Source organism: Anopheles marshallii, chromosome 3 (assembly GCF_943734725.1).
Source record: "Anopheles marshallii chromosome 3, idAnoMarsDA_429_01, whole genome shotgun sequence".
Lineage (NCBI taxonomy): Eukaryota > Metazoa > Arthropoda > Insecta > Diptera > Culicidae > Anopheles > Anopheles marshallii.
The window spans coordinates 60309060-60578577 of record NC_071327.1 but is presented as its reverse complement, the minus strand read 5'-3'; the positions used below and the strand labels follow the sequence as shown (position 1 = coordinate 60578577).

Genomic DNA, 269518 nt, shown 5'->3' with positions numbered 1-269518 from the left:
TCGGTTGATTATGTTTAGCTGACGCACTGAGCAGATGCACATACCAAACGCCCGGTGTTCACTTCCCCCATCGCTTGTGACCAAACGGCACTGGCGGCACAGCAAAACAAAACCGCTAGAAAATCGATGCTGTACGGCAGACAGAGTGCGAGCATCCAGCATCGGCGGAGACCTGACGCATGGGGGGTAATGAGTGCGCAGCACCTCACCAACGCAATTCGCTGTTCGGCGGTATAAATTATAAATAGTATATCACTTGACAAACCGACGAGCGTGCTGGGTGTGCGGCTCGTGTAAAGTTTGCCGATTTTCCTTCACCACAGACAGCGCCGCCGAGGGAAAACAATGCTGAGCTAGCGAAATGTCGCACAAAACATAATCTTCACCATGCTGTTCACCAAGATTGCAAGAACGTCAGACAAAAACACTTGGTAGAACAGTTTGAAAACTAGCTTCTACTTTCGTGGCGGAACAGCAGTAAACATTTGCAAAATTCTACCCACCAGCAAACTTCTCGCAGCCAATTCGCACTATTCGCAAGCCTACGCGAAGAACGATCCGGTCGCAACTGATGCCCGGAGAGCGTTGGTGCTACCGATACACACTACATTATGCGCTCGCCGATTCACAGATGCTGATTTTTGTGCGCGCTAAAGTGGGAGAGTGGCGTCCAACGGTGTGGAAAGGGAAGGTCTACGGCATATGGCAGTGGACGAACTCGAAGAACTGCCTTTAATATTCAACACATTTTTTTTTCCATATGCAACATAATATACAGCACGGTGGCGTCCATCTGCCATCCAAGAATGGTACACGCTAAACACATGCGGCACCGGGATCGAACTTCGTTTCCCGCAGCACACAAACACGACGCTAACAAAACGCGTACCCCAAACACAGCAGCCCAGTTGCCTCCGGTGTCTCACGCGCGCGTCCTCCCCAGGATGGTATGGCCGCACAAACGCACAGGATGTGCGGCAGCTGTTTCACCCAGCAGCAGCAGTGTAGTAGTGGTAGTAGTAGCTCCGGCCCCGAATCGGACCATCGGTGCAGCCTGCCGTAGGCGAATCGATGCAAGCAATCCTGTACCAGGACACATCCGCCTTGCTGCACGCGCTCTGGTCCGCTCGCAACGGTTGGGGGGTTTTTCGTTAGCCCGCAAACACTTTGCCAACTAGTAATGCTGCATTATCCTTTGCTTCTGCATCCTGGCGACAGAGCAGCACCAGCAGGACGGAAGGATTTTCAAGACGACACTTCACCACTGGGCGACTGACGCGCTGAGCAGTTCGACGATGTACTCGTACGTGCGTTTTTCACGGGTTCCAACAACGTTCCGCTGCACGATTCTGCGCACTACTGACTTGGGGCAATAGCGGTACGACCGTATTACCAGCCGAACCGCCGAAGGCCCCCGTTTTGGCAATGCTCCCCGCAACCGCGCACCGTCTTTGGCTGGGGCAATGGGTGGTAAGCCTTTGAACGTATTGTTGCAGTTGATAAGAAAGCGCTTTTCGTCGTAAATATAAGCATTCGGTCTGAATTTTTGATTTAAAATCCGCGGTAGCGACTCAGAATGTGATTCAAAGTAATGCAATGTGTTTGTGTTTGATGTTGTGAATGTCATCACGATAACGCTGTTTATGCGGAAATTTCTGTAAGTGTGCTAAGAGAAATGAGAGATGTGTTGAAAAATTTCAAAATTTAAAGACGAGAAACTTCCATCTTTATGATACTTTTTGTAATAAATCATGCTTCGTAGTCGGATTTACATCAGTTGGAATAACATGTACAAATTGTTGGTATACCTACGTTTAATATATTGCGTCATTGGCCCTTAGCATACAACATAAATTGAAACTTTACGACCAACTTCATAAACTTCGTCGACTAACACTTCGTAACTTGGAGGAAGCTGGCTGTTATGCCATTTAATTATCAATTCGTACTGGTGCCATAAAGTTAAACCTTAATCCGCATCTTCGTACACCATGTCTGACCGAGTGGATGTGCTAATGCGTCAGCTCCGTTGGATAATTGTAAGTGACATCGCATCACAAAACCGGCGAAATCACTAATAGAACTCGATTTAGCCATCAACGCTTACCCACGGCAGATGTTCGAAACGATCTAGAATTTGTTTAGTGATGGTGTTCCTGATGTAGTCAACACGCCAAATTGATTCTCAAATCGATATCGCACATGTTGATAAACAAATATCTGTAGAATGTTTTACCTTGATTCCTTTATGTTATTCCGAAACGTTGTGATTTATCGTAGAGTGATCTTCCTACCAACACCAACTCCGACGTGGTGCAGCATGCAGTCATCTTCGATTCCGTATTCCTTCCAGAAGTGGCCACAATTATTATGGGCTAGCAACCGTGACCTTCTCAATCATCGGCTACGCAGCGAATTATCGGCCATTGCTCAACTTGCGGTTCATTCTTCCCGTCCATCATGCTGATTCGCACTCTCTTTCTGTGTGCGAGTCGAAGAATACGCCGCGAAGCAGTGGCGCATATTATGGCGGGCGGGAGCATGCGGCCACAAAGGGCCCCCGAAGAAAGTGAATTGTGACAGTGAAGGGTCCCTCCCTCCCTCTTTTTAGAAATTACAGTTCCTACAATTCCGCTAAGGGTCTTCAAGGGAGTTGATCTGCCACTGCACATTGGGTAGTTGCCGGGACAAAATTATAATAATCAGCTTGCTATCAGCGGCAAACTAAACATTTTTTTTTATCTTCGTAGAATTAAACTATGCATAATTCAAAAACTTTAGGCTCTGAGTTATCTGGATTCTAAAAACATGGATGTCAATATCAACATTTGAGTAAAAAAATTATTATTAAATTAGAAATGTAAGTTTTATTTTTTTTGGAAAACTGAAAGAAAACAGAGCGTAGTAGAAAAAACGGCTTGGATTTGTAGATATTCTGTATTGAATTATTAAAAAAAAACATACACACACACACATTATCCTCTTTTATTAGTTAGCGACAAGAATAGAGTAATACGGACCGAACAACATGAATAACTTGAACGAAGTAAAAAATTTGTTTTATGTTTTTGCTAAAAAAATTGAACTTTTTTATTTGCGAAATTGCCATTTTGCGAGATTGAACAAAAGTTTATTGCAAGGTTTTAAAACATTATTGCTATTAATTTCGAAACATTGTTGTGCAATTAATTATTGTCATTCATTATTGATCATTCTTGAACGTTCTGTTATTATCAAATGCTGCAAAGATATTAGATGAGACATACTTATTGCATTTCAATCATAAAAATTGGTATAAAATAACCCCGAGTGTTTTCAAAATACTTCCTATATCGATTGGAATTTCGATGTGCCCACCGAAGTATCTTGGTTGTGATACTTATTCAAAGGACGATGGGGGATTGGAGAAGTTATGGCTGTAATAGATAAGTTTTATAAGTAATATCTTCGGTATTTGTTGGTCTTCATCCAATTATTGCAAGTGAACATCTCTAGACGATCAGTTAACATCATTAAACATCAGTTAACATCGTTATTAAAAATTGGAATATTTGAAAAAAAAAATTGTTTACAACGGGAAACTCCTTAAAACGTTCGACAATACCACATATTAAGCGTGGCCCAATGGTCCTGGTCGGAACTGCAGATGAAATGTATTTTTTTTTCTTCTGTTTAAATATAACAATCAATTAAAACAATTTAAAATTTAAATTGTTGTTGTTGTTGTTGAATTTAAAAAAAAAAGTATTATCCTGCTATTTGTTCGAATCTGCCCACTGTGTCACTGGTGCGAAGTGTTTACTAGCCGCCTACCGAATTACCCTACGTATAACTTATCGTGTCCGCCCCCGAGGCTACGCATGATAAGCGGCATAGAATTGCTTATGGAAATGGGCACAAAAACAAAGCAAATCGCCAAGCAACGGACACTGCTCGGTTGGATCTACATTGATTAAAAGTCGCAAAACGGAAGCACTGCTTTTGCGAAGCTGCGCCATTCCGCCATTGGATGCGGTGCTGAAGTACGAGATACGAACGCGAATGTGATATGTAGGTATGCGAGAACTGAAACGCGGAACGGGTTTTGGTTAAAATTTGTATTTTACATTGTACAGCATTGCATGATCTCCAGCACATCAGTCGCCTGGTACCCATGCCGGCTGCAGAATAATAGTTGTTTTAAATTATGTTGCTGCCGCTTCTAATGCTAACGCTAATCTTAACGGTCTCTCCGGTGCGAATGACAGACATCGTTCCTGTGCGTCGATGTAGAAAACAAAAATGGCCAGTATGATTTGGACGCACCTGGAAACCGACAGTTTGTTCCTTCTGAAGGTACTTCGGGCGGATGATAAACGGGACAGCGCGCGCGAGGGAGAGAGAGAGCGATAGGGAAAATAAGGAAAAAATACGATCCAACACAACAGAAGTCTATTGGAGTGCATCATTCAACGACATACGATCGATAAGCGAATCGTGGTTTCCGTGAGCCATTTCTTCTCAAAGCGATTGCGTCTTTCCCCTGTCAAACTTCGCCGTTGAACCAGGCTTCCAATAGCGGCTAGAGCGAGTCCTTCACGATTAAAGATTGCCTGTTTTTTAATCTAGACTTTAATGTTTCCAGTGCCACGTAGTCGGGCCACGCCTTACGTCTGTCCGCAATAATTCTAGTTCGTGTGAATGATGCCTATCGATAGTTTATCAATGTGAAATAAATAAATTTTCCCCTAGTCGACCGTGCTTCTTCTTCTGCTGGGCCGATCGGAAGCAACCGCAGCAAAAATAAATAAACCATCCTATCAGCATATCAAATCGTGCCCTAGTGGCACCGGGCCGGCTAAATCCATTAAGAGTTTTGTTTACTACCAAAGTGTTCTTCAGAGTGTTTACTCATGCTCCATTCCGGCAGGCGGAAAACTTTTGCCCAAATGCGAAAAACTCGCTACTTCTGATAAGTTTCCTTTCCAGCAGTGGTTCATGTCTTCTGATTGGCGGATCTTTTCGGCCCTAAAATGTATATTAATGTATCGCAACTCCCTACAGTAACCGTATACGCTAGCCTTACTAATGGACGATAAATAGAGAAAGGGAGTTACTGGGGAGGATGCAACTATGCCGCTAGTGTCTACTACATTCGCCACCTCAATTGAATTGCCTTCGACTTAATTGCTAGTATCCTTTCCGCTGCAAATATAGCTTCCGCATTGTAATAGTATAAAATCCGGTTCATTAAAACTCCGCTCAGCGATTCGGCCCGGCGACGTCCGACCGCAAGGTTTCACTCTGCCCTAGTGCGTGCCACTGCTTACAGCTAGCTACCGAATGGTTTGGGGAAGGGGGGGGGGGGGGGGGGGGGGGGGGGGCTTTATTTACAAACTAGCACTAGCACGGCACGTTAGCACGAGTGCCCTATCACCGGAAGACGTGTGGAACACGGAGCAGAAAATGAAAACCCTGGGCGACATTTAAAAAGTAAGAAATGTGGACGAGAGCCAAAAGAAAAAAAAAAACACAACGCGAAACTATGGCGCGAGCGAGCCTACACGGTTCCCTTTAATGGTTGGCCCACTTCCGGTTGGCCCACCCGGACGGAGTCTCTAGCCCGCACTTATGTACGTGACCAGTGTCCACCGGTGATGCGGCTCGTCCTGCTCCTTGGCTTCGACATGACGGCCGGTACGATCGGTGCCAGGACGTTGTTGTAGGCCGGCGAAGGGCATCCTGTGGAAAAGAAAAACAAGGGGAAAATTAGGAAGAATAAGAGAGGGAGACAGTGCGAGAAAGAGATCGAGACGAAATGGCAACAACAGCGTCAGCCTTTCGGATGGAACCAACAGTTCCGTTCGCGTTTTGCTTGGTCGTTCGTTGTGCAACTCTTTTCCCGCTGTTTGAGCGTTAAATAAACAAACCATGTGGAGTGGCATTTAAAAAATCAAACTTATGAACACTACGGCCAGAACATCATGGCGAGGGGGCAAACATGTTAAAATACACCGTGTGTGGTTGGTTTGTTTTTTTGTTGTTCTGCTTATTGCGCGGGCTAGTGGTGTGGTGTTCCACGTTGTTAAATTATTAAACTACAGATAAGGGCCTCACAGGGACACGGACCGGTGGGTATGTTATGTGTATTATTTTTAAACATTATGCCATTGTCCCACGTGGGTACGGAATGGGGTGCGTGCGTTTTAGTGGCAAACAGAATGGCGTGAGCAACTAAAATCGATTGCTTAGTGGCAGCGACTGTGTGCTGCATTTGTTTTAATGTCGTGTGCTACAGGAGTTCGTTCAAAGAGGCGTACGACTTTGAAGGTTAAACGACATGTTAGTTTATTATTAAAAAAAAAATATGTTGCAGTAAAATAGTAGTAAAACAGTACTTACGACAAACAGAACACCGATCCTCATCGCTACCATCACCGCATCCATCGCGTCCGGAGCACACGATCGCGGTCGACCGGCAACGACCGTTACCGCAACGCATCGGGCAATAGTTGCGACCGCGCGCCGTCGGACCGCTCAGCAACTTCACGAAGAAATTCGGCACCGCCCGGGAACCGCACAGATGCGGCGGTTCGTCGCTTCCGTCCCGGCAGGAAACGATCGCATTGCAGTACTCATACTCCGGCAGACATTCGCCGCTGCGGCACATAAACGTGTGTTCCGGACATTTGCGCGACTTGCGGAAATCGCACCCGACCTCATCCTCACCGTGCGGACACTGTGCCTTCCCATCGCAGATGCCGGCCCGCGATATGCAGCGGCCGCTTTTCTCGCACCGGAAGGACAGCTCGGGACAGCTGGGCGAGCGCCCCAGAGTGGCGTTGGATTTCGGGCTGAAGTTACACTCTTCATCGGAGGCATCGCTGCAATCCGGACGTCCGTCGCACACGAAGAACCAGCTGATGCAAATACCACTCGAGCGGCACTGGAAAGAAGGGGGAATTTGATAATTTGATATAAATCTTTTTGACATATCCGGCAATAGCGCGCCTAAGCATACCTGGAACGTTCCACGGGAGCAACCGGTGTTGGTGGCCCGGCAAGAATCATCCGGCGTACGGTAGGAACAATCGCAACGTCCCTCGTCGTTACAGTAGGTGTAGGGATCGGCCAATTGGCACTGCTCACTGTTGGCACAGGTTAAACCCAACGAGACCGGACCGTCTCCCAAATCAACTCGGGTGCGTATTCCTGCGGAAACAAGCCAAAAAGTTGTAAATAAGTTGAACATCTTAAAATGGAGGAGACTTTTTAAATTGCGTTTGTAACGGAAACGTATTTTGAATTCTGCAACGGAAGATGCAAATTGCTATAAAGGCAGCGCCACCTGCAGGGCTGTATTTAAACTAGGAAGGTTTAGTACGTGCATCTCACACCTAGGTGGCGCTAGCAGCGATTTCAAATTTCGCCCAACACAGGGAGCAAAATTGTCGAAGTTGTCAGTTGCTCCTAACTGGACTCTGATTTGGGTAAAAATAGCTCCTTGGGAAAAAGGAATCAACGGACAATACTTGTAACCGTGTCACTTACTTGCGGTCGATGTAGCAACGGTTGTTGTTGATACGGGAGCTTCCGGTTCCATGGCCGTCGTGCGGCTAGCCAATCGGACGAGCGTTTCCGTGGTCGTGTCCAGCGATTGTGTGTCAATTACTTCGTTATCGCGCACCGAGTGTCTTGTCGTTTCGCGCGCCTCGAATCGATCCTTGCCCGGGCTCTTCTCCACCAGCTCCTCCACTTCGTCCTCGTCGAAGAGTTTGGAGTCTTGACGGCGCAGCTGCACATCATGATACTGCTCAATCAACTCGGTCGTTGTCATTTCCTTCGCATCGTTCGATTCCGTGTTGGTGTGCTCCGTGGCGGATGGCAGCGTTGTTTCCTCGATGCGCTCGGTGGCGGTGACGGTGGATTCCTGCTGTAGCAATGATGCCGCTTGCTGTGCATTGTCATCGACGGGTGACGCCGTACGATCGTACTCCACAATCTCTACCTCGTTGTCGACGTCACTGGGTTCGGTGTCGAACTCAAGCCCGGTTGTCGCTGGGCCGTCGCTGTTGCTGAACGTCGTCGTCTCGCTACGATCGGTCGTTACAGCGCCATTAGCAGGGGACACAATTTCGATCGTCATCTGAGTCGAGGAGTCGCTCTTCTCCAACGGGTGCTGCTCCCGTTCCTCCGTGGTGATGGCATCGGCAATTTCGGTAGCCCATTGTGCGGCCGTCGTGGTCGCAAGGGCATCGGCAAGTTCTTGCCGCTTGAACTGTTCCTCCACTTCCCTCTCCAGGTTCGAGTACTCGTCCGTATTTTCGTACTGCTCCATACCGCTGGTGGTCGTCACACGTTCCCCTTCCGGATAGCTAGCGCTCGTGATCTCGACAAAGTCCGTCGTGCTGATACCATCCTCTTCCGATGCGGCCGGCTGATACTCGGTGGTGATGTGCTCCTCCGCCAAAGCCATCTGTTCGTCCTGTGCGTCGTCGCGCTGCACCACATTATCCACCACGATCACATCGTCCTCCGTTGTGGTCGACATCCGGTCGATCGAATCCGGTCCACTCTCTTCCTTTCCACCGTCACCGGCGGGACTTTGTTGCTGCGGCTTGGTGAAAGCTGGCAGTTCCTCCTCCGGCACGGCCAACGTCGCCGGTTCCGTCACACAGGTCGGCCCATTTTGGCGTGCCGGCGACGTGCACTGGCAGCGGCCAAACAGGTTCGGGATTAGGAAGTCGCAGTGGCTTTCCGTGTCCCACATGCGGCAATGCGCGTGACTGTAGCACACCGTACCGGGCTGGGCGGCTGAAAAAAAGAGACGCGTGATAAATGATAACCGATTACGGATTTACACAAAACGTTCGGTGCCGTGGCTCGTGTATGTGGAATTAATTTATGGCAACGCATTTCCCGACATATCGATGGCGATTTTCGATTTCCGGTCGCACGCATTCAGACAGAATGCCAGCCGGGAAATGGTCCAATCGGGGGGGAAAAAATTGGTGGGGAGTACAAGTGTTTTCGATTAAATTATTAGAATCATACACGGTCACTGGTTATCGGGCTAATAAATGGATGCCGCTTTTTTTTTTGCTCATACGAAGCCACTCTAATTCGGCGGCAGGATGATACGAATGAACGATGGCGGACGGTCATAAGCCGATGGAACTGTCTGGCGTACGGAAATTGAAAACGGAAGCTAATTCCATCGATTGAGCCAGTGTCGGATGCAGCGAACCGTACAGAAAACAAACCAGCTCAGAATATTTATTCGATAAATGCATTCGACGAGAGCGTGGTGGAGTTGTTGTCACGTTTTGGACGGTTCCTTGATGAATGATTTGGTTCAATATTTGTTTCACGCGGTGTATGGCGAGTGGAAAGTAATAATTTTGCAAGATAATCGTGCTGTCTACCAACACTTATCTGAAGGTACCTTCTCAAACAACGGTCAACAAAAGACGGTACCGATCGCCCAGTACTTGTGCGTGTCACATTTCCAGCACAATTGCGGAAGGTGACATCATACCGGGCACGATGGTTGGTTGGCCCTTGCTGGCAGCTAACCTTGCCTGTTGACCTACATCATTGAAACCATTCCCAGGTGAAAGAACGGCACGGTAACCCTTTCGCAAACATACAACCGTACAGCGCATCACGGGCATTGCCCGGTGGCAAGCAGTCGTACGCAATCTGGCAGTGAAATTATGTCACCAGCCACTCCAGTGTCTATTCCACTGACATAAATCGAGCGAAGGGACGCCGTACCGGAAGCGATTTACGTACCATTCCGACCATAGAACGACAACCACTCTCATCGCCCCTGTTTGCTGCTGGTGCACCAGACCAGGAGGGCTGCATACCATGCATCATCCATTGCGAAATTGCACGCTGTAAGCGGCTTGAGCTCGAGGCATCTCGTTCTCATCTTCATCTCCATTCCTCCCGTGTCTGTTGGCGGTGGAGCGCACGCGATCATCTTCTGGTAGGTGGATAAGTTTCCCTAACCACAACTCACGGTACATACACCCAGATAGCCCGGTTACCCATACCCGGTTACTGGGAGATGTGGATGATCTTCCCGGGTGCCGAGAAGGCCGGGCATTGTATGATCCGCTAATGGGAAATATGCAGCATGACAGTGTGTCATAAATTAGCAGACACTTTATTAGCGAGTGGTGAAGTGTTTCGCAACTGGATACGGAGGGTGATTATCGGTGGTAATAATTCAGCTGGCAGATCTGCTTTCATGGTTTGTTTATTTAGGACATTTTCGAGCGATGAGAACAATGTATGTAAATGGATTTAGTGGGTGCAAAATAATATGCTACAGAAAATAAAATGTTCTCATTACGGAGGACGCCAAACCGTCACGTTTTGAGTCTAATGAGGTTGGTTTGGAAGCGATAATTTGAGAGGAAAAATGTAGCTTTCACTTTACGATTATAGCACCACTGAAATGACGCACTTAAAACTCGTTTATCTGTTCCAGAGCTATGGGAAATAGTTTAGTTTAAGGAGCCCTGTAATGACCAATCATAAGCCATTGACATAAGCGGGAAGATTGAGTTGTCGTTAACGAAAACCACTTTCAAAGCATCGATTAATAGCTGTCGACACGCAAAGATGGGCATGCTGCCATCATCCCTGGACGGTACACGAACGAATCTAGCCTTAGGACGGGAAACTCATCCACTCGTGTAATTACCATATCGACCAGTGGGAAAATCCCTTTCGCAACAATCGTCCCATCGCTCGCCACTCGTTTCAATTAATCCCCGCACGCTGAACCAACCACACGGCATAAATGGTTGCCTGGCACGAAGCGGATCCAATTGCGCGATAACGCATCGAAACAATTACACTCTGTCAACCGCGTCACCGAGCCGGACGCGGCAGGATAATCATAAAAACAAATGGTCCGCATGGTCAGCGAGATGGCATCCGTGTTGTGGAGTACAGTTACCGGCGCGTGTGAATGCGTGTTGCCGCACGTCCTCCAAAGGAAACGGCGATACGGCGGCCGGGGCACGATTCACCACCTGACCTTGATTTGCGACACGATTTTTGCATGAACCGTCAGCGGCGGGAGTGAAAATGACACTCTTGCTTGACACTGCTCCCCGTACGCAGGGTATAACAAACAGCTTCACCCACCGTGTGCAGCTACCAACTGATTAATGACGGCGAAATAGTTCCATTCACCCAAACATGGAGCATAATTTGAGTTTGTTATGCAAATGGAGCTTACTGCAATTGGTGTGCGTGTCTTTTGTTCCTCCCACCCCGAGGGCGGGAGTGGAATGGTTGGTGGAACGCTGTGAAAGAAGATCGCACTCGTTTCTGAATTTCTGAACCACCAGCCGGTATAATGAACATCAAGTCCAGGAATCCACAAGATGCAACAGGCTGTCCAGAAGCAGATTGAGGTGAGCGAGTGTAGTGGCTTTGGGAGAGATAAAAATTAACCCACTTTTGCGGCTCGTGCTTTTATTCATGCATGCTTTATAGTTAGCAAACGCAGGGGAAAAAGATAAGCATGAGAACGGTTGTGCGTCGTAAGATCGGCAAAGTGGGGGGGGCTTTTGTTTCGTGACCGTATCATGCGCTTTCTTGGCATTCTTAGATTTGAATTTATTTCAATGTTTAAACGTTTTCAAGCCCTGTTTGGTTTGGGAAGAAAGATAAAATACTAAGGAAATGAGTAGTTTTGCAATTAAACAAAATATAAGAAAAGAAAACTGCAATGGAGAGTTAAAACGATACACCAAGAAAACGTTAAATTGAAAGAAGTTAAAAATTATCTATTTTCTGACCCAATAAAGCACCGTAAGTGGTGCTATGCACTCAGATCCTCTAAAAAAAGGGCATTTTGCATGGGATTTTTTAGTAAGAAAAACTACTTAGTATATTGAATTGGTATTTTTAGTATGCACAATCAAGTTTACGTAATATTGTTAACTCTGAAATTGACAATTGTACAGGGTTTTCTACGGAGTGCTGTCAAAATATCCGAGTTTATGGTACCCACTGAACTTTCATCAAAAATCGCTCTGAATACAATAATAATAACATGTTTTGAAAAAAGACATTTAAACCTAGTACAGGCAGTCCCTGAGATACGTGGATTTTCTGATACGCGGAATCGGAGATACGCGGCTAATAGTAATTTGACAACCGAGTTACAAATAAGTTATAGTACAAAATATAAACCAAAAGTGAAAAATTTGTCGAAAATATCATCTTTTGTCAGATAAAACATTTGTTTTTAATATATTTTAATGGATTCTTTCAAAAGTTCAATTTGCTGAAAAGTGAATTAAATGCAGCAAAGGAATTCAACTATGTTACTTTGAAGTATAAACGAATTTACTCCCGGATTTGATTTAGGTGGCGGATGTTTTTTAATTTTTAATTTATGACAAAATGGCTGAAGGTTGCATACTATTTTTGACAGCAATTTGTTACTAATTAGTTACAAAATACAAAGGGGCATCAATTCACGTTTATCATTGATCATGGACGCATTTCGATGCATTAACTTCACCTGGGAGTAATTTCATTGTATGTCGGCATAATGCTCCGAAGTTTTCACAAGACATTTTTGAATTTTTTAATTTTAAGAAAACGTAAAACACAAAACAAAACAATGAACATGTTGAGTGTATATCCTCCCTTAAAGAGTATGATTAGGATGCTTCATACAAAAGACTTCAATGAAATGAAACAGATAAGCTCAAAATGGTTAAATTGAATAAAATACCTGCAGCAACTTTTTCCTTCCGCGATGAAATTATTATCATGTCAAGACACATAAAAACTGACAAACAAAAACGGTACACCGAACCACTACACTTCTGCCCATTAACAACCGTCCTGTGTAGGTAGGCACTCGTCCCGCACCACACAAGAGCCAAACTAATTTGAAGACTCTATTAGGCGGACCGTTATTAAAAAACATTTGTCCACCCGTCATTGTCCGGAATGGGGTGCAACGTTTCACTTTTCTTTCTTGCTTTCATTTGAAACCGCGACCTTTCCCCGGGGGGTAAGCCGCCGATAGTTAGCCGGGTGTACCGCAACCGGGTGCGAAGAACCCATCGTTCCGCCAGCAGGCTGAACAAATCTGTTCACCTCCATTCGCATACCTTTTTTTGGTGTGTAATCCCTTGCAAATCGTACGGGTAATGAGCGCGCACCCTGATGGTGGTGTTGTTTGGGATGGTAGGCGCGCGTGCAGGCTCACTACATAGAATGAACATGTAGTTTTGCGCGAGCCCGGGCCACCGCGGTCAAAGGAGGTTGCAATGTTATGCTAAAAACACTCTGACATACTTTTCGACCGCTGCCGCTAGTTGGCGGTGTGATTTGACGGTGAGGTGGAAAGAAAGTTCGCTACGCGTTCCTACCTCGTCACGTCGGGGTTTCTTTCTTAACGTTAGTTTACTTACGTTGCTAATGTCTTTTAATGTCCTTTTCATTAGGTGGAGTTCATTATGGAAAATGGACCCTGGGCACCCAGTTGTTAGATAACTCAAATCGATTTGATGTTGAAAGAAAGAATGGAAAAATAATTAAGACGGTAGTGAATTAGGACCAAAAATAAGGCAACCTTATTAACCGCAACAACGCTACACTTTGCTAAGGAGCATGTTTGCAAATTTTCCAATTCACGATAGTTCCACTGAGCGAAACGTAAATAATTCCATTCTTCTCCTGTTTCGTTACCGCGAGGCTCATTATTGAGGTTACATCCCTTCGAATGGACGAAGTTATGCAATTTAGCCTTCCAGCATATCGTGAGACTAATCCACGCCTTCCCAATCAGTGTCGTTGCTGGAATGTTTTTGATCGTTTGTGGCTGAAAGGAGGAAAAGAATTTTCCTGCATCGAAGCCTCGGACCGTACAAGCGTTGCGAAGGTGGATTACACAAATTCCCAAGCTGAAGAATACGAGCTTTCGGAAAATAATTTTCCCATTCTTTGCGGTTGACATATTCTCGTGCTTCACATTAGGAAGGCAAACTCTTCTTCTTGTGAGATAAGCACAACAAAGATAACACTAAGAGTAATAATAGGGCTGATTTCGGAGGATCCATAGCAAGAAGTAGTACACCATCAACGTGAATAGCCTTCAACTTTTGCACTTGATAGTTAGTTCAATCAAACCCAAACCAGAAAACGGTGTTGGTTCAGCTCGTTTATGTACCTTTTCATTCGGGTGCTCCGTAAGTGGATGCCACGAGCGAACCATCAACAACGGGACTCCGTGTCCGGGTGGTGAGCTAATTGGAACCGGAATTTCGTCAAATTTTGCTGTTGTTTTTCGAAGGGTACTTTGCTACCCACAAAACCGCATAGTCCGCGGATGCGCCCCAAATGTTGGAGAAGCGATTGAGCTACTTCATTGAGCTGGCGCACAACGTAAGGGCTGGATCAGGGTGCTAAGAGTTTAACTAAATCCCTACTGTCCCGTTACCTTACCAAGCGCTACCTCATTGTGAAAACCCACAAAATATGTGGCCTTTTGTTCGCTTATTTCTCCCAGACTCACAAAAAAAAAAACAGCCAGTACAGGATGGAGTAGCATAATTGAAGCTTAAAAGATCAACACTCCAACGCTCCGGAGTAATCGAATATCCACTCCGTTTTGTTCAATCGAAACAAAACAATTCTTACGGTATGAATACAACAAAAATGCACACACACACACACAGACAAAAGGGCTACCAAACGCACCCCGAAGGTACCGAAGGGTTGGCGGCATTTGGTGATGGGCGTTTGTTGAATTATGTAATTTTCGTGATCATTACCGCCTTATAATGCGCCGGCCGCACTTGAGCCTTGTGGGCGATCCGGTGGGCCCGATCATGCCGGACGGGCTTCTGCAGCGAGATGAAACAACTGGACGGAACCGGAATGCAACCCGCTCCGGTTGATTGGAAGCCACAGGTTGGGCCTGATGGAGTGTTTTTGATTGTAATTTTCCTTCCCTTCGGGTTTTCTCCACTTTCCGGCAAATGGTGAGGCAGGTGAGTTGTCGGGATGAAACACCCCCTAAAAGGGGGAGAATCGTTCCCTATTTTCTTCTTTGCCTGCACTGCCGTGCCTGCAGGAAATATAAGTGGAAAAAGCCTGCATCCGGTGCAGAAAGTTCAAGTTCACGACCGGCACGCTGCACCAAGGCTAGGCTTTTTTCTAGCCGCGGTAGACTCTCGACCCTGGGATAAGGCGCGTTAGCTTACATTAGCATACAGATTGGCCGATCGGTTTAAGGCTAGCAGCAGCTAGTGGTAGTTACGGTTTTCAATTCATCTCTTAACGCAAAAGTGCAGAACGAACGAACGTGTCTGGTTTGCAATCGAATTTTTTCTTAATAGATTTAACTGGTTGCACGCCTGTTATTAGGCGTGTGTGCCGACCGGGTAATCGGAAGATAATCTATTTTCCAGCCGCGATATCTAAACCGTTGATGTATTGCTATATTTATAGCAGTTTTTTCCATAAATATCTTAATAGCGAGTAAGTACAGTAACTTAATGGTTAGAGTTATTTTAGAATTCTTTTGAAGTTGAGCTGGAATATGTTAAGTAAGATTGGGAATTGTTCTTGGATACCCTTTCTTGACCTTTCTTAAATTCTCACAAGCTGAGGTAGATCATGTTTTAATCTTTCTCTAGTGACATACAGTGAAGGTTTTGTAAAAAAAACTGAATCAATTAAGATAATTTACAGTAAATTTGAAGAATTCCAAATTTACTTCGTGACCTTCATGTTAAACTATTCTAGTGGAAATATTCCAGAAAGGAATCCAATTTCCAATCCAAGAATCTAATTTATTCATATGAATTTAATAGACCCAAATTACGCGACTTTGGTGTCTTACTAGACGATAAAATGCCTTTCACCTATTCACCATTGAGGAGATCATAAGCAGAGCCAATAGAACTTTTTGGTTTAAATTAATGATTTGTCTTTAGGTTTAGAATCTCTTGAAAAGCGGCTCGAAAAATCCAAAGCGATCATTGTTATAAAAAATCTTGTAAAGCGAGGTAGATTCCCCACGTTTGTTGAATCAAATTAATGTACACGCCCCTAGTCGCGCTCGACATACTTACTTTCTGTGCTCAGGCACACAACATCTTGTGCGACTAACGAACTTATTGCAGTAATAATTCGCAGTTTTAACCTTACTCAGGAATAGATTTTATCATAGCGACATCCGAACTGAGCGAAACTTTGGCGCTATCTTAGAAGGCCTTGTGTGGCGACCCAGTGGCATGATGGTCGCAGCGCCGGTCTTCACGCGAACGAACCGGACCAAAATCCCATCCGGACGAATCTCCCGTAGCAAGGATTGACTATCCGGCTACGTGGTAAAATAAGTCTAGTAAACTAGAAATGGGGTAGATCATCCCAAAAGTTAGAAAGCTTAAACTTTGAGCCTGTATCTGTCAAATAATCCAGGTATCATTCTGTACAGATTCGTAAAGGACATAGCATTTTGACATAAAGAATGACACAAGGGATCATTTTTGTGAAACTAAAATTTGAGAAAAATCGATTTAAGTTTAGTAATTTGATTTTAATTTCAATGTATTTGAAATAATATCAAGTCTGATTAAATAATCCTTTTTTAGTTCTTTTCGTTTAAAAAAAATTGTTTACCTTTTTCGCACACGGGAAACATGGCCTAATCTGGCTCAGACCAGCTAGCAAAATTCTTTGTTTTGACATTTGCCGAGTTTGTGTTTTGGGTACTTGGGTACTTTCATTGAGAAACCAATCTAATCCTTCTTTCCTAGGCTTAACTTGGCTTGCCATTTGTATGGCGAGCTGTAAGCGGATAAGCCTGGAAACGTCAAAACGCATACAAAAAAACTGGCTTAGACCGTGATCTACCCCAATAGCAGGCATGACCTAGAAGGTCGTTACGCCAATAATAGAGAGAGAGTCTTGTGGAGCTCCATGAGGAGGACAAGTGAAAAACAAATAAACGATAAACAAACTTGTAGCTTGAACTTGTAAACTTTGTACAAAACACCTGAAAACGTATCATATTTTTTTAATCCGTCATGTCATGAAGGGAAGTCTTGTGGAAATCATACTTTCGAAGCAATTGCAAATGAAGCGAGCAGATGGATTGCAAGTTGCACAAATTCCTTCCACCATGCCCAGCCTCCATAAAAAGAACAACAAAACAACAACAAACAAATCTCTTCCTTTCCGGTGTCTTATTAATCGTGACCATGCGCAAAAAAAAACGAGCACATTACCACCCTCAATCTGGTGCATAGCATAATTTGTGCAACCATTACGGTGGAACGCGTGGGAAAATGGATGGGTTTTTCTTTCCATTCAACACTCCTGCATTTGATAGCTGCCTTTCGGGGTCACGACACGGCTGTTTGGGTTGGTTTTTTTTGGGGGTACGAGAACCATTTTTTTTGTGGCCGTTGTTGTGCAGTTTTTTGTTTTGCGATGCGAATTTTCTTTGCCCTCACAGGTGAAGGTATCGGGACCGTGAGTGTGATGTGCGACAAAAGGGAGAAAGTGGTTTGTTTGGAAAAAGTTTCACTACTGAACGATGCTGCAGCCGGTCAAGATCAACAAGTGGCCACCGCTATTGAAATGGGGAGGGAGGGACGGGGGGAGAGTGTTGATTAATACCAACTTCATCGTAAGCCCCCGCACTGAGGATGTTACTTTCCAGCTTCCCGCTTAGAAGATGCTACTTAAGCTGCTCAAAGGTTAGGCGATGCGTATCCTACTTGAAGGGCGGAAAAGAAGGGGATGCGTTTAAATGGAAAATCACTTTCACTGAGCGAGGATCGGTTTCGTCCGATCGGTGTTTGTTCTGTGTGGTTTGGTTCATTTCCTGCGTGAAAGCGATTCCCTCTGCTAAAAGGCATAACATTCGTCGCGGGCTCTTTCGTATTTTGCTACGACTATTCGATGGTTTTCTGAACCTTGCTGTGTGTGTGTTTTTTTTTGTGGGCATAATTATTGGTAGCGCTGTTGTGGCTTCCTGTGGTATTAAAACAAATCGGTAAAGTGCACATTAAAACCGTCCCGCTGAGGGATGTGTGCCAGCGGTTGGAAGCATGGAAAGCGAGGCAGATTAGAGCATATGAACGAAATCGATCTTGATTGGTCTTGATCTCAGTTAATGCCATGAGGTTTTTTCGGAAGAATCCACGTGAAAAAAATATTATTTTGCCATTTGTTATTTACTACAGAATGTCACCAACAATAATCACCCTGGCTCACGCAGGCAATCATCTTTTTTTTGCACAAAGCCCTTGCGTTGCGTTTCGATTTGCTCCACATACCTAATGGCACAGATGGGCCGCACCAATCGATAATGGACAGGCGAAATAAAGGGGGGGTGGGGGTTAAAACGATGGGGTAGTGCAGTGCACTTCTGCCTGGTCATCTTCTGCATCGGCCGGCAAACAAACAACCACCACGGGTTTTGCTCCCATTTGCTGCCCACCGGTGTGATGTTCATTATTTCGGTAAAACAGCACTAATCGTCCACCATTACTGTCGCTGTCGAGCGAGTTTTCTCGGCCGCACTAACGCTCCGCAGGGTGTGGTAGGTCCTCGGGTCCCGGTGCACGAACACTAGCGAACACCGAAATTGGACCAATCTGTTGCCGGCCACTTATGCCTGGTCGGTGGATATAAAAATCCATTCAGCATAAGTGGTGCTGGAAAGACCTGCCCCCCCCTAGGGGCTCCCAAGTTGCCGGTGATGTTGATGATGGTGCAATACCATTGTTCCCGCCGGTCGAACGCAACGGCAACGTCACCGCCAGTAGCCACGCTGCGACGGCTGTCAACGTGCACGGGATCCACACCGGTCACGGAACGGAACAGCGTCGTCGCTCATTAGGTCGGTTGACGGACCAGGTCAGGTTGTCATAGAACATAAGCGGTGGTGAGTTAAATTACGCGTAACATTCGTACGCGTTTGCCGGGTGGGAGAACCACCCAGTAGCGAACGCGATGTGTTGGGTGATCTGCTTTATGCTGTTGTTCGGCCCGTTCCGGGCGCAAAAACCGGAACACGCATCACGCGAATGAATGGTTGCACCGCACCAGCACGATTAGCAGGCTTTCCATTTCCGCCTCCGAGGCAAGCATTCGTCGTGCTGTCGTACCATATGCGTTCGTCGCTTGAGGTGAAGTGTGGCTCCCGAGGGGGCCGAAAAGAAAAAACCCCTGGGGGGGGAGATAGCAAAACTGGGCCGGATTCGCTAGTAGGAAGCAAAACACAAAACAAACGGAGCTTCAGCGTCCAGATAAGGCTTAATCACACATCCATTGCTTATTAGTCCCGCATTTCGAATAGTCAATGACCATGATTTGGAGGCAATTTTCCAAACCTCCCGAAAACGAGTCCCCGGGAAGAAACGGGCCCATACTGTCCAGCACCCGTCCATGACCGTAAGGCTCGCGATCTAAATGCACAAGCGGGGGAAACACGAACGAAAAAAGTTTCTCTCCCGCATACGTAGACGCGCCGAAGATGTTCATCGATTACGGTTGAACGCGCGCGCGAATGCGGATTGCTCGATATCTTTACGGATAACTGCCATTGTTCTGTAAATGCTCATTATCTCTGAAGGGATAAATAGTTTCGCAACTGCGTTCGTTGCTGTATGTGTGTGTGTCCATAGCAAATCGGTTGCTTTTGGTGAACCGACCGGCAATTAGCGAGCCAACGAGTCAAATTGCTTAAGACGCACTAGCTGATCCCGGCTGGACCGAACAAAGCGTGTGTCAGAAACGGGATGAACCCAGCAGGAAGCTTGTTAAGCAATAAACGATTTTACTGACTACAGTGACATGAAGTTGGAATAGTTTCGTTTTATGATGTCTAGTTTGGCGCATTAAACCATTCTTGCTTGTTAACATTTTGCAATGCGAAATATTATATATAGAACATTGGAAACTAATTGCCACTCGGTGCATTTTGTCTCGTGTTTTTTTACCCAAAAGGGTCTCGGTTGAAGATGACGGATGACTCAATGTTTAACACATTCCCCGTTTGCATTTTTACGCCCACCGAGGGCGCTTAGGACATGCAAACACATTAACTGTACATCGCTGAACTTTAATGACATTCAATAGACATGTCTATTAAATATTTGTCCGGAATCGTTGCCGATGCGTCTTTCCCACATCTAAACTGCCCATAAATAACGATTGTCTTGTCATGTTTGTGGTGCGGCATTACACCCCTCTCTCCGTGCCTTTCCTACGAGGTCACGCGGGAATGTCTTATCCCGCGGGTGGTAGTACCGTATATTTCGCCATCCACGATGCACAATCAGTCAAATGGTCAAACAGAGCTCCGTTCTGTCCATAAAAAGGAGGGGGGTAGCCAAACGTCAATCAATCCATTTCAACGGATTTCTATTCGTTCTACGGTCGGCTTATCGATGATCCTTTCGGGTCTCTACCGTGGTGGGCTAAACGTGTGAATAATTGATTGTGTGACAGTCCTCGCGTACAGCGCATCACGGTTCCGGTTTCTCGATTCGAATCATATGGTCAAGCAAAAGATTTGAACCGAAAATGAAAGCTCAAGTAAAAACATTAGTAGTGCTTGTGAGGTTTCTACTCACATACGAGCAGGCGTTTAGGGAAGCAACAAATTTGCATTGGCCTCATTTCGGTTGCACCGTGCTGTGATATATGCATTTCTATTGATGCATTGACATGCACATTTGCCACACAGCCGGTGTGTGATGGAAGGGTGCGCAAAAGTTGGTCATCCTGGATGCACCCGCATCGTTTCGCGTGAGGGTCGTAGCCCTAACCGGCCGATAACGAGGTCAAGTTAGCAAATATCGGGTAGCATTTGCAACTGGTTGGGCTCGTGGAGGCATGCCGGGGGTGAAAAATGATGACCATATACACAAGGGGGAAAATTGATACACACGCTGCACGATCGGCATAACGAGCGTGCCGAACGGGGTGCTTAATACAGACAAGGCGTGCTTAATATCCCGAGAAATGGACAAGGAGGGGGGGAAGGGGACCCAACCAACACTTTGCCTAATTTGGTGGAAATACTTACGCGAGAGGCAGGTGTGTTTGCGGAATTGCAGGAAGCCTCCATCGCACTGGCAGCGGCCCCCGATACAGCTGCTGTTAGCCACACGCATCGAACACTGCTCCGACAGGCTACACTCACTCTCGAGCAGTTGAGCTAAAACCGAGAAGAGACGGAGAAAGATTAATTAGATGTAACCGAGCGAAAACAGAACACAAAAATCCAAGCGACCCCCACGATGTAGGTCTTTATTTCTTGCTGAGATGTGGTTCGGTATGGGTCACAAAACCAAATTTCCCAGGATCCACTTAACGTTTCCCGAGGGGGAGGGGGGGGCGGGTGATGGGAAAAAGATCATGAGATCTCTCGAACGCCCGATACCTACACGGCAGACAGGAAGACTCGTTGAGCCGCACGTAGAATGGACTGCACTCGCAGATGCCCTCCAGGGTGCAGTAGCTGCCCTTGACGCTGTCCGAACAGTCCATGTCGTGCTGGCAGGTGTCGCCCAGCAGCAGACCGTCCACAAAGGTAGCCGTCGTGCCTATCATTAGCTGGAAAAGGGAGAAGCGTAGAACGAAAGTGTGACGTTAGAGAGATTGGAAGATCATGAAAGATTTGGTTTGCGATGTCTTTGAAGCATCACGAAATTCTTCAGAACTTATTTATTACTTTGAAACATTAAGATGATCATACAATTATGGTTTTATAAGGAGGTTCCTCAATTCTCCCACAAGCGAATTGAATTGATTCTAACAAAAAATGCAGCCTGCAGACTTCTTCGTGCATATTCAGATCGTATTGAATCGTATTGAATTCAGATCTTGTGGAAAATTAAAAGAAATAACTTCCAAGAGTGGGAAGCAAGAATAGTTTCATGCAATTGATTACACATATTTAGGAAAACGTTTCATGAAATATTTCAACTAAATGAACTCTCCTGACAAGCGAATAACCAGTAGCAAACAGAACGGTGCCCAAGATAGACAGTTTTTGTGAAGGCAACGTTACAGAAAATTCCGTATCACTGCCAGTGATTACGTGAGAATTTCTCACAGATCTATTACCAGGTTTATCCAGGTGATGAGAATGAGTTACTAATGTTTGATAATCAACGACAGCTTTTAAGTCATACTCTTTCACTTCTTGGCGTAACGACCTTCTAGGTCATACCTGCCATTTCTGGCTTACTAGACCTTATTTTACCACGTAGTCGGATATTCAGTCCTTGCCACGGTGGATTAGTACGGATGGGATTGCCCAGTGATACCTGGAGTCTAATTCTGGCACACTGACATTGAGGTATTTAAATATTAGTACAAAAAAGATCTTCAGATCACGGACATACTGGAAATACGAGAGCTCGAATACAAAACCACGACCATCACTTCCAGCCCATCTAATGAATTAAATCAGCTCTCCAAATTCCAGTGCATTCGCATGCCTACCAGCTGCCGATACGTACTCCTCTTCAGAAGTCCCAAACAAACGGGATGGTAGCAAACTCCCCGCGAAAAAGTGCATCACGATTGCACCGTTACCAGTCCGTGCCCGCATACTGAACCCTCGCCGTATCGAATTTCCCCCGTGGTTTGGTGAATGTTTTGTGATCCGACGTACGAGTGCTTTAAAATCCCTGCAACATCCACACACACAATACACATTTGTGGATAAAAGCCCGCCTATGACCTTCATTCGTGATCGAGCCAAGAAAGTAGGTGCCGACCGGTCCCGATATGTACCGCTCCGGGTGAAAGCCCATGCACGCGCGTATGTCCTGTCTCCCACAGCAAAAACCCCCAGCTCGTGAGCGTGAGGTGTTCCTGTTTTTTTTAGGGGATACACATATGGGCACGATTTCCAGCAGCTGGATCGCTTCACCGAGGCGAGTGGAGGTTTCTGAATGAAAAACGAAAACAGTACCAGCATGCAAGCGCACACCGTCCAAATCCGGTGCGGTGCGAGAAAACGTGTCCCGATCGTGATCAAACATGTGAACTCATAATGGATTTAATCGATGACTTTACGGGGCCGACCCGTCCCTTCCTTACGGGCACGACTCGGGGTTGCCCTGGTGCGCGAGCGATGCTCCGTACGGCCAGGATGTGCATAGCGGACGTTTCGTGCGCCTTTTTCCCCGGACGGGTCTTAGATTCCAGGAGGCATTCGTCGGGAACCTGTTTCTATGCTTGATTCTGGGCCGCGCCTGGTAGCAAGCAAAGCAAAAGTCATGCAAACTGCCACTATCAGCTCATGTGTTTTTTTGTTTTTTTGCTAAGCCCTTCTGGCATGGCACGACTGGTGGAAAACACACACACACACACTCACACAATATATAGGTCAAACAAAACCAGTGCAACTCGGCGGGAGCAAATGCCAAACTTGAAAGCAACACTGGCCGAGCATCCCCAGCATCGAAGTCGGTTTGCCATCCGACTGGCATCCTACTAATCCCTCGGACAAAGTTAACGTTTTGCTGCCACCTTTTTTTCCGTGTTTGCAGGTGACGGGTCCGTAAACCGTCGGCATAGAATCGGTGCCATCGGGAAACGGGTCTGTTTTCGCCTTCGTTTGCGAAGGCTGGCTGCCGCCACCACACAAAACCATTCCGAACGGGGTTTTCCGCACTTGAAGCGTACTCGATTCGCCCAAACGCTCTCGCTCGGATGGCAAAGAATGCTTGCACACCCCGGGGCTGACCTAATTTGATAGCCGGTTAGCCGGGGTGAATCGCAGGGCGGCGGGATTGGTTGCAGTGCGGTGATTTGGTTCCCGGTTTTTCTTTTACTTTTCTGCCTACCGGTAGCAGTTTACAGCGTAGTCGATGTTGTCGGTGTGCAGCGGCCAATGCCAGTGCTTAATGGTGTGTTAGTTTTCCTGCATTAATGTCCGAGAAAAGTGACGAACGTCAGATGACAAGGGGGAGGGCTAGTGCAGAAGTCGTCCCGTTGATGAATCGCTTAAAGTTGCTTGCGTACTCCAGTGGCCGCACCACAGTTCCGGTGGCAGGTTTGTGTCAGTGTTCCACTGTTGATTTTATTTGCGGCTGCAGTCTGCATTCCTGCGCATACAATGATGGATGATGGGGGAATGATGTCTTCATTTATCTGATGTAGATTTCACACCCCATTCAAGTGTATCGATTTAATTCTCGTCTCGGTGCCGGAAATGATCGATGCAATCAGTGCATCGGAGTGGTGACAATTAAAAGCAAACGTTGGTAAAAGAAAAGTATCGTGAGAAAAATTGTTGTAATGTGACGCTAGAGATGTCTAACGCTCTTCAATTGATTTCAAGTATATGCCAAACAATAATAATTGATAAGCCTAATGCTCGAGAAAGTTTATTTTTATACCCATTTGTTATGATTATTCAATCAATTCTAATTCTTTCTACACACAAATACTGATTCGGCCAAGTACTTCAGGTCTCGCATTAATTTAAGATTCCTGACCCATTTTTTTAAAAAGAGCATCAATCACCCAAACCTCGGCCTGGGAAGTGGCGTACCAACCAACCGTAACAATCCATTCTTTTTAAATATGCAAACGACACTCGTACGGTCAGAATGATGCGTGTACCGTTCAGCACCGCTTACCGTTGCAATCCATTTCCGTGTCAATGTTACCATACATCAGCGTGTCGACATCAGCAAACGTTCCCCAGTGCATTGCCGGTTGGTCTCCGGTCGTCTGGTCAAGCGAAACGCCCCCCCCCCCCCCTCCCTCTCGGGCCAGAGTGATTTAGTTTTGTACGTCGTTCTCGGTTGAAAACCCTGCCCCGGTAAGCCGCAAGGTACTTTTCTGACAAGTTCGAAGACGTATCCATTTCATTTATGCATTCTCGAACACACGAGCTTCAAGCGGAAAGCGTAACGACGGTGGTTTGTCATGCAAAGTTATCGCCCAAAATCGAGACGCGTAAGAAAACTTCGCCGGAAAGCTAGTTTACTCCCAGCCCAAAAACAAGGAGTCGATTGATCTTTTTTTTATTTTGAGGCCCCACATAAGAGCCATCATGATCGACTAGGTGCCAAAGAGTACCGTTACGGATTGGTGGCAATGGGGGTTGGTGTACTTGTGTCGCTTGGGGGTTTTTGGTTTTTTTGTGCGTGTCGATTCGGCACATGTTTTACACCTGACCATCAATTTTAGGGCCTTTTAAAATTGGAGAATCACTAAACGCCACTACTGTTACGGTGTGAAGGTGTGCTGCTTTCTGCCGAGCGATACTTTAGCGTGTGGCATTCCAGCACGCCCGTTGCAGCGGACCGTTCAACCAGGCATGTGGGGTCGTAATTCACTTGAACACTTTACTGGTGCGGGAACTGGAATAATACATAAATCTTAAAGCGGCCAAGTTGTACATGGGTAGAATGAAACGAAAACTCCACGCTTTCGCAACCAATGAAATATGAAGTTCGTGGAGTATAACTTAATTTTAACAGACTCGACATTAAAGAGTTCGATTCTAATTGTGCTTTAAAAGCCCGATTGAATCGTTAAAAGAATCTAATTTACAAAGATGCATCAATTTCTTAAGATCCCAAAATTCCTCAATGAAAGTCTTCCAGAAAACACTCTCCTCACAAGACTCATCAACACTAACAAAAACTTACTTGTAAAAAGCATAACCAAAAAAAGAAAAACAATTAACTTTAACACCTCTAATAACACCTAATCTAAAGAGAAAGATCTGCAATTATTAGTCGCACTTTTAACGCCATTTTGATAAGCCAGTTTTGTTCGGCGTAACATAATTTTCCATCCCCATTGATCCCCATTGTATATTGCCTATTGTGGCGGTTGGTTCCCAAGCCGCTGGTAACATTTTTGGCAACAAAATTTCTCTTCCTGTAAATTGCGATCGAAAGATAATCGTTCCAAAACACGTAATAACAATAAGACACAGTTTTCACTCGCAACAATGTGCCAACCCTGTGCCCTGTGAACATCGCCAGTGAACCTTAGCCTTCTTCGATGCTCCGATGGCGAATGTTCGGATCAGAAACAAATTAACTCCCCAAAAAAAAAAACACATCGCTCGGGCTAATCGTTCCCGTGAAAGTGCGTCTAATCTTTCGCACGTTATCACACGGTATGGAAAACTGATTTCCCTCCCGTCAGTGAAAGTGATGATCATCGTCGTACGGGGGTAGGTAGCCGAACAGAATAGAAAAAGATCCCTGAACGGAAACGGTACCATAATGCAACGGGCGCATGCTACCGTAATCGAAATTAACGGATTTTTTTTTAAATCGAAACAGGAAAACTTCGGTTGAAATGTGTGAAAGCATGGTGTCTGCACACTAATCGTGCACGGGAGGGACACACAATGGAGCGATAGGTCAAAGTATGGGACAAACTTGTGGTGAAGCAGCAAAGGGTGTAAACTTTCGCTTATGCTTTTTGTTCCATCGTTTTCTTCGGCCATCATCGCTTATGATGATGATGATTGTGTGGCGAGAAAGATGACAATTTTCAACGCATTTCGCACGTGGTCTCCCGGTTCTCACCGGAAGCGAATGGTGTCCACCGATGCGGGGCCATCGCTTGCAGCTGGTGCGGCAACGATGATAATCGTGACACTCGCCGGCCACTCCGAACGGTCTAGCCAGTAGGGTGCCAGCGAATCGTGCTAATAATGACCTATTGTTGCACACACCGGATTGGGCATGTCGGATGGTGGACCCTTACCAGTCAAATGTCACTCGGGCCCGTCTGTGGTCACACCAGATTTTGGAGTGTTGTTGTGGTCAGAGATGAAAATTCTGCAGGTTGGCGTTGTTTCTTTGCCACATGCAAGCGGAAAAGAAATCAAGGAAGCTACCCACCCACCTGCCACCACCGTTCGGTTCCGGAGTTGGGAATCCAGCCAAAAAACAAATCAGCCAAGGTGAAAGTGCGTCGGTGTACAGTGGCTTTGTGTGTATCTGGCAAGCGTTTAACAAAAGTTCGTTGCCTTTTGCAGCGGGAATGTAGTAGCAGGCCGTGGTGTAGGTAGTGTTTTAAAATAATCGTACGCCATTTGTGTTTTGGGAGGTTGCCAGTGTGCAAAAAACCAAACAATTGCAGGGAGAAATGAGTTGAAAACCTGCTATTATCCAGAGGTATTAGGGATGTTTCTTTAAATGGATTTGCTGGGACACGAAATTAAAAGCTCATTTTTAGCTCCAGCTTACTTGATAACTGTTTTTCTCGCTTTAATAACATAGAGAGTAACATAAAAGGCTATTGTAGGGGGCGTTTAATTTTTTTAACGGTCTTAACTGTTGTTCCCGCAGTTTAGTATTAATTGATTTAGTCAAATATAAAAATATGGCGTTTCTTTGATTGCCCGGCTGGCAAAATATGAGCATTTTTGTGAGTTTTTTGGGGGTTAGTATGGGCGCTTGCATCTTTATAATGATTTATATTTTATGTTGAACAACATCCTGTCAAGGGGGGAGATTATATTAAAATACATTATTAAACAAATTTATGGATAAACAATTAAGATATAGCCCAAATCATACTCTCTTCACTATACGAAAACACGAATTCTCAACTTTGAAACGACTTTTTCTCAACACAAAGCCGATGTTTTTGAAATCGGTTTCAAAAGCTTCTTAAATACCAGTAAAACAATTGACTTATAATTGTCACTAAAATTTCTTACCACAACAATATACATTCCATACGCTTTGTCTTTAAATTTATTTTCTCTTGTTTTATATAGTGGTTTCATATTCTTCTCTTGTTTTTTTTTTTCGATTTAAACCATTAACCGTCCGCCATTTTGTCAAGAAATTGAAAATTAGTTCCAAAGCACGCCAGAGGGTACTGAAAACTCCTTTTTTTTAAGGCGCTCCCAAAAACGACCTGTGAAAATGTGTTTTACTATTTTTGAACTCTAATTTATTTTATGCTAGGAATATTTTTTCAAATGGAATACTTTTCATTAAAATATAAGAGATTGATTTTCATCAGAAGTTCATAAAACTTCACTGAAATTCGTTTAACACTTACATTTAATTTAAAATATTAGATTAACTATATGTCATGTACTGCACAGTTCGGCTAACAGCGAACAGAACTTCTCACATTGATCAATGTTCCAGCTTCAGACCAAAAACAAAAAACAACCAGAAGCATTAAATATATATATAACAAAACGTTCCAACAACCATTACACATGTTTCCTCCCCATTACACCAGCTGTGAGGGCAGCACCATCCGGCATCCACCGAAAGGTCCGTTAAGCTGCAGCATAAAGTAATAAATGAATTAAGCGCGAAACATGCGCGAACGTATGCGTACGGTAGCGTTACCTGATGGATAGAAAGGTAAGCTTACAGCCTCACGGACGAACAACGGTCGGCGGTTCGAATGGACCCTATCCAGCCCAACCGCTTCTCACTTCTCACTTTCCTACGGGTTGGGGAAGCAAATAAAAAGCGCCCTAGAGAAGAACACACTGCAACAAAAAGTGACCAGCGATCGCACACTAGCGCCATCGGCATCAATTGATGTTGCGATAGTGTTTACAACATTTTAATCAAATTATTACCATCCACTTATGCTATGCAAAATTGCTGACGGGGAATGAGCTGCCGTTTTTTTTTGTTGTTGTTGTTTACATTCGCTAAATGTTAGCCTTTGCTCTATTGTTTGCCCGTTAAAGTATGTTATTATTAAAACGAGAGGATTTTTTGTTTTCGTTCTGTGTTTGTTGCATTAGCGAAATTCCTTAAAAAAGGGAGTGAACCGATGGAGTAAGCTATTTAGCTGCTACAATTTTTTGTGCGCCATTTTTTGTTTGGGTACATTTGATAGAAGTAATGCGGAAGGTGAGTGTTGTTTTGCTGCCAGCTAAGCATGTATCCTTATGCTTATCCGGATTGCGAAGGCATTTACGTTTGTTTGGAGTGAGGGAGTTATTTTAATGATCTTCCTTTGAGCTCATGCACGGCCGCAAAGTAATAGAATCTTATTAATTATAATAACAACGAGTTGTCTAATGGAGTTTGCTGATGGACGGCGGATTAATGAAAGCGCGCCAGTAATAAAGCTAACGGTAAGCAAAGGCTCATGTTGGTGTTTTTTTTTTTGTTGTAGTTGCTGTGGTTGATCTCGTTTAATGTTAACCGCTAATAACGATAGCTCGGAAGGATAGACGGCATTGATGCAAAGCACGGGGATTGTAAAGGAAGCAAATACGCGCGTTGATGAACTGATCGATTAGTGGGGGCAGACGCACTACTATTAGGGGTGCGCATGTTTGAGGGTAGTCAAACAATTTTAAATTATATTATATGATACAATTAGCATTTCACACAAAACACAATCAACAGATCAAATCCAGCTTGATGGGTAGTCCGAAAAGCTCGACGAGATTTTAACAAAACCTTGGAATCACTTCCTCCGGTCAGCTATGCTGATTATTTTTGCCTGTAACGTCCGTACGGTTTCCGCTCAGTAGGAGTAAGCAATTACGGAATGTGGACACGGTGCAGCTTCCAAGCGCCGACGGTGCAGCTTTAATGTGTTCCGGCAACCCTGATCCGTGGCTCGAGATCTTGCTCGATCGTATCGGCATCCGCGATCAATGGCTCAATGTTTTGTGCCTCGGCTGGGCCGATTGGGTAGATGATTATGATTACTACCCATTATCGGCTTATGCAGGTCAGCGATGACCCACATTTGATAGCTACACATCGGTCCCGGAGGCACGAGTAACAGGATTTTTATCACAGCACATTGCTCAAACAGTGCACCGATGGGAAAACGCGACTGGTGGACGACCTACCACACGCATCGAAACAAACACACGCCGGGTAAATCGTCATATTAAGAGCTACAGTTGATTAGCTCCAATCGGTACGCCGTGCCGATGCGCTCTTAATCCGCTCGCAAGGGAGTTCTTAATGATTTGTACGATCAGCAAGATGATTATTCAATGTTTCGTCACAATCGCCACAATCCCTTTCGACACGGGATGATCACATACCTTGTGTGTTGTGACGGGTGGATGAAGTAACAGGAGCTACAATTAATTAACAGCAAGCTCGATACGTTCCGTTAAAAAAAAAAAGCAACACGGATGGACGGGAGCAAAGCTGTACGAAATGCGATCACATCATACGACCTCGTTTCGAGGCCAATTTCACGACCATCCCGAAAAACAAAGCCCGAGCAGATAAAAAACAAGAGGAAAACGTAAAGTCAGTCAGCCGGATATCGATCATCGGATTCGGATGCCCCGGTGATGGAGCGATGAAGCGGCTGCGAGTGTCACGCTGCGTGAGAATCGGGTTCGTCTACTGTGCGCCCGTTGAAGTCTTTCACTCCCGAAGCGTCGATTCGACCGGCCCGATGGCCGGGGGTGCTACGGTTTCGGTATGTTTCGGCTGGGCAGCAATGTGCGGTTTCTCCGACGGCGAAAATCGATGTCATCGATGCAAGCGAAGGAAGTACGATTCACTCGCGATGACCGTCGGAATGGACCGAGCAAATCTGTGAAATAACGGGCTGAATACCGTTTCGACTAGAACTGTTCGACAAATGGTCGGAAATGTGTGTACGCACACACATACAAAAAGACACCTGTCTCGCTTTTCCCCCGTGTCATGTCCGAACAAAACAACAACAAAAACAAGGGTGTTTTGTTCTTTACCAAACTGTACATCGTGAACGAATGTTTGACGTATCTATTACGGGTTAGAACGCAGCTGGGAGAGCGCCAATAACGTACGTCTCTCGGCGCTGGAAAACAAAACCAAAAAATCCCACCAGATCGAGCAGCAAGAAATTCGAAGAAATGCTTTTCCCACAGACACAGAACGATTGTGTCAATATCCGTCACTGATTGTTGGGTTCCGTTGTTTCCGTGACCATTGCCACGGCCGGGTTCCGTTCCCGTTCGTTAGCTCGTTAACTCCGTCCAATGTGTGCCACAACGATGCAAACATTCCGTAGCAAAGAAAAACACTCGTCGCGGTTCTCCTTTTACGCTTAGAAGTGTCAAGTTCTTTTGCATAAGTTATTTCGCAACGCGTCACGTAACTTTCGCCGAAAACCGTATCGGGTAGAAAGAGTACGCCGAAACGGGCAACCGCCCAAACAAAAACCCCCTTTGGCCGGCGAAACTCTCGCTTTGGGCGCGATGCGACCGGTCTCCCTAATTAAAACACATTCGAGTCGGAAGTCCAATCGATTCGATCCCGTTTACAGTCGGTGTTCATCTGTCCAAGCTCGTCAACCTTGTCATGGTGACACACTGCCATGATGGGCCGCCAAAGTGACCGGGGCAGGAAGTGTGAGCAGGAGTCAAAAAAAAGCACACAAAATGCGACTGTTTTGACGATCTGGTAGAATGATCGTACCGTGGGGCGAATGTAGGTCAGTAAGCGTTGATGGTGGCGATTAAGATTAAGATGCCAGGCGGCTTGTTACGCGCCCAAAGTTTGCCATGTTATCGTACGTTTGTATTTAAATTCGATTTGGACATTGATAAATGTGGGATAACAACGCCATTCATTAGATATACAACAAGTTTCCTATCTGCTGATGTGTGAACTGACATTGTTGACTGGAAGTTAACAATATTCAAAAATAAATGTATATTTTTCTCTATTCTGTGTGGTGTAGCATTAAACATTTGATTACACTTTTCTTATCAAATTTTTATAAGAAAGGCACTTAAACGGAATGTTTTGCTCTAAATTGATTACATCCTTAATCGCTTTGGGTATGGCAATTGCACATTCCGATCGGTAAATTCTTGATCTCCATCTAAAAATCGCTACATCCCGATCGGGTACGATCCGTAAATACATAACTGCATAGCCAACGCTTCTCCCCCGATGTTCCACGCTTAATTGGGCGCAGATCGACGAATTAGTGATGCACATGGTGGTGATGCAGAAAGAAGCTGAGAACAGTTTCTCATTACCGTGCCTAGCCGAAAGGAAAACGGACCACAAACATACACTGCCAAGAGCAGCGGCAGAAACTTCCGCTCCCCGAAGAAGGCAGTCGTACTGACAGCGAGATTAGATAATAATTAACAGAAGTGAGCATTTTCCGTGAATCGCTCCACGATCATGCCACCATTTGCAGGCCGATGTTCTCGTTTTGTAGTCGAGGCTGCACCTCGGTGTCGGCATCTTCCCGTACCGCCTTTTCGCATGTTTGCGTGCAATACGACGGTGCGACTAACGGCTCTAGTCAGCTGTGGGCGCTGTGTGCTTCCACACGGCTAATTATTACCGCACCGGTGGGCCACCCCCGTCCCGCACTGCCCCGCACACTGGTGGGAGATTCAATTTCACATGATTTACATCAAATCTCACGATAGGCCGAGCATGACATCGGGTGCATCGGGTAAGTGCATCGCTCGGTGCGAACGGTCATTCGGTGGTTCCCGGAACGTTCCGGTGATCCCGAAAACGGCCCAACGAGACGAAGAATGAAGCTGGTGTACTGGTCCGTTCCGGTGCATGCCGAAGCAGGTCGGGAGTTCGGGAGCGTACGTGCCGGCAGCGTGCACTGCAAACGGTAGGCATTTATTACACACAACACAAAAATGCTGCTGCAATGGTGGCGCACAAGCAATGGAACGATGCACTTTCGCTCTGTTTGCCGGAGAGTTCATTTAATTAAGGAAAGCAATGTGTACGGGAACGGTGGACGAGCCGGACAGTGGAAGTGGTTTCTTTCTGGAGATTGTAATCTTTTCAGCAGTGGCGAACGTTAACAATGTCCCCCTTTGGCGGGAAGGTCTGCTACGCTTTCGTTCTTAATTATTATTGGGGAGCAGTGACGGGGTTAGCAATAGTATGAACTTCTAACTAAGGCAAAGATACTTTCCCAAAGTGATAATCTTCCTTTCATCGTAGGCACGTCATCAAGATTTTCTGTGATAAGAAGGTGAGCTGCTTTAATGATGGCTTTAAATGAGTCGTCTTCTCGTTGCTCAACAATGACAATTTTAAAGTCGTAGGAGTACAATAGCTTCCGATTTCATAGCATAGTTTTCTCTTGAATAGCCGAAAAGGAAAAAAATCCCCCCACCAATTTGTGGAAATGAATAGAATTATCGATGGTTAAACATGCGTGAAACCCGTTGTACTTTACCGGTGCCATACTGAGCGCTGCAATATTTGGTATGAGCAAAGAACATCCATTAAGCTATTCCTTTACCAAAAATCTATGTTTGTGGTGTGGTTTTTGGGAATGTAAAAAAGAAAGAACACAAAAAACCACCCTCCCTCCCCTTAACTCGACATGAAGTTCTAACGGTGCAGTCGCCTATACGGCCAGGCAGTAGAGAAGACAACCGAAGCATAAGCTAAGTGAAAAATCAAACGACAAACATTCACGACGAATGCGTTACGGGCGCACACGGATGTTCAAACAAACCGAACCAAACCTTTAGCACCAAGCGAAAACAATCCCTTGCGTCGACGGGATCCACTGCAGATGGATGTACTGGCATAAGTGAAGAAATGTAAATAAAATGTTTGAACTCTGTTTCTGGTTTTTTTTTCTTACCAACTCCAACGATGCTTTCAAGTGCATCAAACGTAGAACGGGCAGTGCTCATCTTAGAATGGTGTTTCGTAGCTTTTTCAGGAGCCTGTGAGCTGTAATGTGTGTGAGCTGCAACTGCAGTATGTGAGAACCATAATTACTCACTCGAGCACACAGTTATGAAGGTGCGTTTGCATGCGACTTCACATTAGCGTTTGCCCCGTTCAAGATGATATCTGTTTCGCTTTCATAAACGAAGATGGTACTGAAGATGGTTCGTTACAAATTGCATGCCCGGAAGATGGCCCGCGTGAGTCATATTGTGTGATTATGTGTCTTCTCCCACCCACCAGCATCGTTTTTTTTTGTGTGTGAGGCAAAGAATTTGTGGTTATACACGAAAAAGAACCCTTGGCCGTACCATCATTTCAATTGTTTTGTGCTATTGTACTGGAAATCTGGAATGGTTTGAGTAAGTACAGAGTGCATGGAATCATTCTGATGTCATTCTCCTTCGACGTTTAATCTTTGGATCGTTTCTCAAGCATCCTTTGAATAGGGCGTTTGTTCATACGCTACAAAAAACGAGTATCGTATGTCACACAGGTTGGCACACAATCACAGATTTATGACCCAACTCCAGCTAGTTAGCCGCCAGTCCATTCGGCAAGAACAGAGAAAAACATAGAAAAAAAAATCATTTTAATTGAAACATTGTAACAAGTAGCAGCTATAACACATCACACTTACGATTGTTCCATCATCGGTATTTGATTGCTGCTGCTGTGAAACTTTAACTTCGCTTCAGCCAACCAACCAACCAACCAAATGCGCAAAAAGCAGCTGCCCAAATGTACAGCCGAAAATCAGATTATACCCCTAAATCCAAATTGATTTTGTTTGTTTTATGCCGATTTTCCGCCCATCGCTTCCTGTTCCACGCAGGGGCCTGTCGTGCGCTGCGCTCACGGGACACCTCATGCTGCAGCCACCAACGTCAGGCCAGAAAAAAAGGCCGTACACAGTCACAGTCGAAGGTGCAATCCGGAGTGTTTCAATCAACGGCTTACGGCGCATAACAAGTGAACGCGCTACCGAAACAATCTAGTGTGCGAGTGTTTGCCAAATCGGAATTTTATCCGTTTGTTTTTTTTTTGCGCCTGCAATCTTTACTGCCTATCGAATTGTTCCGAAAAAAAAACTACATCATCATGCCATGAAATCACCATACGCTAGCGTACGCACCGAGAACGGTTGTTGGGTTTCCATTACTACCGGTGCAATTAATCTGGGCTTGCAAGCAAAAGGGGAAGCAGTGTCGCCAGAGACCGCTTTTTTTCCTTCTACTACGGAGCACATTTAAATCATCCGAACGTTTTGGCGATGTGAGTCAAAAAGTGGAGAACCCTAAATGCCTGCCTTACTGCAACCGTCCCAACCGGCACCAAACGAAACGTCTGTAAACGAGCAGGAGCAATGGACGAGTCGCGTGCAGTACTTAAACGGCAACATCGTTTGCCGACCGTATATTGCACACTGGGACAGGAGGTGGATATTTAAAACAAGAAATCAGTCTTGATATTGCAAAAGTTAGTGATACTAGATTACAGTTCTGTAATTAACTAACACTCATCCAAGGTTTCATTTCAAATGGTTAAATAATTGTTGACATAAAATAAATAAAATGGAAAAAGTACGAAAGAACTGAACTATTTTTGGGTTGTTTTTGTATTCCAAAGATCTAATATTTTCCTTACTTTTATGTAATTGGTTTAATATTAATGTTAGATTGAAAGGATTTGAGCTGAGCTATTTGGAAATGTTCAAAATATTCACTACTCCATGGAAAATAACTCTTTAAAATATTTTTTTTCGGAAAACCAGTTTAATAAAACACAATTTTTCATCTTTGCGAATGCAGAACTAAAAAAGCCTTTGCTAGAAAGAGTGTGATCTAGTCGCTGTATGAAGAATGAAGAATGAAGAAATACTAACAATTATTATAGAGCCAGCTGGCTATTTATGTGGAGTTTGTTGCTAGAATATTGAAAAAGAGGAAGACTTTTGTAATTGTTTTGATTAACGTGCAGGAGATTGTCATTGGAATTACTGTCAAATATCGTTTTTAGTCACCTTCTTATCTAAATCCTTTGAATCGTATATCGTTCAGGTAATTTATTTCGAAATCTCTCTATTATTCCTTATTTTTCTCGCTAGTACTGCAAATTTAATAGTAATTAAAAGATATTGCACAAAACAATAAAATGTCCGCCAATTTGCTTTGTTCTATCCCACCGTGCACTGATACTGGCATTCTCCCTTTTCGATGTAGTTAAGAGAAGTAGTAGCGCCTGTACCGTAATGCACTCTCGATGGCCGATATTTTGGGTAGCGGGAGGCAAGCGGGAGCAAGGGATGAAAAGACCGGAAATGTGTGAAAACCGGAAGCAAAATCATAAAATCTGCCAACGATAATGTCTCTCTCTCTCGGTCGGTGTGCATCGTGCCTCGGACGGTGAATAAAGGGACACCGATTATCCCGGCACAGAGTCGCCCTCTTTCATCACCCTCGGTACAATAATGACACCGCCGAGGGTTGGAATGACCGTAACACGAGAGTACATGGGGGATGAAAGATGCACTGTGTCATGTGTTTTTTTTTTGTGGGTTCAGTACAACATGATAGCTCTTCTGTTTATGTACGTTGTAAAGTGTGTACAGGGGAAGGACAACAACAGGGGGGAAAAAAATGCTCCGCATCGTAAGCATCAACCGCAGACCATCGTCATCAGTAGCATAATCATCGGTCCCTAACAAATTGTCTCTAGCGTGCGCATACCGCCACGGCGGGAGGATCGTTTCGTTTGGCAAAAACTATCCAACCAAGATGCCGAGTGCCGGCCACATATCGGATTGCCTGCCGTTGAAAGGGAGTTAATGTCGTCACCCGCAGCCCGTCAGCCGAGGATGGAAGCGATTTAAGAAATACAACGAATTGGATGTGTTTAGAACGGTTTTTACCCCAATATTTCTCCATCATTCGTCCGCAAAGCGCAAATGCAATTTGACATTGAGACGAAACGGAACTAATATTTGGACAAGTCGACTCATCCCACGGGAGGAGCACCTACCGCGGTACGGCAGGACCGACGAGTAGGTTGTTGTAAAGAAAATATGTGACCATAATTAAATCATCAAGCAAGCCACTTACGGATCCAACGACATTACGACTCGATGGTAATGATGGCTGGCCTGGACGTTCAGCGACGCGTTTCCCTACCCGGCAAAGATCAAGATTTCACGCGTAACAAAAACCACGTCCACGGGGACACGACGGCAGCGCGGGAGGAAACATGGAATTGGCATGCTCTGGAAGTAATCGATTGTCAACGGCAGCCATTGCCGGTTTGTGTTTTCCATCACCATTGCACAGCCACACTGGCTTCAAGTGTGCCGCCGTCCTTTTGTTGGTTTCGTGTGCGAATGACTTTATTAATGGGGAGTAACGTTTCATTTCATTACCGGAGCGCCCGAAGTGGGAAGCTTCTGGGCGGGTGGGAATGCCCTTGGTGGAATTGATCAAAATCATAATAATTATGCATTCACGGGTGCATTTTAACGGTGGTTTAAATCAGGAAAGGTGGCAACGGATAGGGTGTTGGGTTGGATAGCTTAACCGGTTGTATTGTTGTTAGTAAATTAAGTGTGAAAGAAAATATACACATTATTTGACAGCTTCTACCATAATAACAAGGACTCCAGCATTTATTTATCAGCATGTGATCAGATTATGACCAAGTCTCAAATACTTATTTTTTATGAATTTGAATATTATTAAATTGACGTGTATTAATTATGGGATGTATAAAAATAATAGATCTGATTTAATTTTTATCTATTCTTTCAAATAATTGTTAAAGTATTAAGGGTTTAGTATTACAATCATTTTAAGCAGCTATGAGCAAAACAACTGATCGCATGATCGATTGCTATTCAGAGCATCGCCTTCGATCAAACGTACACACGCTCACACAAACACTTGTTTTCTCATCCGGCAAATAGTGAGTGAACTGTGCCTGCGATTAACCAACGCCCAAGGGTTCGTCGCTTCCATCTGCATCGCCTACCGAAGTCGCAAGTTCATCGCACCCCGGTTGAACACTCGCCCGTGAATAAAGGGTTCACTGTACGGCGTTCGCACTAGCTACCAAGACCAAGCACAGGTCCTACGCAAATTCGTACTATCAATTACGAAATGCAAATCTGACCCGCCGGGATCAAGCAAGCCCCGAACGTACGTAGTGCCCTCCTCCCAAGCCTCCAAAAGCCGTTGGATCGGTTCACGGGTCGGCCGATAATTTCCTTTTCGATCGACGCTTCCTAATCACGCACACAGTGTGCGCTTCGTGATGGAAAATGGATTTGTAAAATTGTTCCCACTCCGGTGTAATCACCAGGGCGTATGAGGGGGTGAGGGTGGGAAGGCTGTTTGCCATTCTATTTCCATCGATCACCGGCGAGGTTCTAGCCGTGGTGAAGTATCGTTACCACAGATGAGTTTGCTTCGGCGTTTCGTTTTCGTTACGTTTTCGATTTAATTTCGCCCATCGGGGCGGTACCGAGGAGGAAAATCAACGCTTTGCTGCCAGTGAAACTAAGCATTCGATTGTCTTACGTCAAGCCATCGCTAGCTGACCGGTCTGAGAACTTCTATGCGCGATCGTGCGCTCAATGAGGAAGTCTTTGCGATCTTCGCCCGCAAACATCACCAATTTCAATTTCTTCCCAATTTTCATTCACCTGGCTGCTGCTCTTCACACGCTTGCTGAAGGATGTTGTTTGTTTTTTTTTTGTGTTCGCAGCTTTTCGTTTACACTTTGCGGGCAGACAACACCATACGGTAAGAGTAAATCACCGGTAAGGGGCCATCAGTATCCCTGCGCCGGTCGATCGGCGTAGGTACTTTCCATTTCACGAGGCCACTCACTCTGCCGCCTCTATCGCACCAATTCGATCGCGAACGTTGATCGTTTGCTAACGGATTCTAACGAGAACGTTAAGCTACATCGACCGGAAGCCGGCTAAGCTGCCGATGCGAACGTGCGCCATCGCAGACGTCTGTTTCGGATGGAATCGTTTCGAAACTGCGGGAAAAACGAAGCGAAAGACATCTTGTGTGGTGGATCAGAATGGCGAAAGCGAGGGAAGATGAATGACCTCGTCGCTCGGTAGCACCTGTTTGAATTCACTCGGAATGTCGAAGACTTTTGAGTGATTTCGAACCCTGGCTGCTCTAATTGATTGCTACTAATTCACTAATCCTTTTTAAAAGAATTCCACGATTAAAGCCAGATTCGATTGGGTAACATTTATGATTCCTCCCAGAAGAACGTAAACGCACGCCAACGTTCGCTAATATCGTTGCTCCTGCTATGAAATGGTGCAATAAAATGCAAAATACGCTTCGTGTTTCGTTGTTTTCCTTCTCAACACTCCGTTCCTTAATGCGCAAGACGTCATAAACCAGCACGGGCCCAAACGAAAGTGATAAACCGTTCCCGGGAGGCAACGTGTAACCGTTGCTTCTCGCAGGCATTTTGCTGCTCTCCCTGCACTGTCAAGTGTCATTGATCGTGGATGAGTTTCTGTCACGATTCCAGGCTTGAATTGGAGTTGAATCACACCACGAGTGGCAAGGTCAAGCGGGCTGACCTTCACTTTTATTCCGATGGGAAGGGAGGATCAAGCAAACGATCGCATAACTGATGTTGATTTATTCTTCGCGACGACATAGCAGGGATCGCTTTGTGATCGCTTCGCAATGACGTCTTGATGAAGTGCTGATGTGTCTGCTGTTGATTGAAGAAATACTGAATAATGGGGGTAAGTCACTATGCAGCACTTTGATAAACTTTTGAAGCTTTAATAAAGGTTTCTTCTGGAAAGGTTTCTGGAGCTGCTCACAATGGGTTACAATTGGCTCACTAATGTTTGCCCCATCGGTTCTACTTTTCGCGCTGGACGCAAACAGTTGCCTCATGAAGGAAGACAAAATTTGTTTATAATGATACACCATTACGAGACGATATTAACCTAAATTACTAGCTTGACATACTCTGCCAAAGGTGCTGCCGAAGACTAGTCTCGCCATTAGTGGTACCCGACTGCCGACAAGTAAATCGAATTATTTCCCCCTTCAAAACTAACGTCTTACTCAGACGAACGGACAAAGCGTAAAAACCCCTTAGTTTCCATACCCATTCCCTCCCCTGTCTACCGAAACACGATGCCATCAAGTGTGAAGTTCTTTCTTTCTTTTCACCTTGCGTTTGCGTTTCGATTAGTCCCCACCCAGCCTGTTAGATTCTGCCGCGTTGCGCAAGCATTTATTAAGCTGATAATGCAACGAAAATGTTTAATTCTAACATGAGTTTTTGATTTTTCAATCACCATCCTCGAGAGAAAAAAAGGTGATCATCACCCAGGCCCCCGTCGGCTGCTTTACGTTTCGATTCGATCCGCGTCTAGACGCCACGCCTCGGTCGATCCCTCGGTAAAACGGTTTTCCTTTCGTACGAACATTTAACGGACAAAAGGGTGGACTGGTGAAAATAATTTGCTTTCCTGCGCCCGGTTTCACGGCACACACCGGCATCCGGTACACCCGCTTCAATCAAAGCTGGAGCATCCGACGCCCTTGTGGCGGGTTCGAAAAAAAAATGGAAAGGTGTGCAATGCTTACACGCCTCTAGAATCTTTGCGCCACAATCAATCTGCGGTGTGGTTTGATGCTTTTCTTTTGATACACAGCAAAACGCCATTAAACGATGACGATCGGTTATTTCACCACCGTCAGTTAACGGCAGTTTGTCGACTTTTTGTTGTTGTTTTAAAGGTTACTAACCACATATTTAAACTCCCTGCATCGGGCTTACAGAAATGTTAAAGCACGTACAATTTTTTTCTGCCCTACCAACTCGTTCTAGGTAGGTCTAGGAGGTAGAATTTATTTGATCTTGAAATTCGTTCATTGCTACCCGTACCGGGTACGAAAGACTGCAGCGATGAAACAAGCGACGAACCTACACTGTCAACTGCGATCTCACGAATCATTGTTTGGCACGATACAGTACCAGATGAGGCTGAGACAAACTCCGGTTTACGGTTTTGTTTAATTGGATTTCTACCGGGTGGATGCGCTTCAGTTCGCTTGCAGCCAATGAAGTGAACAAGCTGCTATATTTAGCCAGAACGCTTGTCCCCTTTTGGATTCCTTTAAAATTCCACCCTTTTGGAAGCTTCTTCATTAAGAACGTGATTCGCTCTTTGCTTCCGCTCATTTGAAGCACAGCATAAGCTTGTCTACGACATAAAAAAAAACAACTAGAAATAAAAATAAAAGAAAGCAAATTCCGGAAGTTAGATTGAGGAAATCTAGATTGAGAACAATATCAACACGCTCAGCTACGGCGGCGAAATGTTTAACAATTCCGTTTGAAAATTGTTTTTACCCTCCCGTGCTGTCTGTTCTAGATGTGGGTCACTAATTTCCGCTGCCAATGGAGCATTTTCCTGCATTTTTTTTCCACCGGTGGGAAATAGAAACAAAAAAATAATCTAATATCCAACCCCTGACGCCACTCATCTGTTGGATTACGGGCAGTGTCGATGTCAACCGCAAACGGCTAAGCGTGGAATTTTGCACCTAACGGATTTGATCCGTGTACAAACTGGCGAGAAACCCCCCAATCAGCTTCGCTGAGGCGGGCGAAAAGCACAAAAAAACGTGGAGATAAACTGTCCCAACGCAGTGACATTGGTGCAGCAGGAAAATGACATAACACGGTTAAGGGTGTACGATCGGGCAAGCGAAAAAAAAAATGAAAAATCCATCCAAATGGAAACTACTTTCACACACCCACCGGCAGCGAGACCACCGCACAAACGGCTCAGATCGGGTTGCCGAGGAATCTTGCAATTTCTTGCTTTCTTAATTGACGGTTTTCACGGATCGCCTGCATCATCAACCAAAGCCGGGTTTGCTACCGGGGCGGTCACGGTGAGGTGAAATGAGATCATCTTCCGATGATGATGATGATGATGATTGGATGTTGTGTTTGGTCTGCCTTGCGTTTTGTATTTCGCTCGCGCCATTTATTCGCATTGTTTGCCGAGATGGTGCTCGATTTCGTGCCTTCAGTTGTCAATTTGTTTGCCTATGTGTGGAGCAAACTATTTAGGCCACCTGCCATCCGACCCACCGAGCCATATGCAAATAGTGGTTGATCATCTTTAGCCGGAAGCTGCCACCTTTTTACTAGCTGGAAGCAAAATCGTTCCCGTTCCTGTGGTTTTTTTGTTTTCAATGATCGAGTGTAAGGAAAGCAATCCAAATTAATAATAGCACCGAGGCAGAGCTACCACTTCATTAAAAATGATTTATTTGCATAACGCTTTTCGGTTCGGTCCCTCGGTCGGGCTTTCTCGCATTCACGCTGCCTGTTTGTAATCCACGCGGGTTCGAAGTGACCGATATTGTTTGCCTTTTGTCACAGCTGGAGTGGCATTTCGGTGGAAGAATAAAGTACAGGCGGGCGCGCGCGCGCACGGCCGCACTATCTGGGCTGGAAGTCTTTTACCATGCTTTCATGGGGGGGGGGGTTGAATAAATACGTGACCGACATTCGAAACCACTCGGGAACGTGCGGATATGGGAATTTTCGGTGTATTATGTTGTCTTAACCAGATAAACCTGCACTTTGAAAGCAACGTCATTCATGGGCGAAGAAGATCCGAAATTTCCAAACCCCGGTGACGATGGCGACGGTTGGTTCGGGGCTGTGTGTTTGCTCGCCTAGTAACGACACTTCCTGCCCGGGTGCGGGCTTCCCAAAGCCACCAATTGGGTCAACCGTTGGGATTTGGTGGTTGTCCCCGGGATTCTCCTATCCAGCTAATCGATCGTCCCTCCGGTGCGCCTTTCACTTTTGTGCGCGAGTGTGGCGCAGTGTCTATGTTCACAATATTCATAATTTGGGACAATGTCAATCGGTCGGTCGCTCATCATCGCCGCCGCTGATGTTCCGGTCCGGCAGTAATATCCGGCGTAAATCCGGCTCAAATCGCCTCAAACGTTGGGTCGGCGAGCGTGGGGACACAATGCCGACCGGGTTTGATTGGTGGATACCACCGTTTGATTGCCTTTCGTTCCGTCGGTTTGGGCTTTGCGGGTCAATGAAGACATCATTATAATTAAGCAGCTTCGCTCAGGACAATTCCCCCGCAACGTGATGATGGATTATTTGTTTCTGCTCGTTAGGTAGGTGGTAAGATCGTAAGGCCGAAGAGGATGTTACGGTCGTTCGCTCTATATCAAATGGTCGTTTTCGATACAGCATCAACCGTGTACCATAATGTTCGGTAACCGCGACCATCAGCGGTAGCTCATTAAAATCGCATAGCAAACAAAATGCCACACGTGTAATCACCTTTCCGGCGGAGGTTTGAGATTGCAAAATGATTTATGTTTCAATTATACCGCGAAAAAAGTGTAGGGTAGCTGGTCGGCAAGAGTATAAAGAGCGAACCCCCGCCCCTCGCCGGAAGGGTGCCATTTTCTGGGCGCATTCTTTACCAGCCCACGGTCCGATTCGCGTACGCGGGCACCTTGATTGATCGTCAAGCGCACAGAACAAAGGCCCACGGTTAAAATGAGGAGTTTGTCTACGACCGTCGCTGGGATGGCAAGTTGAAACCGAAGCGCAAAGCACAATCTCTCCCGGGACCATATCCGATTGTTCCGCACAGCCGTCGCTACAGGAGCATCAGGATCATCTCGAGATCGCGTTTGTTCAGCGCACGGTGCAGGAAAATGAGAACAAAAGGATAAGTGAAAAATAAATACCACTTGTGCCGGGCGAAGTCATGCAAACCTTCACGTACATCACGCAACGTAGAACCAATTCCCAAAGAGCACGCGAGAAACGGTGCGCAACTCCCAGTAGGGTGTGTTCTAAAATAGACAGACGGTGGAAACAAACACACACAGCCGCCACCGAACACGCTGCGCACAAAGCGAACACCGGGTCCGGGATCCTTGCGTTCGTAAGGATCCGCCCGTTGTACAAATTGTTTGATCAGGCGTGGAGATGAACAATCAACTGGAACTCAGACCACCGTTCCACGGCGTTGCGTGGCGATCTTCACGTCACGGTAAACTATTCCGGCGATCGGTTCGTTGCAGTTGGGAAGACAGCACCATTTCTTCGCGAAGACCACAGAATCATCACATTCGCAAGAACGACACCGGACCATTGATCGGGAGGTGGGTTTGAAGGCAAATTGAAAAACAGATTCGCAACCGTACCAACCTCAACAAAGCCGGTGCTCGCATTGGCTTTAGAGTTGCTCGATCACGTGAAGCGGAACCGTGGTGTATGCGATGCTGAAAACACTGAAAACAATCCTAAACCTAAAACTAAACCTTGATAGTTGCGGAGAAAAGAAAATCACGTCATAGGATTAAAGCTGCCTATTTAGCTGCAGAAGCATTCTTCTTCAGGACATAATTTTCTTTTCACTTTTCTCGTGTACAAAATATCACTAGCAGTATCAACGGTTGGCAACGATTCGAATGCAAATTTATCACCCCTTTCCCTGACTCTTTATTCTACTCTTTGGCAAAGAAATATTATTTTACATTTCTGTTTTGATAGCGGCTACAAAATATGGTTTTTATATTGCGAAATAAATTCCCAATTCTCGAGAAACCACCTATGGCTTTTTGGTGAAAGTGGATTCATTCCAAAGCGAACGAGTGTACCACAAGGCGGATGTATAAATTAAGCTTCAAATCTATTTCCATTCAATCATGGCCCGCATGGACAAGAAGTGCAACGGTGTTCAGTTCTTGTGGATTGGTTCTTCGTGTTTTCTTCGGCTCGATAGCTAAATTTAATCACCACCGCCCGGTGGAAGGTGGAAAAAGTAAACAATTTAATTTTAATACGGTACTCAACGCCACGAAATGAGGGCCCTGTTATTATTACGCACGCTTTCGCCACCAACTAGCAGTGGCCCGATTATCGTGCGGCTTGATTATCATAATCCCCCGCCAGCACGTTGGTATGCAACGAACATACATCACGGTACAAAACGAAGCTCAATATGGATCAACAGCAAATTCAGAAGTGTTTAATCGGTAAGCGTGGCAACGCTAATCATGCACGCACGTTGCACTGGTCCGTTCTCTGTTTTTAGTGCTTTAAAACATGCCGCGAATCATACTTTCTTTTACTAAAGGTTTCAAACTGTTCCGAGGTCAATCGTTGATTTATTTGAAATGACCTGTACGGGAAGGAAAGAAGAACAAACCACGACCTAAGATAATGAGCCCTATTTTCGCAAACAGCATCAAAACAAAAACTCCATTGTGAACAAAAGAGATTGAGCTTTTTTTTGTTTAAAATAAAACCCTACTCCACCACAAAGAAGTACAGCGAAGGTAGAGCAAACAGCCAATAAAAATGGTAACGTACATAAACCTCGAAAGTGATTCCTTCCATTGTGGCCCTTTTCTTCACTGACGCAATGCGCAATGGATTTCTTAAAATATGCGCAACTTACGGTATCTTTCCGACTGTTCATGCATAGATAAAACCCAACGGCAAATGCACGGCAATCGGGTGCACCCGCCCTGCAACATTCTTCAAATCACGTCCGTATAGCTTTACGATCGTTTTGTCCTAAAAAAAATGATTAAAACCCCTTTTTTCGTCACCGTTAGAAAGAAATGGCAGGTGAAATGAGTGAACTTTGATTCGATTACTAAAATGTTTAGTTATGAAGATTCTTTGCCGTGCAATTGGCTTGAATTTTGTGATCATTCATTTTCGGGTCGGGTTCGTCACTTACTGACGCACGAAGTCTTTCGTTTTAAAAAGGCACTAGAAATTGAAATCTCTTCTTTATTTGTGCTATTCTTTCATCTGGGTAGGAATCATTCTTTGCTGAAACACACCTTCAAACACTGGTTCGCACCATGATCTACCACGGCCACCTTAGATGCCTATTTGATATCGCCGTTTCACTTGCATTCCGATACATCCAGTGATGCTTGGTAGTCAACGAAGCAATCGAACCACCAAACCAGGCAACGTGTGCGTGTGTGTATGTGAGTACATATTTGTACTGGAAGCATTATTTTTGTGCTTTTAGATACTCTCCCATTCTTGCTGCTATTCCCTTTTTCGTTGGATTGTTCTGGCGGGCACTCGCTGGCCCGCAATTCGTCTTTTACATCGTTTGTTCCGAACTACCGGTCGTACTATACGGTGGACCAGCATCATTTCCCGTCCCGAGGCTTCGAGGGGGGCAAAGTGGAATCTATTACTGGCGATCGTCCATAAATCTCCGACCAAGCACCAAGTCGGACAGAGGTCGTCCATAAGATGCAACCTACCGCACAACCAGCGCACCGGAGAAAAACAAACACCACCGGGCGGGGCGGACGGTGGGCAGCCACACATGCCAGGAAAACTGTAGGAAAGCAGTCGTCTTTTTTTTTTCTTCTCCCATCCCGTTCTACTTGGCACATCCAACCGATTGGGCACGAGCCGAAGGCAGACACTCGGCGCGGAGGAAGCAGTGTTTGTTTATTTGGCTCTGCCCGGATGAGGCAAAGGGTTTTCCACCATTCTGTGTGCTTTCTTATCGATCTCGTCCATCCATCCTTCGATTGGAATTATTTTTTTTTTCATGCAAGCAGTTGAACCCGCTGGAACGTCACTGGCTCGCACAAACAATGGTGATTCTGTTAAGCATCGTACCCATTAGTTTGAGTTATTACATTACGATACGAAATCATTTCCACTTCGGACGATCGGTTCATTGTGTGGTGTGGGGTTTTTTCTGTCTAAACGCATTATTATATCGTGCAAAAACGATTAACATACCCATAGTAAATAACATCACCCACCGCGGGAGTTTATTATTCGAGTGGGCAAATTAGATAGATTAAACCAGCCGGATAAAGCACACAGTTTTATGATGCGTTTAATTCAAATTGCGCAATTGCGGTGCCTTAACGCATTATCATATCAGTTATACTTATCTTGATTGACGAAAAAAGCGTGCCAGGCGTCATGTAGCTCGAACAACTCGAGCATAAAGGTTTGCACAAAAACAGCAGCACGAAGTGTTGGCTAGAAACAACCTCAATTAATGTGCTTCCGTGTGCGGGAGCCTAACAATTGGAACATCGCGTCATCTTTTTGCAGTGCCAAAAACACCTCGAAAATGACAGCCGAAAGATGACAGCATGGCACGAAGTGCGCTAGAAAGTTAACCGGACTTTACCGAAATTGTGTCCACCGTGCTGCACATCCGTTCCCGGTACCCGGTACCCGGTCGGTCCATCGTGTGGGGTGATCTTTAAAGCTGTGACTTCTTTTTAAACTCCCACACAGCCGATCTGCGTCGGTCACACAGTTTTTTCCCAAGCCCAAGCTTGTGTTTTTATATTTGTCTTAGAAGTGTCCCGTTGCTTTTACACCGCACAGACGTCCTGGTTTTTTGGCAGGTTTTTTGGAGTTTTTTTTTAATGTGATACTTTGCCACACTGAACTGTTCTCTGACCGTTCAAGCACCTTGTGTTGCACCTAATGTTTTTGTTGTTGTTTGTTACACGTTGGCACACTTCCACAAAAATTGTGCGTTATGATTTCGCGGCATTGATTTCGTTCTTGTTTGGCGCGGTTCCTTTTTTTTTGGCACAACGTGTGTTACACCAGCCCTTTTCGGATGAGTGATTTCGTTTGCTTATCTTGTCTCGCCCGCTGGATGCAATGGGAAACGCAGCAAAGTGTGGAATATCGTAACGTGGTTTGCTGTTTGCTTTTGGGAGTGGTTTTTTTTTTCTTTGCTATTATCGCTGATTATTGTCCATAAAAATTTGTGAGCTTCTTCAGGATGAGGTTCATGTTTTTAGCAATAAACGCTTACAAATTAGTGATTAAGAAATGGTTTGTTGGAGTTTGTTACTTACCATTAACGCTAGTAATGATATTTTTATGTTCATAGTTGAGCCGAGTAGTTCTGCCGTTGGAAAAACAGGAATCCTTTCGTTTCGCGGAGGAATAACTTTAAAAAACACACACACTTGTTTCGCACTGGCGATTATTCTATTCACACACTGAAATACGCACACACGTGATTAGTTCACTGGCAGGCGATAAAAAAGAGATCAAATGGTGATAAGTACAACGGTGATGAGTTTAAGAGTTAAACCATTTTTTCCCCCAACTCCCATTTCACGTCAATCGATCTAAATTGATTCGAAATTGCATCGCTGTAGACACAACAAACAGCAGAAAGGAAACAGATTTCTTCTGTTTTGAAGCAGCAGCAAGCAACGATGTTGCCCCCAAACAGAAGGTGGATAATTTAGGCAGGTTGGCCACCGTCCGCATCACCAGGGAGTGCGCAAATGATTGATGAACCATTAATTTAGATTTCGCGCCAAACTCCCGATCTTCATGCGAAGAGGATGGCCCCAACGCGCCAAACACGCGAATGCGCTTCACGCGCTCATAAATGTTTTTTTTTTTCTTCTCTCTCTCTCCCTGTTGGTGTTGGTACATACATTCCACGCAATGATCTAGATTATTTATATTATTACGATTATTATTATCATTATTATTAGTTTCCATAACAATTGGCCACGGCCGCCGCCGAAAAGACCGCGGAAACGGAAATTCGTTGATCCGTGGTTTTCGCTACGCGGGTATCAAACGGTTATGATGGTTAACGGAAAAAGCAGATAAACCCGATAGGTGTTGGGGCAGGGCAAAACGGCGACCGCCGCCAGTTGCCACTAGGGCCGAACGAAATTGAGAAACGGGAAATACATCGGTTGCAATCTATAACTAGCTACGGCTAGATAAACCACCGGTAAACGGTTTCAATCGCGCAAATGAAGCGCCTAAAGCGGCATTCAATAACTCTTGCTCGGGAGCAAAGAAAGGGGATCAATCTTAAGCGCAACGTTCTCTATCGGGTGCAAGGAAAATATGGAAAAAATCTATCGTCAAAAGCAAAATTATGATTCACTTCACGTAAAAACCAAAATCTTCTACTAGTAGTCAACCGTGGTCCACACTAAAAAAAAACACTAGCCGTTACACTTCACCACCGCGTGCAGTCACACGTGAACAGTTTTCCGACCGCTGCAGAATCCGAACCTCGCAGTCGCAACTCACGCTTCTTCGGGGAGAAAAATCCGTCTTCAAACCGCTGCAAAAGCACCGTGCCCGTGCGCGGAAAAACTATCACACGAAACGTCGACTATCCGCCGCGGTCGCCAGAGCTTAACTGAACGGACGGATTTCGGTGTATGAACTCTTTTTACTTCGCCCCCTTCCGGCCGGGAATTGGCCGGAGCGCGATCGGTGGGAAGCGGCCGGGTTTCGGGACGGCGGTGGCGCGGATGGGAAACGGCGAGTGCGCGCATACGCACACCGGCTGATGAACGCTTTCGTACAGGTCGGTCGAGCTGGTGAGAAAGAGAGCGAATAGGTGAGAAGAAATGAACCACTAAGAGCTTACCGAGCCGGTTTCTCTGCTTCACTTAGTAGATGCACAGGTGCACACTGTTTTTATTGTTTTTAGTTAGTTATATTTGATATATCTTTATTTCGTGTTAAACTTCGTATTTATTAATGTAATAATTAGTTGATTTATTTCTATTCAATAGTGAAGATTAATTAAATGAACCTTCACTTGAGTTATACTTAAATGGTGGAAGCTACATTGATTAAAATTAGTACATTTATTTAACTCCTTGTCTTAAATCACTGTTCTTGTTTTTGCATATATTAATTTTTAATTAAATTTGTATGCAAGACTTATGGTTTATTTAACAAAACAATACATAATTACATGACTTTTGCATAATATAATTTTGCAGAATTATTTTATATAAAAAAAAATCTTGTGCTATGTCCCATTTTATTTAAGTTGTATTTAATTTGTGGAAGATATATTTATTAAAGTAAATTAAGTTATTCATCCACTTGTCATAAGGCTGTTTTGTGGTTAATTTTTTTTAAATTAAATTTTTATATAAGATTTGACGCTTCAATTATATTTTTTTATGAGTTTTGTATAATATTTTATCAGAATTTTTTTAAAGAAGTCATACTATGTCCCAACAGTTGTGCAACAAACTCTTTCAACCAGTGTGAATACTTCCAGCATATCGACGAGTTCGACGAAACAGGCACACACAAACCATACACAGCGTAGGAAACAAGGCCGTTAATGCGTCGGGTAATGGAGAGTCTCTCCCAAGTCTCCCCAGGCGGCGATGGTGCTGACTAGATCCGCAACCACCGATCGTAGAAGCTTTCGGGCTTTCTTCGCTTCGCCGCTAGCGAAAGATCGCGTGAAGCGGGGGAAAAAAAACCAAGGAAGCTGTAGGAAACCCGGCGCAAAAAGACGCACGGATGCAAGTAACCGAAAAGCTAGAAGCAGGTATCTTCAGTGCGCATGTGGGCAGTGGAAGGACCGGGAGCAGGAAGACAAGGAACCGAAAGACTGCAAGATAAATGCGAGAAAATCGTCAAACACAGCCAACACTAACGAGCGGCACGGGCGAGAGAGTTGCAGTTGAGCATCAGGAAAATGGCATACATTGCAGTCGGGAAAGCTGGGGTACTCCCCGACATCGGAAAAAACAGATGAAACGGGATGCTTCTACCGAAGATCGGGGTAAGAGGCAACGACTTGCACTCGTGCATGATGCAGAATCGAAAGTGAATATCTTGGTGCGGGGAGCCGGTGTGCGCCACGAAACGAAAGCCCCCGAAGGAATTATGGATGAAAAACCAGCTGGAAAGAACCGTTTTCGCGTTGGAAAGGAAAATTAACGCCAACCATTAAGAATACATATGCTGATGGGCTTTTCCCCTTTCGGCGGGGTGGGTTTTCGCTGCTTTCCATCGTGTGATCCCCAGCAGGACACCGATCGACGGCCAGTAGCGCACGCGATTCCGTTCCCAATCACGTTCGCTCGTTTGCTGGCGAATCGGAATGATCGGACGGTAGAGTGGGCAAAAATGTTTCTGGAACGGTCCGTGTCATGTGTCCCAGATTGTGGCCAACGATCGTTCCCGATGCCATTTGTCTGCAGCAAGTGCACACGTCTCAATTAGATGAGTTCTATGTTTATGTATCTGTTTTTTTTTTTCTGGCGATGGTGGTGGTAAGTATTCTTCAACGCTTGCACATTAATCAACGTCGATGATGAGCATGTTGCAATGCGGCACAAGTAATAAACTGGCCATTCCTGACCAGAAAGCCGAATGAAGTTGGTTCTAATTTTTTCGGAGCTTTACGACCGGGAACTGTTCATTCCTGGCCGGGTGTGTTTGTCCAGCGAGTCGTAAACGTGTGGTAAAGCTGTAAAATGTACCGCATTTGACATTTCGTAAATGTGTTGCTGTGTCCAATTTAAACGGCCATCTTCAGAACGGCAGTCCGAATCGACAACGAGGTCATGAGAAAATTATGATACGTTCAACAGCTCCGTAGGATAAACCCGTGGCGTAAAGTTGTAAGCGTTCGACTAGATGCCATCGAAGCAAATGGTTTTGATGCGAAGCATTACCTTGGATTGCTCCATCACTTATACTAATCCCTCTGCGAAATCATTCCGATTTATCAACGCCAATTCCACCCCGTGTTTGTTTATGGCCATTCACATACGCGGCACATACAAACATACCGGCCGCTGCCAGGAAAAACCGGCTTGGAAAATAGAACATTGGTGCGAAAGTAAACATCGTCACCGTTTCCGTTAATTCCATGCCCGTGGAAAGTGTCTTTCACTTTTTTCCCCTTGCCGAAACGGCACACACACACACACACACACACACACACACACACACACACACACACAGGAAAGGAAACAACAGGGATGGGAGCAAAGGAATAAACGAAACCGGAAATAGCAGCAATCGGTCGCACGATCCCATCGAATCATCAGCGTTCGGCGGTGCAGTTTGCGGCCAGACTTTTACTACCGCCGCACGATCGCACGAACCGAAGGTGTGCGTGACGCATATCTGGCACAGCCACCGGGTAGCACAGTGTCCCGACCGTACCGAACCGGCTGACCGTAATCGTTCGAATCCTTCAGGCGGTGAGATGGCCAACGTTCGGGCCCGGCTCAACGACATCGTTAAAACATATACCATCCAGAACGATCGTGCTGCAGTTTAAAACGAGCTCGTTTGCTCGTTCCCGCCATTCCCACATGATCATTGCTTTTCCACGATCGGTGACGGTGGAAACTGTTGTCAAGCAGGGTGTTTTGAAGACGATGTATTCGTGAATGGACGAGCTTGCATGCGATACAAACCGTTGTACCAGTGGTACGTGACACCATAAAATTGGAATAGTTGAAGATGTTACCCTCCAACGTCTTGCAAGGGCTTTCCGTCTGCGAAGGTAGCGTTAGAAATTGAGGAAAATTGTAGCTTGACAAGAATAGAGCACCATCTCCCGAAAGCTCCTTGTGGTGTGCCTGCAGGTGTTCTTCTAATGTAAGAAGTTCTAATGACGAGCACTAAAATCTAACGAGTTGCATTTAATGCGTCATTTCTTCGTCTCTACGGGCGTAAAGTTTACACCCAGTGCAGAGCATTATCTTTCCTTTACTTTTCCTATTTTGCCCTCCAAATAATCGCATCCGCTCGATCGTTCAATATCCCCGAGGCAATGAACACGAAACCGTGTGGTACCACTAGCCAGTCTACGACCGTTGGCAAATATGCATGTACCTTGTGCGTTGCATAATGATCGAAAGCATTGGCCAATTGGTGTACAGCTGAAGAAAATCCTTCCCCGTAAGCTGTCTGGGTCTGCGCTGCCAGTCCTGCTTGCATGTGCGTAAGGGTGCGCTTCTTTCTCTGTTCGCTTCCATGTTGCCTGAACGTGTTAAACTTGACATGCAGCCCGTGCGTTGCATATCAAATGCAATCCATTTCCGCTGAAAATGAATCAATCCCGTACGTTCGATCAGACACGGTTTTATTGCTTGTAAAAAAAAGGACGGTTGCTCTCCATCGGTGGGTGTGTTGTGTCGTCGGACTTTGGTGAGGTCTCCGACCTTGGCCATGATGAACGGCGTGTAAAGGAAGTGGCAAATTGCATGTCTGTACAGTCGGTGCGATATCGATTTTCCTGGCTGGGGGCAGAGGTTTTAGGGTTGGACGTGTATAAACGTAACCATAAAGTTCCATTTTGAGTACAATATTAACTAAATTTGAGGCACTATTTAACTTACTTGGAGTATTACACAATACTTAAGAGATAGTTAAACTTTTATGTACATCCATAGTACAAATGAAAATGAATTGTGCAATGCATATGAACCACACTGTGTGCGTTGCAAAAAGTTGCCAACAGATGTCGCTTTTGTGCAGGTTTTCTTGGATTATTTTCGAGCTTTTAGTATTGTATTTCTGTAGGGTTCATTCAATACAATTTATTTTATCACTCATCAAAATTTCAGTTTTTTCAAACTACTGCAAACAGCACGATAAAACAATTTTGTTGGACCACCCGGTACAAATGTCACTTGGTCGGCCAAAACACGAAGTTTGACAGCCCGAACAGCTCCAAATGTCAAGCATCGCATTCTCACATTTTACGCAGGAACAAAAAAAAAACAGCTCACAAACGGCGTGAACATAATCCTTCCAAATAAAGGAATCCCATCCCGTATCCTGGTTGGCCAGTGGTGAAAAGGCAAACGTTACCCATTTTCCTACTGCCTGCAATCCGGCACACTTACAGCACCAGTACGATGGCAACACAAACCGCCACGGTAGCCACCGGCAGCACTAGCGGCAAACCGCAGGAGAAGAAAAGCCAGGAAAAAATCGCAACCGAGTTTCAGCAGCTGCGGAATCAGCAACTAAATTTGGTCAACAACCTAAACGCGATCGAGATGGATCTTAAAGAGCACAAGTGAGTGGAGTGTGAAATCTACGATTCCGTGGTATAAATTGTCCCAGGCCGACATTAAATGCACGGAATTTGTCGTTTTTGAGTGATTTCTGTCCTCTCCGTAATCTTTGCTCCCCGGGCCGGTAGCATACTAATGATCGCTTTGCTTCCATTTTAGAACTGTCATCGACACACTGAAGGTGGTGGAACCTAGTCGAAAATGCTTCCGGTTAGTTGGTGGCGTGCTGGTGGAACAAACCGTTGAGGTTGTGCTACCACAGCTGGAGCTGAACAAAACCCAGCTGGAGAAGCTGATCGAGGAGGGCAAGGAACAAATCACCAAGAAAGGCATCGAGATCAATCAGTACAAGGATGAGCACAATATCAAAATGCGGGGACAGGAACCGACACCACCGGTAGGAAGCGAGAAGGAAAATGCCGCAGATGATAAATCGACCGGCAATCGGAACGTTTTGGTGGGCAACCTATAGACAGGTTGTGGCCATGTTTGTGTGTTTTCCCAGCTAGCTTTTGTTTTTCTTGTTTTCCGCCTCTTGTGGAGTTGACGTATCCGAGAATAGTCCTTTATCGGGTGGAGCAGGTTCCACTCCGATTGGCAAATCGGCCATGAATGATCATTAGGAAAGGAGTTCTATAACATGGGCAACGCCCAACGGCCTTGACTTAGGATCGGATTGTGGTGGTTAGGCAGGGCCCTTGATTGCGGAATTGAATTGTCCTACTCAAAACATACAGCATAATTTAAATCCATCACTCCAACACACACCTTTCACCTGCGCACAGTTGCTCTTACGCGAACAAATGAGAAGGCCTCGTTCTGGATTGTTAATTTAAAGAGTAAGAACCGATTGAACGAAGTGAAAATAAGAAAAAAAAAAACGGACGAAATAAGATGCAATAACATAAACGCGTTTGTTTTTCGATAATTCAAGGCGATTTCATCCTAAATAAGGCACCGATACACATTCTAACGAGATAATAATGATTTATTGTGATACGTAATATGAACTTAACTAACAGAAGTGCAAAATATCGCCCACGCGACATGGGCCATAATTTGCTTGTAAATGCTATATTTTGCATTGTCCGCGTCTTGTACCACGTGATTCACTTACTATACTACCCAAATATTTCCCAAATCTAAACAGCTTAATATCTACCGTGGTGTGCGCGTTGCCATGGAAATGGTTATGTGCTAGAACCATAACACACAACAGGGTTTGCATCGTTTTCGAGTGTAAATTTGGTTGTCATCGAATCTGGTCGGCGTCGTTTAGTTCCAGGTCTATTGTTGATAGTTGCTGTTCTGTGCTGTCCGCGCTGTATCATGCTGGAATTGCAGCTGACTTCCGGTGAGAGTGAAACCTTCTTCCATCTGACCGTTACCGGTCAGCTCGAGTCTGCCTGCTTCCCGATGGGTCCGGATGGAAGCGGACTGTTCTGTCGGTACGATATTGTCGCCGGTCCGGATTGGGAGCTCGTGTCCGGTCTTCGATCGGCCGTTACCCAAAGTGCACGGACCGAAACCGATTACCGCACGGTGGTGTTTAACATGCCGATTGAGTTTACCATGAAAACCACCAACCCGTACGGTTGGCCGCAGATTGTTTTCAGCCTGTACGGGGCGAACATATGGAACGTGGAAACGAATCGAGGATATGCGCGGGTGCACTGTCCGCTCAGCGGTGGCAGCGGCTCGTCGGCGGAGCGTACCATACGGGCGCCACTCTTTATCCCGAAGTACTCCAACATGTGCTCGGCGGCGATGAGCTGGATCAGTGGCGTGAATCCGGAAATGCGCGACCCCAAGATATTGACCGACGGCTCCAAACACAAGGGGCTCGCGTGCGAAACCTACGGTGAGCTGGTGATACGACTGCAGACCATTTCGCGCGGTACCAGCCAGATGGCGCTCGACTGGGGCCAAACGACCGTGGACGACCGGTATTGAGACGGATGATTCCAGTGCGATTTGACTGGTTGGCTAAATGAATAAAAGGCACACATAACACGCTAGATGTAGTCGCAAGATTTGTCGGATGAGTTTTGGCCTTTTTGTCTCTTGCTGCGGTTCCACTAATCCTCTAAACGCTGCACATTCAAATGTACATCGGCACGAACGGTTCGCTCGTGATGATCGGATCCGTCCGGTAGCCGCGCGTAATGATCGGCATCTGGTCCGGTTCGCGTGATTCCATCGTACGCGACTCGAGCGTCGGTTCGTGATTAAACTGCTTCCGGTAGAACTCGCTCTTGCCACCGGTTTTCTCCACCAGCATGATGTTCTTGATGAGGATTTCATGTGACACCGCCTTGCACATATCGTACACGGTCAGCGCGGCGATCGAAACCGCCGTCAGTGCTTCCATCTCAACGCCCGTCTTGCCGTCACACTTCACCTTCGCCAAGATGTGCACCTCGTTGGTGGAACTGTTCAGGCTCGTCTCGACCTTAATCGACGACAGTGGAATGTTGTGGCAAAGCGGTATCAGATCGGACGTTTTCTTCGCCGCTACGATCGCGGCCATCTGTGAGATCGAGAGTACGTCACCCTTTTTGAGCTCGTTGTTTTCAATCAGGGCCGCAATGGTTGGGCCCACGTACACGGTGGCTTGTGCCTTGGCGACCCGCTTGGTCGACACCTTATCGTCTACGTCGACCATCGTTGCCCGGCCCGTGTGCTCGTCCACGTGACTGAGGGAAGAGTATCGTCTGCATTGCAGCCCGCCTGCGTGGGCCAGTGTGGTGGGGCGGTGTGATGCGCTCTGTACAAATGATGTCGAAAGTGCCGATGCTCCTGTGTGCGGGAAGGGAACGATCGTTAGTTGCAGTATGAAAGTTCGCGATCAATGATCATAAATCGATCAATGAAATAATAATTTATGTACTTTTCACCTAGAAGCCAAACCTCTTGTTGGTTGCTACCAATCTGATAACATAAAATAGATTTACAACCAATCAAAACAAAATAAGCCTCAAGGGTAGTGATCAATTTTGAATCCAATTGATCGAATCAGTGTCTCACAACTACAAGCATTCGACCGCCAAAAAAACAACATTTTGCGCAGCAGAAATGAAGCGACTCTGTGGAAGCAATTGCCTTCTTTTATGCACACAAAAAACGCATGTGTGTTCGAATTCGCTCATAAATGCACGAAAAGAACGACCATCATTGGAGCGCACCAGAAATCATACCGCAGTGTAACGGTGACTCCTTCGTGTATTTTCTTCCGGTTAACCTTTCGCACCGACGAAGACAACACACACACACACACGGCAGCACATCCCACTATCATTCCGCACCGTTTGCACGCAACGCGCATCGATCGTGGCCCGGCATTCGGCGTGTTTGTTTATCGTCCGTTCTTCTTTTTGCCACCCGGCAAAATTGGCACGCACACATCGCGAAAACACGGAGCCCCCCATTCCTTTGGGTGTATACATTCACGCTGTGTAACGCTCGCCCGATAAACGCGAGATATATTCGCGGGCTCACGAATACTGTACACCGGTTTGATGCGTTCGCCACTAGTGGCCGTAATGTTTGCCCGACGTAAGCACTAATACGCCCGGGAGGTCATAGAACCCATTCCCTAACGCTGGTCGGACAGCGTTGAGCAATCGTAGCTGTGGTCTATTAAGTTGATCACTTGGCGACGCGTTCGTCTCTTACCCTCTGCTGCTGTCTCTTGCTAAACCTAAAGGTATCGTCATGACGATCAATTGAAGGAAGTCTGGGTTGGGGTGGTTGCGGTGTGTTCGCGTTTTCACTGTCCTGTCCTGGTGCCGAAACTACCCACCGATCAGTATCATCGGTCGGTTTTCCATCTGGGAAAGATTGAGCATTCCTGCGAAGGAAAATATGGGGGTGGAAGTTTAACGTATGGCAACACAACAGCACAAACACACAGTTAAAGACGCGTACAAGCACCCTCTGCCGGAAGCAGATGATGATGACGAAAATGGAAGGTTCAGGTGCACCTTGGAACGTAACCGGAATGCATTAAAAAACCAGTTACCTCCCCTGTTGCATCGTTTCACTTCTCTCTCTCTCTCTCTCTCTCTCTCTCTCTCTCTCTCTCTCTCTCTCTCTCACTCATACACACACACACACAAACTGCTTCCTCCCATGCGTCACTAACCTGCGTGCTGTTTCTTTTTGCGCTTGACGGCGGCCGAGATGAGACAGCGCAGATCGTCCTCGCTGCAGCCGGGGCTGCGGAGGGCATCGCGCAGGGACACCTCGGTGTTGCCAAACAGGCACACCTTCAGATTGCCGTCGGCCGTGATGCGCAACCGGTTGCAACTGCCACAGAAATGTTCCGTCATCGAGGTAATGAACCCCATCTGGCCACGGTACCCCGGCACGCGGTACGCTTTGGACGTATCGTTCGGTCCGTTCGGTAGCGGTTCAAACGCGGGATAGCGGGCCCGTATCGTATCGAGCATCGTGCGGTACGACACCATCTTGTCCGTGTCCCACCGGTTACCGGTAAAGGGCATGTACTCGATGAACCGCACGTCCACGTTCCGATCCCGCGTCAACTCGACAAAGTCACAAATCTCATCATCGTTGAAGCCTGCAGTGAGGGGGGAGGTGGAGGGGTGGGGGAACGAAAAAAAACAACAAAAGACGAGGGGTTTTCAGAGCTCCAGAAAATGGAGGTGGGGGTTGCGGGTAGTGTCACAACAAAACAATGGCGACAGTGAGTGCCGCCAACCCGCTAACGGAAAGACTGGAAGTTGTCGATCGCGAACGATTGTCGATCGCGATCGTAGCAAATAGAAGTAGGCAAACGCGATGTGCGCGAACGAGTTGGTAATCGATCCGAATCGCTTATAAAAGCCACAAGCGTGTGCGACAAGGTCACACGAACTGTGTAACCTTAGAATCCAATTGCAGACCACGATTAATTCACCTTACAAAGCGCACTACACGCAATGGAAATGAGTTACTCAACAAAAAAAAACGATGTGTTAACCACATACAGGGGGCCACTGTTTACCATCGTTCGTTCGAGGGAGTTCACACATCGGAACGCTAACTGGTAGAGCTTTGTGTTCCAAATATATCGCCTTTGCTCTTATTATCACATTCCTCCCCCCGGTTAAGCCCCTATCTGACCTAATTAGGACCCTTTCTCTCGGGCGATTATCGTTCACAGACGCTTATCAATCTTCCACGGTGAAGGTTGTTACACTTCGGTTGTAATCTTTCAGCCTGATCGTTAGATTACAGCCTCTGTATTTTTCCGATCCAAAACGAGTCACTTTTTTCCCAATGCCCAATGAAAAGTTCACTCTTTCGCTTATTTCCAGTCTCTCGTTAGTAACGTTTCGTTGCGCGTTTCACTCGTATCTGCACAGCGCACTGTTTTCTTGGCGTCACTACCACCATCGGCTTGTATGATCTAAAACGGAAAAGGACGAGGTTTTCTCATCACGCAGCAACACTTACCCTTCATCAGCACGCAGTTCACCTTCGGCCGATAGCCGAGCTGGATCGCCAGGTCAATACCGGCCATTACCCGGTCCCAGCCCTTCCGGCGGGTTATCTGCTCGTACCGGGCCGCACGTAGCGTGTCCAGGCTGACGTTTATGGCATCGAGCCCGGCCCGCTGCAGCCCAACAAGTTGCCGCGTTAGCATTAGTCCGTTTGTGGTGATGCCGACACTCTCGAGCAGCGGATTGGTGGCCTTCAGTTGGCCAACGATCTCGGTTAAATCTTTGCGCACGGTTGGTTCACCACCGGTTAGTCGGATCTTCCGCACGCCTTCGGTCACGAAAAGGTTCGCAAGCCGTATAACCTCCGCGCTGGTCAGTAGCTGATCTTTCTTGGTCAGTTGTACACCTTCGGCGGGCATACAATACTTGCAGCGTAGGTTGCACCGCTCGGTAAGCGATATTCGCAGATAGCTGTGAAACCGTCCAAAGCTGTCGATTAGCGATTTGTCGTTCGCGGGTTGCTTCCGATCGCGTTGGCTTTTCGATTTGTTCTGAAAGCAAAAACCAGACCCGATCCACTGTAGTGAGACGCCGCACAACGAACGCTAATATGGGCATAATGGGGCGGCCGAAACGGATGGTGTGTGTTGGTGTGCGGGGTACATTTACGTTATATTTGTAAACAACGAGCGGAACCGCACGTACGCACACCATCTCGACCCCGTAGGAACGCCACGCACACAGCAGAGCACAGGCAGCCGTCGCAGCATACCCACCCAACACCAGACACCTTTCCTCTTATCTTTTATGCTATTTATGTTGCTGTGTGTTATGTGACGCATGCGGAAAGAGTAAAAAGCGCTTCCAACCTGCAGGAAAATGCGTGCGTGAGCGGGATAACGTTTCGGGGCGAAAGTGAAGACGTGACCGACGACAGGCGTTCGGAACGGCGGTTAATACGCATGTACATCTTTTCCCACCACCTAAAACGGTTTCGAACGTACGGAAACTTCACGAACACAGTGGAACGTTTCGTTTTTATGTTTTCATCGCAACCATTATATGCTCCGGCGTTCGTACGGTGGTGACCGAATTTTGAATCTCCGATTTGTTTTTAACATCAGTTTTGAGGGTCAGGGTTAGATGTGGTGTGTTCTTCTGGAAAGTGTGTTGTAATACATTATTTGTTTATCCTTGCAAAGGGGATGTTTTCGTTTAGTGCTATTTGATTTTAGGGGAGAAATAAAAACTGCCTCTCATGGCGCTGGGAATCCAAAGCTATTTTTATCACATAAAATGTTAATTTTTGCACCGATTTTAGGGCGATTTGCAGTAAGGTAAATATTGATGTTTACTGCTTGATCGAACCGAACACAGATCGGTAACCAGCTTCATTTTGATCAGCTTTCCTTTAGCATGCACTCGCTAACAGTGTCTAATTGAATGAAATCACAATTTACTCAACAGGGTTCGTTAGAGGGACATTGAGGAGCTCCTTGTGCTTGACGACTGGGGGGGAAAAAAAAGAAACTCAGTATGAACTCATATTCCGCTGTTTGCTGTTAGTGATAGCAGGGGATACATAAATGGCATCTATTCGCTAGATTCATTTGCATTGCAATAATTACCCCAGCAACTTGCCCGAAAGCTCTTGGGTGAATGTTTTGTGCAAACTCATGGCTCACTAGGTTGTGTTTTTGTGGGCAACCCTCAAAGGCATGATTCTGTTGACATGCGGTACATTATCATCGATCGAAGGCAGAACAATTTAAAGCTTGTGTAAAAATAACTTACGGGAATGATTTAAATGAGGTAATTACTTTAATGACATGTTCAAGGATTTCTAAGGACCTAACTCATTATTGGTGTGTAAATAGAATTTATTCACGCATTTGTGAACGTTCCTTGAAGCTAAGGCCTTATTAAATACTTCAATTCCGCAATTTGTCTTATAATTTCTAGTTTTCATTATTTGGCGTTTCCAGATCGTTCATATTTATCACACGACCGGAATTGATCGCGCGAATTGTGGTGTTTAGCTCGAGCTTCCCTATGCGATCGGGCGCAAAGAAACGATATCAGCACTAAAGTGCCATACCAATATGTACTCCTCTTCACACTCTCAGCCATGTAAACATTGCGTATTTGTGATTCAAGACAGCTTCCAATCAAGACAGTACACTCTTTGCGTATCCTCGTCCCAGTCTCGTTAGCTCACCTTATCAGCACTATCAACTGTCGATTCCGTTGCTGCCGATGACGGTGTGGTGTCCAAAGATTGCGGCCGGTTACCGCTAGGTTCGGCCGATAAGCTTGGCCTTGTCGTGTGAATAAACTGATGCGTCGGTAGCACCCATCGCTTGGAGCTATCTTTTACACTTATTACACTTATCGAACGTTTCAACAATTGGTGCATTGTTGTTACACTATTTATCACATTGGTTTAGAACCAGTTTTCCGATTAGTTTTTTTTTTTTTTACTATATACAGGAAAAGTTTCAATGGGTTGAAAAGAATGTACAGCAGAAAGGCCACAAATGTGTTTAAAAATAATAACAACACTCTCTAAACCAAAGACGGAAGCAACAGGTGTGACACTGTGGGAGCAAAATGACAATGCGCGAGAGTTTTTAGTACAAACAGGTTTGGACAAGCGTACCACCGAGCGGGACCGTTATGTCAAATTTGAAATTAAATTAGCCGTTAACCAGACGATATTTATAAATTTTAGTATAGACATAAATAATAATCGAAACTTCTTATTTTTTTTACAAAACAGTAGAAGCAGTCTTACTGGATATCAAGTAATAAAAAATGTGAAACTTATTCATTTTATTCAAATTGAAGTACATAGATTGACACCAACTAGAGTCTACGTGTTGGTTTTGAGTAGGGTAAGGTTATTTTTATTTATAACAAAATAAAGATCAATGATTTATTATTTTTCTCAAACAATCCAAAAGCTAACAAAAATAATTACGATAAGCACGTCAATGTACTTAGATGTTAAACGGATGGACTGTAAAAACCATTTGCCATTTAAATTGTTCATGCATCGGATCAACTTTCAAGCAACACAGCGTGGAATGATGGATACGCAGGACCATGTACTAAAAACTTTTGCGTGTTGTTATGTTCCTGCCGCAGAGACGAATGCAGCCGGGAGGCCAAAGTCTCTATAATTCAAATATAATAATAATGTTCCTGCCGTGTGAACGCTAAGTCAGCTTGTCCCAAATGACAAAAACGTTTCGTCAAATAGGACATGTTTCGTTGAATTTTTTCCAGGGTTTTCTTGAGTACAGGGTTGGCGCTGATCTTTGTCGTGGATTTTGTGTTTGAATTAATTAAATTGAATACAGTTGAATCCCGCATTGCAGTGCTCACAAATATAATTGTATAATATATGTAAAGTTAACTTTTTTTTACGGTCTAGATAAAATACTTGAATTTTTCTACACTGGAATTAAGCATGCGAATAAAGAGTTTAGTTGATTCGAGAGCCTTTATCAATACCTGCAGGGTAACTTTGAGATAATTAATAAGAATGGATCTCTGCTGTTATAGTATTTTTAAAAGAAAGGGACAAATTTTGAACAAAAAACTGTTCAAAAAAAGGATAATAGCAGATTTCTGTATGATAGACCCGCTAAAAAAAATCAGATAAATCATTTTTCTGCGCTCAAGACTAACACAACTCACTCACTCACCATCAGAAACTGAAGATCTAAACCCTGTGATATTGAAAGAGCAACGAAAATAAAATTTAAATAGAAAATCATCCTTGATTTAATGTGTTCAATTACCTTTTCCATCGTGTCCAAAGTGCGTATTGAATCAAACGCTGAATTGTTTATCTTCCTACCGAAAAAAAGGGACATCGTGCCGTCTAATTATCCCATAGCGACGAACGTTTTGCTGCACACGATAAGGTTCAAACACTGTTGCGGCTTGTTAGTCAGCACAATCGTCTCATCTTACCGACCGGATAGCTCTGCGCCTCGAATAATATGTAAAACGTACGATCAACCGATCCAAGATTACGCGCTGCTGATAACATTGGACCAGATATTAAAGCTGCAAAATTTATGACGGTTCAGGTCGGTTCGGTTAAGCGGCCGATGCCGCGATTGAACGCGTGAGAAACGATGTTTTCGGCTTCCCGCGAACCGCGATCGTACGCACTGGTTCGCGATCGTGAAGGAGCACCGTTTTGGTGACCGATGCGTTGGCCGCTGATATCTATCCATCATATCTCGCGTTCGCATCTCGATTTTCCCAAAAAAACACAAAACCACCGGCACCGGGCAACGGAAGGCGAAGGGGTTGAGAATCAACACAACCTTAAACACAAGTCCGACCGATCAAACTGGATTCCGCGGCCAACTCTCGGCCCCCAAAACAAAAAAAAACCAATGGCAAAAGACACCCCAAAAAAGTTCCGAACTACGAGAGAGAGAAAAAACCCCCCCGTAAAAGAATGCGAGTCTCATCAAACAGCGCACCATAGGTGTCTTGATTAGGGCCATAAATCTGGCTCTTTGCCTGCGCTACACCGTACCGAACGGTGCGTGCGGCATTTTCGGCATCGGCGGCATAGTTTTGGTGGCATGCTTAGGCACCGGCCCCGGGGTCTCGAAACCGCGCAGCATCCTTCCGCGGCATGGGAAGAAATCTCGTACAACTCTCGTAATTCGCCTCGTTTTGGCTTATTGGCGATAAAACAATTGAAATTTGATACAGTTGTCCGGGATGGCACCCGGCAGGTAGAATGGTGCGAAAGAATATCGCAAGAATTCTAGCCCGGAGCGGTCCGAAACCGATCAGCACACACGATCGAGAGCTCATATGCGTCGCAACGGAATGAGTCCGCGGTGGAGTTGGATTGTGGGGTTTTTTTGTTTATTGAATTTTCTCGTTACCATACGTAGCGTAAGTGAACGACTGCGCTTTCGTAGTTTCAAATTATAAATGCATTAACGGTAGGGGGAATTCTTACATTTCGCTCATTCTTATCGCCTTCAATCGTGTGTGCGGATTGTGCGGAAACAAAAAACTTCAAAACAAGCGACGAACCCGACCCGACCCGAACTCGAATATGGCTCGAGCGCGACAATCACACGCAAAGCCCCGCGTAACAGCTCAGCTCAAGAGGATTCGAACGAAACGACAACCGGTGTGCGGTGAAAAGGTATCAAGCCAAACCGCACACGCACTTTACCATTTTCCGAACCAACCAGCACGCCACGCCACTCTAAGCTGGTGGTTCGAAGCGACGGTTTTAGCGGCGAACCCAAAAAAAAAAAAGGATGCCTCAAGCACCCGTCGCATGGACGGCGAAAGCGGCGAGTGCGGCAACCGGGCCGGCGGGAGGAAAATCTAAAATACGCAATCTGTCACAGGCGGCGCAACATCAAAGGGGGAAAAATGTTGCGTAGAGAGACACATTTTACCCTCTTTCGCTACGGCTCATCTCCGCCGATGATATGATTCATTATACGCCGCACGTTGCCCTCCCGTCTGCCCTGTCCCCGCCGATTCCCCCTTTTTCCCCCTTCTCGCTCTACCACCGCTTCCGCACCTCCCGGACACCGTTCTCCGGTGTCTCGTGTTCCTGGTGCGATCGGGCGACGGCGGTACCCGGGGCCGGGCGTCACGCCAAAGATGCGCCCTTTTCATCCGCAAGGGAGAATTTGTGAAAGGGAAAAGAGAAAAGTGGCGCAGCGGTGAATTTTGAAACTCAATACAGCGTAGTTTTGTGCCGGAGAAATGCCGTATGCCGTGAAAGGCACACACTGTATTCGACTATTTCACCCGAAACCGTACCGCATGGTGGTGGTCGCTTACCGACGAAGCGCTTTTGTAAACCGCACAACGAAACACTGCGCTTGCATTTTACATACACGCTCGGTGGTTGTGCATTAATCGGGCAAATTTTATGATCCCTTCGCTGCGCGCAAACTGCAGCAACGTTAATGCGAAGGATAAGAAACTATTTTCGTGCTTACGCGCAGCATATCCGGCCGACCCGGGCAAGGATGTAGGTCGCGCACGGTGCGAGGTAAAACAAACAACCAACCAAACAAAAAAGGCTAACCGCGCGCGGAATCTTCAAAGGGGCCGAGTTTTGATTTGGTTTTATTTAGGCGGTTTTGTACGGTTCGATTCGCATCCGTACCACCACCTTGGCGAAGCTTCCGCAACATTGTATGTTTTGGGCGAAAGATGAATGTTTTCTGTCATGGCGGGTGCGGGTTTTGTTGCTTTTGCAGCACGCAACCGATCCCTTCGCAACCGGTTAAGCGCTTAAAACCACCGGCACTAGCTGCCCGCGAACCGAAATGCCGAAATGGTAGAGACGTTTGAAAGTTTGCTTGAACTACGACAGAAAAAAAACTGGTTGAGGGTTTTTGTTAGTAACATTTATAAAGTCATCATTAATCAACATAAAAAGAGCTTAATTTGAATGCCTGCATGTGAATTGATATTGTTCGTCCTTTCATTGAGTAATTTGGAGCAAAACATCTCTGAAGAATCTGTCCATCTTGCGATAATGTCATGAAGAGTTATTCTTGACGAAGCTCTAATCAACATTCGTTTGGTCTGCATTGTCTGCATGGATGGAGCTTTGTGAGTTGATTCTGAATTCCTTGAAGTCTTACTTAAGAGGGCCTGTATGCAATTAAATGCGATATCCCGATCGGGACATCCAGATCCATATCCCAAATCATGTCAAGTTAATGACATCTCATGAAAACGACTCAAGTAATAGTTGGTAACAATTTATTCTCGTCCTTGGGCCTATATTGTCCAGTTAAAGTTGGAATCCAGAACAGGATTCTTGAGACATGGATTACTGACTTTACTGTTCAACAGCTCAACAAGAATTTGGTGAAGAGTTGGACACTTCAAAGAGTAGTATTGTTTCAAAATTTAAACTTGAATGAATACTCAACCAATCACAACCCTGAGGTACGTCAATCCTTGCTTGGGGGGTTGGTAGGGATAAGATTTTGGACCGAGCCTTTCGTGTGAACAACGCCGCCGCAACCAATACACCATTTTATTTCCATTTTATAGCATATTAAAATAATATCGTGTCCTTTCAGATACTAACTGTTGACATTGTTAAAGGCCACTTTTTCGACACGATTTTACCTAAACCTCGCATACTTCAAACGTTCCAAAACTGACATTGCTGTTATTGGCGCTAAATCGCTAACGGTCGAGCGCCGTCGCTGGCCTATCCATTATCGTGGCTTTTTTCGCGGACGTATCAATGCCATCACTCCGCCATCCTTTGTCCACGTGGACGACCTAAACGGAATTCGTCGTCGTGTCATTCTCTGGGTCGGCTGGGTCGTCCGGTGTCATTCTCAAGACGTGACCAGCCCACCGGAGCCTGGTAAGTCTAAATCCTGGTAAGTAGGACAGTAAATTCGCCTTCGTGAAAAGACCTCGTCATTGAAGCTGTTCCTCCATTGTCCTTCCACCCAAACTTGATCGAAAAATTCTTCTGAGCATCTTCCTTTCGAACGCGGCTAAGAGGGCTTCGTCAGTTTTGAACAAAATCCATGTCTTAGAGGTGTATTTGACAGACGCGAAAATTTGTCTAGCATTTGAAGTAATTCTTAAATGTATGAAGCTTAAAACTGAATTCGAAACAAGGATTTCTGGATTTTTTCCAGCCATTTCCTTGGATTTTGTTCCTTGAACACACTTTTATTATATTTGAAAATAAATAAAAATTAAAATATCTGCCATTAATTTACAATATGGTAAAAGCATCATCATGCAAAAATATGAACAAAAATCTTTTAAATGAAGCTTTACTTCAACATTCAAAACAATCTGAATATCCTAAACATGTTTCGATACTTTGTTGCATGAATACAATTCATGGAACAAACTTTCCCAAAAGTGACATAAGCCCCGTAGAAGCAAGTCGATATAAATTAAGTCATTCGATGGTAGAGCTAACAAGGGACGGTCCGAGGACGGTTAGGTACCCCCGATGCGACACCGGGCGGTGTCCTTTATCCCGCAGACGGGATATGAAATAAATAATAACATAAAAGTAAGCCATACGCAAGCCCAAAAGGGGCCGCGCGTACCACCGGCATCGCGATTGGCGATCGTTAGCCGAAGGTGTCTGTTGTTATGAAGCAAATGAACATGGTTCGTTAAATATTTTGACATCAAGATAAATCACCCTTTGACCGCCGGTGTCTTCCTCTCTCCACATACACACACACACACACCGAGACTTGGCCGAAAGGAAGCTCGGTCTTGTGCCCTTCTTTCCTGCTGCCGAGCGTGTTGCTTTTCCTGAGAAACGCAGCGGGAGGCTGGACCGTGTTAGAACGGCTTAGGCGCTGGACGCACAAGAAGCCGATCATGTCGCCGTCATCGTCCTCGATCGTCTGTTTGTTTTCGGTGACTTCAACGGTACCGATTACCATCCCACGCTCTGGCGTCCCGCCGAGCAGGAACGTACCGGGGATGGGATGTTTTTTTTCCCTCCGGCGACCGACGTTTCGATGGCCTCCGAATTCGATCCTCCCGGGCGCTCTGCACACGCACACCTGCCTGTAGGCGTCGATCCGGCCTGCAGGATACGAGCCGGTACTGCATTCCTACCGACACACCGTGCACGACCGGCTTGCCCAGGAACGATTCGTGGAAAGGACTTTGGTGTGGGGCCGACGGAGCTTTCGGGAACTGAAGCATACCATGCGGTACCGAGAATCGGTGTGCCGTATCGGTGTGGCTCGCACCGCCCTGCAGGTGATTTCGGTGATTGAGCATCGTTTGCGTGGCCGCCCCGTCCTTCACCGACCAGGATGTTGGCACCGGGGTTGGAATGTTTGTTTATAGTCTGAATCATGATCAAGATGAACGCCGACCCGAAGCGGGAAGGATTATTGATTTTGTTTGCTCGTTTCGCTTTCAATTTGCCAGCGCTGGACAGGGGTGGGAATGGTTGTTTTATGACTGTATCGTTTAACAACAGTTTGTTACCGTATCGTTTAACAAGGGAAGATTAAGGGGGTTAATAAAATATTTCCGACAGCTTTATGATTTTTTTTTATTTAGATCTTTAGCCTGATTTCAGCAATTCGTTGAATAAAAGGCATTGTAATGAACAATAAAAAATAGTTTAAAAAATCAAGGAGAGTAAGTCTGGGATGAACCACAGAGTTGCAGTATGTTTAGAACATCATACAGGCCTTTGTGTGGCAATAACAAACTTATTTTAAGCGGAACGGATATTGTGAGAATTTCACACGTAAGCACTGGCTGTGATACGGAATTTTCTATATTTTCGACTTCACCAAAAAGACTGTGTGTCTCGGGCGCCGTTTTGTTTGCTACTGTTTATTCACTTGTCAAAGGAGTTCATTTTACAATGCTCGGTATCGATTGTCCAAAGTGTCTAGTTCAGTTCTTAGTTGAAATATTTCATGAAACGTTTCCCTAACTATAAGTGCAATCAAATTCATGAAACTATTCTTGCTTCCAATTATTGTAAATTATTCCCTTTCATTTTCCACAGATATTTAAATCTTGGATTAGTGGTCATACGTGTGAAGTCTGCATCAATTTTAATGAAAGATCAATGTTTAACACCATTGAGTCACTGAACAAAAAAGGAACCTTGAGACGGTGTACTAAGTAGACTTCAGAAGCCAGGTTAAATGAGGTTAATGTGATCAGCAATAACTCATTGGATCACTAATGACTCTCGAACTCCGGGTCTATTCGATTCTTAATATTCATCCGTGCATCACCAGCAGACGGTTTAAACTGCTTCACATACATCTAGCTCAGAATAAATATTTCAATTCACTATGAAATACTTGTAAAATGGATGCTTTCTAGGGAGTAATTTCTGTGTACTAAAGTGCAGATTATTTGCGCAATAATAAAAGAGATCATTTCAAAGATTGATGTTTAAACAATGTATTCCCAGTTAGACCAACTCCTGACAAATTCAAAAGCCGTTTGTCGATCGTTAGATCAAAACCACACAAGCGCACTAATAAATTTCCAACCCCTAAAAGGAGTAAATCCTTTGATCGTTTACCGGCCGGGCTTGGAAGTTTCTTCACTTTAACCCTCGGTCTGTATTGTTTTTTTTCCTTGTTTTGTTGCTTCCCTCACTATGAACTTCCAGGACCATGTTTTCATAATCGATCGGATTGAGCATCTGTCAGGCGGGAAGCAAATCTCGCTGGAGACTCGCGGCCCTTTCCAGCCCTTCTGGTGCAAAACCCCAAACCCTTAAAAATAAAACAATAAAAACCGCCAAACCTCTAACGCAACCGACATCTAACCATCCAACCGGATGGGTCTTCTAAAACCCATCCCAGCGCGAGCCTTCTTTCTAAGCTTGTTTCGAGGGCCTCCGTCCTGTGGCACGAAACCACGGGCAACCGTTCTCGATGTGAGGCTTCTACTTGAGCCTCTCGTGAGATGTGTTCCCCCTAGTGCCCGATCTAAAACCCTTTTTAGCCGCGATACCGCGGGGTCGGAGACAGACCGAACTGAGAAGAGCGCGAGCGTCAAGCGAAGTGGAGCATACGCAAAAGGGCCCGTCGCGTTTGGCCGTCGATCAGGCTTTGCGAGGTCGCGGCTAAGTACGGCCCAGGCGGCCACCAGCTCGGATGGGGCATGGGGTTGACGGAAGGAGAAAGAACATAATCTATTTATGCTTGTTATCTTCTCCCTTTTTGTAAGGCATCTTTTGCTGCAATCGGACCGTCGGTATCTTTCTGTGATGTTTGTGTATGCCCTCGCCCAGAAAATGCTGCCGATCATCTTGCGGCGCGGTGCTGCGGTCTGAGGGCGGTTAGGGACAGTTTTTTTTATCTCGTTCGTTGCGTTTTTTTTAGAAACTGTTCAAATAACCAATTTACTAGCATCATCCGCTCGCCGGTAAGGCTGTGTTTACGTTCGGAAGCAATGGTCGCCACTGTAATGTGGGGGATCTCCTTGCGATTCCTCGAGAAGTCTCCGTAGATAATTATTAGAAGCTGGTTCTCTGTAGCGATGAAATATGCAATCAACAATAGAGCTTGCGTTTATTGTCCACATTCGAAGAATCGATTTGGATAAGCCGTCAGATGTTGCAATGGACCTCACATCAACTACATTTTCTAACTGACAGCACACGGAAAAGGCTTTGATGTGGACATGCAAATACATTGTTAACTTCTGCTTGTAATTGTATTGCCTAATCTTGTACCCTTAAACAGCAATGTCAACTCAGAATCCCTCTAAAACATCTTGTCATTACCTGCAGGTTGTAAATATATTGAAGATGTTGCCGTGACTACCTGCTCGTCAATTCCACACATGCGCCAATTTCCCACAAGGTACAAGGCACACCATCCGCAGGACCAAACCCGTGGAAATTCCAAACATTCTATCTTCTGTTTTTCCCGTTCCCGTTCGGAAAAACCTGCCCCGGTTGGGTGAGCGAAATCGTTCTGTCTCTCGCACAAGCCCTCTCTGCCAAGTGTCGCTCCCAGCTGTTCTCTTCCGTTCTCTTGGTCTCTCTCGGGGACGGAGCACACACACCGCCCCGCTGTCAACGGGCAGTGGCGACGGTGGCGGCGACGGTAACCGGGCGACGGTCGGCATTTTCCTTTGATCTGGATTGTAAATAAATCCGGGCGCACTTCAGCGGCCTTTTCCCTTGATCAGTCCGGTTTCTTTTGTGTTCCGGTTCGCTTGACGGCGGCGGCGGCGGCAGTGCCCTAGATGGGTGGAAGGGAGAGCGGAGGGGTGGGCGGGAAACGTTTGGGAAAAGGGAAGGCCGTTGCTTACGAAGATAAATACCCTGCTGGCGAAGAAGTGTTGCTGGTTGTGGGCCGTTCTCGCTCGCACACTGCGCAGCCTGCTGGTACGTTTGTTCTTTCTATTGCGAGTCAAGATCGTCGGCTTAAGCGATTTTTGCTGCGTTTTTTTCTTGTTTTTCGTTGGGTTTTTTTCTGTTTTCTTTTGCCTTCCATACGCCGATGGACGCGAAGGGAAGGGGCGAGGTGACCGCAGCTTCCCCCGCCGATCGTTAATGATAGTTCCGGCTTTTACTTCCGCCTTACTTCTGCAGCGCAAGCACGCGGCCCAGCACCGGAACTGAGGTTCTTCTCTCTTGGGGGTTTTTGTTTATTTCCCGTGATGCCGAGGCTTTTCGGTGCGTTCTTTCACCGGCACCGGTCGACGCCGCAAATGAGATAATCGTTCTCGGAGAACCGCACACTAGAGCGGAAACACTCGATTAAGGGTCCACCGGGGGCGGAAGGACGCCTCTCCCCCCCCTCCCCTTCGGTTTCCTACGTTTCTCATTTCACACTCGGGCAGCGATCGATGCGGGAGCACTGTTTGTCGGGGAAGAAGCCACTGCCTGGGTGGTCGGGACGCTAGATCGGATCGTAGACAATTACCACCGAGAGGACCCTTCGGAAGGGCTCGAGATAACCACCCGCCGGGGACGGGGGTAATTTTGTGCCACCCTCTCCGTTTGAGGGCCCCGGTTTATCAGGCCACTCCGGTGTCCGAAGCGCTGTCTCGGCTCCATGGCACCGGGGTTTTGCCAATGTTCGCAGCTGCTCGCTCAGGTCGCTCAGGTCGTCGCAATGCCACCGCGCGCACATCGTTCGTTCCGGAGCCGCAGATGCCAATACTGCCTAAAGTGTTGGCCTGCCGACGGCGGAACGTCTTTGATGTTGGGAAATTTAAATGTCTCCCTCGGAGGCACTCCGCACTGTCCACCGCAGTAGTTGGGCGAGGGCCCCGCGTTTGCCCTCCCGCATGGCAGGCGGAGAAGGTCAAAGGATAACGCTAACCCTGAAACCAAAGTGTGGGCTTTGTGGCAGGATTTGTCGGCTGCGGGGCAGATTATCCTCGCCACCAAGCTTACGGGTGGGTCTGCCATGGTTCCATGGGTCCAATGTGACGAAGTTTTCACCTTTTGAGCGAGGTATTACACTCGCAAATCAATGCAAATCAGTGAAAGTCCGTAAGAAAATAGCTAATCCTTAGGTGTGAAGCACACATGGGAATTGAAGAAGGTTAATTCTGTGGAACTTGAGAGAACTAGATAAGCACTGGGACATAAAGCACACTTTTTTCACGTGTCATATTCCAAATGTTATATCTCATTTCACCGTACAAGTAGCTGATACGACCGTTTTATAGCATGCAAGCTAATTCCAACCAATGCAAACAGCCCCATTTTTGATGTTGTTTGATTAAACACTCAACTCCTCCGCTGGCAAGGGAAGTCTTAATCACAATGCCGTTTTTGTCTAATACTGGCCCAAAGGCACAGCTTTCTTCCGCGCGAGTTCGTTATCATGCGCTCTTTGGTAGTGGCATTATGGCAGCGCCATAAACGATTGTCCACCGAGCATCCTGGGCGAACAGCCGCGTGCGTAGCGTAAGGAAGAGAGTCTGATTTAAGTGGTGGCCGCTAGTGGCACTAGCGGCTGGTAAGGCGAACGAGATAAACGGTACACGCAATGTTGTTATTACCGCATACGCGTATCGGCAACCGACGCATTTGTGGCGACCGGCCGGTTGTGTGTCGTTCGGGTTGGGTTTTTTTTTTCTTTTCCTCTGTTTTGTGCTTCTCCCGTGCCATGCTGTTGCGCCAAAAGGCTCAAGAACGATCTTGCCGCGGGGACAAGTCACAGCGGAAGGACAAGGGCTCGGAGCAAAATAAAGGGCCCACAAATAAGTGGCGAGCGAGAACGAGAGCATGAAACCTCACCGAGCGTGTGCCCCCGGGGGGAGGGAGGAGGTGGGGAGGGGGGGGGGGGAACGCATAGGGGAACGGGGTCGGGGCATGGTGGAAACTTTTTCTCGCTCCCTTCTGTCGGAGAGTCCGGCGGCTTCTTTGATCTTTTCGTAATTGGTTTATTACTTTGTCGGTGTATATTCATTATTATTTAGCGTGTGTACGTGTAGTATTTTTATGTGTAATACGCTGTTATGCTCGACCGTTATTGTGTACCGGGAGAAGCATAACCGTGTGTACCGTACCGCCCCATTCATTGTCGACCGCGTACCACCGCGTGTGGGTCTCGTTTGCAACGGAAGGCTTTCTGTTCGTGGATCAAATTTTTGCGTTTGCTTCACGTGAAGAGTAGCAAAATGTAAGCTTTTGGTGATCCTTAGCGATATCCGTGCTGCGATTGGGTGGAAGAATCGATGTAAATAGACAATAGTCGTTTGAGAGGAGTACCTAAAATGAGGTGCGTGATATACAGGCAGTCCCCGAGATACGCTATTAGAGCGGATCGCTATAACCCGGGAGAAATTCGCCTATCTCGAAATGCCGCTTAAGTCGAATCCGGAAGTAAAATCGTTTTTACGTCAAAGTTACATAGTTGCCTTCCTTCTCTGCACCTAATTTATTCAGCAAACCACGCTTCTTTTTGATAGAATACGTTGAACTAAACTAAAAACAAATGTTTTATATGACAAAGGAAGCTATTTTACGCCAATTTGACGCCTTATTGCCTATGTTTTGTGCTATAAACTGACTCAGCTGTCAAATTTCCTAAAACCGCGTGTTTCCGAATCCGCGTATCTCGGGAACCGGCTGTAATAATGTACCTCCAAGCACTTACAGATTGATACAGGGTGAATTGATTAACTTCTAAGATGTAATTTTCCAGATAGTGTATCTTTATAGCATCTTTATAGCATAGATTTACAACAAAATTATCTACATCAGCTCCAAAGATAAGAATTAAAATAGAAATACACTTGGGGAAGTTTGTGATAAATTTTTAATATCGTTTGACAAATGTTGTACACATCCAAGAGCCCATTGTTTTGAAGTTTATTGTTTAATTTATTGCACACGCGATGAGAAGCTCTGCTCCAATCCACTGAAGTAAGAATCCATTTAAATTTGCAAAACAATTGCCCGCTTCATTAGATAACTGCATCACAGCTAGCGTCGTAACAATCCGTAGCAAATGATGCATTCAGAGTGACAGTCAAACTACATCGAAAAAAAAGGATCTACAACCTACATTTGAGACTATGGACGGTGCGTCGAATCGATGTATGTATGAAATTATCAAGGGCCAAATTTTACAAAGTGAATACCGCCGAAAAGGCTCGAGATCTCGTCTTCGTCACATCGTACCACCCACGATGCACACCCGTACTCATAAACGATCCTTGTCCAACAATCCGTATCGGATGTCGGACAGGTATCGTCCCATACCCGATCGTCATCCGCTTTGTTCCAGTTTCTTCTGCTGCCAGAACTCCACCGAAGCAACTGAAAAGGGGAACTTCTTGCTCATCAAGTATGCATTACATAATTAGTTTCACCGACCAAAAATATGGACCCTCGCCCGGCCCTGCTGATTGATCCCGTTGTGAACGCTTCCAGCCAGTGCCAACTGGGATCGTCCGCATGGAAACGCTCTCTGCTGGCTCTAGCTCTAGCCGGTAGTTTCAGCGCGCACAATCGGTTGAATCTTACCCTACTGGTGGGCGAGTCACCGTGCCACCTGAGGTTCGGCCGCTAATGTCCCGTGACGCGTTGCTGGCTGGCGGGTTACGGCGGGTCGCCGCCTGATCACCGTCACCCCGTATGCGACCAATCGATCAATGAAGTGTATCGAATCCATCCAGCGCTTGCGGCACTGCCGCTTTGGCCGTAAGCGCTTTAGCCGCCTTCCCGTGTTCTCGTATCGCTTCACCTTGTACCGTACGGGCAGGGTATCTAAATGACCGGCCTGGTAGGACTTCTTTTCGGTCGTTTTCCTATTTCGTTCCAGTCACAGCAGTAACCTGTCCGGCCCTCGGTTGGTTTCCCTTTGGTGCGTAAGGCGGGAAGCAGGCCGCAAATGTTCGTTCCTGCTGGTAGCCTTTTCTTTTTGTTGCTCTCTTAGCACTTGCGGCAAGTGTCGGCTTCTGTTTGGTGTGATGCATAGGCGTGTAGGTTGACCGAACAGTAACTGAAGTCGTTAGGATTTGGTTTTTAGCAACGAAATTCTGCTGGAAAAGAATAAATTCAGGGAAGGCTTTTATGCTTAAAATTCTAGTAACTTTGTTTATTTAATTAAATTTACGTCGCATACATTTTGCTTGTACATCTTAGTATACTTGCAACTTGCGGATGATTTAGACATTAATAAAAGATTATTTTTTATTTCATTCTTTTCCAATTTTACACACTTTTGGCATAAAATGCAAAACGATCGATCGATAGATGAAGTTGGCGTTTTTTTTTCTCGTTGCGTACTCTCCGGTCCGGAGTACATCCCTGTCTATCTTCTTTTTGTGTCCTGGTATCCCGACACCGAACCCATTTGACGGTGGCTCGAAACGAATCGTCGGGTATCGCCTGTGCCACCGGTTTTACTCAATCGCTCCGGAGAGGGCGAGCTCGGAGCAACAAAAAAAAATACAAGTAAGAAAAAACCCCACGTAAAAAATGGAAGGATGATCAGCCATCAGCGTCAGAGCAACGGAGCTAAGAAGAACAAAAAAAAAAAACAACATCAACAAAAAATAGGGTCCAGGCCGGGCTGAGGCACACAACTTTCTACACTCCACTTTACTCGACACCGCTCTCCGCCATCGGACGGTGGCGGTAAGCCAAACGAGGCAATATGTATACACATATAATCTTAATGTCAGAAGCAATTTAGTCACTAGAGCTACCGTACTACGCGCGCCACTGGATCTCCGGTGCGGACGGTGGAACTGGAAGAGACGTGGTGTGCTGGTGTGTATGTGAGACACGTAGAGAGCACATTCGGTCGGTGCCGCAGCATTAGCCGGTGTTGCAGATGCCGGGGAATGTGGCGGGGCGAAAAGTGCCGGGCATGGGCAGGACAGCATGAGCATTAATGTGGGACAAGAGAAAGAAATAAGGTGACTTGAAACGGCGAACGAATCGACTTACGGAACGATGCATGATCAATGAAGGATTTGACAGCGATTGTTGACCAACAGGAAGCTGGAGCAGTGGACAAAATGTGGAGTTCCAGTTTTGGTACAGGATTTGGCGATTGAAAAGGCTTAAAATTACCTCATCAGATTCGGTGCACGGAAATGGTGAGGGATGTCCTAATTGCCCAAATTTATTTACAACTCCATCCAGTAGAAGTTTATTGGCCCGGGGTGGGAACATAGCGACAAACAACCGGTAGCATTAAATCAGATCCTCTAATGAGTTCCTGGTCGATGGATGAAAGGATCACTGAAGGCGTGCATGACAAAGAACCCAACGCTCATGGAGAGTGAGAGAGGAACGGGAAGATCCGACAGGCACCAAGGGAAAGTGACCGAGAGCCTCGGTGCATAACATTGCGATCGTCATCATCATCATCATCATCATCGCGATCGTCATCAGCAGCATCATAAATGCATCCGAGAGCTGCCACTTGATGGACCAGCAGGCGCGAATGTACAACCTCTCCCCAATGTCCGCTACTCGCTTCCAACGCCACAAGGCCGCACTCGTCTCACCCTGTGCTGCTTGCAGGGCGAACAGCGCAGTAAAAAAGGCAATATTAATAAAATCAACAGGCTCGTCGGTGCAGTTACCGCACTGCCGCCGACACTACGGGCGGACGGCAACGCGGACTAAAGGTCCACCGGACCGGCGCTGGGTGAAATCGGCGAGCGAGAAATAAAACAACATTAAACCGGTCAATTTCTTGAGCCCGGCCCCCTTTGCGGTCCCTGCGGCCGTTTAAGCGAGCCATCATCGGGCCCCCTAGGGATATTATGCTTCCGACTCCTTTACGACGAGTCGCCCTCGTTGCCCTCTCAACCACCCCGTCGTCGTTGCAACGTTGGGGGCAAGGTAAGGGTGGGCCTGTGAGACACCCGGTGGTAGGTCACAAGGCACGGGACCGGAACGGAGGCTCCAACATCAAAGGCACGCCGAAACGGTCACAATGATAAAGTTATGCACAATCATTTCCCACCGCACACGCCAACAGTCCGCACTGCCCTTGCTCCGGATCATCCGCGGTCCGTAACGGGTCCGGGCCCGGGTATTCTACGGCGTGTACGGCGGGCATTAAAACCGCATCAACCGATCGTCACTCTTCGTCCGCGGGTGCGCGAACCACAGCACCGCAGCAGTCGAAATGATGCTAAGGCCGACACTATTGCTTCTGTCCGTGCGTCCGTGTGTACCCCGTGACACCCGGCGGTGCCGTCGACCCGAATGCGACGAAAGCGGCGGCTCGGTTTGGCGGGTTCTTTCTTTTACTGCCTGCCTTCCGACTGCCCGCCACGGTGACCACGGTGTGGCGATACCCGCCGGTTTTTTTTTCTCCTTCGCCGCGTGTCCGTCAAATCGGTGATGCTGGGTGTCGTTGGGACCGTTGTTGATGGCTGGTTGCCCGGGCAAGCGAAACAGCAGCGCCACACCATTTGCCATCGGGCGAGCGTCTGAGCGATCGGTAACGTGTTGGAGAAGCTACCATCGGGAGGGCCGTTGCGTTGATCGCGGTGCGTTGATAAGTTTGTAGAGTTGATGAAGGAAAAAAAGGAGTTTGAAGGTAAGATAAATTGTAATTTATTATATATTATTGTGACATTAAATTGACACAGGGTCAAACACTTTAAGAACCAATTGTGTTGAGCACGGTAAAATGTTCATTTAAATTACGTACAAAAGTCCTCTTCAATTCAATTCAATTCTATCCTTTATTGAAGAATATTGAAAATTCTCACATTTTAGACAACATGAAGTTATAAGCTACACCTATATCTGTAAGAGTCCATCTTTGTAAAAGTATTTCGTAAAAGAGTAAGTAACAAGAGTTTGTAAGAGTATTTGTAATAATCCATCAAATCGAGGTCCTGTTTCGACGTTCTTCTCCCAACTGTTCAATTCACTGGGCGCTGGTGACGCCCGGTGGCTGCAAACGAACAGTGCCGGTCCGGTTCAGCCGGTATCGGAACGAATAAATAAGGTATAAATTCAACCGGGGCACACGCCATTTTCAAGATCAAAGGAAAACTAGCCGACCGGGGGGGGGGAGGGGGCAAAAATTCACTGCTGCTCTCACACCGCACGGCAAACGAGCTTCAGCTCTCCCGTGTGTGTCGGGAACTTCGATCTCGCCCCCAAAACCATGTCCACGGTTGGAAGTGGAACGGAACGAAACTGAGTCGCGCTGAACTCCGCCAGAAGCCGGTAGCTGTGCGATGGAGAGAATACTCCCATTAGGAAGTCCCACTGGCAACTGGACCGCTTCGATGTCAGCCGGGGTTCGCGTCAAAGTCAGCTGGAGCCAAGACTCAATCGCCGCTACGCATCGGACTGGTGGAGTCGAATTGGCTGGGCTGACCGATGAGGAGTGGATTGGAACTCCCGCGAAAAGTTGGATCCGTATGCACAAGGAGGATCATTTTCTTGCAACGATGGATTGAACAAATGTTCATAACTAATTACTAACATATTGAAAGAAAATAAAAGATTTCCATGGTTTAACTTCTAGCATCTTATTTCCCACGATTCTGAATCATCCTGTTGTGATCATCAGCCAGTGTTCGTCATCGATCAGAAATGTTTGACGCAAACGAGTTCGCTTCCGCCGCAACGATCAACGCTTGCGCCGTAACGATAACAAACCCATAAGTACGTCCAGCGCTATAATTGAACCACATAATTGGAACCTTCTTATGTTCTTCCCATGGCCTCCCAAGGCCAATCCACCCTGGAACGACGTCAATTATCACCGGAAATCGGTCCCAGAGGAAAACGAAAATTTTGATTTAAGAATTTCTCCACACCGGAAAACATCCAACATTCCGGCCGACACTTGGGGCGCCGGCGACGCAAGGTCCGTGGCGGAATGGCGCTAACTATTTGCGTTGGCATGCGTGGAATGCGCTAAGCGTCGCTTCCGACACGCCAGCGTTAAGCGCCACCGGTGCGCGGTGACGGGCGAACGGCTGGCCGGTGCCGGTAGGGCCCTGTAATTGACGATTGATCAATCGAAAGATCGAGGTTGGCTGGGGCGGTTTTCGGGCATTCTTCCCCCTTCGGTGAACGAGGACGCCAAGAGGAAGGTGCCGGTGCCTGGGTTCCTCCATTGCGGCAAATTGGCCGCACCGACGCTTTTGCGGCCAAGCAATTATCGTGCCCTTCCGAACAAATGGAGATACAACGCGATCGGCGGGCACACGCGTGTGGTGATGTTTGTTGTTGTTTTGGTGGGATGTACCGGTTAATTTGTAATATCCTCTTTCGGGTGTTGAAGCAGCGCTAACGAGGTTTCCTCGGGGTTGCTCCGATGCGAAAGACAACGCGAGCTGATGGAATATCGGTAAGGCACGCGGTTCGATCGGAAATTGTAATTATCAGCGCCAATCATGCGCCCTTCTTGATCAACGTTTTTGGTGGTCTTCCATCCAATTAACATTCTTGAGCATAGAACTATTTAGCATTGTGGTGAAATATGCCGAAATTTCTCATATTCATAAATGGTTCGTTCTCAACTGCTATGAAAGGAAAATTCCAATATCAGAAACTAGAATGAAAAATAATTACAATAACGTTTAACCAAAAAAAAACATAAAACTAACATGAAACATAAACAAATGAGCAGAATAATTGAAAAAAAAGGATTCTCGAAGGAAAAAATATTAATAAAACGTATTAAAAAATATATATAAATAAACAATAATATAAGAAAACAACAACAGGCACATTCAAAAACGAGTAAAAATAATGTAACATAAAAGAAGTAAACAAGATGTTGAAAGCAGCTTTCAATATTTGATAAAATTACAAAATACATGACACAATCATAAACTCGCATGAAGAGTACGAAAGAAAGTAAGTATCTTCCCCACTTGTTGGGCTAATGTTTTCAATTTCCACTAACAAATGATGTGGGAATTGCGCTTGCGTTAGGGAAAAACAACATGACAAAGGTAGAAATCATTCCAACTAACGTCAAGTGGGGAAGGAAAATGAAACTTACCGAAATGAAGAGAAAAAATCGTTAACAAAATAAGGAAAGGCAGCAACGCAACGCTGGAGAAAAGCGTAAAATCGTTTCTCCTCTTCGCGCGATCCCCGGGAAGAAGGAAAGTGAACGAACTAGAAAAAACAAAACAGACGAAGAAAAAAAAAAGCACAAGCGACGAACCAACCTGAAGAGAATGAGAGCTAAATGAGATGAAGAGAGAATTATAGCAAAAAGAAAAAAAAAAACAAGATAAAAAAACAACATCAACCACCCAGCACAAAATGATCAGAAGAAATAGAGAGAAGAAAATGAGAGAGAACGAGTTGGTGGTGTAGAAGCAGTAAAGAAAAAAAAAGGTGAGCGATTTAGTACAGCTGTTGTTGGCGGCGGTTTTTCTTTCATCCTGTCAGTCTATTGTTTCCGTATCAAAAGACCACTATTATGTAAACAACGGAGCCGTTTGAAGTTTGCCGCTCGATACAGTAAAAAAAAAAGGCAGCCGACACGCACGCACGTCCGTGGGATGGTTAGGATGCTCGAGCCGTTGGGCCGGGTGGGCGGGTGGATTGGTTCTGGTGGGGTTGTTGCAGATGATGGAGGGCGGGGTACAGGAACTGGAAGGACGGACTCATTTTTCGTCTCATTTATACAATATTACTATTTCATTTTAACGACCTGTTTTGTATTTCGGCGCATTTCTTCATCCCCTCACCTGCCGCCACATGACCCTCGCCCCGTCCACTATTGATTGCTCTCGTTTTGGTCCGATGAGGTGTGCGTTTGTGTGTGTGTGTGTTTTTTTTATTTCTCTTATCTGTTCGCGTTTTTTGGGGGAACCGGTCAGATATGACGGCCAACATCACCCGGCGACTTGGAGGTGGATGCTGATCGGGCTTCCAAATAGCATGTCAAACGTAAAGATGAAGTGTTAGAAATGCGGTAAAATATTGTCCAAAGTAACGAGGAGCTTAACGTTTCCAGTGGAAGTTGAGAGACTCTTAAGCTTTGACGCAGTACGGTGGACAAAAAAAAACGAAATATATAGTATTTAATAAGATACTGCCAGAAACTGTCAAAGTCATTTCTCACCAAACAAAATTGACGATCAGCGCGACTGTCACCTGAGGTCGCGCACTAAGCGTGCAATTTAGCACGTGTTACTGGCTGCCCGAAGGCCACACGGGAGATGGTCGATGGGCCCAACACCACCGATACCCAGCCCGGGGAATCATCCTGGCGGCACCACAAGAAGCATAAATTAAATCGTAAAACTAGTAGTTGATTGTATATTCATCAAGCTATTTTATGCGGCCGCGATAAACTTGACGCGGCGACTCGCATCAGAAGTCGGGGAAAGCAAGAGCGAGATACAAGCTTTACAATAATCCTCTAACAACAAAAAAAAAAACAAGGGAATCCAAAACAGACCGCATCTAAGCATCCACCTGGAGCACCAGTGCCGGACAACTCCGTCCAGTTCGGGCTTCTGTTCTGCGCGGCGCGGTTGTGCAGCTTTAGGGTGATGATTATTAGCATCATTTGCGCTTCGACACGCGGCAAAGGAGCAACTGGCAAAGGGGCCGTAATCTTCGGTAGTCAAAATTTTCCCAATCGGAATCGATTGGAGGTTTCCCCGCCCCACGGCTGCCATCCATCGAGGGTTGCTAGATTTAAATGAAAAGTACATTAAAAACGCATTACAGCCGGGATTATAGCCGGCCCGATGGACGGTTTAACGGATGGGAAATAAAAATAATAAAACAGACCATATATTTCACCATCAAACCGATGAGGCGCAATAAGGTTGAACCCAACGCCTGGGGGATTTGGCAGGATCGTAAAATATTGGATGGCGAATGTTTGTGTCAAAATGAGGGAAAACTGCACAACGGGCGGGTGTGAACGAAAAACAGAAATCGGTCGGTGACGAAGGAGGATCGCATTTTCTTCCCCCTCCCAACGGAAAACACCTAACCCTCCAGCAGCACCACACCGGCGAAGGTGTGATCGGTGCGAGTGCGCTCATTAGCAACAGCGTTACCCGGCAACGCTTACTTACATTCTCGCACGAGGCGTACACGCGCGATCATCTCGCACTCTAGCACTGCAGCAAACGGATGCATCGCGGGAAACGATTTTTCCCGACAACCCCTTATGGGAGGGGGGAAGGGGGGGGGAGTGGGGAGGAAGTTGCACCCTAACCCTTCCCTCACCATTCGGCACCGGTACCGGTTGCGGTACGCCTCAAAAGATCGCCCGAACGGATATGATGGGGATGAGGTTTAAATTTTTTAACGATGATCATCACCATTAATTAATATATATAAAATAGACATAAAGTGGCCTGTTTTATCATGCCGCCTTTTGCGGAGGGAGCTTTACGTTACGATCCCCATTTTGCGGCCGGGACTAACACCATGCGCGTGTGTTTGTGTGCGTTTAGAGGGGGGATGAGCAGGAGTAATGCACGTTTGATGCATTGGTCGGCTATAAAGTACGTGCTACGACCGGCTCCGTCGTTCCATCCCAATGTTATTTTTTTTTGTCTCCCCGACTGCATCCTCCTGTTCGTTGCTGGGGTAATGCCTTCAGGTGCATTCGCGTACGGTGTTGCCAAGGTTGTGGGTAAGTCATTTTGGAAAATAGTTTATCTTCCAGCTGATACATCCATTTCGAAGGTTACAATGTGGACGCCACCATTCCCGGCTAGGGTGGAGCACGGAGCACCGGTTAATTGCTATCAGATTTGATCAGTTAGGCAAATTTATCGCAACCTCGCTTGGTGAAAGAAGATGATGCCATAGCCTGGCCGGCTGCAGCACGTACAAAGTGTGTCGCAGGTTCAGTTAAAGATTGTCACCAGCCGTGTAGTCATTAGGTACTAATTTTATAGTGATAAACATTGACACCAGGGAAGAAATATAAACAAATTAATTCATTGTAATCCTTGTAAACGCTATAACGGTGGAGGTTTGGAAGGGGTTTCTCTTTGCATTGGTTTAATATTACAAGTTGCATAGTTAGTCATAGTCTATGTTACATAGTAGACAAAATTACTGGTCCTATCTAACAAATATTGGACGCAGAGCGATGAACAATTACCAAAAGGCTTCAACATCCCCCAAATGGTGTTTACAGTTGCTCCAAATCAAAGTTCTGGCACCGAGTGTTAGTGGTATCAACAGATAGAAATAAGCGATGTCTACATCTGATGCCGGCTTGGGGTGGTCTGGTGGAGTATTTGGTAGCGGTAACGGAAGCATCTCCTTACGACAGGACTGGTACAAAATCCAGACCAATCCTCCGTTTGCAGGACTGACTATCCAACTGCAGGTAAGTATAGTCAAAGGAAACCTGAAATGGCCAGCTACTTGAGATTGTTGTGCCGGCAAAGAAGAATATATCTGATTTCAATATCTGAGCATCTCTCGATACACTTATTGCCACAATGATATTATTTTTTTCTAGGCCATTTTTTTCATAACCAAGGATTTTTGGGTCTTTAAACTCTCTGGTCATCGACATCTTGGATTTATAATTCCCCTTAGACTAATTGGACCCTTAGCTTTTTAACGATTTAACTTTTTCAGCCCAAAATCAGCGGGTTTTCCTTTGGGTTTTTCATGTTTGTTTTCTACTGTCTTAAAATTTCCCCCCCAGGAATTCCAAACTATGCTAAATCAGCGTACCTGTCTGTTTTGTTGGTTATCATTTTTGTACCTGCTGTAGAACTGAAGAATTATTTGAAAGTAAAATGATTACATGTGTTTAAAACCACTCTTTTACCCGAGTCAAAAAACCACCTTGGGTAAACAATCCCTGCTAACTAAAAAGTGGTAGATGGATTAGAGAAAACAAATATTATCGTGATACAACATGTCCTTTTGAAACTTATTATTTTTTTACAAAAATTTGAATTATTTTTTATTAAAAAAATCTCTAAAACTGTCCCACTGATCCATCATCCATCTCAGGAAGTTGTCCGGCGGGAAGAACGTCCCACTCCCGCTATGAGTGTTGCTCTGCTGTGAGAGAATTGATGAGAGAAGATGAGAGTACGCAAGAAAGAGAGAGAGAGAGAGAGAGAGAGAGAGAAAAAGAGAGCGAGAGAAAGATCTGCTCTCCGAAACCGAGCATAAATGAACTGCCCAGCGAGCAGTTCCGAAGCGGGCACGAAACGAAAGATTGTCCGTTTTTGGGCCGAATAATCAGTCGGATAGCCGGATTGTCCGGCCCATCAAGGGGAATGTGAAATGACGGAGAAAGGGGCCAGTGCGGTTGCCTGGCTCTCCTTCTCTCGCGACAGTCCGGTTGCGCTTCCACAACAATTTGTTGTGAATGTGAATAGAAACACTCCACGCAGCATTTTTTATATTATTTTTTACACATTTTCCATGCTTTGAAATTTTATTTCATTTATCATAAGAACACAATTAAAATTGATTACCGCATACACACGCACATTTGTTACTGCTCTTTATGAGTGCTTTTCTTACTGACCACACATAGAATTTCTGCCTTCTTGCTCTGGGAGAACGTGGAACATGGAACTCGTTTAACTTAGACGGGAGTTTAACTTGATAAACTTTTTATAAAAAACTCTTAATTTTATCTCGGAACAACCGGTCAAACGTTTGAAATAGCAAATATTATTCTACTGACTGGTATAATTCAGCTCACGGAAAATTCGCCCACCAGTTAATCTGGCCCCGAATAAGCGACGTTCTACTGTATTTGGTTTACTTACTATTTGAAACCGATATCCTAGGTTGATCTACAATAATCCTAGAATAATCCACAAGCGCTCTTCTCTTCGACGCCGCCTTTAACAACTGTGAGTGTGTTCATCATAGTGAAAAAAAAACAAAGTCTCAGAGAGCGAAAAGGTACAAGAAGCAGTACAATGGACGAAAGGGATAGATATAATACCTCTTTCCAAGAGCCGCTCAGTACGTGGAGTCAGCCGGTGTGAAACTGGTAGTTGCGGGGTAAAAATTGTTCCTTGGGCACACTTTCCAACCGTACGCCGTCCGGGTGAGATGTGAAGCTGGCCGCGGTGCGAAACGGAGTTTTCAACTTGTTCAGTTCCGATCAGTCGGAAGGTAACAGCCGTCCTGCACCGTCTGATCTGAAAGGCAGTGCGCGGTCTCGATCGTTTGTGGCATCTTGACGCGGGTAAACGAAGGCGAATCGAATGCGTTGTAGAAAAGATTCTCGTCAACAAAAACAAACAGAAATCATTGCAGTGTTCTAAAGTGGCAATTAACCAGGTGGCAGTTGTTTCAAAGGCAGCGAAAAGCGACGAGCTGGTTGGTGGTTGGTGTGCCGAGTGCAACGTAGTACATGGGCAAGGGTCCTCACAATTTCCCACCGCAACGCAACACGTGTCCCCAAAACGGCTGAACCAGCAATCAAAACGGACGGTGATGAGTGCGTTGAAACGTGTCCGCAACTTTGATCGGGCTGGCAGCAGGGGGAAGTTGTGGCTGACGGGAAGACAACGTTGGTGGTGATGCGTAAAATTTTCCGGCAGCATAAACAGTGTGTCGATGTGCATAGTGGCGGTCAGTGTGGTTCCCCGTTTCGGACGTGCCAAAACAGTGTTGTGCATGTGCATGCATGGATCGAATTGTGGGTGAATGAAAGGAAGTTCAATAAATTACCACTTCGCGCTAGCAAGACGAAATGAAGTAAAAGTTCCGAGGTTGTTCATCTAGCATGACGAAGGATGCGATTAGGTGGAGTACAAAAAATACATTTGCTCAAGGAAAGAGAAAGGTGCTGGTGGTTTTTTTTTTTCTGATGCTTATTGAAGGCAATTCTTGGTGATCTTAAACGTGACAACGTGCTCCACAAAACAAACAGTGAATCTCGCTTGTGCGCCGTTCACGTACGCGTAACAAAACATTCTACCGGCCATAGAACGCCACAAAAGTACACACACATACACACAATGGCGTTTCGGTGTCGGAGCAGCAGCCACTGGACGGCACTGACGGTAAGTCGAAAGGATTGCACAATTTCTAACAAAATGCTGGAAAAAACCCCCCACATTCGCTCATCTCATGTAGAGCATTCCCGCCGCAACAGGTGTCAACCGTGATTCCCCAAGCCCCAATTCACACCCACGTGGTAAAAGTGAGGTTTCGGTACGACCGGTGATGATGCGCTATGTTTTTTTTTTTCGGGTGTCGATACGATTGCAGCATGAAGCATAGCTCGTCGCTTCGGCCTCTCGATCGATCGATAAGGTGGCAAAAGATCAAAGCGAATGCCGCCACCCTTAATGGGGGCGGGTGGGGTGTGCGTTGAACGCACGTGACACGCTTACCGTGGCGTCTTATCGCACACAAGCGCACCGGAAAACCATATGATCGATTTGATGCTGCGGTATTTCGATCACAATCGGAGCTGTTTTGTGTTAGTGCTACGAGTTTTCCCCAACCCGGACATGTTCGGGGTGGGGGGAGTTCAACTCCATTGGGAATAAAAACGGTTTACACAAAATTTTTCCAACATATTTCACCACTGTGTCCCCATTTTCTCGGGTTAGCGCGTTCGGGGTTGGACCGTGTTTATTTTTTTTTCACAGCCAACCAGCACGATACTGCCACCGGAGTCCTTTTGAAAAGTGAAGATGCCGCAACGGGCGGGCACACGCCGGCCCACAGTCACTTATTACTAAATTATGTATAATTTCAGGTACAGTTTACTATCATTATTATATCATTAATGATGTTCCCTGCCTTTTTTTTTTTTGTTGGTGTTGTTGCTGTTGCCCTCGGTGGCCGGGGCAAGGGCGGCTCGTTGAGAATGCTGCTGCCACCGTCACGCACAAAGCGACCGATTGGGCTTTAAAGGGGAAGCAAAGGGAAGGAACGCGGCCAAAAGGGGAAGAAAACGAAGTAAGGAAAAATGCTCGTGCCGCGAAATCGGTCGCGGATTCGATTCCGCTGAAATAATTACCGATTTGTTGTGTTGCGGCTGCCGGTTTTCACCTTTTCCCGCCATGAATATTTTGTTGTTGTTGTTGTTGTTGTGTCCGGCTGTTTTTTTTCTGTCTCTCTCTTTCTTTGCCCTCGCCTTCCTTCCCTAAACCTCCTGCCCGCAGTCCATTATGATTTGGTGCGGTTCGTTTTTCCTCCCGCCGACGCCGTCCTTCGCACCCATATTCAACACTGGTACGCCGTTCGAGGGCCGTTTTGTTCATCTCGTTGAAACCCGGCACGGTGCGGCCCGCCAGACGGGGCGGAAGAATTCATCGTCCCGTGGGCCGTGGGCCCATGAAATTGATCGATTGGAAAACGTGCCCCAAGGAGAAGGTGTAGAAAAGCGAAGCACAAGAGGTGGAAAGGCAAAGGGGGGGTGGTGGAGGGAGGGAGGGAAAGACCGTAACGAGTAAGAAAAGGGAAGATGTGAGGGCACGTGCGCGCACGCCACCGCAACGAGCTGCCGTTGCGAATAAAGCAACAACAAAAAAAACACACACACACACAAGAAAAACACAAAACGAAGAAGGAAAAGTAAAACGAAACCCTTTGATCTTTGGCCGGCGCTCAGGCAGGTACGTGGTGGAAAGTCCGGAGGCCCAACAGATCAAAAAGGGACCGCCACCAGCCACCGGTGAGGCTGGAAAAGAGGCACAATTCCGCGTGCGAGCTCGCGCGCGCCCTCGTACAAGCGGAACGAGCGAGAAAACGCGCGGCGTGTGTGAAGAGTACGCGCTACAACCCGCGCTTTTGATCGTCAGTTGATGTACGATCGCGAGTGCTCTCTCTCACTCACTCTCTCTCTCTCGCTCGTGGTTGTTCTTCCATGCTAGCTCTGCCATTACCATCTGATCCTCATGTGCGGCTCGATAATATTCGCCCTCCACCCAAGGTCTTCATGTATCACCGTCGCTGTTGCTGCGTTTGTTGTTTTTTTAATGCCGAGATCGCGGCTGCCCTAGACGGATTATGATTAACGACGGTGTGCGCAGCGTCGGCGCAGGATGTTTCAATTAAAATCGGCGGCAGTGTGTGATCATTAGCGCTAGTTGACAACCGTTTCCCAATCGATCGAGGATCGAGCGCCGATCGCGAGCGTATGATTGGTGGCGCCTCACGAACGGCGGACTGTGTGCAGTTTGTTAGGTGCGGCGTGTTGCGTGGTAAGGGAATCAAAAAACCAACCACAAGTCCGCAACACTCAAACCATCCGAGGAGGGCGTTAGTGCCGTCCGTGGCTGGGCCGAGCCCTTTTGGGAGCTCTTCGCTTCCAGCAACCGGAAACTTTGCGGCCCAGAATTCCCCAACAGCACCTTGGCGAAGGAGACGCCACAATCTTGATATGCACCCGGAGCAACAAAACAAAAAAATTCATTATCATCGTAAACACCGGGGGACTCCGCGTGAATATGCTGTCGTTTGTCGGCATCGCATTTCGATTACAAGATCGTGGACGACTGACAAGGGCGTGCGTCGGCACTGTTCGGTCGATACAACGATATCTACTTACGCGTGGTTGGGATGGCAATGTCGGACTTCTGTTTTGGAGTGCGTTCAGTCACCCAAAAAAAAAACAAATATGTACCTAAATGGTTTCCAAGGGCCTGTTCCGAATGGTAGGGTGGATACGAATGTAGCAGAAGGAATCTCTAGAGAAATTTGTGGAGCAATTTCTGTAGAACGAAAAGGAACTTCAATAAATTGCAGGGTTTTCGAGCAGTATATTGACAAGTTCGGCGACATGTTGTATTGTTCGGGCATATTAATTAACTTGTTCGGCAAGTTCAAAGTGTATAAAGACCAGGTGATCTAACCTTTTTTTTTAAACAAAGTTGAATGTCACATTTGACAGAACGGATGAAAACACTAATACACACATCACACGCGCATCCTAGTGCACCATGACGGTAAAACCAACCACTGTAACATAAAGTTAATATAAATATGGAAGTGAATGCATGTTTTAGGATGTTTAAATATCCGTTTTGTTGTTTGTAACGCTGTATTCTTTCTAGTGATTGCCATTTTGCACTTTGTCTACGTGTCGCACAGCATTATACCGTGTACTTGAGTCATATCAACCTGCATGGATCCAAATCCAGCAAGTCCAGCACATTTGCGGCCAAGTACGACACCAATATTACGTCTCAGGGCCTTAAATGCCAATTACAAAGTAACACGGTTTTGGGAGCACTAATAAGCAGATAAATCGTTGACAAACTAATAACTTTTGAAGAGGCAATCCACGGCTACTATATTTGTTCCTAAGCAATTTGTAGCAGTTTTGTTCTCATCCGCCCTGTCAAAATATATATTTTTTCCTGGGTTTAGTTGTCAATTTACATGGGATAAGATCACCTTGTCTTCATACACTTTGGTTTTACCGAACAAATCAATTGTCTGCCCGAACAAAACAAAATCTCGCTGAACTTCCCCTGAACATCGCCGAAAACCCTGCAATGTTGTTCAAGTAAAATTAAGATCTAAACCGATCTTACCAGCTCCAGAATACATCGTTTTAAGCAGCTTTTGTTGAACGGGTCCTATAATTCATTAACCTCCTGAGCAAGCAAAGTTTCAAAAATTCCTTTTGGCTTTTCGCTTCATTATCCAATTTCGGGCATTCGCTCATACTGTGCATAATTTACGCCACTTTGAAGTTCTCGACCCACTAACAAACAGGGGCGCAATCTCCGTTTGCTCCGTGCCGTACCGCCTGAGCGAAACCGTTCTTTGATGTTGATCGTTTTATGTTCAACGGGCGCAACCAGGCGCAATGCAGTCCGCGCGGCCCTCGGGGCGGGGGGTGGGTGCTATCCCGCCGGATCAAACAGTGCCCGGGGTCCGAACCGCGGGTTTCGGATGGGCCGGTTTCGTGTAAATAAAGCGCAACGGCGAATAAAAACATGCACCTTCTGGACTGGATGCAGCTTGCGATGGTGATTCGGGGCCCGTTTTGAGATGAAAGGGTCTCCGATCGTTTCAAGCGCTCCACGGCAGCTTTGTGCGAAAACTTCAACCGACAACAACAAAAAAAAACCCCCGGGGGATGATCTGCATAACCCTATCTGGTGCAGATGTGCGCCATGGCAAAAAAGGGCGAAAAATAGTACACTCGCCGGTCGCTGGTCGCTTTGATGTGCGCCCTAACCGGTGCCGGTGTGAACGTTCCCTAGCCCCAACCGGACCATCTCTAGGCGCAATCTTCGCTAACGATCGAAGGAAAATCAAATGGCATCAAAGTTCTGCCAGAAAAAAAAAAACCGCCGGGATGAAACCGGGATGGTACAAATCGCATACCAAGACACAAACGAGCCGGCCTGGCTGGTGCGCCCTGCTGCTCCCCCCCTGGACAGCTATTAATTAAATGGGGAATTATTTAAATTACATTATAATTACCTCGACAGCACTCGACCGGTGGCCAATTATAAGACGATTAATCGCACGTTTGCGCACGCGTTTGCCATCCCTTGGCGGGGAAGGAAACTCGGTCGTGCGGCATGATGGAAATTGGTTGCACCAGATGCACTTGATTGGTTCACTGTACCGGCAGCAAGTGTTTCTGTGCTACATGAAAATGGTGTTCACTCTCGAAGGTGAATAAATAAGTGGCGCTTAGCAAAGAAGGGTTTGTTTTAGCACCAAGCACCAATTTGCTACTGCAATTAGTATAATTCTTTGGCAAAATAATTTATTTGATATGCAAAACTTAAAACAAAGCACAACGGATCACTTTGTTTAGCTCCCTGAAATTGCTCGTCGAAAACTCCACTGCAAGACTTCCAATAAATCAATGTTTTGAAAAGCGGTGACTCAGGTTGGAAGTTACAGAATTGTACGAAGAATACACTGAAATATTTCAACCCAAAAAGGAACGAATTCGGCAAAGAAAATCCTTCCCAATGTCCGGCCGATCCGCCTCGCAGCGGGCAGGACCGAGTGTAAGAAGAAAGACCACGCCAAACCCGAACGGTGTCTGCACCTGTTGTTGTTGCTGTTGGGCCCTTTTTGCGGAACGGTGGCGGCTTCGTTCGTTCGTTGCTTCAGTTTTTGTTTCACTGCGGACGTGTTGTTGTGTGTGCCTTGAACTTTGCCGCCAACTGCAACCGGGCCAGATCGGTAGCGGGAGCTGCCAAAGTGCATTCGAAATGCAAATGGTGCGAGCAGCGTTGCAAGAGTGTCGGCAATTTCATAAACAGCGCCCGATCCTCGCGCAACCGTCGGTCCTGTGCCGACCGGTAAGGTGTGAAAAGGGCACGGAGTGTGTGTAAGAGAGAGAGAAGAGAGAGAGTGAATGAGACATGCACGCCGAAGGCTTGAGGGATTTGCTTAAAGTTTCCGGGGTTTTTTTTCCGTTGCTCCACTACGGACTAACCAGCCCGGGCCGTGTCATGGCGTTGCTGTGGAAGCGTGTGCAAGAAACAGAAGCAATCCCGCCTCGGCCAACATAAAGAGGACGCAAAAATGCATCGCGCCGCGCTAATATACGGTCAGGGTCGTGCAAATGTATGTAATTTACGTGCAATTTTAGCTTTACAATAAAAGCGTCCAGCGGCGCGGCAGCTTACGTGCTGCCCGTTGCTTGACCACCGCCATGCCGGTCCGGATGCTAATCTCGTTACAAAACGTAATTGGGGGAGCTGACGAGCGGTCCGCTGGGGCCTGGAACCACTGGACGTTCATCGCTTTTTGGGGTGTTTGGGTATCGTTGCAGCGGAACGCTTTGTTAGTGCATGCTACGAAATCATATTGTATTGTTGAACTAATGTTGCATTTTTGAAGCAAAAGAATGGTTCAACTATAAAAATCAATTTGCTGTTTATTCGGTCTTTGCTGGGGCATGATGTATCAACATTTATTCAACCGTTGAGCAAAAGGAATTTCTAAACTATTGATAAGACGAACTGTATCACGCTCAAATTTAGCTAGAACAGATTATGTTGTTTGCGATTTTAGTTCACAAAGTGTATTTTTCGAACAATAAAAAAATTTGAAGAAATTATTTCTGGTAATTTGCGGCCATTTTGTTAAAAAAAAATATAAGAGCCCGTTTGTCCATTCGTATGTCAAAAATTGTGCTGCTAGATTTTTAACATGACATTCGTCTATTATTACGCAGTTTTTTCATAACTTTTAGAGTTTTATGTGGTGGATAAGAATGCAAAACAAGAAAACACACACTATTAAACTATTGAAATGATACAATAACGTATGATAAACGATCTATGGGATTTCACGGGCCTTGAAGTTTAAGGAGATCTCAACTTGTTTCACAGTTGACACAGTGGAACAGTCGATCAGTTCCGTTTGGTTTTTTAACTTATCATTAGCGAGTTGAATTTCTTCCTATATTGTGAACCTTTTTTGGCCCAAAACTTGACAAAACCCAAATAGGATCCACCTGCATTTGTTGAATTTAGATCCTTCGCTTCCCGAAACAAGAATTATCCAAATTGGAGTAAATTGGGCTTTGATTTGGATCGATGGAGCCAAATAAGGCAAATTCGCCGAAGGAATGGGAAAAAGCAGTCTAATACCTCAGGTCTATTTTGGTGCCAATCAAACTAATTTATATAAAACCGTGTGCTTGGATAATTAGATTAGACAGAGTGATAAATTTAGTAAAATAGATCAAATATATCCACTTGTAACAATGGAATAGCCCATGGTGCTATAAAACTTTTGTGTCTTTATACGAGAGTGTCGGGTTTTTATCAACTTTTCACCCAATGTACATTTAAATACCTTTCTGCTGCTTGGGGGTTGGTTTTCATTGACTGTATCGCGATCAACTTCAGGTAAATATTACATCACTGAACCAATCGGCCGATCGTTCGCAAGTATGCATTCTGATTGGAATCAGTCCGATCGAGCGGCTCGCTACCCTACCGCCCGCATCTACCAGCAGCCGGCGTCCGCACAAACAACGGATATAAATAAACCATAATAGAGGCACGCACAAACACTCGCAACCAGCGCGGCATGTTTATCAGAAACCACGTGAGTGCGTTTAATGGTAGCGCTATCGATCTTGCAACACCGACAAAAACACGCACACACTCACGCGGCTCAGCGTTTCGCTTCCGTTTTAGCACCCTACCGTGTGGATGATATCTGAACGGAGGGAGGGCATGGGGGTGAGAGTGCAGTTTGGACCCGGTTGAACAGGTGAAAGACCCACCGAAAGGCGTACCGCATCTCATGCGTATGTTGCTCCAAAAAAACAACAACGCAATGCGTCGTCGCGGTGTCCAGCAGTGCGACACGCAGCAGCAGTTCTACGCAGCCCGTTTACAGGGCCGCGCTCAGTACTTCAGCTTCCGACTGTAATTCCAAGAGAGAGGGAGAGAGAGAGAGAGAGACACGAAGGGGCGAAAAATATAACAACACCAACAGATTAACCTGTGCAGCCGGGCATCCTCACGCTGGTGAGCGTGAAGAGAAGGAACATTCTCATCCCGCCAACCTCATGACCCCGCGGCCACAAACTTACCCCCCACCCCTTCCCATCGGTTATCCCTTTATTCGAAGGCTCTACAAACGGAACACGGCATACGGTTGCTGGCCGGTGTGTGTGCGTGTTTTTTTGTTTGATTCGGAGCATCCTTCACCCTTCCGCCTTCAAGACGCGGAACACGGCGGTGTACCGATGCGTCGCTGTATGGGTGCGAGCGAGTGTTATTTTGTCGGTGATTTTTCTTTGATCTTCAGTTTGTTATGTTTCGGTTTCGGTGCTGCTCCCCACCGGCATTCATGCTGTTCCTTTTTTCTACCCGTCCGTCCATTCTGCCACCTTCACCCTCGGCCCGCATCACCCACCCGGGGTGCTTGGGGTGGTGGTGGCTTTCGGGCGGCACGCAGAGGGAACTCGAGCGAGACTGTTTCGATCAGCTTTCTGCCCCGCTGGCTGCACGTTTTGCTGGTGTGCCTCTTCGGACTGACTTCCTTTTTTTTTATTATTGGGGCTTTTTTGTTGTTGGTTGCTGTTCGAGTGTGCTGCGTGTGGAAGTGGCCTTTGAGCGCGGGCTCGCGTCCATCGCTCAAAGATGCGCGGGCTCACGTCCAGGTGCGCCGCAGCCGGCATCGAGTCGGATGCTGCGAGTCCCCGGATGGTTCCGGTAGATTAAGGTGGTGAAGGTGTTCGTGAATGCATCTCGCGAAGGATGACGCTGGCGATTAAATTGTTTCGCGCAGTGGTCGGACGATCGATCCTTTTTGGCTGCCAAACAAAATTAAAGGGGGGCGGGGGATTCCTTTTTGTAATCGGTATATCTTTGGTGTGTAAATGTTTATTGCAGCAGTAAACTGTTTTCCATTAAACGCAAACCTTTCAGAGACGTTGTTGGGAATTTTGGCTTATTTCGAAAGGGGACAAACTTTCATACAGTCGTAAAGAAGCTTAATTCGCGACTGGGCTTCAGAGATGCATAAATCTTTTGGGAGCCAACTCATGGTTCTAATGACTCTTCTCGGAAATCTCGAAAGATTCATTGAGCGCAACACTCGCGCTCATTCGACAACAGGTTGAGGCCATCCCAAAATGATAATAATTTAAGCAATCACTGCGCGGCAGACAGGCCAGACACTCAGTAAACAGGACCAGATATCCGCACTGCAGCTATGTTTGTTTTCACTCACACTGCCCATTCGCCCCCTTGCATCCCGTTGTCCTATGCAGCGAACAGCCATATCGACATATTTCCCTCGCATAACGCCATTCCGAGGCGAAGACGCACGGATCAAGCAACCGGTGGCGCACAAACAATCAGACACACACGATCGTGCATTGTCGGTGGATTATTAATTACCTGTCGGGTGATTGGCGATAGCGGATTTATAAACACTGTACGCACCTCCCGCCGGCTTCTGGCAACGTTCCACCGTGACCGGCACTCCGGCCGTGCGGCGCGCAAAAACAGCAACCACCGCAACGAGTTGTTTATTTTGATTTCTTTCACCACAACCGTCCCGTTTCACTGAATTCCGCACGCAAGTTCTCGGCTGACAGGCGGCCGTTCTTCCAATCCGTGTCGTGATCGGCGCGCGGAACAAACTGCGCTCGCCCAATCGATCTCGCGCCGTTGCTTCCCCAATTTCGATTGGAAGATATTCGACGATCGCGTTTTTTTTTCCTCCTCCTCCCCGTTGGAATCCGGTACCCACACCGGGTGAGCGCCCCGCTGTCCCCCCGTATGCCAACGAACGCGCGATGGCGCGCGGCACTTTGATCGTGATGCCTGCTAAAGGCCGTGGCCGCGTCGCGATCAGCGGGAGAGTAGATAAATTGGAGTGGCAAAGATAAGACCGGCTGAACAGTGGTAAATTAATCGTTTGTTTATGTCCGGTCTGCCGAGGGCCGGCGAAGCCTGCGTAACGGTGGCCTTCATTGTGCCGGTTGTGCGCCCGCCGGGTGAAGATTGATTTATTGTCCAATGGCGTCTGGCTACCGAAAAACTCACCCGTCGGCTTACGGTAGTCGGATTAATTTCATTCCGTTTTCTCTCGGCTCCTTCTCGGCAGGGGGTGGGGGGGGGGGGGGTGCGGTGGACGGGTGGTTGTCTTCAGAATACTGGAGGGAGGGAGGGGGAAGGGGTGGGGAGCATATAAGTGGCGGCAGTAGTAGCAGGGCGCTCGATGTCCTGCGGTTTTGTGTCGGTGTTTTTTTTTCGGGAGGATTTCGTGCGGTAATTCGTTCACGGTGAGCACTGGCGTTTTTAGCAGACATGCCGGCACGTATTGATAGCCGTGCGTATTCGTTTGTTCTGTACCGACTGGACCTGGGGCCTGTTGTGTGTGCAGATGTTGTATTAACCCCCCGGGAGGCACATAGGATACCAGACGATATTTCCATATCCGGTAGGTTCACGATATGTTAGAAACCATGGTCCGAAAGTGATTCCTGTCTGCAGTGTTATAATTTTAGATACAAATAAACACAGACGTGACGATGGATGTGGTACAGTTTATTTCCTTTCAAAACCTCACTATTGGCATTTAAAAAAAAATACTCATAAAACGTTATTCATCACATTCCCCATGCGAAGCGTCACGTTCGTCGCTTGTTCGTGCGTTGCTGTCTTTCGTACCGAACATCGTTTTTAACGCATCACCGTCTTTACAACTCTCTTTTCCCATAGGTGACAGTGCTGGTGCTTATTGCCACATACTCGCTACCCACCGTACGGTGTCGGTCGGTCAACGTAAACTCGCCGAATCATCCGCACAGCCGACACCACCGGTCAAACATATCGATCGAAAGCAACTCGATACAGCGGCTCGATGCGTCCGGCGGCCACAGGCAGGCGGCATTGGGGGGCGGCGGTTTTAACGGCATGTCGTCCCAACCGCCCCTGCTGAAGCGGGTGTTCCTGTCCAACCGGACCGTTACCTGTAACGATGGTTCGCAGGCCGGGTTTTATCTGCGCAAATCGCCCGGTTCCCGCCGGTGGGTTGTGTTTTTCGAGGGTGGATGGCACTGCTACGATCACAAATCGTGCCGCACGAGGTGGCTCAAGCAGCGCCACCTGATGACGTCCGTCCAATGGCCAGAAACGCGTGATGGTAAGTGTTGCACACCGGGTACGAAATGATTTATCGTCGTACTAACGTTTTGCCCTTAATTTCGAACAGTTGGTGGCCTTCTGTCCGCATTACCATCGGAGAACCCGTACTGGTACAACGCAAACCACGTGTTTGTGCCGTACTGCAGCAGTGACTCGTGGAGTGGAACAAAGATTCGTCCAGACACGCGCGACGGGTTGCGATTTATGGGGTCGCTCATCGTGCGACAGGTGATGTCCGATCTGGTCCCTTTGGGGCTGGGACACTCCCAAGGTGCAGATCTGTTGATGGCCGGTTCATCGGCGGGTGGGCTAGGAGTGATGCTCAATCTGGATAAAGTGCGAACCTTTCTGCAAAACGAACGAGGTAAGGTGATTTGACAGCTCTGACCATGCGCATCACAATTCCCCCTAAATGTATGCAATGGGCAATGCACGCTTGAAACTCGATTTAACGAACACTTTTTCTGTTACGCACAGGTCTGAAAGTAAGCGTGCGTGGCGTGAGTGACTCGGGATGGTTCCTGGACCGTGAACCGTACACCCCGGGTGCCGTTGCTGCCTCTGAAGCGGTACGGCAGGGGTGGAAAATGTGGGACGGTGCGTTACCACAGGCCTGCGTTGCCGAACACTCCAAGGAACCGTGGCGTTGCTACTTCGGGCATCGTCTTTACAACACATTGAAATGTAAGTTACCTCAGGAGCTGTGCGTGTAATTAAGCGTGTTTACTAATTCAACCCAATCTCCCCATTCAGCTCCCCTGTTCGTGTTCCAGTGGCTGTTCGACGAGGCACAGATGCGTGCGGATAGTGTCGGTGCACCGGTGACACCACAGCAGTGGGACTACATCCACGATATGGGCGGTGCATTGCGCGAATCGCTCAACAACGTGTCGGCAGTGTTTGCGCCCTCGTGTATCGGCCACTCGGTGCTGACCAAGCGTGACTGGATGAAGATTAAGATCGACGACATCTCGCTAGCGGACGCGTTACGCTGCTGGGAAAAGTCCAACGCGGACGAGCGCCAGTCACAGTGGCGTTCGATTAACCGAAGTCCGCAGAAGCTGCACCGCAAACACAATGGGGGGCGCAGGAAGAACAAGCAACAACAGCAACAGCTCCAGCTCCAGCAGCAGCAACAGAAACAGATCGGTGCGGTAGGCGCGGAACCTTCTTCGGAGCGGCCGCAACGTCCGAAGCTTACCAAAGAGGAGCGAGAGCGACGGCGACAGGAGCGGCGCAAGCGCCAAAACCAGCGCAAACAAAACGGTCCCGGCAAGGCGAACGGTACCGGTACGGGGGACACCACCGGCACGCAACTCGGTGTACCAAAAGTTCCTAAACTAGAACGAATGCCAAAAAATAGTACTACCAGCAAACCCACCATCAATCAACCGAAGCGTAACAATCACCGCCATCATCCGGCCCAAGCGCAACCGGACCAGAGCCCCGTCCGCACACCGGTGGCGGCCCTGCTGAACGAACCGACGCCCCCCCACAAGCTGCGGAACCAGAACAAAAAGCGCCTGAACGGACACCGGAACCGCAACCGGAAGGCACGCGGTGGTAACGGTGGTGGCACAGGTGGGGGCCGTAACCGGGCACCCCAAACGTTGGACATTGCGGAACCAAAGAAGTGCTCGTTACGGTTGCTGGAGCGATGCAGCTGGCCCCAGTGCAACCACTCCTGTCCGACGCTCACCAACCCGCTGACGGGCGAGGAGATGAAGTTCCTGGAGCTGTTGGCCTCGTTCGGGCTCGATATGGACGCGGTCGCGACCGCACTCGGTGTCGACATGCAGACGCTCAACAACATGGACCATGCCGAGCTGGTGAATCTGCTCACGCAGCAGGTGACGTAGCGGGACGGGCGGATGCATCCAGTAAACAAAACGTCACAGTGAAAGAAACCTCATCCGCTTCCATTATTCGCCGGAGACAAAAAAAAAAAAAAAACAACCATCGCCGACACATCGGCTTCATCATTCCAAAACAAGCCAAAAGATCGTACTTAAGCGTTAAGTGCCCTACAGTTCACCTTCCATCTTCAGCTACGCGCAGTGCCCATGGCAGTGATACCACGGCGAGTGGTTCCGGTCCAGAGCACCGTAGTCTATCTCCAGCATCGAAGGCATCGAAGACACCCGAACGGAAATAGTTTGTCATTCGAGACTAGCCGGCCAACTCACCTTCTCCTGCAGTGCCAGTGAGCCAGTAATTCTAAGCACCACCAACTTCACACACCACCCAGACTGAGTGAGCAGCGAAGGTTTACCCTTATAGTGTGTGTGTGTGTTTATTTCATTAAGTGGCACTGTTCCAAGGTCCAAGCAGGCGGTTTGTGAAGTATTTATTTGTCGTTGGCCTGTCTGGCAGTAGAACGAGGTGGCGAGATTGCTGATATTATAAACGGAAAGGAAAGAACGCGCAACCGATGAACTTCGCGAGCGGTTCATCTGCCTGTGAATACTCCCGAGCTAACAAGTGACAAAACGGAAATCTTCCAACTAAACTCAAGATGTACATCAAGCTAAGCCCAGTATTCGTAGTAGTGTAGTATGGAGCGCACCCTCCGATAGCATGTAAGAAAGCTGATATTTATTTTAACCCCCCCGTGTACCCCGTGTAGAGTGACTGTACATTTGAAAAACGATAAAAAACAACAAACCGATCACTAGTTTGAACACCGAGCACCGGCAGCGACTATGGTGGAGTACACTCCAGTGTAAATACTAGCAGGAAGCTTAAGCATTAAGGAAGCACTACACCTGTCGTGTGTAGTGCTTATAAGGCAGCCCCGAACGAAATGACTACCTCACCGAATGAATGAACGGCCATGAGTGACTGATGAACCGAGTGAGTTTCGAACCCTCTCCGCTAGAGGGTTCCTGCATGATGATGTACTAATGGATGTACTAATGAATGTGAATATGGAGTGCGTGCGTAAGTAAGATAGGTTTAATCTGTATTATCTGTACCTGCGCTTAGTCATACGTTTTAGCAGCATCGTTTACAACTCCGATCGTAGATGTTTTGTGTATAAGGGTGGCCGAAAGCTAGCACGTTGTTTCCCCCGGCCACGCTCATCTCCAGGCACTCAGTAGTTTCTGTTTTCGGTACTGTTACTCAGCCTGTGGGGAAGAAGGCACCGCATCACAACCGCCTCTGGGTGCGAGTTTTTCGGTCGGCAAACCGATGCTTAACCGGTTTTCAGTGGGGGGAAAAGGTTTGTACATATAGTGTTGAGCATTATTTATAGTGTGCGGTACGAGACGTCGTCTACAGCAAGTGTTTAAGCTCCAAGGAACGCATGCTGGTATGGCCGAGCGTTAGCAATGTTGGTGTTTTAAAATGGCGGCATACAGATTGAACAATAATTGACAGATATTTTAAAATAAAACAAAATCAAATACAAACAAATTTCGAAAGAATTGTTTTATGGTAGTCATATGTTAAAAAAAAAAACACTGTACTATTTTATCATAAAATATATTCCGAACACTTCCCAAAGCTAAACTACATAACCATCGTCAGCAGTGCCATAGCCATTGTCCCGAGTTCCTTCAGTTCGCCTGTGATAGCTGCTACCAGGCTGATCGTACTGACTACGTCGATCATACCCATCATCATCGTAGTCGTACCGTGGACGATCCGTTCGTCCACCGCGGTACGGACGATCATAATCATCATCAAGTACCCGATCATCTCTGACGTGTCCTTCATCGTTAAGTACAATAACTTCACCCAATGTTTTGTAGGGACATCCGGTGGCCAATAGTTCCCGCATAGTTTCACACGTCCTCGACTCAATCCACGTCCTTTGTGGACAGTGCTGCAAAACGGAAGTTAATGATTACTTTAAACTAGCAACGCAACATGCCAAGTGCACGCGTACCATGAACATTTGCGCTTGCAGGCAATCCCCAAAGATATCTTCGGCTACTTCACACTGTTCCATTTCCTCATCGTTGGGAACACGGCGGCCCTGCAGTTGCGTTATCTTCGGCTTGCAGTAGCTGAGCGCTTTCAGGACGACACTAATCCAGGCCGGGTCCACCCCGCGAGTTTGTAGTCTCGGTCGAAAAATGCGCACCCGATGAATGCGATCCGTCATCGTAATATTGATCTTAAACAATCCACATCTTGCTTCACACTGCCAAGTTAGACGTTAGACAAAAAACGTTGCTTGGAGTTCAATTTTGATCCAGCTTTTGGTCCGCAGCCACTTAAACCTACCGAGCCTCGTTCGTACCGGCTTCCATCAACCTCGGCGTGTATGTACCGACAGCGACGTACGGCGTACCGGTTGATCCACTGTGGCTTCGAACAGCACTCATTGGGACTGGGAAAATCGTCGTGTCGCAGACAGTTTTCCTTCCCGCGCAGCAACTCCTCACTGTTGCCGGAAATGCATGCAGCGAAAACGAATGCCACTACCACGCTTGCTGCCCAGGTTCTGCTAAAGCTCACCGACATGGTGCAAAATGGTGCTCGTTCGTAAGCAAACTGATGGCAAAACGTGAGCAAGGTGGATGATTTATGGGACTGTTCTTTTGTGGATGATTTACGGAAGTTGATAGCGTTGCAACATTTTCGGTTACGTAAGGGGAGTAACGTTGCAGTTGGAATTAGCAATGCATGCCAGAACATGCTAATTTTCAATGTGAACAGTAAGAGTGATATCAATCGGAAACAAGGAAACACTCCCATGAACAGTTTAGAGAGCAGAACTAAAGTTGGTGATTCAATGATGATGGTGATTCAGGCGAAGCAATTCATTACGCATCAAAGTCAGCGTGCAATAACATGAGGACGTTGATCATTCAAATCTCAATTCGGTAGTTTCCCGATTGCCATATCAGTGCTTTTTTTTCGATTCTGGTAGTGAGTAATGATTGTATTACAATTAAACGTTTATCGTCCAGAGGTCATGCATGATTTGACATTCAATTTGATTCGCCAAATATGCTTCTGTCAGTTTGTAAAAGCCGTCACGAAATGATAAAACGTCACGCTGCAAACACATGTGTATTGCTTATTTGTACATCCTGTTGTGATGTTTATATATTTCAACAAAGTATGGAAAGTTTTGCAATATTTTATTTCATTGTAAAACAGTCCTTCACACCAAAAGATCATGCCGGAGCGATTCGTTTTATTGCTGATCGGCTCTCTGCTAGCGATCAGTTACGGAACATTGGAAACAAACGCAAAAGACTGCATCGACATTGGTGTGCATGTAAGTTTAGTTATCTTTCAATCATCGAACAATAAGCATTTAATATATAAAAAATAAATATCGGTTGTTATCTAACAGGCGAGAGAAATATCCAGCTGCTGCCGATACGAACCGTTCTGGAGCGAAGAAGCCAGCGAAAAGTGTAACCGAGAACTGAGCTCTCAGGTAGCACCCAGTTCCATTGATTTATTAGTGGTAAGTAGCTGATCGTGGCGTGGAAAAATGATCACTCGAATAAGAAATGCTTATAAATCTGTTCTATATTCACTTCTGCATCAATCTCCTCTTCAGTGTTTTCTAGATTGCGCTTACCGGGAGATGGGATTTCTCGCAGAAGCTAACGATATCGATGTGCAAAAGTATGTTACCTTCTTTGCTGAAAATGATAGTGACTATCGAACGGTGATCAGCAATGCTGTTAGTTATTGTTCGGCAAATCGATCCATCCAGCGAGATGCGGGCAAAATAAAGTCCAAATGTGACGCATTTGCGCTGATGTTTCACGAATGCGTGATACTGTTTGCTATAAGAAACTGTCCCAATGATCGGATGGGAGCTAGTGAGATTTGCAAGGAGCTCAAAATAGGAACTCCGCTTTGTGTCTCATAAGGTTCGGTGACAATGTACGAACTCGTGCAGAATATGGCTGAGCAGTCAACAAGCTGAAGATTTACGTCAATAGACCAATAAAATACAATTGAATTTGTAATGGGTTTTGTATGTATTTTATGAAGAATAGTGTATTGAGGTATAAGGGTACCATAATATACGAACGATTTAAGATACGACGTACACTACACTGATTAAAGCGACTCCAACATGTTGCGATCGTGTACAGCGACTTTGGGTGCCGCAAGATATAAACGGAACAAAGCGCTGTGTTCTTAGAAAATAATAATTTGACTTGGTATAGACGTTTATCATCTTCTAATAAGTATACTTTGAATTGTTTAGATTTTTTAAAAATATGTGTTCATATAAATGTGTTTGAATAGTTGAATCGGTATAATGACATTTCAATCGGTTTGTACATAAAAAAAACTCGTAAACCTAACTTAAGTTCGTAAATGGAGGTCTGTACATTAACTAACTGGCTTAACAATAAGTAAGATTAATTGTACAGCAGATGGTTTGTATATTGTATTACGGAGCGTTTCATGTGTTTGACACCTTTGTTCCAATCAGTTGATGACATTTGTAGGGTTCCAACCGTTGCACCAAAAGTTCTGTGCCAATTGTCAGCAAATAGGGAAGTGCTCATTGGGAACATTGGGTTTAAAATGATGAAGCAAAAAGACATGGGGCTGACACTTTGCATATTACGGTTTTACGTTTCGGTTTACCGAAACAAAGCCTTGATAAGTTGAATTTGATGAGTAGTATGCAATATTTAATGTGTAATTGCTAATTATTAATTGTGTAATTAATATGTCAACGTAGGCTACAATTATTATTCTTCGTATATGTTTTGTATATTCAATTACAGTACTGAGTAACGTTTATACTATCATAACACACCTTTAATCGAATGATCAACCACATTATTCCACCATAACCATGCCAAATCAATTTGTACCGCAACTGGACTAATGACACTATCGAAAAGATATGGCACAGTGATAAAACTTCACGGTAAAAATACACTTTTAATCAGCTTTAGTTCAACATCATGCGACATCAGCTTTGCAAATTTTGTATAAATTACGAACAATTTCAGCATTTACATCATTGAATGACAGTTTTTTCTTAGCTAAAGATCATGCCGAAGCGATTCATTTTACTGCTGATCAGCGTTCTGCCAGTGATTTTCTACCAGATTTGGCAAACAAAGGCAAAAGAATGCATCGATATGAATGTGCATGTAAGTTCGCATATCGTTGAAGTATTTACCCAGTTGGGAACAAGCATGATGAGGGAAGTGTTCACTTTCAGGCAAGAAAAGCTATCAGCTGCTGCCGTTACGGAACATTCTGCACTGAGGCAGTGGACGAAAAGTGCAACCAAGAGCTAAGACCTCAGATGCCGCCGAATACACCCAACTTTACGGTGGTAAGTAGAGACGGATGGTGCGGAAGGTAAAATAGTAAAAGAAGAATCGCGTTTCAAGTTTTTGCCCCTGGGCACTCTGCATTATCAGTGTTTGCTAGATTGCACCTACCGGGAGATGGGATTTCTCACGGAAAGTAACGAAATCGACTTACAAAAGTATGCTGCGTATCTTTCCCTATTGGATAAGAACCATCGAATAGTGACCTCTGGTGCTGTTGGGAATTGTGCGGCAATTGAGAAGGATATCCTGCGAGATGTGGAAAACATACCGTCAAAGTGTAGCGCATTTGCACTACTGTTTCATGCATGTGTCATAAAACTTATCTCCATAAACTGTCCAGTTGAGCGGTGGAAAGCTACCGAGATTTGCAAAGAGGTTAAAGAGGGCATTTCGATGTGTAACTCATAAGGCAATAAGTACATAAAATGGTTCGTTTACAGTCAAAAGTGTGATGAAATCTCATACAGATGGTTTGTACCTTATTACGCTGTAAATGTCTTTAAGTGGTAGTAACATTTGTAGAGTTCTTTAGCAGATTTGTTCTTAAAGAAAAAAAAATTTAGATGGATTCAATTGTTTATTGCCATCATTTCTCACACTATAATCTAGTTTTAAGTGATGTTAAATAAACAATACAAATAAAACTTATCCGATCATAAAATTAGCTGAATCTCTTCCACACGTGACATGACATATTGCTTCTGGTCAATAGTTTCTGCTGGATGGGCCAGAGCACGTTGCATTGATCACGATGCTTTCAATGTGGTTTCTCACCACATCCTGCGATCTTTCGATGATCAACCGTAGCCCTATAAATGAATTAACCATTTCGACACGTAAAACCAGTTGATGCACCATTCTCAACAACGGAGCTCATCATGCAACACCACCGAGTGCATCATCAGCGGGTATTGCTGTCGATCGGTTTTCTGTTGCTGGGATATGCGAGTGACTGGCAAACTCTAGCTGATGATTGTATTGAGCTAAACGTTTATGTAAGTTGTACGTAACAACTCGATAAGGAAGAACAGAGCGTAATGCTTTTCAATCTACTCAGGCTTCGAAGGTTGCAACCTGCTGCAAGCATGAAGCATTCATGGATTCGGACACATTTGCAAACTGCTTCAAAACAATGGATTCCCAAGCCCCTGACAGAGACATGCAGTCAGTGGTGGTAAGTTGATGGAACGGAACATGAATACATCTATCTGGTGAAACATTCTTCAATTTCCAGTGTGCTTTTGACTGTGCGTACCGGCAAATGGGTTTGTTGCATGGTGAGGATGATATCGATGTAGAAAACATCAGCAAGTTCCAGGCCAGGTACGATGAGGCTTATCAACAAGCGATTGCGAATGCCGTCGATCACTGTGTCGCAAACAAAACCAACATTAGACAGCAGGCGGATCTGGTCCAAACCACATGCAGCTCATTTGCAGTTAAGTTTCATTCATGCGTAGTGATGCAGGTGGTACTAAACTGTCCCGCTGAGCGATGGAATGACAGTACGATCTGCGAGAAGGTAAAGGGTGGCACTCCGATTTGTAACGCACCCGTTGGAGTTTGAAATGTGAAAATGTAATTTTTGATCGATATGATGAATATGAATCACTTTGAATCTCCCAAAAATAAATATAATACTAAAGTCGAATGTGTAAAAAACATTTATTTTAATAGTGTGAACATGTGTAATAATAGATTTAACCACCCAGCGCGATTACAATTGGACTGTAATGAATGAACCACATACATACCAACCCCCAAAGTTATCAAGTTAATACCAATATTATAAATTATTATAAAATTGATAAGTAAAACATACCCAATATAAGGGCTGCCTGGATTCGGCACGAGCCCATTAACATATGGTCCCTGCGATCGTTTGGTGATCAAGCCGTATCCCTATAAAAGAACTAAACAGTACAAACCGTGACATCAGTTGCAGCACTGCACTCAATAAACGAGCTCATCATGTATCACTGTCGAGCGCTGCATTTGATCGGTGTTCTGTCGTTGGTTTTGTTTCCGAGTGACTGGAAAACTTTAGCTGGTGATTGTATTGACCCAAAGGTTCATAAAAGTTCTACGTAACAGCTCAATAGGCAAGGATAAAAGTTAATGCTTTAAATCTATCCAGACTAATAAGGTCGCCATCTGTTGCAAGCATGAAGCGATCATGGATCCGGGCACAACAGAAACCTGCTTCCAAAACGTTGCAATCCGAAACCCTGAAAATGACATACAGTCAGTGGTGGTAAGTTGATAGAACGACAGTGAATACGTTTATCGGACGAAACTAGCTTCAATTTCCATTTCCCATAGTGTGCTTTTGACTGTGCGTACCGGAAAATGGGGTTCCTGCAAGGACAGGATGCGGTTGACGCAGAAAACTTCAACACATATCACGCTGTGTACGATGAGGATTATCAGGAAGCGATTGCGAACGCTGTGGATTACTGTGTTTCAATACAAGACAAGATTAAACAGAAGGCGGATCAGGTGCGAACCACATGCAGCGCATTTGCTCTTAAGTTTCAATCGTGCGTGATAATACAGGTGGTTAGTAACTGTCCCGCTGGTCGATGGAATAACAATCCGATGTGTGTGAAGATAAGGGGTGGTACTCCAATATGTCAATCGTAACGGAGTTCAAATTTTTGTGGAGTTAAAAAAAACAGATTTTTTGTTGTGTTTCATTCTATGAGAACGACCAGGTCGTATATCTGAAAATTTAATTTATAGTAAATAAAAATCAATTGTCTATTTTTTCTGTTCAATAAAACTCGCTCCTTTGTCTCACGTATTTTAAACTATTTTCACAACTGTCGGTATTTTCACCTTTCCTTGGAAAATGATATTCTAAGATAAATTATTAATTATGTTCAATAGCTTCACATCAAATGATAAATTAATAATCTCTTTAATAAATTAAATAAAATAGAGTAGAGATTTCGGAATTTCAGGAGATCTTTCGAGCTAAGATCACCACTACACAATGTAGCCACCCGGAAAACCCGGAAACACACGTGAAATGAGCCATGCAGAATGTTTATCATGCATGAAGCACAGATAAATTATATTTCAAATGCATTACTCCAATGTGTGTAGCTAATTCAATGTCTCTGTAGCTAATTTAATATTTCCGTTTCACAAAATGTTTTTATTTTCATGTTTCGCTTGACCTCTGGTGCTGTTGGGAATTGTGCGGCAATTGAGAAGGATATCCTGCGAGATGTGGAAAACATACCGTCAAAGTGTAGCGCATTTGCACTACTGTTTCATGCATGTGTCATAGAACTTATCTCCATAAACTGTCCAGTTGAGCGGTGGAAAGCTACCGAGATTTGCAAAGAGGTTAAAGAGGGCATTTCGATGTGTAACTCATAAGGCAATAAGTACATAAAATGGTTCGTTTACAGTCAAAAGTGTGATGAAATCTCATACAGATGGTTTGTACCTTATTACGCTGTAAATGTCTTTAAGTGGTAGTAACATTTGTAGAGTTCTTTAGCAGATTTGTTCTTAAAGAAAAAAAAATTTAGATGGATTCAATTGTTTATTGCCATCATTTCTCACACTATAATCTAGTTTTAAGTGATGTTAAATAAACAATACAAATAAAACTTATCCGATCATAAAATTAGCTGAATCTCTTCCACACGTGACATGACATATTGCTTCTGGTCAATAGTTTCTGCTGGATGGGCCAGAGCACGTTGCATTGATCACGATGCTTTCAATGTGGTTTCTCACCACATCCTGCGATCTTTCGATGATCAACCGTAGCCCTATAAATGAATTAACCATTTCGACACGTAAAACCAGTTGATGCACCATTCTCAACAACGGAGCTCATCATGCAACACCACCGAGTGCATCATCAGCGGGTATTGCTGTCGATCGGTTTTCTGTTGCTGGGATATGCGAGTGACTGGCAAACTCTAGCTGATGATTGTATTGAGCTAAACGTTTATGTAAGTTGTACGTAACAACTCGATAAGGAAGAACAGAGCGTAATGCTTTTCAATCTACTCAGGCTTCGAAGGTTGCAACCTGCTGCAAGCATGAAGCATTCATGGATTCGGACACATTTGCAAACTGCTTCAAAACAATGGATTCCCAAGCCCCTGACAGAGACATGCAGTCAGTGGTGGTAAGTTGATGGAACGGAACATGAATACATCTGTCTGGTGAAACATTCTTCAATTCCAGTGTGCTTTTGACTGTGCGTACCGGCAAATGGGTTTGTTGCATGGTGAGGATGATATCGATGTAGAAAACATCAGCAAGTTCCAGGCCAGGTACGATGAGGCTTATCAGCAAGCGATTGCGAATGCCGTCGATCACTGTGTCGCAAACAAAACCAACATTAGACAGCAGGCGGATCTGGTCCAGACCACATGCAGCTCATTTGCTGTTAAGTTTCATTCGTGCGTAGTGATGCAGGTGGTACTAAACTGTCCCGCTGAGCGATGGAATGATAGTACGATCTGTGAGAAGGTAAAGGGTGGCACTCCGATTTGTAACGCACCCGTTGGAGTTTGAAATGTGAAAATGTAATTTTTGATCGATATGATGAATATGAATCACTTTGAATCTCCCAAAAATAAATATAATACTAAAGTCGAATGTGTAAAAAACATTTATTTTAATAGTGTGAACATGTGTAATAATAGATTTAACCACCCAGCGCGATTACAATTGGACTGTAATGAATGAACCACAAACATATCAACCCCCAAAGTTATCAAGTTAATACCAATATTATTATTTATTTATTTATGCATTTATTTATTTATTTATTTATTTCAAGTATTACGGTCTGTTGCCGTATTGGCTGCCTGGATTCGGCACGTGCCCATTAACATATGGTCCCTGCGATCGTTTGGTGATCAAGCCGTATCCCTATAAAAGAACTAAACAGTACAAACCGTGACATCAGTTGCAGCACTGCACTCAATAAACGAGCTCATCATGTATCACTGTCGAGCGCTGCATTTGATCGGTGTTCTGTCGTTGGTTTTGTTTCCGAGTGACTGGAAAACTTTAGCTGGTGATTGTATTGACCCAAAGGTTCATAAAAGTTCTACGTAACAGCTCAATAGGCAAGGATAAAAGTTAATGCTTTAAATCTATCCAGACTAATAAGGTCGCCATCTGTTGCAAGCATGAAGCGATCATGGATCCGGGCACAACAGAAACCTGCTTCCAAAACGTTGCAATCCGAAACCCTGAAAATGACATACAGTCAGTGGTGGTAAGTTGATAGAACGACAGTGAATACGTTTATCGGACGAAACTAGCTTCAATTTCCATTTCCCATAGTGTGCTTTTGACTGTGCGTACCGGAAAATGGGGTTCCTGCAAGGACAGGATGCGGTTGATGCAGAAAACTTCAACACATATCACGCTGTGTACGATGAGGATTATCAGGAAGCGATTGCGAACGCTGTGGATTACTGTGTTTCAATACAAGACAAGATTAAACAGAAGGCGGATCAGGTGCGAACCACATGCAGCGCATTTGCTCTTAAGTTTCAATCGTGCGTGATAATACAGGTGGTTAGTAACTGTCCCGCTGGTCGATGGAATAACAATCCGATGTGTGTGAAGATAAGGGGTGGTACTCCAATATGTCAATCGTAACGGAGTTCAAATTTTTGTGGAGTTAAAAAAAAACAGATTTTTTGTTGTGTTTCATTCTATGAGAATTCTATTTAATTTATAGTAAAAAAAAACAATTGTCTATTTTTTCTGTTCAATAAAACTCGCTCCTTTGTCTCACGAATTTTAAACTATTTTCACAACTGTCGGTATTCTCACCTTTCCTTGGATAATGATATTCTAAGATAAATTATTAAGATTAATTATGTTGAATAGCTTCACTTCAAATGAGAACGCTCTAATAAATTAAATTAAATATATTAGAGCTTTTGGAATTTCAGGAGATCTTTGGATCAGGAGAGGTTCGGAAGATCACTGGACTAAGAGTAAGATCACCACTACGCAATGTAGCCACCCGGAAAACCCGGAAACACACGTGAAATGAGCCATGCAGAATGTTTATCATGCATGAAGCACAGATAAATTATATTTCAAATGCATTACTCCAATGTGTGTAGCTAATTCAATGTCTCTGTAGCTAATTTAGTATTTCCGTTTCACTAAATGTTTTATTTTTCATGTTTCGGTTTGACTATATTAGACCGCTTTGGAAGTGGTAAATGTAGTCACCTACTTTGATAATGAGCAATTCTGTACTTGTCATTCTTACCGCTTTTTTACTGATAAATGCAATCCCCAATAGTAAGGTAAATGAGTTCACAATGAATATAAAATTCTAACATTAACTGAAGTAATCAAATTGCTTCGTTTTTTGATCGTTAAAGTCATCATCGAAATGCATTACCCAGCGACAGGTATGTTGGTATGATTGTTTGAGACGTAGGACACATTGAAGCAACCACTTCTTTCGTTCGCTTATTCCATCATGCAGCAAGTGGAAATTCCCAACTGCTGTCAGATGGAGCCACTGGCGCCGGAACACTTGTTGACGAAATGTGAAGAACTGGTAGCAGCCGATAGTAATCCCGGAACAGATATGTACGATGTGGTAAGTGAAGTTGGTTTTTTTTTGTTGCGAATGTAATAATCTTACGACAGTTAGTTGCCACTGCCAGTGCTTGCAGAAGTGTGTGTTTCAGGAGCTGGGAGCGATAGACGGGTTTGAAGCACACCTTGAGAAACTCTACCCACTGGTCGGGGCGTATCCAGTCGATTATCGCAACGCGGTACATATGGCGATCGATCAGTGCAGTAAGCTGGTGCGCAAATTGAAAGCTAGGATCGAACAGATACGCTCCCAGTGCGAATTTGTCGGTGTTTTTGTCGATCGTTGCTTGAGAATGTTAATACACGAAAACTGTCCAACGACTCGCTGGAGGGCCAGTATGGTTTGCGCTAAGGTTAGGCAAGGTGTTCCTTATTGTTCAGATTAAGAGTATTAATTAAACCTTTATAGCAAAACATGCGAAAAAGAAAGCTGAACGGAAAATGAAACACAATTTATTATTTATTGTACCAAAATAAAGAACTTGTAATTCACAGATTAACTCTTAAAAGTGTCTAGGTTTCTCTTTAGCTAACGGATGGAGCTTGTGCATAACATGGAAAGAAAAAAGTCAATAAAAAGCAAATCATATTTAAATTACATGTTCCTAATTAAGTTAACAGTATCGTGATAAAATTCCCTCTGCATTCGACACACAAAAAATAGCACGTGTCGAATCATATTTCCTGCTTTTGGATCGTATATTTACCACGCCTGTAGCTTAGTAAGAAGCGAGTGTAGACTAAAGCGTTTCTGACTCAACATGGTTTCAACAACAACTTTCCTTGCTTTGGCCTATTTTACTTCGATAAACATTTGTGTGGTAATTATAAGACTTTCGAACCATTTTTGGAAAATATGTGATGATTAACTAATTTATTTGAAGGTTTCCACTGAGTGCATCTCAAAGAGACAGGTAAGTGGACACTTTTATAGCGAAGTGATTGGATCATTGTTTCCTCCTGCAATCTCCGCAGCAAACGGAACTCGCAGTCTGTTGCCAGATAGAGGAATTTATTCCACGAAACATTCGAACCAAATGCCAAGAAAAGGCTGCCGCTCATCACAATCCTGGATCAAATTCGTATGACGAGGTAAATGAGTGTTTAGACAATTCTTTCCCATTTCTAATTGTTTGTCACTTTTTTGTGTGTGTCCACACAGTGTCTGAAGCAATGTATATTTGAGGAGCTGGGTGCCATTGATGGCTACGAGATGCATCTGGAAATGCTTTACCCGGTAATGGAAAGCTTTCCCGTTGACTATCGGCAAGCGGTACGTTTAGCGATCGATGAGTGCAATGGAAGGTTGCAGCACATCCAGAAACATAAACCGAAACGATGTCAACAGTGTGAAGAACAGTGTCCAATGCTTGGGCAACAGGTGGAGAGGTGTTTGGAGGCGGCCACTTACAACAATTGTCCCATTTCTCGGTGGAGAGCTAGTACAGCCTGCAACAAGGTACGCCGGAAAGTTCCGTTCTGTTGAGCTCAGTGTAATAGTTATGATGGTTTTGGGAGAACAATGTTCCAATGCAACTAAAGACAGGCGGAATTTGAGAGGAGATTTCATGTTTTACTTCGCTACAGACAGGCAAATAGCGAAAAATGTTCTGTACATCACATAACGCAAACGTATTTCGACATCTTTAACAAACGTATAGCAATATTTCAAATAAATCACTAAACAAGAATTGTTCAATTGTGATGCTCACTTAAGGTTCGACCAAATTTGGTCAATACATGTATTCGACATCAGGTGCATTGGATCTCTGGCACAATACAAACGTCAACGGAAGGCGACGGTTAGAATTTGTCGAGATGGTCCTTCTTCTTCATCGCCATAACAACCTCAAGAGGACTAGACCAGCCATTTGCTTTCATTGATTTTTATTAACCCGTAGCGGGATATTCAGTTCTTTTTAGAGAGGATTGGTTCTGATGGGATTTTGGGCGGGTCTTGTCGTGTGAAGACCGGCTCCACTGCCATTACACCACTACGTACTAAAAAGTACTAAAAAGCTAAAGTACTAAAGCGAAAGTACTAAAAAAATAAAGCCTAAATAATGTACAACCAACTGTGTGGCTTTCATAAGCCGATCTTAAACGCTCAGATTACGAATGACGAATGGGACAAAAACAAGCGGAAGATCTTTTCAGTCACGCTACTTATCGGTAGGCATCGGACCATGCCATGCGGATTGACAATAATGTGTCACCTACAAAAGGTTTGGTACAATGTGGCGCTATAAAACAGGAACCCAGAGGCAGCTTGAAGCGTACTATTGCTGTGGCAATTCGATCGAGCGTTGAAACTTACACAGAGTCAGTTCATTCTAGCGATGGGTTCGGTGAAGTGTTGCATGATTCTTTTTGCCTTTCTTGGATGCATTGTGGTGAGTATTGCTTTGAAAAACCCAACCGAGGTGTGTAAACACGTGATTGAAATGGTTATTTTCTTAGTCGTTCGCCAGCGCCGATCCGGACTGTGAGAATTTGAAGGATAGGGTAAGATTGGACAGCTAAGCTATTTGGTGTTTGTTTTCCATTTGTAACCATTTTCCTGGTACTAATTAACACAGCGTGATGAAATGGATCAGTGCTGCCAGGCTGAGAAAATTATCTCACTGAAGGATGCGGACGATTGCTCTACCGTTGCCGACGACGCTTCCCATCCGCATGAGAAAATGATGGTAAGATGGTTGATCCTTTCCGAACATAAAGTGCCCGTATTACCACTAACACTAATATTGGAAAATGTCTACTCCTCCACAGTGTACACTCCAGTGTAAGATGCAGTCACTTGGGTTGATAAACGGTGACGATATCGTGCAGGAGAAGGTCATGGAGTACGTGGAACGGTTGGAAGGTGGTTGGAAGGATACAGCGAAGGACATCGCCACCAACTGTATTACAATGATCGCGGGCATAAAAACGAAGATGCAGGACCATGGGCACGATACGAAATGTTCACCTATTAGTGGATTTTTCCTCATGTGTCTTATGAAAAACACCTTTACCCAGTGTCCGGCTGACAAGTGGCACAGCAGTGAGTTGAGGTTTTTCGACGGAAATGTCAACTATCTGTGGCTAATGCTTGGTTTTGTCTGTATTTTCATGTATTTATCCATTCCATCAGCAAGCTTCTGCGACAAAATTAAGAACGGTGAATGCGCCCCAAACCGTTTTGAAAACTAAAAGGTGATACCGGTGATGGAGAATCATTACAAGTGCATTCGACGATTTCGTTAATAGTGAACATGTAAATTCCAATAAAAGCAACTCGCATATGAATATTTGCGTTGTTGTTTGTTTAGTAAAATTTCACTCCGAAAACAGTGTGAGAGTGTTGCAGGTATTGTAGTGCAATAAAGTTATATCGGCACGTTTGGCATTACATCCGTCAGCAAAGCGCCCATCGCATACTTTTGATGTCATTGCGATACTCATCGGCAGCACGTGCCCACGTTTTATCGATCACACGATCGGGAACATTAATTGCCGGTCACACTGTAATTACTGACAACCCGGTAGCGTTAGTTGCACTTTCTGCAATCGTAAAAACAGATCCATTTTCCCACCATTTCCGGCCACGGAAGTGTAGAAAAAGATGCAGTTCATTAGCGTTTGGAGTTCAGTGGCGAAAAAATGCATTCGACTGCCCTTGGGCGAGTTTGTTCACTAGTGGTTATTGCTCTCATTCAGGTTATACGCAGGTTCTATCAACATACGCGGATGGTAAAGTGTTGTTTGTTTGGTAATTTGTGCCATTTTGTCTTTCTCAGGTATTTGCCATAGTAGACTTCAACTTCGATGACGATCCTGTAAGTAGTTAATTAAAAATAATTTTTATTGAAGCAAATTTAGTTTCGGTTCAAAACAATCATTAAAGAACAACGCAAACAGTTTGAAATAACATAACATACAGGAACAAAAAGAATAACGTTATCGAAGCGTTACGCGTGTATACGCCTGAAAGTATGCAATCAGTGTTTCATTTTCTTTTATGCCGTGTAGGTTTACGGGCTGGGGAAAAAAAATAAATTCTACTAAAAATCTCTTAACAATTTATAAAAATGTTATCAAATATGCTGAAAATGACATATTTTAGTATAAGATTAATCAGTCTTTAATAATAAACATCTCCTTACAGAAATCTGATGCACAGTTCTGCTGCATGGTGGAGCACACGTTTCCACAGGAACCGTTTCGTACGTGCTACGAGCAGCACAAAAATTCTCCCGATAATAATGAAACGGCCTGGGTACGATCACGACCACCCACTCCGAACATAAAACATTTTTAAACCCTCCGCTCCAAATCCGCTTACTTTCTAGTGCATTCATCAGTGCTACTACAATGCGATCGGAATGTTTTCCAATGGTGACAAACTTGAGATAGACAACTATCTGCAGTACAAGGACAGCCTGGATGCAGCGCGGCAAGATCCATTTACCTTTGCGCTAGCGGTTTGCGTAAAGCTTACGATCAAGCTGATCAAGCATTTTGCGGCTAGTGGAAAGGAACTGCCATGCAGTCCCATCCCTTACCTGTTCAACCGCTGCTTGATGGAGGTTGACATGGTAAACTGTCCACTAGATCAGTGGCTAAACTGTGAGCATGCGAACGGAACGCTCTTCAATCAATGTAGAATAATGATTGCTTTTTGTGCACATTTTACTTCCAGCTACTTTTTGTGATGCATTGACGAAGAAAATAAAGTCAAAGTACGGTGAGGGTATAAGGTACGATGAGGTGAAAAGAACTAGTGGAAATCCTTCAGACAGATAAAAAAAAACGAATATTGTCCCAGTGAGCACACAAATGTGGCACGCGAGAATAATAAACCATGTAATGCGTTATAAACAAATAATAAAAAAAAACTAGTGAAATGACTGTTGAGTTTCAATTTAACGCAGCGATTGGTTTTTTTCTTCTTTTTAATCATAAAAATGGGCTGGTATTGCAATTGAATTGCTTATGTGTGTCAGTGTGAAGCATTGAACTGAATTAGATTAATTTTATTATTTCCATTTTATTTGAGAAGTTCATCGAAAAAAAACCATCACTATTTTTTTTGTCCCATACTGCTGGACGTATTGTGTTGCGAGTGTTCCACAAAAATCTATCGCCATCTGCCTTTCATTCACCATTAGTCCAGCACCCTGCACAGTTGCTGCGCAATGGTGCCACATCAACGGACAGTCTGCCATTTTGGCCATGAATTGCTGTTGGTTTTACTGCTAACGTTAGCGCTCTGCTTTAGTGACGCATTTCCTTCCAACACCGAAACACAGTCGTTTGTAAATTGCAATCAACCCCCATTGGAGGCGGTAAGTAGGTTCTATTGGCGATAGAAGCAGCAATAGGGAGTTTATTCAATAGTGTTTGTGATTGGATTTCAAGCATCCCAAAGACTGCTGCCGACTACCATCTCTGATCGATGAGGAACTTCTTCGAAACTGCAAGAATCTGCACGGCGGAGAACCGCTTCAGCGTACGTTAATACATGAACGAGGCAAGGTGAGTTTTGCAGGTCTTCTTTTCAAAGTTCGAGGGTTGAACTGGACGATAAGTTTAGCTCTTCCTATTTTATAGTGCTTTGTAGAGTGTGCCCTAAACGCCACCGGAACGCTGGTAAATGGTGTGCTGGATCAGGCAAAGATATTGCACATCATCTTGACGGCCATACAGAACGATCCAGGCGTACTGCAATTGTTCCAAGGAAACGTGCTGCAATGTGTGCAGGAAGCTACGGCTAATGGTTTTCAGCAGGTTTCGGCGTCAGGGTGCAACAAACTTGGCGTAGATTTTGTGGGATGTATGAACATTAGAAACTTTTTGGTAAGCATCACCGGTAGATACAATTCGTGCAGTGGCTTTGATCGAAATCCTCTTGCAGAATTGCCCCCAGCACATCTGGAGCAACAGTGCGCAGTGTAACAGCTTACGGCAGTACATTCTACAGTGTCCCCAACCATTCTAGAGACTCGCGCACTCAGACATTCTTCAATTCTTCCGTTCAAACAGTTTATTAAAATAGCTTTATATGTAAAAAAAAAAAAAAAACCTAACCTCCTCCTCACCCAAGTGACCTCATGATGCTACTTCAATCTTCTCGCGGTGTCATCTTAAACTTCAGCGCACCTTCGGGCGCGTACATAAACGTCACCTCGTAGTTCAACGGTTTGTGGTGGTACTCGAGCTTGAACGAACGCAACAGCTTCGCCAGCAGTATTTGCATCTCCAGGTCGGCAAACCGGCGGCCAAGACACATGCGCGCCCCGTAACCGTACGGGAGCGACGCGAACGGATGTAGCTGATCGCCGGAACCACCCTGGGCCGGCTTTAGCCAGCGTTCCGGCTTGAACCGTTGTGCATCGGACACGTACTCTTCCATCGTGCCGAGGACTAGATTCGGAAACACACACTGCACCTGCAAGGTCGATGAGAGAGCGTGTGAGCGGTTAGCGGATTTATCCCCATGGTCGAAACGCAATTCGTACCCCCTTCGGAATCCGGTAGCCACAGATGACGGTGTCCTCCTGGAGCGTGCGCCCGTTGCCAATGACGGTACTGTACACCCGCAGCACCTCCTTGATAAATGCCTTCAGGTAGTGGGCCTGATCGAGCAGCTGGATCGTGAGCGGTGTCTTCGGATCCGGTATGAGTCGCTTCAGTTCTTCGTACAGTTTCTGCTGCTCCGCTGGCCGTGTCGCGAGTTGGTACAGAATCGAACAGACGGCCATGGAAATCTGAAATGGGAAAAGGAAACGCATTGAAGTATTTCGCTGTGCCACTAAAGTTCCTGACCGTGCGATCTTACCGTATCAATCCCAACTAGAATCAAATCAAGCGCCATTACAACGGCAAGCTTTTCGTCCTTCTCACTCTTGATGACACGTTCCAGCAACGAAGGCTCTCCGTCCAAGGCACGGCCCTCGTTCATCTTCATCCGCTGGGTGGCATTTTTGATGTACTTCATGCAAATTCTATCAATAAAAGTGTCATGAGTTTCGCATCCAATTCGCCGGCAGCAGTTACTCACTTCACGAAGTAGTCCATGTTGCTGACATACTTATACCAGACGGGCGTTGGGAAGTAGCGCCAGTACGGTGCCTTCAGCTCAAGCGTAGCCACGTTCCGCAGCGCATACTTGGCCGCATTGATGATCTGCTGCGGTTCCGATTTCGGATCCAGGTTCGGTTCCAGGCAGCCGAGCCGGGTATCGAGTGCCACCAGGCCGATACACTCGAGTGACCATTTGTGGATCTCGTTGTCGAAATCGTCCGGTAGCTCCTGCCGATCGTCTAGCAACTGCTGACACCGGTCGATGAACTCCTCTGTCACCTGCTCGAGAGGAGACACGTACCGGCGGACGGTTGACAGCTGAAGGACCGGTTTTTGGACGCGTGAACGAAACTCGCGCCACGGTTCGCCGTGACTGTGAGTGGAGAGCAAACAAATGGCGTTGAGTTAGATTTGCCGTACCGTGCCGCTTAAAGAACGCGATCTACGACGTTGACCTATTGTAGTTCTGTTCCCTGGTAAAACGAACTTAAAGCGACTAATTGCTGGATATTGGAGACCCCTTCTGAACCCATTTCTTAACTCTGCACATCTCTTTTGCTTCCTAGTGGCATTTGTTTTCCCACGAGTACCACTTGCAGAGACTCATTAATCTGAGTAATGTGTCGCCGCAGAGGACTAATTAAAACAAAGATTAACTCATCCGGGCTATAAAGCTGCGACGATTTCACCACGATGAATTGTACCTTAATTGCTCACCATTGCATCACATCCGAACCTTTCCTTTTCCCGCTTCTTTAGCTAGAAAACAACTCAATCCTCTACTTACACTCCAACGACACCGGGAAGATCGCCGAAGAAGTCTTTCCGCAGCTCGCTCTTGTACTTCACCAGGCTGGGCATCGATGGTCGGAACGGTGTTGGGCCCTCGTTGCGGTACACCTGTGTCGGGAAATGAATAAGCACGCCAAATGTCACACCCATCCACAAAACATCAGCCGGGCGACCGTTCCTGCCTTACCTTCTCGATTTCGTCACAGTCGTACACGAACAGCAGATCCGGACGGCCGATCAATCCTCCGAGGCGCACGATGCGACCGTAATCACGGTGTAGCAGGAACGATATCATCGCCACATCCGATATCTTGTACTGGCCGATGATGGGGAAAACGCTGCAAAACGGCAACGCAAGAGGCAAAGTGGTTCGGTGAAAATAATGTGAAAATGGGCCACCGCCAATGGGCGCTTTCGATCGTACGGTTGTGTGCTTTTCGTGGCGAGCGTTGAATATCTGCAATCCATTGCCCACACACAGCAACACGATGCAAAACGCTTGGGCAAACTGATTGCCCAGTCTTTACAGATGTCCCAGCGTTTGGCGGTGGCTAATGGCCCGTTAAAACAAGCGCTTGCCGCGAGTGATATGGGCAGAACGGGAGGATGCAACTGGTAATCGACACGTGCGGCTTTGATACTGCAAGCTGCTTGCAACGCTTGCCAAACTACCATTTGCATTATGACAGCGAACGAACAAATCAATTTTGATTCGAGTTGAAGCAAGGCGTCTGATGTAAGATGATGATTCGAAAAAAATACAAAGGAAAACAGGTGTGTTCAGCGCATTCCGCTCAAAGGGGAAATTAAATAAACAAATCATAACGAATATGAGATGAAAAAGTGAAACATGAAACATGAAAATGAATTTAAATTCAATAATATTACTTCACAAAACTTTTTTCTTTACAACACGATCAAGCTCGATACAACGTAATGAAAATTCACATTAATTCTTGGACATTTAAAAAGGGAAGTAATGTAAAAAGTAACATCAAAACAGAGAGAGAGAAAAAAAACAGATCAAGATCACAAAACAAAGCAACAAAATAGACAACTACGTACTTATTAATCACGTTTTTCTTGCACTCAATTTTTTCTCAAGGTTCCTCTCCGTATCGAAACAAGTCTAATGATCTTTTGATGGCTGGTAAATTGCGCATAAATGGCGCATGTTTATAGAGGTACAGGACAAAAAAGGGTGATGTATTAACCGTATCAAGAACTGGTTATTAGGGTATCTATTTTTAGCATAATTTTCCTTTCATTACTCTCCCGTGGAATTCAAATTCTCATAATAAAACAGTAGAAATTGAAATAATATCATCTCATCTCAGTAAATGCGTGATAATGCAAATAAGCCACACAGCTTTCGGGGTCTTCAACCTTTTTATCATAAAAAGTGCCGTTTCGTCCACCGGTAAATTGAGTAACGTACTTGGCAGCATCCAATTTATCACACTAGACAACAAATTCTATGATTGAATGCTGTTGACGGTACAAATGGTAGCTGTCATTAATCAAAAGTTGGGGGCGATTACTGCCCGTTTTGGGGGGAGAGAAAACTATATTCTCTTCTCGCTTCTCGTTGAAAGTTTGAGAGTGATTTAAATGTTAAAGATATTAAAGCTCAACGAAACGCGTCATTCTGAAAGGAACTCTTTTGGAACTAGAATTCCTTTTGCTATTTAGCTTCACATTTCGATCTTGTGCGATTGACGCAAAAACAAATACGATCGCCCATAGCTTCGCTTGTGACGTCAATGCTACTATTCGAAGCATAAAATTCCCACCCATTTAAACCTGTTCCCACAAGAAAGGAACCGAGGACAGAAACACCCAGAAACTTACCGCCAGGTGTTGCCCAGTATTGGCAACGGTTTCGGTCCGGGCACTTCCGAGTAGGGCCGCGCATCTTCCAGCCGGATTGTGTTGCGCGTGCTGCTGGTCGGTTGTGGCTGGGCAACGTCCGCATCGTTCAGCGCTTCGACCAGATGCGGACAGGAAGCGGTCGAGTGTGTGTGGCGGATCGGTCGGTCTGTGCTGCTGCATCGGATCTGTTGCCGCTGTCGCTGGAGCTGCACCGTCGGCCTTGGCTGGGTGACCGTCCGGACCGTCACAGTCAGCTCACGTATTAATCGTTGCCGGGTGTGGTTCATTTTTATTTGTTTTAGATTTCGAACAGACACCACCAGACGCAAAACTTGTCGGTGTTTTCACTATGCTACACTCGATCACTGCTGAACCTAACCTGCCGGTTTCAGTTCGTGCTCTTGACTGGTGCTCCGGGCCAACCTTCCGAACGGGAAGCTAGTTTTCTAATCGTCACACGAGTGGAATGGCAAAACATGAAACTGGTTTGAAAGATGAGCACACGAAACAGACTAGTGAGGTGCTTCTATAGCGAAGTTTGGCTTGTTTCAGTCGGTCGGGTCATCCGGCGATGCTATAATCTTGATCCGAACGGTAATGTGACGGGGTGTTTTTTTGTCCATTCCAAGCGCAATAACCTTGGACTGCATATGCTGACGTGATCGTTATTTAACTCGCAAAACATTCGATTTTATACACACACGCTGGCAAATGAGTTGTACTGTTTTTTTGTAGTGTTAAGTGCCACTAATCAACTAATCAACTTAGCGTACATGTAATGTTTGGTTCATGTTCAAATGATTATTAATTAGCTTGTATCACGTCTTGGGCAATGATGTTGGAGGTGTTGGAAATTTGGATTATTGATTATTAGCATACTGCTTAAGGCAAATCGATCGTGTAAACCATCTCCATTCGGAACATTGTAACCTTAGGTTGAAGCTATTTTAAGGTGTTTCTTTAAATTACAAACCCAATCAATCAACAGTCAACAATGGCTAGTAAGTTGAGTTGGCTCTTCTTTGGGGCTCATTTCATAATAGTTCGCAGCTTACAGATGAATCTCAGTCGCACATATAACATCTGAATACATAGTTACATTGAGAACTTGTATATGTTTTATCTGTCACTGTTTAATTATTCAATCTGCAGACTTCGTATGCGTGGAAGTTCCATGCTGTACATTAGACTCCATGAGCATGTCAAGAGCGGGGTGTCATTAGAATGACACCGGACAACCACAATCCATAAATGTCATTTAAACTATCCAATGGTCACAAAAAGGCATTAGCAGTTTGATGAAGTCAATTCTTAACAATTTAAAATTAAAACAAAATTTAAGTTTTCTTTTGTTTGTTAAAAAAATAAATTAAAAATAAATGTTTTGTTTGACAATTTAAAACAGATTTTCATTAATGTTTAAGAACCTCAATATCTGATATAAAATAATAGAAACAAGATGTTATTACTTTTGTCTAATATAAGTAAAACTATCGTTGTTCTTGATGAATATTTTGAGAAGAATAATTTTACATGGATCTTAAATGAGGAGTCATCCAAATCACAAGTTGACTCGTAAAAGATTCAAGAATTCTTAAAGACTTATCAAGCTTACTTATCACGACGACTTAAGACGTCGTAAAATAGCGCTGTGAATGAATTATTTCTCTAAAAAATCGTTATTTTAGTCAAGAAAAATAAAACAAATGCATCATGAAACATAATTTCTTTAAGATAGATGATTTTCTGAAGATCTTCGAGTTTCATAGGGTTCATGAATGCTCAAAAAGATTCATAGATTCGAGATTCAAAGTCATTCAAGCAGTTTAAAGACTCATTAACCTGTATCAGATGCATTCAGCACCAATCCGAACCTCGCAAATGGATTTCGAATTCAAATGTCGTTACCCCGTTCTAAACCGCGTATTGCGTATTTTAATCCAGCCAGCAGGCAACGCAGAGAGGGAGCGTTTTCTGTGGATGTGTTTGAGGATACGTGATAAAATTCGAAAACGCAACACATAGCAAACAGCGCTGATATCCAACGCTAACCAACGACTCGATGGTGTTGGTCCAAAGTGATCGTTTCTTCACAACGCACGATCGTAAAGCTTTCACCGACGCAATACGCTCGCAGGTGATCGGAATTTGCAAGGGCCTTCGGGGGGTGAACCGCTATCACTGGCAGAAGCATTTTTTTTTCGTAAGTTTGATGGAAAAAATTTGCCAACGCACGTATATTGTGTGGGTATTGACGTGTGTAAGCAAGAAGTTAGGGGCGGAAAGCCTGAATGTAACTAAATTTTCGTAAGAGGTGTTGGTGAAATATTTTGATATAAATAAAAAATTATTTTGCCTATGTGTTATCTACATAAAGTGATTCAAAAAAGATAGGTTGATAAATTGAATCGACGTTTTTCACACACTATTCCATGCTTCATTTCGCAAACCATACGATCAGCATCAGGTTAAGCAACGCTTTTGCGGGTTTCATGTAGGGTACAACATCAACCCTCTGTTGCATCACAACGTATGGGTAACATTCTAAGATTTCTGCTTACCACTGAAGCAATCTAGACGAATAAGTCTTCTGCGCAGGCTCCGCCGCAACAAGAGCATCGAAATGCTGTGCAATCGGTAGCCCCCCCATGAAGATTGGCTACCCGTTTGCCTTTTCGATTAAGTCAAGGTTAGCCAGCCAGTCGAACGAAAACCGTTGCGGCTGGTTTAAAACAATGCCAACACCACCGGGGCGACATCAACCGGTTCCGAGATGGGTTCGGTGTGGTGGTAAATGCCGTTGCTGGACGATTACGGGTTTGCTTCGGAAGATTGCAGTACGCAAGAAGCGTTCACATCCACGACAGGTGTCATTGTTTCACGATAATGCATATGTGTGTCGCACAATGCCGTGCGGCTGCTGTAGGTGGATCCCAAACAGTCAACCACTCCGGTACGGGTACACCTTGGGCGGGAACATTTCACGCACAGTCAAGGGTGGAACAATTGTGCTTTCAAGTGTCTCCCGTGTGGGCAACATCATTGCCCAAGACGTGATGAAGGCCGCCAACACTTCGAGCCGAGTGGCATCGTGAAGGGTTTTTGCCTTTCGAATGGAAGCGATCTCTCGATTTATCAAGCGTGTGTGGAAGGGAGCATGGGTAAAAAATGGCTGATCCATGCTTATTATGTGTGGCTGTGAAATATTGATTGCAAACATGAAGGAAGGAACTTTATCGCACGCGTTAGAGTACGAAGGAAGCCTCAGGTTTGATCACAAGAAGAAGCGAAGGCTGAGTGAAATCGTTTTTAAATAAAACTGTTTGAATAGCTAAACAGTGTTAAGCTAAAAGTGAGTCATAAATTAGATAACTCGCACAAAATTCTGATAACTTTAATTTGGACAATCCTTTCCTACTCTTTGTAGAAGCTATTTGCATCTTCCAGGCTCATATTGCGTGATCAGACTGCCATCAGTAGTTCTGGAAGGTGCGAATTGTTTCGGTCAACATTTGCGAATATTCTTCTGTCTGCGCTGCAGAACGCAAACTTCGCACGCAGCCAAGGTTAAAATCAGGAACATTAAATCCCCACGTTATCACCACAGCACACACATGAGAAATATAAAGTACAAACAAACGCCTGCATTTTGCTACAGGAAAGTGAATTCGGTGTCGGAGTTTGTGGGTTTCACTTTTTCGAGAAAATCTGCTGCCCATCGTTCGCCGTGTAGTGTTTCGGCGCACCACGATCGGCTGCTGCCACGTCTGCTGGCCCCCGAAACACCGACCGAGGGTTCATCTTCTTTGTGTGCAACACCGTACGCCGTTGCGTTAGAGATTTCACCAAGCGTCAGAGTTCACCCATTGGAGATGACCACTTTGCCAGGTGGATTGTTTGATCGGTCAGCAATCCCAACCCCTGATGCATGGTCATCACCACCACCACGGCACGGCCGAAGGAATATCTCAGCAAACACGAGTAAACACAGTGGGGTTTGGAATGTCAGCCCATTAGGGTGTGTTCGAAGATCATTCCTTTCCTTCGTCGCGTTGCGATCGATCGATCTGGAATCGAACCACCAGATGTGTCACACTCTTCATAAACTTCGTCACAAATTCGCATACTGGTAGGGCACTGAAGCTCGTCACAATTCACACCGGAGCACTGCTTTTTTGCTCAGTACTTTGACACACAAACCTTGACCTCGGTTTCACCGGAACCACGGCTTTACGATCGACAGAAAACGAGTTTTTTGCACCAAACGACCACAGCTCATTCTTCTCATGACACAATCTCAACAGCCGCGTTGCACATCGCCGTTCATTCATCAACCTTTTCCCATTCCACTTTGGAGGTCAGACAAAAGATGTGAACGAAACAGGCACGAAACCGTTTAATTCCAACGCGGCTGATGCGTTTGCGTGCTGGTTAAGCCGGACAGTGGAATAGAAAACGTACGCCAAACGTTCCCCGCCTCGTGCCTATTTGTTGCTTGGGTGAAATAACCGGACCAAAGCGAACCGCGAAACGATTTCAATCGATGTACCGGGTACACACGCACTTCTTTGATCTGAATTTCTCTTCGAATCCCCAGTGCCTAGGTGGGGTAAAGTAAATGGTTCACGAGGGAAAGGAAAGTAAACTCACACAACACGGCAAACGGCCTGCGGGAGTTACGGATCGCGAAACGAACGAAAGACTTCAACGATCGAACGCACGAGAAACACTGACTGTTGGGAGTGTGAACCGATCGGACTGAAGCTGCTCGCGTGTCGTGACGGTAGCGGCCCCAATACGTGCGAAGGCAGGACCGTGAGTGCACGGCGAATGAGAGCGTAATGCTTCGAGAGAGACATTAACCCTTGCGATACACATGAAAAACAAGGAGAAAATAAGTGGAATATCGGAAACTTAATTCGTGGCACTATATAAAATCTAGCTTAATCCATCTTATTTGTACAAGATCTACTATAAAATTGCTCTCTTATCTCTCTTCGAATGCATCGCATAGTTTTTTAATTAAACCATTGAAATTTAATATAATTTATCATATTTTTCGTTTTATTTACTTTGTTTTTCATTTCACTGTCAAATCGGTTTAGATTTTAGTTTCACTTTCCTCATATCTAGTTCTTGTTCGTTTGCGGTTTTTGATTCACTTGTATAAATACAGTATTACTAGAAAAAATGCTACCGGTTTTAGGCTTACGCACGCACCATACACGTGTTTTGTGCTTTCCTGCCGCTCGTCTCGTATTTCTTCCTTGAGTTTTCCGGGTTTGTTGCTTGTGCATTTGATATTTGTTACCGTTTCGTTTGCACTGAGTTGTTTAGTTCGAGAAGGTTCTGGGGGGGTACGTTAGGAATATTGTTGCTTATATCTAAAAAAAAATCTCAAAGTTTAGTTTTATTTTCTCAGCGGTGTTCTATCTTCAAATGTGCATCCTCTGTACAATGTGTGAATCTTTGGGGTAAATAAACAAAACCGGGTCATTTTACGTTGGCTGTTTTACTAGAAAACTGTGAAATAAGTGTCAGGCCATCCACGCTAGTGAGCTACCACCGACGATGTCGTGTTTAAGCCGACTAGCATCAAAAGCATTCGATTCTCTTTACGCAAACTTTACAACCCCGGTTATGTGCTGGTTGGAATGAAATCAGTGCTTGGTTAGATGTACGGATTGTGGAAAATGAATGTCTATGAACACTGCAGAAACCTTAAGTCTTCGATGAAGATGAACTATGAGATGGAACCATGTGCTGTTTCTGTACTGTTATATGGGATAAATATAGATATCTAGACCAAGCATACTAAGACAGATCGATTCGAACAAATGCTGGATGAAGCTTACTGTGTCATGATGATTAGGACTCTAAAAGTCCTCTCAGGAAAAGTGCGCTTCTGAGTCGTGTAAATTCGCTGCGTTGGTGATAGGATATTCGATACAGTGGTATGTGGGGTTTAATATTAGACTGTTCCGCGCACTACACTTTTCAGCCGATCGCTACATTTTCCTCATTCTCTAGCTATTATTGGTGTGATTGTGGTGTACAGGCGGGGTACGACAATATCGGTTGGAACGTAACACAATTCGATTTGTATGTTTCTGATTTTCGTAAGTGTATAAAAATAAACTAAACTACTCGTTTCATCGTTCAGCTCATCCACCACGTCGTGGAACATGTGTAAAAACGTTCAAAAGGTTTTACAACACACCTATATATACTCACGTGTTACATACGGGTTTACATAGACGGTGACTAATGGGCTTTAAGGTGCCCTAGTGTACAGTGTGCGCTCCTTCCAACTGTGTTCGATACAAGATACATATTATACATGAAGCAGAGCGGTGTTGAAAGAGACGATAAAATGGTACGTAGAAAAGTAATGCAAATCGATCAACTGACACGAATGCACAGGAACAGAAAAACGTGTAAACCTAGCTGAATGGCCGTTAGGAACCGTTCCAACTGAACGAATTACTCTAAACAATCGGAACACCGTTTGGCATCCCGACCATTGTATGGCAGTACCGAGTACGAGTGGAGTGGCATGTAAAATTGATCCCTGTTGTCTTCCATTTGTAAGGTGTTTTGGGTTGGTTTGTTTGTAATCCTATTTTAACAATCACCCGGCCATCGGTGTATCGAACGATCAGAAGTACAAGCTGACTGTTTTGGTCTACTTTTAATTTGCAATAAAATCACTGGGCCTATCGGTTTGGGTGTACGAATGGGTTTTAAAATAACCAACCTATATCCAATCCGTTCGCTTGTACTTAAAGAAGAATGGAATATTTCTTTTTCTTGTATACTTCACTTTTAGCATGTTACTACACGTACGAAGGACGAAACGATTATAAACTTAAACTGTTTACCAAATCACTTTTGACTCTCCGGTTTCGTCGTATGTACAATCTGATGAATATTGATCACTTAACTACAAGAGAGCCGCATCCGCACAGGGTTCACGGGTGGACAGAAACGAAGTGACCACGTGCCCAAGGACAATTCGAACAATGCTCCTAACCTACCGATCGAACTTATGTAAAATTATTATGCGTCGGTACGATTACGTTACACATTCGTTACGTCTCCCGACTGCGTCATGCGAAATGTTTTTCCCTAATACACTCCCAGCTGGTGACTTTGCGCTTTTTGTGAATGTCTATGTACTATACGGGGGTTAGTCCTTAAAGAGTAATTTAATAAATTAATGTGAGTTATACGATGCATTAGCATAACGACACGCTGCGCCGTTTAACGTGTCGCACCGACTACCATTATCCGTAATATAGCGTTTGCTTTAAAGTAATTGCAAATACCAATAATAATGCCTAAACCTATCCGACACAACGTTCAGTCGATCAAGTATGATCACGTACCGTTCACAACACGACACTTGCATTCAGCTCATTCACGCGTAACGCTCACACTCAATCTCACTCATACCAAATTAAAATTAATAATGACTAAACAATTTTCATCACGCATTTTGCACCGTCTTCAGGTCGAAGTGATCTAGCACTCAAACTCGTTCGCTGTGATTGCACTCAGATCTTTCATCAGGCCCTCGAGATTGGCCATCTCCTGGTTCAGCTCCTCGGTGGAAGTGGACGGTGCCAATCGTTGGATTTCATCATTCGAGTGTGCAACTACCGGTCCAGTCTGCAGTCGATTGGTCAGTGAACCGGATGAGAGAGATGGTTTTTTGTAGGGCGATGAATTCTGTGGGCGTATCGTGACTGCGGGCGTTGGAGCTATGGTAAAGAAAGAGTTTGTTAGATCCAATTTGACAACGTTTACTAACTTCGATACTCACTGCCATGTTTACCCTGGCCACTGATGATGGGTGTGGATGCGGGTGGTGCAGGTACGCTGAAACTTTTCAATGGATGTCCTTGTCCCCGTTTCGGGGCATCTATCGCTATACCTTGAGCGTAGGTAACATTTGGGCTAAAAATATTACAACCAACTCATTAGCTTATGTCCATTTATCTACACTCTCTCTACTCGGATATTCGAAATATTTCCCCAAAACCTACCTATAACTACTGTCGTAAGTGTACGGGTTTTCTGGTGTCTGTGCGAGAGGATTTGCCGGCGGCAATTGTGGAGGCTGCTGAAGAAGATTCTGCTGTGAAAGTGTCTGCTGATCCATCGCTATATGCGGTCTGGCGGCCATGCTGTACTGTGTCCGTGGGTACTGGGGTCGCTCCATTGTCGAGCTGAGGGACGTTGTGTTTCCTAAAGCAGCAAAAATCGGAAGATAATTTAAAACCGTTCTGTCGAGTGTCGCAGCAAACATCTTACCATTATACCCAGGCACATAATTTCGCTTATCGAGCGAGTTGGTAACGTGGGTGATTGGAGTTTCGCTATCGTAATCGTGTCCACCGACAGACCGGGGCAGTGTCATCGTACCACTGCTAGACGCTCCTCCATCTACCGAGCCGGGGGTCGTACTATGATTGCTTTTGTCCATATTCTTCAGCTCCATCTGATCGTGATGTATCCATAGGTCGGGCGGTTTAATGATTCCCGCATTATTCTTCTGATAGCTTTTCTTCGCATGCTCCGGCGTGTCTTCGGGCCCCTTCCTACGGCACCTCAACACCAAAATTCCAATCGCCGTCAGACCGGCCATAGCCGCAAATCCCGCCGTGATGTATATGAGCTCGGATGAGATAGATTTCTCTAGCGTAAGATTCCCACTCGAATCGATCTCAGCGCCAGTTTTCAAAGAAACCATCGCCGAGAACGGACCCAAACCTTTCGAGTGACGCGTCTGCACTTTGAAATAATATGTTGTGTGCGGTTCTAGGTTTACGATCTCCGCGGACGTATGTTCTCCGGTCGTTGCTTCAATGTTCCAATCCCGATCGCGCTTTTCGTTGTCGGTTGTGTACAGCACCTGATAGCCCGCGATTGGCCCGCTCACATGTCGCGGTGAAAGCCAGCTCAGTATGGCGGTGAGAGGATTACGCGGATCGAAAGTCACCTCCAAATCTCGCGGAGGTGATACGGGTGATGCTTGCTGAGTGGTGTTCAGCACCGACATAGACCAGGCCGATTGGCGGTGCCCTTTCACTACCTTCACGGCGAACTCGTACTGCGTGTTCGGACGTAAATCACCGATCATGCTGCTCAGAAGGGTCGCGTTGTGATAGCGGTAGCGGTTAGACCCATTTGGGCTGTACCGTACGACGTAGTACCGATTGTCAGATACGTGCTGGCTTTTACTAAGTGTCGTGTCTGTCCAATACACTACAATCGATGTTCCGGACATGGGAATTGCGCGCAATCCGACCGGCACTTCTAACGGTGTTGGAGCTTCGACTGGGGCATCTTCCCGGGTACGTACCGTGTCGTACTTCGGAGCACCGTCTCCCATTGAATTACGGGCACGCAACGAAATGACGTATTCGCTGTTCGGTTCCAGATTGGTGATTTCGAACTGTCGTATCCTCTCCTCTATTTCAGCCGTTTCCTCATCTGGGATACCTTTGCCCCAGCCAAGGATGTAACTGCGCACTTTAATCTCTTGATGTGCCGGAGGTCCCCAGAAGACCGTTATGTTATCCGCTCCAGGTCGGGCTGCATTGGCGAAAAAAAGGAATGGTAATACATGAGTAATATGATTTTGCTTCCAACAAACTAACGATATACTTACTCTTTATCCACGCCGGTTGACCAGGAACTTGCGATTCGTCCAGATCGTTCGCGTACGTTTCCGTGTGATGCCATTCGGTGAATGGTCCAGTTCCGTTTACCGTCATGGCAGCGATCTTCACCTGATAGGCAGACATCTTGTCCAGATCCTTCAATATGTAGTATCGCACGTTGGCTGGGGTCGTCTCAACCTGCAGTGGTTTTTTGTTCTTGCGGTACTTGATTTTGTACCCTGTGATCTGTCCATTGCGATCCTCTAACGCTGGTGGTTCCCATCGGATCGCTACGGTGGAGCTTGTCTGTTCCAGCGTCACATTTGCCGGCGGTTCCGATGGAGTAGAAGAATATGTTTTCACGTCTATCTCGTGCGATGGATCGCCCATTCCTGCCTGATTGAAGGGAACCACATACATGGTGTACTTGGTGTACGGGCGCAATTCGTTGATGATAATCTCCGTGGTGGTGGTGTCGGAGTACATCTCAGCCCCGTTGTCAGTTTCAGCATAGTACACGCGATATTTCGTAATCAACCCGTTTGTCACCGCTGGTGGATCCCATTGCAGGTGGATATCCTTCTCGGTGATGGCAAATCCACGCAGATTCTGCGGTGCACCGGCTATATTCTCCTCGGACAATGTACGCACTTCCAGTGTCTCGGATGATTCTCCCGCACCGTGATTGCTGTTGCCTACCACCCGGAAGTGATAATTTTTACCAGGTTGCAACGATTGAATATTGATTTCCTGCTCATCACGCGAATTCGTGGTCATCTTGCGCTCTCTGTGAAGCAAAACAAGGAATTGAAGGGTCAAACACATATGCGAAATTCGCCTTAATCCATTATTCACGGGGAATACTTACCTATCGCTGGTGTGCATGCGGTAATACACCGAGTAGGAGATAACCTCATCGGGATTCTTTGCCGGTTCCAGCCAGTTGAGCGTAATGAAGCGTGACTGCACTATCTGGGCCTGGAGGGCGCGCGGCGGTCCCGGCAACGGGGCAGCAAATTTTCCACTTCCATCTACGTACGATTTCGAGTATTTCCGCGTGACAGCATTAATGGGAGACTTCTGATTAGAGAAATGGCCAACCTCACCATCCTCCCGGGACTTCGAACCGGTCAACGATTGGTAGAGTTTGTTCGGGTCCTCGTTCGGTCGCAGCGCATAGATTTTCCCGTCCTCCTCGTCATCGTCCTCATCGTCATCGTCATCATCATGGTCACTGTCAAGCATGCGGTCGTGATCGGCATAGTCATCGTCGGTATATTCGTTGTACTGAAACTGATGCCGGTCTAAGTTTGGCCGCTCCTTCGTCCGCGACACCAAACTGTCCAGTACCGATTTCGATAGTTTGGGATCGGACTGCAGCAGCAGTGGTGATTTTTCGTACGATTTCGTTTTCGATTGCGTCTGCTGAAATTTTTTGCCCTTGTGTCGTTTCGGCAGACCTGCTTCCCGTGTCGGGTTTGTCATATTCGGTTTCGGTTCGGATGGAGTTGTACAGTCGGTTGGGTCGATCGTACACAGTCGTCATGGGTCATGGATCAATGACAAGCAACATATTCATGCAGCGGGACAGGGATAGTGTTGTATCACGTGCAGTTCGATTTGGGGGCATGAGCACACGAGGTAAGTCAACATAACGAGCCAACCATCCCGAAGGACACGTGACGGGGTAAATCGGTAACAAGTCACGTAACAGAAAATAAATTGCAAACAGCCAAAAGTGAGCGAGTTTGGCAAAGACGAGCAACGGTAGTGTTAGAGAGCAAAACACACAAACACACACACAGCACGAAAGCGACAGATACGACATGAAGAGTACGACCCACCCAAGGGGATTAGCAGGGATGGAAAGAAGTGACAGCAAAACGAACGTTAGACAGAAATATCCCGCACACAGAAACGTAACCACACGAAAACGAGAAGTAAATCGTTTGCATGCAAAGTCATCCGCAAATGGGCAAAACGGTAATAAATCATAATCAACAAGAGAACGGGTCGTGGTTGTTGTTTTTGTTCGAAAGAGATGATTCCATCCAATAACACGGAGACGGTAGCGGCAGAAGAAGAGGTGGTACAATCCAAATGGAATAGACCACGGGCCAAGTCCGAAACGGAAGATAAACGAAATCGATAGCCGTAGCGTTGGATGGTTGTGTAAATCATACAACAAAAACAGAAAAAAAGAAAAGAAACAAATACGAAAAAAGTATATTAAAATATGATTGGTTCTAGAAATGCGCTCGAGCGAAGTGCGATCCAGTTCTGACGGAAACTAAATTAAAAAAAAAAAACGCACACTCTACCTACAGACTATAGTCCATTTGTCAGAAAGTTTACGGTGTTCTTGTTACTCAGCAGGTGAACCCTGCACGATGAAGTGGAGTAAAATTAGCAATCAATTACCTGGTTCGATTATTTCCAGACGGGCTGCCGCCTGCACACTTCCTGCCGGATTCGTTCCGATGCACTGAAACATTCCCGCGTCTGAACCGATCAGACCGAAAATTTTCAAATTGTGTCTGTGCGGGGCAGAGAGAATAAAGCAAATAAGCGATTAATAGTAGTGGATTTCTTATTATGTTCCCAATAAAGCCAGCCATCCAGACACCTACCCTCCAACAATCTGCATGTACTCGCTAGGCGTTATCAGGTCGCCATTTTTCAACCATTGAATCACGGGCGTCGGTTTGCCATGGATGGAACAGGCCAGCTCCAGCTCCTCCTTCTCATACGCGACCTTATCTTCCGGGCTGAGGATGAACTTTGGTGGCACCTGCACCTGTACCGTTGCGGACGCATCCAGCGAATCTTCCGTATTGCTTGCCCGGCACTGATAGTCACCCGCGTCTGTGTCCTGGATCGAATTGATCTGCAGCGAACCCGTGCCCATGATGCGGAACCGCGAGTCCAGATCGTTCATGTCGATGTCTTCCCCGTTTCGGAGCCATCGAATCGTTGGCTTGGGATTGCCGTTGGCGGCACAGTCCAGTATGACGGTGTCGCCCTCGCGTACCGTCTGCGGTTGCGGCACGATCACGAAGGCGGGTGGGGCGAAACTTTGGGGCTGGCCGGCCGTGGACTTGATGTTGAGGTTCGATTTGCTGCTCAACCGCGAGAATGTGCCCGCGGTCACGTTGCACTGGTAGGTGCCACGGTCCGCCGGGACAACTTCATCAATTTCCAACGCACCGGAGGGAAGCAGCAGCATTCGCGTCAAATCCATCCGCAGCGGTACATCATCCTTCAGCCATTCGGTGTGGTAGCGAGATTCAACACTGTAAGGTAGCAGGCTGGACATGCACTTGAAGTATGCCGTTTGGCCAGTGTACAGATAGATTTCGTGCGATTCCTGGTTTATGTCCGGTAGATCTGAAAGAAGAGATAATGTTAGTGACGGGTATAAACATAATCTAATCGCACACCAGCTTACCTGCTATCGAGACACGTGCCGATCGGCTTACGATCGTACCGATACCGTCCACGCTGAGCAGACAGTGGTAAAACCCGGTCAGTCCACGATTGCTCTCCACGGAGCTAATGTACAGCGACCCGTTGGTCAGCTGCGACCGGAACGTATCACCGACGATGCCAATGTCTTGTCCGTCGGGGCCACGCCACCGAATGTTGGGGGCTTTTTTGCCATCCTGCAGCACCTTCCGATCCGCATTGCCGGCACACTGCAACATAACCGAATTACCTTCCGGTACCGTCACGTCCGACGGTTCCACCATAAACTCGAGCACTGCGAAGAAAATGGGACGAGATAAAATGCCGCAGAGTTAGATCGCTTCGCACAATTTCGCTGTCACGTCGTATGGTTAATCAATCAATAGTGAGGCGTTTATTCAATTAAGGGTGCGATTAGTCCGGGGCAGCTTCCGGGTTCTCGATTGGTGTTTGTGTTACATCCGCTCATTGTCCAAAGGGCATCGCGTGGACGGGCTGTGAACTGTGTCCCTAGACTTTCACACCACTCTATTAACTGACCGTGGGTGAAGTTCATTAAACGATCGGTTGGACCCGCCGTTGTCGTTAATAGTTGCCCTGTCATCGGTGTCAGTTCATACTGCCGTTCGGAGGGTGCCAAGTGATTGGCGCTAATGAAAAGCATATGTTTTCAATTTTTCATCGAACAGTGTTTGGGCAGGTTCGAGCAAGATGAGGTTGCTGCATGAGGCGAGATTGGAAAATTAATCTCCGGGAGTTTTTAGCCATACATTTGAAGAAAGCGAACAATATTGTAACACGAATAACATAAGAGACTTTCAAATGTTTTAAATCGAATGCAACGAATGTCACGAATATACAGGCACTTTCGTCGAGAACCTAAATAATGGTTAAGGTAGGCTGACTCGTACCTACTAATCAATTATTGCTTCTAGTCCTAAGCGCTCTTCAAGAACATATGTTTCCGCGCTAGAACACACACACTCGATCTATTTCAATACCACTGTTAATTAAACAACGCATAATAGCAATGCATGTAGCCGTGTGCAGATCAAACACTCGACAATAAATTTCCATCCCCTTGGCCACCCTTCGCTGAACACTGTGCGCGAAATATCTAATTTTGAGGACCCTTCTACTGCAACCGCGCCACCCCACCGCGGATCTGCCAGGAAATGGAAAAGATAATTCACATTTGCATCGAGCGGCCTGTTGCACACATCTGGCAAGTGGGTAAGTTTTGCTCCATTTACATGGCTGGAATTAGTTTTGGGAATTACTGCTCCGTTCCGAGTGGGTTGCGGGTGGAGGGTGGGATTGTTGCGAACCAACTCCCACGGGAGATGGTGACGGTATGCTGTATATGCAGCGTTGTGTGGTTGTGGTGATTAAAATTTCACAAATAACAAACAAAATTACATTCCACCACCAGGCCCGGACCACTCCACTACCGGGCTGATGGTTTGATGGGTCGTCAGACCAACCGTGTCCCTCTAACCCGTGTCAAAACTTCACCATCAAGGCGGAGAAATAGCTTTGGTCGGGAAGTGGCTTTGCGAAAGTTGCTAGTGGCAGTGTCAGTGTGATGTAACGATGCAACAGCTCTTTTGACAGGACACCGCCAATGGGGACTGGACGCCACAAAATGCATTCAGGATGTGGGCGATTCAATGCAGCGGAAAGTTAGTTCCTAATTAAAAGACACTCTATAAAATGGAACGTCAATCTTTTTATGGTCAAATAAAATACCACAGTGTCTGAAAATGTTCCTATATGATTAATATGTTAAGGAGAAAACCTTCAATTGTTTCTGTCTTTCGTACTAAAATATTACGAGTCAGGATTTGGGAGTGCTTTACCGTCGTAACAACGAATGAGTCGCAGTCACAGCTCGCTTATAGTCTTTCCCTGCTGCCCAGTCAGCCATATTAAATAATCATGACCCAACCTATTATACTTACGCTAATAGTGCTCATTAATGCTGGCCATTACAGTTGGCCCGCTATTGCTTTTGATTCTACCTACAACACAGCAACAGTACCACCCACGGGCAAAGCATGATGAATTAACCTAGTTTAAGCATTGCACCCAATGTTACAGTACTTAGCCAGTACCCAATCGTACTCGCTTAAGAGCTGTTTAAAACATCAACACTGGTCCGTTCTTGCCGTCCCCGCGCGGAAGATTACTTCTGACACACCAATCGGTACCGAACTATCAAAGATCTTGAGCGCTCCATAATTGGCCCTTGTTATTTAAGTAACTACTCACCATTGCGCTACATCAGCTCAAGCACCAAACCAAAGGACAGAGAAAATGTTCATCAAGCGTTTGCGCGGGCCGCCCGGGCATTCTGTTTCGACATTTCCCAAAACACATCCACCAAATCGTACGCCGGGGGCCCCAGGGCCGGGTTCTGCATTCTCAATTAAATTAATGTCTTCAAATGGCATCGGAGCGGAAAATCAGATTACATTCTGACAGCGCTCGGGAGAAACAAAACAGACCGCACTACCGAACGCGCTTACGGGGGACCCCCTCTGAGCGAAACAAATCGGGGGGAAAGGGCCCCAGGAATCGGAGATGTGCATTCGAGTTGCATATTGGTCGACCATTTGAAAGGCTAGCATATTGAAGATACATTTCCCGATGGGACACCACCACGATGATTGCACCGACGTAAGCACACACGCGCGCACTGATTGTTGGCAATTTTCAATGCCAATTTATACAGCTACAAAACGTCCCGAACCCGTAGTGGTGCTTCATTCCGACGGGAGCGCACCACGCATCAGCGGTCTGCGAGTGGTAACAAACTCGTCTCGTACAAAACAAATCTCAATTCATATTGCCTCCGGTCGGTAATTAATGAGCACTGCACATCATTGTGCTCCGTTGTGAAGCTACCAAAAAAAAAACAATGAGTTCCCTAGTGTTGTGTCGTCTGTCACTGCTGGATGAATTTCGATTCTATTCTGGACACATGCAGCATAGCTCAAATACCGCTGCACCGTGCCGGCGTACACACGAGTAGTCATTATTCATCGTTAACCATGAGGCGCGTACGCGTTGGTGGACGCTAGCCAGTGATGGTGGCCAACAAACACATACACCGGAAGGGATGGGAAAATCACTTCCAAAACATCAAACGCTACCCAAAAGGGACCAAGCGTGGCCGTCTGTAAATCGCTTTCAATCTATCAATTAAGATAAATTATCCGTCCGATTTAAAGTCATATTGCAGTGACCGCGCATGGGGCTGCGCGACTGCCACGCGTACATTTGACTTTAAACCCCGAAACGACTGCGTTACTGCCGTTTTGCGGAACCGTATGCAGCGTTCGATTATCACTGTAGAGAATATGGCGACAGCCGGACAATGCAACCGACAAAGTAATAAAAATGTCAGTTCATTAGTTAAACGATGGATAATTTTTCTGTTTTCCATTTTTTTGTCTCTACTCTACTACGAGCATTTTATTGGAATAACCACACCGAGAGGTACGGTTGTGGAAACAGATTTACGATTTAAATTTTTAATTCACTCCAATTGACCGGTTGAGTGGAAGCCTGCACCGACCCACGACTCTGCTGGTTGTAAACCTGCTGTAACTAATTTACAGCACCAGCACATTGGACTTGGAAGACACGAAGCCAGCTGTGGCGCTTTGTAAGCTCATGTACCGTACAACAAATCGTCACTGGCCGGGACAGTTGTCAGTGATGGCCCTTGGCCACCAGCAACCATGCTGTGATTGACAGTTTACACTAATAGAAAATTTCGTAAAATGCGTACCACGGTGTTCACCCAAACCCAATGCGTGGTGGTCATTGCCGTTGGTGCGTTTGAAAACCCGGTGCGCGATATAATCTACCGCGCTGGTTGGAACTGTGTTTGATTAGAAATTCATGTCGCCGAATCTAGACCATTTTCTCGATGCCGAAAAAATCGTTGGCCGGCGGCAATTGAGACAGCGACTTGAGTTCTGTATGGTGGTGTTGAAGGAGCCACCCCAGCACCGATATGATTGTCGTCTGCCTGTCTACACCCGTACCCCTAAGACTGTAGAGTACCCCCTCACATACATCAAAGGGGCGCCCGCTGGAGGTTCCGAACCATTTCACTCTCGATGGTTGTTTCGATAATTGGAGTTTCGCTCCGGGCAGTCCTTCAACCGTCCAACATGCGAAACATGCTCTCTCTACGGAAAGGTAATGCTTCCTCGCTTACGCACTCTCTGTAACGCTTCAACTAGGGGGGGCAGCAAATGAACGAGAAAACAAAATATTGATAGCAAATCAAAAATCCGATACGTGAAGATAACAGCCGTGCAAAAGTACGGAACCGTACGCAGTAAAATTCGGTTTCCCGCCGCTTGGCGAACCCGGCGCCATTTCGGTGAAATTGATTTTTATTTACTTTGTAACACAAATGATGGTACTTTAATGAATTCTTATTCCTCCCAGGATGGCGGGAAGTCTTCCCCACTGCTGAACGCCTGCCCGTGAACCGGCAGAACGGTGGCGCCGCATGAGACGTTCTTTTCGATGCTTTTCCATTCCTGCACACAACGCCAACCGCGTGATATGGAAGGGAGAAAGACAACATTGGGATTCTGCGTGGGTTGGCATGCTTCCGGTGCAGTTTTCTTTGACGCCCAACCATGACTATTCGCGCCTCTTCGGAACCCATGGACTGTTCGCGAATGGTTGGCTGTTGGCAGGATCAATCTAAGCTAGGGGAACTACAACAGAAGGGCAGTAGATTCCATCACAGAGCCGGTATATGCCTCCTCAATATGTGACACAATGTGTCGCCACAGACTACACAAACACAGCGCACACGCACACCGAGGAGGGTGTGTCCCGTCGGGAGCATTCGATGGGACGCGAGGGTCGTCACGGTTGACCCGGAAGTGAAGTGAAAGAAGCACAATTTTGCTCCCATCCAGAACGACGTATCCCTTTTTTCCACCTCTCCCTCGAAGTAAAAGTCATGCATAAACCATTGGCTGGCTGGTGGCTATGAAATGTAATGATTTGGGTGGGCGATGTGCCGAACGGGCATGCTCACGGCAGAACCTAGACACGGCGGTGCGTGCGGTAGGAATGAACTCAACTTCAGGAAAACGATTTCTGTGGTCATTTCGAGCAAACCACACAACTTAGTTTAGCCTTACAAGCCATTCATCGGCTAGTGTAAAAAAAACAACCTTGGGTAAGCTGGATTTATGCTGTCCTAAGCACTGATTAGAATCGAGTTTCACGCCACAAACAAAGGAACGGTCTTCCTGTTCGGGGCACGCCCTTTCGTTCGGCGATATGAGTTATAGTTTGACGGGGTTTTCAGTTTGCTTCCCTATAGTTGCATGGGGAAAGTTGTAACAATTTTAGTGACGGTAGCACTATAAACGAGAACTTTTTTATGTTGATTATGAGCATTTAGACCAAAATTGAGAAAATGGATGGCAAACGTCAAGAGCCAACATCGCAGCCTGTCCTTCATTTACAATTCTACTCAAATTAAATCGCAACTTCATTCATTCCTCCCGTTCATCTAACGTTAGAACCAATCATCCCGCCATTTTCTCCCGTCCCAATGCAAGCGCGATATGTCGACCACCTACGGAGTCAGAACAAAATCACCATACAGCACCGAGAACGGTCCGATCCAACGCTCACCTACGCGACGCAAGCGTGCAGGAATTTGCAATCAATTTCTCATTTTCCCTCTATTCAACCGGTAAACAAACGGCTAACCGAACAACATCATAACGAAAAAAGCGTCGAGAAACAAACGCTATCTTTTCCGTTTCGTTTCCCCGGCGGAAGGAACAACTTTTCGCTACCATTTGTTTTGCTTTTGGTAAGTTTTTTTCTTTTGCTCCTTCTTCCGCGTCAGTTCTTTTGCTTCGGTTCGCACCGTGTCCCAACCATGGTTGTTTGGCTTTATTGCAACGAAATTCCCGTTGCTTGCTCATATGGGAGGAAAAATCGTTCCTTCGAGGTGCCCGCGAAAGCAGGACTGGGGAAAACTTTTACCAAGTATGGTTCCTGCTGCCAGTTCATTTTCCAGCAGCGTACCAGTTGTTTACCGACACATTTGCAAGACATCGTGTGCAAGCGACCGGTCCAACCGATGTGTCGCGCTACCGGGGCAAAGGAAAGCAATCGAAGAACCTAGTGCTGTTCTCTTTAAGCCCAGCATACCTTTTACACGTGCGGGGGGAAATGGAAGGATGATTTCAATACGCACCAGCAGCACTTTAGGCGCTGGCACTTTGATACGGAAGAAGTTAGTCCATATTTTCGCTACACGTCGTTCTAGGAAATCCATTCAAACAACGTGTGGTAAAAAACGGTACGGGCGTACCTTGTTGGTTGAAGCAATTTGGAAACATAACATTCCTCCCGGACCGGTACTAATTAACAATCGGCTAACGACAGAGCCAATTCGCCGCCCAAAAGATCCTTTCTACGTGATTCTTCACTGGTTGTCTGTGAATAAAAAGAACAACCCCTGCAAACCGTAGCCTTTGCGACTTATCGACAACATCTTCATTTGTTCGATGTTTCACACAAAGCCCCGGAATCTGTTCGCTAATGGAGATACAGTTTTTGCTAACCAACCGAACCTGCTTCTTGACGTGCTAATACAAAAGTTACTCCTCCTTTACTGTGCAACAGCGAACGAAAAGACAAATACGGCACTGCCGGAATCGCTGGAGTATGCTGGAATCCTTTTCCCTGCAGGACAACAAACTCGGCACGTGTCTATGTCATTCGCAACGGCTGTATGGGACAACCGTGTTGCGGGGCGGGATTCCGTGGCGTGGCATTTTGGCCGCTTCCGGTCCACAAAAGAAAATAAAACTGATGGAGAAACACATTGCCGAAAAGCCAAACATCAAACATAGCTAGCATCCCAGCCGTGGGTCACCCTCCGAAGAAACAACACTGCACCCTAACACCATTATCCTTACCGCCCGGGAGGGATGGGTGGCCATCTATTCACTTTGCGGTCCTCGGAGATACATCGAAATGTCAGATACTTCGCAGCAGACGAGTCGTGTAATTGAAATGGAAAATCACGATACATGAAGAATTATTGCACTCGGTCGTTGGGTCGAAGAAATGCGTGCGATGGAACGATCGCACAGCCACCAACGCTGACTTTCTACGCGGTCGGAACGGTTCCTTGCTGGTGGCCAGGGCTTACCTACCGGATTGTTTCTGTAGCGTCGTCCAGCACAGGACGTTATTTGCGCTACGGCTACAATTGTGATTTTTCTCCCGCATTCTGTTTTACGATGTCGTCACGTCCGGTGGTTGGAATTCCATTTACTGTACCATCCAAGTGCGCCCAGCAGCCCCAACTACCGGCTGGATGGTCAAACAACGAAGCGTACCGAACAATATTCCGTCAGAGCATTGTCCACTTTACAGCACATGAAACAAAGCGATAGCTTCTGCACTTAGAAACACACTCGGCCACCGGTTTACTGCAGGGCGACCGCTGGAACCATTTCTCTTCATTAATGGGGTGATAGAATGTGCATAAATAAGAAATATCCCGCATAAAACTGTCAACTCGCACAGAAAAGCGCATCCGTTTCGTGTGATTCCAGAACCGAACCCATCCTCCCGTGCGCATTGCTGGGAGAAACAATAAAAACTTGGGAGCTATTATTGCGGTTAGAACGGCAGCCTCCACCATTGACTGGTGGTCATCGAAACCATCATTTCCCCCGGTGGGAAGGAAAACCGATTGGAGATCTTACGAAATTGAACCAATCCCTGATGCTGGGAACTGTTTTTCCTGAATACATATAACGAGCATGTTGTTCGAGCTTTCAACTAGCATAACTAACTATATTTCTGGCCAATCAATGGCTTCAACAAAATGTTTGTCTTGAAGCTTTCCGGGAGCTATATTGCATTTGCAAAGTAACACTTCAAAGTGAATTGTCAATGCAGCTTGATGATATTCGACGTGCTCCTGCCGATGGTATTATGGTACGTAAGTACACTGGACATGGGATAGCCGGGCGAACGATGCTTTTGCGAAAATTCGTCTGAATGATTCAAGTGCCCACATAAATGCCTCTTGATACACCTCTCCAGACGTCATAGTAAACTGGGCCCGACCCCATGGTGACTATTTTCCCAACCAACATTCGCACGGCCATTAACTTCCAGACATCCTGGGACCATTGACCAGATTGTCGCTAAGTCGGCACTTTTCAGAATTCAGTTCGGAAATCGAAACACTTAAGGTTTAAAGTTGGAACAGAAAAAAAACTTGCAGCATGAAAGTTGGGAAACGCTGGAGCTAGTACGAAACCAACGACAGACTTGCCAAGTGCAAACCAGCTCTGTCACTTCAAATATTTCCGAGACCACAGCAAACGGACTGACGCTCACATTTCCACTTCCAGTCTGCCATCGATTGGTCTGCCGTGAATGGAAAACCAGAAGCGGGAAAATCCTATTTTCCAGAACATGTTTGTTCAGAAGCGATCTTCTCCTATAACTGCACTCTTCAAAATCAATCCTATTTTTCTTCAAATGTTTTGCTAAGAACCGTTGCTTTAATCGCAGCAACTGCTATCATAGGATAGGAAGACATAAACAATATGGCAGAGAAAGAGAGATGAGTTAAAGCCTTAGCTTGAAATGTTTGCTCCACAAACATTACCAAGCGAAACAGTTGGAAAAGGAACGACGTGGAAACTGTTGATGACGAGCAGAAATGAAAACCCCAAATTAGAACGGAAAGAAAGAAGATGGAGGTCCTTTCAATAGCATGACCATAATAAAGTTTTTGTTCAATTTCCTCAATCATGCTCTTTCCGAAATCATCGCCTGCGTTTTCGCTCCTTCCATCCTCCTGCAGCAGTCTTACGGCTATTGTGAAGCATGTTTCGTAGGAGTTTGTTCGAGTTGGTGTGCAATCCTCATCTTAGCTTCGCTCCAAATTTTATCCAAACTGTCGTTTGTTTCAATGGTTCGTCTTCAGCCAGCCACGAGAAGGAAATAAAAATCCGAATAGGAAGCAACAGACGAAAAACTCTGCCCAAGCTGAGACAAAAAAAAAAGAATACTAAACTCTACTTTTATCAAACGGTCCACTAGACGGATACAAAAACGGCGAACTTCCGTTATGGTTTTCCCGTTCGGTGTCCGAGATTTTTTCCTTGTTTTCACGCTGACAAGAAGGGGCAAAAGTTTCCATCGTCTTCCGAACCTGACACCACCGTCCGTTCCGTTCTTGCCGGGATGGGAGGAAAGAACGTAAAGCACACTTCCACCAAACTGGTTGGAATTAATAATTGAAGAGCAAACTACAAAATTATCAGCTAAATAATGGCTGTTGAATTGGTTTCGACTACGCGCGCGCACACGCCCGTTTCCGCTAGTTAGCGCCGCGCAAAAACCGGGAAGTTGATTTATTTACGGCGAAAAAGCGCACAATCAGGGCAAAATCAGCGGAAACAGCTGATTGAATTTTGAGTCTGTTCAGCAAACGGCACCGGTTCATTTGGCGGCTCTCTAATGATGCACCCACTGCGCATTGCTGCTGCTGCCGCTGCAGTGAGTGCCAGCTCACATACAACACAGCTAATTGCAAATTAACACTGGATCGATGCGTTAAAAAGTAGCAAAAGGTCGGTCAAATTGAGTTAAAAATAAAAAATATACAAGCATACCATTAAGAAGAAAAAAAAAAATAGAAACAGAAAACGTGCCGGTTAACATTGTCCGTCGGTCATAATTTCTTCTCGCTTCTATTTTTCGGATCGCGATTAACATGGCAGCGAGCCGTGTGATACAGCATCGTTGAGTGGATTTATAGGGAAAAAAAGTCAATCACACCCGTCAGGATCAGCAGCAGGTTTCGGTTTGAAAGAAAATACCCAAGAGGGACGGGTTCCGGTTGACGTCCGGTAAATAGTTTGCAATTACCAAGATTAACGAACCTGTCAATCAGTGGTTAAGCAAACATCTACCGTTAAAAGCAAAGTTTACAAATGGCTAACGAGCAGTGGTTAGCATTTTAAACTCATTATTAAATAAAAAACTGCTTCTGAAAATTATAAATACATCACAATTGGATTGAAAATTGTAACAAAAAATACAACTATCCGTAAAATATACTGAAAAAAACTCAACATTTATCAATCAAAATAATTAGCAGAATAATATACTTTATCATAAATAAATAGCTTAAAAAGTTACAATTCCTGCAAGCTTGTCATGTTTTACAAACTTTATCTATTTAGGTCGATCGATACGAAAAGCATTTTAAAATTAGATCACACAATAAAATATGGATCGTTCACACGCAACTGTAAATTTGGCGAATTCGGCCATACGCTGTTAGTTGTTGCCAGAGAAGTGTAAATCAAGCAAAGAACGTTAACAAAAAACAGAAAAAAAAACAATCAACCTATTTTATTATGATTGTGAAGCTTCGTGTGCGGCTCGCGATCGATCTCGCGATTGATCAAATTTTTGGTCATTAAATTAGCGAAAATGCTGCTTTATAGATCACGATTTTGCCATAAACGGAACGGGTCATGGACCGGCCCGCTTGGCTTGGCGCTCTATGCAGCTAGCGGTTCGTTGGGATAGTGCGAGCACTCAGCATGCCTGAAGCAGCATGGAAACCGTTCGAGGCCACCCACTTATGCTAATGTATATACATGTGTGTGTGTGTATAACTCGAGATGTCCCGGAGTGGTTGGACGCGTGCTAATCACGTTCATGCTGTGATATTTGGATCCGATGAAGGGAAAACGATGAGCCGCTAAAACGGTGCTGTCCACCATTTTGTGGATGGTCTATCACGAATTAGGTGGGGGCACGCACGCGACAACAAGATCGTGCCCGTCAGGTCGTTCCATCCGACTAGGACCCAAAAAACCTCCCCTCCGTCGCTTAGGTTTGGTGGAAGTTCTTTCTACACAGCGGCACGGCATCAACTTTAATGGCGAACGCAAATAATTGTTGACACTGCTGTCAGCGGTGTTATGAATGATTGCGATTCCGGGCGGAAGATAATCGCTCATGAGGCTTGAAACTGTGGCGATTCTCGCCTAAGCTACGGTTACGCAGCACGGCACGCACGAATACGAGCATCGAAATAAAGCAAAAAATAATGAGCCACTTTAGAACTTTGATTTATTGTGCAATGAATGAACGCATGTTCTATCGGCGCGTTTTGCGCCGGGCGGAAAAGAAGGCCAGCGAACGGAGAAGACAAAATATAGCACCAGTGTGCTAAAACTGATTTCTTCGATGGCGTGCCCGCACTAAACGGAAAATTCCAGTTCCGGTTTACGGATTGCGTGGTGCGTTTGTTTTATTTTCCATGTTGCGCCAGCACATAGAATGATGGAGCTAGAAAATTATCAAATGATTATTACTCTGGACCCGTCCCCCGTCTTGTCGTTTCCTTCACCATTCTACGGGCGAAATATGCTCACCAAAAATTAAACCGATTGCTTTAATTAATCTTTCTGTTTGTTTTAATTTTATCGTTGGCAATCGTGAGAATGGAAAGCGCTCGGTACGGCAGCTATCATCGAGTTTCTACACCTTCACACTGCCAACATTTATCGAGGGTTTAGCTCGGCTGTCGGCACCTCTACCTCAAAACCCGGCGGAGGTCAGTCAATTTTCTGGTTCACTGTTTTCCTTTGGTCCGGTTCACACACACACATACAGCTCCCTTTTTGCAACCCTTTGCAAGTGATCTACCCACTACAGAACAAAGAACAAATAAGACACACACAAAAAAAAAATATTCCCATTTCGGTTGTTTCAGCGCATATATTTGCCGTTTTGTCCAAGGAATGGAAGAGCTCCAACAAGGCTTATCCACTGTTCCCAGAGCGAAGGGGTTGATAGAGGGGTGGAATACAAACAAAACTCTTCATGTGAGGATTTGCTCGGTATTCCAACTTCCCATACCTTGTGCACCGGCTTCGACAAACAAGCACCAACCATGCCCCGAAGCTAAGCAGGTGCAGTTGAACGTTTTCGTTTATTAAAAATTAATCCTCCAACACTGCTGCAGCAGGTTCACTGTTTCAGCTGCCCAGCGCCATTGCCATTCCATTCGATTACGAAGGGGGTGGAAAGCTTTTAATTTTGCACACCCATCAAACGATGTCCAGACGAAACGGGACAAACAACAGCGAACCCTACAACCTTTCGAAACCCGACCACGAAATGGTCAAATGGTTAGACCGTGGATGCATTCAAACAGCCCCTGCTTCTGGGGGTGTGCAGTGCAATTCCCACCTGTTTCGTGCCGTTCTGTGCCATGATTTCAATGCATGAATGGGTGAGAAATAAAAACCTGAAACGGAACTATGGCAAACTACTGGCGTCCTTTTTTGCGCAACAGCTGTAAAACGGTTGGAAGGATTGTCAACGAATGAGAAGGAACTGTAAGCGTGGGAAATAAAAATTGAGCCCTTGGCAAATATTTAACAGAACGCAAGAACTGTAGCAATATACGGTCGAATAAAAGTTCATTTTTAATTTACTTTATCACATTTCCCAGAAAGAATATTAGCGAAATGTGTTAAACTTTTCATTTCAAGCATTTCAAGCATTATTCATAACAGGGATTTTGAACACATCATGAAAAGACATCATAATCTCATCATACCTAACAGCAAACACATCACATTACCCTCTAAATAGGATATCCCTGAGGTAGTTAGAGTGTAATTAAAATACAAACTTTGAAACTTCACCATGCGACGCTAACATTTCCAGCGCAACACATTAAACATGCCCTTCAATGCTGGGAAACTTTTCCATCCGAACGAACTCGTCACTGCCAGATGGCTGAAATGCTCCGAGCTTCTGCAACATTTTATTGGATAGAATTTTTGTGTCATTCTTCTTCAACTCACATCTCGAGCTGCGGGCGGCTAAATACAATACTTAGAAGAATCGGCAAATTTAAAACCCGAAACATTTGCTTCTTAATTACGCTCGAAACTTTCCCCGGCGGTGTCATGTTGCAAGTGGTGTGTGTGTGTGTGTGTGTGTGTGTGTGTGTGTGTGTGTGTGTGTGTGTGTGTGTGTCTGTGGCGATAGAAAGAAAATGACTAACCACCGTACGTTACAACAATTTCATCACCAAACCACCTCAAAGAGAACGCAGCTCTGGACGATCGACAACAAAATGGTTTCGTCTAAATCCAACCGTACACCGAAGCCACGGTCTGCAGACGAGTGCCGTACTGCGGTGATACGTTACAAGCGTACCGGTGCAGTGTTGCATTCTTTCTTTGGTTGCATACCCGTTGTTGCTCCCAGCGACCGGTGGTTGGTGCCGTTCGGGATGAAAAGCGAACACCGTTTGCACCGTGTGTACCATTTCCTGCCTTTCTCGGCTGAGGGCGGGTGCAGATGAACAGCGTATGAGCACAACGCGTTCTTGCCTTTTTAAGGAGTTGCAGGCCAGGCCGCAGGACCACGAAGTCAATTGCTCATATTTCTCAGCGATTCCTAGATGCGGGGTCGGTATCGAGAGATGGCGAACCAGTTATGTTTTGTTTTCACTCCAAAAATAGCACCATCCAGCTGGAGTAGCGCCCGCCAACGACGGCGTTGCATATGCGGTGTAACTATGGTATGGTTCTGCTGAGAGCTGTACGCAAGCGGAAGATCTTCTGAAGATTAGCTGCGTACGTACACTGGACTTGGCATCCATTCCCAACGTACGCATTGCCAGGAAGCTATACATGTGATACATTTTAGCTGAAACAGTTTCGATTTTAACGAACGATACCGCAGCCTGTCAGTAGCGTAATGTCTTTAAAAGGTCGCTCACTTCGACACCGCAGAAGAAAGAGAAAAGGGGTTCATCAATTTCCCCTATCGACACGCATGTGAAATATGACAAAAAATCACACAAACTAAACCTAACGACCTGTTTGGCTGTCAAATCTGGTGCCTTCATCCGCTACCCAAAACAACTACTACCGGCACGACTGTGTCATCTGTCACTGGATTCCATTTCGAACTGTACGGGCAGCATCCCGTAGGGAAATGTATCCCACCCGCCTCCACCCATCGAAGGCAAGATTTAGAAAGCTGCACCAAACAAGGGTGTGAACGAAAGTTACGATACGATCAAAATCGTCGCCCGCTGTCAAAATACGGACACGATGCGCGCTTCAAAGTTATGATCGGCACCAGAACACAACGGCTAAATGTGATGCATTTTCATCCATCAATGGACCCGTTGGGGGGGATGAGCGACAAGACCAACACGGAAATGCGGCATAAAATTTGAAACTTTACTTTATCGCGCATTAGCATGTCCATTGCCGTTTGAGTGACATCTTTTAATGGGGCGCCATCGATTAAATATTACGCGGTGTGTCAAGCGCTTGTATGGAACGGCGCTGGGAAGGTTTTTAGTGCGCGCATATAAAACAACGTCACAAGTTGATTAATTTCCTTCTGGCAGTTGAATGTATCGTTCGTTGTAACGTTTGGTTTACGATGCACCGTGCAGGGAGCTGAATTTGAAACACTCACGTTACGCTCCTTCGTTACGACTTCGACACGGTAATACTAGCCTCAAGTGCAGATGCTTACCTGAAAGTAAAATGAAAAATAAACGTATAAAATTCCATTACAACTGCATTCGCGTTGCTGGGAGTTCCGAGCTGAAGCATCCGCTCGTTCGTCTGCTTTCCGTTTGATGTTTGATCATTTGCTTGAATTGTGAAGTAATAAAATTTTAATTTCAACACAAAGGAACCGGCGTCGGTTCATTGCTAGAGCAATATCAACAGTTAGGTGGATGCTGGAGCGATGCTAAACACACCGGAAACAGTATATTGAAACTAAAAACTGTTGGGAAATGTTGAGAGTAATAGAGCATAGCAATTTCCTTTTTTTATATCAGGCTCAATTGACAAAATGTATGTAATAGCTCTAGCGTCTGATAGGTAGTTTGAGGTTTTTCTCGTAACTGTTGTAAGGTTCCCTACACTTTGTCTGTTTTGTAACCTTTTAGTTTTTTTTGCAATACACTTGGCGTAGTTAGTATAAATAGTTAAAATGTATAAGCTAAAAGAAAGCCATTAAATGCAAGTTTGAAATAATACAATTCTTTATATTAAAACCAAACTAAAGTCGATTATATGCTTTATAGTAACCACTTAATAAACGAAATTTAAAGAAAAACATAGTACGAGTATTCTAAACTAAATAAATCTCAAGAAATCAAGAAATCTCAAGAATAAGTAAATAAAAAAAATGGTACCTTGCGCTAAATCTCTTAAACATAGATTTACCCATCGTTTTTCTCGTATGGATGATCAACGTAACGAGGAACCGTTCAATGCTTCCCTGGTGAAGCTCGGTTACAGCTTTAAACATCAAACGATTATTTTCTACGATGCAGAAATCCAATTTTGATAGCATCCTAGTGTTTACTCAATTCCACCCGAATGGTGTTGCTGTTGTACAGTCTTGGCAGATGTACAGAGAACGGTAATGTTAGCTAAAGCCGCTTTACACAACTAGCCGATCCGTACAACATTCCCATCCCTCCACAGCAGAGCGAAATAAATACATTTGACTTGGAGCGCTATCGATGTTTTGATTTTGTGAATGCGCCACAGATCAATACACACCAGCCGCTCGATTCCGACTTCTAGGAGCCTCTGGATCGCTTCTGGAGTTAAGCGCCAGCAACGAGATAAATCCACCTGTCGGAGCCATATGGTTGCTGCCAAACACTCAGCAAGGTTTTGGGCGTTTGATCTACATCTAATAACTTCGGTTGGAAGAAACTAGACCGTACGCATTTACAACATGTTCGGCTGTGGATCCACTTTCGTCGAACGCACGCTGGTCGGAGAAGCCACCCGAAAGCGTGCGTGTGAATCGAGTTAATTCGAACTTGAGTATGGGGCTACTGTTACAAATTGCTAACGCTTGCCGGCCGGCCGAATCGCATAACCATACCAGAGATCACCCAACGGCAGCAACGGTGTAATCGACAATCAAATTACTCTTTGAACATTTTGTTTGCAGTAATTTCTGAACCACCGGCCACCCCCGCAGGGCATATCGGTAGTATATCGGAGTCGAATTTTGTATTCAAACAGCATAAGCCGAACCGTGCCGTGGTACGATGACAGGTTTATTGCCCGGAGCATTCGTCATACAGGCGAGCCTGCAATCGATTGCACACCCCGGTTCGGCAAGAGTGCAATAACATTTTCACAACCTGCATCAATCCAACCGCACCGGTGGTCGTCAGCTTGCGGACACATAAATCTTTCCGCTCTATCGTTTCTCCCAGCCGGTTCATCGGTACGTGTCTGTGGGTATTGAGTTAATTAAATTATTAATCGACTCGATGGACCTGGTTTAATGTGCACTGTTTATCACACTCTACCGAGTGTACTTTGAGTAAGAAATAGCAATAATTTGCAATATGCACACATTTTTCTGCCATAAATTTTATTCGCAATACCTATTCCAGCGCGATTTCTGTTTTTCTATCTTTCGTGAAATCAACAGTAAATATTAATGCTTGATCAATTACCGTTTAGTGCTTTGTGATTTGTGTGACTTTAGTTACTTGCTGAAAGGCGACTGTTCATATCCATTCTCCTAAAGGAATTTGCAATTTTACATCATCGCTGTTGTTTGCAAATCCAATTTCACACTTTCCTACACAATGAATGTATTTTATTATCGGAGCAGCAACATTTATCGCATCACATTCCACACAGTTCGCTGCAATGGCCCGCCTCCCACGTCTACTCTTCAACTTCAAATGGCCTGTAAAAAAGACACGCAAGCAGAATCCTGGCAATAATTTATTCGAGCATCAGTGAACACCCAATACAGCATATGTACGGTCCAGTGCACGGGCACCCGAAGACGAAGACACTGAAGAAAATAGTATAAATCAAAAAATTAAACAACCAGAAGTAATACTGCTGCTGAGGCTGCTGTTAGTAGCAGACGAGACACAAGTCTGCCCGGGTAAGAAAACCCCCATTCGAACGCTTTGCATTGGATCCGAAGCCCCAGTGCTGTAGGCGGACTGCGAACATCCGCTTTTCTGTTACTCTGGTCGGTATATTTTTTCCATTCCAGCACACACGAACGCAGATCAATCCGATAGTCTAGTGAAGATTGCTGTACCATGTGAGGACGACAACCGTACTCGTCGGTGCGTATTCACACGTCCGTGCAAATGGACGCAGAATCCTAACGATGGGAAGAACTGAACATAAAAAATAAATAAAAGCACCACACTCAAAACCGGTAGCGCACAAGTAAATGTGGTTTTCTTGCGGGCGGTAGTTTAATGTGTTCGCAAGTAATACCCGTCTCAACGCCCAGCAGTGTGACAGCAACGACCTTATGCTGCAGATGGATGGATAAAATACTTGGTTGGTAATTTCACTGTAACCGGCCGGATGTATGCCGGTGCTGTGCGGAGTAGCGTTGGATATTGAGGAAAACAACATTGTTACCATTCTTCCTTCGATAGTGAGCTTTTCGCTAACGAGCAGTGACGAACGATTCTGCAGCGAGGCAACTCTGCATGTACGGTGCTGTCGAAACAAACATGGTAAACACGTAGGAGCTTTAAGAATGTCCTCTGTTTTCAATCCAACAGCACACATCCAGCAGAAGATTCAATCGGAGAAAAAAACAAAACGAAGGCTTTTCATGGTTAGATGGTTGTATCTGTTTCTTTCTGAGAAGAATGAACAATTTATATTGCAGCATCTGCCATCCGCAATCTCACCGAAATGCCACCGGATATTTGTGCAATGCTGATTAAAGATTCCTCCGGGGGATTACAGTATGCTAAACTACGACTCTTAATCATAAGCACAGTGAGCTGCTGCTGCTGCTGGTTAGGGCTGTTGGTTGTGTCTGTAGTTCAAGTTACTTTTTTTTTTTTTGGAACGCAAAACCGGGTGGAATGAACGTTTTTAGACTAACCATACAAATGCCAGTAAAATGCTATAGCTTCTTGTCTTTTTTGTCGTCGCAATCCCAATGCATGAAATTGAGAACTGAGTCAAGTCGAGTGTCGAATTGTGCACATAGACAACCGATGCCCTCCAAGCCATCCAACAGACGCCGGGACGGTTCAGGGCTGCAAAGATAAGATAGCGTACAGCATGTGTGCACGACTCGAAGGGCGACAGCTTTACCACCCATGGATCTTCTTCTTGCGCTCCACAAATTGCTCCACCCGAGACAAATATCTTTCTACGGAAAAGCGAACGCACCGCAACGCAACTCTGGACGCTGGCCGTTGCGGCCGTGAAGAAAGTGACGCCCAGCAAATGGTTCGTAAATATTAACACCCGATTATCGCACGGCCCATTGACAATTGTGCACATAAAGTGTGCGTAAATGTTCAATAATTCATCCTACTAATTTCGCCATTTTGCAGCGCCACCCCACCAAGTCCCCATGGGTGGAAATGTTGCGGCAGGTGGGTGCAATGTACGGACTGCTTCATGCGAGATGACATTGTCGGAATGTTCGCATGGAACAGATTGCTGTCTTGAACTGTGTCTAGCTATTGCAAGCAGGGCGGCCATAATCCCTAATTAAATTTATGACCAAAGCATGACCAACCGCGCCACCCAGCTAGACAAACTCGTACGGGCAGCCGACAAAGCCGCCACCTTGCCGATTGGACTCGCTTCAAAACAAACCAGGCGTCTCCACCGGGCAACGGTTGAGTGACAAAGTTTCGTTTGAACGGACGATGCTTACGGGACCCGAACGGTGGAAGTAGTTTGAGTTTTGCCTTCCAATTACTTGCAAGCGTTAAGGCAATCCTTCTTATTAATTGCCGAAACGTTTTCTTCATTTCGTTTGTTGGGTTCGGTAACGACGCCCTTTTTTACCACACGTTTTAATAGGCAGAAGTATGAAAAACGGACCAACAGGACGTTAGAATTTTAACATCACGCGTTTTGTATGTAAGGCATTTTTTGTAAACTTCATGTTTACTTGTCGCACAAAGTTAAATGCACTTAATTATGTACAAACAATCGTCAACTTAGAGAGGGTTGAGCTTCAGTTTGCATACTCACAAGCGCGGCCGGTCGGAAAAAAGCAATAAAAAATTAACATAGACATAAACAAACAGCCACACAAATCTGCCCACCGCCCATCAGTGGGGGGGCAACTCGGCAAGGGTAAAGTCCGGCGTAAAACAATGAAAACTTAATTAAAAGAAACCGGAAGGGACATAACGTTTCGAATACGGGAATACGGAGTAAACAAAAAAGGAACAAGTTTAACGACATTGTTCGAAGGGTCCACAGCTGAAGGGTGTGACCACTTTACAATGCAATCAACGAAATATGGTTTGTTTTACTTAATCAAGCGAAATGGAGAAAAAGAAACACAACGTTCATACGAAGAAACAAAAAATCGAGGGTGTAATTATCTTAAAAAGAAGTTAAAAAGCAAGCAGATTTGGTGAACTTCGAGGAAGGAACTTTATGGTCCTGAACAGATTGTTCTGAAAATTGTTTTATTTTTCGATATTTGAAACAATCGCGGTGAGTTTAGCAGTTTGCCAATTCAGCATAACCGATCGAAATAAATCCCCAAATAAAAGCTATCATGTCGACCAAAACCAATGCCAGACGCTTGATGGACAGCAGCAACTAATTAGAAACTTCTTGAATAATTAAATTGTTTGCTTTGCCGATGTTCACGTCTAGGGTTTGTTCTTCGCCATCATGTGTGGGAATACTGGCATTATTCACAAAACCATCCCGTTGTGTTTTCTCTCTTCAATTTGATTGACGTCTGGAAGGTGGAAGTGCGCGTAGTGCCACGTCACGTTTGTGACGCTATCGTGACTCGGATCAATCGGATATTGCTGCCAAAGTCCGGAAAATGGAAATCAATTTCGTTTGATTTCTAGTATTGTAGACAGCGTTTTTTTTTGCATAAGACCCAAACAAAAAAATTAATAGCATACGACACCCAAAAAACCCATTAGAGGTTTAACCCGTGCAACCATTGGTACCAATTGCGTAATGAAAGACTGCTGCTAGGGAAATCGACAAAAAAAGGCCCAAAAGCGAACCCATAATTTGCATATAAATTGACTTTCAATATTAACAACAAAAGATGGATTTGGTATAATTAAGGTCAAGTTGGCATTAAAATTCATACAACAAACCACACCATAATTATCTCTTCAGTATCTTTCTGACACTCCCTCCTGCCAGAATGTCACTTTCGATAAAAGTTTCATTTACTGTCTTAATCATTAAGAGACGAGCTTGTATTGCTACAATGTGATATGAAATATATATAAAAAATTTTATATGAAAATGCTTCATATAAAGAGAATAACCAGGAAAGGTAGAGACACAAATCCTGAACAGAAGTTAACAAACAATACACTTTGAAACACAACAACTTCCATGACTCTTTTGATGCTTTTAGGCATATTGCCCACAATTTTCATCGCACGTCATCCGATGCTATAATACCGAAGGCCCAAGTTACTACCGTCACCGGTCACTACACACCAAAAGAGTTGCCCGTTCGCAATACTCAAGTAGTGGAAAAAACCCTCATCAAGATCCATCAGCAAAACCCTCACAATTGCTGCTGGTGCGGTTACGGTTTGGGCTTTGGCTTCGTTTTGTACCATTTGTCACAATGAAGGCATTTATGTTATGTACACATCCACACGACCACTTTTCGGAGCCTTTTTTCCTTCCTTCCTGTTTGCCATCCATTACTTCCGAACAGGACGCGTACATTTTCTTGTCCACACACCTCCAAAAAAAAACCTTGCTTCTTGTGTTCGGTAACTCAATTTTGCCTACTTTCAGTTTCCTATTGGCGACCATTCCTTTCCGTTGACACTTCTTTTGTGCCGTTATGGTGTGCTCCAATTTGACTCAAATGAAAAAGAAAAAAAGAAAAACAGCACTAGACCATAAGAAAGGAGAAAAAGGTGTGCCACAGTGCTTACGATTTTTCCGCCTTTTAGGCATTTCAATGTTTCGTGCTACTTCTTATGGCCAGGCGTTTCGTTCGTTTATTTATCTGTAATCACACTTTTCGAGAGGAAAGAATGAAAGGCAAACATTTCATTCAATTTCTTGCATGGCCACCAATACAAGCCATTCCTTTCGGTGCTTGTATAGAGCGGGATTCTTTTAAAAATTTGGTGTTCACAAAAAAAAAACCTTCCAGCAGATATACACAATTAACTTTATGGTGCCAGTCAAACCTTGAACTGGCAGTAGAAGAAAAATATATCAACGAAATATTATGTATTTGACCCTAGGGTGTACTTAACCCTTATTTCGAATGTCCTTCAACGCACAGAAAAGTGGCCAATGAAAATAAACCACCCTGATTGCACATCCTTCCATTCTGTTTCCGTTGTCCCTTGATACAAATTTTTCGACACGGAAAAAAATGGAAAAGTTTCCAAATTTTCACTTAACTTCCATGCCATTGTGTTCGACGTATTCAACAATAACAAGCAAAAAAAGTTTTTCAGAGTCCAAAATGGAGAGTTCCATTTGCTTTCCCATCTCCTGGTTCCAACACTCGGACCATGTTTTGACACGAAGGATGATAATAAAAAGACCCGTCAACGGAATGAATTTTGCAAAAGGTACCACACCACTCCGTCCCATTCCAGCACACTGATCTAGGCGGGGTGCTATTCGCCAACCAGACGGATGATGCAAATGACATCACGATAAAAGACAGTAAATAATGACCAAATCGTCGTTTACCGCCCAGCGCAACCGTTGGATTCTTCGCCGTAGACGACATTCTTGAGGCGAAATGCGTGATTTGCTGAGTGGGTCATTTTATGTTCGCTCCCTTCGAACATTATCCTAAACGAGTTCCTTCTTGGCGGAAAAATGAACACCGTATCTCCACTTGACTTTTGCCCCTCGCGAGTGGTGTTTCTTACTTTAAATCCCTTATTTGAATAAAAAAAAATGGCACGAATTAAATAACAGAGCGTTCGCTTTTAAGGAAGAGAGTTAGAGTAGGGTAGGGAAACGCGAAGGCCGGTAAAAAGGAGCTTCAAAAATCAACCTGACGCTTGCCGAGCGTTTTTGAGATTATCATTACGGTAATACACGCTATGGTGTGCTGGAAATCCACACGTAGCAAGGAAGCAAAGAGAGAGTTTGAATTTCGGGAACAATATTATTCCTCAAGATAATTAAAGTCATATTTCGCACTTGAAGTACCGACAGACATATTGAAATTGAACACACGAAACCTGCCATAAATGATGATCCTTTAACACTCCTGATCCTGAATAAAATGAAGGCAAGGATTAACTAACTTTAGTTTAATACAACACAAACTAGAAGAAAATGATTTGATTCGTTCGCTGCTCCAAAACGTCCCTTAAAGAGCGCTGCACCCACGAACTCTTTAAGAGCATGATAAGCTCGAAATTCGTTGAACATACCCTTCGATTGCAAATGACATGATTCGGCAACATTCTTGCAACAACACGAAAATCATGGCCCTCGTGTAATAGCGATAGCAACATGGTAACAATAACAATATTAATAACACAGCACGCGTTCACAGACCGATATCCCTTAAAACCGGGCCCTGTCATGCGCTTGCGGCACTCAGGAGTATAAAAATGGTGCCTCCGGATGAGCATGGTCCGCTACCGTCCTGATTTCTGCACTCCACTCGGCACATAATATACTCATACTCTTCAACAGACACCGGAGGGAAAAAAGTATCCAGTTTTACCTCAATAGGTTGCGATAGCGTGTTGGTTCGTTCGGTTGGGTTATGTTTATTTTTCACCTGCATTTTCAACTCGATAAGCATGCTTCTCCGAATACTCGGGTGTGATGATGATAGCGCCGTCAAGAGTAATCTTTGTTGGGAAATGATGCTTCAAAGATATAGAGTCAGAAACCGAACAGCTCTGCGGTACACTTCACCCAACCATCCGGGGACGAAATCACCGAACGCAAGGCTCTGGATTTCGGTCTTGTTCGGTGTTTACGGCGGCATTAGTTTTCCACCTTTCTTTTTTTTGTGATGTTAAAATAAACTGTCACAACTGGGCTGGATGTCCCGCCCTAGACACCCGCAGATCCTTTGCAAACGATTTCAGGACGAGCTGTTATCCGATACACGCACACAAATCGCAACGCAAACGGTACTTATGTTGGAAAACGCTCTCGTTAGGATACCGTACCATAGTCGGTCGACACACAACAGTGACACACAGTGAAAGCACGGAGGCGTTTTTATTTGGCAGACATGTTAAAAATAAGTTAACATGTAATGGTACCTACCGCGCTGTCTAATGGTTGACAGCGAAAAATGGTTTGCATGAAGGCAACTGTGGCACCGAAAGTCACCCGCCACCCGGGTAGACTCGGCTTTCGAGTGTGATTTGAAGGTGTAGCAACACCGAATGCTACTCCCATAAAAGCTTCATACCGTTGGCGTTACAAATAGTAAGCGTTTTATGGGCGCGTGGTACTTGCTGTTATGCTTGGGACGATTTGTCCCAGTAGAATCATTGCAATCTAACAGGTATGTTACATGGTATAAATTTTGAATGGTTCTTTTGACATATTCGTTTTGTTTCGAATGTAGTCAACAGCTAGAACAACTCTGTTACGATCCAACGAACCTACCCTGCTGTCCATTTAAGCTGTTGTGGCATTAACTTGCCATTTCAACTGTTTCCTCAATAGAAACCATCAACATAAGTTCTATTCATCTGTGCTTCGAAACCGACAATAACTATACATTCCAATGCCACTTTGAATAATCCTCCAAAAACTAATTACAATAAAACAGCACCATAAAGCTGTTCCGTCCGCAAACGAAACCATTATGCTTTTTGGAAAAGCTTCTCCATACACCATAATTTCATTTCATTACATTGCATCGCAGATAAGTTTACTTCTCGCGCCATGTTTTGGCCATATGCTTCCTGTGTGAATTGGCCGCCATCTGCCTGGAATAAAGTTAATCCTCAGTTGAAGCAATACTGCCTATGGGACAATCATTTTATTTTCCGCACATTGCTCGTTACTTCTTATTACTTTTGGGTTATAAGGAAGCAAATGCAGACGGCAAGTCGCTGCATGTAACATAACATTAAATTTGAAAACTTTAACAATTTTTGCTACCCATGCCATGGGAAGACTGCTGCATTTCAAGGCCCTAGCTGCTACATTGTTTTGTGCGGATGAAACTGGCGATGGGATGAACCGTCGAAAGGATTGCTGTTAATTAATCTTGAAAGCATAAGCCCGACGAAACCGAAACCATAATCTGCTTAGCATGAGCAGTAATGGTGTTTTCCGGAAAGCACTTGCCACAGCAGCGTGGTTTTATTATAAACAGCATTTACATTTACATTTACGAATTCGACGAAAAGTTTTTCTTCTCACAGTTTTCGAATGTGCGGCACAAAACCCTACCCATACGGGGGAATACCTCACAAAAAAACAAGAATACGAAAACAAAGCCAAACTTGCTCAACATTACTTATTGAAAAATCATCCTTAAAGTGCGATGAGCTCTCGCAAAATGTTTACCCTTCACTATTAATCCTTCACGGCATAAATGAAAACGTTCATGGCTGCCGGGCAAAGGGAGTCCCTAATCCAGCCGTGTAATGCATACGACACAACAAACACGACTCTTCTTGCTCGCACTGGACCGCAAAAAATAAAACGCTACGTCAAATTGATGTAAATATTCCTCCAAAGCTGCTGTCAATCATACGCTTCCACCTCATGAACATGCAGGGCTCGCTCAGCTAAAGCGTGGCAGGAGCGACGACCGCACCCGATGTACTTCGAGTACGGTTGACGCACCCTTTTAGAAGAGAAAAAAAAAACCAGACATGTTTACCCATTCATGATCTTCCATCTAAAGCGCAAGCAAATACCATACTTGATTATTGTTTATCGGCCATGTTTACACGTTGTCCGCTGGGGAAAAACGCAACAGCCATGAAAAAGCAAAGGCTAAGCTGATGATGATGATGATGGGACCTGATAGAACTTTTGGGCGGGAACCGACGGGGTGGTGTGTGAGGCTGCTACCAAATGGAGCCAACTAGGTGTAGCTTTCGGGCGTAGGGTAGGAAGGGGATGGTATTGTGCATGATGCTGTGCTAAAGATAACATCACCGCAACTGCACTGGTTCCTAGGGCACTCCAGTCCCTTACGAAAGGATGTTCGGTTTTATGAATGGTTTTATGAAATGATTCCCCCTAGATGCGATGGTTTAAAGCAAGGTCGTAATATGTTGGGTATAGATAACGAGATAAAATATAATAGCATTATTTTTCGAAATTATGTCTTGATTTCATCAGCTTTCCCAAAACCACATAGATTGGAAGAAGCGTCGATAAAGTCATTAAAAATTCTCAAATAACATTAAATCAAATCCATTTAGCTGAGCACATAACCTACGCATTTGGGGAATTTTTAAAGCATTTTAAACTTTATCAAAAACTTTGATGAGATTCCAATTTTTCATACAAATTTGAAAAAAAGCAATTACTGTGCTAATCTCAATAGATATCCAACCCTCCGTAATCGGTTGTACGGCCATTAAAACCACAAATAAATAGCACTCAAAACATCAGCAGATCATTCAGCTCAGTGAATGCACGTGAAACCAAGGGAATCCTGCAGCGCCGATAACATCCCACGATGTGGCGATGAATTGTGAAAGCTGATTACAGTACCGACACATTACGCCGCTGGCGTAGGGTAGATTTTTATCGGACTTCTGAGAGGGAAAACCCTTACGTTCTCCTGATGATAGATAAATGAATGACGGTCAAGCGAGAATATGCGTACGTGAGCCCCGGGTATCGTCGGCGTCCGACGAGTACAGCAAATGATATCCCGATCCTTGCTATTCACACACCCACCATCAACTACGATCTGCATCGACGTGGAAAAAGCCTCTTACGACGGGAAATGCTCGGTTGGAAAAGCATTACATCGCATCATCCGCGCATCCAGGAACACAACTGTACAACTGAAACTGATTCTGTAGAATCAGATGGTAGAAATCGTCGGCCCAGCGCTTGTCGGCAGGATGGTTGATGCTTCGTACTGGCCAAGCGGTACGCTCTCCGGTGATGTGGCGGGAATTATACGATTGTTTGGGGTATAAAGGACATGATGAACGATTCGTACCTAGGCACCGATTCTACGATTCCCCACTAACAGCAATGCGTGTGGTTCGCTAACGACCCGGGTCCGGACGTTGCATCGTTCAGTAATGGACATTCATTTAAAAACGATCAACTTTCCTTACTGTGCGCCGGAATCGGTGCTATGGCAAATCGTTGGCAAATCATGTTTTTAGCGTGGAAAAAACAATAAAACGACTTTCAAAAACATTTTCCATGTTTTTCTACTTGTCATGGAGAAAATTTTTAGACTTTTTTTATGAAACGGAATAAAGTTTTCCGTTCATTTACTGTCAAAAACTGACAAACCGGTGTCCAATGTGATTGGATTATTTAAGGGTAAAATTGTGAAAAATCCGAAGAAACGTCAGTGTAATGGTATCGTTACTTAAATACTTGACTAAACATCAGTCAAAATGCAAAACTATCGATAAATGTAAACGATTTTCTCGGTTCCCGTGCCGTTGTCATCGTTTACGTAGGACACGGCGCTTTTAATGCCCGGCATAAGGTTCTTCGGCGATTGGAAAATGTTCCTATCGAAGGTGCGAGGTTAATCGGTCATGTTGAAACGATTATGGGCTGCGGTGGTTAGTATTGGGCTATCGGGTAAAGTAACAACCCACCACAACGAGGACGAGAACACCCTGAACGAGAACACCCCGCATGGCGGACACACCGTCACGAGTGGTGGTGCTGTATGTTCCATCCCGTTACCATCTGTCGTAACGATAAATTAGAGCATTTATATCCCATCGACGAGGAGGGATTGGTTGAAATTTATTGCTTTCTAGCCCTCGGTTCTGCCGACGTGGTGCAACTTTGTAGTCACATTTATGAGGTTGTAGAATGAAGAATTGGATTCCTTATGTAGGTCTCAAACAACAGCTACCCTCAAACGCTGTTATGGATACACGAATCATTCATGCCCAGAGTGAGATTCTATAATAAACGTAGAATCTAAATATTTAATTTTGAATGCAATAAAAGAGCAAACTTTATTTGAAAACAGAATAATATATTTCATAACGGAAACAATTTCGCCATAGGTAGCTGACGTGAAGAAGAAACACAATTTACCAGTAAAAGTATTTTCATTTTAAAACCCCACCGCAAAGCCAATACTGGGTGGAGGGCCGAGGGAAAGGAAAAAAGGAATATTTCACGTCCGCAAAATCCGCTTGATAAATTAACTACTTCAAAGAAGCAGCCTGCAACCGACAATCGTTTGTCGTTGCCATTAGTTTTGATAAAAGTTTGGTCCCATCCCTGCAAACCGTCAGCCGGCGAGAAGGAGTGTTGGCGAATAAGTCTGAAACTAACTTTGAAATAGCAACACCTTAACAAGCTCACTAAAACACTCACGCGCCATCAAGGATTCCTGCTGAGGGGTAAAGCGGTAAAGTAAAGCAATTGTGCCCGCTGGGCAGCAGGGCACTGGATTTTCCATCTTACCTGCGGAAACGGAAGAGAAAAGATAAAACGGGCGATGAGAAAAGCGGAAGAAATTAATTATCACTCACAGCGTACGGCTCCCGCTAGGAGACCGGCGGTAAGCGACTCGTATCGCTGAGCCAGGTGCTACAGACTGACTTGTAGTTTGTAGTAGTAAAATTTAGCCAAGCCAGACTTATAACTCGGGACGACTTTTCAAGCGAACGAGCGACAAAATTTGCAATGAAAAGTAATTAATTTTTCACAAATAAAATCTTGCCGGAGAAAGCAAACCTTCAGCGATGGTGCATTCGGTGGATAAAGGTATGCAAGACTGTTGTATTCTAACTAACTAAAAAGTAAAATGAAATTATGGATAATAGTAAAGTTTTCATAGACCGATAACAAACGATCTTCAATTACTTAAAACATTTCATAGAGCGTTGGAGTTACACATTTTTAGCTAAGTAATATTGGACTTTTTGCAGCACATTTGTCTAACATTTATAGGTTTCTTGGACTTTAATACAACCCTAGCTGGACTCAATAACATTATGTTTTAATATAAACTGTATTGTGTCATTTTTATACAAATGATCTGAAATTTGGCAATATAGACCAAGACCAATAATAATTTTACCTTTTTACTACATAAAGAAATTATATGTAAATATAAATAAATACTATCTTATAGAATTTATAGATAGATACTATCTATAGAAGTAGTCATATGAAAATATTTGTCGATACCAACATTTCAATACAATGATATGCCGTTTTACATTTAATCATATACTTTTGTGTATATCTTTACAAAAAAAGTGAAAGCACAAGGACAGTTTCACAATGACTAGGCAAATGGCTGAAAAGACGTACGTGGCATGTATTGTGCTAGATAATAACAAAGTTGCCCGTACCCAAAAGGTCTGCAAATTGTGGAAAGTCGTCCCATCAGAATACTCTTTCATCGATCGCTTTCTTGTAAGCAGTCTCAATACCTATATTGCGCTATGATTTAAGTAGAAAATATTCACAAAATCAAACATGATACGATTATCAAGTTCGCTCGTTTCAGTCACCCATAAACAGGCAGACGATAAGTGATACTATAGCCCGGGGAACAAATCTTAACACATCTACCCTCAGCCACCTGCGAAAACTAATGGAAGTAGAAAATTGATACAAATTCAATTTTACGGTCCATTTGTAAAGGTGGTTTGATAAGCAACGTCATGCAAATGATTTACTGACTGTCTGTGTGCCTTTCCACCTTTACGCATCGAGGAGTAATATGAGATAAAATAAACATATTTTTGAAGGAACTATTAGCCCAAGGATAGAGTAGCGTTGTACACGTTTACATATAACTTTTTTTGCATCTTCATTGAAATCTACAGGATATGTTACATTCATTATGCAAACTCATATCACTCGCGCGGCACGGCAAACAACAACATAATCCTCTAATTTCATCAATGTTTTTCCTCCATTTTTTATGTAATAAAATCATCCCACCCCCTGCGGCGCGACCTATTTCAATGTTCAAATTGGGTTGCACAGAACACTTTCAGGCTGGCAATTGGCTACACATTCCTCGTACTGCCTCGTGGGACGTGGCGATTTTTTTTGTCCACCGAAAGACACGTGGTAGTTCCCTGTGGTTCGGTGTAACTATCCCATTACTTCACGTGCGCCCTCGCTATCTTGGGCCGAATGTCCTCGTCGGGTGTTGAGAAAACAGCCAGAGGGGGCAGGTTTACAACCCCGAAGGGGAAAACATATAACCCACCCCTTGCGCGTACAATGGAGGCGGATGTAGACCCTCTGATAAAATTTAATTTCTTCATCAATTTCATCGTCGGGATCAACATGGGAAATTAAAACCGACAACATCGGTAAGATCTACATCGCCCAACCAGACGGATATGTTCGTATTACAAGTGATGAGGGTATAAGTTGTACGATGTACCGTTTTTTGGAATTCTTAATAAATAGTCAAATGCACACGCCACGTTAATTTTCATAATTTTCGTAGTTATCGGCATAATATAGTGAAGCATTACCAAATGATAATAATTCCCAAGAACAGTTCGCAACAGCTTGAATTCCTTTTATTACGCTCATTCCCTGCTTGGAAACATGGAAAGGACTGTAGTATTTCAATATCATAAAGCTTAGTGTTTCACGGGAAACTGTTTGTTCATACAGTGAAACTCATGGCCGGTAACAATCCTTCAGTTTTCCATCAACCGTGAAGATTCAGAGAACAAAAATTAGAACTCCCGACCACTTGGCGTATTGCATTGCAGGGTATGCTTTGCACACGTCAAGCAACCTAAAGCCACTGTTAACCTTTCGTGTAACGTGTTTCGTTTGCAGTTCAACAGGACCACCCTTCACCAACAAGATGAATGGTATTAGTGTGCATTACAAACCTGTACGCTTCCCTCAGTGTACAAAGGCGAGTTTGCAAGTGTACATCAGCCATTAAGCTTATCCGGTAAATTGAAGTACGGTCGCAGAAGTTGAAATATATTATTGCAGGCACCGTGTACTATTTAAATTAAGGAATTTTCCATCTATTCTACCACATTGCCTGGGTAGGGGAAGAACGAACCGCACAAAAACTGAACAATTTTGGGAGGGTTAAAGATTGCTTCGCAACACGGGTAAAAGTCGTGGTTCGGAATATTACGAGTCTTCGCACATCGCGTTGTTTTGAATCGAAACGAAACCGGCACTACCTCGGTTTGTGATATGAAGAAATAATTTGAAACCGTCGGTTCGATTACAAGCACGACACTTGAAACTTTTGGGAGCCCTGTTGCCGGCAATAATACCGCTTTGAAGGGTCGTAGCTGCGCCAAGAAGTCATGAAAATGAGCTGCAAACGATTCCAATTGCGAAACAATATTAAGCATCATCAGGTTGAAAAACTGTTTTCAAACTTTAAGCATCCTTGAAACTATTTCCGGTTGCGTCCTTTACATTCGCCAGAAGTTACAGGTTGAATCATTCGAGTACACATCTTGCAGAATGAAGTCATATCAACTCAGATGGCCTACCCGATAGCAGCGTATGCTGAAATGGAAACAATGAGTAACTAAATTTCCCCACACTTTTCCGTACATTGTAGCGCTGTCATGGCCTGCCGCAGCTACTGTCGTCCACTCACTCGAAACCATCGTTTGGAGCCCTCGAGTACGTCCGAATGAACAGGATTTTACAGTCTAGCACCTTTTCTGCTACCGGGATCAATTATTTCTCCACCACCCCACACAGTGTCTTAAGCAGTGTGCAACCCACACACTTTCGTTATGTCCGCTACCGATGACTCGACAGAAGCGACCCCTAAAATAACAATCAGCATCATTACGACACCCTTCCGTAGAGTCCTTTCCACGCGCGTAACAATAATGTGATCCTGGAGCAAGGTACGACACCGAATGTATTCTTCCTTTAGCGACATAACCGAACCCTTGCTGTGCTCCGATAGCTTGCAAACTCGTCTGGGAGAAACCACTTGAACTGTGCTGCCTTATGTACCTTTACGTTCCTGATTCTAAACCGAGTACTGCTTTTTTGGAGAGTTTTGGATGCTCGGGACCATAGTGAAATATTTCACCTTACTCCAACCGGTCTTAACAAAAACCCCTTTTGCATGAAGTGAAGTGGAGCCTGAACTGAAGCGCACGTATGCCAGCGGAATGATCCTATCCCCAACAGAACAGAATACTTTGGGTCTTCCCTTGCTGTAAAATGGAATTACTGGCACGTTGTGTCAGCGGTACCGTTGAGTCATCTTTATTGCGTTTGCACCCGCAGTTCACTCCCCAAACATTTGACAATGCCGAGGGCACATGCCAACCAATCCCCCACCAACATCCCGTAAACGATGGAAGTAATTTAAAGTAACCTGCATGCATGAACGGACTCACTTCGCAGCGGGAGCATCGCGTCACTTCTGATTTGCAAAGGGGAAATAATATAGACGCATCCAATCACATACACATGTGTATGAATCTCTATTAAATTAATAAATTTCTACTTGACAAATTCTTCAAATTCTCACTGATTGAGAATAAATTACGATTCTAACCATGTTAAACTAAGCAAACGAGAAGGAGCATAAGTGCTCCACAAGCGACGGTATACCTCCGTCAGAGCGCACGTAATGTACTTCTATCCTAAAAGCGTGGGCCGACGCTACCAACTGGGGCCAACGATGATAGGCAAAGTCAAAATAATTTGCCAGCAGGGCAAACGTCATGCACGGGTCGTACATATTTTGGCCGATTCCGAAATACGACAATCCGAGCTAACGGCACCATCTCACCAAGGTAAAAAGGTCTCTTTTCAGGTACGCAAGAGAGATTGAACAGATCATCATAGCGCCGAGATTTCAATTACGGATTTCCTCCGATAGGCGCTGGAATGAAATTCCAGGCACAATGTCAACGCACCTACACGGGGAAGAAAATTATTCCGATATCACCAGACACGCGCACAGATTGTGATGATTTCATTTGCGATTAACGCGGTTAGTTGACTACACGGAACAAGGATTCGCGCGAAATTCAGGTGCGAAAAGAAAGGTGGTTCAACCACTCCCCACAGATGGGAATATCATCATTTTAGTTTGGTAGATGGAAACGACAAAAAAAACGCATCCATTTCAACCACTTCAATCTGCTGGTACGATTAAACCACTGATGCCGCCAGAGGGCGCTGCTTGAGTTGATGAGATCATTTTACGGATCGATGAATTTTAAACGAATTAAGGAGCGATCCTTGGTGAGCCACGAGTGTTTAGCCTTCATAAAGTCGCGGTTATTCCACAGCATATCTGCCATGAACTCAGGTGTCGGTTTCTCATGCAAATTTCATTAAAATATTCATCATTCCCTATTTGCCTATTCGTAAACAGTTCGGTGATCCGATAAATGCATACTTCATATACCTATTCACACCTATAATTAAAACTCAATTAATCGTTGATAAGCAATCCAATATAAAGATAACGAATCGCATCATAATGAACCAGCTTAATAGAACACTAAGCTAATCAAAGTATATCTCGAGCAAACATCTAAATTATAATCGCAACATAGTGCAACACATGTCCCCATTGGGAGAGCTGTACCAAATTGTAGGCGTCGGGAGACAACGGAACTGCATTCACGACACTCGTTTTAGCATCACAAATCTGACAAATCCAATTTTAGCACAATACCCAACCAACACCAGACACAAAAAAAAAATATTTAAATTAGATTATCGCAAATGAACGAATCCCAACACCGCGGGAAATAGCCAATATACATCTAAATTAGCTTCAACTTACAGCAACGATATACGGAGGGTTGAGCAAATTGCACATTTCAGGGGTGCCAAAGTAAGTACACTGCACCGTACGGATAATGGAAAATCATGACGAATTTTTCGCAAAAAAATTGAAAATCTACAACAAAAAAAAAGATTGATGTTCGGCGAACCTTTCGACATGCGCTCGTTCGTAATAGGGAGAATGAACAGAGTTAAATGTAAGGGATGAATGGACACATTCTACTGACACGGGTGAACGGGAAATTAAATTGACTTTCACAATGCCCCTTCTAATCTTGATTATTTATTTGTGTATCCGCCCACCGTCACCCGGAGGCAATGAAACTTAGAACTAGCCAAGTGTGTTCGCTTTCGAATCTAGCTGGACTGTGGAAACGGACAATTTTTCGAAATACTACCCAATCGGTACCCAATCAACATCGGTACTACCAAATCAACAACAGTGTGAGTTGGGTGAAATGCCACTGTTGAGCATATGAGATGTTTACTTTGCTAATTGGGAATATCGATATAAAGTTTTTGGTTTGGTCAACAGGCATATGAAAGCATGTTTATAAAATAATATCGAGTTGGAGCCTAATTTGAGGCCAGGAAAGGTATTCCTGAGTAAAACGTTTTTTTGTGTTCATGAAGAAAGAATATAAAAACTTTTGATGCCCATTTGCCTTAATAGAAATTAAAATTTACATGAAATGATTCTATTAACTCGTAAAGAATATTGTTATGTATCTCCATGCATCAAAAGCTTGTTTTCTTTTCAATTGAAATTCAAGGTTTCGAAATGAAGACAAATATAACTACGCACCACATCATAACTCGTTAAACAGTCATTTATAATCGTACTTCTTATCCTTATTGCCTACCATTTATTTCTATCAACATCAACCTTGCACACTAGAAGTCATAACGCCAACGGTAGAATGTTTTGCTTGTTCATGTGCAGAACACGGGAAGAAGAAAAATCGCATCGACGCCATTGATCATGAACATCGCGCTGTTGGTGGAACTGATCTGTCGAGTTGGCGAAACGATCCGAGGTGAAATTCTACATTTGACCTTTCTTAGTCATCTGAACACAAATAAACAGTGCAAAAGATCGAGTGTAGATCATTTTGAAATGATTCACTTTATTATTTCATGCTCTAGAATTCAATTAGTTGTGCTATAAAACAGTGAAGTGGGTACAAATCTGATCGAAAAATTGTGCATAAAATTTCTTTACATATCATATATACAATTGGCATATTCGTTAATACAAAACCTTCATTGTAACTATAGTTACAATAAAATATAACAATAGAATTCTAAATAAAATTGATTACCATAAATCAAGCTAAAAGGAAGAAGATATCAACGGTTCCAGCTGTGTTTAATTCCAGTGAAGATTTAATAAATGTGTCCGGCCGCACATCACCTTTCAGCAGATATTAAACAATTTCTGCAATTCCTGACAGTATTAAACCCGGCGTGCCAATTCAATTCACTCATAAATCAATGCGAAGCTTAGGGAAAAAACAAGAACGCGTGCATTTCATATTCATGCGCCAATCCACAACGACGATAACAATCGGTCTAATGAAATCCACAAAATAATCATTTCCATCAGCGGGAAGTGGTTATTGTCGCCTAAAATCTACCCCTTTTTTTCCAGTGTCTACATGCACAGTCAGGCAAAAGGAAGAATTGGCAAAGCCCTCCTGCGGCGAGTGCCAGGACACGGACAATATGGTTTTTACGGAAATACTTGCCCGCAATCGCCCACAGCCAAACACGGTTGAAAGGAAGAATTAACTTCGGTGGTGCAAGGGTGGCGAAATCTCCCCCCATCCCGGTGGGAATACATATGCGAGACTGCACAAAACCGTCGAAATGAACATGACCCGTTGCCACGTTTACATCTTTCGCCCGTTTTTATGCACACTGTTGGGATCGATTGGATAAAGATTTACCGAATACTACTGGAAGGATGAGAGTGAGAGGGTACTCATCATTAACACCGTGTCGAATCGGTACACATGCCACTAGGGCGAACGTTTCCACGAACGTGTCGATATGGCACGGAAGTTTGATAATGGCTCCGAATAATGTGACAGGGAGTTATGAAAAAAGTTGCCTGCCCTTAGTCGAAACCTTCACATGCTCAGTGCACCCTCATCCCGTGCCGTTCTTTAGAAGGATTAGGTATTGCTTCGCACGCACACACAAAAAAAACACCCCGTCTCAAACACATGATTGAATTGGCTTCAGTTGCCCTCCGGTAAAGACGTGGATTAACTCAGCATTTCTCTTGCAACTTTGTTTCTACCGTTGCGCTCGCTGCCGGCCATCGTAAAACTTGATTCAAATCAACAAACGGGACACGAGATGATGTTGCATTGCTCCGGGGAATTGGGAAGGCAAGCGATGGAAAGATGTAGATGATTTCGCACGACGGTGCAACCCGACGGTGTAAATCGATGTGATCGATGCACTTCTGTTCCGTTTTGTGAACATCCCCTACCCACATTAACCTCCCCGAGAGAACCACGTCAAAAGAATGGAACAAAACACCGATCAATATAAAACGCAACGGCGCTGAAACCGTCCCTCCCATCCTCTTCTTATCGGGGATGCAGCAGCAAGAGACGGCAAAAGTGTAACAGATGATTGCCTCGGGGGCGACACTGCAGACAGAGTGATTGAAAATGAAAAGTGCGACACTGATGCCCGTCAAATGCCCCCAAGTGTCTGAAAGGAGTTTTCCACTGCACAATTGTGTTCTTTGCTTTATCTTATGGGATGGCGGAAAGTCTGGGTTTAACATAACGAAAAGTTCAAAAGTACGTTTAATATCCGTTTTACGATTAGCGCTTCAACCGGCGATGATGATTGCCAATAGTTCTAGACGGTAAGAAAGAAATGCAAACTGTCGTAAGCGATTCTTTGCCAACATCGTCATTGTTTTTTTTTTTTTGGCTAGAGAGTAACTTGGTGAGTTACAAAACTCCTCCAACAACTTCAGCATCCATGCTAAAGTTATAATATTACTGCCTTTTATGGTACACCAAAGAATATCAGAGAAGGAAATAAAAATATTGATGACCGAATCAATCGGATAAAGTAATCAATTTCATTCGACTTTACTTCGGATCATTCACCCTCTACATAACTGCAACGCATAAATTGCATCTTCTCCACTTAAACCGCATACACGTTTACCAAACATCCGCTCAAACCTTTTGGACAAATGCAAACACAATAGTACCATGGGTTTGAGCGAAGTTCCTTCTCAAGGAGCTCAGTTAACATAAACAACACTTCCTGCTTACTTTCGCACTGTTCTCCCCTGATTACTTTGTCACTGCCTTCGCAAACCTCCGGAGAGCAATGGCAAATCATTTGGCAAAATATACTCAACCACTCGTAAAACTTCTTAAAATATTGCCTTCATCAAATCGACCGATTGCGAACGCGACGTCTTGAGTCCCTTCCTGCCATTCCTCTGCATCTTGGACGCCATTGATCCGGCATACCGCGCCTGTCCGGTCACTTCCTCATTACGTTCCAGCGGCGTTCGCAAGTGTGAGATCGTAATCATAACGCACATAAAACCCATCAGATAAATTGCTTTCGTCGCGCGGCGTTCAAGCACGCAGAAGTAGCACGAGAAATCAAGCTATCGGCAAGAGCGTACACCCGAGGCGCTAACCGGCACGAAATATGTTTCACCAAGCATCATTCCACTGGGTCAATGCTGGAAGCATAAAGAAAGAAAAAAAAAGGAAGAACCCACACACATCTGCCCGTACCTCTTTACCGTTCCCGTATCGATCTTCACAGCGAGGTTAAATGATCTTCCTCGTCTAACATCATCGACGTCGTTCGTTGCTCTCGTCGCAAAACGCTGTCCGATAACCTACGCTGCCGTACGCCCGCTGCATGGAGCGCTGTGAAACAGGCAATTTTTTCTTCACTTTAGCATCTGCCCCAAAGCGTCACGAGACTACTACTCGTGTGCCGGTAGTGCGATGTTGACCACAAAAGTGAGTGTCGTTTACTGCCACTACCGACCGATCGTCTAAAGGGGGCGGCATTGCCTCATCGCAACATACAGCTCCATTTAGCACACCGTTTGCATCACTTCGGTCCATTCCGCCACGAACACACGCTCACTCTAGCGAAGAAGTACGTACCATATAAATACCGATCGATTTGGTTCCAGTCGATTTGAAAAGTTTTATTATTAGAAAAGTACCTTCTCTTCATTTTGCCCTGCCATTCGCAGGGGATTTCCATTGGCCGATGGGAGTCCGAATACAATTGTCCCAAGGATGGAGCTGGGGCGGCATCGCATATGGGAGCCCTTGGCCATAGAAAGCAAGTGAATCGAGTGGCGCTGTACATTGGCAGGAGAACTTGCAGAATAAAGCTCTCTCATCCGTTGAAACCACCGTTTATTCAATGTCTTCCGTTCCTGTATATATGCATGTGCAACTCAATGTCACCAGGGCTATACGAACCGGGCGGTAAGCAAAAAATTTATGTAATTTTCTGCCTACATTCGCCACCACAAACAAGAACCGATTGAGATAGGGGAAGCACGGTGGACGACGCTAGTCGGTCGGAAAATTGAATGAGCAAAAAAAAGGCACATCCTATGTACTGGATTCTATTGGAGATATTGAAATTTATAGCACTGGGAACATATTTTCCTATCAACGCGCTAAGGCCAAGGACAGATTTTTATGAGCTCACAAAAATTTACTCCACTCGGCGTTGGAAAATGACACCACAGCGAAACGATAACTTTGCCTGTAAACGCATGTTCGAACACTTTCATCCGACCGAAAAGGTCCTTTCACACGTACGGAAAGAATTATGGCCATTGATAGGGTAATCATTTGGATGGAAGATGGTAAAAATAACAAGTGCCTAAAGCACGTACTCCTGTAACACACTTTGGAAGGCCATTTTCTTTGGTCCAGGATTTTTCTAAAAAGAACCAAGTGATTTGCACGATATAAAATTATTACATGTATCGTAACATCATGTTTTGACATGGATAATAAAGAAAATCATGTGTGATCGATTGCACGCTCCGGTTGGGATGTATTTCAAACCACAACCATGCAATTTCCTTTCCATTAACCTTCGGAAAAACTTTCTCCAACTATGTTACTACAAACTGTCGAAAACTATTCTTTTCGCGCATACGGACAAACTCAACCCAACAAGCCCCATTTCGGCCGCTAAACAAATCGTGCACGCGTGTGTGACACAGATTTCATCGACCAAACACGGGATCCGTGTAGCATAAGGCCGGTAAGACCCGCCTGCTAGCAGAGGGACACATCCCCGTATAGGACGCGCAGAGGTCAAGCATGTAGTAACATCTTCATAAATCTTGGTGGGGCGTGGGGCGGTTTTATAGCTTCTAAATTCACACATAAATCAAATTCGTTACAACTACTGCGTGACGCTGCTGTGAGTGCTGGCGCTGCCGACGATACGGAATCCCGGTCATCTGTGGGATCGCTTGTTGGTTTTTTTGTTTTTTGCTCTCTTCTTCGATTGATTAGTGCACGCGAGACATACAGTTCTTCTTGGAGCGCAGGAATATGTTCCACCGACACTGACGAAACAGAAATCAATCATTTCCGAAAAACCCACCGTAACGCATGTCCCGTTCCAATCGGCACGTCGCGCATTGCGGCGTGAAGTTTGTGAGCTTTGCCGAGCAACGCACGTGAGCTAATATAGATCTTTGTTCGAAGACGCACTCCCCACAAACCATCGCATTGATTGGTTCTCTATATGGCATTGCGCTTCCACAGCGTAACCTGATTGCCGCTTTGCTAACATAACTCATGGCGCGTGAGTCATTTGGTTACATGTTTTGACAACGAGGTGAAGATTTATTTTCGCCCATTTATCACCTACGTGTTTTTCGAACCTGATTTTCATCTTCCCAAGAGCAAGAGAGCACTAAAAACCTCTTCCGAAATAAGATGATTTAATGAACATCGCTTACCAGCAACAGATGGTTCAATGGGTATTGAATTTATGTCTATTATCGGAGCCTCTTCAAGAAGAAAAGCCGTTAAAAACCTTATGGTCGTATTTTATTTTTTGGGAAGCGTTGCTCCATCGTTGGTTGGAGTCAATATTGTACTAACAAGGATCGATAGAGACATGAAACATCTCCCAAAGGGAAACAACATAATGAAACCTTTTGCCGGTTCCAAAGCTAGCCGTTAGCAGCTTAAATAAGCCTCCTGTATACCGAAGATCGGATGCTCCTAATCACTGTTAGCATAGGCACACTCACCTGCGGAAGAAAAACAAACAAAGAACAATTAGAATGCTTCTGCTATTTCAGCTTCCAACCGAGGGCAGGGAAAAATTCGGTAGTACGTTTCATACCACACCACGCAACGAATCACAACAAACGAACCATCGAAAGTTCTCACGTTCCATTGCCCGGTATCTACGCTAGCGTGAAATTTAGCTCCACAAAAGCCACAATGAAGATCGTTCTTTAACAAATCGTCGCTTCAGCAAACTGACACATTACTGCGCTCACCATCCCCTGGGGAACTATTAAATTCGGCCGGTTTATACTGTGTAGTCGCTTTTCCGGCCACGCAACCAGACGCAAACAACAAATAATTCCCGCCCGCTTTTCCGGATGCGAAGCAAAAGGCAAACACGACAACAGTTTTCAGCTAGCATTGCCTTCATTTTTCGGACGTACGTAAGATAACGTTAGGTTCAACAAATGCTCGTCAACACTGACACGAAGATGCTAACAGAGCTGCTTTGCAACGAAGACAGAAAAAATCTTCTCCGGTGTTGCATTAACGAACCCGAATAGAACCACAAAAATGGTTCTGTTCTGTTTCATAAAATATGCATTTCATGTTTCCCCGTCATGCACTGGCTTTGGCCTGGCAATCCGTACCGTCTGTCCATCACGGCAGGTATTTTTATTCCTCATTGTTCCCGGGGTTGAGGTTCGTTATTTGGCCAACGTTTCACATTTACATTTTTCTAACTCAACCCACCCCACGTAACATCATACCCTTACCGACAATGCAACATAAAATCGTTAGATTTAATAATTCCACTTAAGGTGTTGCAGATGTAAAATTTAACACGACTGAAGCGATAAAGTTCTAGCTGAATAAACAAACATGCTGCACGAAATTCCGTGCACAAAGAGACGAAGCATTTCAGAATTTTCAGTTTGGACACCTGCAATTGGTGTGATTTTTCTACGCGACTGTTCCCACATACAATTTACATGCAATTTATTTAAAATCAGAATAAATTTTTATTTTTATCGTGCTACCTCAATCCATTATTATGCCATTTATTGTAATAATAAAGCCATTTTTAAGACTTCACAATCTGTTCCAATGATTATCTTCTACAGTCTATGCCAGGAATGTATTTTGTCCACTTTCAAAAAATATTTCACAGACAGAAAATAACATCCTCCCAGTGTTACTTGCCTGTTTGCCCCCACTTATGCAGAGTTTACTTGCTTTTTTTTGAGTGCACTTTTATCTACTCTTCTTCCGAAACACGAAGTGAAAATCTAGCTTTGCGATAAAAACAACATCATCCACGAAAAATTTCACTATAAAATATACGCTTCGGGCGTGTGCGGCTGACAATTATGTGGTTTGATATCGCTCCGTTTTGCTGTGGCTGTGGCGAGCTATGCTGGGCGATAGGAAGCCGACCCCTTGTTGGTGAGAAGCTTATAATGGAGCTCACGCGACACGACCCCCCGATGCTAGGGGAAGTGATCATTGATAATGTCTTCATTCGCTTGCCCGGGCGACGACGACAGTGTGGCCACGCTGAGAAGATGAACAAAACAATAATAACTATCATGGATCGATGAAGCAGAGCGCCGTGGAAAACGTGTAACCGATAGAGCCGGGAATTACAATAACCATTCGGCTGTCACTGGTTGGGCTGCGTCACCGCGAGGAATGCCGCGAACGGAGACAGTGGGTAAGTGCATTCGGCGACGGCGACAGATAGCGCACAGCGGACGGATGCATTTGAATGCAAATGAGTAAATAACAGCCGGAAAGATGCCGAAGGGGAATATGCCACCCGCCCCTCAAAAAAAAAAACCCCCGTCCCCGTGTACCGGCTAGCCGAAAGAAGAAAATAAAACAAAACACTGTCAGCTTTATCGAAGCCTGCCGCCATTTGGGATGGGTGCCCGTTACGCGGAAGAGTCGAGCCAAATAAAACTATCAAATAAATAAATTAAACACTCCGGCCGGCGTCCGGACGCTGTGTGTCGCAACGGAAACACCGGAGACGTCAAATTATGACAATTTTAAAAGCAAATAATTGTGTTTCGAGATCATTGATTCTTGAAAAGCACGAGTGAATGATGGATGACACGGAAGGCACAACAGTTTTCATTCAATTTCGAAATAATTGTGATATAATCGAGTAAAAAGAAGTACAAAACATTAAGCATTAAATTAAAAATAGAAAATTTATAAATAATAATTAAAAAATAACAATTTTATTACCCTCTATTAACTCAACTCAGTGATCAATCGCACTCAACCATTCATCCGAACCTAAAAACTCCATTTATACATCCAGCATAACATTCCAACTTTACAAAGAATGTACATCCATGGCCTGCAAACATCAAGCAGTAGCTGTAAGTGGTTCTACAAACTTACCGATTTTCACGGTAGGTGGCTCCGTGCGCAGTAAAGCGTAACGACAGAATTTTGGCCAGGACTTTGCAACAATTCGAAGCGTTCAGGAAGGCATAAAAAATACAGTCTCCACACAGTAAAGTAAGAAGTTCGACGCAAACTTGACACCATCATGGTCTTCATCTGCTCGTATTCTGCTACGACAGCCTTACGACAGCCGAACTGATAATTACTCATCCATTACAAATTGTTTCGCAAACGTTTGTACCACCCAGTGCTATTATAGTTTCGACGGAAGTAGACCTGCAAGGGATGGGATTGTCACTGATTTTATCGCTTTCCAATCAGAGCTCTAGGTCACGGTACGTAGTTCAATTCAGCTAGTTTCAAGACACATTCCGAGACTCCATCGGAATCATTGCACTTGGATGGATCGAGCACATCTGTCACGGTGGGTGTACTATGTCTTGCCATGTCTAATGTCTGGGCCTTTCGAACGAACGATACACACAAAGGGTCGACACTTGGTTTCATTGTTCGAATGGTTTCTGAGCACACTTGCGGAAACAATCCCAAACTGTACCAAATAGAGTGCGGAAAGGGTGCATGATTGAAGAAAATTAGTTCTGCGGTACACAACGCCACGGACAGTGCCAAAAACTTCATCAGACTTGGATCTTTATAGTGCTTGATTAGAGTTTCCTCTTAAATCAATGTAGTGTACTGGAACGTGTTTGGAGTGACTCTTTAGCAAGGAATTCTTATGGCTATGAATAAAAGTTTCGTGGTGGATTTAATTACATCGGATATGGGTCAACTGCACATGACACGTGACAGTTGACAGACTTCTAGGCACTTCAGGACATTAACTGATGAATGCAAAACGATTGGCAGACAGTTTTGACACATCCAAGAAGTCATGCAAGAGCCTTGCCCTCCAGCGTTTGGACTGAAAATAGATAACGAAATACGAAACCGCGCTGATACTTCGTCTAACCCTGGGCACGTCTATATACTCCAGAAGGCTGACATGAAGTTCATTAGAAACGAAAGTAAGTAAGCCCAGCTTTTCAATTCGTATCGTGTTTCATTCAACAATTGGATCATGGCACAAATTTGGCGGAGTTATACAGCCTAACTGAAGATGAAGAGAATTTGTAAAAAACTTTAAATTTTAAACAACTCCTGTACAAAATGAAATAAAGCGCACTCGAAATATTCTTTAACGGATTGCAAAATTACACTCGAAATTCAATCACCAAGGGAAGATATTGACCCACTTTAATGGCACATCATAAGACGATTCATTGAGACATTGAGGATAAACAACTTTCTATCATCAGCATCACCGTTGTCGTTCTGTCAGACCAAATTTTAACGGTCTGTAAACTTATCGATGAACGGAAAAAAATCGCTCAACGTAATCCAATACTCACTCCGTAAGATTTTGTTTCACAAAAGCAACGGTATCGCTGGCAAACATTCCACACTTTGATATATCGTTACGATACGGCCAAAATGGAATCAACACCAAAATATGTGTGCACGAGGTATATTAAGACGGGATTTAGTACTTAAAGGATGTTCGAAAATTATTCCATTTATCTTGTTTGCCTCAAGATGAGAGAGAAAAAGAAAGGTCGCTCAAGATGAAACCAATTATTTAATTACAAATTGCCGTATTAACACAAATTGCAACAACACGCACAAATCACACCGAAGAAGGAATACTGTTTTCCTCGAAACTGATAATCCTCTCCTCTCCATGCCGAGATGGGAGGTAAGAAAAAAAAATACATCCGACGCCTCGTTTCGTGTGGCGATTCCAATTTCAATGTTCATTATTTCATTCGTCCAATACCGCAAAACTGGAAATAGATGCATGCCGGGTGAAGGTGTGGTGAGGCCGCGACGCAAGCGAAGTGCGAGAGCACGCATATGCAGTTTGTTAAACAGTTGTCAGCTGTCAGCATGTGTGGAAAACGGAACGCTGGAAAACCGATCACCGCTGGTGCATGTGTGCATCAAAATGCTAGAATGATTTCCAACAATTGCCACCACCACCTCCGGCATTTCGGCACTTCCGTACCCACAAGCACCACAGCAAAAAGGGGTTAGAACAAACGTAAACGAAGGGTGTGGCTGCTGCTGCTGCACAAAGCATAAAAATTCAAACCCAAATCCAAACCCATCGCGGCCGGGCACAGCACAAAGAGTGAGAAATATGTTTTTATGGTTTTGTTGCTCTCCGTTCCCATTTGTACGCCTTCCAAACGGTCTCACCGGCCACCCGGCACATATGGTACCGATGCACTTCCACGCGCAGCCAGCCAGGATTAAGGGTGGTGATGGAACCGATCGAACGGCCCGCGCGGGATGCAGGTTACAATAGGGGACCGGGATGTTCCAAACTCGAGTTCCAAAAAGTTCTCTACCATCCGGCACCATACGAATCGAAACACGACGACGGTACGACGGTACGAAGAAAACAAAACACGCTAAAACATAGCTTATGATAATCTCTTTGCCGCTTGTTCGGACATGCACGCGACTGACCGGGACCGGGGCCGTGCATGGGAAGATAAAACCAGATCACCGAGAAAAAGGTTGCAGCGGTGTGTGCATGAAAAATTGTTAGATAGTCGTGCTACCGACCCAAGCCGTATTTTTTTCCCTCCGTTCAATATCGGACGCTACTAAGCTGCCATTGGAAGTGTTGAGTCGGATTCTTTTTCGGGTGAGTGGCCGCGTGCTGAAACGGGCGAGAGTGTGTGAAATGGTTCTACAACTGCATTGGCACCTTCATATGCAGCTGTCGGTTTGCACCAATCGTTTCGGCCCGAAACAGCTGGCCGTACGTTAGTGCACAAAAGTTTATCACTATGTTTGTTCGGTGCTTACCGCCCCGTCCGAATCGTTTAACCTCCTCGGGGAGTGCGCTGCAGTACGGTTGCATGTTGGCGGGTCCGGCTGCCAAAGCCACAGCCAATCAAACTAACACGCACTCCGACAACGGGCGCATATTCACGCACAGCGGTTCGGAATTGGCGGTACTTTGATTAATTGAATCGTTGCCCCTTTTGTTTAGCTGGCGAGGAATTTTGGCGGATAAAAACGCCCGACCACCCAAACCGTGCAACAGCAAACAAACAAAAAATAACCGCACCGTTCATAATCATACAAATGCAATGCCTTGGTCAAATGACGTGCGGAACATAACAAAAACCAACATAAATAACTGGAACACACACGCCGCACCGATTGCATTGAGCATTTCATCAAAATTCTAACCACACTGCACCGACCACCTGGTCCCGGAAATAGATAAATGGGTAACGCTGCAGGCAACCGGCAGATCCTTCCGATAGTCTGGTTAAAGCGATTATAACAAATTTGATGTAAAGCAAAGGGCCAACAGCATTCCCAATTAGGCGCTCATAAATTTGGTGGTTTATCTAGAGAATGGTGCTGCAATCGTGATCATTATTTTTACCGGAACTGCATGCAACACCACTAACCAAATTTAGGAAAAAGCGAAGAACCAACTAATTTATTCTCAGCTACTTTGTTTTTTTGGAGCTACCGGTCGTGCTGTTCACCGCAGCCAGGCGCGTCATGTACAGGAAAGAAATGATTCGTGCAGTGGTTGAAGTGTACGGTACAAAAAAAAAACGACACAGCTAACACGTATTTTTATTGCATGAAAAGTAAATCAACACATTGAACGTGATGTGGAAGCAATTAACCTGAGTGGGTGCTATTTTTAATAGTCTCCCTGCGGACGATCCCGCCTGTTGGAGGGCTAGAGTGTTCTCGCTTCAAACATTCCCTTCCAAAGCAAAACTGATAGCAACTGCAAAAGCAAATTGCTACAAATTTACATACCTCTAAGCATACGGCTCATTAAAAGCACCCACCCAAGGTTGCATTGTTTCGAAAGTTTCCATCGATGCGGCATAAAGTTTAGCTCCCTGTTTGGGGAGCCTATTATGCTAACCAATATGTGTGATCAATGGAACGCACGTCCTTACCACCCAACAATGCCCATTAACCGGTAAGGCCGACGCCACATTTGGTAGTGGACGCGCACGGGGACCACATTAGACGGCATTGTTGTTACTGCTCCGGATACAGAAAACAAAGACGGCACCAACCGGGGACACAATTTGAGATCTTTGTCTGAATGGATTAATGTCATTAAATGGAGCACGGTTGGTCAAACGGTGTACGGGGTGCCCGAACGGTTTGCAAGAATACCTACCCAAGACACGTGTCCCGTCGTACGTACCTGGACGCAGATTAGATACAGTGTGCCGTGTTATTGGAAAGGTTGTGCGACCAAAAGCGATACCGTGGTACGAGCATATGTTGCACATGTAGTTTAGCAACAGGCACCATAGGACATTAGAATATTGGAGATACCGAACGGAAGAACAAACTGTACAGAATGTATCAATCCCAACCAGTCCACAATACCTTCGGTTGTGGTATAATCCTACAGCCTTCGAATGAGACAGCGTTAGCGCAAGGAGTAGTAAAGCCACAATGGGTTGCCGTGATCTGCCTAACAAAGGGACATCCCCTTTTCAGGGACGCTTTTGCGGTAAAGGCCAAGTCAGCAAATCTCGCACCGTACCAGTATGGCTCGGTTTGTACACCGACGAATGCCCATTATCAATTCAATGTTCAATTAAAATTGATTGAATTAACAGATAGCATTCTGGAGCCCCGAAAGAAGAGTGGAGTTCCATTCCGTTCAACCTCTGACCGCGATGTCATGGCACCGAAACTGTGGAGCAAACCCCCGATTCCGCGGGGATTTTGAGGAGGACCAAAGCCGAAGTTATTGACATGCCCATCCATAAACTCGCCACAACCAGCGCGGCACTGCACCGGTCAACATCGTGGTACGCTACTCGGTCAGCACGAGTCCCAGGCTGTGTTTATTCTGATCCGCTTGCAACCGAACTTCTTGCCCGGACGCATCGCTGCTACCATTGGAGCAAGGCAACGTGTGTTGTTATTTACATTTTAGAATTTGTTTAGCTCAGCTCGGCGGTTACTTCCAAACTGGCGTTTTCTGTGGCTTTGCTCGGGGGAGGTGGATAGTCTCGAAAAACTGTTATTCACAGATTAAGGTTGAATTTGCATACGACTGCATAATGGATGTATCCCCGGGTACACTGCAACCGGGGCTGCCATTGAGCGAAACGTGAGAGGGTACCTTCCGCCCCGGTGCTGGACAATGAGCACAATAAATTTACACTTTGTTCGTCCGCCTGCCAGAGTTCCCGATTCCCAAACCTTTCTTTCGCACAGAGTGTCACAAGGTTCCTGTCTAATGGTGTCTTGCAACTGCAATTCCAGGATCAGGCTGGAGGGTCGGGACGTTGGTTGGGATTTAAAATCATCTCCATTTGTTGGTTCAGTGGTCAATGTGTGAATAGCCTCGTTCCGCTACTTGAAACTTTATTAACTTACAGCATAATGTGAATGCACACACGTTTACTCCGCAAGATAATCATCATGACTCTGATGGCTTTCTCGTGCTACTACCCCCTCCACCGTTGTCCTTCACCTCCGGCCACGTTTGCTAATCTAAGCTCTCGTAACGCAAGGTGAGAGGGTTCCAATGTTTTCCCATTTGCTGGGCTTTGTTTATTTGCGCCGATGTCCCAACGGTCGGACCATCTGATCCTGCCAAACTTGGCACAGTTCAGTTGATGGTTTGTAAATGCGCCACCGAGTCGCTTCCAGCAAATGGGAAAAGCTCAATTTAGTTGTGCACTCAACGGCAAAATTGAATTGAAACAGCTCGGACCGGTGATGCATCGCACTGCGTTCGGTTGTGTCTTCGGTGGATGAGTGTACCGAGTGCGAAGACAACCTGCCAATTTAGTGCCTCGGGGGCGAATAACGCAGTAAAGCAAGTGTGCGTACACAGCACAGCTCAAGCTGTTTGAACTTCGACCAAACCAAGTGTATTGACGATGACAAAATCCGCTCGATTGAGGTCAAGTACCAATCAATCGTCAACCGATTGAGATGTGCAATGCTTGATGGATTGATCCAATAGTAGTGGCCGCTCTTGGCAGAGAAAACCGATGACATTTCTTCAATTTGAGTTGATCTTTCACTGAGGCATATTTACTCTTTATAGAATTAACATTATTGTAACATTAACATCTGTCCCTTGGTCCACAGGTGCACAGCTACGGAAACAATTTACCCTGTTTATAAACTTTTCCGGCATCATTAATCAATGACTATTTACTCTATTTTTGTTGCGCAAAAAAAATGTTTCAACCCTCGTCATTATTTCTTTCCACTTGTTAAAACAATCACAACCAAAATCCTAGCCTGGATATGCGGATTTCTATCAGTCCATTTCAGGGATAGCCACAGACAGACAATCCCTTGGGTCGCTGTTTTTTTCAGCGGTTTGAGTGGAAAACTGTCTAACGCTCGACCACCATCATCAGGAGAAAAAAAATCACCCCAAAAAAACCTCCACTCATCAAATCATACCTAAAATGCCACGCACAGTCTCTAGTCTCTCGGGTCGTAAATAATTCCATTTGTTATTCCAGAAAATTTTCCGTGTTATTATCGAAAGCCGCACGGTTGCGGTTTTCCGCTATCACTGAAGTATTATACGAAAGGGAAAACTGTGCCTGCCATAGTAACGCGCGGATGAAGCTGGCACGAAAAAAAACCTAAAACTAAAAACCCATCGAACGATAGACACCAACAGCAACCACGAGTTTTTGTTTCATCCCCACAAAACAAAAGTGATACTTTCGTTTGAAATGGAGAACAAAAAGTACTAAGCCCACCGCACACGCACCGAAAACGGATGAAAAATAACAACTTCGGATGGGTAGGGACGTAGGAGCATTGAAAAAATATGCTTCCATAGAATCTCTGGCTGCATCCAATCGCGCAATAAACGTGCGCCCAGAATAACAGAACGAAAGGGACAGAAACCGTTCGAAAGCAATAAACGATTGGGACGCGGATATCGCACCAGGGAAGCGTATCGTGGAAATATCAAATTTCACACTCCACGCACACTCACACATGCGTTGCACACGCAAGTGTGCAATAGATAAAAAAAAAACATCGAAACCAAAATAACTAACGCATCATGAAATTTATGCACCACCATATGGGGAAAAGTACGGCTGAAGTGGTTTTCATGTCGATGATATTATTACTTAAGCGAGCTGTTGAAAATGCAAAACTGTAGGCCAACGGAGTACAGTGCTAATTGAAAATATAAATTACTTTAAAACATTTACAATTAGAAAAAATAATAAATTGAAACCGAACGTGGACGACTTTAATAGAAATATTGACGAGGAGTTTTAAAATCTCAACCTACGTAACCAATGCACAACTACAAAATGCATCTAGCGTAAACATAATCACCAGCGTGTAGCATTTACTAGCGAAAAATCATTAAACAAATTAGCCTAAAATAATACAAACATAAACCCCGATCAACTTCAGCCAGATGTTCAAATCGCCAGACATTGACAGGACCTTTCTGGTCCCGTCCCGTCCCATAGGCAACAAATGAAACTTCGAAGAATGACATCGTCAGCAGGAGAGTGTCATAAAAATAATACAAATAAATAAACAATAAAACTTTTATACCAAACCCACCAACGGGCGACAACGGAATACAGTCGACTCTCAGTCGAGAACTCAACGATTGATATCCCTGCTAGGCCTGGGACGATTTAACGATGATCGACAATTCGAAAGAAAAATAAAACACCATTCCAGCTTAAACCCACCCCAAAGCCCAGCGCATAGTTCGCATGCTGCAATATATACGAACGCGATAAAGAAACATAAAAACTTTCAATGTCCGAGACGAACGACACACTTGAACTGTTATGATGGAAAATGATAAATAAACACTCTTCCAATCCAGCACCGGTGGTAACAAAACGTACAACCACAGCCACGAAGGTGAAGAAAAATCGTTAAGGGTTTCATGGAGAAAAAGTAGTGTGTAACAAACAACAAAAAAAAGCCCCTCTCCGACGTAAATAAACCCCAGCGCGCGCATATGCCCGGTCTAATTGCACTCGGGTTCGACCTGACACCACACCGCCGGGTCCAACAAATCGATTGTAGGAAGGTAAATATTTTCCAAACCAGCGGGCATTTCCTGTCCAGAAGGACCTGAGATACCCACACTAGTACGTTGGCAACATCATCATCAGCAGCAGCAGCATTTGCACTACCGGCAGGGACAGCGCGCATGGGCACCGTGTTCTAGCGCTTCTGGAAGCGAGCCACACTTCCTCCCGGGCCCATACCCCATAAACCATTCAAACGGTGACAAATGTGACGTGAGATAAATGGTTTCGGTAGGCCCAAAAAATGTGCAAACCCAATGCGAGGGGATGCTATAAAATGCTGTGCCGCTTTTGCAAAAGGAAAGATTCCACCTTCCACCGCCCGAGGTGTGGTTGAGGTGTATTTCATTATGCTCGAGTTCATCCATTTTCCTATCGCGCTGGACTTGCCTTTTCCGGTCCAATGATGAACGAGCGGAGCCAAAAATGGTTACCAGAGGTTTGCGATATGAAATTGTATACTACCTACTTGCTTTGGCTTTATTGGGAAATATGAATTTATAGGAGATGGATCGCCATCCGCATCAAAATACATGTAAAGATGCATACCTGTAAAGAGAAATAAAGAAAAATATACATTAATTTCTTGCACTCATAAAACTTAACAGAGAACAGATAAAATTGAAGCTATATATGTTAAACTACTTTCCGAAGTAAAATATGAATAATTCATCAATTATTTTTCGTTATAACGCCACTGATATTGTTCGTTTTGGAGGCATAGTAGTAGTACAAATCGACGAAAAATCCGAAGCACATTTCCCACCCTTGCATAAATTGTCCTTTTTTATATTGAGTGTATCTGTTATGAAATTGATAAAATATAATGCTTCACCTCCTTCTAATACCGAACATAACTGCGCATTGTAAAACTTTATTAAATCCCATAACTTCACCTTAACGGCTTTGTTAGAGAGAGAGTTATCTTCCCCAACACCCAGAACCAGAAAAAAAAAACACATCCAACCATTGCTTCAGATCAATGCTCAGATTTTCGAGCCCGCATTCAAACATGAAGCGGGCATCAAGAACAAAAGAAGGGAGGGAGGGGGGGGGGGGGAGAGAATGAAGTCTCCAACATACATTCCTCTTCCAAGCGGAGCAAAATGCTGAAAAATGGCATACATCGAAAATACCGTCACGTATCGGATACCGGCTCCTCACACCGGATCGATCGGGCAAGACAATCTGCCCTGCAGCGTGACGTACGTTTCCCCCTTTTGCTTCGATTGGGAATCGATTGCCGAGACCAATGTCTATATTTGGCGGCGATAGCATACACCCCAAAGTGTGTCCTCCTGCACCATCCCAATTTAGCTGTAAACCCAAACGATCGAAAAATAAAAATAAAACCAGTAACACCCCGAACCGGTGCAACCGGTGCGCCAGATTTAGGTGATGGCGTTTATCTTGATAAGCCAAGCAGTTATTTTTTTTTTTGTTCTGCCCTTGCGCAGAAGCTACATTCTGAGTGCTGCGACCCTTAGTATCTAGCGGCGGTAGCTGCGTCCCAAAAACCGCGGGCAGAGAAGTTGCACCACTAGCAGCAGTTGCATTCCAGGAAGTGATTACTATTCGTGTCAGCGGCCCCTTTTGCATCGGCCAGTGCCGAAGGATGGGTGAATTAAAAAGAAAAAAGACGCTCGCTCCCGCATGTGGCTGACAGGTCTGGCACCCATGAAGGGGTAGAGCTAACTTTATCCGACTCCGTGACAATGCCACCGCTGCAAACACTTCCTTTGGGATGCAGGACTGCTGCACCACGGTCACACCCAAGCCACAGGCCACCGGGCACAAAAGATGCGGAAGATAGTGACCGCGACGATGCGGGCGTGTTCCCGCCATGTCACGGTAAGCTTCCGAGTTGGCATTGTGTCACCATTGGTTATGGTGCTGCTGCTGCCGGCATACTGATGTGTGCCCACTGGTTGACGCTCGTGGCGAAACACAACAGCAAAAAGTTGCATCTTTTATAAACCACACCTCCCCCTCCCCCCCTACTACTATGGTGGTACTATCGCAGCTTCATTGTATTTCATTGAACGATGGCCAACGCCAACACCGTTTATCTATGTAGGGATTTAATGTAAAAATATTACCCCGCACGTATCGGGCACGTGACGTACCGTTGGTAACATTATGCCACATTCTGGTTAGTTTCTGTACGAGTGTCGATTGAGAAGAATTCAATCAATTTTTAATGTTATTCCTTTGCTTTCTTATATTTGTACGAAACATTCTTTATATTATTTATACCCTTCTATATAAAAAAAAAACTAAAATTGCGGAGGATTTAGTAAATTCGAAAAATGGGCATCAGTCCAAGAACTTCCCAAGCGTCACCGAGCGCAACAGTTCAAACAGAGCTAATCCTCATGCAGGTTTATTGCTTCGTGCTAGTGCCCAGCGGGGAAGAAGCAATTCCAAAATTTCACTGAGCACCGGAGACATTTCGGTGGCCATTGTTCGCGCTTGATCCACACACACGACATACACAAATTATGTGATGACATTCATGACAGTGTAAACGTCTAAAGGAAGATGAAGAATGAGATTCGTTCGCTCACCGATGGAAGGAAGCGGTCCCATAACCGCAAAGCACACGCAAAACCAAACCGTAATTGTGCAAATCTGCTAAGAAACTCACCATCCCCCCTTCGGCCTTGAGAGAATGGCGTACATTTCGGACAGGATGAGAAACGGTTTCCAGAAAACGTACTTAGCGCTACGCGTACGGAATGCCCCGGAATGCGAAAAACCACACGGCGATAGCAGGATGTGCGCAGCAGGCTGATGTGCGAAGGATGTGAGGCATCTCAAAAGCCGCGACACCGTAGGCACCCGCCCGATGAGGCACAAAGTTTATGCAAAGTAAACGTTACCGATTGTTAGGAACAAACTTTCGTGATCGGTCGTTGCCGCACCCGGACGGCGGATGTTTCTCTTTGGCGAGTCAATGTTTGCTCGTTCATTTGTGGACTTTTATCTTATGCGCGTTCAGTTGCGTTCACTTACTCACTTGGATAGACGTTCGGCGCACGTCTCGGCAAATCGATCGATGGGGATTTTCATTAGTAGGCGGACCGTTGATTGGCGACAACTATTTTAAATATGCAAAACTATGTTGAGCAACATTCGGGTGTTTCACAATCATACAATTCAATTCTTTCCACTTAGTGTGTATCGATACAATTGGTGCAATCAAAGTATTTGTTTGTGTAACGGTCATACATCAAACATAATTTATTCGTTCCAAAACCCGACTTTACAGTCAAAAGTGCACTTCTTCCCTCGGCAGTGCAACGTGCATTCTTCTACCCAAACCCGGCCACGGTAAATTACGTGGATGTAAACATCCGTTGAGTGCCGGGCTTCGTGTGCGCATTAGTTACATTTCGTTTCCGAGATGTTGCAACTAGCGGCAGCGAATGTTGCTCCTTAGCAAGGGAGCAACAGAGATCAAACCCCCGTTGGCCACGTCGTAAGCGCTAGAAATGTTGTTTTCTCTTGCCACCGACATAACTCATTGCTTGCTGCTCGAGCGATGATCGGTAGCCATCTTTCACCAAACAGCATCCCCGTCCCGGCGTGCGAATGGCAAAGGTGAATTTTGGCAAACGTCAGAAGCAAACGAGCTGGCTCGAATCATTCATCACGTTGCTAAGATGGGCCCCGGGTTTCTTCCCCACTCCCTGTACCGGACGGTGATGGTGATCCGCTTTTTCTTCACTTGCTAGAAGGCACACACATCGATTATCGTTGAAGCCATAAAACACCATCCACTTGCGTACGTCATATTATGGGCCAAGCTCCACGAGAGTGATGCCCGAGAAGAGATGTTTTCCCTTTCGGGATGGATGCCCCAAAGGTTGGTACCGGGTGTTGCTACATCCATGAATCGTGTCTCACCAAACTCGCCTTTAGTTGCTGAAACAAATTGGAGAGAAAGTGCAACAAAGAACACACAAAGGGGAACGGGAGGAAGGAAAAAAAAGCCGTACGGCTAATCGGCACTGAAGATCATAAGCGTGTTTTTCAACGCCAAGTCACCGTACCACACACGTATGATGCGCCATCCTGTGATCGTATGCTACTATCGGTTTCAGCAATCCATCTTCGTGTTTCGAGTTAATTGGGAAAGCACGCGTGCACTGGTAAATCTGAACACTACACAGGCCACATCCTTTTCTTTGGCGGTAAGGTGTCTTAAAATAGCTGACCGGGAGCGGAGTGATTCTGTGGCGGCGTATCCGAGAGATAAGCTTTTCACTCAGTGGAACAGTAATTAAACCATAAAGGCTGATGTAAAACAACATCGGGCAAGTGCAAAGGGAGTATGTGACGAGTGATAGGGCGAGGCTAAATAAAATTGCTCAAAACAAATACGGCTACTGTGGAAGATTCTGAGAGTATCACCGTAAACAGTCTCTCAAGAACCATATTTTCTTCCACAGCGAAAAACAAAAACATCGACATAAGGGACCAGCTCTTCTTTATACAGCATTAAACTCAAAGACGTTCCAGAAATGCATTCTTCAGTGGAGGAGCAAGCAGCACGCTTAAGAATTCCATATTCTAACACGTTTCCACTATCAGCAATTTTCGACTCCACCTGCAACCCTTCCCATAAATCAAGCGAACGCTTCAAAGTTGGTGAACAATTGCAATGAGCCATCCATTTACCGTGCCATAATACGTACGACGCGCTATCAGAGCATCACGGGTGCATAAATTATGACCCCACACACCTTGCTGCCGTCGGCGACCCACGGTCCCATGGCACAACCAGTGTGTGTGTGTGTGCACACAGGCGGTCTATGACTTCGCTTGACATGAACGACTCAACGGCTATCGATTGCACTTGCAAATAACACCGTGGCCCTTCTTACCTGTCCGTCATTCGGGATGGGTGCCCGGTTCCGTCCATTTCTTACCATCTCAGGGAACATTGCTCGCCTAACACAAATGGCTTCTTGTGTCGGGTGTATCGGGTGTCAGCTAGCCGGGACGGATCGATTCCTGTTCCGAGGTGTGTAATCTTGCGTATGAAATATGCATAGCAAGTTGTCAAACAACATCCACCAAAGATGGCAGGTTTCTTTTCGGGTCCGTCACCGATCGGTTCGGTTCCCGGAGAGACAGTCTGCCGCCATATGTGTGCCGGTGCAGGTGCGGTGAATAATACGCGAGGTTCTTTTCACCCCTTCTGGCGATGCCGTTTGATTGCAGCGCCAACGTGTCACATACGCAGGGTGCATAAGAGATGCATAACGCATCCACCTTCCCGGAGTTCAGTTTCAAAAGAATTATGCTTTAAATATAGCACCAAGATACTTCTTGCTCATTTCCGAGCAGTTCAGCAAACACATGTTCTCAAGTTTGTAAATATAAATAAAACACGCCAACCCTTCGCCATACGCTACCTTGAAACATCCAGCGCAATAATTTGACGTTAAAAATGCAAGTTCATTACTCTACTCGACAATGCAATTACACATAATAAAGACATCATTACCGTCAGCGTGAGCGAAACACAAACCGAAAAGAAGGAAACAAAAACAGAATCCGAAACAAACAAAAAATTCGTAGCACAAAATTGGCAATGTGTCAGCAACTAAAGGGGACAGCATAATATTTACACAATTCTAATGCCATCCGTACAAAAAAAGAAGGGGGCAAACTTCACTTCTGACGCCGCCAATCATTGGGAGCGCCAGAACCCCAGCGTTTGGGTGTGAAGTTTGCCCTTTTTTTTAAGCACAGTTTTACACCACACGAGCTGGTTGAGCTGCTACATGACAGCGGATATGAACGTTAGCGTTGTAAATATAGTCCACAGCCACACGGTACGGGATGAGCCAACGAACGAACCTGCCACGGACTGACGTACGCCCGGGGTACGGTAACTTCATCAGACGCTGTCACATTTGCATATTGATGACAGGTGAAGAGCATCCTTCGATGCTTGAAACACGGGCCTGATTGACTGCAGCGAAAAGGGTGGGGGGGGGGGGGCACGAAAGGGTTGGCGATTCTCTTGTTTTGCTCCGTTGCAGGTCCCACTTCCAGCAGGCGATGTCTTCGCGTGAGCACTATTGATGCGGGACCATTATGCTAAAAAATTGTATCTTGCCGTAAAAAAGTGTTTGCAAAAAAGCAGCAAACAAATTTATGACAAACTGAAATGACTTTTCGCAAGCGTAAGACATCATTTTCAGCGACCGTTTCGTTTCAAAGCAAAAGTAAAACAGAAGACAAAACTTTACCCTCAAATTACAGTGGAAATACAACACTGATCCACACCATAATATTTTCCGACAGCCATGATAGCTTAGCTGTTAAATTATCGTTCCAATAAAACTTCGGTCCCGTGTTGGCTTTTGGGGTATTTTTTTTTTTTCACCGTTTAAAACTCCATCGACAAAATGCGGTTGCTTTAGGCCCCGCACTGGTGTTGGCGAGCGCAGAAAACGATACACAATACATTTTCATTATGCAAATTTCCATCCAGCCTAGGCTATGGGGGTAAGTATTTTTCCATGTTTCAATCTCGTCCGTGCTAACGGCCCCAGTAAGCCAGCACGGCGCAAATGGCGCGCATGCCCCAGCATTAGCCTATGGATTTTTATGCTGCTTCACGCGTTAGCTGCCCTCAAAGGAAGAAAAAAAGCCTCCGTTATCGACGGCAAAAGAATTCGTCCGTCTCACAATGCCACACCGAGCGCGGTCGGCATCGCCTTCCTTTATAATCCTGCTGCCCGGTAACTCACCGCCCCGAAAGAAAACCGCTCGCGAAATGGGTATAAAATCTGATTATTTTTCCAAGCCAGCCCAGCATCATCCGGTGGAATGTGAGGCTCACAATTCGGAAACGCTTTTGCTTATCTGGTAGCACACCACCCTTTTTTAGCCAGCCAAGGGCCGCAATCGGCCATAGATTGGTGGCCTGTCCGCCTGCGAAGCGATGATAAATGTTCGGCAAACAGAGCGTCCCTTTGAAACGCAAATAGCTCCATTGCCACCCGGAAAAGCGTAACCACGGAGGCCTGGTGTAGTGTCGGAACATCGGCAGAAAGACATCGACCCATCGGCGGAAGGATTTGGTTGTTGCAAATAAGTTCAAAAACTTTCCATTCGCTCACCCGGCTTGTGTACTTTACGCCCGCCGAAGTTCGCGTCGTGAAGATGTTTATCTAAGCTATCGTTACACAGTTAATTAATCATCGTGCTTCCCTTTCGGCACAACCTGCCAACGTAATGAATGCGCCGGGAAGGTGTCTTGGAGGATGTGTTTACCGCGGCCTGCCGTGCCTTAGAAACCCAGGTCCCAAGTTCGCGGGCGTGTAACGAAAAGTATCCTCATTTTTCTACCCCACAACCACGTGCACGATGATGACTGTCCTTGTTAGGACACCTTTTAGATCCATTACACCCTACAATCCGAGGGCGGCAGAGCGGCCGTTTGGATCGTTATGAATATGAAAGTAAGGTTAAATTTTAATGTGCAAACACTCGAAACCGACACTCCTTCAACCACGTGCCATCGCACGTGAACGGGCCGGCTTTCATCCACTAGCATCTGCACGTGCACGAGTCTAAGTAGCGCGACACTAAGCACACGCACGTAAACAAAAGCCTTACCGTTCCGCACAACCCACTGGCGCTGGTGCTGCATAAAGAAAAACCCCTCTGCAGAAAACGGGAAAGGATTTTCAACCAGCATCTTCGGCTGTACGTAACCAACGCCGGTAATTTATGCTCATTTCTTCTCACTTATTTACCCGTGCTAATGAAAATCTCAACGGTCGGTTTGTTGGGGGCTGGGTCGCGAGGGAAAACACCTCAAGTCGGTCGAAGGAGTATCTTTGTTTTACCCGTCCCGGAAGGAAGCTTTCCGTTTTCGGATGGAATCTAATTGTCGTTTTGAGGCACGATTAACACAACGCAAGTGCGTGTAAATTAACTTACAAAAGCACCCACCAAACCCGAACCGCGGTTAAGGAAAATTGGCGTCAAGTTGGGAAATGGTTTGATGTGCTAGTTTACACTAAGCGGTTTAGAGATAAGATGATGAATGTCTTAGAAAGGTATGATTTATGTTGCTGCGGGGGAAATTTATTCCCCTTTTCTGTCTTATCCATAGAAAATGATGCGAAGGCTATAAATTGTAGGCATTTTAATTAATTTCCACCTATTACAAGAATTACTGAAATAAGAGTTAATGAACTGACAAGTGGGAATGTTTTAAATATTGTAATCTTTCTAAGTCACATTAGCAATTGAATGTGTTTCATATACAAAAATCTGGCCTCTTTGAATCAGTGGAAACACTTCTTTATCAACATGAAAGAATAAGTAAGCTACCATTTCTGAACGATACGATTATTTCCCATTGATGTAAAACGAATGAGTCCTATTTTATGGCTTTGAGGGTTCGAAAGATCGTAAGCCTGAAATTGTAAAGTACCTACCGGTGGTTAGATGGATTTAATTCCTAGCGCTGTATAGATAGTACATGAAGAGAAGCATCTACCCAATCTACGATTTGTTTCCACCAATAAAAGAGGATCTCGGCTTTTGCTACTGCTGCTAACAAAGAAAAAAGCAACAGCATCTGAAATTTTAAGCTCTCACAGAACCATTTCGACGCCTACGATTGCCCTTTTTTTGCCATCCGATAACGAGCAGTAAATAATTCGTTCCAGGATGGCGACGCGACGGCGAAGATCATGATGATGCCCGTGTACCTTCCTCCACTAGCAATTGCAAACAAAAGGTTAAATACATTTAATTCCGTATTTTATGCTCTTTTGTTGCGTCGTCAAACAAACGACATTGGCAGTTGGAGTCGTATGAGAAAACTGTCGTGGGGGGGGAGGTATTTTTTTCATCCAAATCTCCCGCATCAGCAGACGGAGAGTGGCCCCGAAAAGGTCGTGCCGATTGTATTCCACGTGCGGTCTAAAACATAGGGAAATATTAAATATGTTCCAGTAACGGAAAAATTGAGTCTAAATAAGAGACACTAGCGTATAACCATCAGCTTGCTCCATCCGTTCAACAAAATCATTACACGGCTTCCCAGTCGACCCAGCCAACCAGACATGAGGGTTGGTCAAACCCGATTTTATGGCACACAGGGAACCACCGTCGAATAAGCAGAGTGAGATACCAGATTTTTTGCTTTAGGTTTTGGTTTTATTTGCTCTTGCAGCAGGCATTTATTCAGTTTCGTTAACCTCCTTGGGGCCTTGGGAATGACACTCAACCCTCTCCGTTAGCACCACGTTTATTGTAATCGTGCACATTGCTTACTGCACGACTTTTTTTTCGTTCTTTCTACACTTTTACAATGCTCAACCGGGTGCCATAAGACGGTGAAGCTTTTTTTATTTAAAGTTCTATCTTTTCTCCTTTCAGTCTTCAGTTTGTTCATCCTTTCGATCATGTCACTGGGAAGCTATCTAAAATTGCAATATACTTTCTCATAAGTAACAACGCAATAAACTCCATTTACAGTGCAATTATGTAAGTGTGTAAGCAAAAAGAAGCAAACTATAACAAACCATATTTCATTAGCATGGCAGTTTTTGGACAACTTTTTTTGTGGAAATTCGAAGTAGAAATGTCGAAAACCCCTTTAAAAGGAATCAGAAATTCAAACGCAACGCAACCATTTAATACTCCTTCAGTTGCACTCTACCGAAAAGAAGTACATGGTCCAACGCTTTTCTGTACTTTCCATTATTTCAGCGTCGGAACATGGTCTCGGTCGGTACGAGGACAATGTGTTCCTGCTGAGCTGATTGTGGCATTTATTCAACTTCTGCTCAAGTAATGAGACTCTTCCTTCGTGCCATCATGGCACATGGCGTACAGTTCGTTTTTTTTTTATCTTTTGTCATCTAAAGGCGGACAATGAACCATCATTCTATTTTGTCGTACCCGCGTGTGCCCTTGCGATGGTGAAATAAAATATGTTCAAACCCTTTTCTCGCTCCCTGTCGGTGAGTACTTTTGTTCGCACTGTTCGCTCCAAAATCCCTTACATACATTGCGTCTTTATATTCAGCTTCTATTGTATATCGCGCCTTGCCGAAGGATTTATCTTGCCCATGATCCAACGACTCGGTAGTACACACACACACTACTTCAATCGGTCCGGGGGATTTTAAGTCTAATGCCTCCCATTGTCTTCGAAATGATGTGAAAAATTTGTCAACCCAACTGTTCAAATCTGTCGGGTTCGTTTGTTGCGTTTGTTTGCCATTTTTTTTTTCAATACATCCCAACAATTAAGCGTTGATATTGAGGAACTCCGTAAAAATGCAAACAAAAACCATTTGCTTCGTTACATGGTTAGCGATGCTGGGTCGGACATCCCGTCGCGGTCCGATAGCAATCCATTTACTAAACCACAGAGCAGTATTCGAATAAGCCTGAGACGGGTGCGTATTTTCTAGGCTTCGCTACATTTCTGCACTTGATAAGCTGATGGCAAGAGTATCACGACACAAAATCCTAGTAAATGCAACTGTACCGGAAAACTTTGCGCAGAAACGATGCGTCAATAGGCATTATTTGTATAATCGCCGGAAGATGCTAATGTTCCGTAAAAATGTTCCACAGAAACGGTACGCATTCGACCGAGAAAAGCATCGCATTATACACAGAGCACATAATGTCATTGTTTCACTGGTGCAAAATATTGCAACCATCGTTAATCATTGAGGGGGTGAAGTACACGATCATCTATGTGTCTTCGTGTTTAACTCTTTAAGTTTCAGTAAGATGCAGCAGATTAAAGAAGGGTTCATAAATTAGCTGCTAAAAGTATACAACATAACACTTAAATAAATGCAAATGTACAATAACCCACATATTCGAGGCAAAGTACTTAAACGTGTCAGCCGATGTAACCGAACACTCCGAATCTGCTTCTGCGCTTGGCGTATCGTTAAAAATTAAGACATGCACTCTAGCTCGACATCGATGCGAGCGAAGGAGCTAATATCCTGGCGAGAATCATAACCATTAAAAGCTTTTTCAAATTTACGCTTGCTCCCTCTCTTGTAATGGTACACATTGTAGGGATTTTTCCTCCCATCTTAAAATTATCCTGGAACCAAAAGCATCCTGCTAATTAGTGGTGGTAGTTGCAAAAATCGATAACGGAAACTACCGAAGGAGAAAATTAGCATCGACGGAAACAACTTCAGCAGAATCTCGAGAAAAGCTGGGTACCCTTGGTGTGCACGCTTCACTATTGCTTCCCGAATAGATACACGTACGGCGAGACACGGAGATGCTCGCCATGATGTGCCTGCTCACTCAGACACCATCGAGCGATCCTTAACTTTCCTGTAAGCACCCACTGCACTTTGAACGCCACTGGGCGAGGGGAAATTAAATCAATGATTCAAGCGACCCCAGGCACGGCAACGGACCGTCCTGCCTGGACGAAAATGTTACATTAGCCCGGTAGCACGTGCGCTGGTCAAGGTTTTTTTTCCGGTACTCATTATTTACATGGGAAATGGGAGGATAGATACCGGGCTATTGGTGCGCTGGTGCTAACACAGATGCTCTGCAGACACACTGCATTTTGGAGGCGAGTGACAGCGAGCCAAGTAATCAAGATGCTCGATCGAGCGTCAAAGACGTGCAGCGCTAATTAATGAGACACATTCTGAACCGAATGCCAGCGAATGAAGTTTTCCCTCGCACTGCGCCCTGTATTTGCTGATACATTCCCACCGAACAAGCTGGTGTCACTGGGAAAGATCGGTATTTTCTTACACCGGAGATTTCGACAGGCAGTGGAAGGTTGGATCGCGCCCCCGGCGAACAAAAAAAAAACACCCCGTAAAGGCCATACCCGTGGTAACATTATTTTAATGAGTTTTACCACCGTACCTCCTAAAATGCCCCCACCAGAATGCCGGTACGCGGCACGAGCCGAGAAGGAAAACAACAGTAAAATTGAATAAACGTCCAATATGCCGAGCTTCGGCGGACGGGAAAACATGCACACATTTTCCACCGAATTCTCGCCCGGTTCATTATGTTGCTTATTTGTTTACGAACTCACCGTGCGCGTGGGGTACTGGACTTTGATGGAAAATGCCGGTTAAAGTCCACCGTACGGTCACAGTTCCCTTCCAAGCCATGTTAATGGTGAGCATACGAATCGAATAACAACAACAACACCGAAAGCATTCATTTTCCCAAAAATTCGCTCCAAAAATAAACGTATACAAACTGACTTTTTTTGTTGTTACATTTCCCAGCTTTCTTACCATTCCTAATAACGGCCATTTTTTCTCTTTCTGCTCAAATGTTTGCGCTGATATGGTACGGAAGAATTCAGGGAAAGGCTATTTTTCTCATCCAATGAGTGATGTGCGTTCATTTTGGGGTGGTCGAAGAACGGTCGGGTTAAAATTGCCGCTCGGTAACCGAAGAAGCTAGTTTTATTATTCACCCTAAATGACTGTTTATCTTTCAAACATTTCGCACAATTTTTCACAAACCATGGTACGGCAAAACAGAAGAACAAAAAAAAAACACTTCGCATGAATATTTACTTCTGCTATCATAATGTAATGGGTGGGTGTTAATTTTTTTTGTGGCATCTCAAAAGGTTTCTCAATGTTTTTTTTTGTCCCCGTTGACCGTGTTTAAAGAAAGAGAAAGAGGGAGGATTTTATGAGTTATCGGGATTTTAAAACCAACTATGACAAAAAGAAAAACTTCCAAAATGTAAAAAAAAAAACAAAATAATATGCAACATAATATTTGCATAAATTTTCCAGCGGATCCATACTCTCATTTTCTATTGCAGTTTTTGCTCCGCAAGAATGTATCGCGATACCGCAAATATCAATTCTAGGCACGTCGTGCGCCACTGAACCACGACGAGCTGTGATTTCGATTCCCAATCATAACCCCTTCTGCAAGCATTTTGCACACAAAATTATCGGTTTCGCTTCGATGCATCTCGACGAATGAAACGGATAGCTCGATACAAGCTCAAAAAGAAACGCAAACATCCGTAACGGAAGGTTTGGCCTGAAAGGCGTATCAGTTTTTTGTTTTTTTCATTTCATTCTGAACTAGGAAAAACTGCAAAGATCTTATTTTTATCGAAAATATCCATGCTTGGTGGTTGTATTTAAGAGAATTCTTACAAAAAACTACCTGAACAGAGTTTTTAAATTGCACACTGATTTTGGACCTGCTTACTGCATGGTATTGTGTCTTTAGAATTTGTAAAGAACAACACAAACCATCATCATGGTATCGGTTTACACTGTTTTTATTGTGCACCAACCGTTCTAGAGCACATATTAAATACCATGGATAGAGGTTACACATACCTACATCAAGGATATAAAACATAAACCGATAGGAAAATCTATCCGCAAAACAGCCAGATGAGCGATAAGTCTTCCAAACGTGAAGCATAAAACAGCGCACCAAGCAAGTGAGATAAGTTATTCAACTGTGGCACATGAAGTGTTTGGGTTCTTTGGTTTTACACCCGGGTCGGTCGATTCACTCACAGGTACTGGCTTGCGATCGATGCCGAAGAAGCTTAACTGACAAGCGACCTCTGTAAACTGTTCGAGAAACCGGGTAGATACCACCACTAGCAGCTGCAACAACCGCCATAAAGACGGTGCCAAATAGCTTCTACACTTCATGGTTCACGTCTTCCGGGTGTTGGATGTTAAATCGTGTCATCCCCGGTGTGCATTACCATTTTCGAGGGCGGTAACTATCGAACCATCGCTTCACGACTATCCAACCCTGCTTGCGATCGTTCAGCATTGTCCTGGTTTTAGATGTATTTTTATGCCTTTCTAAACCTGCTGGGCTCTTCCTAAACTGGGTCGAAATGAAATGAATTGAGTTATTTTCAGTATCACGACCAGCTGCCAAAATGTCAGCATGGCAGACGTGGAAAGGTAGTATAAAATCAAGTTATCAAAACAAAATTTCGCAACCTGTTTTAAGATTGTTAGAACCAGAAAGAGATTATATAACATTAAAAAATGATTGAAATAGAATAAAAACTGACACAAGATGGTGAGGGCTTATTATAAGAAACGAATAAAAGCTCAAGCGTAGCGTTCCACTACGTACAAAAAATGCAATACCAGCACTTCCAAAAGATGACATTGCATTCAGAGACAATAAAATGGAATGTAATTTGGTTTTAAGAGCCAAAACCAGAATCAAAACAACACTGGACAAAAAAAAAAAAAAAACAGGAACTAAGTACATACACGATGCAGAAGAAAAATATCGATACGCCTTCTCTGACAACCGAAAATCCAATCAAACCCCCGCACAGCAAAATAAACGCCAACACAAAACCCATCGCTTTATTAACCCACTTTCGGTAGGCAAAAAAATACAGTCCATGCTCCATGGAAAATTGGAACAAGAGCGGAAACCAAAGCATCCAGATATGTCCAGAAAAAAACCAACGCTACACAGCAAGCGAAGCATAATTTTATCCCATCACCCGCATTCGCCCGACCCCCGGTGATGTACACATCAACAGATGATGTCACTAAGGCGCGGATAAAAACAACGTTCCGGATCGCCAAAAGGGTCGTAAGCGAAGGAACAAGTGCAATGGAAAGGCCACAACAAAAAAAGGACACTCTCCCGAACGAAACATCCTTCCCCGGGGTTGCTGACGGTAAACAGGCGACGAATGCTTTTGCAAAACAAGATTGGTTTGCTCTACAAAACCAATAACCTAATTCCTACTCTGTCCCGAAGCTACGGCCGACGACGATGGACCCTTGTCGAGGTGATGGTGATGGTCCTCTTTAGATGGTATCATTATTTTTACGGTACCAAGCGAGCGAGCGGTTGACGAAAAGCTTACTGACCTGCGAACGAGATAAGAGAGCAACGATAGAACAGAACATTAATTATTGGGTGAAACAGAAGGCAGACAAGGAAGCTATTGATTGAGGAACCTGCAATAAGGTTAGTTAGTTGTCATCCTACTTCTTTAGCAACTAATGAATACGGGAGTACGTTACTAATTTATATTCTACTTGAAATTTTTAATACAAATCAGCTTGAAATGGTAGCTTTTAATTAAAACCCAAAACCATTTCAACTACTTCTGTTATTAAACTTGGAAACTACCATTCCAAAGCCCACCTAGTGACAGTAAGCCAGAAATTAATTCATTGAACCGAAATCATAACTCCACCCACGAAAATGCATTTGCAGCCCTAATAAAAGTTGCCGACCGAGGCGTGAGCTGCAAAAAAAACTTCACTTCCCAAAAAAAAACCACGGCTCTGGAATCGTTTGCAGTGGAGCAACGCTCATGGAGATAGCTCACGACACGACCAACGTCACCCGCCGATAGAACTAATTGAGTTCGGTGGCAATGGAAGGCTTTCCATTTTCATCTAGCGGGCCCTGCTTCCCATAGCCCGCGGGATGGAAAATTGTGACGGGCAATAAAAATTATTTATGACCAACGGCTGCAGCAAACCGTTTATGTCCCATGCCGGCCACAACCTTGGGTGCAAATGCTCGCGCGGGAATGGCATCCCGTGTGCACCCTTCCCGTGCGCCATTATTCCATTCCACGAACCAACGATGCATTCCAATAGCTCCGGTCTTCGTTCGGCCAAACCGCCAAACGCCACATTTTGCTCGGGGCGTTTGTAGCGAACACTTTTGTTTCGCTTTTGTGACTCGGTTCTTTTTTTTATTTCCTATTATTTTTTATACAAATCTTAAGATTTCATTTCACAGTTCCGCCGAAAGATTGCGATCAGCGGTGTGTCGAAATAAAAACGGTGAACTTACGGTTGGCAGGCACGGCAAATGTCAAAAAATCGCTGGCAAGCAATCAGGCGTGCGTGAAAAAAAACACACACACACGCGCGCGAGCTGCTAAGACCTGTCAACTGGAGCGTGATTGAGGCACCAAACCAATGCTTTAGGCTGGGCCATAAGCGTCCCATACCCTGGAGGAAATCAAATGCTTGGAGCAAAGGTTAAAATGAATTGATATTTTTTTATACGTTCACTATCGGTTGTCCCCGCCGGGGAACCGGAATTCCGTCACTCAATCGTGCCCGGATGAGGAACAGCGAACGTAAAATGTCCGAAAGGAAATCATATTTAATAATCCCTTTATTGACGTCAGCATTTTGAGCACACATGGGAGCTTCATAAGACGGGCTGATGTTTGGCAATTAGAGACAATATCTGATGTTAATTAAAAGTATTTCCGGTAACTATTAACTGTTAAACTTTATTAATTCTTAGAATGTTTAGTACAAAATTCCTCATATTTCCCATGATTGAAGAAGTACATGCATACAATTCAAATAAAATTAATCATAAAGGACTATAACTTTAAACTATATTGTTAAACATATCTAGCTTTACTGAACAAAACTGTTATACACAAAGTCGCACTATCGCCGATGAAGCAACAGGAAAAAAACCCCTCCCAACGCCAACGTACCATGCTAGTCGTACACATGAAACAATGTTTCACTTAATCATTACTGTCGCATAAAATGAAAGCATACAGTCACACAGTGTCACCGCGAGCTAATCAAATATTCCACCTCGTACAGAAACGTACAAACTGGTACAGATATAGCGCTTCCACGAACAAAACCCACGTACCCCACGTGCGATGGACACGAGCTGATAGTGCTAGCCCGATTATGAACGCCCTCCACGGCCCAATGGCTCTATGTCGTATGCACAGTTCAGAACAACAGCAAAGCTTTTCTTCAACGGATTATCGAAAGCAAATGGCAACCATTGCTAGCCCGCACAGGTACGAATTAATTCCACCCTCTATTAATCACCTTCAGCAGATCGACATTTGCACCCGTTGCTTTACGCACGATTCCAGTCGCGCAAGATAAATTCCACGTGCGCTATGGATATGTACAATGCCCTTTTATTCCTTATTTTATGCAGTTCGTTGAAAGTAGTGGCGAGTATTATGAATTCTCGTTTGCCTATAAATTTGTTTAACTATAAATCAATCATCCATGTTGAACAATTTCAGCTGAGAGCCACAACAAAGGTAAACGAGTTCAATACACAAAAAGTACGCCGAATGGAAGCATGACAGAATGGAACTTTTATTAAAGGCACATTATAGTTTGCTGGAAGCATTAATTCGAACAGCGTGTATAACAGTTCCACTGTAAAGCACCAAAATACATCCTGCTTTCTTCACACGATTTTCCATGCCATACGGCTGTAGCACCCACCCCCGGAGGCCACACGATTCCGTTCATTGTGAAATTGACGGTAAGGCAAACGATCAACGGTCAAAAGCGTTGCGGCCACATTACACAGTTCTACCGAAACAACACACGATGACGAGGCACAGCATGGGGAGGTAGGTTTAAAAGACACGAGGCTACCATGCAGCAGCATAACCTCTACGATTGCCACCAGGCTACCGGTGGGGTAAGTGTCCGTTAAAGTGACCTAGCATGATTTCAGAATTTCAGCGGCTCTGTTTAGCCTTAGACGAGCATTCCCCAACACGTTTGTGCGCTACCTAGCGTACTACGCCATCGTACGCCGTGCCAAAAGGTGCCAAAAGATCTCACGAAACTCCGATTTCGAAACGGGGGAACGCGTTTCGTACCACCGATCTAATCGCCGTGAACGCTCTTCCGTCAACTTTCATCGATAAACACATTTCTCCCGAGACTTTGGCCCGGGGGCCGCTTTTTTTGGAACTTTTCCAGCACTTCTTCTTCCAAGCCCCGATAACATCATGCTATCGTTGGTTCCGAATCGAATCTTTCACCGTTTCGTTTCAATGGCTGTTATTTCGCAAACGAGCTCTCCACTTCATAAATGTGTGTCTCATCGTGCTACCATCATAACGGGCCAGATCCTTAAGACGATTTGTAGTCTTTCCGGAACAAACGACATGCCGGCCTTCCCAGCGCGTTGCATACTTTCGGGCGTGCGTGGCGCGGCGTGGCTGCCGATCACAAACTGCCCGAACACGTACGCTCAAAGGCACGGGTCAAATTAAATAACCATTAGTGGCATTCCAAGGGCTCGCCTGACGTTCAAAGAGCCGATGAAAGATACTGCCCTGTCCCTTGGACGTCAGGCCCCTGTCGTACGCCAATGCCATTTGTGGGAGCATAAACCACAATCAATTCGATAAATCCATTTTATGGAAAATAATATAGCGGGGGCTCGATGCAGGCACTAGCCAGCCTAGCGCCGCTCTATTCGATGGTGAAAGTGAAACCAGACCCGCACGGCCCGTTAAGCCCGGTAAACGAAACGCTGCCCAGTGGCGTAACCTAATATCTGTCCGTATTACACCCTCGCTCAATCGACCGTACACAATGTCATACCGGGTGAAGCCGTTTATGCGAGGAGATTGTAGGCCATTACTTTCCATCATTCAATTTTCTTATCTTTACCACGCCAAGTGCTCTGGACGGATCCGGTATCTGGAGCAGCGGTATACCACTCCGACACGAAGTAATCCAAACGAAATTCGCATGACCCAGTTATCGCGAAGACATACCCACTTGCCCATAACCATCGATTCGCCAACAGCTGGCGGCAACCATCCACATCCCGCTGGGAAATTTGACGCCTCCGAAACGGCTCGACCATCTATTCGTCTGCAATCTGCCACCCCGAATTGGGACGCGCCGCACAACAAGGGAGGTGCTTCATCATCGCCACGATGCGAAGCATTCAGCAGCATTCGGCTGTGGCCGTGGTAGTACGCATCGAGCGTTCCTCCTGATTCATAGCAGACAATCCCGTAAATAGATTTTTGACACTTTATTATCGCTGATCCTCTTACAGGCGAGGCTCGCTAACAAATGACCATCGTCCACAGTATGCTGTCGTTGTCCATCGTACGGCGCAGCTGTGCTGTGTGGTGTATGTCGTGTTTCCGAACCGACTTAAGCACGTCCATTAACCAAGGGGTCAGAAGTTCCAGCCAATTGGCCAACGTGTGCCGGTCCCCTTTGGCATCACATTTGTGAGTGGTTTCGGAAAGAATTTGTTGTGTCACGGCGATGACCAGCTGTGATTCTTCCGGTAGTTTTCGTTCCGCTGCTTTATAGGTTCTCCGTGCGTGCGGGAAAGGGATGAAGAAGAACACCAGAACGTGACGTCCTGCTGCATGCTGGACAGGAAGGAAACATTCCAAAACAAATCTGACCGATACGGAACGGATACGGACCACCCTGGGCGTAGGGTCGAACCCAATGTTTGGACTAAATTGACAAATGAAATTGAATAGAGCTCGTTTTGCTAAGCGATTTCTTTTATGTGAATTGTTTGTTAGATCACAGCATGACTGCACATCCACGTAAAATAAATCTTGCAAACTTAAATAAGAAAGCTCTAAAGTATCGTCCAATTTTCCAATAGAATATCGCAGAATGTTTAACGCGCAACCGTGGCTCTATTTAAATAATTTAGGGCTAAATGTTGCAGCAAACGAACTAATGTAACACCCGCAAAACACAATTAATTTATCATCTTGCAGGCGCAAAGCGACACTGTGTCTCGCTTACCCTCTGGGTAGAATCTTAGTACTTCCAACGTCACATCAATGGCCGATAAAGTACCTTAATTAATCTCTAAATTCTATTCCCTTCATACACTCACGTCCGGCAATGGTTTCCGTGCGCAGTTCTGAACCTTCATGTGCTTTGCCATACAAAACAGAAGATTATTTTCGTTCACTCAGCGCGAGAAGAAATGGGAAAAAAGACAAATACTAGATAAAATAAAGCCACGGCACGAAAACACGACGCATGGAATCACCATAGAGAAAGCATCGCCGAAGATCACAAGGATTATGTGCTGCGTCTGCAACCAACAAAAAAGGAAAACCTCAAATCTCAGCCTGAAAGCAACCGAACGCTACAAAAATAAGAGACACACTTACTGCAACACTGTGTACCGGGCGAGCGAAGGGAAGCCCGTGGAACCAAGGTTACAAATGTTGCCGTAATTTATTTTAATAGTTTATGTTCTACATTAATAATTGTTTCCATACACAATTTTCGGGTAAACACCGGGGCGAAACCGAATGCCTTAAGTAGAGAAAAACCCGCAAGTAATGGCTATCGCCATCGTGGCTTACCATGGGATCGTACGCATAAGTCTCTACCACAGATACCACCCCGAAAACCGAACGAGTCGGATTCTATGTACACGGCACTAATCCCTCTGTCTGTCCGTCTGGCGTAAGAACCTTCGCACGGAGCCGTTACCATGCCATCGTCCACGGGGACTAAACTAGTCGACTCGATTAAGCACCGTCAGACGGTAAGGGATGAGAGAAGGTAACACAACACTACACCGACCAGACCAGACCCGTACGCCGTATCCCGAGAGTCGATGGAAATCCGAGCAGTTCGATGCCAAGAAGGATGCTAGAGAAAATATTAAAAAAGATTTATCACGATCAACAACGACGACGAAGACGACGATGCCGTCCGGATGCAGCAACCTGAACAGTGTAATGCTGGAAAGAGCTGCACAGTCTGGAAGGAACAGGGAAGGAAATCACTTTAGTTACCCTCAACACAGCTAAACAAAGAAATTTCCTTCCCCACTCGGGAGGATGCTAGGCAACCAAGATCGAACCAAGCAATCCCGGAACCTTCTCCATTGCCCGGGATCGGATCCGAGGAGGATTACAGACCTTTAACTGCTAGCGACAACTAGCGCTGGCTTCGGTCCGATGCTTCCGTTCCCGTTTGGTCTTCATCTTCACCATCGATCGAGAGAGCGCTCGACGAGTTCATCATCATTCATCAACAAGCGGACCAGGATGCGTCCATGTTTCCTTTCCGTGCGCCAAAGATAACATCGCCTCTGGATGGATGGATGGATAGGGTACAAGCTAAACAATCGCAAAAGGATAATGCCCCTTCCCGGCCGATGCACAGCACTTACACAGCGCACAATTGCTAAAGAAGTTGTAAAGTGTACACAACTATTGCGTTGGTAGAAAGCCCCTGCCAATCCCTAGGCAGCCCATACTTTGTTGGCAGTGCGGGAGAATGTACAAAAGCGGATCGACCACCTCCCCCCATCCCAAGTTCGTCCGCGAACGTGCTGCAGCGGCTCCTAATAGAAAATGGCACGAATCGTATCATAAACGGGCCGTGCTGCAGAAGCCTACCGAGCGAGAATATTAATTGTTGCATTATTGCATCGAACACGAATCGTCCAAGCATAAAACCACCGGCGAAACGACACATCTCGGGCGGGCTAAGCGAACAGCTCCGGTCGTAACGAGAAATTTGAATCCCGGAGCGCAATAAAAGGCCGCGATAAAGCCGCGAACATCGTTGGCGATTATCGTTACGCTCGACATAATCGTGCTGAAATTTAATCGTGGAGTTCTGAGGCGAGCTGGTGCATGCACTAAGCTGATCACGTTCTAAATGAAGTTTTGCACTCCAATCAGTGGGTAAGGGCGACTAGACTAGACACGAATTGTTGAATCGGTGGCTTCCAATTTTGCTATGAAACTAAAAATTTAAGAAGCAAAATTTAAAGAATTGGTAAAATTATTATCTTCAACGTGAGCAGATGCGTTTATAAATTACGCTTCATCCATTTTCTCCGTTTAGCATATCTCAACGTCCACATTATGCAAACAGATGAAGACGAATCATCCAGGTACCCACTACCACCTGGTGTACAATACCATTTCATCCCTTTCATCGCTCCAAAAAAAAAGAGGGGAAAAAACAGTAAACAAACAAACATACCAAACATACGGGGAAAAATTTAATTCCATGCTAATTTTATTCACCAAAAACACCTTGCATAATATTTCACACACGCACCATCCTACGTGTTCGAGAATCATTTTTTTGTTTTGCTACAAAACAAAAGCATAACGAACGCCTTTCAGACACACCCCGTGTGTGGCCAATTCAGGGGATTCTACCGGCGTACTGGAAAACATATCTAACCAAGAAGGCATGCTGCAACAGAAAAGATGCGTTCGTTCAGATATACTCCACCGAGGAAGCATAATCAAATCACCCTTTTCCGGTAAATCTCGGCGAACGCTATGGCGATACATGGCTTTCCAAGAAAATACATCAAAGCCACTGTGTATGTACTACGTGTACGCTGCTACGCAAACCCGCAAGTGCCCGTGCATTAGTCGAGCAGCTACTGCTGGTGCCTCGGGAGCATTCAGCCGAAAAATAACACCCCGCTAGATTCGTTCGATGTGTAGACGTTTATTATTTTAACCGGCAAAAAACGGTGCTCCAACTCGTACGAGAAATGGAAGCAGGAGCACAGTCTGACTGTATGATGCTCCGGCAGACGAAAGGATTCTAAATATGCCAGCACACAGTGAGAAAGATTCAGTCTCGACTGAAAATAAAAATCATCCACCAAACCCCCAAAATGGACTGCAAACAAAATAAACAAACCAGAAAAAAAAAACCGTGCGAAGCTGCTATTATAAGGACTCTGGATGTCGGGGATCTTGGCGAAGTTGATGAGATCAACACGAGAAAGAGCTGAAAGGGGGAAATGTAAACGCAATTACTCAATCTCGTAAAATGCTAACACTATTTTTCCGGTGCACTTTTCATCCGGTTTCGCGCAACCGACAAACAACGCCAGTTGATGAGGGTTGTGTCCTTTCCCTTATGTCAGCTGTTGTTGTTAGCCAAAGTCAAAGTTGCAGTTTTCGACGATTCAACCACATGGGCTAGAGACAAAGGGGACTGTTGGGCCGGTGGGTGTAGTTAGAGAGAGAGCACCCACTCTAGTTCGTCCATCTCACCGATGGTTCCCGCTCGACATTCCCACAGGAGAAAAACAACTTATCATGCCATAAAATGCTACTGCAGACGTAATCGTTATGTGTGTTTGCGGAGTGTCTGTGGGTTGCAGGCGAGGTTCCTGTCGGTTTCGCTTCCTCCCCTCCTCGGAATCGGAAGCCACACACATGTCCGTGCTATGCAGCATGATCTGTATCAACACGTCGAAGAAGCTGTGCTTAAAACATGCCCTTTCTGGATGGGTGGATACAGTTACAAAGATGAAATTGAACAAGTGTACTTGATGCTGCACAAACTTCTGCAATCAGATTTGGAAGGGCAAATATCAGCTCTTAGTGGAACTACAATTGCCGACTGAGGAAAATTTATCCATTCTAAACTGTTTTACTCCGAAGCGTAATGTAATGTGATGTAAAAAAGCTTGTTGCCGTAATAAAAGTATCTATCAAATTGCAGTAATGCAATCGATACACTTACTTACAGTCACTCATTTGGCGCTACGACCGTTTCGTGGTCTTGACCTGCTGCATGAGTCCTCTAAAGAGCTTACGCCCGAGCGCTATCCCCGGCCTATTCGTTATTCTGGCTTTTGTGGTGGACACATCAACGCCATCACCCTATCTCAATTTGGGTCTAACACACCTCCACTATCCATGTGGACGACCTAAAAGACCTTTACGAGCTGGGTCGTCCGGTGTCATTCTCATGACGTGACCAGCCCACCGGAGCCTCGGCGAGTCTAATCCGCTGAACGACAGTGAGTTTGCCGTACAGTTCCTAGATCTCGTCGATGTGGTGACTCCTCAAATGTCCTTCCACACGTAAGGGGCCAAAAATCCTTCTAGACATCTTCCTCTTGAACGTGGATGAGAGGATTTCGTCAGTGTTGGACCAAAGTCCATGTCTCAGAGGCGTATACTGGAACTATGTAAGTTCTATATAGTCCCAGCTTCGTTCCTCCCGACAGGTGTATGCAATAAAGAAATTTCCTCAGGCTGTACAAAACCCGGTTGGCAGCCAGCACCCTGGCCCGTATTCAAACATCGTTGTTATTATCGATGCTGACTTTTGACCCAACATATTTGGAATTTTGGACGACAATGCAAAGTACACTAAATAAAGCAATCTTTTTTAATGCGAAAAGAACTACTTCAGAGCATCAACAACAAGCGACAAATTTGCTGACTACCCACCATCATTGTGCCGTGTGTCAATATTGATCAACACAAGCACTTTTAATGAAGCACAGCGCAAGCGAGAAAAAAATAACCTGACACTAAAAAGCTCCCTGCTGCTACTTCTCCAGCTTGGTGGAAGCAGCGTAAACTACGCTTATTACTGTCGCGAGACGTTAAACGTCGCGCACATTTCCGCACATTTACTTAGGTAATTTCATTACATCGCCGTTATGTACTCTGTGCCGAACTGGTACCGCCGCACCGTATTTACAGTCTGTCAACTTTTCTAGTGTGCGTGTGCATGTGTTAAGGACGTTCGGCGCGGAAGAAAATGAAGGAAATTGTTCGACGCGTTCAAGAACCGTATCGCCGTATTCCATCGCTCTTTCTTCTCGCGCTTCCACTTGACACGGGAAATCAAACACTCCTTTTCCTGTTGCGATCGTTAGCAGTGTTCGCTCGAAGGCAGTGACGGTTTCCACGGACGGCGACGACCTTTGCTTCCCGGCACAAATTCACTTCCTACCGTGCGCGCTGTTCGCACGCGTTCCCGCTCTCTGGCACAACTTTTCCACTTTTCCATTATATGTCAGGACTTTCCGCAATGTACGGTGGGGTGGGAGAAACTTGAAGCGACAGCGATTTTTTGTCGTACAGATTCATTCTTTGCACCCCCCTTGTATATGTCGTTCAGCTCGGGTTTGAAATGCGAGTAAACATGGTGAACGATGAAAACTTTTAAGTTCGATGCACAACATTTCCAGCAGAATGCTGCTCCACCGTTTCACATTTCGTACCGCCAGGCACCAAAACTCACTCGCCGCGTAATGATGAGGGGACGAGAACATTGTGAAAATCGTAATTTCACTCACGACACACACGGCAAACGATGGTGTGTGTCTATTATGGTGGATTGGATGATGATGTTTTGATCTAACTGTCGCAACAGAACAGAAATGCTTCTGCGGGACAACCAGCACCATCATGGCGTGGGAACACTTTTCATTCATTCAGAGAGAAAAAAAAACGGAACAAATTTTCACGAAAACGTGAATTACAACGAGCGAACAAATGTGTCTTACCCTTGAAGGAAAGCCGGCGGAAGTAAACCCTCAGAACAGAACCTGGGCTGGCAGAATGTGCTGCTGAGCTGTCGATAAGAAGCAATTTTCTCCGGCAATAAACGATGGTGGAAAATCATGCTTGAATTTAAAAGCCTTGGAGGCTGGTGCTTCCTACGAAGGTGATTGCTTATAAGCCGATTTTAAGCAGCTACCATGGTGAAGTGGAAACGAAATCGCACTGTCGAGACGGAAAATAAATTATAGTAGACGCTGGTTGGAATCCTTATCAACCGTTGATCGTTGCTGCTGCACAGAAGGATGGAGAAGAACAAATTGCATCTGGAGCAGTCCTTTAACGCCATTGCAATATATGGTGCAATTCTTGACCGTGACAACCATGTCACGGCCAATAGCTAGCGAGTTTTGCAGTAAGAATTTGGTAGAACCCACCATCAAGTAAATAAGCTGTAGAATTCATTTCCTTTCGGGAAATAATACAAACTCCTGACCTGGGCAAGCTAGTGTGGTGAGAATAAAATTTATTTCGCTCGCAAAACCCAACTGACACACCACATGCCACAGAGTTTTCCCTGCCACGAGTAAGCTTCCTCGGCCGGTGGATAACAATAGGCCCCTACACGAGTGCACGAGTGCTGGAAAAAGCCTGTGGGCTACCGTCATTCGTACAGGACCTTACCAAAGCCAAATCCAACACAACGGAATGTCCCCAACCGTGCCCGCTTCCTGCCGGCGCTTTAAACATCCCTTACGGTGGTTTCCTTTGCAGCACAAAAGTTGGCATGTAATAGGCGAATAAAAAATATGAGCTAACGAAACGGAATTTCGCCTGACAGCCATCAGGCCGACTGTGACTATGGTGGCGCGCTTGAACGTTCGAGGATATAGTAAGCTCCTGGTTTGGACGGAAGTCCAAACCTACCGGCACCCCTCCCATACCACCAGTCCCTTGCCGGACGGGAACAACAACACCAACGCAACTACCACCACACCACGCCGTTCGGGTCGGCTTTGCGAGGGGGGGAGAGGGAACAAAAAACCCCCCCCACCCGACAGTCCGGACCATATTTCCCCGACCGGAATCGAATAGTTTCCGTCTTGCGTTCGTTTAATTTTTGCCTTTTCGCGCTTCGCCAAGGTTTATCGTTGGCGTTCTATTTGTCTTCATGCTCTTTCGTGCGCCTTTTTGACTTTTATTTGAGTGGCTCTCGGGCGAGTTCGCGTTCAGCGAGATGGTGCGAGAATTTTCCCCAAGAAAGCACACGACCGGCGGATAACAAAGAGTAAAACCTGCCGCATGGCGTGCCATTGCTGGCGGAAGGTGGAAAGTGCAAATTATTCTTGATCTTTATTTCCCCCCCCCCCCAGTGGAATGGTGTTTTTTTTTTTAGGTTTCGGCAGCGGGAAATGCGTGGAAGAATATTTCCCTGTACCGCGAGACTCGCAGCGAACCGGAAGATTCGTTCGGTTGTGCAAAACGGTATGGTAATTTGATATGATGCAGCGCGCAAAAACCCACCGACCGCACGCTTAGGTGAGCAAATTAATTCTTTTACATTCACGCCTTGCGGATCTCGTGCGACAACCGGTGCGAAGAAAATAGAGCTATAAAGTAAACATTGGAAATACTACTTGCGCACTCCATCAGCTAAATTAAATGCCTTGTACTGCTACGGCAGAAGCAAAACAGCAGAATGCGCTAGAGCGTGTTGGATTTGTCTAGTGCTTTATTGTTTGATCGCAATGCAGCGCTTAGTTTTGGTACTCATCCAGTGCTTATTGATCATTCCCTTTAAATAACACTATTAGATTGATTTAATTTGCTAATTTGTTTGCATAAACCCACAATTGTTAAGTAAACTGTCGATCAATGGCATTCTAATCTTTTATCAACTTAAATGTCAAGAATACTTACTAAATAAACATCGGACAACCCTCTTTAGACATTAATTATTGAACATACCTGTAAAGAAAAAAGGATTCATCAGTACTACGTATTAACATTATAAAACTGGACATAACAATAAATTAGAAAAAATGACCACATATTGCAGGTTTCCCGTACACCAGTACAGCGTTGAGAACACAAATCTATCATACCTTCATACTTATATCGGTGTGGATATCCAAATTGCTAACCGAACAACCGAAAAGCTATCCCTTCACCCCTATATATACATGCCAACTTAAACCATTAATTTACTGAAATAACTATTATTACCTCAACGTACAACTTCAAACTACCACTCCAACTCCTTCGATGGGGGGTCCAATACGGTACCCAGGCCATATTATACCCCCCAACACAAAAGGATGCTCGTTTGTGACAAATGTGCATCGTTTCTCTTTGCTTTTGACAACACCGCAAAAAGGGAAGTGGTCCAAGTTAGTGTTTGTGCTCATTGACACTCATGCGCTTTTCACCAGCACCACACGTACGGTAGGTATGTACCGTGTGCTAACGTACCGTTTTGGAAACGGGAAGACAAATTCGTCATCTTCCTGGCCTGGACCTGGCGAGGGCCGACTACGCTACGCTACCACAACACATACAGCCGGCAGCCGACTGCTAAACTCCTGTGCCGAGCAATTAGCCTAATAGATATTTAGATTTCCTATGGAATTTAAACAATTTGCGCCCTACCGGAACACCCGACTCATCCCCCACTCCCTTTCCGGGGTCGTCACGTTGACGGGATGGTATGATGGGTGCTCGATGGTGCCGAGCCTTCCGGCATGAAGATTGTTTCGGTGTATTGACAACTTTGGCAGCATTTGTCGGTTGCATTGCCGCAGGAGAAATGTTGTCTTCTCAATCGAAAATGACGAAAGCGTGTACCTCGCCTCTTTGAAGTCTAGGTGGTATTGGTTCGATGGTTCACGATAGACACCAATGGTTTATTTGCCCGATGGTGGTAAAGTTGCTCCCTGGGAAAAGGTTTCCTGAATGAAGCGGGGATATAGACATCCTTTAACATACTTCCTGCCTTTCATGTGGGCTAACAAGTATTGGACGACCTGAGCATCGTGGAAGCGAATGTTGAAGCAATAAATCAAACTCCACACTCTGATGGGGACTGTTTACTCTCCGCAGATTCGGAAATGTCCTGACGTATTGACCGTACAGAACAGCTAATTATTATTGATTTGCATTTCCCGACTCATTCGCATTCTTGATGCGGTATATACAGATCCGTTCAAAGGAAATGCTACTCAAAGAACACTGCTATCTGCAATGCAACTTGCCAATGCTTTTGCAATACATTAACAACGAATTTATGTTAAAACTTTCTTCAAAATCTTGGCAAGGGTTTAATTCACCTTAATTGCTTCAAAGCACCCCGATGTACACGCCCCACGTACGAATATTGAATTTGAATTCCCAGTTCCAAAACACCATGAACACCTTTCCAAGGTTTCCAAGGACTTCTACAGCACAGTACACACGAGCACTTGAGAGATATTTAATTAGTAATCGTCCTCGCTCGAATAATCAAACGCAAACGCTCGCTTTACTTTAACACCGATAGAACCGCACACAAGTTCCACTGTCAAAGCGTCTGAGTCTGATAAGGGCGGGAAACACTGAGGAAACTCGAGCACGCTGTATCATGCACCGTACTGTGCCACTCTGCATCAACGCTTCGTGCCAAATATGCGTAAACGTGCGTGATTTGTAAAGCCACACCTTATTCTGCAACACAAACTCGAAGTGATCCTAATTCAATTAAATCACAAAGCTGCACCAGACAAACAGCCCCAACATTGCAGTACGAACAAACACATAAATCATAAGTTACACATACAAACATTGTGCCCAGCAGTTCTATGGATATATCTATTAATTCGTTGAAATATGTACTCAAATATGCATAACACTTTAGTGGAGAACATGGAACAATCGCCAACCACGAAAAATGCACTCCTGTTTTTCATCCTTTCAAAGCAAATACGAAAAAGTTCGTTCCGCTTTCCGAGCGAAAAATTTTCCCTGGCAACGAGTTTGCTCCAGCGAAAGAAAAGCCATTATAGTAAAGTGAATATTTGATAAGCTCTCACCTTTACGCCGGCGGCATCCATTGGGGTGTAGTGGCACGCCCGAACGACTCGACGATGACCCTCACGGGTCAGGAAGTTAGCAAGTTAAGTTCTTTGGGCCAGTGAAAGATTTAGAGGAAAAGAAAATATAGCTTCAAACCAGCTATAACACACATACACACACAAACCACTCTCACATACTATCACACGAGGTAGAAAATGGAGTTTGGAGCGAACGTTTTCGGAACGAGCTTGAATAGCCCAAAACGACCGGTGGTCCACAAGAAGTGTGCTGGGAAAAGTCAAAGTTTGAAGTGAACTTATTCAACTATGAGACCGTATGCAAAAAGGCCCACACATAGTCATGGCCACAATGCTGGAGCGGACCCTGAAGCCCTGAAGAAGACAAGCCCAGAATACCTGACATCGGGGTAAAAATGGAGGACTACGGAGCTAGTTGTAGGAAAGTTTTCCAAACTTTCCGTTGGATAAGGGTTTTGTTAATGGTGCCGTGCGAGCTTTGCTGTCAAAACATTTTACACAAATCCACGCTTCATCAGCTACGGAACTAAGCTTCATTACAACGGATAATTCCTGGTGCTTGGCTAAGGATTAAGGCTTCGGTGTTTTTGACTCCAAAATCAATGATGCTCATAATGCTATCCAAACACAATTAATATCAATTTCCAAGAGAGGATTATCACATTCCAAGCATCCTTTTTTTTGTTGGCAAGAAAATCTATGACTGGCATAGCTGCGTCCAGCGTGAAGTCTCATCCGATTCACCCATCAACCCACATCAAGCTTAATGAAGTAGAGACATTTGTAGTACAACGCAAACAAACGCTGATGATAGCAGACCAGCCATTGCAAGGCGAACGCCTCAACCCCGGTCACGCTACTGTGGGGCTCATCCGTTCGAATGCGCTGCAGACGGGAAGGCTGTGATGCGACCATTCTGGGAGGTAATAACCGGGCACAACATTATGCCTTCCCAGTTCCTACTCAGCCACGCCGCGTCAATGATGTCTAATAAACAAACAATAATAGCACAATTTCATGAAGCCCATTCCAACGTTCTACCCTCCCCAATCTACCAATGTTGCGTTATCCTGCGCATGGGGGTGTTGTTCAACAATGGCGGTTTATAATGCCACCATCGGGCCGCGCTTGTGTTTCATCGCTGTCCGCATTCGCGCGATCGCGGTACAAACCGGCACCGCTGGTTTTATGATGCGCGCCAAATGCCCCCCGGATGGTGGCGCTTGGAGTATCCTTTTGTAGTGCCGTAGCATTCCACATTGAAACATTGGACGAACTCACCACCAGCCGGTTAAAAACACCACACCATTGGATCTTCCACCGGTAGGTGGTGGTGATAATAGAAATTCAATTCATATAATTATTTGCTAATTTGCATATTTATCCCGGAATGCCTCGGTACCACGACGGGGGTCGACAACAGCAACAACACTTGCAACCTTTCTCAAAAGCAAACACGCACTTGACAGCGATGGCTTACCGCCGTCAGTTCGATAGGCGACCTGCTAGCGAAATGGAAACCATTCACGATGTAACAGCCAGTGCACAAGGGCACGTGAAAATCGGACAGTTTTGCCTGAAAACAGTGGTCCGGTTTCGTGTTCATTCCGATACATTGTTGTTAATTACGTGCAAAAGTACCATGGAAGGATATCCGCGAGCGAACACCGGATTTAAATATCTATTCCCCGTTTCATGCAAATGCACAACCATTCGACACGCATTAATTCCAGCTTCAGGGAATTAGGTGTTAAATGAAGCGAAATACACGCCTAACACATCCTCTTTCCAGAGAATGCCCCATTTTGCTGAATGATTTCCCGAGCGCATTTGTGTTTATTAATTCTACATTTTGCAACCAGATTCAATTCCGAGAGATGAATTTGGCCACCAACAAAACAAAAAAAAAACGCAACTATCTAAATGCAATTTAAATTGCATATTCATTTACGCTACTGCAAACATCACCCCCGTTCGGGGGGTTCAAAACAGCACAACTTTATGATGCAATTTATGCCCCCCACCCGAAAAAAAGGCAGGGAAAATCGACAAACACCGCAATGCAATCTAATTTCCACGCAATTCAATGCCAGTTGCATAGCAAAATGCTCTGTATCGCAGCGAAAAGCGTATATTTTATCCCAATTTTAGCGTTTTTGCTTTTCCATTTGAATATTTTTTGTCCTTTCATCCAACGGGAGTCGTCTGTTAGTGGTCTATCGTAAAAAAAAACTTTGATAGTCTACTATTCAAATTATTAACCTAAATAGGAACAAATATTTAAGATAAGCCTTATCAGTTGCTATTTATTATAAACCTACAAATTATTGGGCATCTTCACCCACACGAAGCAGCGCAAAACACCACCGCTTTAAAATCATGTCACGTAATCCAGAATAGCTCTAGCGCTCGGTCCAACCAAACGCAGCTGTGTTTGGTGCCATTTATCTCCACCAGTAGCCGAATAGCAGCAAAGTGAACGTTTGCCGTGCCGTTGGTGTGCGGATTCTCACTTTGACACGGATGCGACACTTTCTGGCGGATGATTGAGAGTAGCGAAAATTGATTTATTGCTTCCAATACCGGCCCAGCGGGACCGCGAACCAACCCCGGCTAATAAACACCAATTCAAATTTCGTTTCTTTTTAGACGAGCCGGTGCTGCGTGTGGGCGGAACAGCAGCAGCATGCAGTCAGCGGCCCAGGCACAAAGCCCTGGCAGCGCTAACTGCAACGGTCCGGGAACAGCGTGATGAAACTGTCATCCGAAGATGGAAAGCAGCTCATCATCATCATCATCATATTGTGTTCGCCATCACGGCTCTAGCGAGGATGAACATTACTATGGCGACAAGCAAGATAGTAGAGACCGGCTAATTCCAACCACTGTGAGTACATAGCGGACCTCGTCCTTTTGCAAAACGCTGGTGCGGTTATTTCGGGCAGCATGGTTCACCATTCTTGGCTAGTGACCGGCAATGCTCCACATCGGGTGCAACGAGATCCATCCGACAGTGTCCCGGTCGGAACAATAGCTCAGACACAAGAATTGCCAGGAACGTTCCGAATACATAGGATGATAATATTCATCAATTAGTCCCGACCGGTGGTGCATCCGTTCGCTGGCAATGCCGACCCAGTGCCCAGTCAACGTATCCCGGACTGATGAATTGGTTTTTATTGCTTCCTTGCCTTGCCGGTGCTCGTATCCGATCGCCGACGAAGAGTTATGGCCCTCAAGCAGCGTGGATGACGCTTTTCGGGAATTTTTGTCACTGTCCTCCACCACCAAGAAATGACCGAACGGGGATGCAGCTTCCCCGAAGGACAGAACATGTGTTTTCCGTAGCCTTCATAAAGTGAGGATCACGACCGAACGGCAAAAAGTGCCAAACCCAACGCCCTACAACAACTTCCACGACATTGTCACCGCACACACACAATGTTCGTTCAGCGATGAAAAACCACGTCGTGATATTGCGTAGCGTACAGAAGGATCCAGCAAACAGGGTGTTCGAAAACAGAACCCAACTAGCCAGGGCTGCTGAAGGCCAGTGAGGCATGTTATGTTTTGGGGCAGTTTTGGAAAGCTTTTTTTTACGCCGGGAATGTTTGGAGAACGTAGGTCTGATGAGCTACGGGCACGAACATGGCCCAATGTTCGGACCGGTTGGACGAAGCTCTTTTTCCACGTTTCACGTTCTACACTCTACCGAAATGTCCAAAAAGGTGTCGAAATTGAAGGGGACGAATAAAACAGTACGGATATGTCCCGGGTCTGCTGTAATACACGCCAAACGTACACGGTTGACACGAACCCGCGGCTGAAGGACACATTCGTGAGTAACTTTTACAACCGAACAACCCGTTTTTCACGTCCAACAGCTACGTAAATTTTATAGGAGGTGCTTGGAAACAAGCAAAAAAAAAAAGCAAGCGGTCCCATAGTTCCCATCCCCACTGTAAAGGGGAAGTAGTTTGGCACAAAACAAAACTTCACACCCTACACCGACATCGATTATTATCATCGTGCGATGAGCGCGTCCTTGTCCGCATGGTAATCCGGCACATAATTCGTCCCGAATGCATCAAGCATTGCGGAGCTGGAAAACGGACCGCTGCCAGTGAAACCAGCTAAAACACGGTCGTCGTCATCGCGTTGGCATGTAAAGAGGCGCCAACCACAACAAATGCACCCCGTGTCGTCGAATGAAATTATTCAAATTGAATTGCTGACATTCGCGGACCGAGTGCCCGATGGCCCGCCACCAACGAAGACAACGAACGAACGAGGGACGGAGTGTGCTGTATTAACCGAGCAGAAAACCCATTCAATTCCGTTATGCTAATCGGTGGCTGCCCCGTATCGTACGGCAAGCTGCACCAAGCATGAGTTTGATTTGGGACTGGGTACGCGATCGTTACCGATCATCAAATCTCACCGAAAACCGGCAGCAAAGGAAGCGACCATTATGTGTTACGAGAACGTTTAACGGAGACAGACTGTCGGCGCTATTGCCAAGTGGGAAATGAGTTGGAATCAATCGAGCATTCCCTGGGTGGAAAACGTATGGTTGGTGAAAATTTGCTCCAAATGCTTGTCCGCAATGCTCCACTCATGGCCGGAATCATACTCTAAGCCAGTTTTTTTGTATGCGTTTTGACGTTTCCAGGCGCTTACAGCTTGCCATACAAATGGCAAGCCAAGTAAAGCCTAGGAAAGAAGGATTAGATTGGTTTCCCAATGAAGGTAGCTAACCCAAGCTCGACAAATGTCAAAACTAAGAATTTTTTCTAGCTGGTCTGAGCCAGGTTAGGCCATGTTTGCCGTGTGCGAAAAATGTACAAATCGTTTTTCACGAAAACAACTGAAGAAGGATTATTTTAATAATCAGACTTACTAATATATTATTTCAAATGAATTTAAATTAAAATTAAATTTCTAAACTTTAATCGTTATTTGTCAAATTGTAATTTCGCAATAATGACCCCTTGTGTCATTCTTTATGTCAAAATGCCCTTTACGAATCTGTACAGAATGGTACAATGTACAGAATGGTACAGCCCGGGGTGCCTGAATTTTTTGGCAGATTCAGGCTTAAAGCTTAAGCTTTCGAACTTAGAGTATGATCTGCTCCAATGCTATATCCAACGCGTAAATGGTAGTTTACTGTATCAGTATTCTAAAAGAATACCTTAAAACGATCATTCTACACCCAAGAAAACACTTTTACGATCAATTGTTCTTAAACACGGCACGTAACAGACAACAACAGTACGGCGTTTGAGTTGAAACTTTTACCTAACTTAGCATAAGTTTTATTGGCGCCTGGAACCTCGCGGCATACAAATTGCCACCACAAATAAATCACAAATTACCTCTTATCGGTGAATGTTATGGTGAGTCTCTGTGTCGTTTATCCATTGCCTTGCCAGTTCCCTGCTAGCCAAGCGCAATATCCAATATCCGATAACGCTTCCGTCCAGTTCAGGTGTGTTTTTGGTATCACAAATAAACACGCAGCCCTGCCGAAAATCACCGCGTAAGCCTCGTTTACGTGCGCGTTTTACGAAGTGACCGTGTGCGGGTATAAGCTTCATTTCCTTTCGCATGACTTTGCATACCACTTAACCCTGCAGAGCGGTGTGTGTTCGATCCAATCAGAACACCGTGCCTTCGCTAGTCGATAAAAAGCTAATCGAATCGAATGGCTAACACCTTCGCGAACCTAAAATCGAGGAGAATCGATTAGTCAAACCACACGTGAAGTTAGTTCGAACCCATCAACTCCCTATCATAATGTTGCCCTCGAAGGCCGCTTGAGGTTGAGGTTCGTATCTTTTATGCTGTTGGTCTTTTTGAACAGGGTGGACTTTATCAAACCTATCACACCAACCATCGGATTAGGGAGGTCCAATTCCACCGGGAGCATGATTTCGGGCTAACCCTGCGCTCCAAGCGTCAGCTTTCTTATCAGTTGTTGTGTCATCGTCACCGCAACGCAAAAAAAACTCACCAACGATGACGGTAATCGAATTTGACCTACGGGAATTCGCATCATCATGAACCGCACCGGAACACTGTGCCATGTAGTTGATGCCAAGTGCGAGGTAAGGGTTTGGCTTACCAAACAGGCAGCTTCATCAGAACCAGAACTGAAAGGCACGCAAGACCTTAAAGACTATCCGACGACGGCCGTGTCTCTGTCAGACGCCCATCACCGCGGAGATACAGATGTGGACAGGTGCCAGAGGACAAGGGTTTACCTGTGACGAGGTAAGCATAGCTGCATCTTTATCGTCCTTCAAGAACCTCTCGAAAACGACGGGCCATTGTTTCGTGTGATGTACTTGACACGTCGGACACGCTCTTATGGATTAAATTCGATGGGCACTTCATCCCCGAAAGACACGAACCGGATCGAGTGTGAGCGAATTAATTTGCCATGCCAATGCACTTAATAACTTTACGTAAATAAAACCGCCGATAAGAAACCGGCCACTTATGAGCCATTTTTTTTTTTGTTTGGTTTTGATCAAGTATGAATTTTTGCGAACGAAGTTTTCGTGTTCGCTGTTGGGCGCTCGCATAAATCCGAAAACCCGCCTTAACAGCCTTATCGCCAGAGTTATCATAATCGCACCGAATCGCGGTAATGATGAAGTATATGTTCCGGAAGACGTGATAAATCAGCCCGCGCTGAGATTTGATCGATTTATTGTTGACTTTAGCCGGTTAATGCACACAAACACCCGACCGGCCACACTTGCACCAGCTGTTGCATTGATTTGGAAATGTGATTTTTACAACTGTCTACCAACAAGTCGTAAACCCCTCACCGCGGTACGAACCGGTACGACAATGAAAGGAAATGGTAAATTTCGGCTGTTGCCTTAGATGGGGAAAGGTTGGCTGGAGCCGGTGGCAGGGCTACAGCAAAAACAAAATGTCATAAGAAAACATTGGCTCACACCAACTTTTGCTGTTGCCCGTGCGGGGAAGTGCTGGGCAGGGTGGTTTTAGCATATGCTTTTGGCATAATGGCATAAATTATCAACCGACACTATCTATCACACAGCGGCCCGGGACGGACACTTGATCAAGGGTAGCGACCGAAAAAGGGTATCGAAGATAAATAATATTGAAACAACATCAATCATCTGATTTGCATCGAAAACAAGCCATACCCGAGCGCGATAGATTGACGTTGAACCATTGGGACACATGCTAGCAGAATTTAAAAACAAGTGCCACACACGACGTTCAACGACGGATTGTTCACCGGATCGGGGATTGATGTTGATTTAGTAGAAGAAAAATATTGAAGCTATCGCTAATGCTTATTAACACTAGAACTGCCAAGCGTTTCAAGCGTTTTCCATTGATGATGAAGACCTTGATTATGTTTTTCGAGCTCATACTGCAGAAAAGATATGTAAAAGCCATGCATTAGCCATGGTAGAATTGTTTTACCCCCAAGATTAAGGTGATGAAAATGAAACGTTCCAGTGACAGTGAATGGTCCGGTAGTTCTAGTGTTGAACCATCGTAAAACCTTTCTATGGGAAGATTGGTTTGATAAATAAATATATGCAACAACCTAATTGTACTCAATTAATTCTTCCGATTGCTTTAAATTAATTGCAAGATAGATACATCTTTGGATGTTAATTAAACAAACGAAACAAAAAACCTTCCAAAGAGTTCCACCAAGCATCCCATTAACCAATCGTTTCGTATACCTCTCTCAATGCCTCTCAGGACCAGTGCATGACCTGCCCCTTGCTTATCAAACCCAGGCCCGACTACACAATCACAGCTTCAAAGTGACGATTCCACGTACCGGCTTGCCCATCATCCCGACCGGCACATGATAAGGTTTGCTAAGCTAAACAACCCCCCCACCCAAAACACCCAAAATGGTAAACAGTGAAGGATTTTCTAATCAAAACCGAACCGTCGTCCGAAAAACCCGTCGTGGGGTTAGGAAACTTATCGATGCACGTTGGTAGCTTGTTTCGTCGAATTTGGGCCAACCCGGTTCATCTAAATTCGCGAAACCGCGAACTGCGTGTACTCCGGACCGGTACCGAACGTCCCCTTGATCCTGTGTCCGCTCTGCGCAACATCGCGTTAGCCGGCAAAAGGAGAGGCGAACAAGCAACTAAAACAAAAAAAAAAGACGAGAAGCAGAAGGGAACCGACCGGCATGATTTGCTCAATCAAAACCTGTGGGGCCGAGCCACTAAAACAACGCACCGAAATAAAAACAAAACTCATCAATCCGGCCAGTGAGTTTTGTGATACGGTGCGGTTTTTTAATGGATCCGGTTCCCGGGGGCCCCGCGTATGCATGGCGACAGGTTTATTTGATTAAAATTATAATTTCACCTTTTCGCCAGAACCGTGCGAGTGGGAAGGAATTTTCGGTTCCGTTAAACGGGATCGTTTCTGCTTTGAAGTGTCCCAGTCGTGGGCATTGCATACGGGAGAGGAAGGTTTTATCTTAAAAAGGTAGGAGGTACTGGATCTCAGTCACAAATAACATGAGGATTTAGTGTTATTCCATGTTTGGTGAATCCGTTTCAGATTTATAAAGCTGAATGAATATTTCAAACGAATGAGGTTCTCTGAATGTGTGTTATGAAGATTTTAGAATTTTTAAAGACCTTCGGATATTCTTGAAACTTCAGAGATGCTTCATGAGATGCTTCAGATTCTATTGAATTCTTAGACATTAATGAATCTGAGGATATTGACGAATTTCCATAGAGATAGGGCGGGCCGTGGTGTCATTATGGTAGCGGCGCGAACACGAACGGACCGGACCAAAATCCCATCCGAACCAATCCCCCGAACGCAGGACTTAACTATTCGGCTACGGGTAAAAAAGTCACAGAAGGCCATAAATGGCAGGCCTAGACCTCTTTAGGTTGTTGTATCGATAAAGACGAAGAAGAAGAGTTTCCTCAGAATTCCAAGAATTATTGAAGAATTATAACATCTTAACATATTCATGAATTTTGATAGAGCGAACTCATTATATGAATGATTCTTAGCTATTAATTAATCTTCAGATATTCATCTGCATCTGAAGATCGTCATAGAGTTGAGATTCTTCAGAGTTCCATGAATTCTTGAAGGTTCATAACACCTGTAATATTTAAGGATTTTTATAGAATTGACTCACCATTTGGATGATGGTTCTCAAAAGATTAATTAAAGGACTTGTCCAAGCACAACTCTAACGCTAGAAGCATAGAATCCAACATAGCAAATCATTTTTGAGACAAAAAAACGAATTTAAGTTCAAACTAAACCAGAGTGACGCAAAGCCACGGAAAGCATTCGTGCTCCGGCCGTCGAGAAATCAACTACTCGTTTCTAATCAATGCTGATAAGAAATCTTTCGCCGCACGAATGGATCTTGTACGCGTGCAAAAGTCGGGTTCGCGTGCTGAATCACACTGCAGCTTCCATCCATCAGTTCCTTCCACAACGGCATGACGACACGTAACCGTCCTTATCGCCTCGCAGCGTCCAACCAAACAAACAAACAGCTGGTTGGCTTGATACGCTCGATGAATGAGTCTTACGGCCCAAGACAGGGCCTGTAAGAAGTTTTTAAACGTTGGCAAACACGCTCCGTATGCATCGCCAGGTAATGCGGGAACGCTCAGAAGATCTACGGATAAAATCCGGTAAACGATCGCAATCGCTTACCCTGCAGCTTAAAACATCCCACATGCCTGCACAATTAACGCAAGTTGCTAAAGTACGGCGTACTCACAGGGAAGCGCTAGTTTGGCTGAAGTTGTAGACAGAAGCGGTATAGGCAAACTCGTTTTAGCCCTGGACTGGCAGTTGGGATTCAAAATGAACATCATCACGTTGTTTAAGATGAGCTTCCTTTAGCCACACACACACACAAATAAGGGCATGATGACACAACGCAATGAAGGTTTCCACGTGCAAAATAGATTCCGCTCGCAAGAAGATGTACCAGCCGCCCGATGATGATGCTGCTGCTGCTGCTGTGTGGTAGCTTTCAGCGACAACTTGACGCCGGGACGGGTCCCTTAGACGGCGTCCCACCGGGAGGGCAAAACTGGTTCGTCCTCCTCCGCCTTTTCAAGGCATACGAGTCTTTGGGAAGGAAGACTTTCGAATTGTTTGTCTTGTTTGCTATTTTTTAACCACCTTCCATCGATTCCTTTCGCGATGGACCTCACGATGGAGCGGTGGGGGTGGGTGTTGAGGGGGGGGGGGTTTCATTCGCTCTGAAGTTTCCACCCCAATCATCGTTTGCGTGACTGGTACGCCACGACATCTCGAACGGTTCCGACGTGCCTTATATGCGTGCACGTTACCCGTGGTCCAGTTTGTGCGCCGTGTGCAACGACACACGGTGCAACCATCCACCAATGCAATCAGTGTTGCCTTTTTTGGGGTTGTCGCGTCCCCAATATTATGGACAGTATTGGACGGGTTTCCAAACGGTTTTGGGTAACGAACAGTTCCAGCTATTTCGTTCCTGCTCTAGATCCTGCCCGTGTCCCCCCCCCCCCCCCCCCCCCCCACACAAGGGCCACATTGGCGATTGCTGTCATCTTCCAAGCCCACCTTAGGTACCCCCCCCCCCCCCCTTCACCCCAGTAAGAATAAACCCTTTCACCGGTGGCAATGGTGGCACCACCATCACCATTGTCCTTCACACGATTGGCAACCGCACACCAGATTCAATTAATGTTTCATCCCGGCATCGGCAACCTGGTGCAAAAACCTTGGCGACAACTTCTGGCCAGCCGCAGCGCACCGTTTGAAAGTGGTCCATTTGGGTGGGGTGAACCGTATCACGATAAAAGCACCAGCGACCCGCCTTTCGGTCACCGTAAATGATATTTAACTGATCCGCAACCCGATTATCACCTGCGACCGTCGCCAGCGTGATCCGAACATGGCTAATTACTTCATTTTATTACCATTTGTTACAATGCGCTGCCGCCCAGGGTAGCAGCGAGGCTCGATCATTACCCTTCCACCTGAATCCGTCCGTACCCAAAGTGAAGACAAGTGGCGGTGGTGAATTCAAACGGGTTCAAACAAAACGATCGAACACACGTCGCGTACGGTACGGCTGGGTGTGAATCTACCCGGCATAATGCGGTGCAAAATGCAGGCAAACAACGTACGAGCTTATACCACACCGGATCGCTCCGTTTCTTCCCTTTCCATCGATCGGTGGTACATTCTTTTCCAAACCACAAATCGACGAATCGTTTATGCTGGGACGGGGTTTGGGACGTTTCGTTACGTTGCGCCCAATCCGGCAGATGTGGCGGACCCTCGAAAACCGCAAATGAGGAAATATGATACATTTCCCATGTCTTCCCCAAAAAAGGACAGCTTAAGGGCGCACGTGAGAATTAAAGGTGAGCTTTCAAACTTCCCAAAAAAAACATGATTATTATAAATGTTTTTTGTTGCGGTTGTGCCCAAAGCTTTTTTCCTTTTGTGATGTGCGCATGAATGTCGTTCCATAACGAGCTTCACATAAACTTGTCACCAGAATGAAGGTTTATGAGATGGAATTTAAGAACATTATTTAGGTGCTTAGTGTCCGTGTCTAAAAGATAAGAAACTTTCATCACAAATTCCTTATTCTTGAAAGGAGTGAAGAATTAAAGTGGTTAAAACAGTTAATGAGGAACACAACTAGTTAAATACCTTCTTCCGAACATGGAACTTATATCTTCAAGGCTCTTTAGACTTAAATCTCCAAACAGCCATCATGCTTGCCACGCAAACCAGAGAGACCATTCCCGAAGTGTGCCCCAGTGTCAATCAGTGAAAAGATGTTTGGGCTATGCTCATTTGTCGCTTGTCACCTTCACCATAGCACCCCATCAAAGCAGGCATCGTTCGGTGTCAACCCTGCTTATGATCCTACTCGCCCCTTTTGTGCTCAAGCCACGCAAAGACATGTGCGCGCGATTTGTTTTCCCGAAAACCGGGTGACAACATAGCGCAACATACGGCGAGACGAGCGTTTGCTTTCATGTTCGCCCAAAAACCTGCTCCAAAGCGAAGAACAACCGGCCCCATGCACTGCCATGGTAAACTTCTTCCCCCTAAATAGGCATGTCTGTTTGACTTTGCAATTATTCACCCCGCCATTCAACGGCGAAACCGTCGCCGTGTTTCGTCGGGACGAATAGAAACCGGCTACGGGCCGCTGGTGGGTTTATCGATCTATGCTGCTAATATGCTGCTCGCCCCATGTCGTAGCACCGCTGACGCTGAGTGCTCCCCTTCGTTCGTCCATCACCGGGTGGCGTCAATCAGCATGCTTCCATCCCAGCCCCACCCTTCCCACACCTTGGCTTACCTTGACTGGCATAACATTTTGTAAACATTAGCGAAAACAGCGGCGCCATGCATACGATTAAATTCCAGCGTGCCATGCCGCTAACGTTACTACGATGTCGCATGCATCTGTTACTGTGTTGGATGCTGCTGCCGCATCTGCTGTCGTTATCTTCGTTGCTAGGCGATGATGATGCACTATTGTTGTTACAGCCACTTCCGGCAAGATGCTGCATGGATGCTGCACCGCCGCAGGGCTTCATGATGCACTAATTTCAATCGACACTCACCACTCGCACAAACAAACGGGCGCACGCACCACACTTTAACACTGCACCCGCGCTACAATGAGTTGAATATTATTTCTTTTCTTACTATTTGTAAACACTTGTCGGCTCACAAAACACACATTCTGCCGGAATTATAATAAATACATGCTACATGAAACCACGAATTGCATTATGCGACCAATTTATATTATTTTTCAATTTTTTTTTCGAATTTCATTTCACTGCCGCCGAGGATGTTCTAAGCTACGAAGCGGTATACACCACACCCTTACCCTTATGTATTCTAGTTCACCCCCTCGTTTCAACATTCGGTGCGCATGGGACGCTTTTCTCAACGCCGCCGCATCATAACATTCGGCATTACCGGGCGCAACAACTCGACACACTTCGATTTTGTATGAAAATTATGAATGAAATTCACTTTCACCATCAGCGTAAATTGAACCAACGCGAGTATTCACCTCACAGTTGGCTAGAACTTCGAAGAAAACATTGCTACAGAGAATAGAATTCTGTTCACAACACACTTTGTGCACTGCCAAGGGATACGATGTGATGCACAGACGCTAGAACGCTAACGAATGCGAAGTCTCGACGATTCACTGCACTGTATGGGAGTTATTCACAATTTCGCTTACATTTTTATTACCGTTTAGCACTGAGTTTACATGCAGGTTGCTAAGGGTGATGATAAATCTCTTTTCCGACGAGTTTACAAATCACACATCCAGACGCAATCAGACGCGCGTCCGTCCTCTTTGCGTGCTGGAACAATAATGATAAAAGCTGCAACTGTCAAACGTTCGCAGAGCGATTCGTTGCTTGGGAACGGTACGACCTGTCAACCGCCATGCTGACAAAACTTTCCCAGCAACAATGTGGCTTGAAGTTTGTGCTTCAATTATTCAGAGGATAAAGACAAACCGAGGGAATCTGAAAAAACTACGAAAGTAATTGGCAAAACATATTCATATAACAACAACAAACTTGAAACGAAACACTTGAAATAAAGCAAATTGAAACACCATACACCCGACAAGATTGTTTCAAAATGTATACACATACTTAAAATATTATTTCTTCCTTGAGACGCTCTCTTGATCCATTGAATTACATGCCTTGGTCACCAAAAATGTAAAGAAACAAAGTAACTATTTTTCAATAATGGTTTCGTAAAAATCGCTGTAAAATTTTCGAATTTGTCCTGCTTTACGCAGGTGGCGTTGCGTGGTGTATACACTGCCAATCCGAATGTTGTCATCGAACCGTTTGACAGCTGCCATGCAACGCTGTCAAAAAGTGCAAAACGCACAATAATAATAATTAAAAGTCACTATCGCAAAGGACACGGAAAAAGCAGGACACGGGAAGGTCTACTTTCATCACAAGGGGGCAGAAACAATACTGCTCCCTGTAATCGATAATCTCTGGAAAATACTCATCACCATACTACCGTTCACTGTACGTGTTTCACATTTGCATAGTTCCTGCTTCACGTTGCTTCAAGAGCTGCAAGCTGGGAAAAGTGCGTTGCAGCTAGCTCCAGCTCTACGGAGTTGTTTTTCAATCTGCTACGAATTCTTTTCATCTCCGTGTGCGTGTGTGCTTGTGGGTGAATGCGTGTGCGCGAATAAACACTAGGAGGGTGGTGGTTGACAAACAGCTTGCAAACCCACCTACCTGCGGAAAGTACGCAGGTAACACGGCGGATTAAATGATAAGAAAGAATCGTTTCATTTTCCCACAGTTGGTGAGTGCTAATCGTGAGGTAAACATGATCAGCATGCAATCGCATGAATCCCACCGGGGTTGAATCGTAACCTCGAATCGAACGAGAGCGCAACCACCTTCTGCTGCATGTATCGACCGATCCGTTCCTCGGCGTGTCGTATGTTCTAGTTCCTGTTCGTCCTAGTTCTCCTCACTTTGGCGATCGTTTCTTTCGAGTGTTTGGGTGCGTTACGGTAGTGTGCTAGTTTTGTAAGGTCTCCTGATAACAGCAGGGCTTCTCGTGGTACTACTGGTGTAACTATAAAACGCCCCTTCTGGAAAGGTCAACAGAATGGCTTCCACGATGCAGCTGGAGTTTTCACAGGCCATGTCCGACTTTAAAAACATGTTCCCGGACATGGATAGGGACGTCATTGAGGCGGTGCTACGTGCCAACCAGGGCGCCGTAGATGCCACTATCGATCAGTTGCTGGCCATGAGCACGGACAATCAGGTAAGGCAGTTTTCCATCCCCCCTACCCAGCTGACTGATGCAATTGGTTTAATTTTAGAACGAAAAGCTGCGTCATGAGCTGGAAACTGACGGTAGTGGTCCGCGGCCTGGTGTCGCCATTAATCAATCCACCGATCGCCCGCTGCTTGATCTGTCCAGTGATGTGCCGAGCGCTGGATCGGAACGATTCCTCAGCACATCACCGAACGCAACCGCCAGCTCAATCGTTGCGCAACAGTTGGGCGCGTCGCCAAAAATACGCAAACCACCTGCCGGTAGTGCGACCGGAAGCGCCACCAACAGTCCCCGCACACACGCCGGACAGCAAGCGACACAGCAGCTACGCAACGATACGACGCTGGGCGAAAGATCGGCCGGATTCGCTTCCACCACGGCGACGATGAACCGTCGCTGGAATCCACCGCTCGTTGGGCCACTGCCGCCGACATTTTTGCGGCTCGGTGGAACGGCCGGCGGTACGATCGGACCGGACGGTACGTACCGCAGCACCGAGTTCGATCTCGGTGACGAACAGTTCGCGATGATGCTGCAAAACGAAGAGTTTATGGCGGAGTTGCGATGGAACCAGGAGTTCCTGTCCGCGCTGGAGAAGGACCATCAAGGTAAGGTGCAGGATGATGCCGCGTTCAAGGAACGGTTGCGCCACATGGGTAAGGTGTCGCGCAAAAAGTTCGCCCAGCTGGCGCGTGTCTTTACGTGGCAGCGCGGCGGCAACAAGAAGGCTAGTGCCGTACGGCATCCGGACTCGTTGTTGCTGCAGGAGGAGCACAGCGACGATGAGGCGGAACCGAAGCGGGTTGCATCGGGCAAAAAGTAGAACGAGCCCGTGCGTAGCCACACCGTTACGCCCGGGTTGCGCTAAGCTTAACATATATTTGGGAGTAGGTTTAAGAAGCAACAGCTAGAGGCGCTCGATGTGCTACGGTTTTTTTTTTGTCGACAGCATGAATCTCCTTGGGGATCCCCAACTGAAAGGTGTACGCGCAACATTAGCAATCGATTTTAGAGTTTAAATTTTTAATCCTTACCTTGTAGTACGCGTACGTGCGATAGTGCGTACGCAAACTTCTCTGAACTAGGCAATGAAGAGACTGTGTGTTTTCCCCTCCCCTCCATTTCTCTTTCTAACATCGCTCCCTTCCCGTGGTTCTTTTGAAAGGGGGGAAAAAAACAAGAAGGAAAACCTTCTTCTACAAGGTTGTAGTGTACCTTTCCTTCCTTCCGGTACTATCGCCACGCAACGATAGGGCATGCATAGGATACGAACAGATGAATGAATGAGACTGGGCGAGCATTTTGCACGCGTGCAGATAGGTAATAAAAGGAGAACAGAGGAAAACCAAATCGAGAGTGATAGCGCTGATGATGGTGATAACCCGTTGAGTTCTAGGAGGAGAAAAAGTCCAAACAACTCCCGTCTTCGAGCTACCCTTCTTCCCGTTGCGCTAGTTTCCTGCCTTTTGCTTTTGTCCCCGTTTGTGGTGTTCGCATTTTTTCCCAATCAGATCTGATATATTTATTTGTACATAGTATGTAAGTTTGTTTGATGCTTTGTTATTGCGCTTGCCATATTATGTGCGATCTGAGTTTGCAATTAGTGTTTAAAAACGCTTTAGAAAAAGAATATTTATTTTACCAACTTAAACACGGTGTACATTCGGACGTTAAGTATGGACGGAATTAATTTAATGTAATAGTAGGTTTGTTTTTGTCTATAAATGTTCCCTCATAAGCACGCCATCAATGTTGTTACGAAAAAAAGCCATTTATTTGTTCCTTTTAATTCCCTAGCAAAAGCAAAACAAAACGAAACAAACGCAACTTTGTTAGCTTGCGACGAGGTTGGGCAGCAAACACCATCAAATAAGAAGCAAAATGCAGAACAAAACATTACAAGTGAAGGAAATTATAAGAAAAGAATAACGAAACATTTACATACACATATTTAAATTTAAAATATATATATATATACACATATATACATAGATGGAAGAACGTAGGGTAAACATAAAACAAGACAGCGAGAGAGAGAGAGAGATGAGGGAAAGCACAATGAAGTAATAGAACAGCAGAACGAACCGATTAACATTGCGAATGTAACCATGGTACTAGTCATAATGTTACGAACGAAAGATCTTAAAGATGTTGAAAATGGATAAGAATTCGTTCGCTCCCTCTCTCTGTCCCATCAGAACGATATGCCACCAAACAGACTTCACCGATGGTCTATGACGGATGTAGAGAAACGCATACATTTCACCGCAAACGATAGTGCAAATGAAGCTAAACAACCAAAACCTAAAGCAAAAGCGTATAAATAGCTACGATGTGCAACATACCTAAGCACAGGCCAGGTGCAAAACAATTAGAGCGAGGGAATGCATTTGATTTTACTGTTTTGCATGTGATTTTCCGTTCCGCATTTGCATATGCTTATAGGAGCGTGGGAGCCGGTGAGGTGTCTGGTGTTCATTTTTGGAAGACGACGTCGGAAGGAAAGGTTCCGATTGTTACAAAACAAAAAAAAACAACACACTCAAGCAATCTCAATGATAGAATCTAATGCAATTGATATGCGCAATTCCTTTACGCAACTTGAAACCAAATTTTAACTTTAAGTTTCAGTAGTCGTTTAAGCATCGTGAGGTTACCAATATGTTTGCGATTTCAATTTTGGTTTCTTTAGCCAGTAATCGGTTTATTTGTTTATGACTATTAGCGGCCTTAGAGATTTCCTTTTCCTAGCATTAAAGCCTGTTTGTAATAATTCAAAACGAACCTGTTTGCTTAAGAGATTCGTTCAGAAACCTTACCCTGTTGACCTTTTAACTCGATTGAAATCGTGAAAACTTGTGGAAATTCCGCATTACTTACTTACTTAATCGGTGTTACAACCGGCTCGGGGTCTTTTCCTGCTAGTCTGCCCGCACTCCATTTCAATTTCGGCCTACCAAGCCTCTTCTTTCCTTGTGAACGAACTAAAAGGATATTACTGGCTGGGTCGTCCGGTGTCATTGTAATGACATGAACAGTTCGCAGGTGATAATTAGCCATCTAGGCGCCTATCGCCGCATCAATTATGTTATTTTTGGTGGTGACCTTTGACCCAAGATGTTGAACGACGACAATGGGGCGATCACCAAATTCATCGTTAGTTCTCCATTTTTGTCAAACGTTAGGAACTGGGCGGTCATCCCTTCATAAAACGCGTCCTGAGTGTGCATGCTTTCACATGAAATGGCTTCGTCAATCGCATCGCTTATAATTCCTTTTTCTTTGGCTGGTCTTCCCAATATTTTTGGAGTTGTTTATCATCTTTTCCTCAAACTTGGCCAATAGTTTGCCCTATAATGTCCCACCTTTGTTAGTATGAAATTTTGTTTTACACCTTGTTAATTTATCTGATCGTAATTAACCTAATTCGCGCTTATCCTGTCGCTTTGTATAACCAATTTTCATCAAACTATATTCTCTAAATAGAAACAATAGAAATAAAACTAACGGAAAACTCTAACACGGTTAACACACTAAAGAACAAGTTGTGAATAAAAACAAACTAAAAAAAGAAACAAATGCATTGGAAAATGCATCGAAACTAAGTAGCGCGATGCATACTGATAGGAAACAAGTTCAAGCAAATTAGACAATGTAAACCCCAACACCTTAATTAAGCTTGTCTCTTTTGGTTGTGGAACAGAAAACAGCGCATTCGGCAGGTTAAATCGACAAAAGCCATAAAGCGAACCAGCTTTGCATTTTCCTCAAAACGTACGGGAAAGATGAAAACTCGAGGCAGAAGTGAACGAGCGTTCCGAGGTTTGCTACCGATCGGATAACGAAGATGTTTACCGAATTGTGAGGGAGAAGAAACAAAAACATTAGAAAGTAGAAACAACAAACTTTCACCCAAAAACCCATCGTCACAACTAGCGGCTACAATAGAATGTAACAATCTCCAACGGGAAGTGAGAAGAAAAAGGTATCCAGGGGGCGGGCTGATGATGAATCTCGTGCAAACAAAACGGGAAGGGAGCTGGAAGATGATGGAAGCGAGTCAATCGTTGTGGGAGAAGATGAGAAAAAAAAAGCGGAAACAAATACATGTTACGATTATTTTAATCACCAACCAAACATGTCCCAAAATGTAGTAAAATTGTGTTATACCTTTCGTTGCGTTTATTCCGTTTTGCATGCGAGTGCAGTCGATTTGTTTTAAATCGTTCAACGGTTCAACATTGTATTGCGCGAAGGTCAAACAAACGAAACACGAAGAAATATCCGAATAGCACCAGCAGCAGCAGCACCGGAGGTTTGTTTGCCGTCGATGTGCGTGCCAATCACTGCCGTCCGCTTTTTTTTTATGATGATACCGTCACGCCTCACCAGTGCGCCTCCAGCATATCGACCACACGTTTGACGATGTTCGAATGGCTGGCGTACAGTTTCACCTCCTCGCCGACATCCATCCAGCGTACCTTCGCCGCATCATCGCCCGCATGCAGCGGGAACCGCCCGACGACCGAACCGGACTCATCGTGAAAGTTTACCGCGACCGTCTCCATCCAGGCGCAATCCGTATTGCGCGGATCGTCCACGTACCCTTTGTAAATTTCGGTCCCGGCCGCAAAGAACTGTTCCACCTCGCTCGCCATCTCACCGGCATCGTTATCCATCGTTTCCTCGAGAAATTCGCGCCTCAGCGTAGCACTGACCTTCTCGCCCGGATCCACCATACCGCCGGGGATGGCCCACTCGCCACAATCCGTCCGCTCGATCGCACACATCTGCAGAATGCGCTTGCCGCTGACCGGGTGCACTATCGGTTGGCCGGCTTCGTCAAGCTTCCAGCGCGTTACGACCGGATCGGCCGCATGGTTCGGACCCCAGCGACCGAGTATGCCACGGCCCCGGATTCCGGTGCGCCCGAACGGATTCAACGGGCAGCTGTCCCGTATTTCGTACGTCCCAACAAAGCTTACCCGGTTGACCTTCCCGTCCAGCTCGTTCCATTTCGGACTGAACGAGGCGTTATCTGAAAGACAGAGCATGCACGGTCTTACCTTGCTGTTGACCTTGACCCAACCCAGAACCAACACTCACCGGCATCCAGATCGGCCCACTCTTTGCCCTGCAGTACGGGCGATTCGTGCAACGGTGGCTGATAGTCGGAGTACGTTTGTGTCCAGAAGACGGACTCATCCGGTACGGGATACCGTCGCACGTCACTCTGCGGGTAAACGTTGTTGCGGCAGCGCGAATGTTTAAAGATTCCCGGTATGATTCGTGCCATCGTTTCGACCGTTTCTTCCACAGCAGCACCGGACGAACCAGCGCCAGCGACTGCCGATAGCAATCTGCACGCGGACTGTCGGAGTGCCATCGTCGACGTCGGAGTTCGGATCGGTTGATTAGCTTGCGGATCCGTTACATAACCCCGCGGCACTGGTGTCGGAATCAATAGGAAAATAAATAACACTCCAATGCCAGGCAACTTGCAAAACGCTGGCAGCACCAGCCACGGAACCTTTTTTCCGAAGGATAACTTTATTCCGTGTTGATGAGTACGATTTATGACGCGCCTACTGGTTTGCACCCGCCGTACCGGTGTGCCGTACTGCTGCTGTTGCTGTTTGTTTACGTTGCTTTCCGCGACGGAAGCATAGTCGAACCCACGTGTGAGGCAACGAGCGAGCGTTGTGCTGTCCTGCTCACGCAGCATAGCTGAATGGGGGGAGGGCTATGGATTGTTTACAAACAGTTCCAGCTCACGCACACTATCTCAACAGCACTGTAGTCAGACACAGTGGACATAATAAAGAAAATGATTATTTTTTATTTATTCTATCATCGAAATTTTTATTTTGAATCAAAATGACAAGCACATCGAAATTAAAAAGTGGTCAAAGTTAGCCTTTATTTTAAAATGACCGTTGACATATCCTTTTCTTGTTCGTTTTTTTAGTGGGTGACTATCCTGTTTATAGTGATGAGCTCATAACTCCTCATATTCAAGGGGAATTCCACTCCTTCCCGACCTTCGACCACGTTGACCATCGTTGACTGGCCAAAGGCCCCTAAATGGTCCCAATTTTGCATTCAGCATTGATAACCTCAGCAGTTTTAGAGACTTTTCTTCACGTTATTCGTGTCTTATCAGGCCTGCCCTCTTCAAGTTTGCGCCAATCTTATCGCAATTTTAAGGACTCTCTAATTATTGTAGAATAATAAACGTGTTCCATAAAAAAAACCATCTCAAATCATGCAAATATCAGTGCACACCGATTTGTAAACATTCGAAGCCGGTTTGTAAACATCCCACCGGTTACAAAAATAGTTTGAACCGAATTCGCACGCTGCGCTACTTTTAACATCGATTTGAATGTCAACGTTTACTGCCGTGGGAGGTGGTCCTTATGTTTCTGATTCACCGATCGGCGAAAAAACCGGTCAACTGCACTGAGGCGGAGAGACGGGACCGCGTTAATGCAGGTGTGCGACCGCTCGCAACATGAATGCATTCAGCAAAACGAGTCCAGCGGCGGTTTTCGGGTCGTGTCGTCGTTCGATGACCAGCACGGAAATGGCGGCACCGAAAATGTCAAACGTGGAAAGATCGTTGTGCGTTTCTGGGTATCTGTTTCAAGGTTGCTTAAACGGAGCACTATTCCACAACAGTTTGGCAAAACATGACGCCAGAAGGCGTCAAAGACCCCAGCAGTCGTTGCGCGCTGATATCAGCCGATCTAACGATCTCATTTCGGTGATCTTACTAGCAAATGCGTGTCGAAGATAACTTTTTATCTTTAAACAGCTCAGTTAGAAGGGTCCATTTCATTCGTTTTGATGGTGGTCAAACCCATTGGATGTCGTTAGTTACAATGCAACCGTTACAACTGTTAGGCATCGGAGCAATATTGCTCTGCAGCTTTGGAGCCTTGGTGGATGGAGCAACGGAATGTCCAACAAGTGAGCCCAAAACAAGCCCTCCAAAACGTACTGCTTATGGAATTTTACACCCGGGGTTTTCTTCAACAAACAGGACCTTACCGTGTGGTGTGTTACTTGGCAAGCTGGTCCAACTACCGTGAGGGCAGCGGATCGTTCAACATTTCGTACATAGTCCCGGATCACTGCACGCATTTGGTGTACACGTTTGCCGGACTGAACATTGGCGGTGGAATCGATTCACTTGACTACTACAACGATATCAACGTGAACAGTGAGTTGGTAACGGTTTTGCAGGAGCGCCTAATGTGTAACGTCATTACTATTCCCTTACGCCAGAGGGCTATTCGAAGATTGTTGCCTTGAAGGAGGAGAACCCATGTCTGAAGGTACTGCTTGCGATCGGTGGTTGGAACGAGGGTTCGGAAAAGTACTCACTGGTAAGCGTTATCAGCGTTACCAGGAAACACTAGTACCACTCATGAAGATAACGATTTTGTTGTTGTTTTGACACACGTCCAATCGGCAAGATGGCTGAACGTGAATCGACCCGCGAGGCATTTGCGGACCAAACGCTCCGCTACCTGGTACACTATGGATTCGACGGGTTGGACATCGACTGGGAGTATCCCACAATGGTACGTGAATTGAGCGTTACCTACTTGTTGCAACAAAATGTTCCTTTTATCGTTTCGTTAGCGTGGAGGACTGCCGGAAGATCGAGAGAACTTCATTCTGCTCGTGCAAGCGCTGCGCAACAAGTTTGCGCCACGCAGAAAGCTTCTAACGGCGGCCATCAGTGCGTCGAAGGAGATCCTGCAGAGTGGTTACGATCTGCCGAAGCTGTGCGAAGAGCTCGACTTTATCAACCTAATGACGTACGACTACTCTAGCGCGGCGAAGGCCGCACTGGATGCGCCACTCTACGGCGATTCCTCAACGGGAGAGACGATTGTAGGGAGATCGCGAAAGTGGATGGATGGAAGTTGGTAGCACTAACGATGAATCTTTACATCTGCCCAGGACACAACGATCGCATACGTCAGCAAAAGTGGCTGCCCGATGAGCAAATTCACGCTGGGCATCACGACCCACGCCAAAACGTACACCGTCGTGCCGAGCCGTCTGATGGCGCCGGGCATTAGGGCGGTTGGACCGGGCGCACCGGGACCCTACACGCGCAGTGCTGGCACGCTCGGGTACAACGAGGTGTGCGAGATGCTGAAACCGAACGGGACCGCTCCGATGCAATGGGTTGTGAAGGCGATGGCCCAGAATGCCGTCAAGTACGCGTACCGTGACGATCAGTGGCTAACGTTCGACGGTGTCGAAACGGTCGCTACGAAGGTGAAGTACGCGATGGATAAAAAGTTGGGCGGGATCATGTTTTGGACGATCGATACGGACGACTTTCAGGGGGACTGTCATAACGAGGCGTACCCGCTGCTGCAAACCGCTCTCCGGATGCTGGGCTACGGGAAGAAACTCTGAGCTTGGGACAAACGCTATCTCGATAGTGCACAATAAAAGGTTGGCTTTATGAATGAAAGACACAAAACTTATCTGCTTGTGCTTTTGAACAACTTTGGCGCAGTGCGTTAGGTAAGCTCCGTTTACTCTCCTGCAGTGGAAAACAATATCGAGCAAGGGTGGGTATTTGCTGATTAAATACAGCGTTACGTCTCACGGAGTCACGCTGTGGTAGGTCGTAATATATCAACTCGAATCGAGTTGCTATTTGATTGCTCATGTTTGGACGACGGTTAGGAGCAGCACCGTGCCTCATACCAAGGGACCGATTCTTTTGCTTTAGCTCCTATTTACTTAGCGAACCCGCGGGTGGGGAATCCAAATAGGGAACCGGCTAAATCAACCGTTGGGGCTATGGATCCTTTATTTGCATACGGCAAGTTCGAAGTTCTTGACTCGATGGTTCAGTTTAGTTTGTTTTGACCGGTTTTCCTGTTCTATTCAACCCGTCGGTAAACAAAGCCGGTCTTAAAATAATCTGGATTGAGATTTTATTTTCGGTAGCGAAAATCTGCATGTGTGGCAGAATGAGTCCAACACCAGGGAGGTTCATTTTAATCCCTGCTATAAAACCATTGCCCCCAATTATGTTTCAAAATTTTAATTTATTGCTACAGTTGAAACTTCCCAACGCTAGCCCCAACATCCTGTTCGCTCTGACTCCGATGACGGCCAACTCCCCGAAAAGTGTCTCCAGTTCCAGTTCGTTCTGCCACCAACACAAAAAAAGCGTTTTCTTCCCCCGACTTTTTTGGCTTTATCTTTCAATCCATTGATCGGCCACAGATTCGCTTTCATTCGCGGTCCACCACATGAGGTTTCGGTGATCGATGGGATTATGTAAACACCGATGAGCAAGCCAGGTGGAAGAAGCCCGCCACAGAAAGCCGGTTTTCGCTAACCCCGTGGCGGCCAGAATAAACTCTATAAAAATGAACCGCCCAGTATCGGTGCATCATTAGTTAGTGGTTCGATTCGGTTCGAGGAGGATCTTCGTTCGAGGTTTCGTTCGTGCTATAATCGTTCGAATCGTAGTGTTTGGACCGCTTGCCGTCTTAAGCCATGGTACTGTTTCGCGGCTACTTTCTGCTGTCCGTGCTGGTGGTTGCACTGTGTGCGATGATCGCAATGGCCGACACCAACACCAAAGACGCTAGCGCGGAAACTAGCGAGAAAACGCAACCCAAACCAGCACGATCCAATGCGCGGCCCCTGCGTACGGCTAGAGCTCCGTTGACGGCACAGCAGAGGAGTACGGTACAACATCCAGCCGGCGGCCATCAGCGAAGTACAGCACCCGCTACAGCCACACCAGCACCGGCCGCTTCCACAACCCCGACCCCGGAGCGCATATACGAGCAGCAGGTGCTCGTGGTGAAGGGTAACCCCACGGAGGAGAAACTGAACGAAGAGATCCGGAAGGCGATCCGCGCACTGCTAGGACCGGAACAGAGCGATCAGGTGCAGATCCGTGAGTTGAAGAGCGAAGAAGAGCTGCGCCGAATTGCGCCCGGTGCACGTCCCGTCGGTGTGCGACTTGTGTCGTAGCGGCTCAACTCAAGGGCAGGGAAGATCTCATACAGTGGCGCCAATATTACGCGCATTTCAAATGATGTGGAAACAACATTGAACGGCATCAACTACACCTCATTAAATTATGTAAAGTTTCGCATAGACCTCGGTAAAATTAAGCAACATGTATGATACGGTCGGGTCAATACAAGCAATAAATAGTAACGAGAAAACATACAGCTCAGTTTCTTTACTGCTGAAAAACAGACATCTTCGAATGTTTGTTTAGGTGTAAAGCAATTAAACATCGTTATTACTTCCGATGGAAATATTGACATGAATCTTTCGTGTGGTAATCAATTCTCAATTGCCGATTGGAAGTTGAAGGGAGCGGAAGATGATGCGGTGGCATGAAGCGCTTGTGGAAACGCAATACTACACGCCATTCATTACACGTCCTGCGACTATCGTACTGATCAAATAGTTGTGTGCTATCGGATGCTTCATAAACTGCTCCGTTGCTAATGAAAGATAAATAGGTGAACATTCGTACCGTGTTCTCGACTAACAAAGCGCAACCGAATGATTCTAGCACTGAAGTTCCTTTCTAATCTCCCAGGAACTTAATCCTTTCGGGGGCGCCGAACATTGCTTGGGAAGGGAGCAACCGTTACCGTGTGCAACCATCTCATGAGAACTGCCATAAAATATACATACCAACCATTGAACCACCGCAAAGGAGTGAAAAGAAACCAAAACTTTCGAAGCCCAACCGGTGACCGGTAAGGGAAGGATAAGAAATTACGGTTCCCGGCAAATCACACAGGCCATCGCACTCTGTACATTCGTGTACTTGCACTCGCTGTTGGTACGATTACTTTCGATTTACTTTGCCAAGTAAAGCACGATATCACAAACTCCAAAGCGTTGGTGTAACCGGGTGTGTGAAGGTAAAAAGTTGACCATAGGACGGCTAAAACACACCCTGAAGGGTCAGTGAAGAGAAAAAAAACCCCATCTCCAACCACTAGCAACACAAAGAACCCTTAGTCCAAACTGTGCAAGGCATCGTGTATTCCGTGTCCCGTCGCTTCCCATCTACATTCCATCCCACCCGGAGGGCAAGCTACGTGGCCGGCCCATGTTTGAACGAATTGGGGAAAAAGACACGTAAAGTGGAAAGAAAAATCGTAAACGGATGCAGTGATAAAATGTCGGCAGCAGCACGAACCGGTAGTGGACAGTGCTTTTCGATCAGCTGCAGACTTTTGGTGCAGTGAAGATGGATGAGCGACGTTGACGGTGATTTGCTTTACTCGCCGGTGTATTTTTCGAAACAGGCAACATAATGCTGTATTGGGTTTAGTGTGCTGGAGTGCTATTTCTAATTATAGAAAACTTTCAATAACTTATTATTATGAAAATATTTTCTAGAATAGTAACCACTATTAGTATATTGTTAATGCTTTGGAATTTATGCAACAGATGGCGCTTTTAACCAAAACTTCCATGTAAAGCAAGATTTCGTGTCCTTTCCATACCTTTTCGGCTTTTAAAAAATCTTTTCTAGAAAATAAACCATTGTTGATGCTTCGGATATTATGAGACCGATGGCACTTTTAGTCAAAACTTTCATGTAAAGTAGGATTTTGTATCCTTACCATACGTTTTTTACTTAAAAAAAATCTTTTCCAGAATAGTAACCACAGTTTGTATATTTTTGATACTTCGGATATTATGCAACAGATGGCGCTTTTTGACAAAACTTCCATGTAAACCAGGTTTTCATGTCCATTCCATACCTTTTCTGCTTTAAAAAAAAGCTTTTCTAGAATAGAATCCACTTTTAGTATATTGTTGATGCTTCGGATATTATGCAACAGATGGCGCTTTTAGCCAAAACTTCCATATAAAGCAGGTTTTCTTGTCCTTTCCATACCATTTCTACTTCAAAAAAGCTTTTCTAGAATAGTAACCACAGTTTGTACATTGTTGATGCTTGAGATATTATGCAACAGATGGCGCATTTAGCCAAAAACGTCTACGTATAGCAGGTTCTCATGTCTAGGCAATTGAGTTAGACCAACTAATTTTAAAACTCGGTAAAATAATCATACTGCTACTGACCACACTAGCTAGCCATTTCGATTCCCAACCATGCGCCCTCTTCCATCCGTTCATCCGCACCGCAAAAGTGATTCTACGCTCGAACAAACTGGCAACTGAACTTCAAATTGATCGCTGACGAACTATAACATGATTAGACGCTTGACGCTTCCGGCACGCCCAGAACCATCTGGGTCCGAGATTCGAGACTTCGTCTCTCGAACGCCCGGCCCGGAAGCTTGTACAAGATAGTTGAAATTGCATCTCAACGACGGAATGAGCAATAGCAACTCATCAACAGAGGGAACATCTTCCTTGCCGTTGTTGGAACTTTGCAGAATTTGATTTTGAAGTGAGCGCGTTATTGCGCGTTCGAAGATGGGCCCCGGGGGAATGGGTGAGTATGCAACCACTGCCCAAACATTGCCAACCGAACCGAACAATGCCGGAACGTTGGGTGTTGGGTTGGCCAGATAGGAGAAAAAGTTTGAATGAAAACTTTTATGTATTTTCCTTTTCTCGAAGCCACGAAACAAGTGGGCCCGCCTTTTCCTGTTGATATCGCCCGAGATGCCCCCCCTCCTCCCTGTCGGGTTCCTTTCTTGTTGGCGGGCCTGCCTTCATTGTGCCTTTGGCGTGCTTTGTGCTGAGGGATTTCCACTTCCTTCCGTTTCAACCGCTGGCACATCCGTGTGCAGGCACTTCCGTTTCCATTTTGGAGCGGGCGCACTCGTGGAGGACTCGGTTCGATGCAGGCACGTGGAACACCGAATGGGAACTATTTGCTGCGGATTCGGAACCAGACCGATACACGATTCAATTTGAAGCGTGTCAGTTAGAAAAGTGTGCACGTACACCATCGCCCTCGTAGTCTAGTGCTGGAAACGATTGAACGTCCCTGGCAATTGTGCTCCAGTTTTTTCTTCGTGCACAGGAAAGCATCAAGGTTATTTGGTCGGGCCTTTCCGTGTCTTTTCCACACACACTCGTACGGCTTACACTGTACACACATTTCAATTTAAGGCGCAGCGTTTCTTGCAAGTGAAGTTTGAAGACTGGAGAGTTCTGCAATCCGCAGCATAATGTGGAGTTTATTTCACTATATTTCGAGCGTGCCCACAGCGGCCAACAGCTGCGTCTTCCGGGGCGTTCGGTTCAGTTTGGACACGCGGAATATCACTCCTTTAAAACCCCTTCATGGCGCTGGAAAACCACACAACCCGGGGAAAGAAAACTTGTATGAAATATGGGTTTTGTGGGCATTTGTTTCCCAGTTCCCTGTCTAGTTCTTGCTACCGTAGAGTAGATGGCAGCTGCTACACAACCAGACAAGTACTTTCGTTATGCTTGACTTTGTGCAACAAAAAAAAAGAACGCCCCATTTTTCTGCCCAATCGACCTTACGCAAAGCGTAGGACTATGATTATTTACCATCGTTTCGTCTCGACTATCATCCGGAAGCCGCGCCTCGTTCACCTCACCCAACTCACCCGTGTCTCGTGAACAACTTTCGTGAGGAAGGAAACGAATTGAGTTATAAATTTTTGCCCACCTACTTTGGCCCCATTTTCCGTCCCAGGTCCGGCAGGAGTGTGGGTATAAGTTATGATAAACATACTTTTTGCAACGATCGTGCAAAGCATCGCGTTCCCGCGGGAGTTGTACTCCATTTGGTGCCTGCACTGCCTGTACATCTCTCCATGGACCTTCAGTTCCAATGGAAACTTGAACGGAATGCAGAAAGTTTAAGTAACAAAAGAGTTCCTTCATCCAGCAGTGGCATTCCTACGTTCGAATCCCTTCCGAAAAAATGACTTCCTTAGAAAATTCCGGCACGGCCACACCACGTTTGTCCTTTTCCTTTCCCATCTTTCCTTGCATTGCCTGCCAGGGACCAGCAACAGGTATTGGACACGTTCCAGCAGTGGCACTGCAAAGCCCGGTAAGGATTACGGATATTCCCCCGCCATTTTATTTTTCCGCCTTTGTCCAATTTCATACCGTGTGTTGCGTTAGAAGGAATAAAAAAAAAACGCACGAAAACAATGCCCCTTTGCAGATTGTTGATTCAAAAACTTTACCAGGAACTTACGAACTGGTTGCCTGTTGAGAGGAAAATATCGTAACAGTCAGGCCAGCGCAATCTTTTCCATTCCTTGTTGCAGTGGGGTGGAGAATTTGTTGATCAGGACGGGAGCACGCGCGATATTTATGAACCGCCCAGCAAACAGACGGTGGACATGCAGTCAACCAGATAAGCGATAATGTGGAAAGCGCTCCAATTTACTGTAAAACAGGACCTAACGTAGCGTGAAATTGATTTGTCGGGTGGATTTTTTCTCTCTTCATCCAGCAGCAGACTGTAAATCAATTCATTCTCGTATCCGGTACCTACAATGATGAATTGCTACCGTAAACGGCTATTTTAAAGTTGAGAAATTTGATCAAACGATCGTTATCAAGAATACGATAGATAAAGGAGAGCTCTGAAAGAATACTAAATTAACGGAAAAAAGGCAATGAATCTCACCGTTTGTATGTCTCAATTCCACTAGTATTCCTTTAGTCTCTCGCTCGATTCAACCGCAAGCGCCATCTGTGAGTGATAGTGGCGACCTCTGTGAGAATTCCCGGAATTTATAACGTAATCTTTGTTGTTTTCCAAACAGAACGTCAAAAAGCAGAGAACGTTATTTCCAAACTCTTTTTAACGTCTCCTGCAAATAAACCGTCTTCTCGCAAATGAATGCTCTCTAAATGTCTCATCTGAGCAAGAATTTCTCCTCATTTGCCAAGCGGTACAAAACGGGAACTCACTGGAAGTGTATTTTTCTCCTGAAATACTTCCAAAATGAATCCCGTGCAGGTAGCAAGTATGACAACAAAGGAACTCGTCACAGAGAAACTGGTCAATCACAAACGTTTCTTTGTTGAAATTGTATAGCAAACAGTGCAAATTTGTCTTATGATTTGTATAGAAATTGAAACATGTAAAAAGAAGGGTATTTTTAAAGCATAAAATTGTTTAACAGGTTTAACTAACTATGTGGACATTTTTTTTTCGAACGGTTCTTTAATAATACGCTACAGCGTTAAGCAGGTTGAAATCATTTTCATGAAACATCTTTCACGTTAGTGTCTAAATTTAAATTTCCTTATATTCGATATCTCAACAACAACTTAGCATATTAGTAGCAACACTGTGTACAGATTTTAAGTTTGCCTTCCCAGATAACACTTCTCCTCGCAAGAAAAGCCAACGATACGCCAACACGTATAAGTACCACCTTGCCTCCACCTGCCTTGTGTCGATCACTAAAACTTTTCGGTAAACTTTCGCTTCTTGCGGTAACTACTTCATCGCACCGGATTACTGTTGAGCAAGTGCGGTTTGTCTGGCTGGCTTAGAAAGCGAGCAAGCGTTCCGGTTTTATCCTTGGCCTTTCATCAATTAAATGAATGGTCGCCGGCTACAATGATGGTTGATTGTGGACCCTCGTGAAGATTAGAACAGATATTGTGGTGCGTGCGGGAGGGACTCAACGCAAGTCAACGGTAGGGTTTTTGTGGTTTCGACCGGTTGCGCCCGGGGTAGAAAGTTTGTTTCCGTGTTCGTAGCAGCCACTCTGCTCTGCTGTAAGTCAAAAGACAGGATGTTGCTTATGGAAATTTAATCAAATTCTTGCTACCCTACCCGTATCCACAGAAATTCGGTTTATTTATTTAATTCCTCATAAAGGTAAACACACAGGCACACGAAAAAAAATCTCATTACAGCTATCGATTAGCTTTCAACAAGCGCCCTCATTCGTCAAGCATCATCTACAGCCATCATTACTCTTGTTTCTAGCCATTCATCTCCCACAGCAACGTCAGCTGACTCGTGAATCTGCTCACTCATGGCTACCGTGCGGTTCTCCCTGACCAGGGCGCGGGAGTTTCGGGTAAAGCGTAATAAATTAGCATGAGCTTTAAGGCGAAACCAAGCGCGTAAGAAGCGAACAAAACCAAACACACGACTAATGCTACATGGAGCGCGGCCGACTACACGAGCAACACGAAAGTCCACTCCACTGTGGCGACTAAGCGAATCATTCGCATGGATTGGTGGAGCAAAATGAAGAGAGCAACTGCCAGGGCAAAATGGTGAAAAACCTCGCAACGAAATCCGTGATGATTGCGCATTGTTCGTTCGTGCGGTGTGGTTTGGCCGACTGTGTCTGTAGCCGGGCATATTGTTCCAAGTGCGGCGTCGAGCGAAAGAGAAAGAGAGTGAGAGCAAAGCATAACACAACAACCTGCTATACACGTGCCTGTACACGTGCCCACTACTGGGCACCCTTTGTACAGCGATGCTCGTCTCGAAGGAGTTTGCCAAGACGCAGTAGAATCGAACTTTGCGCGGAAAAGGAAAAGCTACACCGCCGAGAACGATGACAGCGAGACGACGGGATCCTGTTTTTTTGCACGCTTTTATCCTTCGAATGCTTTGGCCTTTCCTTTCCGAAATGCGTACCGGTGTTGCCAAGCCGTGCAACCTCCGATATCTCGAACGACAGACCATCCAGCCATTCTGTTCGGTGTTCGATTACTCGGTGCGTTTTGTGCTGTGTTTATTTAGCCCTCCGGGGGGCATCCGTTGGAGGTGTGTGTTTTTTTTTTGTTTGCCTTCTTCAGAGCACAAGCGTAATGAAAAATCTTCAACAAATTGTTTCTGTGCACACTTCTGTGGAACTTTCGTCCTTTTCAGGCGAGCATTGAAGTTGCGACAGTGGTTGTTTGGTGCATAGTTTTAAATTCTACCCGTCGTGTTCTTTATCTACTTCCCCCCTCTCCCCAATCCCTCCCCCACCCCAGCGCCATGGGGAGAAAGCTTCTCGAAACGTTTACACAGCGGGAAATAAAAATCCTTGAATAAACCTACTGCCAGATGCGCCGATGATATCCAGCCCACTTGGCATGACCTTCCATTCCGTGTGACCGGTTCGCGTAACCGGAATTAGCCGGATATTTGTTTGCCTTGATATCCGGGTGCTCTGTCTCACGGTGCAACAACACGGCCACCGTCGCCGCCAACCGTTTCATTTGCCCGCCGGTTCAATGTTGGTTCCCATTCGTTGGCTCCCACGGCGCAAGGGGCAAAGCGGAGCGTGGATGTGGAAAAGTTTTCCGGTCCTGCACCGGTACAATGTATCCTTCTTCTCCGGTGACATTATGGCTTTTGCTTCGGTACGGTGTGGTCCGCTTTGGGGGTTTGGGTGCCGACAAATGGGGACGAGGTGGAGCGTGGAGGTGAACCCCGATGCTGGTGCAATTTGTGGACCCATTCACTGTGACACTAATAAAGCGCCACCTAGGGTGAAAGCTATCGTCGACGCAGCGAAAATACTTCTGATTGCGAGAGAGAGAGATAGAAGGCGATGAATCTTTTTTTATTTTCGCAATGGAAGATTGAAATTACCTATCAAACAAGCGCTCATTCATGCGTGACAATCAAAGTAAACATGCACGCACGGATGATGTTTACGTTCGAATGTACAGTTTTCTTCTCATTAAACATTAAAAACAACCTTTCATCTTACGATTTTTAATGGATGTATTAGGTGGTGGCGGGTTTGGGGTGGAAAGCAAACATGGGCGAAATGAAAAATGGTTCACCGGGAACTGTGGAATATTAAAATGTCGCCGGACCGGAACTTCCTGGAAGCGCTTCCAATTCAATCGCGGCTAGCTGGCATGAGTCCCTCAAATGAAGAGTATTTTAAACATGAGAAATGTTTAGTAAATTTATAAACAATTATTAAACTCTAATCTCTAATTTAAAAAATGTGAACCACAATTTGACCACCTTTTGCCCATCGTGTGCACGGCGAAACCCAAACCCAATGGCGGAACAACAAGTAAAACCATTTGCCGTGGTAAACCATAAGAAAGCAATCCGTGTACCGAGTAGTGGGGGGGGGGGGGGGGGGGGGTAGGTGGTGGGGGGAGGTGGGTAGGAAAGGGTGTAATGAATTGTGCAAACTGCAAACGAAGCAGACGAAATGAAAGCGTAGAATAACTAACCGTTCCACGGCAGAAACGGTTCGCCGGGACCGGGAACTGATGCCCGGAATGTGGCTGGTGCAAACGTCCTGTACGCCCTGTTGGCTTTTCCCGTGCCCTTCCTTGGTACGCCTGCAGTTAGCCGAACCGAAAGGAAAGCAAACGAACTACGTGAAGAAATTCAATTTTCATTTCGTTGCGTTTCGTTCCCTGTACATCCGCACCATTTGCACAGGTTATTTGTGCCCGGCATACCTTCCTTTTTTCTTTGGGAGGGGGTGGGGGGGGTGGTTCTGATCCTTTTTTTCCTGAAGGGGGAAAAACCTTCGCTATGGTTGATTTCTTGCCGATATGCTGGCGCCACCACCGAATGGGTCGATCTTGATCGTGCTCACACATTAGCGATAGGTAATGCAAGGGTAAGGGTGGGTGCAGGGGGGGGAGAACAGGATGGAGGAGTGAACGTTCTGTTTTCTTTTCTCCCTCATTCACTCTTACGGCTTCAAACGGGAAGCTTTCCCTTCCCAACGTGAACCGCGAAGGTAATAAAATAAAGCTTTCCACGTTACTTTGTGGCGCAAAAGAGAAAATAATGAAAAGATCAAAAAGGAAACTACGATGGGAGCAGAAACCCCACACAGAATCCCGGTGCAACAGTCAAATGGAAATGAGGGGGGGTTTCGTCCTAGGCCAAACCAAAAAACGCGCAAACAGTTAAGTATCGAACTCGCCCGGAAGTGTGATTTGTTTCGCAAATTGAATTCGCTTTCCACCGACTCGGTTTGCCGATCGTTTATTTTATTTCTGCCCTTTACACAGACCAACACAGACTCTGCCAACACGCTGTGCCTGCCCATGGAGCTGGAGCATGGAGTAAATTGCTCTTTTCTTTGGCCCCGCGCATGAAACACATGCAAACGCAGCAAGCCCAAACTCAAACAAACACTCCCGGTCGAAACACGGCCCGGGGCCCGTGGGCAGGAGAAAAGCTTTTTAAATTGTATTCACCCTACCATAAAGCGGTTGTTTCGGAAAGCTCCCAGTCCAAAGCGCCTCCTCAAAGGAGCAACAAATTGTCATGCAGCAGCAAGGATGGGCCAAGGATGTGGCACTGTGGAACGATCGTAGATTTATCGAACAAATTTACCTTACCACGCATTCGCAGACGGTTTGAATATTTGAACGCCCGCCCCCACTCCCTCCCCCCCCCCCCCCCCCCCCCCCCGGGTTGCCCTTGAAAATGCAAACAAACTGAAGAGTCACGACGTGACTTTGGCACGGGAAGCTTTGATGTTTGGTTGGTTCTTATGGTTGAAGTGTCGCCATCTTTACGAGCGACAAAAAGGCACCGCACATAATCCTTCAAATTGACTTGTCTATTGACCTACCGCCACTCGCACCGAGCGCCCTTCGCTTGATGGTATTTACTCTGATTAAGGCTTCCGAAGTTTACCGGGGCGGAAAAGAATGCTTATCGAGCATGTGTCACCTGCTTGGTGGAGGGAGGTTTGGTACGTCTTGTGAACTGCACAGCAACAGTTCAAACAACCCAAACTTGTCTAAATTGTAGTACAAGGTAGAGTGTGTGTTTTTTTCTTTCGTTGAGCGTGAGTAAAGTTATGCACGAAAAATGTCCTCTTCATCAAGAAAAACCACACCATGTTTGGGAATTTTTCATGGTGGGTGAAGTGCCCACAGTGTCCTTAACGAAGGAGAATGTGCATTCCACAGACTTACAGTACCAGATTTTTGCTGAACACTTTAACACACTCCGGTTAGATGAATGTCACAATTTAAATTAGAATTTTTTATCCATTTTCCTCCCTCATTCCAGATGCTGCCAGATACGGTTGGCTTATATAAGTGTTCAGAGAAATAAGCTGCCATCAACATCTTAACTTCGAATCTCCACGCGCAAATTGATGCTCCCATGTGAACCACGAAGAAAAGCGACCGTAACCGGTGCTAATCATAAAGTTGTGTAGCTTTACCGAATGGATGGAAGGAATCTCCACGGCACCCCATTGCCATTGATGGTGGATAGCACTCTTTAGCATAAATTATACTCAGTGACCCAGACGTTGAGCTGCCCCGACAGTCGCAACCATGGGAACAAAAATTCATCTCCATTGGTAAATCCCTATTGCTACTAAACCCAGCGGTTGCCACAAATCGTTGCTCATCATCATCAACATCATCACCAGATGGCCAGAAGGGGGGAAGGGGGAGGCATGCCCGGGAGCTCGACGAAACGACCTGCAGAAATCGTAGACTTGGGCAAAAATGAGAAAATGTGGAGGCGATGTGAATAAAATATGCATGATCAAACCTTCATCCACCAACGTGTGGAAAAGCTTTCCAAGAGCAGCGAAGAGCGTGAGAGACCTAGGGGCCCGAAGGTAGGTTGGCAACATCCTTTATATTTGAGCGTGGTTAGTCCAATGGTTTATGTTCAGCCAGCATAAGGAAATGCGCCCAGGTTGATTCGCTGACTCGGACCAACTGGATCGGACGTTCCCATTTCGAGCCGTCCTGTCCCATGCACCACAGCCCAACACCGGGGGGGTTCCTGGTTCCTTGTACATACTACTTACAGCGCAGCGGTAGCTTCGTTTGTGTGCTGAACCAACAGGCACACACACACGCCAGTCGCCATTGTTTGAAGGTGCTAAACCACCGAAACACCGGTATCCGATGCACAGTATCGTTCCGCACCAGGAACCGGTTGCACCTGAAGCACACTCACCCGTCCGTGGCATAAACGACCGATGCAAACTACTGCAACTACCGGTGACAATGTACACGTCGTGGGTTAGTTTGCCTGGTCCCGTAACAACTACCCTTCGGGCCACGCCATTGCACGGGTAGTTGGGCTCGTAAAACTAAAACTAATTAAGTGGAATAGTTAAAGTTGGCGTTACCATAACCGGTGTAAAGGAGACCGGTACGGTATCGACCTCCGCCGTGACAGTATGGAATTAGACTATAAATATCATTAACCGTTCGGTATACGAGCTTATTGCGGGTTCTAAAATTTCATCTCATCGTATATGTTATTGCCTCGCTGGAAGGGATAAACCCGATGAGAATACTGTTGGGTTTGTTTTTTTATTGAAATAAATACCTAACTCTTGCGCCTAATGGTTGCGCTGTGTCAAAATATTAACGTACATTGAAGCATTGCACCGGGCACACCATTTCTGAATCATCCTCGAACCATTCTGCCGTAGCCATTTTAATGCGCCGCTCGCGGACGCTTAACTCTCGGCGGAATAATTGACAGTTCCTTATACGCTGCCATAGCCCGCCTCTAACACTCAATTCGAAGAAAATGGACCCGACGCCACTCGCGTTCGACGTTTTACGACAGCCGTACGGTGCTAAACATTATTATTACACCCAGCACGGTTCGCCATCCCGGACGGTCGTACACAGGCCCGGCACCGTTCCACGTCCGTGGGTCGCTGTCCATCGACGCTTCAATCCACCGGCGGTACACGAACACATCGGTATACACGCCGGGAAAATGGGATCTCCCGCAGCCCCAACCGAAACTAACGACTCCATAAAGTGCACCGCCACAGACCAGCGGCCCACCGGAATCGCCCTGACAGGCGTCGACTCCACCCGCGAAGCTCCCGGCACAGAACGTACCGTCCGGAACGTTTACAACCCGGTGCAGGGAACGGTTGCAACGCTCCAGCTCCAGCACGGTTACGACGGCCTTCTGGAGACAGACGGGCTGGAACTGTTTCGGACCTTCTTGAGTTCGGCCCCAGCCGTAGATGGTACAGCGCTCACCGGTGGTTGGTCTACGGTCTGTCGGCTCGATCGGCATTAAACTGCCGGAGCTAAACGGAACACTGATGTGGAACGGGCTTTGCAAGGATACGAGCCCAATGTCCGCGTACATCGTCCTTGAGTTCCAGCCCGGATGGGACAGGTGTCGGAACACCCGCCGTTGCTGCATTCGTTCGGATCGATCGAACCGATTCAGTATGCCGGCCACTACGGCCATGTTGGACGCTCTCGTCTTTAAGCAGTGTGCTGCGGTCAGTACGCGGTCGGCACTAATCAATGACCCACCGCAAAACAACCCACTTCCAAAGCCGTACCGTCGCTCATGGTGAAGATTTCTAAGGGACACGAGGAATGGAGCATCGTCCGTGTCGGCATTTCTTCCACCTACGATGCGTTCCCCTCGGTTCGAAGCGTCTTCGCTGCAGTTGTAGTGTACATAGTCTGGAAACAGGATTCAACCACAAAATAAGAAACGGGATCATACATTGGGTGCGGCTCGGAAAAAAATCTCCAACCTTCCATCGACACCCGGTCGGTTCCGTCGGTATGGGCGCTATCGTTCGACGGCAACGGACTCTCGAGGGTATTTACCGTGCACAGCTTTACCGCCGGCATGGGACACATGTTCCACACAGCAAAGTCATCAAAGTTGTCCAAAAAGTTGATACCAAACAGCTCTTCAGATTGTTTCCGTTTATCAATTCTTTCGTGCCGCAACCAATATCCTTCGGGCGATTCCCACGAGAACATTGCGCCATACCGCTGTCCATCTGTTGCATGAACGGTGGTGTTGTGTTCCACTTTCAAGATCGAAGCGCAGATGGGTCCTGTCTGTGGGTTGAAGTGATTTTGAAGCCTTTTCAAGTTTTGCTCTGGTGCTCTGGGTGCTCCAGATAGGTGCGCAACACCCCGCAACCCACCGCTGTCTGTGGCGTTACCAATCAGCTCGGTTGCACTTTGGTAAAGCCCTTCGGCACGGTGTGCATCGTTTATCGACTGCTCGGGTGGCAACGGCCCGGTACACCGTATCATGCCACAAATCCACAACTTCAATGATGACGCCACTCGGTGACCGGAGCGCATCCTCCAGTCGAACGTTCCTGTGAACGGTGGAGAACGGAGGCCATTTTGAAGGCATCGATACATACCGTCCCGGGCCATAAAATACTCACCATCAATTCCAGGAAACTTTCTTCCATCATTACCGGGCGGTCCGTTTCTTACCGGCACCGGTACCAGCGTAACGCCTTGCGCTGATTGATTCGGAGGCGTACGGCGTGCGGTGCTGGAACTTTGTTGAAGTGTGGCGCCTTGAGCAGATTGCATGTCGACCTGTTTGCGGTTAAATGATTGCACAGAAGAGCCTTCAAAGTAGCACTCTATCAATTTACTACCGGTCCTTTGTTCGTGTGCCGGTAATTGGGTATGTTTTCCTGCAACGGCTTCTACGGGGCGTGTGCTCCATTGGGCACTGGAAATGCAAGGCTTCCTTTGCTGGATGCCCATTTCTCGGTGTGGAACCCATCCCGAACTATCCAGCAAGAAGGTTTCATCACTTGTCCGAAGAAAGCCAAGGCGTTGAGTTGACATAATCAATAAAAAGATCCCGATGATGGCCATTAGTCCCCAATTCGTTGCCATATTGTGTTGCAATAGAACTTCGTTTCAGACTTCTGACTGTAAACTGTACTGACCATGGCCTCGATGACAGTTTTCCAAACATCGTGAAGTGCGCTTAAAGTTCACTTCGCATAACTCCCGAGCAAAGCCTACTACAGCTTAATTTGCACTCGCTCGACGCGAACAAATATCATCTGTCGATAACTCCCAACTCGCAAGGTCTACTGCGTATCCGTCACTATTCATACAGTTGGATAAATTGCCTAACCAGCGTGTTTTTTTCCTCGCTTTGTTCGCACTGGGAAAAAAAATAAACCCAACAAAATGGGTGCAACAATTCGAATAAAGTGGTTTTCCAGTATTCGAACACAGTATTTGGAAGTGTTTGGAAGCAACAAAGAGAAAAGAAAAACAACTGCTCCACACGTTTAATTTGTGTGGGCCGATCATCCGAATGGCAGATTCTTCTCATTTTCACGCTCTTCGTGCAGTCAAGCATGAGCAGAAACAAAACTGGCCACTACTACTATTGGCGTCACCATCGATACCCACCCCCCCGAACCCCCCCAAATTGGCGCGCCAGCGGGAAAAGTGTTTCGTGTTTGAAGTTTGTCGACCATGTTTTCGGTTAGAAATTCGTGCCGGGTTTTTCGTTCGAACGAACTGAACGGCTACATATCTCATACCAGGCCGTTCCCACCAATCGACCATCCGCACCTGCATACGGATAGCTCGCTCGCTGTCTAATATTTATTGCATTTCCATTCAAATGAAAACTCGCATGAAATATGTAGGTGCATTCCGGGGATGTGCTATTTTTCTGCCATGTTATTTCGCTTCCCATTCCATTTGGGGTGGATAGATTTTTGGGGGGTGCCGATTGTTGGTGTGCGGCAGCTGGGCGTTCTTTAATATGCATCGGTGTACGCGCAGAGTGTGGGACGATCGGACCGGTTGGATGGCTGATTTATATTCACCCCAGCATCGGACCTTAGAAGGCTTCGGGGAAATTGTGTTTGTTGCGTTTCAATTGCGACCACGTGCATTTTTGCGAAAGGACAGCATGTGGTGTTCATGAGAAAGGGAGAGAAAAAAAGCTCACGGAAAAGCACCACGCAGGACGATCAAATTATCTCACGATCGATTTGCTTTATTTCGTCATCGATTAAAACTTTTAGGGTTAAGTGGATTTTGTACACGAGCTAATCATTCCATTGAGCATAGATTTGATAAAACTTTTAATAAGATGTGTGTAAGATTTGAACGCGATTAAACATTGATATCCAATACGCGCGATTTTATGACGAGACATTCGCTCTAATACCTAGGCGCCAAATCACAGCCGCATCGAAAATTCATTGCTCCAACAACTTTCCACTGTCGGACGCGCCTTTCCACTCCCATCTCGAGTGCGCCTTTGCTATCTTCCGCATCAGCTGACAGCACGGCCAACCCGGCCAGAACTCGATGCCATTCATCATTGATGTTTCTGCAACGGCAAACAGTGCCCCGGGATGGAACTTACATATTTTATTACGTTTTCATTACGATTTCAGTTTCAAACGAAGCAATTTATTGTTGCCCGTGTCGCACAGGTTGCTGGTACGGGGTTTGCCCCGCCTTTCGGCTGGTTCGTGCTGGTAACACATTGCGTCGATAGCTTCAACGTGATCCAGTTGTTCGGATCGTGGTTGATTCTTTCCCCTTTTTTTTCCTCGGGTTGCCGAAGGATTTTCACCCTTCCACGGGTGTATGAGCGACCGAATTGAATTTCGTTTCATCTTCCGGTGTGGCGGTAGGATCGAACATGGTTTTTTCATCCAATATGCATAAGGCTAACCATGCTGAACGGAACATCTCGAACGGTGGACAACCATCCTGGGCCATGTTTCATATTTAATACAATATTATCTTGTTCAATATGGATGACACAGGGCGCACAGTAGCATGTCGATGGTGACAAAACATGGCCATTGCTCGTTTAACCAGTTGACAGTTGACAGCAAAGCTTTCTTCCCTTTAGGTGAAACAAAAGCTCCAAACAATTCGGGTGTTGAACGTGCTCAACAACTCAATATGGTTGACGCTATGTAAATGAGATACTGCTCGCTGCTGTGCGATATTGCATTGCAAACCGAGTGTCACAGCACAAAAAAATCACAAGGAAATATATGTTGATTCATTGTTTTGTATGCATGGTGACAAAACATAACTATATTCTATCTGCTCTTTGAAGTTTTGATCAAAAACCATCACAAACGAGGGGCCGATATAAGAAGCATGCTCGGTACATTCGACTACTAAGATCGATAGCTCTGAACGTATTATGGCACCCATAGGATCACAGCATATCCCAGCACAAAAAAAGCAATTGAAACTATGATGAATTCGAAATGAGACAGATAGCACTCCTGGGGGCCGAATAGTTTTTGCATTGTCTCAGTCTTTTTTTGTGGATGAAATACCATGGTAGAAAGATTTTCGAATATTTTCTTTCGTTTCTTGGCGCTTATCCCGTTAACAGGAGGAAATGAAAATTAGTGTCGGAAACTGTCCCACCCAACTGTTCACAGTATAATGAAGATAACTTTTTTTTCCCAAGCACCCAAAAAACTTTAACTACTTCCGGCCGACCCGAAACGATCGACTGGTGGAGATCTGAATCGTCAAAAGTTATCGAATAAACAGGAAGTAGAAGTTATAACGATTCCGTTTGTTAGTCTTTTCGAAGATTTTGAGAAACTCGTCGCAAGCAAATTTCGGTACCACCATGCCGGGGCGCGATTGAAACGGAACGAATGTTTGAGTGGAAAGTTACCATCCCACCATTCCCACTCTAGATGGATCCAATCGACCATGGGGAACTTTCGGGGCGTAGATTTATTAGTCAATCGAATCGTCACTACCGAAAATCGGTTTTCCATTTCGGTGCCTCCCAGTACAGTGACCCAGCGCAAGGCAGTGACCTAATCCTCCGACGAACGGAAAAGCACGACCAGTCTGGCTGGGTAATTACCGATAAGCATGACGCTTTTATGGACTTGTTTGATTGATGTGATACGGCACGGGGCTAAGCCGTAACCGTACTATGCCGAATTATTTGGGCAGCAATGGAACGGGTGGGAGAAAGAGAGAAAGAAAATGTATGACTTAAGAAACTGTAAGGTTCATGGCTTCAAAATATGGAAAAACGTTAAAAATATTCTGTACGACGCAAAAGAGTTGCTGCTATCGAGCAGGAAATATCGATCTTAAGTGAATAAGTACGGTACGTTTCATCTGCTAGCGCGATGAGATAACAAATTATGAACTCATTTATGCTTACATGGCATGTTTTCTTCACCCCTTTTACACACACACACACACACGCTCGTTTCGTAACACACTGCGAAAGATCCCCCTGTGGGGAGGCGTGAACGACCCCACCGTGGCACGTTTTCTTACGATTCCGTGAATGATAACGAGTTGCCAGCTGGTTGCGGGTGGTCCCCCTTTTCTTTCCAGTCACCATAGTACCAGCAGACTTTTCGCGTTTTTATGGACAGTAAAGGATTTTTGCCGCTTTTTTTCTCGGCCTGCTTTGTGTGTGAGCGTAGTCTTGGCTCCTTGGAGGTGTCAAGAACGTACCAGTTTTCATCATCTTGCGTACCATACGTACCTCTTTTTGACTGGAGGACACAATCACACACACACTGTCTGCACTGGTACCAAAAAGCAGATTGAATTATGGCAAAGGTCTTGTTACCTTTGACTGGGAGGACCCCAACCTGTAGCAGAAAGCGTCCGCGTACGCTGAGAGGTTTAAGCAATTTAGTGGAGAGAGAAAGAAAGTGAGAGTGAGAAAGAGAAAGGAAAATGGAGGATAAATTCATAAAATTTATTAGCAGAACTAAGAGCTTTTTCACGCTCCATCTAAAGGCACGATTTCGGGTATTTTCAGCGCAGCGAGAGACGAAATTGTAGTGGGAAAGTCGTGTACTCCTTGCGGGAACAAATTTTGATTCAATTTCCATTCCGCTTCACTTGCAGCCACGGACTTCATAGGGGGGGTTCGGTTTTATGCCGAGTTGACTTTTAAAATTATGGCACCACAACCTGTTCATTGGTTGGTTGTTGCGCGCCCTTTCTTACCTGCCCCTTCGCGGTGGGTGGTTGTAGACAGAGTGACAAAATGCGGCATCAATCGTTTATTTTTTTGGAGCAGGAGAAAGAGACAAAAGAAGAGAGTACTTGAAGTAAAAATATGTAACAAGTCTCGTACGAAGGGCGCAAGAGTTGTTATTCAAATACATTTTTCTAAACGAATTAACTATTTTAAACTCATCGCTTTTGAGGCCAAATTTTACGAGCAAAGCAAAGCATGACAAAACTACAATTACCATTTTCTACCCACACACACACACAAAGATCGTGTAGCGAAAAGAAAATTTATGCAGCAACACCAAAAAAAAAGATCACCAACGGTAAACTTGTCGGTTTTGTATTTGAATAAACTGGAGTTTCCGCCCTGGTGGGTGGGAATTATAGCGTCTCCCAGTTATTTTTCTCACAACCCAGCGCCGGTAGCCGACATTTTCATGGGCCATGATTTTTCCTTCGTTATTATACACCACCGAAACGTTTCTTTTCGGATCTCGCAAAACAGCAAAATCGTTCCGCGCATTTGTCGCAAACATGCACATTTTACTAGGATTGCGCCGGTGGTGGTTCCTTTCATCGGAGCTTGCAGCAAACTTAAAATGCAACTTTTGCTCATGAATTTTAACATACAGGACAAAAAAAAAACCAACGAAGGCTTGTGCCCGTTTGTATGTGTGTGTGTAATGGAAAGAACTTGCAATCCTTTGCACACTACGGCGTGTACGAGTATGATGATATTTTATGTTCTTTTTATCGCCGTGCTACCAAGGTGCAACACAGTGCGATCAAGTTTTCGGCAAGCGTCGATGGGAAAATGCTCCGGAAAAGTGTTAAAAAAAGCGCTATAAAATCAATTGGCCCGGTAAGCTGAACTGCCAGGTGCGGTGAGATGTACGATTACCGAATCGCAACTTGAACGGTATTGAATCGTTTGGTAGGGAAGGGAAAATTGATGGCAGAGAAAAAGCGGATTAAATTTGCACTTTATTGCATTGGTTTGATATGATGGAGGGCTCAAAGTTTTAAGATATACACCACTGGTGGAGATCAGATAATATTCGACGTATAGGAAACAAATTATCGACTGTGATTATTACGAAACATATTAAATAAAAATAGAATTTTCACAACGATGTGTTGCTGTACTCATTAACGAGTTCTCGAAATCGATCCATAATAATATTACCACGTACAGCCGTAACTGCAGCGTAGCGTAATGAGATTATATGCTTACGGAGACCCTGCCTTACAGAAAAATACTGGGAAAAGTCTAATTCATGTAACTAGTACCTCGCAGTTACAGTACCTTCAAAATATTCCACCAATCCCAGTTAGATATTGGAATGCAGAAGTTCTATAGGAAGTTCTATCTAGCTGCTCGAAAACTCGAACTGGTTGTGCCATTATAATGATGCAAATTCGTGGCAAAACAGCACAACTGTTAGCAACCAGACAAATGGTAACATCAAAATGGGGTTGGTAATAAGAACGATGTTTAATCCATTCATTCGGCTTACCGAAACTATGTTGGCTGCACATATGTGTAACTAATTTTAATCCTGTTTCGCGTAATGAGCTCTTTTAATAAGTATTTAAGTATAATCTCATTAGTAAATACAGTAATGTAATGAGTAATGATTGTATTTACTAATGAGATTATACTGAAATACTTGTTAAAAGAGCTCATTTAGTTATCATTTCCTGCAAGATCTGCCCCAAAGTTAAGTTATTACAAGTTGTTATTAGTCGTTCTTAAACCATGTATAATAATTTGCCACCTTCTCTTGAACGAATGAGACACACCGATCTTGTTGTTCCTGGTTTGTATGGTTCATACTGCTGAGATAACTTTAATGCGTAATATTAGTATTTGAGTTAATATTAGTATTAGTATTTAAGTTTAACAGTTTAACATTGCCCTATAATAAATAAAAGTGATCCAAGAGGTCCAAAATATCTATAAAATGTACAAACAACAAACATTTGTATTTCCCTTGCGGTAAACAACCTTTTTCATCGGCACAACAACCTCAAGAGGTCTAGGCCTGCCACATCGACTTTCTTTGACATTATTTACCCAAGCGGTATAGTTAGTCCTGCGTACAGGGATTGGTCCGGATGGGATTTTGGACCGGTCCTGTCGTGTAAACTACCAATACACTACCGAGCCACCCCAAAAAATTGTTGTAAACAATGGTAAGAATAAATACTTCTGCTTGTTCCGCATCGAGAATCAGTGGATGATAATATTTCTGTGTGATTTCTAACTAATTAATCAACCTATGCAAGCAACCTTTGCATGTACAAACAATTGGTAAGTAACGTGGTCCATTAAAAGTACAGGGTCCATTAAAAGAACTGATTCTCAAAAGGGTAGAAGAAGGAGACATAATGCTCACCCAACAACAAAGCTCGCGTCTCTACTACCAACCTTATAAAATTAACACGTTAAAATGTCTGCCATTTCGCACCCAAAACACAAAAGGCTATTTGTTCGCCTTTGCCATGAAAAATCCATTCCTTCGATAAGCGTCTTTACTGGCGCCCATTTCCGGTTTGGTTAAGCGTAAAAAATTGTACAACAAAAGAATTCCACGCGGAGAAAAAAAAAGGTACACACCCAATGTCTGAAAGAAACCATTCCGATACAGGGTGTTGCGTTCTGCCATTCTTCCCCTGATGAAGCAATCAATTTCCAATTAGGAATTGTTCTAATTGCTGTCCTGGCCCTGTTTCGTTGCATGCTACGCATCGCCAGAGCTTTGCCGCCCCGCACTACAAAAGCTTGCCAGCGACAACGGGGCTTTTTTATGTTTTATTATTATGCTCTTTTGTGCGCTTCAATCGCATCATCAATCAGCGAAAGCAATGGCAATCGCGTGGCTAACTCGCGACAAACACAATTCGCGTGTCTTCTTGCCGGGGCGGTCGGGTTCCCGTCCGGACGGATCGGAATGATTAACAGTTTGCCAACCCGCGATGGCAGGCGTTGAAAATGGGTACGATGGTTTGGGGATGGTAACGTTCCTTCGTACTGGTGCCCCATAACCGGGACCACTTCATGTCGCTCAAGAACCCACTCGGGCCAAGGATCGGGACCGGTGTGTGCTTGTGTTTGTGCCGTTTGTCCACCAACGTCCCAAGGTTCGCAGCGGATGTGCGTGATTTGTACGCTGACACTGTTTCTTCGCACGCTTTAAATCAAACCATGAACAAAGTCTTGATTTCTCCATGGAAAAGGATTTTCCTTTTGCGCAGCCGAGTGTGTGTGTGTGTGTGTGTGTGTGTGGAAAAGTAAAGAATGCAGAAAAACAGCTTGTAACAAAAGTCAAGTAATTTAATGATGGTTGTCAGGCGAAAAAGGTGGCAGCGACCAACTGGCCAACTGGTGGCCGTAGTCGGTCGCAGGGTGGCTTTTTTTTTGCTTGCTTACTTCTTTTGTTTGCTGTCCAACTTGTTGTTTTTCACAGCTCGCAACGATAAGGAAATTCCGTGCAAGCTTCGCACAGCAGCGAAGAGCAATAATTAGTAAACGGTCGTTTGAGCGATTCGGTACACTTTGTTTCTTTCAATCTCCAGATGCGATCTGTAATTGTTTTCTTCTATTTGTAACACTCAACTGGAAAGGTGATGTAATGTCTTCTGATGCTTTAGTGGTGGAGTACAGGCTGAGAGGAATTAATTATACATTGCAAAACCGGGCAAAGTCGAAGAAAATGTGTAATTGAGTTTTTAGGATTTGTAAAAGTAAAATAAAAGCGCCCTCAAGAAAGATACAATAGAATTGTTTGCTGAAGTGAAACTAAATTAAACAAAATTATACTGAATTCTGCAGCTAGAAGTACTTAAGCAATAACAATTAACATACAAATTAATGCTGCTGTGTCTTTGCTACTGCATGGAGACAACATTGTACCCAACCAGCGATTGCTATCGCTTTTACTACACTTGATCCACGTGTTTGGTCTGTCGGTTATCATGGCTGGTTCTTTGCCACTCCTATTGTTACGCTAGCTAGTTTTGGTGGCCCCCTTTGCCACCGGACGCCGAAGGTTGCCCCGTGTCGTGTGTGGGGACAGGTGCGACCTCCACAAATGATGCAATCTTAATCTCAAGTTACGATCGATGCAATGGAAGAATGTTTCTCTTTTTTTCGGAGGACAAGTTGATAGCTTGTTATAAAAGACCTGCCATACCATTTCGCTGCCAGCTAACAAGCGTTCGGGGTGCACCGAAGCCAGATACAGTAAACCAACCCCAAGTCGGATATTGTCTCGTACTCGCCACGGTTCATCATTACGACACAGATACGACACTCGCAGTGTCGGCGGAGAAAAGCGTAAAAGCTCCGTGCTTATCGTGTGCGCCATCGTGTACGGCAACATTGTCATCCGTGGCAGCAGCAGCGGTTACTTTCGCTACTAACGTTCGAATACACTGCTGGGAGGATGGGAGCAGTTCGCAGTGGCATAATGGTTCTTCTGATCGTTGCCGTGATTCTGCAGCTGGCGGTGGTCACCGAGGGACAAACGGTCAAAACAACGTGCGCACCGGTCACCCGGTTATCGCGCAAATTGGCAAAGCTGCCGGCCTACGGGTTTGGAGATAATCTTTCGACGCTGTTGGAGCGATTGATGCAAGTCTCCAGGGTTGATGATTCGGACAGTGCGCTGGACAGTGTTGTCGAAGAAGCATAATTTAGGCAGCTATAGTTAAGAATTTTAGGAAGCGTAAATAGTTAGTTAAAGAACTTGGTAAAAAGAGCAATTAAAGTAAGTTAAAAATGGGTGTTTTCATTGAGGTTGAAAGTAACGATATTCATTAAAAAAGTAATTGATAAAATTGTAATAAATGTCATTCCGGTATTTTCAAACAAATAAAACTCCATTTATTGGTGATTGTTTTGTGAGTGTGTGTGTGTAAAATTCTTCCCCAAACCATATCAGATAAAAAGAAAAATCATTCGAAAATTCTATCATTTGAGACTGGAGTGAGGGATAAAACTCATAAATGTCGTCCGGGTACATATTAAGCACTTCACCATCCTTTTTTCTGCGGAATAATCCAAACGATGGAACATATTGACAATCTGAGCAACCACAGGAAAAAAAACGGCCGACTCAAAACCACCCCCAAAACGCTGTACCGTTTGAAACATGTAGTAAGCGGGTAGCAATATTGAGATTTTTCGGGGTAGATTCGGGAAATAGCATGGAAATAAAATTTTAATATTTCATTACGGCATTTTCCAGTAGGTGCGCCCAGTCCCACGCACGAGAGCTGTGGTTGGGGTTGGATCGCGGAACCCACGCGGTGATACGGTACGCAGGTGATCTATGTGTGTATTTCGTTTCAATATCCGTTTTTTTTTTTGAGAAATCCAATAAAAGTATGAAATATTTCGTTGTACTTTTTACGACACATGTTCACAGCGCAGCAAATTGATACAAATTTAATCGCCATGTTAATGATTCCATTTCACCTTAAAGGCATACAATCTGTCCTACGAAGTGATATGCTTTTCTGCCTAGGCTTTGGGTGGAGAGGAAAGTGGGGAAAAAAGGTAAATCAATAACATAAATAGATATAGAGCAGCCACTTGCACACACACACAGAACCCGAAACGAGCAAACGAATTATTTACACAGCTTTTAGCAACACGATCCACTCCACTGCACTCTGCACTGTGGATATATGGGATGATGGACACTTGACGGGCCCCCCCCCACCGACAAATGTAGGGAAATGATGAAACATATGCAACGCTTGCCTAGAACAGAAAACGACAAGACGGGAAAAATACACATGTTTATCACTTTCATAAACAAGAGCTGATTGATGTCGCTCCGGCAGGAAGAGTTGCTCCCGGAATCCATCACATGGGCGAGCTGCCAATAGCGACATGTCATAATGAGACGATACAGAGCTTGCCGATTCCGATTTGCCCCCGGTTGTGCGAAAAAGGATGTCGTACCCGCGGTGGTAGTTCGCGGTTTATGACAGTTCTGCTAACCATCGCGCCAGCACGCCAAGCTAATGAGCCCCACCAGGTGCCGGTATGTTTATTTAAAATGTGCCGTGTGCGTTCGTGTGCAGCTTGAAACGATTCCACCGCCCGCGGATGCTTTGGCAAACGCGCAATGTTATAATTAGTGTTCCGATTGCGCTGCTATTCGGGTGGCTGTGCTTAAAGTAATTGAAAGCGTACACACACACACACATGCCCAACATGGAACTCTTTTTGCGTACGGATGTGTAAACTCAATTAAAGCGTCGAACTCGGGCACTGCAAATAAAATCACCATAATCGTGGACGCGCGCACTCCGGTACTGACCGGCGAGTAATTGTTTGACGTTGCGGCCCAGTTTGATGAATCGAAAAATCGAATTATATTTCTTTGGGGTGGGAAAATTATGTTGGAGATGGCTGTGTACGCATCAGTGCCAGTGGTCGAAGGATAGATTCCTTGCGAATCTCTACACATTGTACTGTTTACTGAGCTAGAAAATATAGCACCAAGGCAATTGTATCTCTTTGCAAACGCCATTGGATGAAAGGAAAACAAGAACGGAAAGTGAGCACGAGAGTGGCCAGGAAATCGAAAAAAACAAAACACATTAACTGTCCTGCCAGGAGCCCTTTGGCCATTTGCATGGTAATGAGTGTACGGTAATCGAGTTTTACGTGACAGTGGCTACACAAACAAAAGCTTGCCCTGCATGTTCTCGTAGTACTGTTTTTTTTTCGCTTGTTCATCCAATCGGTTTACCAGGTCAGTGACGTCAGAGCATTGCCAATAATTCAATACATCCGGGTACGTATCAATGTTGAAACATTGCTCCCACACCAAAATGGAAGCATGTGTGTGCTTTAAGTGAGGCAAAAGCAACGGCATCCAACCAACCACATTGCATCCATTTTCCGGGATCGACAAGGAAGAATATTCCCGGTTTGGAAAAGGGGAAAAGTGTTGTTATTAATATTATTATCATTCGCAATTTACATAGCCATCGTGTGGGTGGCACCAATGCCAACCAACCGATCGCAATATTGCACTTACTAGTGCTTCTAATGCATACTAACCAGCTCTCTTGCGGGCTCACCGTCCCGAAACCCACCCGATTTGTCGGTTATATTGGAAGCCAATTGATCCGTTCCCTGTAATGCTCCCAACCACCTCTTACCGTGCCGAATAACTTGTTGCCATCGATACTACAATGGGCTGCAGTTTGGAAAAGGGCCTCGAAACAGGGTTTGTTTTTTTGCTATTGCTGCACGGGATACATTGTGCCAGTGAATGCCAAAAAAATCTCGCCTGCTTCGATGAAATTGTTTGTGTGTTTGAAATTGAATTCTAACGCACCCTGCCCCCACAAAATCCGCTGATAATTGGTATGGTTTTACATGCATTTATTAATTTATCTGCAATCCATTAGACATTTGTGCAAGGTTTACCCTGTTTACCCTGTTTACACACATCACTATATCGATCATTTTCATTGGAGTTTTAATTTCCTCCTGCAAAAAAAATAACATGGGAAAACTCGAACGTTGCGGTACTAATTTAATATCGAAAATAAATAAATAAATAAAGCGAAATCAAATAATCATTACATAATTATGCAAATGGTCACGTAATTGCGATAAATATGGTTGTGCAAAACTGGACGCTTTGATTGGTTTAGGAAATGGGGAAAAATAAATGAAGTGGTGATGGTGGGTAAGAAATGCGATAGCCAGCGTAATTTGAACAAATACGGCAGGTAATTGGATACAAAATTCATAAATTGCTTTTTTATTGTTCGCAGTGCATTTGCTCGTAATAATGGCGTACTGGTGATGGTAAAGCGCAGTCATTACTTTCTCGTTGGGTTACGAGTTATCAAATCGAATATGAAATACTCTTTAACAAAGAGACCTTCGCGTTTTTATGTGACTTTTGTTTTAAATTTTCAGTCAGTTCTGGAATGTTAAACAATCAACATAATTGATTAATTATGAGCTGATTGTGCCCGTTGAATGCATATGTAACGCATGAAGCTCCTTTAAATTGCAGTTTACGAATTGATTGATGCAGTTCGTATCGAAACACACGTTCAATATCGTCAGAACTCATCGCATTTCTGATTCTCTAGCATCTCTGCAACACTGCAGGCACTCATCGACCTGCTCGAAAACAAAAATGTAATTAATTTGAGTGTGCAGCGTTGCGAGCACGCTGGGTAGGTTTTCGAGCACTTCCCGCACAACTGGCACGATGGTTGGCTCACGTACGGGCTCTCTAGCACGCTTTTACGCAAAGATCGCTCGCGGGCCACCTCAAGATGCTACGGTGGAATTTACGACAGTGCAGCAACCCGTTGGCTTACAAACATTTTCATCAACATCGTTATCGTTACGACCGGTAACTGGCAAAAAAAGGGGGAGGGAGGGGGGGGGGGGCGAAAGCAAGCAACAACAATTTCAACCGAGACACCGAATCCCACGGGATGGAATTTATTTAGTTTCCAAAACCAAAGATTCCATCCACCCGGACGCCCGCAAAGGGCCCTCGGGGTTTTGTTGTACATACGGGCACACAAGACGCTTCTTCCAAAGTCTCCACTCTACGCCCTGTACGCCCTTTCGGTAGTGACGCATACGTAAGCTTTCTTCGGTATGTTTCGTCGAGTCAACGTGGCCGTCGCTATGGTGTTGTGCGCTCCATCATTATCGTCCCGGAACGTCACCGAACGGGAAAAGCTCCACATTAATCGCAGCAGGCAACGACATCACGAACGACGCGGGAATTTGCTCGGAAATATTTCGAAGAACCCACCGGCCACGCCAACCAAGCAGCACCGAGGTTCGTTGCGGGCACAAGACTCTTCCGTCCGGTACGGTGTTCGTCTGTGGTGTAGGGCGAGCGACCAAAGCATCGCTGCTCGGTGGTCCCTCGTTGGTGGTTAGAAAGTGGTTGGGTAAAGCTTTACAGCGCGTTGAAAAAGAAAAATGATGATACATTTGTCTGCAGGGAGCTTGTGTGTATCTGCGTCTTGCCATTTACGTGAAGCACGGGGGGTGTTTTTTCGTGTACCTCCCTCGATGCAGAGTACGATGGTACGAGAGTAACCATAAAACAGAGCCCCGGTAAAGCATTTAGATGGAGCAGTTCTTCACCCACGTTCCATTAGGCGGCGGGATTGGTGCAATGTTTGAATGTACCATAAAGTAAAACAGAGATTTCACAGGAATAGTGCTAAGTAAATGCAGATAATGAACGCATCCAGCCGGCAATTACTGAACAAACGGGTAGAATGCAGCTTAAGGTTGCGCCTTAGTTCCGTATGTTACAGGGTTTTGCGCGTTTTGCTATGTTCGATACAAGTTGAACTGGAAAACGTCCAGGTGTATCTGGAAAACTTCTAATATTCAGTTACTTCAATGACAATCTGTAATCGATTCTATTGACACTTTATCAGTTCCTGATATAATAAACAGATACTACTTACCTATCAGCCGCAACAATCGCCTCGTGGTCTTGGTCTACGGTAGCTGTGTCCTCTTAAATGCTCACAGTCGAACACATTACATTACGTTCTTTGTCCACTTTTCGGGCTGGGTTGTTCGGTGCCATTCTCATAACAAGACAAACCTACCGAAGCGAGACGTAGAGCTCGTCAATGTATCTGCTCCTCCAATATCCTTATGAGACCATCCAATATGAGACCAAACATTATTCTGAGTATTTTCCTCTCGAGCGCTTATAATAAACGGATAGTTATGATTATTTGTATAAAACAAAAAAGCTTTGTACATAATAAATGTCATTTTATAAAAGTTCTAGAAGTTGGGAAGAATTCTAGATCTTCTACAACACATTTCCACAATCAATTTGTACAGAATCCAGAAATGAACTCAAATTTAGTCAATTAACCTTGAAAACCCTGCAATAGTGCACTCACTCGGACGCTCGAGTCTTATCTTCACGATGTAATGTATACAATTAAACAACTTTTCGAATGAAAACAATAATTTTTTACGACATTTCAACACAAAAAAACTGTTATATTGGTGTCGTTTTGAGACGCGATGTACTTTGCAAACTTCCATTGTGTTTTATTATTTTACAGTTCCACGCATATTTTGCAGTGTGCAGTCGGATTTGGTAAAGGACAGACAGCTGTAAAATAAGCACTCTTTTGTTTGTCACATCTTACACGCGCTTTATGGTATGCAAATCTCGCCAGCAACTATAGAAAACTTATTTGCCTCGCCTTCTGCCACAGCTCGTCATCGCGAAAGATTTACGACCGTAGTCGTCCCGTGGTGGTTGCGTGTTTGCCGCTCCGGACAAGGCAGTGATTGTTTTTTTTTTTCTTCTTCTATGTACAGCTACCCCGAATGCATGCGATGGCAAAGTTGATCGAGTGGTTGGCATTGCATCGTGGTATACGACCAATGTTCCATCAGCAAATCCACTTCCACATTCGTTCGTCCTTCGGTACGGAGATGCCAATAACTCCACGATCCATCACTACTGGTCCGTTCGGCAATGGCTAAAAGTACGATCGAAATTGAATGCTTTCAGGCACACGATTCACCGAGAGGTAGTTGGTTATGCAAAATATCTTGTTCCATACAACTCGGTACGGTGTGTTGCGGCCGTTGCCCGCAGGGTGAAACTCCGGAGTGTGGTGAAACGTTTCACGTACGATGGAGACGCCTGGTCACTGTGCGTTCTGCCGGTTGTATTGGATTGGAGGATGGCCAGGATGATTGTTAGCGGAACGTGACTTGGGGTTGCAATGACGTTGTAGCGTCTTGGGACATGTCTTACTGGCGCGTGTAATCTAATCCATCAAGCCGTACGCGACACAAAGTTATGAATGATTATTAAATGAATTAGGTGGAAAAAGAAGTAAAGGCGAAAGTGACATGTTCTATGAAGAAAATTTTAAACGTTTAAAGAAAATGAAATTGTAAAAACATCCATTCCTTTGCGGCTCAACCTTCCAACGCGATGCATCAATCTGCTATGCACTTGTGATCAATGTATCTGTTTGTAAATGTTTTGCGAAACCTGGCACGTATTTCGATCGTATGCAAACTATTTAATCTCTCCCTGCTGCATCTTTTCCCCTCCCACTTGCTTTCCGCACCAGGCCTAAATGACAACTAACGGTTACAATTGCTGTCACTTGGTGACAACATTTTGACGTGCCGCATCAAGACACGGACATGACAACAGTTTGTACCGGGCAGGGACCATCACCCAGCCAACCGGACCGCACGGTATGTCGGCATAAAATATGATGAATTTATTACGAACTACTGCAACAAACTTCGTCCCTGTGTTTGACCACCCACCCCACTGGTCCACCTCGGTGCATCCCTCCGCCATCGGTTCGGAATGAAGTTACTAGAAATGAATGATAAATAATTTATAATTCATTCGAGTGGTCAATTTATCATCGGCCATTCTCGTTGAGTTTCCAACTTTTCGCCAGCCAGCTCCCGCTACGATGCTTATGGGGTTTTCGTGCACGACCACTGATGAAATATGGTTTTTGGGCTTTCGGTTACATCTGAGTGATAAAAGAAGCGAACAGTTCTGTGTGTGTGGCACCCAACTTATTCCGAAGCGTCCGGCCACGGAAGCCACGTTCGCATGATGGATCGGTTTGGCCAAACGTTTCGACGATGGTGCCGGTGGCGTGTCAAAAGGCGTTGGAATGTACGAGGTACGAGACCCGGAAGATTAGGAAACGTACATCGAAAGACAACGGCAACAATCCGGCAGCTGTCTCCCACTGTTTCCGGTGCTGATGCACGAAATACTCCCGCCGGGGTATGCGAGACAGCGAACGAATGCAGTGTCTTTTTTGATGAATCGTGCACGGCTCTTGTTGCGCCGTGTAACGCCAACCGAGCGCCGCTCGTCTAGTGCGGTATGAGTAATTACTTCACCTTCATCACGGTTCGTGTTTCATGTTGCAGCCGGATTTGCAGCCGGAATGTTTAAGTGCAGCGGCTTTCGTTTGATCCGCCGGTTCCGTTACACACTTCAAAAAGTGCAACATATTATCTTGCAGCGGTGGTGTGCGTGATGATGCATAATTTGCCATCGCAGGAAGTAATTTGCAGCGTTCTGTGCTTTTGTCGTGCACCGGTTGTTCTGTAACCATTCCAGTGGTGTTCTGGGTAGCATGAGAAGGTATCACTTTGTATTATTTGTGAAACGTAACGTGATGCATCGTATTGTTGTCTGCTGTTTTCCCATTAAAATCAAGTAAAAATATTATTGAAAGCGACACAGGATTACGTTGCTGATTAATGAACTACAGGTGGCACCGTAGATAAACTGATCTGATGTACGCCAATTCACAGAAGCGTGAAAAGCTTTGTGAGTTTCATTTTCGATAGAAATTAAATTTTTCGTGTCCAAAATATAAATAACAATTTCAATATTTAAATATCGTCCAAAACAAATAAAAAAAAGTCAACTCTATAACTTTAAAGTATAAACAATTTTCCTCCTTGATTCCTGGTTACGTATCAATCCGAAATTCACGAATCTGCTTTTCATGAAGAATTACTGTTGTTTGATTCTATTGCTTTCTCTGTAAAAGCTAAAAAGCTTCTTGATACACAACGCTTAGAAATTCGCTCACTGTGGCTTCCAATTATTCCTTTCACATTGGACGAGCGTTAAGCTTTTTTTTTTGTGCCCTTAAAGCATCCCACACTTTCAAGCACTTATCGCTTGAGATCTTACCCAACCCTGTCCATCAATCACAGCATTGAAGCGAAACAACAACAAAAAAAATGCAAAAAATGCAATTTCATGCAAATATGCAATCATCTCTCCTGGATGCCTTTACGTCCATACTGGACCGTACCCAATCGATCGCAGAACGTCATTCGAGAGCGAAGGATATTGTGTAGCGTTGGTACGTACGTACTCGACGTATTCCACTGGTTTTAGATTTACTATCTCAATAGCTCGTTGGTTCAGTAATGGGAATCCTTGATGAGTAGGGTAAATTGGATCGGCCAGCATGGTAAAAACTGAGGAAACATGTACACAAATTTGCAACCAAATCACACCAGCATAATCATCCAATCAGCAAGTAACCGCCATCATGTGGCTGGACTGCTGGCTTTTTTTTTGTTGTATGCCGTAACGTACAGGCCGGACATGCTTTGTAGTGGACAACTATACGTAGTCTATGTGATTGTTATGAAACAGGTTAATTACAAGTGCTAATGTTTCCTTTGTGGTTGGTGATTGTTGATTAAGGATTAAATGACCATAAATATATAAGGGTTAAGCTTTCCACATTTCGAACCAGCACAGATTCGATTTGCTGAGAAAAATGGTGATGAAGTTTTGGTGACAACTTAAAGATACATGCGCCACACACCAGAAAGATATTAACGTACAACACAAAAAAGAATTATAAACATAAATAAATTTTTCAAATTCCATTCCATTACATAAATTGATACCAGTTTTGTTTTCTGCTCAAGCAAAACAAATATACTAACTTATGAATTCTTGTCTCTTGCCAACTATCTGCTGCATGCATTCCAAAATTGGCATTCTTTCAGTGTAATGCAAACAAAGCGGGTGCATGGGAATTTTATATGGTCTTTTATTCGTTTTTATTATACATGCTTAAGCCAGAAAAGTATATTCTCAAAATATTTTAAATTCTTTGGCCGGAAAATGTATTCAAATTTCTTGCTGCATCGCAAGCTAAAGTGCAACGGAAGCAAAGTGCAGTAATGAATACTTTTCGGAAACTTTTACCTTCCACGCGCACAACTGCAAATTCTCGGGGGAAAAGCTTACTGCTCCTTATAAAAAGCCCTGGGGAACAACATTGCATCGCCATATGGGTAATGTATTAGTGCCTTTTATCTTGTAGTGAACTGCACTTAATTTAGAGCAATTATCCAAACTTTCCCGACTGCACCTCTATTCGGCCACTTTAATCTTTCACCTTCAAAAACGTGGTTAAAAGTGCTGTGCTCTTTTTTTTTATTAAAGCCGTCCTATTTGTTTGTCGCCCAATCATTGTGTGGTTTTTGTGGTAATGGTTACGAGTGAACGATAAAGTTTCAACCGTTAAAGAAGATAATGCAAATTAAAAACGTTCTCCGTTCCATGACCCATTTCGCTGTCGTGTTCTTTCTACCGAGGACATTTAGTTCAGTTGGTGATTGCTTTTGCATTTAATTTCCCGCACTGAGAGGGCAGAACTAAGAGCGAGAGAGTGAACCACGTAGAGCTAGCGTGTGAAGCAAAGGAGCAAAGTGATAGCAATTTTCATCAACATCATCGGTTTGATGGCTGATTTAGCCGTGGCCATGGTGACCTAGGGCCATCTTTGTGGTGGTAATTTAATTGTTGTGCAGAGAAAAGTTTCTCTTTCGTTTGTTTCTTTCCTCTGTGAGTTGGAGCATTTGCACTATTAATTTTTAAGCTCGTTTCACTAATGCAACGAGGATGTATGGCTGATGAGGATTTTTTTAGG

The 269518-nt window shown here is 45.1% G+C and overlaps 16 protein-coding genes across 16 annotated transcripts; 9 read left to right on the top strand and 7 right to left on the bottom strand.

Annotated features, from left to right (window-relative positions):
• Positions 1-5608: 5608 nt before the first annotated feature.
• LOC128713974 (uncharacterized) lies at positions 5609-21603 on the bottom strand. The gene is made up of 6 exons (XM_053808849.1): positions 21441-21603; positions 21080-21211; positions 7531-8793; positions 7001-7191; positions 6382-6925; positions 5609-5721 (listed from the first exon to the last, which is right to left on the bottom strand). Exons 1-6 carry the CDS (start codon positions 21541-21543, stop codon positions 5609-5611), a joined length of 2346 nt encoding a protein of 781 aa, XP_053664824.1. The 5' UTR covers positions 21544-21603.
• A 31831-nt stretch (positions 21604-53434) lies between these two features.
• LOC128711322 (probable prefoldin subunit 2) lies at positions 53435-54068 on the top strand. Its single transcript, XM_053806191.1, has 2 exons — positions 53435-53598; positions 53756-54068. The coding sequence occupies exons 1-2, from the start codon at positions 53435-53437 to the stop codon at positions 54066-54068; spliced, it is 477 nt and encodes a 158-aa protein (XP_053662166.1).
• Positions 54069-54925: 857 nt separating this feature from the next.
• Positions 54926-55549, top strand: LOC128711321 (B9 domain-containing protein 1). The gene has a single exon (XM_053806190.1). The coding sequence runs from the start codon at positions 54926-54928 to the stop codon at positions 55547-55549; it is 624 nt and encodes a 207-aa protein (XP_053662165.1).
• Positions 55550-55697: 148 nt separating this feature from the next.
• LOC128712946 (molybdenum cofactor biosynthesis protein 1) lies at positions 55698-61459 on the bottom strand. Its single transcript, XM_053807811.1, has 5 exons — positions 61262-61459; positions 60209-60236; positions 59057-59545; positions 57741-58178; positions 55698-56395 (listed from the first exon to the last, which is right to left on the bottom strand). Exons 1-5 carry the CDS (start codon positions 61457-61459, stop codon positions 55698-55700), a joined length of 1851 nt encoding a protein of 616 aa, XP_053663786.1.
• Positions 61460-83219: 21760 nt separating this feature from the next.
• Positions 83220-98432, top strand: LOC128712945 (palmitoleoyl-protein carboxylesterase NOTUM). Its single transcript, XM_053807810.1, has 5 exons — positions 83220-83354; positions 96148-96571; positions 96641-96937; positions 97051-97257; positions 97327-98432. Exons 1-5 carry the CDS (start codon positions 83220-83222, stop codon positions 98430-98432), a joined length of 2169 nt encoding a protein of 722 aa, XP_053663785.1.
• A 1649-nt stretch (positions 98433-100081) lies between these two features.
• Positions 100082-101220, bottom strand: LOC128712944 (uncharacterized). Its single transcript, XM_053807808.1, has 3 exons — positions 100807-101220; positions 100466-100723; positions 100082-100402 (listed from the first exon to the last, which is right to left on the bottom strand). Exons 1-3 carry the CDS (start codon positions 101218-101220, stop codon positions 100082-100084), a joined length of 993 nt encoding a protein of 330 aa, XP_053663783.1.
• A 2348-nt stretch (positions 101221-103568) lies between these two features.
• Positions 103569-104267, top strand: LOC128712943 (uncharacterized). The gene is made up of 3 exons (XM_053807807.1): positions 103569-103670; positions 103742-103858; positions 103947-104267. Exons 1-3 carry the CDS (start codon positions 103569-103571, stop codon positions 104265-104267), a joined length of 540 nt encoding a protein of 179 aa, XP_053663782.1.
• Positions 104268-110349: 6082 nt separating this feature from the next.
• On the top strand, positions 110350-111957 carry LOC128712942 (uncharacterized). Its single transcript, XM_053807806.1, has 2 exons — positions 110350-110472; positions 111634-111957. The coding sequence occupies exons 1-2, from the start codon at positions 110350-110352 to the stop codon at positions 111955-111957; spliced, it is 447 nt and encodes a 148-aa protein (XP_053663781.1).
• An 853-nt stretch (positions 111958-112810) lies between these two features.
• LOC128712940 (uncharacterized) lies at positions 112811-113666 on the top strand. The gene is made up of 5 exons (XM_053807805.1): positions 112811-112864; positions 112932-112976; positions 113051-113161; positions 113244-113517; positions 113608-113666. The coding sequence occupies exons 1-5, from the start codon at positions 112811-112813 to the stop codon at positions 113664-113666; spliced, it is 543 nt and encodes a 180-aa protein (XP_053663780.1).
• A 450-nt stretch (positions 113667-114116) lies between these two features.
• LOC128712939 (uncharacterized) lies at positions 114117-115259 on the top strand. Its single transcript, XM_053807804.1, has 5 exons — positions 114117-114173; positions 114254-114292; positions 114622-114732; positions 114806-115082; positions 115156-115259. Exons 1-5 carry the CDS (start codon positions 114117-114119, stop codon positions 115257-115259), a joined length of 588 nt encoding a protein of 195 aa, XP_053663779.1.
• A 1318-nt stretch (positions 115260-116577) lies between these two features.
• On the bottom strand, positions 116578-120490 carry LOC128711659 (probable cytochrome P450 301a1, mitochondrial). The gene is made up of 7 exons (XM_053806541.1): positions 120183-120490; positions 118519-118669; positions 118327-118439; positions 117517-117912; positions 117295-117460; positions 116975-117223; positions 116578-116904 (listed from the first exon to the last, which is right to left on the bottom strand). The coding sequence occupies exons 1-7, from the start codon at positions 120488-120490 to the stop codon at positions 116578-116580; spliced, it is 1710 nt and encodes a 569-aa protein (XP_053662516.1).
• Positions 120491-127727: 7237 nt separating this feature from the next.
• On the bottom strand, positions 127728-225024 carry LOC128710824 (neogenin). Its single transcript, XM_053805677.1, has 10 exons — positions 224784-225024; positions 133320-133631; positions 132502-133258; positions 132293-132408; positions 130740-131331; positions 129880-130658; positions 128520-129803; positions 128252-128453; positions 128029-128162; positions 127728-127966 (listed from the first exon to the last, which is right to left on the bottom strand). The coding sequence occupies exons 1-10, from the start codon at positions 225022-225024 to the stop codon at positions 127728-127730; spliced, it is 4656 nt and encodes a 1551-aa protein (XP_053661652.1).
• Positions 225025-227113: 2089 nt separating this feature from the next.
• Positions 227114-228113, top strand: LOC128713692 (CUE domain-containing protein 1). Its single transcript, XM_053808554.1, has 2 exons — positions 227114-227275; positions 227334-228113. The coding sequence occupies exons 1-2, from the start codon at positions 227114-227116 to the stop codon at positions 228111-228113; spliced, it is 942 nt and encodes a 313-aa protein (XP_053664529.1).
• Positions 228114-231675: 3562 nt separating this feature from the next.
• On the bottom strand, positions 231676-232676 carry LOC128714291 (ADP-ribose pyrophosphatase, mitochondrial). Its single transcript, XM_053809166.1, has 2 exons — positions 232397-232676; positions 231676-232328 (listed from the first exon to the last, which is right to left on the bottom strand). Exons 1-2 carry the CDS (start codon positions 232674-232676, stop codon positions 231676-231678), a joined length of 933 nt encoding a protein of 310 aa, XP_053665141.1.
• Positions 232677-234174: 1498 nt separating this feature from the next.
• Positions 234175-235732, top strand: LOC128712938 (probable chitinase 2). The gene is made up of 6 exons (XM_053807803.1): positions 234175-234262; positions 234336-234515; positions 234581-234681; positions 234772-234879; positions 234941-235195; positions 235265-235732. Exons 1-6 carry the CDS (start codon positions 234175-234177, stop codon positions 235730-235732), a joined length of 1200 nt encoding a protein of 399 aa, XP_053663778.1.
• A 13063-nt stretch (positions 235733-248795) lies between these two features.
• On the bottom strand, positions 248796-250876 carry LOC128712937 (uncharacterized). Its single transcript, XM_053807802.1, has 2 exons — positions 249751-250876; positions 248796-249676 (listed from the first exon to the last, which is right to left on the bottom strand). Exons 1-2 carry the CDS (start codon positions 250874-250876, stop codon positions 248796-248798), a joined length of 2007 nt encoding a protein of 668 aa, XP_053663777.1.
• Positions 250877-269518: the final 18642 nt, after the last annotated feature.

Excerpts from the sequence above, each read along its gene's own strand:
- LOC128712938 (XM_053807803.1), top strand. The coding sequence starts at position 234,175 with ATGCAACCGTTACAACTGTTAGGCATCGGAGCAATATTGCTCTGCAGC. Across the intron at positions 234,263-234,335 it reads AGCAACGGAATGTCCAACAA|GACCTTACCGTGTGGTGTGT; the intron begins GTGAGCCCAAAA and ends TTCAACAAACAG. Across the intron at positions 234,682-234,771 it reads GTTCGGAAAAGTACTCACTG|ATGGCTGAACGTGAATCGAC; the intron begins GTAAGCGTTATC and ends CCAATCGGCAAG.
- LOC128712940 (XM_053807805.1), top strand. The coding sequence starts at position 112,811 with ATGGGTTCGGTGAAGTGTTGCATGATTCTTTTTGCCTTTCTTGGATGC. Across the intron at positions 112,865-112,931 it reads CCTTTCTTGGATGCATTGTG|TCGTTCGCCAGCGCCGATCC; the intron begins GTGAGTATTGCT and ends TTATTTTCTTAG. Across the intron at positions 112,977-113,050 it reads GTGAGAATTTGAAGGATAGG|CGTGATGAAATGGATCAGTG; the intron begins GTAAGATTGGAC and ends TAATTAACACAG.
- LOC128712944 (XM_053807808.1), bottom strand. The coding sequence starts at position 101,220 with ATGTTCTGGCATGCATTGCTAATTCCAACTGCAACGTTACTCCCCTTA. Across the intron at positions 100,724-100,806 it reads GCCGGTACGAACGAGGCTCG|TGTGAAGCAAGATGTGGATT; the intron begins GTAGGTTTAAGT and ends CTAACTTGGCAG. Across the intron at positions 100,403-100,465 it reads TGCAAGCGCAAATGTTCATG|CACTGTCCACAAAGGACGTG; the intron begins GTACGCGTGCAC and ends TCCGTTTTGCAG.
- LOC128712946 (XM_053807811.1), bottom strand. The coding sequence starts at position 61,459 with ATGCACCAATTGTTGAAACGTTCGATAAGTGTAATAAGTGTAAAAGAT. Across the intron at positions 60,237-61,261 it reads CAGTTGATAGTGCTGATAAG|GATAAACAAATAATGTATTA; the intron begins GTGAGCTAACGA and ends CCCCTTTGCAAG. Across the intron at positions 56,396-57,740 it reads CAAAAAGAAACAGCACGCAG|GAGCATCGGCACTTTCGACA; the intron begins GTTAGTGACGCA and ends TCCCGCACACAG.
- LOC128711659 (XM_053806541.1), bottom strand. The coding sequence starts at position 120,490 with ATGAACCACACCCGGCAACGATTAATACGTGAGCTGACTGTGACGGTC. Across the intron at positions 117,913-118,326 it reads CTTCCCGGTGTCGTTGGAGT|TCACGGCGAACCGTGGCGCG; the intron begins GTAAGTAGAGGA and ends CTCCACTCACAG. Across the intron at positions 116,905-116,974 it reads GCTACCGGATTCCGAAGGGG|GTGCAGTGTGTGTTTCCGAA; the intron begins GTACGAATTGCG and ends TCGACCTTGCAG.
- LOC128713974 (XM_053808849.1), bottom strand. The coding sequence starts at position 21,543 with ATGGACTGTTCGGACAGCGTCAAGGGCAGCTACTGCACCCTGGAGGGC. Across the intron at positions 21,212-21,440 it reads CGAGTCTTCCTGTCTGCCGT|CTCAACTGCTCGAGAGTGAG; the intron begins GTAGGTATCGGG and ends TCTCGGTTTTAG. Across the intron at positions 8,794-21,079 it reads CAAACACACCTGCCTCTCGC|CCGCCCAGCCCGGTACGGTG; the intron begins GTAAGTATTTCC and ends TCTTTTTTTCAG.
- LOC128712945 (XM_053807810.1), top strand. The coding sequence starts at position 83,220 with ATGTCTACATCTGATGCCGGCTTGGGGTGGTCTGGTGGAGTATTTGGT. Across the intron at positions 96,938-97,050 it reads CTTTCTGCAAAACGAACGAG|GTCTGAAAGTAAGCGTGCGT; the intron begins GTAAGGTGATTT and ends TGTTACGCACAG. Across the intron at positions 97,258-97,326 it reads TCTTTACAACACATTGAAAT|CTCCCCTGTTCGTGTTCCAG; the intron begins GTAAGTTACCTC and ends CTCCCCATTCAG.
- LOC128713692 (XM_053808554.1), top strand. The coding sequence starts at position 227,114 with ATGGCTTCCACGATGCAGCTGGAGTTTTCACAGGCCATGTCCGACTTT. Across the intron at positions 227,276-227,333 it reads CCATGAGCACGGACAATCAG|AACGAAAAGCTGCGTCATGA; the intron begins GTAAGGCAGTTT and ends GTTTAATTTTAG.
- LOC128712937 (XM_053807802.1), bottom strand. The coding sequence starts at position 250,876 with ATGGCAACGAATTGGGGACTAATGGCCATCATCGGGATCTTTTTATTG. Across the intron at positions 249,677-249,750 it reads CGACCGGGTGTCGATGGAAG|ACTATGTACACTACAACTGC; the intron begins GTTGGAGATTTT and ends TCCTGTTTCCAG.
- LOC128712939 (XM_053807804.1), top strand. The coding sequence starts at position 114,117 with ATGCATTCGACTGCCCTTGGGCGAGTTTGTTCACTAGTGGTTATTGCT. Across the intron at positions 114,174-114,253 it reads TGGTTATTGCTCTCATTCAG|GTATTTGCCATAGTAGACTT; the intron begins GTTATACGCAGG and ends TGTCTTTCTCAG. Across the intron at positions 114,293-114,621 it reads TCAACTTCGATGACGATCCT|AAATCTGATGCACAGTTCTG; the intron begins GTAAGTAGTTAA and ends ATCTCCTTACAG.
- LOC128712942 (XM_053807806.1), top strand. The coding sequence starts at position 110,350 with ATGCAGCAAGTGGAAATTCCCAACTGCTGTCAGATGGAGCCACTGGCG. Across the intron at positions 110,473-111,633 it reads GAACAGATATGTACGATGTG|TGTCTGAAGCAATGTATATT; the intron begins GTAAGTGAAGTT and ends GTGTCCACACAG.
- LOC128714291 (XM_053809166.1), bottom strand. The coding sequence starts at position 232,676 with ATGGCACTCCGACAGTCCGCGTGCAGATTGCTATCGGCAGTCGCTGGC. Across the intron at positions 232,329-232,396 it reads GTGGGCCGATCTGGATGCCG|ATAACGCCTCGTTCAGTCCG; the intron begins GTGAGTGTTGGT and ends TCTGTCTTTCAG.
- LOC128711322 (XM_053806191.1), top strand. The coding sequence starts at position 53,435 with ATGGCAACACAAACCGCCACGGTAGCCACCGGCAGCACTAGCGGCAAA. Across the intron at positions 53,599-53,755 it reads ATGGATCTTAAAGAGCACAA|AACTGTCATCGACACACTGA; the intron begins GTGAGTGGAGTG and ends CTTCCATTTTAG.
- LOC128710824 (XM_053805677.1), bottom strand. The coding sequence starts at position 225,024 with ATGAAGCCCTGCGGCGGTGCAGCATCCATGCAGCATCTTGCCGGAAGT. Across the intron at positions 128,454-128,519 it reads TTATGTGCCTGGGTATAATG|GAAACACAACGTCCCTCAGC; the intron begins GTAAGATGTTTG and ends TTGCTGCTTTAG. Across the intron at positions 127,967-128,028 it reads TGGCCAGGGTAAACATGGCA|CTCCAACGCCCGCAGTCACG; the intron begins GTGAGTATCGAA and ends TCTTTACCATAG.
- LOC128712943 (XM_053807807.1), top strand. The coding sequence starts at position 103,569 with ATGCCGAAGCGATTCATTTTACTGCTGATCAGCGTTCTGCCAGTGATT. Across the intron at positions 103,671-103,741 it reads GCATCGATATGAATGTGCAT|GCAAGAAAAGCTATCAGCTG; the intron begins GTAAGTTCGCAT and ends GTTCACTTTCAG. Across the intron at positions 103,859-103,946 it reads ATACACCCAACTTTACGGTG|TGTTTGCTAGATTGCACCTA; the intron begins GTAAGTAGAGAC and ends CTGCATTATCAG.
- LOC128711321 (XM_053806190.1), top strand. The coding sequence starts at position 54,926 with ATGCTGGAATTGCAGCTGACTTCCGGTGAGAGTGAAACCTTCTTCCAT.